A 288,358-nucleotide genomic window follows, 5' to 3' on the forward strand; every position below is an offset into this window, starting at 1 on the left:
TTTGTTCTTCCTATTTCCTCTACTTTGTTAATAGAAAATGCCTATAGATACATTTGTAATCCTTTTTGTTTTACTTTGCGTTTTTAGATTTATTTGATTTCAAACAACTTTCTAACACTATAGACTTTATCATAAACAATTAGAAAAATTAATTTATATGATTATGAAATTATTTTAGTCTCATTTAGACTCATTTATGGGAGTATAACATTAAGGTTATAATACTGGATACTCGTATAAGCAGTAGGCGCATTTCCTATGCTATGGTCATGAAAACTTATTGTCTTGTAAACATCACCTTCTATTATGTACCTACACCTTGTTATTTAGACAAAATTAACTGGTTTTAGGCTTTTATTTTAAGGTAAGGTTTGGGGCTTGTCATCATTTTATAGTTTAACTCCCCATGCTATGGAATTAACGTACATTATTACATTAGGGGGATTTTGTGGGTTCAAGTGTTGTTGTTAATTTCAAGACAAAAACAATTTTAACTATAAACAGAAGTGTCAACCTTAATCGCACTACTAATTAGAGTTAGACATATTAGGCTTACATAAATGTATCTACATTAGACTGATTCAAAATAAGTAAAATTTCTTCCATTTTAAATGCAATTAGCTTTTATGTAGCTTTTGAAGTCTTGGATCAATGTTTAGAGGTATCTCTTCGGGTTTTTATTTAGTTACCATATTTTAATCATATGGGAGCCTTTTATGTTTTGATTCTTCATTTCCTAACTTAATAGGCTGTTAAGCAAAATCATGTTGAAGACCATTTCATTAAATTGCAAGTACATACAAATATGAAATGAATTCAACATGTGGTCGAGAAAAAACTGAAGATTTTGTCATGGAACGTTTTCGCAAAAATATAATTTTACGGAACTAGTTGCAATGAAAACTCAAGTCAATAACACACGACATGTTAGGAAAAAAAAGAGTACATAGAGTCCACCTGTTAACAGTCTTTCATGCTGTCTAACGTCCAAGCTGCTTTTTAACTCAAAGTAATTTAGAGTTTAATTGGCCACACAGATTAACATTTTTGAGTAGAATCATTTTTATAAATCAAAATGGAAGCGTACCTAACCAATTCTTCATTTTCAATTTTTTTAATTCAGTTTTTTCCAAATTGTTAATTACTTTAGAATTGGGCTTAATGTGTTGAAAATAAACAGGAAATTGATAAAGAAAGACTAAAGGTTCTTACGAAATTAGCGCACCGTAATTATTTTTATTTATGTGTAGAATATACTAAACATTTTCTCAAGGCTAAGAAGGCAAATCCTTTTTTTAGAATAATTTTTTTGCCTCAAATCACTGCTAATAAACCTTTAAAATTTGTATACTGCCTGAGAAATCGTAAGACATTTAATTCTTTTCGTTATCAGTCTAATGTGTATATGCGGAAGCGGAAGTGGGCAAACATATTTGAGGAAGTTGTGATTTTTAATTGCATGTCTAACATTTTCACTTTAAACACTTTTTAAAAATAATGAATATTTTATAACGTAATACTTTGAAAATGACAATACAATTTTTACAATATTCACGGTAAATCCAATTCTGCTTAAAAAAGAAATACATCGTTTATTATCAAAAAGCAAAATCGATATTATTTATTAAGTAGTACCCGTTTCGTGATAGCTAAATCTCGCATTATTATCTTAAATATAACTAATATTATAATTTTCATTTTTAAAATATATTTTTTTTCTTTTCATTTCCTGATTTAAAAATGGATTTTCGTCAAATAGAGTTTGTCAGACATTGCTCTGAGGAAGATTAAATTTCATTAGTTTTGCAAGTTGTTCCTAAATATGAAAATGCTGAATCACGTGATTTAAATGTTTTATGGTTTAGGTGGCAGATAGAAAGCACCGTATTCGCACCAATAATAAAACTAAAAAAAGAGGCTGGGATGCGACCCACACTGATAACTTCCCATCCAGTCTGTCGATTTGTCTCGTATCAATTTTTACCAAATTTGCGTACTATTTTTTATGAAAAAACGGACTGTTGGATTTTTATATAAAAAGTACTGAATATCGAACAAATATTTTCTGTGAAAGAAAATAAGTTTGAAGCCAATATTTTTAATTTTTGAAAAGCTATTTGAGTCGAAAGTAAATTTTTACCAAGTTTTGGTATTGTTTTTTTTTTAGAGTTTTATTTTTTGTAAAAAACTGTCAATTCGATTTTTTTCAAAATTTTTCTGAATGTTGACAACAATATTTTTTTAAAGATAAAAGTAAATTAAAGGCAATATCTCAAAGTTTTTAAAAGATTTTTGAGTCGAAAATCAATTTTTACCAACTTTTATACATTTTTTTTAGGTTTTTATTTTTTGTAAAAAAACTGTCAATTCGATTTTTCTCAACATTTTTCAGAATGTTGAAAAGATAAAGATTAAAGAGAAAGATATAAGATAAAATAAGTTTGAAGCCTAAATTTCAAGTTTTTGAAAAGATATTTGAATCGATATTCAATTTTTACCAACTTTGAGTAATGTTTTTTTTTAGATTTTTATTTTTTATAAACAAAACTGTCAATTCGATTTTTCTCAAAATTTTATCGGATGTCAAAAACATTATTCTCCGTTGCACAAAATTGTTTTGGAGATGAAATCATATTTAAGTCGTAAAATTTTGAAGGTGACAAACTTTTTTTTCAGTTTTTTTGATTTATAAAAAAAAACCGTTAAATGGATTTTCTTCAAAAAAGATATTTCTTTAATATCACGTTACAATATATTATATACAATTTAATTCAAGTTTTAAGTTTGTAAGATATTTAGGGTTAACCAAAATTTTCACCTTTTTTTCAAACTGCTATGGTAAAAAAGCCACCCACGCAATTTTCTTGAGAACCCTTTCTGCATCTCTCTGCCTTATTATCTGTATAATAAAATGTATTTGAAATCGATATCACTTCTGGTTCTCGAGCTATTGTCGAAGAAAAAAAAACGTCGCGAACGTACGGAGACGTACGGAAGTAGGAACGTACGAACGTACGTACACACGCACGCACAGACATATTTCTAAAAATCTTTTATTCAAACTGTAGGGACCTTGAAACGTCGAGAAATGTCAAAATTTGCAATTTGACAAATTGGACCCATTACAATAACTTCCTATGGGAAGTTTAAAAAGTTTTTGTTTTAATTTCTTAAGGAAATTAAGGGTTTTGTTTTCATTTCGATAAATTCATCAATATCTTTAAGGAAACCCTTTGCGAATCTTAATATTCTAGAACTAGCCAGGGCAGGACATTTAATGATAAATGAATGACAGAGTATCTTTCATTTTGGTAACCGCATCTACGCTGTAAACGGCTATTTCAAGAGCCCCTACGCTTTCCTCGCTAATTCTAAGAAGGTAAGAGGCACTGTTCTTCTACTGCTCTTCTGCCTTAATGACAATACATTCATGAATTGGAACCAGTTGATTTAACATCTGAAGACCGCAGATCAGTTCCTGTTCTATTGGACCATGAGGGACAACCAAATGTGAGCTTTAGGCGGTCAAGAGTTTCAAACCCTCTCAGTCATTGCTAACCTAATTTAATGGAAAAATCGTCTGCGCATTTGATTCCCTGAGGATTTCACTAGAGTCAAATCTAGGGTAGGCGCCCTTACTTTTGACAAGGTATATGAACAAAAAAATGCTCAGAAAGCTTGCCTTTGTGCCGTTCCACACCGCTAGAAGGCTTTTGCCACAATCGATACTTATAGGTGATATCTCACAACCTAACTTAGAGTATGCGATTGCTCTGCTCTGGGAGATGACACAATACCGTTTTTTGCCCGACCGTCAAGCTTACTCTTTTTCTCTGTTACGCTTAACGGCCATTTCTTGAGTAGCCAAAAGGTTATTGTACTCGTCGATAACCTTTTGGTACTTTATTTTGTCTTCAGCGTACATCACATGAATTGTTCCGATAGCCTCATTCTAGGCAATTTTGTCAAGAATGAAGGTAATTTTTAATGTTCCCGAGCATCTCTGATATAGATGGCTCTGCTACCCGAGGTTTTGTCTTGGTTCGTCGGTTAAGGAAGCACAGGAGTACTATGGATTGAACTCGCTGTGCACCTAGAGGGTTTGGGAAGCACCACATCATCGGAAATTCTAGTGCTATGAGTACGGTCTGGCTGGAGGCAAAAGGATCATCCTCAAAGTCGACGGATGGTCCGAAGTTACTATTGTCAGTAACATCTATAGCGGAGGAAAAATAAATGAGAAAATAAGACGGACCATGACAAAGCGTTTGAATAAGTTAATTCAAATCAAATGGGGTGGAGCAAAAGTCCGTTGTGAACCAGGGCCTAGTGACTTACAACTCTCAACCATTCCTGTGTGCGAGTACTGTTGTCAGGAATGGAAGGGACCTACAATTTAAGGCCGAACCCGAACGGCTAGTTTGAGAAAGCACTTTTTCATGACAAGAGTTACTCTTGAAGGATTTTTCAATTCCTCGCAAAAGGCAGTACCCGCGAAAATAATTTTTTTTTTTTAATTAAGCTGTCACAGGCAGGGATTGAACCCAAGACCCCATGCATGACAGTCCAACGCACTTTTTTTTTTCTTAATTAATTTTTATTAGTTCATTCTTAACCCTATCTTAAAGCTAGACAAAAATTCATAAAACTAGCCTAATTATCCATAACTTACAACTAACTTAATGGTCCCATACGGACACTCTTAGTTAAACTATAACACTTAAAGCTAATGCCTTTCGGCCCTAAGATCTATTTTACTTCATTTAAATTTTATTTATTTTTGTATTTATTAGAAAATTTGAAAAAAACTAATATCAATATCCCATTTTATTTTTACTTACAAACTACTTAAAATAAGGTCCTTAAATAAAACTAACTAACTTAAACTACCTATTCTACCTATAAACTACTTAAAACTAGAACAACCACAGCAGCAAATCTAACTATCTAATATTTTAGTTTTTCATATTTTGTTGTCTTTTTTTTATTTTTTTTTTATTTAATGTTTTTCTTAATGTCTTTTTTTTTATTTTTTTTGTGTTTTTGTATTTTTTTTGTATTTATTTTTGTGCCACCATGCCTATTCTACTTAACACTAAACCCTAATACTATTAAACAAGTATGTAAGCCGGCCAAGGCTTAAAACCCCATCCCTACTACCCACTATCAAGTGCCGATTGAAGCCACCAAAACTGGTTCTCCTGCTTCACCCTATCAGTTCGGTCCCGTTCGGACACAGCCCTACTGAACCGAAGGAGCTCTGCTCTGCCTTGTGCCATGACGTCCCGATAGTACAGGAGTCGCCTACCAGTCCAACGCACTAACCATCATGCCACGGGAACTACTATACTAAGTTAATTATCGGCTGGTTTATTCCCCAGCCTTATATTCTTCTGCACGGATTATGTAAACGCTTACACCACCACTTAAAATAATTGACTCCGTATCTATGGTCAGAACGTCTTGCTGTAGGTTAAACTATTGAATAGTATAAGAAAACACTGACAGTTCATCCTGACCTTAGCTGATGCTCATCTTAACAAGTCTCAAGACAGCTTTGATGATCACTACCACCCGGCACCCACAAGAAGGGTCTTGTACGAGGGTACGAGCAAAAGCTTTATATTAAATTAATTAAGATACAAAAATCAAATTAACTTTCAGAAAACACGAAACAGTTTTTGAAAGACTGTTTTTAAACTTAATTTATAAATTTGACCATTGTTAATTTCAAAAACAAAATTAAAACCAGAAAACATCCATTGGAATGTAAAATTTGGTTACTATTATTCTATTAGCGCTTGCTAAATACTGACAAAATTATAAAATGATTTTCAATTCTTCAGGAATTCAGGCCAATCTTTTTGAATTAAATTTTTCGAAGTTTAATTTTAGCCAGTATACTTTTGACAGCAAACTTATTACTAAGGTTTTTTGTATACATAAGAACCTAATTCCTATTTTAACATGGTTTTGGTGTGATCAATCTTTTTTATCCATACCATAATGTAACAAGAACTTAATCATGTTTACCGGATTTAGGGTAATCCATCAAGTAGAACCTATTTTTTGTTTTTATTTAAACGCCTTCACGAGTAAACAGTGCTACCACCAACCGGCTTTTTTATAACCATGTTTACAATTTTAAATACGGTTATCAAAACAATCAAATTCTTTTGAACTCGAAAAACTGGTCACAAAAAACAAGTAAACAATATTAAAATTTATCTTTAATGAATTATTAAGCAGTTTATAAATAAATAATTTGTTTAAAAAGATAATGTATGTATAGTTAAATCTATGGATTTAATATGAATTGACTAAAATAGAAGTACAGTTTGAACATTTCCGATGTATTCCAAAAAAATCAATATCATCAAAATCTGTATAGATCCAACAATTAAGTTTTCCATATTATTATGCTAATTTATGTAATAAGACTTCAGACATAATGGAGTCTTTAATCTTATAAAATAAAGACAAAATGACTGATGTCATTTTTTGAATTTGCGTTTTATTTTCTTTAAAGAAACAGTTTGTAAAAGAAACTCTTTAAAATATATAAATCTTAGACATTTTATTTTAATTCATTTCGAAGAAAACGGATTTTGTTAAATTTACATAATTTTTAATTTGTTTTTTTTTTTTTGATAGCTTGAATTGAACTTTGAGTGCTTAAAGTAAGTAGGTAGACATAATAAATTATTATTTACTGTGATGTAAAGACATAACAAACAAGAATGGAAGAATCTAAGCCCATCGTTAAAAGGTACGATTTGTCAAATTGAAAATGTTGAAATTTGACATAAACTTCAAGTTTCTATAAATGCATGGTTGTTTAAAAGATGTATCTGCGTATTGTAAGTATTTATTAATTGTTCATAGCTTTATTTGTATTAATTCAATCAGATTTTAATTTTAAATGTTTTTATCAATATCAGATTGAATTAATAAAAAGAAGAAGTAAGGAATACTTACGAAACGTTGGGAAAAAGAATGGAATAATGGCAGTTTTTTGTATTCAAATTTTAAATAGACCAAACTAACAGAAATTATAGAACTTCAATAAATAATTGATCAAACACATTATATAAGCCGTCTATATTTTTGTGTGTACGTACGTTCGTATGTTCGTACTTTCGCCCTCCAAACCGCAAAAAGAGAAGGGATATTGACTTCAAATACATTTTGTTTTATACATAGATATTAAAATCAAAATGTGTGAAAAGGTTTTTACAAAAATTCAGTGTGTGGTTTTTATTACCATTTTAAGAAAAAAAAAACATTTTTACTACTGGGATGTCACCCACACTGATAACTTTCCATCCTGTCTTTCGATTTGCTGTGCTTAAAACTTTATCAATCTTAACAATATTTTGTGTAAAATAATTAATTTGAAATCAATATTTTTGTTTATTCTTCGAATATTTGAGGCGAACACAATTTCCTATCAGTTTTTTGTTGTTTTTATAGGTTTCGTGTTTTGTGATTTTAATTTTTCTAAAAAATTAACTAAAAATTAGCAACAATATTTTTAATATGATGAAATAGTTTGATTTCAAAACCTACTTTTAGTCGAAAACCAATTGTTACCAATTTTAGCAGCATTCTTGATAGTTATTATTTCTTATATAAAAGAAAAAAATTGATCGTAGAATTAAATCATTTCGACTTTCATTCAGAGAATTTCGAGAATCAAACATCAGTTTTTACAAATTTTGAGTTCTTTTTTTTTAGATTTCAATTTTTACGAAACAACTGATTGGTGGATTTTTATACAAAATTTGACTGGATATTGAAAACAAAATTGTCTATAGTATAAAATAAGTTTAAAGTTAAAATCTTTAATTTTTGGAAAGATATATTAGTCGAAAACAAATGTTTATCAAGGTTTATTAATGTTATTTTATTAAATGTTTCTATTTTTTGTAAAAAAACTGTTGTTTAATTTTTCTAAAAATGTTACCAAATGTCGAAAACGCTGTTTTTCGTTGCTTTAAACTATCTTAGAGATAAAATCATTTTTTGCTTGTAAAATATTCGAGGGGACAGTTAATTTTTGGTAATTCTTTTGTTTTATAAAAAAACGTTAATTGTTTTTTTTAAATTACATTAGTTTTGTACCACGTCACAATAATTCAAGGTGCTAATGGTTCGTGAGATATTTTTATTTTCACTGTTTATATTAATTTCTATATTAAAAAAACGGCCCGTTCAATTTGTTTACAGTCCTTTCTGCACCTTTCTGTTTCATTATCTAACTAAATTTATTTGAAGTCCATATCTCAACTGGTTCTATATAGACCTATACACACACCAATAGTAACATATCTCTAAAATCTTTAATTTAGACCCTATTAATCTTAACCATTATAATAACTACCTACGGTAAGTTTATAAAAAAACATATTCAATAGTTGTTGGAATGTGTTAAAAAAAAAATTTACGTTCAAAATAGTTTTATGCAAACGGAAAATCCAGTTTTTGCCAGTTGGTAAAATTTTAAGAAAAATCCAATTAAAAAAATTGGAAAAAATGAAATTTGACTTGAAACCTTGAAAAAAAGAACGAAGTTATTGGCGCAGCATTTTAAAATTTAGTAAAATGTTAAATCCATTTTTAGGAAATTATCAAACAAACAGAAAAATTTAAATGTTTATTAATTTTGAGCATACTGATTTTTTCAATGTGTTTCTCGGGGATCGATATTGGGTCCGTCTTTAACAACAACATTTATCTCCTGGACTTTCCTCTTTCTCGTATTCTAATGAACCTTGTTCAATACATTACGCTGATGATACTATCATATAAGCAAGTGAAAATCAATATCAATAAGTGGACTTATGTGTTTAAGAAACACCAGCGGAAAAGGAAATTATTTTGTTGCCAAAGAGAGCAAGTTCCTAGATCTCAAAATAAATAACGCAGCAATCCAACTGCGTCTAGAAACGAAGTACCTAGGAATAAACTTCCAGAATTGATTTCAATTCAATAAACATATTAGGACGGTACTAAAAAAGCATAAATAGTGTTTAATTGTTCATAGTTCATGTACAAGACACTTATTATTTCGATTTTGACATACAGTTTTTGTACTTGGTTCACCATATCACCTACGCACAGTTGCAAATGAATTGGAAGTGTTTGAACAAAAAACATTAAGATTTTGTTGTGGGTTGTTCCGAAATCGTAATAAAAATTGGTATTCAAATAACTCAATTTATGAGGCTACTCAGACTGCAACTATTACCCATGTGTTGCTAACATAAACTATGGCAAATAACCGGAAAGTTCAGAATAATTTATAATTTGTTGAATCGGTTATGTTTTTGAGCATTTAGAATTTTGTTTAAATCATACATATCTCTAATTCTAGTAACTACAATTTTTGAATTTTTATTTCTTCAAATTGTACTGTTTTCAATTTTCTCAATAAAGCTTGAACTTGAACTAAGCTAAAAATGTGGGTTAGCTAATTTGAAATATATTTTAACATAAGTCTATCTCTTAACATTTTTGCCAGTTAACACATACAAATTTTAAAAAATATCATTAGAGTTTAAGACTTTATTTTAATCAGATCTAATTAAAACTAATAGAAACTAATACAAATATATTGCAAAAGTTAAATTTTTTTTTGATCAAAAATTTAAACTAGAGTATTTAAACTTAAAAGATTGATAAATTAATCGATTAAAGAGTAATGGTAGATTAAAGGCTTCAATATTAACTGAAAGATGGGCTTTTAGTTCAGCTGCAACAAAATAGATTGATTCTTAAAGAGATTTAAATAAGTATTTCGGTAAGCGATAGCTTCAGTAACAAACCGGATAAGAACTTTCCAACCACATTCACCATTTAGAATTGAGAAAGAAAGCTTTTCCTAAAGTATAACGTCGAATTTCTTGGAGTTTTGGACATCTTGCTAGCAAGGTATAAACGTTTTCGTTTTGATTAAGGTTGCAAAGATTACAATTATGATTTATATCAACCCTATGAGGTCTGTAATTTACCTCTAGCATTTCAACTCGGATCTCAAATATTAAACTCATCTCGTTAACTATGAATTCTTTTCGAAAATAATTAGCTTCCGCCAAACAATGATTCAGTTTGCTGTATATCGTTGAACGGCGTCTAACAACCCTGAAGTGCAATCATGACCACTTTTCTCTGAAGATTATTATTACATCTCTTTAAAACTTTGACAATATATTCCGCATTTAACTTAAGGTTTTTTTAAGAAAATTGCAGGAAGATTCGATATATATTGCATAGTTAGGTGTGTGTAAAGACACCTTAAATAAACGTTTGAAGAAATATCTTTGGATAACTTCAAAGTCTGCACATACTTCGTAACCATACACTTCATTAGCATAACAGAGTGAACTTTTAATTGTTGCATCAAATACTTTGAATGTTACCATCGGTTCGATACATTTAATATTAAAAAAAAACTTGACCGAATGCAGTTAATGGCTGATTTCGCAATTGATGTTTTATCCTTTATATGAGGTCCGATGTTTAAATTTTGTGTTATTGTAAAACCTAAGTATTTAAATTTTTTAACTACTTCTATTCTTTAACCATTAAAGTTCTAAGAACGGTCATTTCTGAGATTATTATTATGAGATTTAAACCATAATCTTCGACTTTGAAGTATTTATGAAAAGATCCCAAGAGTTACATTACTGGTTAAGTTTATTAATTTGCAGTTGTAGAGTTACCGGATTACAAGGTCATCCGCATATAATAGCACCTTAATAAGCAAATCACCATAATATACAACCCCTGTCACACTGTATCCAATGTCGTTAATAAAAAGTGAGAAAAGCAAAGGACTCAAAATGCAACCTTGCGGGACACCCATTTCTGTCTTAAATTGCTGCGAATAGATTCTACCATTAGAAATTACCGCTGGCGCTGTTGTATTTGAAAAAGTTTCTCATATATTCTTAAAAATTTTGTTGATAATCCAACACCCGCTTGTTTGAAAAGTAATAGCTTTCTGTTTATAGTATCAAAGGCAGCTTTAAAATCTATAAAAAAGAGGATAGAGATTAGTTTTTTGTATCCAAAAAACGTTTAGCGACATTAGTTAGAGTAAAAATTTGATCAACTGTAGAGAGGTTAGTTCGAAACCCACCCTTAAAACAATTTATTTTGTAATTTTTTTCAACCCAAGGAACAAGTCTAAGATATATCAACTGAATAAAAAGCTTTCGTAATGAATTGCGAACAAAACCTCTGTAGTTTTCCAGGAGATAAGGATCTCTTTTTTATAGATCGCTAAAATGGATGACTCTTCGAAATTCTTTGGTATTTTTCCGTTGTTGAATACTCGGTTAAGTAAGAACAATATATGTTCTAAAAATTGTGAGTTGGCATTTTTCAAAAACTCGGCTGGGAAGCCATCTAAACATGAAGCCTAATTGTTTTTCATTTTTTCTAAAGCAAAAAGTAGTTCTGGCATTGAGAACGGAGTGTCTAGTTCTTTGATGTAAATAAAAGATTACGAAAAACATATGTAAGATTGGTTAGGATCTACTTTTGTAAGTTTTTTGAAATATGAGCCCATTATGTCGATACTGAATGGAAAAACATTCGATCTGTTTCGGTTACCTAAAATTCGTACATTCTAAAAAATACTTACTCCTAGGTCTGCGCGTCATTGCTTTGTTTAATTTCACGACCTGTCACTGTGTCATGTTCGGATGCCCTTTTTTTTAATAAAAGGAGTAAGCAAAAGGTTTAAAAATTATCAAAACGAAAAGAAGGTTTAACATTTTGGATTTACCAATAAATTGCTAAATACTCGTATATAGCAAATTGTTCACTAGTAAATTGCTAAGCCGTTAACAATAGGTTGTTTAAAATGTTGCGCCATTAATCTTAAACTTATTCCCTTTTATACAAAATATTGTTTTTATTATTTGGATAATTATATTCTTACAAAAATTAAAAACCTATTAAAACTACTTTGTTAAATGTGTCGAATATCTCGAATGAATAGATTTTCAACTTTGATTATTCATTAAATGTTTTCAAAAAAACTGAAAATAAAAATGTTGTATATTAGAAATAATCTTCATTTCAAAATAGCAGTATCGATCGCATTCTCGCCTCTTATTTTTAATAAAATCAAATAAAATTAATTATTTAATAGCGCTAAATCGCTTCTATCAAAAGTGGGTCATATTTAACGAAAAATTTAAATTTGTCATAAAAAAATATTGACAAGTCATTTAAAAGATAAAGATTTGTAGACCTATTATCCTAAAGTTAATTTAAAGCTAAAGCTAGGTTTTAAGTCAATTAAATTATATAGATTAACCTTTAACTTTATTTATAAAACAAAAAATAACCAATAACAATATATTACCAAATGAAATAAAATTCAAGTTCATCCTAATTTCTTTTCTATTTTATTGTCTTAAACCGCAAAAATTCTAAAATATTTTTTTTTTTTAACAGAACGTCACGTCCACAAAAAATTTAATGATACTCATAGTTTACAAAAGAGTTTATTCAGGGCCGTCCATGCTTTGTCACAAGATCTTGAGCTTCGAAAGGTAATAAACATATATTTAAATATAAAACTTATTATATGTTTACAATGTATGTATATCCATTTTGATAGTTTCATCCAGATGAATTTAATGGAAAACTTATTTTAACTCTTCGAACTCACAAAGATGCCATTGAATCTTTTATAAATTCAAATAAAACCCTAGAAGAATTGGAAACATTCGAAAATCCATGGAGCTTTTGGAATGCAATGTTTTACTGTGGAACAATTTATACAACAATTGGTAAGTTTATTTCTAATCAAAATATTTACTTATATTTTTAAAATTCAATTCCACATGAAAATAAATAGAAAAACAAAAATAAATATTCAAGTGTCTATTTAAAGATTTTAAAATTTATTTCTACTTGAAAAATTAGTTTTTGGTTGATATATAAAACGTTTAAAAAGATCTTTGGTGGTTAACACCCTCTCTAATTTTATTATACCTATAGGAATACTTCAAATATTATCAAAAAGATGTGCAGGAGTAGGTCTATGTTGATTTATTAGATTTAATAAATATTATTAAGTATTTGTTTCATAAATTTTGATATATTAATAGTTCATAAAAAAGTAGATGTAGTTTATCTGACATCGAACAATGAATCACATATTCCTTTAAGTTGGTTTAAAACTATTTTTATTCGTTTATGATAAATTGTAAATTTTATTTAAAGTGAAAATGTAAAAATAAATGTCTCCTACAAACGCCAGACAGTAAGCCAACAACTATTCACCTGACAAAAATCATAATTTATATATTATTGGACTAACTCGTGTGTGATATTTATTTTTATAAATATTTTTTGAGAATAAATATTTTTCTAAATCTTAGTTCGTAATTTTGGGACACCATATGTTTACCTAAATTCAAATTTCTCATTTCACACTTTTGTTATACGGTATGTAAGTTTTTAATTAATTCGAATTTGTTTACATTTAAAAATATAGGACACCCCCTGGTGCGGGCGTTACGTGTCTCAGTCGATAAAATCAGAACTATTCTTTTATCATTTTAATTCTCATATGATTTTTTTTTAGAAATTGGAAATGACGAAAAAAGTGATATTATTTTCTGGCTGTGACATCAGTTTTATGATGAGCAAGGTTTTCCTAAAAATGTTCAAAGGAATTTTTTTGAATGTTTGTAATAAAAATAAAATGTTTGTTTTGATTACATACAAAATAAACTGCTGAAGAAATATACAAATCAAATGTGCTAAAAAGTAATAAACAGCCAATTTCAAGTGCAAGAATAAAAGCGTTTTTTTCGGCAATAAATTATCTGAAATGATAAAAAGTGTTGAACATTTGTTTGTTCATATTTTAAAATAAGATAATTCAATTAAAAATATTGATTGATTTATTACTTGAGCGAAAGAAACTGGAAACATAAAAATGTAGAATGCGGTCAAAAAACTTTTCTTTAAAATTTGCGATTGTCTCGTTACTTGGGTGTCACGCAGCAGCACCACCGCACCCATCTTGTTTTAAATCAATCATCCACGTCAATACCTTTTAATACTGGCCATGAGTTAACATTCAACTCTTGACATTAAGAATTATATTCAAAAAAAGTTTGGTTTCTCGACAACCATGAAAGTAGAGAAATTGATCCACCGCAACTATTCGAAATATGCATCTTTCAAACTAAGAATGCACGACTCTATCTTTGAAATTCTCAACTCCGTTTCTATGTGGCCTAGTGGTATAATAGTCCACAAATTTGAAAATAAGCAAATCTGCACAGGAATATCATCTTCCAACCATTTTCGCAATATCCAGAGAATGCCATATCATCAAAGAAGCAGCTTCAAAAAATTCGAATCTATTATCAAAATGTCAACGGACTACGGACAAAGATCAATAAGGTCTACAAAAATATAACCATTCTACCACACGAAATAATCAATTTGACTGAAACTTGGCTAAACAATACATTCTTGGATACGGAATTCTTTGATTCGAATTATCATTCTTCCCATGGTCAAATAGGCTCTAACTTCCACCGTAAAATCATAGGCTCACGCTCATAAATCTTCCCTCGCTTTATAAACACAGAAGTACATTCAGCTTTGCTTTATTATAAAATAATCAATGAGTTAGTCATATCACCAACGATTTTGGAACAATTAAACTTTATTTATAGCCGTTCAAGTATTAGAAGACAATTTCCTTTACGTCCTATATCAAGCAGATCGAACTATGGTAAAAACAGTCCCCTCAACTAAATGATTTCAGTTAACAACATTTATTCCTTTTTCGAATATTCTATAAGCGATGATTTTAAAAGTAAAACATATAAATTAATTTTTTTCAATACTTCAGTTTAGCTTATTTTTGGCAAATTGCTTAAAGCATTGTTTTGTATTACTCTTAAGTTCTAACGTTAGTTTGTAAAATGAATTCAATAAATAAATAAATAAATAAACATAACTCTGTAACGCAACCCATTCATCATAGCAGTTGTACCAGCCTCATTTTCTATGTAGTGAGGTAAGTAAAATTCAAGACCGCACGAAATAGTGACTTGTTGAAAACACAGAGCCTTCTTAACATTCATCATTATTGGTATTTCGAGTTTCAAATGTGACAATTCTGTTTCATTTTCACCGTTGAGGATAAGTTCATAATCCTGGTGATAGCACGACATGAGTTCTTGAGTTGAATGTACTTTAGACCCTTAAGACTTAGGAATGGTTGGTAGAAATGGCAGGCAATAGCTGCGGTTTGATTCTATCAGTAAAGTTGAGAAAATGTTGCTCTTCATAGATTCAAGAGGAGTAATTACCCTTTCCGCAAGTAAACTATGGCGGGACGATCCTTGCCGGCCAACTCATCAGATCGTTCATTTCCATCAATACTACCATGAGCTGGAACCAAATAAGATTGACACGGAGGTTATGTTTAGGCTACATAGTTATTCCCGACATTGTTAGACCAGTATATAGAATATTGTGGCCGAATTGATCGCAATAAAAGCCGCCTGGCTGCAAGTGCAGATAGCCATGACCTGTCAGTAAGGATAGTGGCATCGAAGTCTTTCGTAATCATGCCATCCTCTCAATACTTTCTGGCAGAAAAGATAGCTTTAAAATATTTACTGAGGTTTAAGGCAGTAGTTGGTGTATATTGCAAAAATATTCGCTGGAATCAGTTCGTTAGTGTTAACTTGCACATAGGGTCTTGAAAACCAACAGCTTGATTCTTTAAGCTTTGCGCGCTGCACAATAATAAATATTTAATATGTAGGTCTACTGGTAGGAGGTACAGAATAACATTTAATGCATCTGTTGGGCACTATAAAAGGGCCCATGTAGTGGAGACACTAGATATTCTTTGAATCTTCCATAGTTTCTCGATATTGTATTTCTTATTAAGGCAACCAGACAATCGATCCATAAGACAAAATGGCACATACAACGGCTGTATACGTCCATAAATTGATTGAAGGCTCCACTTTTTAGAAAGAGTTTTTTCTACAGGCATAAAAGGGAATGCAGGCCTCCCTAGCTCCAGGATGACTCCTAGTTATTTCACTCTGGATGATAAAGTCAAGATTTGACCGTTCAGTCGGGGTAGATTGAAAGCAGGTATTTTAGTTTAGGTTTGTTCAATTTTGATCTGATTAAAACCTAGTCTACTGCTCATGACACAGCTGCTAACTTTCGACGGAGCCATCTTCCTGATTACGTTAATCACCGTGACGAACTTTTCCGAAACAGTGAAACCAAACCTACCGACTTCAACCCACAATTTTTAAACGTTATGAGGAATTTTTTCATAACTAAAATCAATAAGAGTGGGGAGAGAACTGCGCCTTCGGGTTTTCCTCTACTCAGATGTATGAAAGGTATTGTTTGACATAACGAAGCTTGAATCCTCCTATCACTCAGCACAGAAATTATAAATTCTTAAATAAAAACTTCTACACCGAAGTGAGCAAGTGATTCGTGAATCGTTTCAGTATGGACGTTGTTGAAAAAAACCTTCTAGGTCTTGAAAGGTCTTAAGAGTAAACTCTTTATATGAAATTGTCTTCTCAATGGTATATGCACTTCCTCACACAGCGCCGTCTAAGCGGACTTTCATCGAAAATGAACATTTTGGTTAACCCTAAATATTTCACAAACCAATGACGCTAGAGACTTGAATTAAATTGTATGTTATATATTGTAACATATTTTTGGAAAAAATCCAATTATAAATCGAAAAAAAAACTGAAAAAAAAATTGTCACCTCGAAAATTTTACGAATAAAAATGATTTCATCTCAAAAACAATTTTGTGCAACGAAAAAAAACGTTTTTAATATCTCGTCAAATTTCGAGAAAAATCAAATTGACAGTTTTTTTTATAAAAAATAAAAACCTAAAAAAAAAAAATTACTCGAAGTTGGTAAAAATTGAATATCGTATCAAATATCTCTTCAAAACTTTGAGATATTGGCTTTAAACTACTTTTATCTTTTAAAATATTAAAAAAAAAAAACAAAACTAAAACTTGGTAAAAATGACTCAAATAGCTTTTCAAAAATTTAAAATATTGCCTTCAATCTTTTTTTATTTCATTCGATGTTCAGTAGTTTTTTTTTATAAAAATCCAACAAAAACAGTTCATAAAATAAAAAATCTACAAAAAATATTACGCAAATTTGGTAAAAATTGATGTTCGGTTCTTGATATCTCTTAAATTAATTTCATTAATCCAATTTGTAAAAATTTAAGAAATGCTACTTAAATGGGTAAACATTTGTTTTTGACTAAAAATCTATTTAACAAAACTAGATTTTCAAATTGAACTATTCCTTATATGAAAATATTGTTGGGGATTTTAATTTTTTAAGAATAATTGAACTGAATTAACACAACACGAAAACGTACCAACTTTAAAACAAGACAAATCGACAGACGGGATTGGAAGTTATCAGTGTGTGTCGCATCCCAGACTCTTTGTATTATTAAATGACATTTTTAAATCAATTTTTTTTCACTTATCCTGACTCTGCATTTTGTGAAAAACTTACCTAGTTAAGCAGGTAATTTAACAAAAATATTAGTAGCACCGGAAAATTGTATTGAAAACTACAGTCTTTTCCTATATTTTCTTTTTTTTTTAAATTAAATTCCTTCACAAAACTTGGTCTATGCAAAACAATTTAATGACATTAATGTGATATTTTTTTTCTAGTAACCTTTTAAAATTATGAGTAATCCAAAAATTTATAAGCTTTGTTGTTAAATTTAGTTCAACTCCAACATATAACAATATTAAATGTCAATCTTAAATTTGACACACTTTTTAGTCTATACAAATTTTCTATTTTCCATTAAAATCTCAAAGCTTCAAAGAGCTACGCTTATACCACAATATACATATGTAATTTCATGCCAATTTACATGTACACATATTTTTGTTTGTCATATAAAATAAGAAAAATCGATTCAATAAAAATATCCAATATTATTGCCAACATTTTCACTCACAAAAATGCCAAAATCATTTACCCACCCGTCATTTGAAATGGTTTTTAATGCATTATTTTCAATGCTCCACGCCCGATGGAATATTTATTTCCCTTTGCATTTTTATTTGTTTACAAATCAATGCCAAGCCAAAACAAAGCGGCCTCTTGTCCATTTTCAAAACCGCATTAAATCTGCATATTATGTCCAATGGCGATGCATGCAACAAACCGTCTGAAACGTCATACTTTTCTGGCCAAGGGGAAAATTACGATTTTATTCGATCGATCATTGTTTTCCATCATCATCATCATCATCATAATTCGTGACGATATGGTTCCTAGTTGATTTTTAGATTGTTTTCGAAAAAGTTTATGATACTCGAAATAATGTTATAATTCGAACTGAATTGTTGATAAATTTAATCTTTCAAAAATTCAAAAACTACATATAATTCTTTCCCAAACTGAAGTGTGCTGAAATACTTTACAAATAGGAAAGTCCTAAAAATAATATACAAAGTTCTCGCATATTTTATGTACATATAAAAATAAAACAAAACAAAAATTGGTTGATTTTCGTAGTTCTATAGACAAAGTTGATTTATTTATAAAGCGACTGACAATTGGCACTTTTGGTTTTCATGTAGCAATAAACTGTGGAAGAAACTTAAAACGGACATTCCTGTGGCAGTCTTGTGTTTGATTTTTGTCTGATTGATTCATGATACTTTGACAGACTGGGTTAAGCATCATTATCGAAAATGACATGACAGACGACATCAGAGTTTGTTGGTTTTTCTTCTTTTGTGTATGATGGAAGAAAAATAATGGCTTTGAAGAAAATGTTTATATTTTAAGCGACATTTTAAATTTTCTATAAAATAAAACAAATAATTTTTAAAAGTTGAGTACAACGTGTTGAAAAAAATTGGAAACACATCTAAATAACTTAACAAGTTTATACACAACAAAAAGATTTACTTACCTTTTTATGTTTATGACATTTCTTGAGTTCATAATAAGACAATAAAACATGTAGTCCAGTAACTTTGCCATTTGAATGGAAGAAAAACCTGCGTTAAATCTGGTATTTCTAACTTTTTTGGTTACTTCTTTATTATATTCGATTAATTAATAATGCAAGTACCTGAGCGAAGAACGCAAAATGTCAAAATATCAGTAAAACGCGAAAATTTCGCTCTTTTTCGCTTATTGGTATCCTTTACCCTAAAGAAGAATTGTTTTTAATACAATCATGTTCTACTATTTTAAGTCGCATGAATTAACCACAACTTGAGCCTGAGGTTGGGTCTGCAGATGTAACGGTTTTCAAAATACAGTTGTTGAAAAATTTGTTGAAATACGGATTTTACAAAAAAACACAAATTAATATTAAAGTAACAAAATAAGACCATTTTCAAGTGAGAATATTGAGCTAAAATAAGATAAAAATGTCAATGGGTGGTCTATTCTATATCCCCCTGTTAAGTGGGCGGAGTAATTTTTCAATTCAATTCAATTCAATTCAATTTATTACTTATGTATATTTGGTTATTATAAGCATTCTGTAATGGGAGCTAGCTCTGACAAATTTGACAAGGTTTGTCCAATCTGATCCATTAAAAATTTCAATCGTTTCCTGTACTGATAGGGATGGTTTACCAAAGCATTCTCTTCTTTGCTGGTTAAAAATTGAAAACACTGATGAAATGAAAGCAATATTCTTTAGCTCTCAAGTTACATAAATTGCAAAATTGGTCAAAGTTTCCGTTGTATGGTTTTCCATTTAAATGTAGAAGTTCGCATCTTGATTTAAAAATTAGGGAAATATCTTCATAGGAGAAAGAATCTTGGAAAATCTCTGATTTCGGTTATATTTTCAAGTTTTTGAACGATTTCGAAGAACTTCGTTTTCATCTGAACAATATTATTGAGATTGATCTGCACAACTTCCCCGCAGGAAGCAGCAATGTTTTCCCATGTCCTCATCTACAGTCCTTATTCCGAATTTCGTAGGGAATCATTATCTTACATAACCGAGTTTCCCGTAGACCAAGCATTTTAATTAAATTGTTCGATAGCTTAGTAGAAAAAAAATATTAGGAATTTATTTAAATTTATTTTAGTATAGTAAAAAGTTAGAAAATATGCATTAATATATATGTATTAATATAAATGAGGAAAAGAACTTATCCCGACGCGGTATGCAGCCAAATTGAAAGAGATTACGGACAACTTGCTCTTGGCTTAAGCTAGAGGCGTTGCCATTAGTTTTGTTAAGATTTACAATATTAGTTTCGGAAATAATTGTCATAGATCTTTAACATAAATAATCAGCCTGTAATTTTAGACTTAAAGTAAAAAGCTTTGGCAGGCCTATTTCCAAATAAATGGAATAGTTTGGTGCGGTTAAGGGAATATTGAATATTTCCTTTAAGAAAATTCTTTGAAACTTTGCAATTTCTTCGTATAACAAAGCGAACATTTCACGACTGCATTGAAAATATTATATTTTATTAAAAGGTTTATGTGATCGTTCGAGAAAATCTTCTTCAAAGTAGCAATAATTAAGCTTTGTGAAGTTTTTGCTTTTTCTGCAAGGTGCTTGCTATAATCCAGGGTTGAATTTAGTAAAATCCCCAAATACTTGAGTTCTTTCGATATTTCTGAACGACTTCCGTTGAGTATCCATGTGTTCCTAACTTCTCTCTGATTGGATTGCGAAAAGACCATTACTTTCGTTTTGTCTGTGTTGATGACAACACCTCACTTTACACAATAGTCCGTAAGAAGATTACCATCATTTAAAGGGTTTCTGCTGATTCGGATGACAAAAGAAGGTGATCAGCGTAGAGTGATACATTTATTACGATACCCGCAATTCGGACACCTCCGAATTGCGTAGCTATATCATTAATAAAAAGAGCAAATAAAAGAGCTTTACTCCAATAAGTGATTTAAATGGTTTTGAATATGTTTTGCCATCCCAGACTGCAGCTTCAGTATATTTGTACAAACAACGGATTATTTGGATGAATTTTGTCGACACTCCAAGTTAAGAAGGTTTAAAAAATAAAGCATTTCGATTTACCAAATCAAATGCAGCTTTAAAATCGACAAACAATGTGTAGGTATACTTTTTTGTTTCTGGCTTGAAATGCTTTTACTATTGATGTTAAAGTAAATATGTGGTGAACCGTCGAATAGTTCTTTTTAAAGCCTGCTTGTACTCTGTAAGAATATTGTTTAGATCACCTTTCTTATGGATTGGAAAAACAATCGAATTTTTAAAAGAGGAAGGCACATCAGAATTATCAAAAATATATCAAAAAAAGGGGCTGCATTTTTAAATATTCTTAGGGTATCCCATCTTCACCTGGGGCTTTTCCGCCCTTGGTTCTTTGAAGAACGAGTTGTATTTTATTGGCTGATATAACTGCGTCCAATATATCATAACAAACTAGCGGCTGTACGTTTCAGAAAGTAGTTGTTGGGTTGTTTTGAAGATGTTTTTTGAAATAGTCAGATAGATCATCTGCAGAAACACTTAAGCCTATAGAGTTGTGTGAACCGTTAATTTATTTTGCCATTTTTCAAAACTGTTTTGTGTTTTTGAATTGAATGATGATTGATCTTGCATGGATTCAAAATTGGTTTCCTTAATGAAGCAGATTTTCTTATACTTCTCATTCGCTTGTATGTACCATTTCCGAATTTTATCACAAGAACATCTGCGGAAGGCTTTCAATAGTGCGAATGATTTTTTTCTGGCTTTAAGACATTCTGTATCAAACCATTTTTGTGCAAAAGAATTCGTAGTTTTTGGAGTGGAGTTAATTGCAGAACATTTTATGGATTCTGTTAATTGAGTTGTGAGTGCGGAAGTTGACAAATTAGTTGGAGGGGTGTGTGAAAGGTAATCATCTAAATAGTGTTGATATATTTATTAATTTGGGGGTTTCCATTTTAATAGGGGCATCGAACTAAGGGATCTCTGTGGCCAATCAATGTAAGATTTAAATTCAATTACTTATGAGTAATGGGCCATGATCAGAAAATTGTTTACTCAAAACTTCACATTTGTATATAAGAGTAATCAATCACCGATACAAAATCATTGATTTTAAAACAACGACAACATCTACAATATTGTGATATAACTTTTCTCAAAACCAAAAATCCGTTCATGTATAGGGTTTTCGAATAAGGGCGGGTAGATGGGCAAATTGTCAATAGTGGCGTTTTCTGCTTAAACCACATGTTGTCTAGGTGCATATGGTTCAATTTGTGCCATAAGGAACGGTGCTGTTAACGGTGACCGCCTCACTAACGTCGTTTTCGAAAAAGTATGCACCAAACGGTAACTTTTTAAGGATGCATTATCAACTGGTGAACCTCGAGTGAGGCATTCATCCAAAAAGGGGCTTTGTCACCAAAGTCGATTATTCGGCCAAATTTGAGATCCTCTTCCAAACGATTCGAGCCCAGTCAGCAAACAAATGGCGTTGTCTAATGTCATGAACATAGAGCACCTGGGTTAGTTTGATCTTGTACGGGTGTAGGCCCAAGTTCCTAAGCAAAATTCGCCAAGTTGAAATCTGCGAAAGGTCGAGTTCTTGTGCACGGCGAGGAATAGACTACCTCAAGTTCTGCTGTACACTTTCACGGTCCGCTGCCATGTTCTCAGCCGATCTTGAATTTTTTTAACGTACAATTTGGCCACCAAACGTTAAAGAATGGACTGTGAAGGACCACCACGTACACCGTAAAAAGGGCGCAATGCTCGCAACATTTGTTTTAACGAACACTCATTTTGATAATAACGTTTTATCATTTGAACGTGCTTTTCAATCGTGTTACTTGTCATGATGATTTGGCATAAACAACTGAATAATAAACAAAAGATTTGACAGATGTTACCAAAATAAAATGGCCGCAATGGGTTTTCAAAAAACCCAATTAAAAAACCTTTTAGAAGGTTAGGTTAATTTAAAGTGGCTGTCCGTGATGAAGTACGACACTCTTAGGCCAGTTAATAGCTCATTGTAATTCTTTTAAGCTTAGTGAAACCAGTGTGAGTCCCATACGAAACGTGAAAGACTGATTATGATAATGCGACTGAGATAGCTCAGATCGTTACAGAAGAATTCTCCTAAGTAAGTCTTACGTTTTCGAGCTAGAGCAATATGCCAGCATTAGTCAATCGTGGTAGACTGGGTTCTACCATCTCTGGCGATATCATCTGCCTTACAATTTGTTAAAATGTCGCTATGGCCCGGCGCGAACGGCACCCAGCAAAGGTGAATATTTAACTGTTGTTCCATCTCCCTTCGAGATGATCGACAATTATGGACTGTAGATAGAGTCCAGAAACCAAAATCTTCCTATGTTTTTGATCCATCTGTGTAAAAGTGTTTTGACTCGTCTTCCAGAAATGCCCTATCCTCGCAGAAAGATCTGGAAGTTATAGAAATGTGGAAGTTATTGTCGAACTACAGTTGGCATGTTGAGACATAGATAGAAGTCTTGTATAAATACATGCCCTTAAATAGATATCAATCAATCTTTCTAGGGTCTTAAGAAGGAATGAAAATTGCCTTAAGATCTTTAGGGTTAACTTGCGATATACAAAACTTTCACTTCTCTCCAGGTTGAGAGAATATGGACCAGATATAGACAGCTGTTGAAAATTTCCTCAAAGATTGGTGAAATTATGTCTGGGGTTTTCCGTAGTTTGGCTGGTGTTGTGCCATCTAGTCCTGCAGATTTAAATGGTTCGAAGTTGTTGGAAGCCCATTGAAGCTTGTCCCTTGTAATCAGACCTTGAGGATATTATGCAATGGTACTAGAACGTATTTGATTGTTACAAGTTGCGGTTAAAGAGCTACCAGGAAAGAAAGTACCCAGTAGTAAGTTCAGCAATTCTTCACTTGATATTTTCCAGGAACCATCTGCATTTTTCACACAGTTTGGTGTTGCCGGATTATGTAGTTGAAAGAATTGTTCGTAGCCTAGAGGCCTCGGAAGTTTCACCGCCAGGAAGATCGTTTAAATTTCTAAAGTGCCTTCTTATAACTTTTTAGTGAGAAGGTAGCCTTGTGCCTTTGGCTCGGTTAAAGAGTTTTCTACATTCTTTTTTTTTTTATAATTTTCAGGCACTCAACGGGGTTATTAGTACCCTTTATATGTTTATATTAAAACACAGTGTGAGCATTAGGAAAATAGGGAAGTATTTAAGAGGAGATACCGGCGCACATTAGTCTTAAAGTTTTGAATATCAAAATGGGAGGACAAAACAGAGCTGGCTAAAGCATTCTACATTCTCGATGTGCGATTTAAGAAAGAATCTCTATACTTGACAGTACGCCCCGAAATTAAGCTCAAGGCTAAACTGATGAGCATTCCTAGAAGTGCGAATATTACGGCTGAATCGTTTAAGGGGTGGAATGCAACTGGCTAACACGGCAGAACATTGTTTGTAAAAATATCGATACAAAAATGAAAGGCATGAAACATTGAGGCTGTGTTCGAGTGATGTAAATGTTTCGATTGTAGTTCTATCACCTATAAAAGCCCTTTTTTATATTCTATCCAAGAGATTTAATCTTGTTTTAGGGGTACCTGCCCAGATATGCGAATTATATTCAAGCTTTGGAAGGATGAAGGCTTTGTAAATTACAGCCAGATTAGAAGGTGTGAAACATTTCTTGCACCGTCGTCGCAGAAATCATAAGCACCTGGCAGCATTTTTGACAATATCAAATATATGACCATTCCATAAAAAGTGAAAACTGGTATGAGAAGCTGAGGATTCTGTCGTCGGCGAAACAGTTTAAAGGATTAGAAGTGGCAGACAAAAGATCATTTATGAATATAAGGAAGAGAGTCGGAAACAAAACAAAGCATTTATTTTATGCATTTCAGACTTGAAACCTTCGAATACAACTTGTATTGAATGGTTATAAAGGTAATTTCTAATCCATCGAAGAAGAGATTCATCAATACCAAAAGCACGCATTTTTGATAAGAGATAAGAGCTTGGATCCAAACTCTATCAAATGCTTTTGAAATATCAAGAACAATAATCTTACTTTTTCCAAAAGGATGTAAAGATTTGTTTCACTGTTTGGTAAGATAAACCAGAAGATCACCAGTGGACCTATTGCTACGAAAGCCATACTGTCGGCCGTTAAGACGCTTCCGTTCTTCGAGATATTTCTTGAGCTGATAATTGATCAGCGTTTCCATTACCTTGGAAAGAGGGGACGTGAGTGGTATTGGACGATTGTTAAGGGGAGAGGAGTATTCGCGTTTTTTAGGGACAGGCTGGACAAATACCGTTTTCCATCCGCTCGGAAAGATGGAAAAGTTTACGCAGTGGTTTTGCCAGCGTTGAAGAATATGTCTAGAGTTTTGATCCACATTGATATTGAATTTTATATATCTATGATTAGAAAACGAGTGTTCTTTGGATACTTTCCAGTCCAAGTGGTGATATATTTTTTTAATATCCATTTCTTGGAAAAAATACAGACAGATTTAATAAAACATTGTTACATTATTTTTGTTGTAAGTGTATAATCTTGGAAACACATAGAATAGGGACCCTGATTTTTATGTTCATTGATGGTTTGGATTAAGTATTTTTCCTACTCTCTCTAAAATAATAAAAGTTATATAGCTTTACAACAAAACATGTTTCAAAGTTTTTTAGATACTCACGTTTTAGGATATTTTTTTTAAATTCTTTTACTAATACTAGCCCTAATTTTAAAGCAAAGTACTTCTGGAATTCAAATGGAAATCTGCCAGATGACTTGAATTATGTTGTGACAGGTGGCGCAAACTTAACGCCTTTGGTTTATTTTTAATAAAGATTCCTATATTTTAATAAATATATTCGTAAGAATTTATATTCAAGGCCAATTATTATTTATTATATTCCCAATTGGACTTTTCTTTAATTTACAAAGAAAATTAATTTTTATGACAACTTAATCTCCAAAAACAATTTTTTACCAGACAATTGTTTTTCCTTTGATGATGATTATTTTTCTGTGTCAAAACACGAGTTCGCTTTTTGTTTTTCGAAATAAAAACATTCAACACAAATTTGTACGAAAATATTTTGGTTTAATATGTTTTTTCTTGACTTGACAGATATAACAACCCACGCAATTGATACTCAAATGTGGGTGGTGGTGTTGCAATTCAAAATAAATAAAAACAAATTAAAATTAAAATATTTGTGATGAAAATATAAAAAAGCATCAAGCAATTGCAAAAGTCTAGAATGTTAAAAATAAAATTTGACGGAAAATTTATAAATTAAGTGCACAAGTACTTTCGTTTAAATAAAAGTGAAAAAAGAAAATTAAAGAAGAAATAAGCATTTTTTAGTACAAAAGAATCTGAAATATTCCTATCAATAAATCAATTTTGTTGGTTGCATTTAAAAAAAATGTAAATGTATATTCACCATTTTGTGAAACTAAATTAAATTTTTGTTTATTTTTAAAACAGAATTTTCAAATTTTAATCTTCATCACACACATAATTTTAATGACGTCAATGGATTTTCGACTTCATTTCATTTAATATCGTCACTGACATTGAAAAAGTATTTCTTTTGTCGAAATAAGTAAAATAAAGAAAATATATGTAACTAGCACATAAATTCCGCGGCTGAAATATTTGAAAAGTAAGAGTTATTTTATTTTTATACTATTTTTGCCGAATGGATGATTTTACTAATTGTCTGTGATTTATGTCACAATAAATTTGGCTCCAAATATCTCAGAATGTTCGATTTTAGATGTGATAAGTTATTGGCAAGCAATTATATTATCTTGTAAGTTTTCGAAAAGGGGATTTAAGTTTAAATTTCAGCAATAGTTACGAATGAAAATTAACAGAATGGCAAATGTGCTGGCGAGCTTTAAATATATTTTTATACATAAAATTTCACGTATTTAAAATCATAAGTGAAAAAAGAAGCTGGAATGCGACCCACACTGATATAATTTCCCATCCCGCCTGTCAATTTGTCTTGCTTAAAAGTTTGTAGGTTTTCGTGTTAGGTTAAAAAAATTGTCACTTGAATTATTCTTAAAAATTTTAAAATGACCAACAAAATTTTTCATATAAATAAAAAGTTTAGTTTAAAAATCTAGTTTTGTTAAATAGATTTTCAGTCAAAAACAAATGTTTATCAATCTAAGTAGCATTTCTTAAATTTTTATAAATTGGATGAATGAAATTAATTCGAAAGATATCAAGAAACGAACATTAATTTTTATTAAATTTGTCTACTATTTTTTGTAGATCTTATTATTTAATGGAAAAAAAAACTACTCAATATCGAAAACAATATTTTCTGTGAAATAAAAAAATAGTTTGAAGACACTATTTTTAATTTTTGAAAAGCTTTTTAAGTCGAAAATTTTTAAAAAGTTTAAGCATTGTTTTTTTTTTTTAGTTTTTTATATTTAAAAAAAAAACTGTCTATTGGATTTTTCTCAAAATTTTACTGAATGTTGGAAACAATATTTTGTATAATAAAAAATAAGTTGGAAGCAATAATCTCAAATTTTTGGAAAGATACTTGAGTCGAAATTAAATTTTTACCAACTTTGAGTAGGTAATGTTTTTTTTTTATGTTTTTATTTTTTATATACAAAACCGTCAATTTGATTTTTGTCAAAATTTTACCAGATATCAAAAACATTATTTTTAATTGCACGAAATAGTTTTGGAAATGAAATCATTTTGTATTCGTATAATTTTCGAGGTTGACATTTTTTTCCGTTTTTTTTTTTTTTTAATTTATAAAAAAAACGTTAATTGGATTTTTTCCAAAAATATGTTTGTTTGGCATCAAGTTGATATAAAATTTAATTAAAGTCTCCACACTATTGGTTCGTGAAATATTCAGGGTTTACCAAAATGTTCAAAAAAATCAAATCAAATGGGGTGGCGCAACAGTCCGTTGTGAACCAGGGCCTAGTGACTTACAACTCACAACCATTCCTGTGTGCGAGTACTGTTGTCAGGAATGGAAGGGACCTACAATTTAAGGCCGAATCCGAACGGCTAGTTTTGAGAAAGCACTTTTTCATGACAAGAATTACTCTTGAAGGATTTGTCAATTCCTCGCAAGAGGCAGTACCCGCGAAATTATTATTTTTTTTTTTTTTACCAAAATGTTCACCTTTTTTTAAACTGCTATGGTAAGGAAACCACGTAATCAATTTTCTTGAGAGTCCTTTCTGCATTTTTCTGTATTATTATCTGTATAACAACATTTATTTGAAATCGATATCTTTTTTGGTTCTTGCGCTATGAATGACGAAAAAACGTCACGAAATTACGAACGGACGAACGTACGTACAAACGCAATTACAGACATCCCTCTTAAAATCAATGCTGCCAGTAAATGTTATGACTCCACCTTTACTAGAGCGAGTTAGCTATTCTATGGCACCAATTTTTTTCGCACTCGTACTGTGGCAAGAGTTCTTAAAGATCTCAACAATCATAAATCCGCTGGTCCGGATGGTATCTCCGCTATTGTTCTGAAGAGGTGTTCTTCAACGCTGGCAAAACCACTGCGTAAGCTTTTTCATCTGAGCGGATCGAAAACCGCCGACAGTATGGCTTTCGTATCTTCTGGTTTATCTTACCGAACAGTGAAACAAATCTTTACATCCTTTTGGAGAAAGTAAGATTATTGCACTTGATATTTCAAAAGCATTTGAAAGAGTTTTGCACCAAGCTCTCTAATCGAAAATGCGTGCTTTTGGAATTGATGAATCTCTTTTTCGTTGGATTAGAAATTACCTTTCTAATCGTTCAATACAAGTTGTATTGGATGGTTTCAAGTCTGAAATTCAAAAAATTAATGCTGGCGTCCCTCAGGGCTCCGTTTTGTCTCCGGCTCTCTTCCTTATATTCATAAATGATCTCCTGTCTGCAACTTCTAACGTAATACATTGTTTCGCTGACGATAGTACTGCATAGAGCTGCAACGACAAAATATGATAAGTTCATTAATTTCTGATCTTGATAGAATTGTCCAATGGGGAGTCAGAAACAGTTTAGAATTTAATGCTTCGAAAACCCAATGCCTCTTGTTTTGTATCGTTAAAGCGAGATATACCCCTTGTAATTATCCATAGATGGCACTTGCATCGAGGAGACTGAACATCTCGATATTCTCGGCATGTGTATCACCAACCACCTTTTGTGGAATGATCATATAAGCGATGTTAACAAAAAAGGCCCAAGATGTTTAGGTTGTCTAGGGCGAAGCAAGAAGTTTGTCTCCCCCTCTGATCTGGCTTTTATTTACAAGACTTATATACTCGTACGTCCAAATCTTAAGTATTACTCCCATATCTGGGCTGGTGCTCCTGCAACTTATTTAAGCCTCTTGGACAGTATTGAACGTAAGATCATTTACGTCGCTCGAACAACGTTGTAAAGTTTCCTGTCTCAGCCTCTTTTACCATTATTTTAACGTGAAATAGCCAGCTGCATTTCTCCCCTTAAACTGTTCAACCGTAATACTCGCGCTTATAGGAATGCTCATCAGTATACCCTCGAGCCCAACTTCGGTCGTACCGTCAATCGTTCTTTAGCCGTAGTACGCGAATGTGGAATTCCTTACCACACTCTGTCTTTCCCAGCCATTGCAATATTCAGGAATTCAAAACCAATGTGCACCGACACCACTTTTCAACAACTCTCTCCCTTTCCTAGTGTTCAAACTGTGTCATAATAAGGGTAGTAATATCCCCTTAAGTGTGTGCTTATTATAAAAAAAAATGTTTTATTTCGACTCTAGGGACCTTGAAACGTCGAGAAATGTCAACATTTTTAATTCGCCAAATCTAACCCATTACAATAACTTCTTATGGGCAGTTAATAATGAGTTTATAAAATTTATTTAATTCGTTGTTCTTTTTCGTTGTTCCAAGAATTAATTAATAATTCATTTGACTTTTAAGGTGCTCCAATGTGAAAATGGACCCCTCCATTAATATTAATTTTTGATGAAAATTGAGGTCATTTTGAAACGTTTCAAACACCCAACCACAAAAGATACGACATTTCTCATGCTCAACCAGCTTCCAAATCAATCTGCTGAAATAGCGGGACATTTAAAAAGAGTTCTCTTAACCCTTTATTTAAAGTCATGATTCTCGGCGATACATTAAAAAAATCATTTATTAGGAAGAACAAACTTCTAAATTTAATATTATTTGCACGATATTTAAGAAAAGGCTAACTTTTTTTAGCAGAAAGATATCTAGAATGAGTTAAAATTAATACAAAGTTTGCCAAGAAACTTAGAGATTTTGCTAAATATACTTTAGAAAACTTGAAACAGGAAAAATCGTAAAAACTTAACCTCAAAGGGTCTGTGATTTACGATCTAGAGACTTTTTTCTTACGGTAACCTTAAATTATTTTTTTTCTGATACTAGGGGCAGAAAAAAACAGTTACCACAAGAATCACTTATATTCATAAGAGGAAATAGGAAACAACAATGGTGGGCCTCAGAGCTAGACTCGTTCCGAAAGAAAATGTAGGAAACTCTAATCGATCTTTCTGGTGGCCCTTCTGTGGCTCGATAGAAAGACAGAACTTCCGAACTTATTTACGAACAATTCTTTTAACTAATCTAGCGATGTGAAGCTGTCCGAAAAATGCAAGTTATTTTCATACCCAAAGCAGGAAAATGCTCGCAAATCAATCCTAAAGATCTACGACCTATAAGTCTATCATTATAAATTCTTAAGACCTTAGAAAGATTTATTGATATCTTTTTAAGGACAGGTATTGATACAAGACTTCTGTCTATGTCTTAACATGTCTTTTACTTTTAACAACGTGAACACATCTTCAATCACATCTGCACTAACATTTTTGAACGCAGAGGATTCACTTGGGGAGTTAATTCATTTATTGCTGACTAGCAGATTAATTAACTCAAAACTGGGAAATTCTTCTGCTAGAAGATTCGTTATTGAATGGACACCGCAAGGTGGTATTCTATCTCCTCTCTTCTTTAACCTGGGGGTAAATGAAGTCTTAGCTGGTCTGGATGCGGAGGGTTTCAAGTGATGCGGATGACGTTGCGATAGCGGTCTCAGGAAAGAATCTTACCACCATAAAATAACCCCGACAAAACGCCTTAGACAAATTAATATTTTGACCTGATCGTCGTGGAAAAGTTCTATTTTAGAGAACATACATAATTCTATTTGTTGACGCTTAAAGAATCCAATTAAAGTTCTCTAATGAGGCTAAGTACCTGGGTCTTATTTAAGACAGAAAAAACTAAATAGGAAACGTAATATACAAGAAAAGTCAAAAATGCTGCAATAGCTCTACTTTCTTCCATATTTCTATACCTTTCAGATCTTTCTGGGAGGAAAGAGCATTTCTGAAAGACGAGTCAGCGGTTGGTGGAGGTGAGGTCTATGCTTTGAACGACTGAAATAAAGTCTCTTATTTTGAATCCCCAATCATTGTAGCGTGCTTATTGCGGAACTTTTGGCTATTAAGAAGTCTTGTTCTGGCTTGAAGATAACGTTATATCAATATCTGATATCCGTATTTTCCAAGATAGCCAGGCCGCTATCAATCTCTGCATTCTGTTTCTACAAACTTTATAACAATCCATAGCTGTCGATCATCTCTAATTGAGAACAGAACAGTTTAATATTCATCTTGGTGCCGGCCCTAGAGGCATTTTAGGAAATTGTAAAACAGATAAACTCACCAGAAAAATACAGTATACAATAAATTCTTTAACGTTCTAAACTATTGCTGATGCAAGACGCTACGAAGAAGGCAAACAAACATCAGGTGGTAACGAAGAACATCTGACCTATACTAGATTTTAACCGCTCAAGCTGCTTGCTATCCTAAGCCGGTCACATATAAGCTTGATAATCCGTGTCATAAACGGGCACTGTCTAATAAAAAAGCACACCACTTGGCTAGTATTCTCGAATGACTTTTGCAGAAGCTGTATGGATGAGAAAGAGGAGGAAAGAGTTCTTCAACTCGTCTGCAAATGCCCTGCTCTAGTTCAAAAACTCAAGACCAACCTATGAGAATTCTTCTATAAAATCAGAGGGAAAAATATTATGGTGACCTTAATTTCTTGTCCGGTCTTAGAATTGGATTCCATTAAACAAAATTCACACATTTGAATACTTTGTAACGGATATCACTCTGCCAAATTCCATTATTTCCGTTTCCTTTTGTAGTCCGGTTTCAAACATTACTTAATTCCACAGACACCAACCACTTTAAAAAAAGCAAAAGCTTCGAAACCATTTAAGCTTTGTCAAAAAAAAAAGTATTTAAAAATGAAAAATGAAAAGCAAATTTCATATATGACGTCAAACACACCCATTTTCATCACTGACGTGATTTTCTTTTAAAACTTTCTAATTAACTTAATTTCCACACGCTCATTCATCATCAGCTGTTTTGCCTTCGCTAACCTTCTCTCACATTATCTTCACTCTTCCGTCACCCAATTTTTCAACACAAATTTATCATCACCGCCGCTCCGAGGAAGAGATAGAAAAATTGAAAAAGTTCCCCCACAGAACGATGACAAAAACAAATCCCCAAGTAGTATATTTCAAGCGATGAAGACTCGAGCAATGGGTCAACAACAACGGTGGTTCTGCGATTTCGAAAATATTTTCTAAATTTTATTTGATTCGATTGTTTTTTTTTTTAAACTAATTTATTTCTTTTCGACTTTCAATATTTTAAGCTGATTAATTTTGTTTTTAATTTTGAAAAAGATTTTAACCTGAAAACGGTGTTAGAAGTTTGAAATTCTCTATTTTCATTTTTGAAATAAGGGAAGACCTTAAAGTTTCACTTCGGAATGCGAGCAATAAAGTGATATAATTATATTTTTATTTTAGCAGATAAATAATCGGTATTAATATTTTCGTGTTCGAGTATATCTGTGTCGTGACGCTTTGAGAGTCTTTGTACATATATACAAAATATACACGACACGTCGACAGACTTTTGAAGACATTTTGCAAAATTCTATTTTTAACTACGGCGCGGCGTGCTATTGCGAGAGAACAAAAACGTTAAAACAGGTCTAGATAGAATTTTTGTTGCTCGATTGTCTACTGAAACAACATGGAACCTGGTCAAGAGTCATCAGATTCAGCTGTTGTTCGACGTCGTCGAAGGGTAGCTAGGCCAACAAGGGAACAAACTCCAGAACCAGGGTTGGCGGCGGCGAGGCGAAATTATTCCGATGAGAGTAGCAGTAATTTCGATCAGCAGGCAGTGCAAACGGTTCGAATGCAAATTCGACCTCCTGGCACTATGTCAGCTCACGAGAGCAAGATTCTGAGAAGACGCGATAAGACTTTCGCTAGTGCAGCCGCACGAAGTCACTCCCAGCCTCGCCAGGCTGAGAGGCTATCGTCGCCGGAGGCTTTTGATCTAATCAGAACGGTAGAAAAGAGAAGCCTTTCTTCACCAAGACACAAGGAAGAATCCAGTGAAGGAGAACGGTATGCCACAAGTCCCGAAATCGTTGATAACTATCCTGGTTCACCAAGTCGTTTGCCTCCAGGACGTCAGGCCCCAAAGGAGGATGAGAATCTTAGCCGTTTAGAGCTGAATTTAAGGAGGTTTGAAGATGAACGCAGGAGATTCGAAATGGAGAAGAGAATTTTCGAGAAGGAGAAGCGTGAGCATAAAGTTCGTTACAAGCAGTATTTAGACAATGAAGAACGGAAGAGACTTATGGAAAACTATCGGAAGATGAGCGACCGAATGCACGTTCCCAATGACCCTGAAGAGCGCCGTAGAGTCGTTCAGAGTTTGAGACTCTCTCGAAATGAGGCTGCGGTTAGACAAAAGCAAGTGAGGCCATCGAGGTATGAGTCCTCGACACCAGTATCGTCATCAGAATCAGAAGCTGTACAGGCTGAAGATCATCGCAAAAACCATAGGTCACCGCCTCCGCCTTCCCAGCCTTCTCAAAAATACCGTCCCAAAGAGACCTCTCCGCCAAGTGTAACTCCCCAAGCCCCACCAGTTCCAGTCCGTCGCAGTGTAAGTCGCAATAACTCACTGTCTCCGATTCGTCCAGCACGAAGATCAAAAACTCCCGACACTAGCAATAATGCATCTCGAAAGTCTTCAATTGAAGAGCTCCCTACTGTTACTACCGTCAGCACGGATAATATCGAACGAAAGAGAAGCTTTAGAAACTCCAGCTATGAAAATGAACTTCAACAGCGAGCTCTTGAAGAAATTTATCGTAATGCAACTTCTGAAGAAACCAAAACACAAAGTCTTGGCCGCAAGAAATCATTAAGAAACTCTGAAAAGAGAAATGGTTATGTAGAAGATGATGAAGACCCCCAGACAAATGGATCACGAAAGTCTTCAATTGAACGTGAGTTAGAAAGAAAACGAAACACCATAGAAGAAAACTTGGAAAAGGCTCGAAAACTCTCTCTAGAAAAGGCTGAAGCTTTGCAACTTGCCAGAAAACGCAGCCTCGAGAAAGCTGAATCCTTACAAATTTTACGAAAACGTAGTCTTGAGGCTGCCGCTCAACCGAAAGATCAAGCTATACTTAATGAAAAGCCTGATGTAAAATTGGTTAAACAGCCCTCGCTGATTTCAAGATTCATTGCTTACATGAAACGACCAAAAACAGCGTCCACCAAAGACGAAACCCGTGCACCGGCAGAAAAACTTTTAACAAAAGTCTTCTTTCGCGAAATGTCTCGTGAGTTTCGTTTCGAATGGCTCAAACTCAAGGCCGATTATCCTCGCGAACTTGATGCAATGTGCCGCGAGCGTAACAAATGTCTGGTGAATTTTATAATTCTTGTTTTGCTGTGTGGCTTTGGAGGCTTAATGTTTCGTTACACGGAAGGATCTTTGGAAAATATCTACAAATGTGAGGTGCGAAAGGTCAAGCGGGATTTTATTGACCACTTATGGACTGTAAGTCATAATATGAGGTGAGAAAAGGATTTTAAAGTCGACCAATGATGAAGGGTGATAATTTTTTAATAATGTTTTCACAGAGAAGATGATTGGAAATCAGCCGCTCGAACGAAGTTAAGAAAATTCGAAGAGGAATTACATGCCATGCAAGAACTTGGAATTCGTCGATTTCCAGGAATGAAATCGTGGAATTTTGTCAATTGCGTCTTGTATTGCTGGACCGTGATAACGACAATAGGTATTCAAAATAATGGCTTCAGAATTTGTAAAATGTTTGTAGAAAGGAATAAGATTAAAAAAAAATTTCTAAAAATATGTATCGAATTTTTTAAAATGTATTTACTTAGTTATGGGATAGTTTCAAGACCATGGCTGATGATAAGAGCTTGACAAGAGCTTTAAGACTTTTTCTTTGTAATTTTCGTTAGTAACTAGTTTAAGAATAAACGAATAACATTTACTTAAATATTTTAACTAATTTATTGACAATTCAAAAGTAATTAAGTTAAACTTCAAATTATCTTTTCAGGTTATGGCCACATAACACCTCAAACTGTACTCGGTCGATCGTTGACAGTCATCTACGCCATCATAGGAATTCCAATGTTCCTGATATTGTTGGCAGATTTCGGTAAACTCTTTACTCGAGCAATTAAATTCGTGTGGGCCTATGTAAGGCGCATCTACTACACCGGAACGTGTCGAAAAGTTCGAAAACAACAGCAAGTCATGGACGTCATTAGCGGATTTAACACAATGTACGACTATGCTGTCCGACGACCAAGTCAATACTTTGGCAACCCCAATGACGAGGAATCAGCACACCCAGACGCTCCATCAGAGCATCCACCAATATCTAATCAACTCTACCCAAACCCCCAAACTCCAGGCTCACATGTGCCATCCCATTTGGAAACACCATCTACTCCGTATCCTGAAACCTTTGAGGTCAACGATGAATTCAATTTACCCATCTCACTGGCCAGTGTCATACTCGTCTCATACATCCTCGTGGGAGCATTTGTGTACACGATGTGGGAGGAATGGACATACTTCGAAGCTTTCTACTTCGTTTTCGTGTCCATGTCAACGATTGGATTTGGTGACTTCGTTCCGAATCATCCGATTTTCATGATGTGCAGCATTATTTACCTGATTTTCGGTCTGGCGCTAACTTCTATGTTCATCAATGTGGTGCAAATTAAATTGAGCAATACTTTTAAGGATGCAAGTGCGAAGATTGGTGCAACAATTGGTCTAACAATGGCCGAAGGAAGTGAGTCGATTGTCCCAACGCCATCGGATATAGCTTCTGTTCATATACCAAAGTTGGGAACAATTGGTGAAGCCATGAGTGAGGAGTTATCGCCGAGTGATGTTATAAACTTGCCACCGCCGACATTTGAGCCTGGTCCACCTCCACTTCTACCCAAGAAGGGAACATTAGCCCCTGAACCTGAAGAGAAGCCGCCAAAGAAGAAAAAGGGTTTCTTTAAGAAATAAAACCAGAATCCAGCCGTCATTTAAGAACATTTTACAACTAGTCAGTTTTCTTTTTAGGAATTTTTATATGCGAGTGCCTTTTTTTTAAATTTTGTGTTTACAGCTTTAAGCTTAAAGAGAAATATTTTTACAAGTTTTTAACTAATGAAAAAAAATTAAAAAGTAAATTTAAGTAAAAATAATAATTTTGAGAGTTTTAAAGACCTGAAGAAGATTAAATAATTAAGTGTTTCAAAGTTTTGAGGAAAACCTAGCGATATGTCATGGCAATCATGATACAGATGAATTAATTAATTCTTTTTATTGTGATTGCCACAGAAGATCGCTACGGTTTTGCTGAAGACATTTTAAGATAGAAATTTAGATTCAATGTCTTAAATATTTAATAAGTAAAATACGTAGGCCTTATACATTAATTTTAATTTAACAATTTTATATTAAAAACGATCATATTATTAAATTAATTGAATACATTAATAATTTATAATACGAATCTATACTTATTTTTTTAAAACTTCTGTTTCTACACAAGTGCTGGAGATTATTTTTATCAATTTTAACTGATCACATTTAGATTATTGTTTAAAATATCAAATTAAACTTAAATAACATTTCAGCTCAATATATTATAGAAACATGATTTTAATTATACAGAACTTTCGGATTAGATATCACTTTGAATCTGAACCAAGTTATTCTTTAGTTTGAAGACTTATAATAACTTTTTGATTTTTAGTAAATAAAAATGGTATTTGAGTGTTTCTTTTTTATTGTAAAAATACATTTAAATAGTTTGAACAAATTTTTATAAATTAAGTAAAAACTTGAATATTAAAACATTTCATCCATCAATTGTCAAAAATTTCAATTCAAAGAATTTCTACGACACAGGTGTCAAAAAAGCTCGTGGAAAATGGTATTCTTTTAAAAGTAAAAGTTTATAAAAATATAAAATTATGAGTTATGATTTTTAAATCAATTTTATTTAATGGAAATAAACAAAACATATTAATTTAAGAAGTAAATACATTTAAACGTTTTTTTGCCTCAGAGAGAACTTTGCTAAAAAAAAAATATTTTATGAAATAAATGTGTTATAAGACAAAATTTAAATATAATATTAAATGAAAAAAATATTTAATAAAAGTTATTCAGTGTAAGGTAAACAATTAATATTGTATTTTTTATTCAGTTTTATTTTAAGTAAAGTAGTACACAATTCCATTGCTTTGGGTTCGTAGAGGGGTGTGTTCAAAAAGATTACTTTTAGACAAGTACGGTTTCTAACAACAAAGCAACTTTATGTAAGAAAATGTTGAGATCCCCTAAAAGTTAACAAGGGAGCTAAGATCTTAGATTTAGAAAAAGTAGAGGAAGCAAGAAATTCTTCAAGAATTGAATTCGGTATAAAAACTGTAGATCCCCTCCAGCCTTGAAATTACTCGAACCTTCGTACATAAATTTCAATACATATACGAGTATAAAACTTGAACACAGGAATGGATAAGTGCTGTAAATCTCTAGGCCTTGGTTTGGTTTGGTTTTAAAAGTTTTGCATGACTGATCTATGTACGATTTTTTTGTTTCTGCAATAAGTATTTGCTTTCTTAAACTAAGCGCATATCCACAATTTGTTTGCTTAAAAACTTAAATAAATATGAAACCATTATTATGTTTATTATTTTATGTTATTAACTTCCCATAGGAAGTTATTGTAATGGATCCGATTTGTCAAATTGAAAATTTTGACATTTCTCGACGTTTCAAGGTCCCTAGAGTCGAAATAAAAGATTTTTAGAAAGATGTCTGAGCGTGCGGGTGTCTTCATCGACTTCAAAAAAATGTTGTTATACAGATAATAAGGCAGAAAGATGCAGAAAGGGCTCTCAAGAAAATTGCGTGGGTGGTTTTTATAACATAGCAGTTTGAAAAAAGGTGAACATTTTGGTTAACCCTAAATATCTTACGAACCAAAAACGCTAGAGACTTGAACTAAATTTTATATAATAAACTGTGACGTGATACCAAACAAGTTATTTTTTGGAAAAAATCCATTTAACGTTTTTTTTATAAATCAAAAAAACTGAACAAAAAAAAATTGTCACCTCCAAAATTTTACGACTGAAATATGATTTCATCTCCAAAACAATTTTGTGCAACGATGAATAATGTTTTTGACATCTGATAAAATTTTAAGAAAAACCAAATTGACAGTTTTTTTTTATAAAAAATAAAAATCCAAAAAAAACATTACTCAAAATTGGTAAAAATTGAATATCGATTCAAATATCTTTTGAAAAACTTAAATTTAGGCTTTAAACTTATTTTATCTTATAAAAAATATTGTTTTCAACATTCTGAAAAATGTCGAGAAAAATCGAAATGACAGTTTTTTTACAAAAATAAAAACCTAAACAAAAATTAATAAACGTTGGTAAAAATTGATTTTCGACTCAAATATCTTTTCAAAAATTTTATATAATAGCTTCTTATTAATTTTTTTATTGTTTTCAACACTGGGACAAATTTTAAGAAAAATCGAATTTTCAGTTTTTTTTACAAAAAATAAACCCTAAAAAAAATGTATAAAAGTTGGTAAAAATTGATTTTCGACTCAAATATCTTTTCAAAAGTTGTAGGTTTTGGCTTTAAACTAATTTTATCTTATAAGAAATATTTATTTCAACATTTAGTAAAATTTTGAAAAAAATTGAAGAAAAATCGAATTGACTGTTTTTTTTACAAAAAATAAAACCTAAAAAGAAATTAACAAAAGTTGGTAAAAATTGATTTTCGACTCAAATAGCTTTTCAAAACTTAAAAATATTTCGATATTCAGTATTTTTTATATAAAAATCCAACAATCCGTATTTTCATAAAAAAATAAAATCTACAAAAAATGGTTAAAATTGATACGAGTACCTACAAACTTTTAAGCAAGACAAATCGACAGACGGGATGGGAAGTTATCAGTGTGGGTCGCATCCCAGCCTATTTTTATATTTATGTTTTTATGTTTATTCTATTGGTGGTCTTAACAAAAAATGGAGAATTTATGTTGGGCGCGACACATGGGTCGGTCAACCCTGACAGTAGATGAAGAACCTGATAGCTAGTCAATCCCTTTCTTAATCTGCATCGTATGACTTAACATTGCTTCTTAACAACAAAAACATTGCTTCTGACTAACTGAAATCGATTGAGGCAGTTGTTGTCGTCACCTTATTAAATTACCATCACCTTTATTATTTGTTCTTATTAACTAAAATTACTTAACATATTCTTTTCTATTAAAATATACTTTGAATTAAACCTCATTATTATAAGTAATACAAATTCGCCAGTTATAATTAATTTTTTTTTGTTTAGAACCAATTCTCAGCTAAAATGATGCAATGCGTTAAGTTCCATAAAAAAGCTGTTTTAACAGTGGAAAAAAGTCGTAAAATGAGTATAATATTCCGTCGGATACCCCTTTTGCTTAAGCACCGACTCCAATCTCTTTGCCATTGATTTAAAAAGCTTTGAGGTGTATTCCGGGGATATGGTGCCCTATTCTTCCAAAAGAGCCCTTTTTAAATCTTCCTTGCACGAACTCGCATGTTTTCGAATTTCAAGCTCCAGCTTCGACCATACATTTTCGATGGCGTTTAGGTCTGGCGACTGGGCACGCAGTTCCAGATTAACCAAGTTTACAATATTCCAGACTTGTGTTTTGGTATAGTCGAAAACTGTCCTTGATGTTAAATTTTTCAACACTTTGTAACAAATATTGGTTCAAAATATCTAGATATACATATGTTTCTGTTCATATTACCTTCGATAAAAACCAGGTATCCTACGCCAGCAGAAGACATATAGCCCCACGTCATAACATGCCCTCCAACGTGTTTCACTGTCGGACACTCCTTCCATAAAAATCGGCATCCCTTAAGATCCGGCGTATTGTCTCAGTGCCGCACTTTCCATGTAAATATTTTTCTGCTTATTGGGCAAATTTTGGTGCACTTATAAAGTAGGATCATCCTTCACTTTTCTTACAGTCCATCGGCAATCATTATCCTAAAATATTTTATTTGAAGCTCCTTTCGTCTTACTGATCACTCGATTTTTACGGACATAACTTTCAATTATATGTTCCACTGTCAAAGAATTAGATTTTACCATTTCTATCTTTATGGCGTCCTATTTCGAAAACACAAATTCGAAATATTTAATTAAGCGATTGAAACACGAATTAAAAATGAGCTGCTACTTCAATTTCGTTATACAACAAAGTCAATACAGTATACATCTTACCGTTAAAACTGAGTGCATCATTTTAGCTGAGACATTGCTTCTAAACAAAATAATTATTATGACTGGTTAAGCTATTAAAAATGTATAAATTCTTCATTTTTCGTTAAAACCATCATTGGAATAAACCAAATAAATAATATAACGAATGGTTTTCTTTTCATTTTCAAGCTGTTCCCTTTTTATTTAAGTTTTTTTAGCAAAAAAATTGAGTGCATCATTTTGGCTGGGAGCCACGTATATTATCGATTGTTTTGATATCCTTTCTTTTTTGCAGGAGGCATTTTAAAATTCTTTGGAAAGTTGACCAAAGTTAAATCGAGATTCCAACAGTTCGTTGCTAATGAAGTTCACCGAGCCGACAGCATTCTTAGACAAAAGATCACTTCTAAAAATAAGGAAGAGTGTCGGAGACAAAACTGAGCCCTGGGCACATCAGTGCTTATTTTCTGGGTTTTCAGTTTTGAACGGTAAACACTTACTTAAGAAAAACATAAACTATCACAGTGCACAAAAGATTAATATACATAATAAAATCTTTATTTTTAAAACTGTATTTCAACTGGTTCTAACTTTTGGTGCTACAGTATGGTTTGACAGTGCTGAGACACAAAAAAAAGCTTTGAGTAAGCCAAAACAAATTCCTAAAATGAATGCTTAATTTGCCATAGTTACTTAATTAAGGTAGCGCTGCAGTCCGGGTGGACCTGATGGGCCTTAACCAATATGCATCTCCAGCCAGATCAGTCCCTAGCAAGCTGTCTCCAGTTTCGCACGCCAAGGAAACCACCTGCGTGCACCACCTGAGTCGTGGTCTTCCTCTCAGCGCTTTCCTCCGGGATTGGATTCGAAGACCTTCCGGGCTGGAGCGTTGATGTCCATTCACTCTACATGACCTAGCCATCTAAGCCGTTGTACTTTAATTCTGTTAACTAGGTCAGTGTCACTGTACAGCCCATATAGTTCGTCGTTATATCTTCTCCTCCATTCTCCATCGATGCATACGGGACCAAAAATCACCCGAAGAATTTTTCTCTCGGAGCATCCTAAGACGATCTCATCTTTCTTTGACAGGACTTTACTACTCAACGATTTGCAAGAGTTATTCTTCGTTTGATTTCAGCGCTGGTGTCGTTGTCTGTGTTTATAGCGGTGCCTAGGTAGACAAAGTGCTCAACTACCTCAAAGTTATAGCTGCCCATGGTAACGTTTTGTCTAAGACATTCAATGTCCTTTTTGATGACAGCATATGCTTGGTCTTGCCTTCATTGACCAATAAACCCATCTTCTTCCCTTCTGTATCAATGCTCAAAAACACTCCACTGACATCAGGCTTTGATCTTCCAATTATGTCAATATCACCAGCGTATCCGAATAATTGGATGGGACTTTGGAATATTGTGCCTTTAGTGTTGACGGTTAAGTTTTTTACAATTCTTTCCAGAACGATATTGAAGAAGTCGCATGACAGTGCATCGCCTTATCTAAAACCTTTTTTGCCATTAAAAGCATCGGTGAGATCTTTTCCGACATTGATAGAGCAGCGTGCATTCTCCATCGTCATTCGTCCATCGCCTTTCTTATGATTGGGAAAACCATGCTGAGATTCCACTCATCGGGCATGCTTCCATCCGACCATATTTTGCAGATAAATTGGTGCATGCTTCCTACCAAGTCATCGTCCGCTGCTTTGAATAGTTCAGCAGCGATGCCGTCAGCTCAAGCAGCTTTGTTTAACTTCAGTTTAGATATAGCTATCTTCACTTCGTCGAGGTTGGGTAGGCGGAATTATTGATCTGCTTAGTTTGCCATGGTTTATAAATTTTATCTTTACAAACAAAAGTTTTTGAAAAGATGTTTTTATTCAGATAATGAACTTATATATATGCACTTAAATTTTATGGACAGCAAATTTAATAGACACTGTAATAGAAGGCTAATAATAAGTAAAAGAAATGTTTATTTTGGTTATTAAATAGCCTCAAAATAATTCTCAATTAAAATTTGAATCGAAAATATTAAAACTCGTGTTTAACGGTTTATTATGGTTAAGGCAATGTGAGAGATTGTAAGGTTCTTTTTGATTGCATTCATTTTCTGTCCGGTTTTAAGTTTTAGAGTTTCTGTCAAGCCTCGTTTATTTGTATAAAAGTTGTTTTTATGAATCTGTGAACAAGTTTTTATCATTTTCTGTGAAATACACCCCACCGAACCTTTTTGGCATTGACAGTTTAAATGGTGCGTTCACAGTGAAAGTTTAAACTTCATAAATTTCCATTTGGAAATTCTTTTATAAGAATATATTATTGAATTTTTAACTTTTGTAAACAACAGAATATTGAACTTGAATTCATAATTTACACCTCTGTTAGGTATTTTCCAATTCGACAAGACTTTTTCTCATTTATTCGATTTGAATATTCTTCCTTTTTCCAACTGTCAAATTATCCTTAAAGTATGCACTGAATTTTGTGATTATTATTTTTCACCACGAAATATCCCACCACTAAAAAAGGAAACGAAATTATCTCACTCACACAATCTCAAACCCCTTATTATTCATATTCACCATAGTAAATAATATTATTTTTGCTCTGCGTCTCCTCGTAGCAAGCCAGCAAGCAAAGCAGTAGCAGCTGTCAGTTTTCAAGTCAATTGCAGTCTGTCTGTCGCCTTGAGAAGGTCGAGTCGATTGTGTCTTGTAACGGTACTACACTTACCCGCAATACTATATCGTGTACGTGTTCGATTCTTCATCATCCCTTACGTGAGCCAAAAGGAATACAAAAATATCTATCCACCCTGCCGTTGTTCCTATGCATGTTTTATATTAAAATAAGTCGTACCTTTAATGTAGAATTAGATATAGGCTACGCACCTCGTGCATAAATTTATACTACGCGTGTTTGTTGTTATTGTGGAAAGTGAGACGAGAAAGGGCACCGTCACCAACACCGCCACTGTCACCGCTACTGTTGCTGTAGCTGTGGTTTATTTTAAATTCATCGTTACCTTTTATTTTTACCGGTGAGTTACGTCTTTTTGTGGACACTTTTCAGTGTGGTTTCAGTTCGGTTTACGGGGGCCAACGGCCAAGGTGAGGTTTTTGTTTTCGATAGTGCAAACGCGGACGGTCGTTCAACGGATTGGCGGCGGCGGCGGTACGGCGCAGCGTGAATGAATGAATCACAATCATAATTATTGTTATCCTTACCCCGCAAGGTAAAAAAAGAGTGAAAAATAGTGCTCGGCGTAGCGGTCGGCTCTGCCTTGGTTTTGGTTGTTTTGTTGTGCCTGTGCCATCGTCTTTTCGTTCTTCTTATATTTATTTTCTCCCTCACGACTCGAGTCGAGACTTCTTTCACCTTTTTTCTGTTTCATTCATTTTGTTATCACGAGTTTGTGAAAAGTTTCACATTTTGATTACGAAAATAGTGTGAAGGGCAGTTTGCAAAAAAATAATAAAAAGTGCAGCAACAAACACACATTCACAATCCGCTTGGTGTATTGGTTTTGAGGAAGGGAAGAGGAAGCCGTGGGGACGGACGGCACTGAATACAACAAAAGTGGCAACAAGAAAATAATTTAAAAAAATAAACAGCAAAATGTCAGCACTCAGCAGCCGTCATCAAAAGATGGAACAACAGGTAAGATGAGAATGAGAAGATTTGTTGCGGTTGGATGGATTACTTGAACCTTCAACCTACCTATGTAAATATAGGTGCCTACCTACTTCCCGGATGCGTGCGTACCATTAAATTTAACGGCAAATGTTTTCTTTGCAATTTATTATTATTTTCTGTTTAATTTATGCATATACCTATAAGTATCCTGTATGTAGTTTATATATTGTGTTTTAAAGCCTGATAAATTGGAATTAATACCTATGTGAGAAATCGATGATTTTCTTTGATTGAAATTCGTCTATTTTCTTTTTTTAGGAAAACAAATTACATATAGGTTTGGAAGTAACCTCTACATACCTTTTATACATTCCTTAAAATAAGTATATAACGTTAAAGGATATTTTTGTAGATACAAAGATAGAAAGGCAAAGGCAAAGAATAGAAGAAAAATTCAATTTGTTTGTGTTTCGGCGATAAACGACAGCTGCTACCAGGGGCAACGTGGTTTGGTTTTTTTCGAATGGGAATGTTCAATGTGTGTTGTTAAATTTTTGTTTCTTATTCTATTTTCCTTAATCCACAAATCCACCTAAATATTCCTTGCTTTGCTAGAAAAAGGCTACTTTTAGGAGTTAACAACTCATTATTCAGATTTCGTTAATTATAAGACATATACATAGGTATGTGTTTAAATACATATAAATACAATTGTATAACTTACAAACAAGTGTTAAAAAAGTCAATAAGTTTTAAAATTTTCAAAATTTGGCATTATTTTCTGAAAGAAATATCAACTTGTACTCTTAGTACGATTAGAAAATCTTAAAATTCTCCATACGAAAACAGCGTCAGAAGCACATTTTGTTCCGAATAGTTTGACATGCATTTTTTAAACTTTTTAGAAAACAAAAATAATCTTGGTACCAAACATTTGCACCTATAAGCAAACCAAGAATATAAACGACTCTGTACTCAATAAAAGGATATGGCGCCAGTTATAGCTATCATTCGTTTTCATCATTGAAAACTAACATTGGAATTTTTTTGGCAGGTCGTTTATAGCTTTCATTACAAATGTTTGTCATTAAAACAAAAAAAATGCTCTGATTGAAAGCCACCGAAAAATGTTATCTGGCAGAAATCTGTGATTGGACTTGTGTAAAATTGGAACACAAATCAGTGGAACGATTCGTTTCACTTCTGAACATAAAATTATCAGCTGTTCAGGAAAATGAATTTCCGTTCGGAAAATAGAAAGTACATTTTTAGAAATTCGTAATAACTCTTTTTTTTTTCCTAAAAAGCTATAACTGACGCCTTAAGATTTAAAATTCACTTTTTAAATTGCCAGATTAGTTTACACACTTTCAATTGAGGTATAAACTTCCCATTGGAAATTATTGTAATACGTTCGATATGTCGAATTGAAAATTTTATTATTTCTCGACGTTTCAAGGTCCCTACAGTCAAAATAAAAGATTTTTAGAAAGACGTTTGTGCGTGAGTGTGAACGTACGTTCGTACCAAAGTATGGTCCGTTGTGATGTGACACCACATAGATCAGTTGATCAGCTTAACTCGTCATAGGAGACAAATAATGTCAGAATTTTTTTAGATCGCTGGTATCGTTAAAGTAGTAGTCTCCAAGGTGGATTCAACTTCTTTGGGCATGTGCACAGAAGATGAGAGATTGTCTCCTCCTCCTCCTCGTCAATGCAATTCCTACAAAAATCATTTAGAGGGGTTCCAAGTCGAATAGCATGCCTTCCTATTAAGCAATGCCCAGTCAGTACATATATAACGTAGGTAATGCGCAATCTACTCAGAGAGATTAATTGTTTTGAGCGCCTGGTGCTAAGATTAGGCTAAATTAGTTTTATCGCTAAACAGGTGGTGGTGTTATTCCACCTGAAGTTTGTTTACTCTATGGTATCTTGCTTTAGCATCAGTTTACATGTATAGCTAAGAGGATACCTATGCTAGCATTGTGAGCCAGCAGAGGTAAAGTTGTTCCGCTTTTTGCAAGTTCGTCAGCTTTGCAATTTCCTGGAATGTCTCTATGGCCCGGCACCCAGAAAAGGTGAATGTTGAACTGTGTAGCCATCTCCGTAAGAGATGATCGACAATTTAGGGATGTTAGTGAGTTAGTGGAGACATAAGTTGATATAACGTTTTCTCTAAGCCATGATAGGACTTCTTTTTTAGCCAGGATTATAGCTTGGAACACGCTACAATGATCGGGTAGACGAAAGGAGAGACCTAAGTTTAGTCTATCTGAGTATACGCCTCAACCATCCTCATCGTCCGTTTTTGATCCGTCTGTATAAAAATGTATAAAAGTTTCTAGAGTAATTAGTAATTCATTTATTATTAAGTTCCAGAAAAGAGGGGATAGGACACCACCTTGTGGCGTACCTCTGCTGACACCCCTTTGTGCAGAAAAAATTGCCCAGATAATCCTGCTTATCAGCATCTTATTAATCAATTCGCTGATCGACTTATCTACCTTCAGAGATGTCAATACACGTGCAATTGCAGATGTGTCGACATTGTTAAATGCACCTTCTATATCTAAGAAGGCAACTAAGGTGTACTCTTTATGATGGAGGCAATATTCGATTGTACGTACTATACTGTGTAGAGCCGTTTCAACTGATTTCCCTTTGTTATGAGCCTTTGAAAGGAGGGACTTATTAATACTTGCCCTTAAGTGGATATCGATCAAACCTTTAAAAGTTTTGAGAAAGAATGATGATAAGCTGATAGGTCTTAGGTCTTTAGGCTTAACGTGGCTGGATTTTCCAGCTTTTGGAATAAAAACGACTTTAACTTTTCTCGGGATGTATGCCAATTTAGAGCACCCCTTGAAGATGTTTTCTGGGATGGGTATTAGAAAATGCATGTTTTTTTACCATAGAAGTTTATAAAAAGGTGAAAGTTTTGGTTAACTCTAAATATCTTACGAACCAATGACGCTAGAGACTTGAATGAAATTTATTACATATTGTAACGTGGTACCAAACAAGTATATTTTTGGAAAAAAATCCAATTAACGGTTTTTTTTATAAATCAAAAAACTGAAACACAAAATTTATCGAATAAAAAATGATTTTATATCAAAAACAATTTTGTGCAACGAAAAATAACATCTTCAACATTTGGTAACATTTTGAGAAAAATTGAATCTACAGTTTTTTTTTATAAAAAATAAAGTTGTTAAAAATTTACTTTTGACTCAAATAGCTTTTCTTTAATTAAAAATATTATCTTCAAACTTTTTTTTATTGCACAGAAAATATTGTTTTAGATACTCCATTTTTTCGTACAAAAATGAAATCGACAAGAAATAGTACGCAAATTTGGTAAAAATTGATATTCGGTTCTTGATATCTCTCAAATTAAATTTATTCATCCCATTTGTCAAAATTTAAGAAATGCTTCTCAAATTGGTAAAAATTTGTTTTCGACTAAAGATCTATTTAACAAAACTAGATTTTTAAACTAAACTATTTCTTTATTTGAAAAATATTGTTGGTAATTTTAAAATTTGTAAGAATAATTCAACTGATAACTTTTTTATACCAACACGAAAACCTACAAACTTTTAAGCAAGACAGATCGAAAGACGGGATGGGAAGTTATCAGTGTGGGTCGCATCCCAGTCCCTTTTTTATAATTGATGCTGAAAATCACATCCCAGGAGGTATGGATTGCATAATTAAGGTAATGAGCCGAATAGACCTAAACCTTCAAAAACGAATTCTTAAGATAATTGTTGATAATGGTTATAGCCCAAATAAAAACCGGTAAGATCTAGCTGTTTTGAATGACTTTCCTATCACATTGCGAATCAATAATATCAAAGATCTAAACATTTTTGTATGCGACATTAGTTTGAAGGTAATTGTATCCCTGAACTTGGCAAAATTGTGCTATTACTAGTGGTCACCTTAAACAGAACAAAGTTTGTGATTATAAAAGTGTTGACAAATGGTTCGAAAGTATGCATGGCAATAGTTTACCTCTTATTAGTTGAATCTAAAAAGGAAAACGCTGACATTTTCAGACAGCTTAGGATTTCTAGATAGGTTAACCAGATTTAAAATTAGGTCATTATTTAAAGTCGAAAAATGGCACCCCAAAGGTACGGAAGTACGAACGTATGTACACGCGCACATACAGACATCTCTCTAGGAAATGTCAAAATCTAATATTCGACAAATCGCACCGATTACAATACCTTCCTAAGAATAGTTATAAATTTATGAATGACAAATCAATTCAAAAAATATCCCTGAGAATACGAAAAACAATCATTTTATGTTGTAAATCACTAATGAAGATTGTTGATTTTGCAAACAATTGTTCTTCAATCTCTTCATGATTGCTTGAAAATGGAAAGTAAATTAATCTTTAAAAGCTACAAATTGCCGGAAAAACTGTTTCAAATTACGACTCAAAAGTTGCAATTTAAAGATAACTAAGTATTAAAACTGTGACTATCATTTGCAAACTGCAGAATAACCTGTTTCAAATTACAACTCAGAAGTTGCAATTGAAAAAAAATAAGTATCAAAACATCAGTTTTCATTTGCAAACTAATGTATTTGGTAGCAGTCTAAGAAAATATGTAAGGGTTACAATTTAACACTTGTGTTTGAAGATTTAAAAAAAAACGGTTCATAATCTCAAGAAAACAATTTTAATCTACAAGCTATTGCTAAAATTTACGATAAAAACAAACATTAAATTGATACAAATTAATATCAAATTGCAATTCGCTGTTTGCAATATTTGTTTTCCCCGATCGAATTTTTGGTACTCAAATGAAGTGAAATATGATTTTTGAGTGCCAATATCTTCATTTTGCTCATTTAATGAAATTGCAAAAAAAAAGTAGCAATTTACTTATTTTAAATCCAAGGTACAAAACTGGATTAATTTTTCGTGATTTGTAGCTTATTTTTCTTGATCTGATCTAAGAATTCTTTCCGTGAAACAAATCAAAATTACATTAAAATGAATATTATGCCTTCGTAAAACAAAATATATGTTCTCAATAGCTTTAAAAACTCCATCTTTTTACTTGTTAAATTGCAAAAGATGATAGATTGAAAGATAGAACTATAAATATTTTGAACGTTATTTGATTACTTTTTTTTTACCAATTATATTTATAACTAAAACGCTTAAACGTACTCGTAAGTAAGTCAATGGAAATTCGATAGCCATTTTAAGGAATTTACTAAGCTTAAAAGATTATTTAGCTAATTTTAACCAACTTTGACATCTTTCTACCCCTTAAAGATTTGCTGAAGTTAAAATCACGGAAAGGCTAGTTTAACTTTTAGCAATTTGCTATATCCATATGGGTTCTGTCAATGTCCTAAACAAAATGTCTCATAGGAGCAGTGAATGGAATGATCAAGCACTAATTTGGGAATCCCAATTAATATACCCGTTTTATTTTGTTTGCTTTGTTTAATTTCACGAACTTTCACTCCTTAGATATGTTCGGAAGACCATTGTTTAGTAAAAATGGATTCCCTAGGAAATTGTTTAATATTTACCAAATTACAAGTTAGTAAAATGTGAAGCCCTTAACAATAGACTGTGAACCCAAATTGTTTTACCCCAAAATTGAGTGATATTTTGACAGAAGCACCTAAAACTGAATCGCTTTAAGCAAGAAGTTTTAAGAAAACAAGGCTAGTAAAAAGTCTTATGTTAAACTATGTACATGTATGTTTAACAGCATTATCAAAACTGCGTATTTAAATTGTATGTTTAAATTCAGCTTTAAATTTAGTTTACATTATAAATAGTTTAAAAAACTAACAACTGTCCAAGGACGCACATAAAATTCTAATAAATAGCTTCGATTGTTGCTGTTTATAAAAGAATGGATTCTTTACTGAAAAGTGAATAACATATCAATGGAACCTTACTCACAGAAAAACATACAGACACACAAAAAGTAAAAAAAAAAATAAAATCTAAATATCTACTGGCTTAGCAGAGCCTGGGTCACTACTTTTGACCACCTTGTATCGCCACAGAATACTATTCCATTTATTTGATATACATATATCCGGATACGGCAAAAGGATAAAATACTAGATATCTTAATCGGATGCCGATCCAATCTCAATTAATAAAATGCGGTGCTCACAATTTTAAGCACTCAACTCCCAAAAACATTTTTCATAGTTATCCTATCCCTACATACCATAAATATCTTAGGCAGTTTGAGAAATTGAGCTCAATAGTCAACCATTGCAAACAAAAGATTAAAGCGATAAATCTAAAATATTGGCGACCTATTTTCATTGTACGTATATATTTCATGATACTAGATACTGTGGGACTTCGAGTTCAACATGATGATGGAGTAGCATGATAATCACATCGCATAAATAAAAAACAATAATCAGCTTAGTCTTGTATTGGTTTAAATTCACTTTGTCAAATTTAAAATTTTCTGTGAATCATATTTTGGGATGATCTCTAGATTTTTATTTTTGAGATTAATGAAGCAGGATCCATCCTACAAAATGCTTGAAAGAAGAGATGTTTTTGCTTTGATAGCTCTCTTTCCGCCCTCCACTTATGCCATGCGCTATTATTATGTGATATAAGCAGCTTAACAGGAAATGACAAATAAAATACTTTCACTGTGAAAGGACCCTTAAACCAATGGCTGAACCGTCAATGTCAAAATATTTAGTAAAATCAACAATTGGACTTATTATTAACGTTTTTTATGAAATTCCAGAAAATTGAAAATATCGAATTGCTTCATAAAATAACTTAAAACTTTGGTTTCCATATCGTCATTGGTCCACTTTTTTGAGGTAAGTGGGCCTAATATTAAAGTCAGTGAAGGTCACTATAAAAAGAAAGTTTCACCATTATATCTTTTATAAATTTGACTAGGCAACAGACTTAGACATTATGACTTATAGAAAAGTGATTTGAAAGAACAAAACGAGGTTGCAAACGTGCCCATGCTGACTGGATAACTATTTTCACCAGAAAATGGTAAAAATTTGTATATAACGTTAGTCGTCGAAGCTTACTAATTGTGTCAAAATATTAGCTTCATTTAGATAAATGCTTTGTGAATGTAGTAGGATGTTCATTAATATAAGAAAGAATAGTTCTGACAGATTACACTGGTCGACAAAATTGCGTTTTTTTCTGTTGTACAGACAAAACGATACTATTTTAAAGCATTTTGACTCCTAAGTTCAAAACTAGCTTTTAAAAAATGCTAAAAACAACCAAAAACAAGGTTTTTGAGCTCAAGTTAAAACTCAAAATTATTTCTTAACAATAAATTATTACCCGTGTTTTGTTGTAAAAATCTATCAATAGTACAGTAGGATTTTACACGAATAACAAAAGCAATATCCGTAGTATGAATACTACCGATAGAAGTTAAAGTAGAATCTTACTACTGATGAGTTTTCGATATTTATACGAGTCTCGAATGGATCTTATGTCATTTCGTTCTAAAATATTGGTACGATTGATATTGCATTTGTATCTCGATGGCTGTTGCGAGTTAAGCTCATTTTAACTCTATACGAGTTTCAAGCTCGCTTCAACACCACATGTTAATGTAGAAGCCTACGAAAAAAACCCTTTTTTAAGTTTTTATTTTATGCCAAATTGTTTGGTAAAAACTTTGATATCGACTATCACAATTACACAGACGTATTTCCTTGATTTTGATAGTCAACTATCAAAAATCAGCGTACACGATTTCATCCCTGGTATAAATTTCTATTTCGCTATTTGTTTTTGGAATTCGTTGATAATGACTTCCAAATATAAAAAACCGGACTAATGCGGATCATTTTTTTTTGGCAATTTCTCACTGTACTACATATGAAATACAAAAAAACACGGCTATTGTATGATGTTTTTGAAAAGTACAAATCTTTCTCTTTTAGATAAAATTAAAGTATTTTAATAAGCTCTGGAGATCCTCATTGGTTATGTGTTTTTATTTGAATCTATTTGAAGTTTCGAGAAAAAACTTTTTAGTGCTGATTTCGAATCCAAACACAAATTTTAACTACTTGCTCAAGTTCTAAAAAATATCAACAGTATTTTTATATTTTTGAATATACGTATGTATTTCAAAAACTTGATATAATAGAATTGTTTAGACAATAGATTCATTACAAGAACAAAACTTACTTTCAAACCGTTTTGCCTGCTTCTATTGAGTTAAGCGGTTTTTGGTTAGATTCTTATAAAAGAGGTAAAATCTAACGACTTTCGAAGTATTTTCGAATATTATATGAAATATGTAATATAAATATTTCAACTGAATATTGAAGAAAAGGATTATAAATTTGGAAAACCATCACGGAGTTTAGTGAAAAAAAAATCTACTTCATACATACTTGTTTTTTTTATTGTTGATATGCCAAAACCTGAAGTGATACATTAGTTTTGAAGACCACCAAAACCTATTGGGAAAGTACAATTTTAATGCTAGTAAGAAGACTTTGCGACCAGTGTTATAAGTGCTCATATTTCAAATTTATTTTTAAGTGAAGAACAAAATCAACCTGAAATTAAAATAATAAAAGATACACAGTAAAAGTGGCATTTGAAAGAACTAAAAAAAGTTAAGAATCAAATAAATATTGAAATATGGCTTCGATCTACTTTGTATTGTTTTATGACATCTTCTTCCCACAGCTTCCTAACAATTGTTTTTATCTTTTTTTATAATTTTTACTGCGTGCTAATCGCTTTTATCAAATGTATAGTGAACCCCACAACTAATCGGCCACAGAAAAGAAACATTTTAAAGGTGCAATTTATCAATGTTTAATTAAATGTATAGAGGGTGTAGAAATTTACCTCTGATTTATTGAATAGAAACCCTAAAGTTTATTTTTTATTAATACAATCTTATTTAGAAATAATAAACAAAACAATCTAGACTAAAAACTAAAACAACTCTAATATTCCGCCTCCCACACATAATCGGACAATTGCTACTGATGCACTGAAGAGTGACCAGTATCAGTACTTTTTCCGTCAAATTATGATCGCCTTTAGGAAATGTTGTTGTAAACCTTAAAATGGACCCGAAAGGTAAACAGACGTCTTTTGAAATACGAAAATTGGTTATAACGCATAGTCAGGATGGAAGATCAGTTCGAGAAATAGCCAAAATTGAGCCATTCAACAGTTCAGGACATAATTTCACGTTTCAAAAATGAAGTTAGGATCCTTAATGTTAGCAGGAAAGGACAAGGGAAAAAGTTGGATATGTACGAAGAAAAGCTACTTGTTTGGCAAGTGAAGGAAAAGCCTTTCTTATCCTCGGAATCTCTTAAAGTGTTTTTGAAGGAGACCAGGAATAAGGAATTGAACAACGAAACGATCCGAAGAGTACTGCAAAATCAAGATCTGAATGGCCACGTAGCTCGAAGAAAGCCCTTTATATAAGTGAAAAAAAAAAAAATAGAAAAGAATGGCTTAGATTTGCTAGGAAACATTTACATAAGAAAACGTCATCTTGGAATAAGGTAACATTGCTGGAATTTGTATTGTCTGTGTACGAATGCACATAATAACATCATAAAATAGGTTTTTTTTTCACGGATAAAAGCAAATTTAACTTGAAAGGATTAGTTGGACGATAAACATACACGGGCAACTGTAAAACATGGCGGTGGTATGGGGATGTATGTCGAGTTCTTGTGTTGAAAACTTACACTTTGTGGAAGATAAAATGGATCAAAAGGGCTACAGCAACATTTAGTGCCAAGTGTCAGTAAGCTTGGAATAAGAGACAATTTCATCTTCTACCAGGACAACGACCCCAAGCAAACATCTTACACAGCAAGGTCGTGGTTGCGTGGTTGTATTTGGGATGCACAGGGACGTCGAGTCGCTCAAAGAATTTCCGAAATATTCAGGAGCTACAGACGGTTCTTCAAGAAGAATGGACAAAAATATCCCCTGAAGTTTTTTCAAAACTGGCATGTAAGAACATGCCTCGACGCCTTGAGGCGGTTATTATTTTATTAAATCAAAAGGAAACGCCACAAAATACTAAATGCAATGTGTCCGATTATTTGCGAGACATGAAATTATGGAGTTGATTTAGTTTTTAGTTTCCTTGTTTTGAATAATAATTTAAAATACTGTTTTTGTTTATTACCTTCCCAAAGCAAGTTATTGTAATGGGTCCAATTTTGTCAAATTAAAAATGTTGACATTACTCGACGTTTCAAGGTCAATAGAGTCGAAATAAAAGATTTTAATATAGATGTCTGTGCGTGCGTGTGTACGCATGTACGTTCGTACGTCCTTACTTCCGTATGTCTGTACGTCCGTACATTCGCAACGTTTTTTTCGTCGTCCATAGCTCAAGAACCAGAAGAGATATCGGATTCAAATAAATTTTGTTATACAGATAATAATGCAGAAAGATGCAGAAAGGGCTCTCAAGAAAATTGCGTGGATGGTTTTTTTTTGCCATAGCAGTTAAAAACAAAGGTGACAATTTTGGTTTACCCTAAATAGCTTACCAACCAAAAACGCTAAAGACTTGAATTAAATTGTGTAATTATATTGTAACGTGATACAAAACAAATATATAGAGACATTCGAGACTCGTATCGACAGAGATAAACGCACTGATGTGATTTATAAAATAAACTGCAAAGGTAAACCTGACGAAACATGTAACCTTTGCTACATCGGAACCACCAAACAATTCTTGCGCCAAAGATTGTCCAACCACAAATCTGACATCAAAAACAATAACCTGGTTAAAACCGCATTGGCGGTCCATTCAATAGACAAAGGTCATTCTCCGGATTTCGATGGTGTTAAAGTTCTTCAAACGGAAAAACATACTTCTAAGCGATATACACTCGAAACGCTCCATATCCTGAACAACAAAAACAAAATGAATCGCAAGCAAGACACACAGAGTATATCATCTGTTTCCTCATAAGAGTGTTCTCTTTGTTTTTTTGTAGTTATAGACTGAACTTCTTAATTAGAAGTGTTTTTTTACACTGTTTTATAATTTAATTGTTAAATTGTAAGTTTTTTCTTATTCTTGTTGTCCACAATATTGTACTATGTGTTTTATATTTCATGTTTAATAAAGTTCCCTTGAGGAAGGCAGCAACCCCTGCCGAAACGTCGGGAAAAGTTAATGTAACAACCTTGTTTCATTGCCACGATCAAAGTCACCTTTTGGCCGAAGGAAAACCTAATTTTTTCAAATTATTTCATTCATACAATTTGTAAAAATTTAGGAAATGCTATTAAAGTTGGTGAACATTTTTTTTCGGATAAAAATCTATTTAAGAAAACTAGATTTTCAAACTAAACTATTTCTTTATTCTTTAAATGTTTAAGTGACATTCAGTTTGTAAAAGCATTATAAAATTCTCAACAAAGATTCAATTCTATTCCAATTGGAAGAAATTATTTCTCATTAAATTTGACAGTTCATTTACATAAAAAGGCGTTTTTTTTTAATTTTGAACAGAGTTTTAACTCAAAACTTCAAAGAACAACTCAGGCTTCGACGTTGTGTTACTTTTTTCGTTCAGAGGACGGTTTACAAATACTTAGTGTGGGGTTCAAAAAACAAACGTAGTGTTTAACACGGTTGCGTTCAGTCTCGTGTTGGATATGCTATCCTGAGTAGGTGAATTTTAAGATATTTTATTAAACGATTTACATAGCTAAATTGAGATACCTGTCAAAAAATAAAAACAACTTCTGTTCACAAAAATCTGACACACATTTTAGACTTCGGGGTCCAAATTTTTAAAATGGATAATTCAAGTTTGTTTGTTGAATCAATTGTTCTGTCAAATACCCACATACACCAAAATTTCCTGAATACCGTTAGATTTATTTTTCGAAAGTCCAGCTGTTTTGGACCATAATGTTCTTTTACACTTTAAAACACTTACAAAAAGGTATCCGGCTACCCTTTATATCTGACAATGAACGCGCCCAATACAAAACTGAACATAACAACTATGCATGTGTCAAATGTGTAACTTTGAGAAAAATGTATAAACCAATGTCATAACAAATGAAGCTAACTTTTTGGGCAAAGAAGTTACAACTTTTTTATTTATAAAGAAAACTATATAATTTAAATATAAAAGACAAAGACAAGAATGATGACGATACTTTGAATTTCAAAAATTAAAGAAATCGTGACAGCTAAATGCTCACATCTATTTCAAAAAGAAAACTGAGTGTTCAGACAACGCAACGTTCAGAAAGGACTTTCTTTGGAGCGAGTTTAACATGTTTAAAAGTATCAGAGCTCAGAAGACTGAACAGAAATTGTGTTTTACTTAATTATTAAATATTAAAAAAAAGAGGCTGGGATGCGACCCACACTGATAACTGTCTGTCGATTTGTCTTGCTTAAAAGTTTGTAGGGTTGGGTTAAAAAAGTTGTTACTTAAGTTATTATTAAAAATTTTTAAATTATTGACAATATTTTTCATATGAAGAAATAGTTTAGTTTGAAAACCTAGTTTTGTTTATGTAGACATTGAAACGTCGAAAAATGTCAATATTTTCAATTTGACAAATCGCACTCATTACAATAACTTCCTGTGGAAACTAAATAAGTTCTCAAGTGCTTTTTGGAAAAATGTGAAACTTATAGAAACGTTCAAAACAAAATTATACGTCAAAAAGTGTCAGTTTTGAGAAAGCTAAGAAAAAACTCTGACATACAGTTTTGTTTTTTGGTTTCTAGGCGAAATAAATTCTTTCGCATTTCACCTTATAGAACTTATTGCCGAAGCCATAAAAAAACTAAGAATTTATTTAACATCATTCTACATCATCTTACACCTTTATTATTCACATATTCCTCCGATAGAAACCTCTTAAGGCGAAGGCAATAAATAGTGTAGACGACATAGGTATTCCCTTATAGCATTGGTTAAGGTAAGGTGAAGGCATATATCATTTGCTTATCTGCGACTTATGGCTTATAGCCCTTTTAACACATTATATCTTTTCAGCATATGTACATACATTTATAATGCAATGCCACCAGTTTTATCTTTGCAAATGAAGCTATAAAGGAAATAGAATCCTATTAACCACCTTGTGTCCTTAATTCAAGACATCAAGGCACCAAAGCACGTTCTTTTATTTGTTAAAGTGAAAATACATTTTCGTACCTTTTCTTTTTAGCCTAAATAGCTATGTACTCAACTTATCATTGCCATCAATAAAATATGTTATTCAAAAAACAAAAAAACAACAACAGACTGCCATTTAACGGCCCACAAATCATTTCGACCTCGCATAAATGTCCTCAAAAGACTCATTACAAACAATTCAGTTTTCTTAAAAAAGAAAAAAACAAAAAAATATTATTAACATTGTTTTTTTTTGTACCTTATGTCAATATTAATGTACATAAATATTTTTTGGCAAGAGCAAGTTAGTTGGGGTACATCATTCGAAACAATTTGCTTTGACCTAACGTCAATTACAAGCTTTGTTAATTTTGAGCAAGCGAGCGAGCGTACAACAATAGCGACCTAATGAAGCTTCAAAAGGTTTAATATAGGTACGGATATTATTAACCGTGTCCAAAAAATTAGAACCATTAAAAAAGTTGGTAGAAAAAAGGACAACAAACTAAATTGAGGCCATCCAACTTAACGTACGTTTTTCGTCGTCCTCGCCGTCGTTGTGGGTCGGTCGGTGGCTAGTCCTCTTCATCGTTACTTTGTTTCTGTGACTCTTGCTTACTCTTGCCGCCGTTAGATTTTCTAACAACCACGACGACGAGACGGTTCGTGGTGTTTAATGTAAAAAAGGACAGGGATTTGTCGATTAGCTCTATCAACAATTCCAGGAAGCTAGCCAAAATGCGGTGGCAAAAGCGCTAAAGCAAAACGAACAAAAAATCAATTTTAAGTTTATAATAAAAAGTCCTTTCTGTTACCAAGGAAAAATGTTGTGGAGCATATTGTGGGCTGCTTTTAGCGTTGTCACCGTCGCTCGTCGTCGTCATAACCAAAAACCTTTAAAGTGTCGTCGAGGTAACTTTTGCGAGTTGATAGTTTGGGGATTTCAACAAATAGTTTTGGGTAAATACTCAAAATAAAGAAATACATATTAACCGTGGGGAATTCTTATTCATGGTTAGTGGATGAAAAATTTGAATTTGGTGAATGAACTCTTAGCAATTACGGTCGGTGGATGGCGTAACCATCAGTGACAATGATTAGTGAACGAGCTCACTTTATTCACAACTGCATACATTAGTTGAAATGAAACACCTGGGAGTATATCCGTGGTTGCAAAGGTCGCCATGGCATTTTCCTAATATGGTTTAGGTGAAATTGGGGAAAAAATCCTGCACTCATGAAATTCGAAGAGAATGTTAACTTTTCAATGAAAATTGATACTCAAAAGAGTTCACCGAAATAGGAATTTAAATATGCAATGTGTTTTGTTTTTTTTTTTTTTTTTTATTTTGACGAAGAGAAATAGGTTGTATTTGGTTTGATGTTTGTGTGAAATTACTTACTTATGATTAAAAAACAAACAATCAATATCACACGCATGATGTGGATTTTCAAATCTATAAGTACAAAAGTATGATTTGGAAAAACATGCAATTTTACCTTATAATGAAATAAAATATTCTACCTAAAATACATAATGAAAATAAATATGTACATATGTTTGCTACTGCTTGTTGTGACTTCTGTAGTTAAATTGTTGTCACTGATTTATTTAATTTTCATGAAGGATTATATTGTTTTTGATTTTAACTTCAATTTTTGATTTATTGGAAAGTTCTTGGAAATTTTAGTTTTTTGGATTATTCGCTCCAAAGCGCACGTTCACGGTGAGATAAAAATTGTTGAGCTAACTAATGTCCCATCAAATGCAATATTTTATGATGATTTTGATAGTATTTTAAAAATTAGGGAAGTAATGGGCGTGTCTGCTCTATTGCGAAATATGGAAATATCAAGCAGGTCGAGATACTTCTTTAAAAGAGGGACGAAAAGCCCAGAAACAAGATTTAGCCTGTAAGAATTCCTTTTTCTGTAAGCCATTGCACATTGGAGGAATTTTTAAAGTATATCCTAGCCTTTTGCTCCATTAAGGGTTTGGATTACTTCTTCAGCTTCAAATTGTTTCTTCCCGAAAATGTCCCGACGAATTTCTTGGATAATTGGACAAAATCCTAAAAAGTGTCCGATATTCTCTCTCTCATGGGTGTTGCAGAGTTGGCACTCGATAGGCAGGTCTGATCTGTGAGGTATGTAGTTCAAAGAAAGTATCTCACCTTTGGCTCGTAGAATTGAAGAAATCATATCCGTTGAGTTCTTGTCGTCAAAGAAGTTTAATTCTCGAAGATTAAACTCCAACTTACTATAGAAGTCTCTATACTGCAATGCTTTGGCCTGGTTGATGAAATATTGCCGATATTTCTCATCCAATTTCGCAACAGGTGAGTAAAAAAACTTACTTTAAAACCCGTTAAACCAAATTCGATCGATTCACCCGTTAAATTTGCAAGATCGATAAAAGTTTCTACAAAATTAAGCCGATTTATGATGATAAATTTAATACTCTTTTGACCAGCCTTGATGAATCCAATCGGAGTATTTTGACAACGTAATCGAAATGAATCTTGAGCGTGTCGATTAACAACGGTGGCAAACCTGTTTCGATATGAAGCAAATAATTAGACGTTGTTGATGGGAGAGCAACGACTCGCTTTAAAAAGAAATGTACTAATTTTTCAACATCCTTAAATTCTTTGTAGCCCCACACTTGAGAAAAGTAAAGCTTAATAGATTTTGCCACAGCTTGAAATAGTTTATATTTTGCTGAGTGGTGGATGGATTTATTTGGAATGCAGTTTTTTCAGGAAACGCAGAGGCAGCCTTCGCCTCTAACTTGATATGTTTTTTCATACAAACATTACTTGTTATGGTAAAAACAAGGTTTTTACCTTCCTTAACAACTTGAACTTCCTGATCCTGGTACTTCCATTTTTCATAACTAGCGTATCTTCGGTTTCCTTTTCTGAAGATCATTATGTTAGATTTGCTAAGGTTGACTGATTTATTCCACGTATCGCAGTATTTTCCAAGTTTGACGATCATTTCTTGGAGTTGGTCTGGAGATTCCGATAAAAGTACGATATCATCAACATACAATATTTTTGAAATTATTTACTACACACTGACATACGATATTTTTGAAAACCATTTTTGCTACCCCTTTTCAGAACTACGTTTTTGTTAATTTTTGATATTTTTCAAAAATCTTGGGTATTTTATAGAAAATACCTTTAACTTATTAACCTTTTTGAAGTTTTCTGCTTCTACTACTCATTCGGCAGTAGTTAGAGAATTGCTTTAGGACTTCCGAAGACAGCAAACAACACCGTTATTTTTCAATATTTTTATAAAAAAATCATAATTTATATCTGAAAATGTTTATATAATTATGTCAAAAAAACTTTAAAACATTCTATCGAAAAGTAAAAGTAAATAGGAAGTTATTGTAAACTTTACGATTTTCCGAATTGGAAATTTGTACTTTTCTCGATGTTTCAGGGCCATAGAATCTACATATTTTTTTTAAAGAGAAATGTATGAGCGCGCGTGGGTGCGTCCATACGTTTGGGAAGCTTTTTTCCTGCTATATATCTCAAGAACCAGGGAAGATATCGACTTTCAATTAATTTTGTTAAACTGATAAGACAGAAAATTGGAGAAAGGACTCTCAAAACAAATTAAGTGGGTGGTTTTTTTACCATAGCAATTTAAAAATTTGGTTAGCTCAAAATATTTTAAGAACCATTAACGCCAGCGACTTGAATTCAACAAGTAAATTTTTGGAAAAAAATTCAATTAACCGTTTTTTTTTATAAATCAAAAAGCTTAAAAAAGTTATTGTCACCAACAAATAATGATTTTATCTTTAAAATAATTGTATGCAAATAATGTTTTTGATGTTCGACTCAAAAAGCGTTTCAAATTTTAGGATATTGGCTTTAATCTTAATTCATCTTACAAACAATAGATTATTAAAACTTGGTAAAAATTGATTTTCGACTTAAATGCTTTTTTAAAAATTAAACATATGGCTTCAATTTTTTCATATAGGAAATATTGTTTTCTATTTTTAGTAAAATTTTTATGAGAATCCAACTGTCAGTTTTTTTTTTCAAAAAAATAAAAATCTACAAAAAATACAAAAAATACAAAAAATTGATAAAAATAAATGTTCGATTCTCGATATTTTGTGAATAAATGAAGATATTGACTCCAACATTATTTAATTCTCTGCTTAATTTGTTTAAAAATATCCTATTTGTATTTTTTTATATAATATATACAAACTTTCGACAAATAGTCCTAAACATTTTTTTTCGACTTATAATCTCGTTTACAAAAATACATTTTGAAATTAAACTATTTATCATATTCAAAATATTGTTCATTTTTTTTAGAAAAATTCAACTGACAACTTCTTTCATAAAACACGAAAACCTACAAAAACACATAGAGAATTTGACTTGAAGTTATGTATCTCTTATTAAATACTGTTATGAACATTTTGTCAAAGTCTTAAGCAAGACAAATGGACAGGCCGGATGGGTAGTTGTCAGTCGCATTCCGTTCTCTTTTTTTTTCTATAGAATGCTTTCTTTAATAGAAATCCAGAAAATCGCCTAAATGAATGATAATAATTATTGTAAAAATGGGTGCATATCACGCCCCTATTATGATATATTGAAATTTTTTGATATTTTGTCTAGTTTTTATTTTAAATTTAATAGCTTTCTAATGTGTTCTGTGCAGTTACAGCTTTTGGGAACGAACGAAATGTTCTACACTTAAACAACGTTGAAAAATATTAAAAACTTATTTATAAAGTGTAAGCCAAGAAGTACTTTTTTGACAACATGCTTTATCGATAAGAACTTTGCACAAATGTCTCGTATTATTCGCTTAAAAATTCCATCTTTTTTGGCTTGATGCAGCTATCGTTAGCAGAAAATAGTGCCGCTTCGAGGGCTCAGAAATCGTGCAGGTATATAATTAGATAAGTTTTGTTAGAAAATGAAGCTGGGAACATGTTTCGGTCACCAATGAGTGTTAACCTCATTTTTTGTTACTGAAATTAAGTACATGAATTTATGCAACCTCTGGTTTATATATTTAATGGCGTGCGATGTGAATTAGCTGCCTCGGAGCGATTAAAGCACTTAAGTGATTGAAGTTCTTAAGACCAACATCATGGAAGCAATCTATGAGCAATATCCTTAAACCATTAACACGGTCTTGAAAAATTAGGTTAACTAACTATAAAAATCCATATAACGCCGATTTAATTTATACCATTTTTACAAAAAAAAACTTGTATTAAACCCACCCTTTAGAAAGTTGAATATTAAATTTAAAGCTTTTTAAAGTCCAAACTCATACCTGAATAGAGAGATTTTATTTTATATTTTCTTTCATAATTATGTTGATACCTATAGAAATAATAATTCCTCAAAAATTATAAATTTCTATAAAAATATCCTTTTTCATAATCCAATAAGAACACAAAGGCAATTTAATTTAGCTTTATTTATTTTATTTTTTGTTTAGTGTGATTTAAATCAGTTATGTACAAATATATACATATATTTATATTTTTTTGTGAAACTGTTGTAGCGTGTTTAAATTCTCATAATTATATTTAAATTTGCCTAAAGGTTACTTTATACAATTAACATTATATCTATGAACATTTTACACACATTCACATCATAACATACAAGTTCAAAATGTATCTATTATTTTTGTGTGAATACTCGTATTTCGTCTGCATAAAAAAGCAATCAAAATTAATTTTATTATTTTGGTTATCGATTTTTGTTTACAAAAAAAGCTTTGCAATTTTTTAACATTTTATCTCTATACTCAATTGAAATAGAAAAGGTTCAAGACCTTTTTGTTATTTGTATTGAATTATTTTTGTTTTTTGTTTATCTTGGCATTTTTCTACATTTTTCTGCTAAAAGATTTTTGTTCCAAGTCACATAGTACATATTAATCCTTAGAGACTATCCATCCGTCTTAATTAAAAGAAACGCCAGTAAAAAAAAATTTTAAAAAATTTGAAACTCAATAAACTTTGACTGACAGTCTTGAGAAAAATAAGTCAAATTAAATTCCTTTCATCCTCTGTGAATAATATCCTTAATGCCAAATAAAAAATGACGTTTAACTTTTTCTTATACCTCCATCGATATAGACACCTTGGCTCGTAAAAAGGAATGTGTATCCTTAAAATACACGTATCACACAAGGAACGAACGAACTCATCATAATCTTTAAAATAATACCCTTGGTAGCATCTTTCGATAAGTATTATTATTTTGCTGACAAAGAAGATAACATCAAAAGTAAAAAGAAGAACAAAATAATATTCATTAAAATTCATATTAAAAATGAAATGAAAATAAACACAAATATAACAATGAAAAAGTACCTAAATATGAGTACAAGTACAGGGTGTAGTGCGGTAGAGCTTAAATAAAAAGACTTAGGCTTAAACAAAAATCTGGTACACATGCTAAAGTAATTAAATTTAATAATTAAAAATACGAACTGGCTATTAAATTTAAATGTTTATGAAAAGAAGATTATTAAGCGAGTAAGCCTCTAGGTGGTTGAGAAAATTAACAAATATTCCTGATCCATTTTTTCCATAAACATTGCAATGGTTTTTCTTTGTAGCCAAGTTATAAAACCCCTAACACTGATATTGCCCATCTTGTTAACGATTTTAGATTTTAGATTTAGGCAAATCAGTAATGTACTTGAAGAATTGGAGTAACTTTTATTTAAAAATATCTTTCACACTCAGATTTTCTTGCATCACATATTGGAGACCCACAGGGATAAATTCTTCGGCCTCTACTTTTTCTTATTACACATTAAGAAGTATTTGCTCAGATTTCTTCGTCTCGTGCTCAGCTCTATTGACAATCCAATTGTTGTTCCCACAACTTTTAGGAAACACCACTCTAAAGTCTAAAATCAATCACCTTTTATGATTTTATTAAAATTTTCAAATTCATTGTTTATTTTCACTTCATTTTTGAGTTTTGATACAAAATTTAAAAAGCAAACAAAAAAAAACAGTCTAAAACCTCTTCTTCTTTTGTAAGACTTAAATCTTACAAAATTAGCATTCCTGCCACGAGTGCGATGCATAGCGGTGGCGGTGGCGAATGCGGCGGAGGGTTAATTTGTTGCGGTTCATTTAAGAGATCCTTTCTTGGATTTGGATGACAGGTACAGTGAATACCTTATAGCTACTTAACAGATTTACTTTTGAATATTAATTAGATTTAATGGCACAATAAAAGCATCAAGTATTTAAAAGTTCGTCTTTTGTCTGTCTTTTATACAAATTGTATCCAACGTAAGTCTAATGAAGCATAGAGGTTTATAATTAACATTTTGTTAATAAAACTAGAAAATTGGACATCAGTTAATCTGTAAGAAATTGAGTGTTTGTTTTGATGGTTTTTGGGGGATTTTCTTATATCAATTAATTTCCTTATTAAAATTAATTGTTTGAGGATACATTTTTGATGAAGGCTTTTGTTGTAGATATTTCAAATTAAATAAAGACAAATTTCAATTTATTATTTTATATTTTTCGAAGTTATTTTAAAGGTTTTCGAATAGGATTGCTCTATATGGGTAACTGTTACTTTTGCACTCAAAACTGAGACCCTTAAAGTTGGCCAGCAACGTGGTTTTGCCGTACTTTATCTGGTAGGGTCCTTGAAATGTATCAAAATAATCCGAATTTTCGTCGAAAAAACATTTTTAAGTTTGAGATAAAAACTTGCACTCTCTGTGAACAACAACTTTATTTCAAAACTGTAAAAATTCTGTAAAAAATCAAGAGATGGACCATCCCTTCATTACAACAGAGCGTATAACAGTCTTCAATGAAATAAAGGCATCTATAGCACCGGAGGAGGATCTCATACCAAATGAGTCTTATAAGTGCTGCAACTTTTTAACACATAGATAAGAACGAAGAAAATGTTCACCAAGTCTTGAGTCAGATTTCATACTAGGTAGCAGTGTTTAAAAAAGGTGACAAAAACTTGGCTGAAAACTATAGAAGAATTTCACTGCTAAATATTGTCGGCATTGTCTTTGGAAGTATCCTGTTCAAGCGACTGACGAACTGGGTTGATACAAATGAAATAATGAGTGGCAAGCAGGTTCTTGTCATGGATACTCTACAGTAGACCTAACGATCACCCTTGAACTATCATTGATATTGTTCACAAGGTACAAACTTTGATTTTATGTTTTTTATAAATCTATCTGCTAAAAAAGCTGTATATAAACTGTACAGCAAAAAGTCTGGGATGGAAGCAGTATGTCAGAAACGTTTACAATATCTAAGGGGATAAGGCATGGATATACTTTGAGTATGCCCATTGTTCTTGAAAGATATATTTTCATATTTGAATGGGTTAATTGAAATGCGTTATTTCAGAATCAAAGTACTGATGCATGCATATGACATTATCCCTTTAACGGGTAAATATGATGATCACAAAAATTAATGAAGAATACTGCAAAATGTAAAACCTGACATTAAATCGGAGTAAATCTCAAATAATGGTCTTTGGCACAGGAAAGAGACATCGTCACGGAAATTATATGTGGAGGTATGAAAAGGAAAACTTAGTTAGTGGAGAATTATAAATATCCTGACCCAAACATAACATTACCCAAACAAACAACACGAAGATTAATTTTAAAGAAAAATTTAAAAACGCGAAAACAGCTGTAACCTTAACTTGGAAAAAATTTTTGCAGAATAAAAACATAAGTTTACGAGCAAATTACCAGATCATTGAATCTACAGCCAGTTCAATTATACAATACAACTTTCAAGCCACACTTCGATTAGATCCTTAAAGTTCTTAATATGAAAATTACAATACACACTACACAGCACATAAATGTACAGAGTAGAGAACACAGCACCTTGAGCGACTAGACTATGTAAGGTGATAACAACACAAGACAGAAGATTAGAAGAGAAAGAACAACAGAGAGAAAGAACACGTGACAACAGCACGCGGTAGGTTTCGAGACGGTCCCCAAACTGTCTACTAACCACGCTAACTGATTCTTGATTTCGGTGATCAATGGGAACCGAAGCTTCATCCGTGACTAGGCCGTTGCCCATTTTTTGTGAAAACGATTGGTCTTAAACAAATTGAATCATGTTTTGAACAGTGAAAGGAGCTGGCTGAGAGAGTTGAATTTCCTCTTCTTCTAGAAACTGCAAATTATATGCAGATGGAAGCTGAACTGTATAACATCCTTAATGTTCTTAATTAAAAGAAGCGTAGTCAACCATCTATAGACATTACTACTCAAAATTGATACATGAGTCAAGCAGGAATAGCTTATTATTATGATATATGCGCCGGAGTAGACCAAATATTAACATGAATTTTTAAAAGCTGCGCTAAGTTATAGAATCCAAATTTTAAAAAAAGATATTCTATATATTTTTTTTATTTGTTTAGTACAAAAATTTCTAATATATAATTTTAAGGGAAGACGGCTTTTGCCATGTCATAAAAGATTTAGACACCTTTAAAATGTTAAAAATTTAAAGATTACTAAATTGCAATTAAATTGTTGTTTCTTAATATAAAAACGAAATCTCTCATTGAAAATTTCTATAGGTTACCATTTGACTTATTGTGAGGTTTCCAATAAAATGTTAACCATTATAGATAAACCTCTATTAAGCCACTAAAATTTTTTTACAGAAACGATTACTTTAAATTTTGTCCAATTACGAGGTTTTCAACTTATGTCATACAAAATGATTACTAAATGATTGCACCTTTGGTGTTAGCCTGAAATGTCACTCGTCTAAATACGAGTAGAGCAATAAAAAATCATGTACCGGAGACAGGTTAAAGTAGGTTCTATCCTGAAAGTGGTTAGGAGTGGTCATAAATAGGCGCAGTATTGGGACGCTTCCTAAATAACCATATCAGTCTTGAAGTATATCCGCAAAAAGAATCCCATAGGAGTCATTCTAGATTCTAAACTAATCTAAAAAAAGGCTGGGATGCGACCCACACTGATAACTTCCCATCCGATCTGTCGATTTGTCTTGCTTAAAAGTTTGTCTATATGCATCAATTTTTGACAAATTTGCGTATTGTTTTTTGTAGGTTTTATTTTATTGAATATCGAAAATAATATTTTCTGCGAAAGAAAATAAGTTTGAAGCCAATATTTTTAATTTTTGAAAAGCTATTTGAGTCGAAAGTAAATTTTTATACCAACTTTTATTATTTTTCTTGTTTAGGTTTTTATTTTTTGTAAAAAAATTGTCAATTCGATTTTTTCCAAAATTTTACCAGATGTTAAAAAACTTTTTTTTTTTGTTGCACAAAATTGTTTTGGAGAAAAACAAAACATTTTTTTATTCGTAAAATTTTCGAGTTAACAAATTTTTTTTCAGTTTTTTCGATTTATAAAAAAACGTTATTGGGATTTTTTTCCAAATAAAATACTGGTTTTGTATCACGTTACAATATATAATATAAAATTTAATTCAAGTCTCTAGCGTCATTGTTCGTGAGATATTTAGGGTTAGCCAAAATGTTCACCTTTTTTTTTAAACTGCTTATGGTTAAACTTTCTGCATCTTTCTGCATTATTATCTGTATTACAAAATTTATTTTAAGTCTATATCTCTATTGGTTCTTGAGCTATGGACAATGAAAAAAACGTCGCGAAAGTACGGACGTGCTTTAGAGAACAGCTTGCGTGGGCACCACAGGGGCCTTGCGTAATTGCCCAACGGACGCCTTAAACGTTATTTTAGATCTTCTACCAATCGACCTTTTTGTTAAATACATAGTTTCCTGCAGCGCTATTAGGCTGAATGAATCAAACAGCTGGTTGTCAAAACCTTATGGTCACAGCAACACAACGAAATTGATTCCCTCAAATATTATCTCGGTAGAGACTGACTACTGCACTCCTAATTTGAGACTTAGTAAGGGTTTTAAGGTTATTTTCCCATCGAAAGAAGATTGGGAGGATGACATCGTGTCGATAGGTTTCGACACAACCATCTTTACTGACGGCTCAAAGATGGAGTGCGGAGTTGGTTCTGAGATCTTTTCTGAGTCCCTAAATATAGCCAAATCCTGACTTTGCTAGCGTTCTTCAGGCTGAACTGCTGGCAATGTAAGATACTTAAACAAAACCCAAACCAAAACCGAAATGCGGCTATCTTTACAGACAGTCAGGCAGCTGTCAAAGTTATTAACTAGGCCATATCCTCATCTAAATTGGTCCAGCAATGTAGCGATGAGCTTGCGAGCCTAAATATTAACCTCGGTGTCACCCTGATCTGGGTTCCGGGCCATAGTGGTATCGTGGGAAATGAACGGGCTGACGAGCTAGCCAGGCAAGGATCGGCCCTTCATAGCTCACTTGCGGAAATGGTTAACATTCCTCTTGGTGCTATGAAGGGTAAAATCTTTTCTATCTACCAAACTGAATCAAACCGAACGAGGAGTAACTTACCCAACTGCATTATATCTAGGAAGATATGGCCCACCTATAATAAAAACCACAAACGATCTTCTATGCAAGCCAAGGCAATACATAGCCAGGATTGTTGTGGTTTGTACCGGACATTGGCCTATAGGAGTTCATGCAGAGAAGTTGGGTATCTCTTACAACACCTTTTGCCGTAGCTATAGTGACCAAAGAGAAAGTGAAACCATAATCCATTTCCTCTGCAAATGTCCTGCTTTGGCAAACACCAGAATGAAATGCTTTGGAAAAGCATTCTTTCACGAACTTAATGGGCTATCTGAGACAAAGATTAGAGACCTAATCTTTTTTCTCAATGCGACAAAATGGCCTTAACATAATCTCTATGAAGCTTCTCTATAAATCTATCCCTTTCAATCAAATGTCAAACGAATTTTTGGTATCAAAACGGCCGGCGCACTACAGCGCTAATTGGATCAGGCTAGGTTGCCTTGAGATCGCCATTTCTACCTACTCTACCTACGGACGTACGGAGACGGACGAACGGACCTACGAACGTACGTACACGCGCACGAACAGATATCTTTCTAAAAAAAAATTATTTCAACTCTAGGGACCTTGAAACGTATAGAAATGTCAAAATGTTCAATTTCAATAACTTCAACATGCCCTAACATGCTCTATATATGTCCAATTGGCATTGATAAAAATGAACGGGCTGATGATTTTCCTCGGTGAGGATCAGCCATGAATAGCACACTGGAAGAAAGGGTGAATATTCCTCTTGCAGCTATAAAGGGCAAAATATTATCAATTTTTCATACAGACCTCAAGTGTAATAGTCCAACCAACTGTAACATATCCACAAAGATATGGTCTACCTATAACAAAAACCGTTCTGTACCACTTTTATGAAGATCCAGGCATGCTTTATCCAAGTTCACTGCAATATGTACCGAACATTGGCCGATAAGAGAACATGCAGCAAAGCTGGGTATTGCCCACAATTCTCACAGCCGTAGCTATGGAGACCATCATGAAAGAGAAACTTCTAAGCTTCGAAATGGCATTCCCTAAAGATCTTGATGAACTTTCGGTGATAAAAGTGAAAAACCTGATTTCCTCTGATTTTTTATAACTTTTTCTGAATGTCACGAAATGGCTCTAGTATCGCAAATGTTGTCAATATAAATCCGTCATGATATTATCTTTTTATATTTTTTATTACATACATAGGTGCAACGACTTTCTGGTACCAAAACGGCGGCGCTTTCCAGTGCTAATTGAGGCGCCTAGCAAATTCTGCTTCTGACTGCCATCTCTACCTACCTACCTTCCATGCTGCTTTAATTATTATTTTAAAAATTGCTTCAAAAAGAGGCCAACAACGAATGAAACGCAATTAATTGAAAAAGTTTCAAAACTGCTTCAAACCTGCTATTGATTGCTCGCGTTCTATTGAATTCATGGTCATTGTTATGCTTATAAAATAAACAATAATTCAAAAACATTGTTTCAATTTTATGTTTCGAAAAGAAAACAACAACAATCATTTATTTTAAAATTAAACTTTTCCTAGAAAAAAAAACCTTCCTTTATTTTTTCCAAAAAAACAAAAACTCTTAGACACTATCCTCGTCTATTCTAAAACAGTATTTTTATTACATTTAGTCTGGAATAATGGATTTTATTTGTTTTGTTTTTTAAAAAAGGAAAACAAATTTCATAAACTCATAGTCATAACTTTCACATCGTTTGCCAGAAAATAAATTTAGAGCATTCAAATAGAGTTAGAGAGATTCCAGAGACAGAGGGTTAGGGAAAAAGGAAGAAAACATCAATGCTAGAGTAGATTTTATTACGACCTACATACATATATAAGTCCGACAAATGTACAGTACAAAGCATATTATTCCCTTTTTGTTGATGTAAAATTATACGTTTGAATGTTTATACAAACAGTCGTCATAAACTTTAGCATTTGAAATTTAGTGCGTCAACACTTGTTAAGTCGTTATACTCGTATTGTTAAAATTATTATTGTTGTTTTTGAAATAATAACATTTTTATTTCAAATTATCTTGTATTTAACGATTCAATATATGAAAGGATCCTTTTTGTTTTATGGTTATGTTTTATGTATTAGAAATCAGGTCTGTTTAAGTGATTGGTCTGTGTTCAAAAAAATGTTCACTTCTAAAATATACAGTTTTAACTTTAAGGTACAAAAATATTTAGTTTTTACCTTAACGTAGCTACATGTTTGTTTTGGGTTTTTGTATAACAATATTGTTGTAGCTATAGATACGTGTTTTACTTACAGAATCAGCTATATACAGTGTTGGCCAAAATATTAATACCAAGCTTACTTTTTGGTTACCAAATCTTAAGGACTTGTATAAGGCAATAAATCTAAAATTATAAATAAAGATTGGTTGACATAATCTTGAAGTACATTTTCTGCATATACTTTTATATCTTTTAACCAGAACAGTACCGCTGTACAGCCCGTACAGTTCGTCCCTGTATCTTCTCCTCCACTCTTTATCTATGCAAACGGGATCAAAAATCATTTTTCTTTCGAAGCATCCTGAAACATTCTCATCTTTCTTAAAAACGTCCAGTCCTCAGCGCTACGTATGAGAGCTGGGATGATAAGTGTCTTATAGATGGTTAATTTAGATGCTCGAGAGAGGTCTTTACCACTGAATTTCCCTCTAACTACAAACAAGCAGCTACAACTATTCCAAAGTTGTTCTTCCTTCGAATTTAGTGGCCTAGGAAGACAAAGTCCTTAACTACTACAAAGTTATAGTTGTCTATGGTGACGTTTTGTCCAAGACGTCGTTGTTCAATGTCCTTTTTTGATGACAGCGTATATTTGGTCTTGCCCTCATTGCTCAAAAACGCTTCACTGACATCACGCTTTGATCATCCAATTATGTCAATATCATCTGCGTATCCGAATAATTGGATAGACCTTTGGAAGATTGTGCCTCTATAGTGTTGAAAGTTGAGAAGTCGCATGACAGTCTTAAACCTTTTTTCATATGAACTGCATCGGTGAGATGTTTTCCGACCTTAATAGAGCAGCGTACATTTTCCATCATCATACTTCACAAACGGATAAGTTTGACAGGGGTGCCAAAACTAACCATTGCTCTGTAAAGCTTTTCCTTAAAGATGCAGTCGTACGCGGCATCAAAGTCGATAAAGAGATATTGGGTATCGATTTGAAGATCGTGAGTTTTTTCCAAGGTATGCCCTAATGTGAATATTTGGTCAATGGTAAACTTTCCCGGGTTGAAGGCACCTATGAGGTTGTTGATGAATGGTTTCAGTCGTTCACATAATACTGCAGAAAGGATCTTATATGCGATGTTTAGGAGACTGATGCCTCTGTTGGGGAAATTCAGAGAGAGAGACTATGCTGAGATTCCAATCATCAGACATTGTTTCTTCCGACCATATTTTGTAGATGAGTTGGTGCATACTCCCTATCAAGTCATGGCTTGCTGATTTAAATAATTGGGCAGCGATGCCCTCAGCTCCAGCAGCTTTGTTGGACTTCAGTTTCGATATAGCTTACTCCACTTCGTTGAGGTTGGGTAGGCGTAATGTTGTTCACATAGGTTAGGTGGTTCTATCTTCCCTACAGCGGAATTCGATTCGTAATCGCCGTAATATAATTTGGAGAAGTGGTCTTTTCATATTCTCAGCATAGACTGCCGTTTAACTACGATGTTCCCTTTTGTCTTTATGCCTTCGGTTCGTGGCTGGTACCTTTAAGAAATTTACGAACCTCTTTTCGGTCCTTTTGAGCAACGACGTTTTGTAAGCCAGTTGCTTAGCTGCGGGCGCTTGACCACATTCGTAGCCAAAGTAGAGGTCTTGTTGTGTTCGTTTTAAACCTAGTACTTCAGATGCTGCAACTCTAATGGCTGCAAGGCAATGTTGTCACTGGCTTTTAATGCTCAATTTAAGTAACACAGGGCTTCTTAAGAGGTTGTTAAAGACTGCATCGGTAGAGGAAATGGCAGTGTCTTCCGATTGTAGCCGTTAAACATCGAATCTTCTCACAAGAACACCTCCTCTGGCGAGCTAGCTCGTGCTTTTCGCAAGCATGCCAAGCTGCCGTTGCTTGGACACCCTCACCTTCCTGCTGCTAGGATCAGACTCTAGTGCCTGTAGCTAGGGGTTGTAATGGTGGTAAAGTAAGGGAAGGTGAGACACAACAGTTATGTTGTTACAATCCGTTGTCAGAGTTGGTGTCGCGCAGGCTGTATCTTCCGATTATGCCACCAAAGATGTCTCTTCTTCCTAGCTTGGGGTTAAAATCTTAAACAATTGTAATGTCATAGCCAGAGCACTGCCCATACGTCATGTCGATGAGCTCGAAGAATATTTTTAGGGTTTCTTTATCTTTCTACTCTGTTGTGGCATGCTCGAAAATGATGCTTATGCTATCAAATTTAACCTTGATGCGGATTGTTGTGATGCGCTCGCTTTTACTGTTGAAACTCAGGACATTTTTCCTGAGTCTAGTTCCAACAACAAATTCACACCCAAATAGACGCTGACTTTGTTATCGCTAGCAGTCGCCAAAGTATACATTGCAGTCTTTTAGTTTTTAGTGTTTACGTATTTACCTTTTAATAAATAACTAAAGTTTCTTTTTTATTACGTGTCAGCTTTATTTAAGTGAAAAAAGAACATTTAAATTTAAAAAGAGGAAATGTTCCTATTATTTAGACCTTAACAGTGAATATATTGAAACACCCACGATAGCTTTTGCTTTGATAATTTTTAGATTTCGATACATGTCAGGTTTTCATATTTTCATAACTCATGTCACTCACATGACTTTGAACTAGAAAAAAAGAAAACATGATACATTAGGTAAAGGTATTTCTAAAAGCTTTTAGTCTGGAAAAAGGATGTATCCATACGAGTCCGAAAATACCTTTTACTCTAAATATAGAGGATTCTTTTTTTAAAAAAACGTACAAAAGTAAAACAAATATGTTAGTTGCAATGCTTTTAAGTATAGTCCTTTGCTACTGCCATGTCACACACACTATACACATTTCATCGGAAGACCAACAGCGCACAGGTTGATTGGTTTTCGCCCTACAAACCCCGAAGTAATCTCCTCTAATCCTTTTCATTTCCTTCTCTATGTATATAAAATACTGATTGGCATTACATGGTCTTACCCTCTATCCCTATAAATGAGGTGATCCGCACACTTGTTGTGTATTTTAAAAAACAAGTCCCTTTTTAAGTAATGTAAGGTAATGGTATCCTTCTAATCATGAAATGTTCTTTTTTATTATGAATTTGAGATTAAAAAAAGGAACACACCTCCTCATCTCTAATTCTTGTGAATCTACATTCCTACCTATGTATTTGAAATTGTCAGTTCCCTGGAGCCAACAAAGTTTTTTGATGCGTGAAAATGAGCGCATGGTAAAGCAAAGGATTTTAAAAGTTAGCATTTTTGTTGCACGCTGCTGTATGCCCTTTTGTTGCTAAAAATTGACAAAAATGAACAAAATTTTGAAATGAAGATAAAACTTATATATTTGTTTAAAATCAGGAAAACGAGTATAGAAACAAAATTTCAATAAATATCTGAAATAATGAAGGCAACAGTTTTTTGTTTTGTTTTTGTATCATTTGAATAAAAATAAATTTATTCATGTCCTTTTTCTGTAAAACAACCCTTAAAATTTATAAAATAGGTTTTTTGTTTTTATCTTCTGTATAAGAATAAAAGTATTTAAGTATCTTTGTCGTCCATGTGTAGAAATATTTTAAATAAAAGAAACAACTTAGTTAAATGTACTTAAATGATATTTTACGGCTCGTTAGAGAATTTGAGAATTTGAATATATTCAAAAGCATTCTTTTGTTTGCAAAAGACAATTCTTGCAACTTTTTAATCTCTGAATTGAAATTTTAGAAAATTTAATGAAACTACATTTAATAGAATTAAATTGCCCATTGAAAAGTTATGTTTTCAAAAGTTCGTTTCAAACATAGGCATTTTGTAAAATATCTCTGTGAATTAAAGCAAAAACTTTCATGCAAGCCAACAATAATTTTTTGGTTTAATATGGATGTGACAGATACTTTAAACATTTGTACGTGGCTCTGACTAAAAATGCAACAACTTTTTGAATCTCAAAACCGAATGCAACAATTTTCCGGTACTAGACTTTTTTGTAATTGGTATTAAAATAAAATAAGAACTAAAAGAATGTCATATCATAAAAATGAGTTGAGAAATCGACTAAAAATTAATTTTGTTTTATAGACAATAACTTACTTACTTACTTAAGGTAGCGCTACAGTCCTAGCTAGATTTGTCCAGTTTCGCGCTTCAAGTTGGGTGAGGTCACCTTCGAATTGAGCGCGCCACCTGATCCGCGGTCTTCCTCTACTGCGCTGTCCTGTGGGTGTGGATTCGAAGACTTTCCGGGCCGGAGCATTGGTTTCCATGCGCTCTACGTTACCCAACCATCTTAGTCTTTGGACTTTTACCCTTCTTGCTAAGTCAACGTTGCTGTACAGCCCGTACAGCCCGTACAGCTCGTATTTCCATCTTCTCCTCCACTCTCCTGCGATGCATACGGGACCGTAGATCACACGAAGAACTCTTCTTTCGAAGTGCTTTCATCCGCTTTTGTCATAGTCCACCCTTCTGCACCGTATAGCAGGACGGGGATGATAAGGGTCTTATATAGCAACACTTTAATCCCTCGAGAGAGGACTTTACCACTCAATTGCTTTCTTAGTGCAAAGAAACAGCAGTTAGCAAGAGTTATTCTGCGTTTGAACCCGTGTTAACGTGTGAGCTCTGCACTATTCTTTAAGGACGATGTTAAAAAAATAGCATGACAGCGCATCACCTTTTTGGCATCGAAAGGTTCTGTTAAGTTGTTTCCAACCTTTATGGAGCAGCGTGAATTCTCCATCCCATCCTGTCTGCCGAATTGTCTTGTTTGAAACTTTAACAAAATATTTACAACAATATTTCGTGTTTGATAAATAATTTTAAGTCAAAACCTGTTTTTGTTCTCCTTATACTTTAGTCGAAACAATTTCTTGTCAGTTTTTTGTTGCTTTTGTTAGTTTTCTTGTTTTGTTAAAAAAAAAGTTTAGTCCAAGAGACGGAAGCAAATTTTGGGAGTGGAGTGACAACCCAAATTCACTATTATATAAAATATAATGTTGTTTTTCCGATTTTCAGTTCGAGAAGGTTGAAATATCATGAGTGATCAAACAAATCAGCAAAAATACCCTGAATACAAAGATGTGTGTCAACGATGTTTACCTTACAGCCTTCTGCTTGCCAGACACATTTTAAACTTTTGTTTAACCTAATGGACTGATAACTTTTTTCCTTAAATATAACCATAAAAATGGTATACTAAATATTAAAAAACTTCCTCTGATTCCAAAAATGCATGTTTTTCCAAGATGTTTTGGTTGCAGCATTCTGCTTGCTAAAAGAACTTTAATAGTTTCTTTGTGGTTTTGAATGATTCAATGTAATATATTCGCTATCAATGTCTGCACTTTCATTTTTGTTTAAAAAGTTTTAAATGGTTTCTGGGATTGCAATTCCGTTAAACGATTTGAGTTTAAGAATGTTATCCTTCATTGTTAGGTCACTGTAAAATAGGGAAGCCTTATGCCTGTATTAAGTACCCTATTTTTCTAAATTAGCAATTAAAAGCTTTTACTTTGCGACACTAAGCTTTTTTTTAAAGCAGCAGATACAATGTTTAAACATGTAATTTACTTAAGGCTTGAAAGAAATATTTAAAATTCTCAACTAACTTTTAATGTTTTTTTTATAATTTTTTCCAAAGTTGGTTAGTTTTTTAAAACAACTTATACCGTGCTTCATTTACTTTAGGAGCTGTTATTTCAAATAATGTCCAAACAAATTCTTGATACTTTGGTATATCATGCTTTTGGTTATACCTTATAGGAAAAAACTTAACGAGTCTTAAAATTAAATCTTTTTTTAAACTAAGACCCACTAAAAAAAACTTAAAATGCAGCTGTGATCAGTCTGAAAAAAATGTGGTTCTCGTCTCGACCTGAAAATCGAAAAAATTTCCACTTTAAAACGCCTGCCATCCGACCACCACCAAAAAAAAACTACCAAACAAATAAATTTGATATAATGTTGTATATAACATGCACACCAAGAAATTTTGGTTATCACTCTAGTCAAAAATTTGTTGCTGGCTTTAGTTCTCGTTGCCATTTGAAATTTCCTAAAAAAATAACCGAAAATTAACAACAATATTTTACATATTATGAAATAAATTGATTTCAAAATCAATTTTTGCTAACGAGATTTTAAGTCGAAAGCCGATTCTTATAAATTTTAGGAGCATTTCTTTAAAGATTTTATGCAGATTGGATTTTTCTAAAAAAAACTTAGGACAGATTGATTTTTTTTAAATCACTAAGGTATCACGAGATATCGAGGATGTAACATTAATTTTTACCAATATTGCGTACTATTTGTTGTAGATTTTAATTTTGATGAATAAACTGACTTGTTTTTTTTGGTAAAATTGTACTGAATGTCAAAAACTATATTTTCTCCAAGATTAATTAGTTTAAAGCCAAAAGTTGAAAAGATGTTCAAGTCGATAATTAATTTTTACCAAAGTTTCGTTTGTTTTTATGTGTATAGTTTTTTGTAAGAAAACTGTCCATTCGATTATTTACTAGTTTGAACTTAATTACCCTATGATTCGGGCTGTAGGGTCCAAAACAGACAGACAGAGGAATCGAGGGACCAACTTTTTTTTTTACTTATTTACCATCATAATGTCATATTTGATTAAAATGCAAAACTTGCCATATTGTTCCTATATCAGAAGTAAGGAAAGGAAAGTAATATGGGTCCGTACTACGTTTCATTTCCATTTTCGTAGAATGAGACTAATTTTAGACATCCAAGAAATAGGATATGTAGAGGTCATTATAATTGTGCTAAAGATGTAAGTTTTGTGGGCAAGTAGAAGAGGTAGGTGAATTTTAATAAAGTCAGAATGAATATTGGATTTTGATTTAAAAGAAAAGATTGTTTTTCATATTTAGTACTTATCTACCGCACTTACCGAGAATGCGTCTATACTATAGTTGTCTGCAATTCTTGAGAAAATACAACAAAATTGGGCTTGGGAAGTATAGAATTAACGATTCAAAATCCACCAATGTTCTTAGCTCCTTTGTTTAAGGACCGATTTGAATTAAACTTGTTATAAACTTGCCATAAGAAGTTATTGTAATCTGTCGGATTTTTTTGAATCCGAGAGTGTAAATTAAATAATTTTTAGAGAAATGTCTTGGCGTATTTTTCGTCGGGAGCATTTTTCGTTGCCCATATCTGTAGGACCAGTAAAGATAACGACTTCAAGTAAATTTTGTTATACAGATTATAATGCAGAAAGATCCAGAAAGGACTCTCAAACAAATTATGTGGGTGTTTTTTTTACCATAGCAATTTGAATAAAACTCAAAATTTTGGTCAGCCCAAAAATATCTCATGAAAAAATAACGCTAGTGACTCGAATTAAATTTTTAGGTTTTTTTTTAAATCTAAACCTGAACCAAAGGCAGATCCAGACTCTTAATCGGGGGTGGGGGAGGTTCACGCACTTAACATATAGATGAGTTTTTATTCAACACTAAAAAATGTTCTGTAAAGCATTCTGACAAAATTAAAATAACATAATGTGGATCTTAACCTTACATTTACACATTTCAAGGAAGTGACAACTTTAGTCATAAAATTATGTAAAGGTATGGTCAATTTTTTAAATTTAGACGACTCATTACATATGAAAGCGTTCCAAGATTCCAACAGCTTTCTAAATATGCCATATTCAAGAGCTAAAACACAATAGTTTAGAGGGTTTTTGGTGCATTTCACACAGAAATTGTTTTGAAACGTAGCTTTTTTCAAAAATAATATAAACTTTTCTTCTTTTCATTTCTAATATTGGGAAGAACGCTAAAAAATTCAAAAACCCAGAAAATGAGAGAGGATCTGATATGAAGAATTGTCTTGATTTTTTGGAGTAATTTTTTCGAATTCAATTTTCGGGAGTCTATTATTACTATCGCTATCAGTCTGTTTAGCGTAGATAATAACAAATATTTTTAACTTAAGGGAGAGTCAACAAAATTTAATAATTGTATAGAAAAATATGTTTGGTTCTTGAATTTAAGGACAAAGAAGCATTTAAGTACATAATTTCTATTTAAATTAAGTACAAATAAATTGAGGCAAACAAATAAGTTGGGAAGAACCTTTTGTGTTATGAAACTTTTAATACGTTTTTGAATTAGCCATTAGTCTAAAAAAAATGTCACTTTTGCTGTTTTTGGGACATTCATATTATTGAAATTCGTGTTTAAATCCCAGTTCAAGAGCATTCAAACCAAATTCACTTCAAAAAGTAGATTTATTTAATTTTTTAAGATCTTAAAAGTTTTTTTAATTCAATAAAAATCAATTTTGAAAGAAATAAAAAGCACGACTGGTTCGTTAGAACTTGCTAATGTCTTCCAAAAAGTCTGTTTAAAAATATTTATTATAATTGAAGATTTAAAAACGTTTCTGCAAAATGAGTTGCAGATGCCATTTTATTTCTCAAAAAAAGTATATTAACTTTTTTTTGGAAAATCAATAGAGCGGTTTTTTTTAAAATTTAAGTGACCCTTACTGAGATATCGAGTTTTGTTAACTAAAATCAATATTTTTATAAAAATAAAAAAAATAATAGTGACATTCTTAGGAAACTTTAAAATAAACGGTTTTATGAAGGGTGCTCTTCTGGATCAATACCGAAATATGTTTTTCTTACTGAAAGAAGCCAAATTAAGGAAAAAATTGAGATCTCTTATTCAAGGTTTCTTTTTAAGAACCAGAATATTTCGTCTTTTTTTTTAGAAACAAATTTTATGAAAATAATTACTAAAGTTACTAAAGTTTTTACAAATTCTTAATTGAGTGAAACAAAAATTTAAGTTGTTTTTGAAAGCAAACCACTTTTTGGAAAATGTCGTTAATTTACTAACAAATCTTTAGATGAAATATTTATTTATACAACTCACAAAACCTCCCCCCCCCCCCCCTTCCACTGGATCGTTCATATTATGTTCTTGGTCCAGTCTACTGTTAAAAATAGTACTTTTGGCAAACAAAGTTCAAAGGAGTAAAATATAAATTTTGTTTTCATATATGCAAAATAAATAATTAAACATTTAATGGGAGTCATATCTATTAACGCAATACCATAGTTTAGAATTCAAGGCAGTTCCTATGAAAATAAAAAAAAAAACTCACAGGAGGGGTCATGACCTCAACAAGGTCAGATTCCGATACGCTCCCACAAAAAATATAAATAAATTTATCTTTCTACATACTGCCAAACGGTTGACAGACCTTAACTTTAGTGCTTATCCAAATCCCGTTTTCACTTTGTCCTGAAAATGTTTGACTTTTTTTTATTTGAACAAATACGAGTATATCTCAAAAGTTTCGAAAATTAACAGAACCTAAATAGTTTTTTTTCAGAAATGTAATGAGTTTTTTAATTCCAGTAAGGTAACAAAGAACTGACTGAATCTTGGTAGGGAGGGTACGTTCATTGTGTGAAAGAACAATTGTTAAAATAATAAAACACCAAAATAAAACACCTCAAATATTCTTAAATTAGTCTTAATTTTTTTTGAAAATTTAAATATATATGTATATTTTAAGAATAGGTATGGGTACTCTGCAAGATTTAAGATATAAAAACACCTTTAAGTTATTTCGCTCATTTATAGCACCTAATTTAATTCAGTTAAGTTCCAAAGAAAAAGCCATTCATCTATCTTTTATGAGCTACCTACGGAGATAAAAATAAAAATAAGCTTTAAGGTGACTTCTTTTATTTCCACAACGTTTGACTTTTTCTTGGAGGGGGGAGAGGAGGTTGAATTAAAAGAAGGACACTTTTTGGACGTGCTTTCTTTTTTTCTTGTTGACTTTCCTTATAAAACGGAGTCGTCTTTCATGAGGAAATGACTGTTAAATAGATAAAAAGTCTCAAACCAAATAATGATGATAAAATGATTTATATTCTTATCGTGCATCATCGTAATTCGACGTCGTCGTCATGAGAAGGTGAAATGGACAAGAAATGCAAATGAAAAAAAAAAAACAATCTATTAAATTTTCATGGTCCAAGATAAAAAAGTTGCGTTTCTATAAACAAAATATCAAACGCAAATATTTACGTAGATTTTAAAGAAGAATATTAAAGTGAAATGCAAATAAGACTGATTATAAATGAAGGAAGTCACAAAAGACAACATTCTACCAAAATATATTCGCAGTACAACTCGGAACCGGCATCAGGCATCGTATTTACACGATGAGGACGAAACCCTAGTGGCGGAGTTTGGAAGCATGAATTTGTGTTTTTGCTTGGATGGAGATTGAGTGATGAAAAGAACAATCCATGTCACTCGACTAAAGATTATTTTTAATACATGAGCTCTTACCATGTTTTATCTAAATACACAAGCTTAAGAATATCTGAAGTTTTATTTTTTAATATATTTTAGTCGTATCAATACATATCTCTTTTGCGAAAACAGCGCCATTCTTATTAAGCGCATAATGACTTTACCTCAATTAATTCTCAATCTAAAGTTTTTGCGCATGTAAAGGTTTTGTTTTGAACAACCATATTTCTTTTTGAAATGCATTTTGACATTTAGCTGTCATTTATTGACATTTGTGGTTTCTTCTTTTTCATTGCAAAAGAAAGAGCTTTATTCGCCATTTAAGTTTTTTTAGATTTGCTTAAACATTTAAGTATGAGATACTCTGTCCTAGACATTTTATGTGTTCAGCATTTAACTTAAGACGCTCGGTCGTTTTTCCTGGGTCGTTAAAGACGCTCTGATCATTCGGAAACCTTCATTTGTATGAAAGAAGAAACAAAACTTGAAAAGCTCTAAGCACCGAAATAAAAAAGGAAACGATTTTGATTTTGGGATAACTAACACTGTTCTGTTTTATGAAATGGTAACTTTATTCTCTAAGACTTTCTGCCAGAGATTTGAAATTTAATTCATAGAAAAAAGTTTGGAAGAGCGAAATAACGGAAACATTTATTGTTAATTAAAAATGACAGAAGTTATTCTTGGAAGATGTTTAAATTTCCAGCCGGGAGTAGAACCCATGGAAAGTGTAAATTTCTTTGATTAGCAAAGATATTCCAAATTCATTTTATCTCGCTCCAACTCATTCCTGTTTTTATTTTTAAAACATTTGTCTGACTTTATCTTTTTGCTTTTTACCCACAAGGGAGATAAAATGATGAAACGTCAAAATGAGTTTCCTCAAAAAAATGCGAACACGCCCCTGCAGTTTTGATATAAACCAAATACGTTTATAAAACACTCCTTAATCATAGGACCTCGAGTGTACATGTTAAATGATAAGAGATGTTTTAAGGGACATACCTAAAATTCAAGGTAAAGCTTGGATTTTACTCCCATAAGGAACCCATAAGCTTAGCAAAGTTACTTTTAGATAGGCAAGGAACCTGTAGATAGATTTATACAACTTTTTATATGACACGGAGGCTGTTTATGTTTGAGGGATTTTCTTTTTTTTTTGGTTAAGGACTTTAAAGTCAAAAACTATTTTTAGTATCAAAAAAGAGATTTTTTGATGTGGCGTTTACCTAGATTGTTTTAACTTTTTTTTTCCTTTTAATAATTTGTCACCTGGTTTTGACTGTGTCCTTTACATCACCTATAACTTTGTGGTCTGGTCTGTCATACTTTTTTTTTTGTTTTTTCCCTTAAGTAAAAATATGTCATCTTTTGTAGCGCCATTAATATTCTTCAATCATGATAACAGCGTCGTCGTCGTCGTCGTCACTGTCTTCTAAGTGGTAAAGTTTAGAAGATGGACGTAAATGTGTACATAATTCAAGAGAATTTATTTCCCTTTTAATTTTTTTTTAAGTTCATTTGTAATTTATTAAAACAGTTGTTTTCTGTGTTTTGAGAGATTGACTTGAGAACAAATAATTATTTCCTTCGAGATTATTTGGATTTCTTTAAGTTTAGTTTTATGGAAAAAGGAATATTTAATTATTTATTGAAGAATACTCAGAATTTAAAAAATATGCTTAGCTTCAAAATCCGCAAAAATGTATTCAAGGCGATACATCCACAGTACAAAAGGAGATTGAATCTGACCAATGGACTGCATTGTCGATTTCTGAAACTACCTTATCATTTTTAATCTTTCTTATCGAAACTGTCAGTTTTTAAAATTCAGCGTCAAATAATAATTAAAAAAAAAAACTAAAAGATAATTGTCATTTTTACTGGGCAACAATATTTTAAATGGAATTAATTGAAAGTGTTTTAAAATACCAAGTACATATTTTTATATAAATAAAAATAGATAATATCTTTTCCTTTTTATTTATAAAAGTTTTTACAAACATGAATAATTTAACTGAGATCGACAACAACTATAATTGACTAAGCTAATAAATAGAACTACAATACCAACAATTTAAAATTCAAATTTGTAAGGCCTAAGGATATTATGTACTTGTCATCTTAATCCTTGTGCTACCAAGTTGGAGGGAAGTCCAAATAAAAGGCTGGGAGAATGTCCCACCAAATAAGACCCACTGACTGATGAAGTTTAAGGTATTTCGAGACTTAAAATTTGAGATATTAGTTCAAGTTAGTGATGAAGAATTGAAAAAGTGTTGATGAAGTTTTAGGTTTAAAATGCGATTTATCTTCCTGAAAAATGTAAGCTAGTTTAATTAGATCGATTGTTACTCTTACTTCTTTTCCATTGACTTTCAAAGTCATGGTCTTCTGACCACGAGCAAGGATTTCGAATGGTCACGTGGAAGGTGGTTATAGAGATTTACGAAAAGGTCCCGACCTGAGGAAAGCAAAACGACAGTTTTCAAATTCTTTGAAGGTTGCGAGTGCCTTGATGCTGCAATTCGTCGTAAAAGTGAAATATGCTTCCGAAGACGAGGAAGAAGATTTTTTAGATCTTCAATTGTATCATTTTATGACGATTGTGTGAGAAGTTCTCTAAGAAGACGTAGTGTTTCTACGTAAACAAGTTCTGCTGTTCTTGAATTTACATCTTCTTTAAAAACCAATATTTTAGCCAGGTTTTTAAAACTTTATATAAGATGAATTGCAATCCTGTGTCTATGGTCAATTTTTGTGGACAGCCGAAACGGGCAATCCAATTTGAAAGAAATGCCAAAGAAACAGATTCGACATTGATTGATTGGAGAGGATACACTTCAGAATATCGAAATGAATAGACTGGAGGTAGTGATCCAATGATGTCAGCATGCATCAGGGGATGTGACATGGCAAGAGCTTAGAGCGTTGGCAAGGGAAACAAGATCGGGCCTAAATAGGACAATCTTTGCGCTTTAGTGGCCAGATGAAACGATTAGCAAATATTTTTATTTTTTATTTTTTAGTTCATAGGCTTTTGAAATGAATCTTCGGTAAAAATCCAATATTTCAAGGGAACGACGAAGACCTCTAATTGTTTTTGGGTGTGGATAACCTTGGATGTCTTTGACACGTTCTCGAGGTGGTTTAATTCCATTGGTTATATATCCAAGAAATGTTTCTTTTGAAACACCAAAGACATATTTTGTTACATTGATGATTCAGAGAGTTTTTGAAAATTGTGCGTGAATATTCCATTCTTCTGCAGATTTGCAGATCGTCAAAGCAAAAGATGAGTCCGAATAAAATTTCCTTTGTTAATCTTTAAAAAGTGTTTCCAGCATTCCTTATAGTTCAAAAGTCATGTCCACATAGGGTTGCTTTTGGAGTCTTGGAAACGTCATCTGGATTTATTGAAATTTAGATTAAGATTTAGATTTATTTCCAAAATAATATTTAATTATAATGATTTATAGCGTAAAGTTAACATTGAGTATTTAGTTATATTTCGTACATTAAGTATTAACAAATTCGTTATTTAAAGGTTAACAGTATTTATTTATACATAATATACACTAATATTATAAAGAGGAAATATTTGTATTTTTGTATGAAACTATTGATCAAAGAATTAAGAGACAATTTGATTGCAGCAACTATCATTATGGCCCACGGCCGGTCAGCTCGCATAAGTTCCGCGGATCCCGATGATAAAAACTGATTTGCCCATATCTTGTAAAAGGTTACAGTTCCCTTAACAATATCCTTTGCGTTAACAATAAATAAGTCCCAGGGACAAACTTTTTCCATAGTTGGTATGGACTAAAGGAAAGATTGCTTTTCCCGCCGGCAATTGTCTGTGGCACGTTCTCGAGTAGGATCTCCTCAATTCGTTTTGTTACAAATACTACAGCCAACGTAGTGTACAGAGGGGCTTTAAGATAAGCATACAATTTTGTTTTCTAATTAAGTGATCTAGGTCGTTTTAATTAGCATGCTTATAACTTAAATATCTGTACCTATTTATGTCTACCCGTGCGAAGCCAAAACGGGCCGCTAGTGTATTATAAAAATAATTATTAAAGCTAAAGAATAGAAAATAGTGTTTGACCATGGATACCAGTGTAGAGTGCGTTTTCATTAGATACACTCGTAATTTAGATGAAAAACCGCGTCGAAGTTATTGCTGTAAGAGAGTGAGAGAACGCTACAAAAAAGTAGAGACATATTTGCATCAGATGAAGATTTTAGGATTGGGCAAGGAATATGTGAGAGTGAAAGTGAATTTATAATGAGATATGAATTTAAAATTATGGATGGAAATAATTTAAATAAAGCAAGTAAAACTATTGTTATGGTTAAGGTTTTCGTGGTATAAGAGGTCAAGCTACTACATGCATTAAGTCTTCCACATCTGATTTAGAAAAGAGCCAAATTCTATGATTTTTTAAGAACCTTTGGCATCGACCATTCCTGTTGCATACACCTGCTGGAAGTTTATTATATATAAATGGAGGTATGACAGTACAGAAGCGTCTAAGATGCTCTGATCTAGTTTATTGGATAGTCACAGTAGACGCTGATGATCTAAACGAGCGATTTATGGCATTTCTTCTTCCTGTACTGTGACCACCCCACAGATAGAACAGTTTCAATACCTTATAAACATAAAGATGACAAAGTGGTAATATATTGAGCGATTAAAACAACGAAAATGATGGTTCCCATCTAGGTTTGTAAAGCATTACTCTTATGATCTTCTTCTGTGCTGTGATTAAAGGCTGTAGATTGCTGGCACTACCCCAGCAGGAATACCATATTCTAAGCGAGAGTTAGCGAATGCATAATAAAAAGTAGGTTTGCTGGTACTATTTTTCGCAAGAGAAAGATGTTGTTCAAAACAATATATATATTTTTTTTAACCTCATGATTTTTAACTTCCAGTTCAGTTGTGATTGTAGTATTATGCCAAGGTATTTAAATTCTGTTACACATTTACAGAGGGAACAAAATACGAAAGAGCTAAGTCATCAGTAAAAGCAAACATATTTCCTTTCAAAGGCAACTGAAAAATTGAATTTATATAAATAATAAAAAGTAAAGGCCCGAGCACTGACCCTTAGGGGACTCCTTCACAAGCATTAGTTATCGAATCACTCATAGTTGTACCGATTCGCACATGCTGGGACCTGTTTTGAAGATAGGATGAGAACCAATTTAATATATCTGTAAAGTTTATTTAAAAGAAGTTTATGGTCGACTAAGTCAAATGCTTTCGCCAAATCAAGAAACAGAGCACCAGATTTATTTCATTTATCAAGTTCATTATTGATGCTTTCCAAGAGAGTCACTACTGAATTTTCGGTAGACTTACCCCTCATGAATCCCAGTTGTGAAGAGCTGAGAATTCTATATTTACCAAGAAACTTAAGCATTCTTTTAGTTATTAATTCTTCAAAAAGATCACATAGCAACAAAATTGATCTGTAGTTATTACGGTCTATTTTGTCACCTTTTTTTGTATCGGGATAATAATTGCAGTTTAATGCATTCTGGTAATACAGCACTTTCAAAGCTTAATTTGATAATATATGATAAGGGTCTTGTTATAAAACCGTGTTTTTTTTTTTGTATTACTGTGCTTCTTAAGTCATCTATTCCAAAGGAAGTTTTTCAAGTTAGCAATCACATGAGATACTTCTTTTTCGGTAACCGCACTAAACAAGAAAGAAGACAAAACTAAATCATCATTTTAATGTTCTAGACAAATATTTTCAATGTTTGAGGAAATTGGTGTATGATTTTTAGCTACATCTTTGAAAAATAGATTAAAATTATTTGCAATATCCGCAACGCTTTCTGAAACCGTATTTTCTGAAAACTCTTTGCATTTAAGTTTATTGCCGTCATTTTGTTTTCCTAAAAGATTTAATGATGTTCCATTGCTGTTAAATTTTTGATATGCCTTCAATAAGCCTATGGTTGAAAGCACTTTGCTTCCATGAACATTTTGCGTGACATCGTGAATATGACGTGCAACCATTTTTTCCCTTGCGTGCCAAATGTAATGGAAAAGACCAGGACTGTCGGAAGGTTGAATTGTTCCAGCGAGTAGCATGTCTTAAAATTCTTTCTTGGCCATCTTTAATTTTTCTTCAGATACTTACCGAGGACGAGAAGTTACTGGTGTAGGCCGATTATGATGAACAGCCTCGTGTTTCACAACTCTGGGTAAACCAGATAACATGTCACTGCTTAAGGCTGTTTTTGGCCTGGCAGGTGATTCAACTTCTCTGAAAATGTCCACTGTAAAGTTTAAAATGTTATTTTTGGAAAAAGCTGTCCTTGACGTTTTCAAGGAAGTTTCCAAAACGAAAGTCAAAGTCTACATTCTACTGTCAAATGATTTATGGTATAAAAATGTCCACCTTTGACTACTTATCTGACCCCAAAAATATTACAACGAGCTTAATAACAATCATTATTTTAATTTTACCTTCGAAAATTACTTGTCCTATTTCGATTAAATTTTATCAAACACTGTTCAGTTTGGCAGCGATAGAATCAACCAAAAATATGATTGTTTGCTGTGTAAGCGAGTTTTCAATATTTTCATCAGATAATTATTCTTTGAATACAATAACATTTTAATCAATATGATTTTTACTTAAATTCACATATTCACAATTATTTAATTATTATTATTTTTATATTTGAATAATTTTGGTTAAAAAACATTTTTGAAGGAAGATTTCTTCCAAAGTGCATTTAAAAAAACAACACACAACTTTAAATATACCTTGAAGCATTATAGTTTAATTTTAATCCACAATTTAATACCAACATAAATCAGGATACTTAAAAAAATATGAATATTATTAAGAAAAATTCCAACCGCTTTCCCACAAATTTTGTAATAAACGTATCCAAAATGGTTGCTTATACGAGTTTTGAGAATAAAATACCTACAATTTTATCCATTTCACACCTCGCGCTTACAGGAAAACTCCATTTAATTATAATCATTCTATGGTAGAGTTGGTTTATGCGCAAGTTGGTAATACCTTCCTCAGCGGCGGCAACCAACGAAACGCAACGTTCGTTGGGATTATGGAATTTCAGCATTGAAATACAATTCCAGGAGTTTTTAAAAGGAGGCGAGAAACTCAATTATTTATTCAAATACAATCAGCACTCTAGACCGTGGCGAGGATCTGTTTCATGATGAAAATGTTGATGATGTGGTGGTGGTGATGCTGGTGGATAAAAACCAAAAGCTTTCCATACTTTTCGAAGAAGCACATTGAATCTACTATACTCGTATAGTAGATGCTAAACTAATTATATTGCTTGTCTATATGGTTTTTCGGTACATAAAGTATTTGCTTTAATTCACACCTAGTTTTGGAATTAGGATCGATACCCAAAAAATTAAAGGATGAAAAGGAGAAATGTGTACAAGGTTGGGTGCTCTGGTTACCCTCTTATTGCTTGTCAACATGCAATCAACAAGGACCTTATATTGAATCCTATATAATGTGGTCTGATTCAATATTGAATTTTGGTTAAATAAATTGCTTGGGTCTTTTCGCCTTAACATAACATATATTAATGTATGTACAAGTTGGTGTACAAGGTGTCTTGAACTAAACCTTCAAAAATAATGTCGATAATAGTAAAGGGTAAATACATTTTAGCAACCATCAGAATTACGGGTCAAGTGCAAAAAAAAAAATTAACTTCCAGTCAACTTTGAGTTGTTTGCATCGTAGTTTTCCATTGGCAGAGCTGCCAAATAAGATATTGGTATTTTACCTCCAAGAACTTTACCTTGCTCATTTTGACAGCAAAATGATTGGGCCGCCATCTTGACAGAATATTGTAGGCCAGTTCTTAATCAACATCGAATAACGTTACAGTTAATTAATGATTCCTCTATGAATAGTTAGTTTAAATGCCAATGCCAAATTGCCAACTGTCACAGAGCTTTTCCCTCGTCGTTTTGACTATAAAAAGTAGCTATTAAGAGCTTTAAAAACTTCAAATGATCACTTATAAAATGTGAATTTGTTATTAGTGTTAAGTTGTTACCTTCAATTTTGACATTTGTGTTGATTTTATTCTTCTTGTTCTTTCAATTTAGACAGGGAACAGTGCATCCCTTTAAGAGTTTTCGTTCTAGAATTTGGAATTTAAAAAAAAAATATTTTTTGTTGCGAATGGAACACAGTATACTATAGATTTTTTCCGAAACTTTCTATTGGTGCCCTTATTCCAAGAATGTTACTAGCGGTAACTCAACGGGCAATTCACTGAACTTTCGCATTCGTTGTAAAATGATAAATTATGAAACTCTCTGGATGAACTTCCTTATCATTTTTAAACTTGTCTAACGACGCTGGCAGTTTCTGACAGACAGGGTCGGGCTTAGAGGCCCCAGGGCCCCCTCGTCCCAAATTATTTTCAAGTAAACCATTTTTTTCACTCGAGTTTTTCAAAAAATACAAAAACATATAAATATAAATGGGAAAAAAGAATTATCTGAAATTAAAGTAAGGGTTAATGAACGGAATCTTTCGAGCTTTTTTCGCCCAAAAATCGTTGATGAAATCTATTTCTTTTAGTAAATCGCTTTCAATGCTCAAAAGAAAGAGCTTCGCTAGACGGTTTTGTCCCATAGTGCCTATTTTTTTTAATTTTCAGTTTTGAGAATGAGCGCACTCCAGTGCAATTTGTTACCATCAAAACCGAATACATTCCCAATGCAATTTCGAGGTTTGGGAATGATTTTCGATAATTTGGAAGTAAAATAGTTCCGGCGATTGATCTGTTCCAAAGTCATTTTCCTTATTGTATGAGTCAATCAAAGACACAAATTGAACAAACTTATTACCAAGACTAGGCTCTAAATCATCCGGTTACACTTTCACCAATGCCTCTGCTGCAGAGTGCAAATTTTCAGCATCCACCTTCTCGATGTGATTCAGGAATCCATCATTCATAGGCATGAGATCTTTCAGTAAAAGAAATTGATAGCTGGTCAATCACTGGGATAAAGGCGGATACTTTGTTTTTTTCCTTGGGTGACAGATTTACGTCTTGTGCTTTCCCGTAATCGATCGGATTCAAATTCACATTTCTCGTTCTGCTGCGGGTACGTAAGTGTTCATATTCATCAGTATATGATATTTTTTGGTTGCTTCCTCGTATTTATCAAAATCATTTCGTTTGAATTTCACGATTGATTTGAATGATTCTAGTGCACGCATTGCCGATTCAAGAATCATTTTCGGGTCTTGCAACATCTTGTTTGTAGCGTTGAATCGTTCCAAGATATCGTTTCAAAATGTTGTTTCGAGACTACTTATCTTCTGTAGAAGGGGCGTTGCTTTATTCCTCACGATTTCTTTTTGCTCTTTATTGGAAGATATGCTGGTTAAAACTTCTTCGATTTCCGAATAGCCGTTGACTAAGGCTTTTGTAGGTTCAGCTCGACTAGACCAACGAGTGTCGCTGAGCTTTTTCAAGACTAAAAACTGGCCGCTTTTCTTCTCCGATAATTTCTCAATCAGAATTCGGTGCCGCTCTGTACTGGCTGTGTACGTGTACGAATTCTGCACGATATAAATGAACTGAACAGCCGATGGACAAGAGTTAACAGCTGCCTTTCCCACTAAATTTAAAGAATGACCACAACAAAGTACGAAAGCTGGTAAATGATTTTTCTCCAAAATAAGAGCCTGCATCCCCTTGTATTCATGTTTGCAGCATTGTCATATGATTTTGATATTTCACTGAATTTCAATTCATTGGAGTGAACAAATATAGATCAATAATTTTTAATTTTAATTAATATAATTAAATAATCAAGTAATTACAAAGTACTGTAGACTGTAGGTAAAGGTAAAAGACCAAACAAAACTACATATCAAAGGAAATAATTTTTACTATTTGGAATTTGAAAAAAAATTCCGAAGTCTCTATTGTGGGGGCCCCGTTTGTGGAGGCCTAGTTGCCCCTCAATCCTGAGCTGCTGACGGACAAAACATATACGGCATATAAGATGTAGTATTTTCAAGGGACTATAACTATTCCTCGCTGTCACCAATAAAGTAAATTTCAAGGAATCGAGAGTAGAAAATCCTAATAAAAGGCATCTAAAAAGTCCGACGGAAATTTGTTTGAATTTTTGTTTGTAATGTAATTCAAATTGAAATGGTAGATCTTATTGAAATTAGTTACACCTTTAAAAGTATCAAACGAGTATCAAACTTTAAATCATTTATTAACAAAATATTCGTCTTACAAATTATTATTGAAATTGTATGGAGAACGAAGGGGTTGCCAATCTACTAGTTGAACACAATGTCGGTTATGCAGGGTATGTTATCGACATTCGTTCAACTTTCTTTCGTCGGATTCGGCAATAGCAAAAGTTTGGAAATTAATTGAAACTGTCAATTTAGAACTGGTTATTTCTAGCCACAAGCCAAATTTTCATTTAAAGAACTTCAAAAGATTAATTTGACTTGTGAGGTGTTTTTCCATGACGTTATCAAATTTAGTAGTTTGTCGTTCCATCTTTTCCTCCACTCACCTTTTAAATACACGCAAACGTAGATCCCGCGAAGAACTTTTTTCTCGAAACAACCCAAAGTGCTTCTATCCGTTTTTTCTGCACCGTATAGCAAGACAGGGATGTAAGGATCGCTAGAGAGAGGTCTTAATCACAAAGTTGCTTTCTTAGACCAAAGAAACAGAGGTTATCAAGATTAGTTCGTCGTTTGATCTCAGCGCTGGTGTTGTTTTTCTGTGCTCATAACAAAGCCTAGACAAAGTCCTTAAGTACTTCAAAGTAATATCTGTCGATCGTGACGTTTTTACCGATACGTTTGTATTGGAGGTCCTTTCTTGAAAACAGCATGTACTTTGTATTGTCATTATTAACCGCTAAACCCGTTTTTCCGCCTTTGCCTAACATTACGCTGGGTTCTTCGGATTATGTTAACGTCAATAGATAGTGAAAGATAGTGCCTTTAGTTTTGACGTAGGAGCTCTGCACTATTCTTTTTAGGATGATGTTAAAGAAATCACATGATAAAGCATCCTTTTTTGACTTCAAAAGGTTCGGTTAAATTGTTTCCAACCTTTTTGAAGCAGCGCGAATTCTTCATGACGCTTTTGACTTTAATAAGAAAATAAGAACATTCAGCGTTTTTTGCAGATCGAAATGAAAAATAAATTGATTTATGTAATTTGTATAAAATAGAAAATCCCTTTAGGTTTATGTATACTGTAACACCGTTTAGTGATGAGACAAATTTAAAACCAATGCATAATTTATAAATCTCAATTAAAACATAAGGTGTCTATAATTATTGTCACTGGAAATGTCACAGGAACTACCCTAACACGGGTTCATTATAAATTCTTTAACAATTTTGTGGTACAGAACACCCTGCTTGTTTAAATTGTATGTTTTTGCGCAACATGTTGTGTTTCTGTATGTGAAGAAAGCTTAAACGTAATTACTGCGGAATATATAGACTCTGGTATCATGACCCCTCAGGGGGTGGTTAATAAAATCACGGTACCTACGTATATATCGAATGACGGTCGACAAATTCGTTCATATATATTTTAACCTTTTATACTTTTGTCTTAAAGGTTGTAGGTAGTTTTGTTTTTGTTGGATATCCTTTTTATGTTACCCTATTTAAGATTCAACGATGTTTTTGAGGATTTAAAAGGGTCTTCAGTACCTTTATTATTTGTTTAATAGAAATCACATCCCAAAACCAAAACCTTGTCTTGTTCTTAAAACATGACGAACCCACACATTTTATACCATAGGTAACATTTATTATTATGGCAACTACAACATTCTGGGGCAATATAAAATGAAATTCGTCTCAATAAAATTGTAGAAAAAATAAAGTAGCTTGGTGATGCGAGTAGGTGTAGGTTTATTGCTGCTATCCGGATTCATCCGGAGAAGAAAGAGAATAAAGAAAACAAAGTAGGTCAGAAGGTCGTAATTATTCAAGAATATAGGTACCGCAACATTCTATTCATGAGGGGTACTTTAGTATACGAAAAAAAGACTTAAAAACCACTTGTCGTGTTGGATCAATATTCACATCCATAAATTTGCAAATATTGCCATTAAATATGAGAAGTAGAAGTACATATATATACTTACAACCCCAATTCTTTTCTTTTTCTAGGATGCAAATATTCTGTGGGTAAAATTAAAAACCAAACTCAATTTTTCAATTTTGATTAACATACTTTTATTTCAACACTTGTTCATATTTATACCTCTTTGTAAATAAAAATGTAATTGATTTTTTAATTGAAAAACAAAATGCATAGCCTCAAAAAGGAAAACCAATTTAAAAACATCCAACAGATATTCTTAAAATTCAAAATACTGCTGGAGGACATTTCATGTATGGGTACAAACAAAATTGTGTTGGAGAAAAGAACAAAGTTTTTTTTATTTTTTTTTAAAGAAGGAAATAAGTGGCTGCCAATTGAAATTCTTTTTCTTTTTTAAAGATATTGTTAGGGACCACTTTAAAATAACATTAACTTTAGGTAACTTTTTTGTTTGATGAGGGTATGACAACCCATAGAGGAAAAAGACCACATTCGAGGTTGGTGACTACAACTGGTTTAAGGTTGTTGGTTAAATGAATTTTTTTGTTTGTTAAATTCCAAACCTTCATATGTCAGGTACTGTGCTTAACTTCCAGTTTACATATGAATTGTCTGGGCGCCGCCAGAGGGATATGAAAGTATCATTTAACTTAACCTTTTCCTGGGATTTAATTCGAAAATCACTTAAGATTTCTTGTTCAAAAATTGTTTTTTATTAAAATTCATTTTTAGTAGGCCTATTTTCCATATCAACTTGGATAAAGTCCCTAATCGAATTTCGAAATTATCAAAAAACTGATAATACAGAAAAATACTACGAAGCTTAATAAAACCGGGATTATTAAGTCCTTTATTTAACGCTAGTGAACTTGATAAAAAAGTCAATGACATCAACTTAGCTATGATTAGATCATCAGAAATTGAGGAAAAAGGAAACCACAATGGTGGGCCTTAAAGCTAGACTCGCTCAGAAGAAAATGTAGGACAAAACCACAAGACTAGCTTCTCACTGGGATTCTTTTAAGAATTCCAAAGAAGTTATAGGAAGGCAATAGTTAAATCTAAGCGATCTTCGTGGCAGTCCTTTTGTGGCACGATAGAAAAAACTTCCGAGAATTCCAGGAAGCGAAAAATTCTTTCACCTCATCCAGCGATTCTGAAAAAGAGGCCCTCTAAACTGCACCAACTATAGATGAATACTTAACATCGCCAACAAAACATTTTCTGCCGTAATATGTGAACGTTTAAAGCCCATCGTCAACAACCTATAAGTCCTTATCAGCGCGGGTTTAGATCAGGAAAGTCCGCAGTCTATCAAATATTCACATTACGGCAGATCCTGGAAAAAACCCAAAAACATCGACTAGACCCCACCATCTTTTCATCGATTTCAAGGCCGCGTATGGAAGCATCTACATGGACGAGCTGTATAGAGCCATGTCTAGTTTTGGCATCCCTGCCAAGCTCGTCCGTTTGTGCAGGATGCCCATGGAGAATTCACGCTGCTCTATAAAGGTTGGAAACAACTTAACAGAACCTTTCGATGTCAAAAAAGGTTTTAAACAAGGTGATGCGATGTCATGTGATTTTTTTAACATTGTGCTTGAAAGAATAGTGCAGAGCTCACACGTCAACACTAGAGGCACCATTTTTCAAAAGTCTGTTCAATTACTAGCATATGCTGACGACATTAACAGAATCGGAAGAACTCAGCGTTGTGTCGATGGGGCTTTTGTGAGTATTGATGTAGTGGCGGCAAAAATGAGAGCAACACAAAGTACATGCTGTCGTCAACAAAAGACAAATGTTACTTTGAAGTAGTTAAGGACTTTGTCTACCTTATCTTAGCAATAACCGCAGAAAACAACACCAGCGCTGAGATCAAACGAAGAATAACTCTTGCTAACCGCTGTTTCTTTGGGCTAAGAAAGCAATTGAGTAGCAAAGCCCTCTCTCGAGGGACCATAGTGTCACTATAAAAGACCCTCCTCAGAAGCATGGACTTTGACAAAAGCCGATGTAAGCACCTTGGGTCAAGAGAAACGTTCTTCGTATGATTTACGGTCCCGTATGCATAGAAGAGGAGTGGAGAAGGAGATGGAACGACGGGCTGTATGGGCTGTACAGCGATGTAGACTTAGCCAGAAGGGTAAAAGTCCAATGACTAAGATAGCATGGTCATGTTGAGCGTATCGGAGCAATGCTCCGGCCTGGAAATTCTTCGAATCCACAGCCACAGGACAGCGTAATAGGAAGACCGCGGATCAGGTGGCGCGCACAAGTGGAAAGTGACTTTACCCAACTTGTAGCGCGAAACTGGAGACATATATCAAAAGGCCAAGCTAGATATAGAAGTTTTTTGGGTGAGGCCCTAGTTCACAAAGGACTGTAAACTAAGTAAGTACATAAGTAATCTAGCGATGCAAAGCTGTCTAAAAAATGTAGTTGGGTTCTGAACAATTTCAAGTGAAGAATCGGTTAACTGACTGCTGGATATTCACATTCCTGGTAGCTCTCTAACCGCAACTTATAACAATCAAATTCATTCAAGTTCCAATGTAACATAACCACAAAATGTGACTACAAGAGACAAGCTATATTGGGCTCTCAAAAGCTTTGAAACATTTGAATCTGCAGCCTCAATTCAAAAAAGCCTCAACAATTATTGTATCAATCCTTAAGGTAAATTTTAGCAGCTGTCTATATTTGGTCCATGTTCTCTTGGCATTGAGAGATGTGAAAGTTGACTTTATATCCAAAGCAGGAAAATGCTTACAAATCGAATCTAATGATCAACGACCTATAAGTCTATCATCATTCCTTCTTAGGACCTATATACATTAGAGGGCAAGTATTGATACGAGACTACTGCCTATGTCTCAACAAGCCTACTGTAAGGCCGAATTGATGGAAACGGCGTTACACACGTTCGTTCCCACCATCAAATACTTTCTCCATCATAGAGAGGTCACTATGGCCACTTTCCTTGACTTTCGAAGATTGCCTATGCGGATGACGTTGCTCTAGCGGTTGCAGGAAAGCATGTTAATACCCTAAAAGAACTCTTAAAAAACGGCTTAGACAAAACAAATAGTTTGGGCTGATCGGTATGGACTGGGTATCAACCCACACAAAACGGATTTAGTCCTTTTTTCGAGAAAATATAAAATTCCATATGTTTACCCTCCCTATATCAAAGGTATCCAATTAAAGTTCTCACAGGCTAAGTATCAGGGTCTTTGTTTTAGAAAAAAAACTTAAATTCGAAACGACGCAAAGTTTCATCGCAGTGGATTAACAACAACATTAGCTACGCCTAAATTCTGAAGTATTTAGAATCAATTCCAAAACACACAGAACAACTGCAATTCAATAAAACATTTCAAAATTTATATACCTTCGAGATCTTTCTCTCTCATTGCGCCTTTCCAATAATTGTAGGATGTTTCAGGCGGAAATAAAGAAAACAGTATCAACATCATCATCAACATCAAATGGACCCTAAGTTCTTGAGATTATTGCTTCCATATATACTGCGCTATATAACCTACATAATTAATAGCATATTGACTACTTCCGAGTTTCCTTTAGAATGTGAGAAGGCTAAGATTATTCTCATACCCAAAAACCAAACAAGTACTGCTACAGAATTTCTGCTGATTGCCATTCTTCCGTTTCTTTCGATGGTGTTTGAAAAAATTATTCTGGGGCAAATTCAGAAATAGTTACAATCAATAATCTGTCAAGTACCTGTCAGTCTGGTTTTCGACCTAAGCGCAGCTGCTTTATAGTCCTGTAAGCTTGTTCTTTCGTATCTCAGCATGGTGGCCACATTTTTCAATGTTTTGATTGGAGTGCCTCTCTTGCTCTTTTCCCTTTACATGAATGAGTTACCACAAGTAGCTAAACATTATTTAATTCATCTTTATGCTGATGATGTGCAGCTCCTGATAAGTCGACCCTTTGGGGCTAAAATTGATGCCGTAGCTTTAATGAAGGAGGATCTGCTCCGCATTTCACAGTGGTTAAAAAAGAACGATCTCCGGTTTGACCCTGTAAAATCAACATCCCTTCCCATCTATTGCAAAAACTTTAATCTATCGGTTTTAATGGTAGTTATGATCACATATCCATTTGTTGCGGTACGGATTTCTGGTTGTAGCCTAGATAGTTTAATAATCTTTCGATCTCTGAGGTACCTGCATGAAATCATCCAAATACAACAACCTGATTATCTATACGGTAAGCTAAATTTCCCTAATTCAACCAAGTCCTTTGCTTTAATAGGAAATTGGAAAGCAGATGAACTCGACAGAAATTATAAAGTGGAACCCATTTTACCACGTTTGACTAATGTTTTGAAGAAGGCAAACATTCGGTGGAATAACATCAACCACATGTCAGGTCATAAAAAACATCTAGGCTCACTAGATATAAACCGCACAAGGTGCTTGCTAAATATAAGCATATCGTAGCTCGATAATCGGTGACATAAGCGGGCACTGTCTAATAAAAAAGCACGCTACGAGGCTTGGCATAAAATCAAAAGATTTGCAAAAGCTGTATATATAAAATAGAGGAGGAAACAGTTCTTCACTTCTTCTGTATATGCCTTGAAACAAAAGGCTTACCTAGAAGAATTCTTTTATAACGATCTAAACGATCTCAATCATATTTTATTTATTCAGTCATTCTGGTTTCAATGAGTTTGAAAGAAAGTATCAAGATTCGTGTTAGCAATTAAACTGCTTCTGTGTTGGGGACACTTTTACTTAAAATAACTTAACTTGTCAAATTCTTAAAAATTCACATTCAAACTTCTATTTTTCAAACCTTTTTCTGATTATATTTTAAATAAACAAAAAAAACTCCCTCAGTTGCAAAACTTGAGTATAATTTTGGAATTGTGCCATAATCATTAATAAAATGAAGTGAATCAAGTGAAAAGACATAAGTTTCTAGATGCAAATAGCTTTCACAAGTTCACAAATGTCAAATTAAATGCGGTTGCAGCTTTTCCTTTTTTCCTTATTTCATTTTATTTCAAGTCATTCGTATACGATTAATTCCCAAATTATTATATCGTTCAATCTGAAACTTTTATCTTCTATTCTGGCATTCTTAACGTCAACCCAAATCCTTATATATATCTCAATTTCCTCCCTCTATATATAAATATACGTACATATGTCAGCCTGAAGGTTTGTATTAACACACTTAAAATGCAGTCGGAACTATTTTATCGAAAATTCAATAAACCCCCACAGCTTGTCTGCTATCATAAAACTTATAAAGTTACATATCTCCATATAAAAAAGGATATAGAACTGAATCCTATCAAAATCTCCTCTGTCTCTCCTTTTTCATAATTCGCCTTCTAACTGTCTAACAGTGTGTATATATGTACATGTCCCGAACCCGAATCCGGACCCACTCACTCACTACCCAATCCTTTAGTCACAACTCACTTTATAATTCGACTTCCAGTCAATATTTCAAATGTTTCTTTTCACACTATGTCGTAACGCTGGCTGGCGTTGCTACTCCCACTGCTAACTCGTTCGTATCCCTCCCTCCCTGCATCTTTTCCAAATGAAATGCTATGGTAGCGGTAATTTCCTTGTGAATTTTTTGCTTCCTTCAGTGAAATTTCTAGTAATCAATTTTCTCCGGACATCCGCCATTCCATTTCCTAGTTTCGTGTTTCTTTTTTTTCCTTGTCCACATTTTCATTTTTTATTTTTGTTTTATTCTAAAGCGCATCCTTGTTGACACACCCCCCATGTAAAGGACAGCTTTTCAAATCGTCCTCGTTGCAAGGATTTCGTGTTTTTTTTTCTTAGCAGTTACTATTGGTTGAGTGGTAAAATACTAAAATTTACAACCAAAGAGGGTTCAGAATGGGAGTAAGTTCAAAGGATGTTTGCTAAGTTGTTTGTTATTTTTATGTACGGACTCGAGATACTCCAGTAATGTCCTTAATACCTCCGTATCTTTTTTTCTGCTCTCTTTCGTTCTGAAATTCCATTTCTTATTCTTCAAATGGGTCGAAAGTATTTCGTTTTCGACATGAATTAATGGGAAGTGGGTTTTAATTGCTTATTCTTTCACAAAAAAGGGATCTGCAGGAAAAGAAAACAACACAACAGAAAATTTAACTTCTTTATGAGTTAAGAAAATGAAAGAAAACGGAAAATAGAAACACTTGAAAAATAAAGGATAATGACTTAAAAGTTTAAACTTGTTGCTTAAGATTGGTTTAGTTGAAATGTAAAACAAAATTACAACAACAAAAGAAATCTCAGCAGCTGGCTTATATAGAAAAAGCTAATATAGAAAGTTTAATGGGAAATGCTTACGATGAAAGATGAAAAGAAGAACGTAGATATCTCTATGATGGATTATCTTTTGAAATTAATTTTAAGTAATTTATTTAAGCCATATCTTTCTGCAAAAAGCAACAGAAGGAGAAAAAATCCAAAGGACATTTATTAAAGTGCATTATGCTAATGAAAATCTGATGGATTAACATTGAATTATACTCGTTTAAATTATATACACTGCTACACAAGTATCGGGTGTCTTTTTGTGTTCTTATAATTTATATTATATAATTTAATGGCTTTTATTTTTTAAATATTATTTTCTTCATATGACCGTCGCCGCCGCGGCTAAGATTTATAAAGGTTGCCCATTCGATCAGTAAGTATCGAACTTAGAATGATTTGGTTAAAACAAGCCAAAAGCTTATACCATCGGCATCTAAATAGAGTCCATTCTGTATACTGTGATCTTCATTCCAAAATTTAATGAACATGTTAGTATAACTATAAAGGGAAAGATAAACCTGGATCTCAGTAATTGCTTTGCGTCAAGGCTTAAAAAAATCAGACCATCCCCTCAAGCTTTCAAGGAAATCGATAAAGTTACCAAGCGATCTATTTTTTGGAACAGGTATTTCTAAGGACATGCTTTTGTATAATGGCAAATAGCTAACAGATACTTCATCCAAATGTGGTTCATTTAAAGATTAATACTCTTCAAGTCAAGTTATTCAATTTCTTGATCATGAAGTTATATCAAAAGTTAGTTTGTCTAAAGAAACCTTCAGAACTTCGCTCAATAATTAAACATCCTCTGGGGTTGATCAAATTTTAAATTTTATTTAAAAAAATATAATGTCGTTGAAATTTAATGATTTCATTATTTTCCAGAAATTTGGAAAAAAGCTGTGAGAGAAGTTGATAACAATTCTTAAATAGCTTCTACGAAGTAACGGATACCATTTCGAAAAGCCAGTTTCGTTTTAAAAGAGGAAACTCAACAGAGCATGGCCTGCCCTTATTCCAGAATAAGGTCATTCAAAATCTAAGAAATAAGAAGTGTATTGTGAGCTTAGATGTTTAGATGCCTGAGAAAGCTTTTGATTCGTTTTGGCATCATGATCTTATTAACGAACTCATTCAATTGAACTTTCCCAATTGGTTCATTAAAATCATTTTTAATTTTGTAACGAATTTTATATATTCCTATATGATTTTTATAAGATCTGAACATGTAGATTTTTTCTCCAGTGAACTAAGATGTTACCAAGGGTCTATACTGGGACCATTGTTGTTCAACATTTTGCTGCAAGACTCGTCTTTCAGACATAATTACCGATGTACCTGGATCTTTGCATTATACTGATAAAACAATTATATTGGCAAGTGAAGCTCGTTCAATCTTAGCTCTTAACAAAGTTACGCGTTGATTTCCGCTTGTAGAAAATAATTATAAAAAATGGAAATTGAAATTAGTTCACGAAAATGCGGAAAGATTGTTTTTTTTTTTTAGAAACGCCAGTAGTAAAGGTTATTATGTATTTAGCGGTAAAAGAGAGAGCCTACGACAGCGATTTGGGTTTTGTACTTGGTTTACAATTTTGCTTTGTGTAGCAAAAGAGTTGGAGATTTTTGAAGGAAAAATATTTTGATTTTTGTGTAGAACGTTTAGAAAGCCAGATAAAAAGTTATTTACGAAGCAACTCAGGTTACACCATTAATGAAGAACCATATAGATTTGATTTCTAAAAATTGGAACGAATAAGTCTCCATGCAAATACCTAGTAAGATCCTTAACGACAGTTTACTTGATAAATATCACTATTTAATATTCCGAATGTCATGTGCCCTTTTAAGACCAGATACAAACTTTAAACCTCCGTATTACGAAAGAATTTTCCCTTCTATTATAGAGCATAATTTTGATAGTCTAAATATGGTCTACTAAAAAACAAGACTTGCTAACAAAGATGTATGGACAATACTTACCGTTAGGGTTATCCATAAATTTAAAATGTTATCTTAGGTGAAACTCTTTAGTCGTAATTTTAAGTTTTAATTTTAGTTTTAGTTTATTTAAAATTTTAGACATTAAGTCATATTTGCCATAAAAGAGCATAAAAGGTATTGTTCGCCCTGACCAAGCGATCAAACTTTTATGGCTAAAACACAAACGCATTTCGGCTTCGCCTGACGTTAGGAATTTAATGCAAGCTATTTTGATTTTATTAATTTGACAATCGTAAGGAAATAGCGTTATTTTACGTAATGGGACTCCAAACAGAAGCTCTAGTTCAAATTTGCTGAACATTTGCTTTGTCTGACAGCTCAACAGCTGTAAAAAAGTCAACAAACAAAATACCAGCCCTATTCTGCTATTCACGTGGATCGTATATTCGATTCACCCATTCGATCCCCTTTCACACTGCCTTTGCATTCTGCTATCCATCGGGTGAACTACATTATCCCAAAACCATTTTACATTCAAATAAACAGCTGTTCATGTAAAAATCTTGGGAATTTTGGATAAATTGTTTTGATTCATACAAATTAAGTTTAATCAATCCACCTAAACAGAATAATTTGTGTAATTTTTGTTTTAGCAATAAATTAGTTTTCACTTACATTTTGCTTGCAAAAATTAACAAACCAGACGTCAAATGAAAAATCAGCTGCATTTTATGCGCGGATCTGAATTCTATAGAATGAATGGTTTCACGTGAATAGAAGAAACCGCGCACTATTACCGACGACCGCTACGTTTGGAGGGATTTCAATTGGTTATTAAAGGCTGTGTTAGCTACTTCCGCGATAAATTGAATTTTTGTATTCCAAAATTCATAATTTTTTTATTTCGAGAAAAATAACAGCTGCTAATGACAGAAGTGCCATTTTAGAAACGTCATATTGGAAATATCATTCAAAGCAACCTCGAAGCAGGCCCAAAGTAATGCAAACGAAGCCGAAGCTGAATCGTGTAAATGAAATTGTTCTGAACTTATTTGTTGATGGTAAAAGGAGCTTATAAAAAGTTGTGTCAACCAATGTTGATATGAAGCTGATAATTTTTTGGAAACTAAACTAAAATCAGTCAGTAGGCTCGACAGCTCCATGAATTTCTCAGATGTCAAACTATAGACAACAACCATCGAAATTTCTTATGCAGCAACAAAAAAAACACCCTTTATATTGTAAGTGTCATTTTTCATTGCATTATTGCGAAGATAAAATCTAAAGTGCTACAATAATATCCGTAGATATCTTAAGGGAATAGAATAATTGATTGTTTTTGATAAGAATTATTTGTAGTATCATTAAGAAATGCGTGACAAATATGCGAAATTAATTAAATAAAGTATTGACAATACGTGAATATAATGTTTACCTAATTGTGATTTCATAATGTATAGATACTAGCACATAGATAAGCTCATTAAGTGACGTTAAAAAATCGTTTGCTTTTCTTGCGTTCATTATCTGCTGATGAAGGAAATTAAATGCATGTTTAAAATTAAAGTAAATTTGTTTTGTTGACATTAAAAACATTAAATATTTTCGTTTATAAACTTTTATAATTTGCTTGTTCATCAGTTAAGATGCTCATAAAGCTTTGATTTTCAATTCGGAATTTGAGAAATCAATTTAGATAGATACTTTATTTTTCATTGACAGACACCTTACGAGATACAAATACGCAGCTTCCTCACATATTTAATATTTAAGGGGGTATTCTGGTCTAGAAATTAAAAAAAATCGATTTTTTTTTTTCTTTTCATATTTTCATAGTTTAACTATTTAAGAATATGTCTACTAGAGGATTTTCCCAAATTCAAATTATTTTTGGAGAAATAAGTATTTTGCTGAGCAGCCATCCAAATCGGTTGGGCTGCAACTAATAGAACAAAAGACATAATGGGGTACTTTAAACGCGTTTTTCTCAGAACTGTCTTTTTGAATCTGATACCCACGATTTCTCAGGTTCTGCCGAACCGATTTACTTGAAATTTTAAGAAAGTCTTCTTTAGGGACTTGTCTACGTCCGGAACTACGGCCATCCCCAAATTTTTATTTTTACTATTTTTAACAAATCGAATAATGTTCAAAAAAATGGTAAATTTTTTGTATTTTTCTTTAGACAGCCGCCATTTTGTAAAAAAAAATGTTTGTAACTTTTCCGTAGTTCCAGACATTGCGACATTATTGTAGATTAATAATCTTTTTTAGTTTTTGATTTCAGATTTCTAGGAGAGTTAAAATCGTGGGTATGGTCACGCACCAAATTTTTGAGACGCACTACTCTATCAGCTGATAACTAACGGAATTTTTATTTTTTTTTTACTTTTTTATTTTTTTTTTATGCTTCTAATGTGAATAAATTATGTATAAAAAAATTGATGGTAAAATTGTAGCTTGCTTTTTTCTACAGCACTTCAAAAATTACATAAAATTCATGTCTCTAGACCAGAATACCCCCTTAAATGATAAAATATTTTGGAAGTGAAGATTACATTCCAAAGAAACTGTGTTAAAAAAACTTTCATTTAGCATTAAAAGGAAAAAAAAAATTACTTAATAATAAAAATGTAAATAATAATTTCTTTAAATGCAAGAAAAAAATAAATAATAAGTTAATAAATAAATAAACATATAAATAAATCAAAAAATAAATAATTACATGAATAAATAAACAAATAAATTAATGAACACATGCACAAATAAATACATACAGAATTAATAAATAAATAAACAAATAAATACAAAAGAAAATATAAATTAATGAACAAACAAATAAATTATAACATTGTTTATTGACTTTTTAATTTTTGTATTAATACATATGTACATGTTTTGATTCATTACATCTGAAATAAAATCTTTGATTGAGAATTTTCAATTTTGCAAAAGTTGTGATATGGTCACGGAAGGTCAATGTCTTGTGTAAATATACATCTAGAAATTTGACAGTATCATCCAAATCATAGCAGTGTCATCCGCAAACATCGCTATTTCACAGTTCTTTATTTCGAGAAAACCACCAACGTTGTAATATATAACAACGGACCTAACACCGATCCTTTTGGTACCCCGAGGTTATTTTTTTAAGCAGGAAATGAATATTATCATGTTATAGACTATCAAAAGCCTTTTCAACGTCTAAAAGCACAAGACCAGTAGACTGTATTCTACGCACTTGATGAGTGGTACTATGAGCTTGACTTAATCCAAATTGTTGTATCGGAATGACATGTGAGGTCTCAAGAAAATCCACAAGTTTTGTATTGATAAATGTTTCTTATATTTTGCTAAGGTTACTAAGTAGCGGAGGATCTTTGGATTATAAGGTGGTTTTCCTCGCTTGAACGGTATAATTTTCGTTTTTTTCCATTTGGTTGGAAAACATTGTAAGTTTAAGAAAGCGTTAATACGAGTTTTTGAGAGTGTCATTTCCTGGTGCTTTAAAGTTTTGCATATTTTGAACTTTTATAGTGTTTTTTACTTAAAGAAGAACTGAATATATTTTTATTAAATTTAGGCGAGCTATGACGAAAACGAGAACTACTTAAAAACCGCGATCTATGGATTTTGCGAATCCAATTATTATTGGAATTGAAAAAAAAGATATATTCGAATATGACCAAGCTGTCACAATCGAACAGAGACAAACAAAAAAATAAAAAGACTAGAAAATACACTGCAAGAAAAACTGCAGCACCTTTGCAGCTCACCGACTAGCTCAGCTGGGCGTGGGTTAAACAAAATAAATGGGGAACGAATAACGAATTAAATGAATGTTATCAAAATTAAAATAATATTAATCGGATTGAATTGAGTTAAATAAAAGTACAGGAGCGGACTTGAATTTAGGGTTTGCTCCAGGAAACTTTTTAAAGGGTCGTTTGCTTTGACCGGGAAGCTGAAAAAGTTTCTTCAAAATTTTAAAAGAAAGGAAATGTTTAAAATCGCTTATGGGGAGTTTGATAATTTTATTTGTTTAAACAAAAAAGGTCCTAGTAAACCTTGGCATAAGGCTTCGGATAAAAACGAAGGAATCTTTTCAAAGAAATTAAATGACAATTATACAATGGAGAGTACAATGGTAAAGAAGCAATTTTAACAGATAGGGAAAATAACAATTCAAAACCAAATGTACCGAAACCGATTGAATGGACCGCTTTTATTCGGACTTGAAAGAATGACAAGAGTTAAAAGACAGTTAAACGCACCTACCACAAATCTTGGGATTTAACGCAAGAAGACCAAACGAATTACCAATAATAACAAGAAACAGATTTCAATACAAATCTACTTAACCTGTGAGAATTTTTCCTTATCAGATCGAACCGTTCTGGTGATTTCTCCTCTGATTCTTTTTTTCTTCCTACTCCTTCCACAAACTCCACTCTTTTCTATTTTTAATTTTGTTTTCTTATAAATTCAATATCTTTTGCAACTTTTCTATTCAATCTCCTGTATTTTCCTTTTCGATATTAAAAATTTCTTTTCTTGTTTTTGCTTCTTTTAAACTTGGATACCAACCAAAAAGTGATTAATCATTCAAGCTTCTTCTTCGGCCTCTTTACGAACACGCGCATAGTCCCAAACAACCAGATTTATCGCTGAATTCAAAGTTACGGTGCCACTCCGAAGTCTAATTTAGGCGAGCCTCTCACACAGGCACACATACTTTATGGATTCGTTAAGTTGTGGAGCTTTTCCAAAACCAGGCGAATCCATAGCCGAGTTCAAAAATACAACTAACAGAAAAATCAGAAGTTGAAACGAAAATACAAAGTTGAAATAAATTGACCTGAGCATTCTCTCAGCTACTCTACTATACAAACTATCCGTGGAAGAGGTCCGAAGTAGAAAGTACCAACGTAATTACTCAAATTAATTTATAATTTATAAAATTCGTTCGACCTTATAGATTGAAGATATTATAGGGATGAACACTTAGCGCTACATTCAATTTCAGTTGTACATAATTTAAGAATTCAGTTAACAATTTATAAAGTTATAGTATAACCAAGGGCCATACTTAAACAATGTGTTGAGCTTACTGGCCAGGATTTCTCAAATGTTGGGCATATTAGCCATTTGTCCGAAAAGGTTGTTGGGATCCACGGCCTTGGTGTTCCGGAGCGCTCGCTATTTTGAAGGATTTGTCGTGCGAGTCTTCAGCTTGTCAGCTAGCTCAGCACTATCTCCAAACGGGGTATACCTAAATTTGTTATCCTCTAAGGGCTACTCTCATTACCCTCGAGGACAACGGGCTAAAAATGAAATTATAAAACATGGGTGAGGTTGGGATGGAGAGGAAGGCACACAAAGAGAGTAAACCATGGCGCAAATACATGGTCCGAAACGATTTTAAGAATCATGTAAGGAATGATTTTTTACATCTTACCATAACAGAACAATTCTCAAGATATCTTCATTTGAAACGTTTACGTTTGGTAAAGTTTGTTGAAACTATTGGTAACATTTACTGTGTTGTTTTCTGAATTCATCGTTAATTAACTGATTATTGAAATGTTGTCCAAATGAGTTTACAAAAACTTCTGCATTTTCTTCACTAGTTATGAGCAAAGAAACAATCCGTGTAAGTGAGGATACATTTGTTTTTATTTTTTTAGTACAATTGTTATTTTCTAAAATGGTTTGAATTTAGAATCAAGAGAACAAAGTTTTTCATTCAATGTTTTGTTTCTGAATTTTTAAATTTTGAAAGCTATTTGTCGTGTGTAAATGTTTATTTTATTAAAATCATGTATCTATCTATATCTTTTCCACTTTTAAATCTATTTCTCTGCCTAATTCAATTTAAAATGTATTGTGGAAGAACAGTTGTTCTTGTCGTTTTGATTTTTTGGAAACGGACTCCCAATTTAAATGAATTATAAACGTTTTTCTTGTGTGAAATTCACACTAAAAGTAATTATTTTTTTTATTAATCGTTGTGAAACTGACACTTCGATCATTAATTTTGATTGAGTGTTCAATGTAAATGCTCAATTGATATGCAAATGTCAATTAGAAAAGTAAGTTTTAAAGAGTTGACATCTAGTTTTATAAGTTAAAGCTTAACGTCCTTAAATATTTTTGTTGGGATTTTTAATAACAATTTGGTGGTGAAGAAGACTAAAAGTAAAGTTTTCAAAACCAATGATTTGGCATTTAACATCATTTTCGTGCTCGGCATTTAGTGAACAAAAATTTGATTGTGCACATTTTCTAAAACCAATGCAAATTAAAAAAATAAAGGAAGAATTGGTGGATCTCAATATTTTTCTGAAACACTTAACTCTGAAACCTCTGGGTCATAATTACCATATGTCGAAAACATATACGAAATTTGAATTATTAATAAAAAATGAACATTTTCGAACTAATAAATTATTTTATTCTGTTTTTATTTATTAACTTTCCATACTTATTGTAAAGGGTCCGATTTGTCAAATTGAAAATTTGACGACGTTTTTTCGTCGTCCATAGCTAAAGAACCAGTAGAGAAATTGACTTCAAATAAATTTAATTATACAGATAATAATGCAGAAAGGGCAGTTTGTTTTACAAAAAATTAAAAACCTAAAAAATAATTAACAAAAGTAGGTAAAAATTGATTGGTTATATTGGTTTCAAATTTATTTCATCTCACATAAAATATTGTTTTCAACATTCAGTGATTTAAAAAAAAAAAAATAACAGTCCGTTTTTTCATAAAAAAAAAATAAAATCTACAAAGAACAGTACGAACATTTGGTAAAAATGATGTTCGGTTTCCCATATCAAAGTATTGACTTTGATTTCATTCATACAATTTGTATTTGTTTATATAAGAAGTAAAAACTTTCAAGAAATGCTACTTAAATTGGTAAAAATTGGTTAACGACTAAAAAATGTCGTATGCAAAATATTGTTACTTATTGTTTTAGAATAATTCAATTGACAACTTTTTTAACAAAACACTTAAACCTACAAACCTTTTAAGTAGGACAAATCGACAGACAGGATGGGAAGTTATCAGTGTGGGTCGCATCACATCGTCTTTTTTATCTTTTTTTTCTGAGCTATTTGAAACCAAAAACTATGTTACTGAATTTGTTTAAAAGTCCTTTTATCATGTTTTGAGGTCATTGTCTGTGCAGCTAAATTTTTTGAAGTCGACATATTTGCTCATTCTTAAATATGATCGATGAAAGATAATCTCTCAATCGTATGTACACACAAAATGTCAATGTTTATTAAATAATAAAGAAGTCTGTTTAAAACTTTAAAACCCATCTCTCATTACATTATCATCAAAAAGACGTTTATTCATCATTGTCAACTTATAAATCAAGATTTAATTACTTTTTATCAAGAAATTTGTTAACTTCCCATTGGTATATCTAAGTATTTCACTTTTCTATTTAATCATTATAAACAAATCTATAGAAATTCACTTCTCTATTCTCTATTCACTTCTCTATTCATCTCACCATCTTAAATAATAACTTCCTTCAAATCATTCAACCATTTAACTGTCAAGAAACAAGATTAAAAGAAAACCCAAATTACATTCCGATTAACTTTATCGTTTTCTAAGGAAAAAGGTTCAAAGCCAAAATCGATTTGGATTTGTCCAAAAAGAACAACAAAATAAAACCAATTTTTCTCTGAATAATTCAGTAGCTGGTCTTATAGCAACTATACAGTCAAGATTGCCTTATCGAACATTATTTCTCTTTAAATAACTCTCTTTTAAGCCAAATTGCAATGGCCAGCAAAGTACAACCTCCCCAAATAATCCCGCATGGTGTAAAACCAACATTTGACCTAAATACTTTAATAGTCTCTCCAACCATCAAACACACAATTTCTTAAATAAGCAAACTTATAATTAAATTCCCATCAAAAGTCAAAGCTAAATAAACTTGAGATTGGTGGTGGCGTGGCGTGGCGATGATGAAGTGTTCGAATTGTTTTTCAGGACAGGATCCTATTAGCACTTTCGAAAGAACGAGAATTGCCACACTTATGCACTTAGAATCTTAAATTTCAATACTTTATGCCAATTCATGCCCCAACGACGACGACGACGCATCATCAAAGTCATCTGAATATGTTCTCGTTTAGAATGTATTCACTTTACCTAGTTACTCAAAAAGTCATAGTCACTTTAGTCATGGTAGAGAAATTTAAATTAACTTAAAGTTAGTTTGACTTTTCCTTGAAAATATCAAATAACTTTGTCGATGAAGTTTGATCAACACTTTTGTGCTACATGAGATTTACTTTTTGTTGTTCGTACATATCTAAAGGACATGTGAGAAACAAGGGTTTCAGCTACATTCTCATCTTCATCATTCCATAATAAGACTGAAATCAATCGATTTTATTGAACTACATATACCTTCATTGTGATGAAGCAAACAAAGTGCAATGTTTACTTCTCACTCGTCCATAATAAAGTTAGGATAGAAGTTAGTGATGTCAGAGGCAGATATTTGGAAAAATAAGTTTGAAATATTTCGGAAGTATGCCTATTTCCTTAAAGATGAATACTTTAAAGGAGAAAAGAAGGGTTTTGTCATATTTCTTCTTTAAATATCATAAAATAGACTTACCCCACCTACAGTCCAATCCTCAGCCTGTTTTCAGAAGTTAAACTTAACTCAGACTTCCAGTTTTAAAGTCAATAAACCTAATCACTCTTCATAAATTATACAAAGCAAAATCATTCCACAAAAATTGACTGAGATACTATGTATTGAATATTTTTAGCTGAGACGTTTTATTTTTTTAAACCTTTTTTCAAAAACTCATAACGAACTCTATCACGCTTTCTTGTCAAATTCTCAAATCTTCTTATAGACAATCTTTTTAACTCTATAGAAAAGCCCTTCCATTTCATTAATTTCTGACCTGCTTTGTATATAAAAACCCAAAGCCTTTTATTTTCAGGTCATTGTACTAAGTTATCATTATCTTGACATAATAAAAGTCAATCCCCCTAGAGACACAGGATATTCATTCAACTTGTAGCGTATAGCCAAAACCAAAAAAAAGAAAAAGAAAAGAAGACAAAACTTTTCAAAATGTTCACATTGTTGGTCGTGAAATTTCCGTCGCATAGCCAAATTGTATCTACTTATCTATCCGCAGTAGGGAAGCAATAAAATGAAGTCTATAGGTTTATAGTTTAGCGGGATTTTGTATGGAATGTTAAATATTTAAAGTTTTGTTTTTATCACTAAAAGTCTGAAAGTGCGGACATTGTTAAGAGCATAAGAGATTCAAAGGGATCCTAGATAAAGTTTGTTTTTGTTTATTTTAAGGGTTTAAGTTCGTAATGGTCGCTTTCACTATTTCAACACTTAGAAAAAGGTGTCAATATTTTAACACGTACAAAATTTTAGTAAATGTATGAATTTATCGATTCCAAAAAAATGGATTGTTCGACTACAAAACCAAAACAGATAGATTGACTTTCGTTCTAATTGAAAGCTACAAACTTTTGAAAAAATATAGAAATTCTTATATCAAAAATTTATCTGAATTTGATAAAAATGATCAACATTTTTGTTTTATGTTTTAAGTTTTTGGAAGCAGAATATTTTCCTTCAATTGGAATGAGAACTTTTATCCCGAATAGGGTTAAGAGCATCCAACCTAGGGAAAATGCATGGTTTGACGCTAGCTGTAAAGAAGCTATTAGGGCCAAAGAAGTAAAACTCCGTTTTACTGATGACAGCCGGAAAATGTTCAAACAAGCTGGGAAGGCCTGCAACGGCCATAATCGACGGACCAAATTTATACATGACCAACAATTACGTCAAAAATTACTACAATGTCCCAAAGGCAGTCAAAATTTTTAGTGATTTGTAAAAAACATGAGGAATTCTTCCCCATTCTCAGTTCCACCGCTCGTTGTTAATGACACTCCTTTCGTTAGCTCTTAAGAGAAAGCTTATCTATTTTCAAGGTAGTTCGCCGCCAATTCTACGCTGCCACTGAGTGTTATGACTCCGCCAGTACTTAAGCGAGTTTCTGTTCAAGCCGTTCGGATTCGGCTTAAAATTGTAGGTCCTCTCCATCCCTGACAACAGTACTCGCACACAGGAATTGTAACTGTGTCAAGAGTTCTTAAAGCTCTCAACATTCATAAATCCACTGGTCCGGATGGTACCCCTGCTATTGTTCTGAAGAGATTTTCTTAAACGCTGGCAAAACCACTGCGTAAGCTTTTTCATCTGTCCTACTTCTCAGGTCTCGTTCCAAAATATATGGAAAACTGAATTTGTCCAGCCCATCCCCAAAAACAGCGAATCTTTTTCACCCTCTAATTACCGACCGATTGCACTTACGTCCTTTCTTTTCAAGGCCATGGAAACGCTGATTAATTATCAGCTCAAGAAATATCTTAAAGATCGAAAGCTTCTTATTGACCGTCAGTACGGCTTTGGGAACAATAGGTCCACTATTCATCTCATGGTTCATCTCACCGAACAGTGGAGCGAATCTTAACATCGCTTTGGAGAAAGTAAGATTATTCCACTTGATATTTCAAAAGCATTTAATAGGGTTTGGCATCAGGCTCTCTTATCGTTCTTTCTGATTTAATGAATCCCTGCTTCATTATATTAGTAATTACCTTTCGGATCGTTCAATACAAGAAGTATTGGATGGGTTCAACTTTGAAAAAAATGCTGGCGTGCCCCAGGGCTCTGTTCTACCTCTAACACTCTTTCTTATATGGTAAGCTCATTAAATTCCGACCAAAACAGCATTATACAATAGTGAATACAAAAATTAAATATCTCGATATTTTTGGTATGAGTGTCACCAACCACCTCTTGTGGAACGATCACTTACGCTATGTCGCCAAAAATTCCGCAAGGTGTTTGTGTTTCCTTAAGCCTCTTGCTCCTGCAACTTACTTAAGCCTCTTGAATCATTAGTTCATTTACTTCGCTTGAACATCGTCGTAAGGTTTCTTGTATGACATTTTTTTAGCCAGCTGCATTCCTCCCCTTAAACAATTTAACCGTAATACTGGGGCATTTAGGAATGCTCATCAGTATACCTTCGAGTCCAACTTTAGCCGTACTGTCCAACACAGAGATTCGTTCTTTAGCCTTACTACGCAAATGTGGAATGCCTTGCCACACTCTGTTTTTCCAAATCATTGCAATATTCAGAAATTCAAAAGTTTATAATAATGTTGCCAAAGAAATCCACTTCTTAATCTCCTGCTCTTGCTGCTCCTTATTATCAATCGGTAAAGTAAAAAGGTTATGAATAGCTCTTTGGTAAGTTTCTGCTTCCGTTTTAACATGCGTTACCCGCACTAATCCATTAGTTCCCTTGACGACTTCGATTGCACGTCCATTTCATTGGGTGGCTGCTGTGAGTCGTTTAAAAAAACCACTGTACCAGGTTCTTATTTTTGGGATTGCGCTTACCATTTTAACTTCTGTTGCAGAAAATGTGGTATTCGTTTGACAATTTTTGCCAGAAATATTGAAGAAATTTGTCTAATATTGATATTTTGGAAACTAAAAAATTAAAAGTTAAAAAATTACCTGGAGTTAATGTCTTCAGGGTTCGGTTTTCAATTCGATTCGATTTGATTTTTTTAAAAGTCTCTTTTCTGGAAAATATCAACCCTACATTTTTAAAAATGATTTTGCCTATTTTGATGTCATACATTACATATGCATATAATACTGTTTTGATGTCTGGAGTTTTTCCAGGTCTTTGCAAGACAGCAAAATTCATATCGCTTCCAAAAAATGCTAAAGGAACTCAATATAGACCTATCTCAATTCTACCCTATTTGTCTAAAGCCTTTGGGAGAATTTGGAGATACAAATCAACGCTTATCTTACATCAGACTTTTTTTCCTCACTTGAAAACAATCTGACTTCGGGAAAAGGCACAGCTGTACAAGAGCATCCCTTACGTGACCCAAGAAATAAAACAAGAACTGGATTAGGACAATGTAACTATCTTAGTTTTGTTTGATTTTTCTAAGGCTTGTGACAAAGTCGAACATGTCATTCTATGTAAGAAACTAATGCAGCAATTTAATTTTCCTGCAAGTTCCGCTAAGCTTGTATATTCTTATTTCACTAAAAGAAAACCAATCGTTTAAATTGGTGACTCTACTATTGGGTATCTATGCCAATGAACTTCCAATGTTAATTGCAAACTGTTCTGTCTTCGACTTTACTTAAGTTGTCATAAGTCTAAAATCGTTGAGCATGGAACCTCTAACATCTATGAAGACCTTGGCAAAATTTCAAAGTAGGCTTGCTTAATTGGTCTTTTCTTTAACCCTAAAAATCAAAATGCGTCGTGATTTCTTAAAATATTCTTGATCTCTCTTACTTTTCCACGATTTTGTTAAGTAATGCTTTCTTTAAATATCTAGAAACTGCTTAAAATCTCGGGCGTTAACTTTAACCGTTCTCTAACATGGGAAAACCATATAAATATAATTACAAGCGAAGTTTACGACGCCCTACGTATTTAATAGATAACCAAGTATTTTACACGAGTAAACTCACGCATGTTACTTGTCAAGACTTTTTGACACTAATCTTAATATTGCAATTGTAGTTATGATAGTAAAGGTAAACTTAATGTTGCTTTTACAAATATTGATCGCTATGTTTTTGGCTTAAGAAGATATGACACTGTATCCAATCCTGCCACCCTTCTACTAGATATTTCCTTTGATAATATCCTTAAACTTCGAAGTTTGTTGATTTCCCTGCGTCTAGAAGATTGATTCATCCTCGCTATACATGTTTAAAATCCAAACGTAAATTTTGTATGAACTCAATCCGACTGTGGAACTTTCTGCCAATAAATAAAATAAAATGTAAATCAACAAGTGAGCTACGTGCGTCAGTCATGTATCCTATTAATTAGTCTGTTAACATTTTTGAGACATATATTCGTATCCTATTTAATCTACATGCAATTTTTCAAAAATAACACCCATTTTTTAAACAAGCAATACTTTTTATTTAAAAATTATGTCAATTCAAACGAAAAAACCATTTATCAAAACGAATCACCTTCTCCAGTAAAAAACAAGTAATTTTTCAAGCCTAAAATTTACCTGAAAAATTAACCTACATATAAATTATTTGAAAACCAAAGAACTTCTAAGGACACACTAAACCGATACCAACCTATTTTTTGAGCTTTCCTGTTCACTGTGCATAACGAAATCATTCAGAAAATGAAAAGAAATAAATATACTTTCTTCTTTGGCAGTTATTGAAACAAATCCACACTTCAAATACAAATGAGATGTGTACGCGCGCCGCGTATATTTAAAAGAAAACATGTTTCGAAACGCTGTTTACCAAGCTATTCATTCTTCAAAATCATGACGCCGCCGTTAAATAATTCTACGGCGACACGGTAAAGGCAGAAGCACAAGAACCCTCCTCCTGATATTCCCTTTGTGAAAAATATGAATCATAAAAATATTCATCATTCATCCAAAAGAAACACGAATACGTTGAGCTCTGTTTTGTAGGTCTATTGTGGAGGGATACTTGAATTTTCTACATGAAAATGAGTTTGAAAATGTTTTTGTTCGTCTTATTGAAATAGAGACACATCTGCAAAAATGTACCAACTTAAAAAAGAAACAAGAAACTTTAGCTGTTACCTAAAACCTTTAAGAATTTGTAAACAGAACAAAAACAATTTGGTTGATTGAATATGTGGAACGAACCTAACCGGAAATAGACACATTGTTTTTATAGTCGCATGATAATAACAATAATAAAAATGTCACGGTGGTGATATACTTATCTTACACTGATTCTTGTAAAACTTATAACTTGTATCAATTGATGTCTGTTGAAAGTATCAATCTACTCCTTCAACTAAAAAATAACAATAAACCCTTTTCACATAAAAGTAAGAAAGTTGATGTGTCACTTTTTTAAGGTAATCTCTTTTATACACTGAAAGAAAAACAATCTTCAAACAAATTTGACTAGAACAACGGTAATTTTTTGGATTGAAATAAAAAGTTCACAAGTAAAACGCCATTTTTATTCAAACAGTGCTCATAACAAGTTGAAACGTTTTTGCATAAGCTTTCGCATATTGCAACCATTTATGTTATGGTTTCAAGTTGGCAGGGCTGGAATTTGACACCTGTCATTTTGAGTGTTGAATGTTTTTTCCTTACAAAGATTATTCAACCAACGAAAAACACGATATTAAAACTTAATCCTTAAATAGTGACGGTCGTCATAATTAATAGACTTTGTCAGCAATTTGTAAAATGGTAAACAAAACTTTTGTTTCATAAATAACCAATATCACTCAAGTTATAGATACTCTCCGAAATGGTAGTCAGTTCACGTTTTTCTTCCCTCAACATCCACAAAAGAACTTGGAGTTCTCCAGATCAATCTTCCACCAACCAAAGTTACCCTATTGTGATCGACCCTAGACACGCTTCCAGCATCATGGATATCCGAACAGGCAGGCAAATGCAGCCAAATAGCAGACACGCAAAGTGGCGCTGCATGGAAGGACAAGAGCTGCTGACAAGCTCTATGAGCAGAAGAGTAGAAAGGAGCACCGACTGCTTAGAAGGACCAAAAGAGCGCATGAGAAGCTTTTAGTCGAAGATGTTGAAAGGTTCAAAATCAGGAATGAAGTTCGAAAGAGGAAAAATCATAGTGGAACTGCAGTCAAAGCTGAGAATATGGAGGGACCACTCCTGTAGACTGTATAACGGCGACGACGAACCAAATCCCGTTTCAGACAGTATGATCCATTCAATATAGACAACGAAAGCCAACAATCCTGTGTTTCCGACTTGGACGAAGTATGTCTAGGCTGAAGTCTAACAAATCCGCTGAAGCAGATGGTGTGAAATCCGAGCTCTTTAAAGCAGCTGCAGATAACTTGGTTAAGAGCATGGACCAACTTATCTATAAAATATGGTCGGGAAAATGCGTGACCGATAAATAGAATCTTAGAATTTTTTGCCCGATATTGAAAAAAACGAGAACCTCTAAACTGCACCAACTATAGAGGAATCAGTCTTCTTAACATCGCCTATAAAACCTTCTCTGCCGTAAAATGAACGTCTTAAGTCCATGCCCAACAATCAGATGGGTCCTTATTATTGTGTTTTTAAACTAAGAAGCCCACCGTCGATCAAATATTCACATTACGGCAGATCACCAGAAAACCTAAGAACATCGAACTAACACCCACAATCTCTTCATCGATTTCAAGGCCGCATATGCCACCATCTACAGCGAGGACTGTATACAGCCATACCTAGTTTTGGCATCCAAGCCAAACTCGTCCGTTTGTGCAGGATGACCATGTAGAATTCCAGCTGCTCCATAGGCTCGTTTTACACCACACAGTTTTGAACGTACGTTAAAACACGCCACTACGCTTATCGCGCCGTCCCGCTGCATTGCACGGCATTTTGCCGTGACCATATAATAAGAAAGCGTATATGCACTTCTTCGCGCCTCTAAAAAAATGTATCCGTACGGTCGAAACCGTGTAGTGTGAAACGAGCTATAAAGGTTGAAAACCAGGTGATGTGCTGTCATGCGATTTCCTAAACATCGTCCTTAAAAGAATAGTGGAGAGCTCACACCTTAACACTAGAGGCACAATATTTCAAAAGTTGTGACATTAAAAAATCGGAAGAATTCAGCGTGATGTCAATAGGGCTTTGGTGAGTATTGAGTCATAGGTGGCAAACATTTATTTAGCGGTTAATGAGGACAAACCAAACTACATCTCGGTCAAAACCTCACGATCGACAGATGTAACTTTAAAGTAGTTAAAGACTTTGTCATGATGTTCCGTCATGACCGCAGAGAGTAACACTAGCGCTTGGATCATCTCTTGAGGGGCCAAAGTGTCTCTATATAAGGCGGTTATCATTCCCGTCATGTTATACGGTGCAGAAACGGATGAAATCACCTTGGGTCGATTCGAAAGAAAAGTACTTCGTATGATCTAAGGCCCTAAATTCAAAAAATGAATAACCCTGTTAATGTTTCGATGTATCTTAAATGATGTTTGGAAGGTAAATTTTCGTTTAAATCCTTTAAAAGAAATGTGTGCACGTTCTAACTTTTACATTTTTTGTATTTTGTATTTGAAACCAACCCAAAAACAAAACACCAAAAGAAAATAAATAAATAATATTATTGTGACAAATATGGAAACACAAAATGGCTTTATTTTAAAATATTCGCAAAAATATTCTTCCTAAAGAACGGTGTACAGCTTTCTTTTTTTTTGTATCGTATGTAGGTTAGTTAAGTTAAAGCGTTGGTATAGGAAACGAATTCGTGCTAACGCAGCAGCTACAAAACTTTTTCTTTTGGGTGATAAATTATCTGCAAAGTATTTTGTGGTATAAGTTCACAATATTTCATCGTAAATTTTCTTGTTTTTTTTTTTTTTTTTAATTTTCAAAACCATGTGTTGATATAAATTTTGGAAAAGCTTTGTAGGTCCTATGGGAAAAATCTATACCAACTCCAAAAAAAATAAAAGAAAAACCTCCATTTGCATAACACATTCAGAGAGTCCTGAATCCTTCATCGGATTCACTAAAAACAAGAATGTTTGGATGTTTTTTATTTTTGACACAGGCACCACATTCTCCCACCAAAAAATAACACAAAGTGTAAAGCGATACACATCAGCAAATACAGCACTGGCCAAAATAATGGGAACACTTCTCACTTTTGAGTTTAATTGTTTTCTCTGTTTCACTTGAGTAGAGCTATGAATCGAAATAATAGTAATAATTGGAGACAAATCTCAGAAAATTATTGATTTCAAAATGATGGTCTAATTTTTGATGTCATAGAAATGAAAAAAAGAATAAGAAACAAAATGGTACCTGAAATGACTTTTTTGCAAAAAGATTTCGGATGCAACTCAGCTTTAAAACGATTCCTCGTTTCTTTCAGGAGATTAACCTTGACGCACATTTTTAGAAAGAAGGTGACGCGTGTATTCAATTCAAAGTGGGCCTGAATCTGATTGAAAATAATTCGATTGAAAGGGAGTAAGTGTTTTCATACAACCAATCTTTTCCAATTGTTACTGAAATATGTACGCCACTTCGGAGAAAAATGTTCGTACTATTTAGCTCAATGACCAGTAGTTTGACTCTTGACTCGTTTCTTACCTCTGATCGTGATACGTACACTATTAGTGTTCTTGCTATACAGCCAATCCTACTGCTAATGATAAATTAGCTTGCTGAAAATTATAAAAGGTTGGACCTAGTGCACTATAATGGTGAAAGAGGAGAGTTGGTGAAAGAATAAATAAATATCTAGAACTTGAGCATGAAAAAACATCTCACTAACAAACTTGGTAAGCCGAAAACAGCTATAAACGTAACATGGAAACAATGTTATAATAATAAGAAAATTACGTACACCAGTAAATTCAGGGTCTTCGAAGCTATATCGAAATCAGTTATGACTTATGGTTTATGCAGCGCAAGCTTGGGGAGGTCGGAAATATGAGCAAATGGAAAAACTGCTCATATTTTACATAAAACGGATTTTTCACCTTCCTTCGAGTACGCCAAACTACATGATCATGCTGGTAAAGGATTTATCGCCTTTATTTATAAATACTCTCAAGCTGCAGGCCGATTACATCCTCAAAGTTCTAGATATGCCAAGTTATCGTCTCCCAAAGAAAGTAGTTCTTCAAACAATTCAATTCCGAAGTGGATGGTTTAAAGACTGTATAGAACTTGCCGAGCAGGTGGATGTTGACCTAAACTATAGTGACCTTGTCTTTTGGAAGCCAACTTTATATCGCCTAATAGCTCGTTTGGATGAAGCCTCAAGAGCCCAATACACGGAGCAAGCCAAATGCTCACTGCACCGCATGATTTACAGTAGACTAGACTACGAACTCCGGAAAAGGAACTATTTCCACGATAAATATACCATCAACCGAATTTCGTGCATGTTCCGGCAAAGAGGAGAACTCCTTAATTTGAACTACATTCCTCACCGTGAGGACTTACCGATTTTATGTAACCTTTGCAAGTTGAAGAAGCGCGAGGATGTTTTTCATTTTGTTGGACGATGTTCGATAATTAGAAAAATAAGAAGACTTTTTCTAGACAGTGACTTCCTTACAAATACTGATATCACAAGTCTTCTACAGGAAATGGATGTCACAAAGTTATATGCATATTGCAAAACAACACTTAAAAATAGAAATCAAATTTTAAATGAAGCGTTTTAATCTAAAACTACATTTCCTTTTTTAATTTAAATGAAGCTATACTTTTAGTTGTCAATCAGGCAGACGGCAATGCAATGCATCATATTGCTTCAAAATCTAATCTAATCTTATCTAAAGCCAATTCTACTGAGAAAAGCTGGAAAAAGTTCAAGCAAAGTTCCTTTTTCTCGGTTCTTACGCCAGTTGTCAATAAAACTTAATTTATTAGCTCTTTAAAGAAAGCTAATCTCTTTGCTAGGCAGCCGCGCAAATTCACCGCTGCCTGTAAGTTGTGACTATTATGACTCTGCCTGTACTTGAGCAAGTTAGTGATTCTATGGGACCAATCTTTTTTTGCACTCGTACTGTGGCAAAAATACTTAAAGAGATCTTAGCACTATTTAAGCTTATTTATCGGTCTTAATCCTCAGGTCTCGTTTCGACTGGATGGAAAACAGCATTTGTCAAACGTATCTAAAAAAAGGCGAATCTTCCTCATTCTCTAATTACCGACCGATTGAACGTACATCCCTTCTTTCCAAGGTCATGAAAATGCTGATTAATTATCAGCTTAAGAAATATCTCTAAGATCAAAAGCTTCTTAATGACTGTCAGTACGGCTTTCAGAACAATAGGTCCACTGGTAATCTCATGATTTATATCACCAAACAATGGAGCAAATCTTTACATCGTTTTGGAGAAAGTAAGATTATTGCACTTGATATTTCGAACATTTGATATGGTTTGGCATCAGGCTCTCTTATCGAAAACGCGTGCTTTCGGTTTTCATCAATCCCTCCTTCATTAGATTAGTAATTACCTTTCGGATCGTCCAATACAAGTAGTATTGGATGGGTTAAAGTCTGAAAAATACAAAATGAATGCAGGTGTGCCCCAGGGCTCTGTTTTATCTCCAACACTCTTTCTCATTTTTATTAATGATCTCCTGTCTGCAACATCTAATCCAACACATTTTTTGGCTGACGATAGTACTTTTAGCTTCTCATATTCGTTTGCAGACTTACGTCCCTCTTCTTCGGATGTGGATTTGTAGCTACAAAATATGGTAAGGTCATAAAATTTCGACCTAAATATCATTGTGCAATGGTGATTAAAAACCGCGTGTGATATAATACTTCCAAAACCCAATGCAGACTTGTATCGATCGTTAAAGTGGTATAATACCACCTTGTCATTATCCATAGAAGGCACTTGCATTAACGAGACTTAACTGAACATCTCGATATTCTCAGTATGTGTAAAACCAACCACGTCTGTGGAGCGATAAGAAACGCGATTTCACCAAAATTACCGCGAGAAGTTTGGATTTCTTAAGGCGATACAAAAAATGTCCCCTTACTGACCTGGCTGCTATCTACAAGACTTATATACGTCCAAACCTTGAGTATAACTCCCATCTCTATGCTGTTGCTCCTGCAGCTTTTTTAAGCCTCCTGGGCCGTATCCAACGTAGAGCATTTAAACTGATTGGTGTTAATATCATCGTTATTTCTTTTTTGCCGCTTGAACTTCGTCTCACCGTTTTTACGGTTATTTTAATAGTTAATGTTCTAGAGAAATAGCCAGCTTCTAGGATTGTTCAATTTCGGTTGAACTGTCAAGTACAGAGATTAGTTCCTTAGTCGTACTTCGTGAATGCCATTGCAGTATTCAGAAATTCAAAACTAATGCCCACTGACGCCTCCTTTAAAACCGTCTATCTTTTTCATAGTGTTTAAACTGTGTCTCTGCATAATAAGGGTAGTAATATACCCTTAAGTGTGCGCTTGCTATAAAAAATATTTTTAAATGAACATCAAAAATAATGTATCAACAAATTACAATAATTAACATTTTTTTTTCTATATGTATTGTTTTTTTAAAGTCTAAATCAAGTGTTCCTACTTTGTTGGGCATAGCTGTATGTACACTTACATTCAGATGGGTATTTATTTTATGGTTTACCACATAAACAAAAACCAACTTCGTAGCCTTAGGAAAAGTTTACCGTTATACCGACAGAGAGACAGACTCACAAACAAAAATAAAAGTAACGTAGTTAGTAGTTCTTTTTTTTTAGTATTTATTTACAGAAGTTAGTCGATTAAAGTCACATAGATTGTAAATTCAGATTAAATATGTACATCCATATGTATGTATGTATGTAGGTTTTAAAAAACTTTTTCAATTGGATTAATAGCAAAAAGTCACGACAGAAATACCAAACAAAAAATAAATGTCCTTTTTTGTTCCTATTTATTTTTCGTCTTCTGCTGTTCAATATATGTTTCAACAAAAAGAACTATTAAAAAAATGATTTAGTTAAGTTTAGTAGAATTTGACGATGTCTCTGTTTCTGTAAGACGTTTTTTTTTATAACAATTTATATTTAATTAAAAAAAGAAAGTTGAAAAAGTTTTTCTTTTATGACATTTTTTTTTGGAAAAAAGTCAAAATAAATTAGTTTTTGTTTTTAAGTTGAGACAAATTTTTGTCTAAATTTTCAATAATTTATTTCAATTTAATTTAATTTAATCGTTTCGTTTATTTCTTTCAGGTAATGTCATGGAAACATTTTTGATATTGAGTGAGTATACTTAAAATGTACCTCCAAAAGTTACATAAAATGAAAAAAACACACATTTACTATCTTTCTCCGGTTTCGCTGCCATTGTATCTTTTTATAGTTCATCCAGTCAAAAAATAAAATACATGAAAATAAAATTTACCAACATTGTTTCGGAAAACAAGGAGGAATTTTTGGTGGATCAACTTCTCTCGTTGATGTGACTTTATTGTGACTTTTGAAATAACAAATACATAAAATATAAAATTTCATTACTTGTCTGTCTGTCTCACAAGAGGAATGAAAATATAATACAAAATAAATTTATTTGTTCACTGTGGCGTATGAGTAATATAAAACAAATAACTTAGTATAGGGTGATTGTAAAGTTTTATGTAAAAATCTTTAAATTTCAGTCTAAAACTACTAACTTTGTAGAATGTGTGTCCTTAACGCTTTGGGCTCTTGAAAAATGAATAACGAAATAGGCGTTATCTCAGCTGATTTCAGCAAGGTCTTTGATAAAATATCTTATATAAACTTATATTGTTAAGCTATCTTTTCTTGTGTTCTAATCCTGTTCTGTTTAAATGGTCTCCTATCATTTTCTTGCTTTTGTTTGCGAGATGTATGATTCTTAAATTATATAACGATATCTCGATAGTTTCCAAGTGTTGTGTAAAAAGATATAAATATTAACAATTGTCAGGCAATTATTTTTCAAGAAAATATGTCACAATATCAGATTCCAGGTAGATTGCATATAGTTGTTGATTGTAGCGTCTCTGGAATCGTTCTTCCTCACATAAGGGGCCTAAAATTCTCCCAAAGACCTTCCTCTCGAAAGTTTCTAAGAGGTCGAAGTGCCTTTTACTGAGCATCCAGGTCTCGGATCCATATGTGAGTACTGGCAAAACCATTGTCTTGAGCAGCAGCAGCTTAGAAGTTTTTCTAAGGTTTCTGGATTTAAAAAGATTTAAAGGATTGCACTGCTTCAAATTCATGCTCCGCTACCTTGATTGTTTACTCTAATTGGTTTTCTCAGTCGTCTCTGCCCTGTACTTTGTTTTTCCTTCATTAACTTGCAGATTTTGTGCCGCCTGTTTGAACTGTATGAGGAATCATTTGCAGCTGGTTCGTATCTGGTTAGATTTGGAGACTGTGGTCCTTCTGTTGACGTGCCAGAGTTACGGATTTTTTTCTCCAAAGCTAGGTTGAAGTTGATTGGTCTGGAGAGTAATCCGGCTATTCTAACTTTTATTGTTGTATAATTTATGGTCAACCTACATAGTCGTCCCAATTTGTATTGTACAGTTCTCCCTGACTATGTTATTGGAGGCGGCCTTAAAGTCTACAAACAGATGGTAAGTTCGAATATAATATTCTAGACATTTTTCCATCGCCTGAGGGTAAAAAGCTTATGAGTTATTGATTTGCTAATATTGCCTGATGATAGTTCTAGCGTGTAGTACTATCCAAACTTGAAAGATAAAGAAGAGTATCTTATAGGCGCTACTCAACAACTGTAGAGGTATCAAAATAGTTGATGCATGTTGTGACATCTTCTTCCTGGTGTACGGGACATATAATACCTTTTCGACAGTTTTCTGGAATTTCTCTCTTTTTCCCCATACGTGCACTGTTAATTGATGAACTGCTAGATGTAAAGCTGGCCCGCCATGTTGGAACAGCTGGGCTGATATGCCATCAGCTGCCGGAGCTTTGTTTTGTTTGTGGTAGCAGCATATGTGCTTCTTCTTGAAGTGGTTAAGCCTTTGCTTCTTCAGTTAACTGACCGTTTAGCAAATTATTAAAGTACACTTCCCATCGATCTAGTGTGACTGCAGGATCGGTAATCAGATTTTCCTCTCCGGCCCTTGCACTATGCTCAGATATAGGCATCCTTAATTGTGGTCCCCTTATTAAGGATGTGCATTACATATTTCAAAATTCACCCTTCAAAATCTCATCTTTCAGCCATATCAAAACTGGATGGAGATATCTGACATCTTGATTATGTATCGCCTTTTTTTCTTTTACTTTAACAAAACCCATCGCAATTTAAGAATTACTCATCTCTTTTTTTTGTATCACCCACAGTACCTCTTATGGCTCAAATAAACCTATTAGTGAAATGTTACGGAATGTTAACGAAACAATAGCAATTTTGCAAGAAGAGTTTCCTGATCGTATTTTTTGAAGAGAACATTAAAATTGTACACAGAAATTTTGTAATTTAACACCTTTAAAATTGTTTCTTAACGGCCGCGTGAAACATAAGATCTATGGTTAACTTTCACAGTTGCCTCAAGGCTTTAAAATGGAATCTGTAAAGTTATCTAGGACATTCAGCCGAAAATGCGCAAATTAGTCATTGTAAATTTAACGAAATTATAAAGATATGATATCTTTTTCCATTGTTTTAATCAAGAACATTAACTTTAACAACAATCTTGATTTGTATCCAGTTAGTACAACTATCTCATCTATCTATTATCAGAATGGGAGAGGCCTCCTAACCAAAACTTCTCGCGTTTAGCTTAGCTCTCAAGATCTCCTTTATAACACCTTTGTTCTGATTGTGTCTTTTGTGCAGATAGTAGAATTAATGATCTCACTCCGAATGGACGTGGTGTTCTTTTCGCTGTGCCAAAGTCGTCTTAATGCATCTCTTATCGAAATATCTTATTCACCAATAGATCTTCTTTTAACGATGAAAATGCTCGGTGACTTTAATCTAACAGATTTGAAATCTCCTCTATTCCATCTTCTGTAAAAGAAATAATCTGTACAGATAGATTACTCGAATTTGGCTTGTTCCAAATTAGTGGCATTCAAGTTGGGTAAGTAATAAATAAGGTGGCGCAATAGTCCGTAGAGAACCAGGGCCTAGTGACTTACAACTCTCAACCATTCCTTTGTGTGAGTAATTGCAGGTATGGAGTTCGGTAAACAACTTGAAAACTATCATCTTCTTTCCGTCTTTGCTCAATATCATTCTTAGTAATCTTTCTTCTCCTTTTTGGATGATAATACTTTTATTATTGAGTCTGGAAACATTTCCACCTACAATATGCGTAAAGCCTAAGTACGCTAGAAATTCCCGGTATTGTTCTTTAAAAATGCTCGAATGTACTTTGTGAATTCTTACTAAACTTTCAACTTAAACTTTTGCAAGCCGTGTTTTCCTCTGTTTAAAAAAAATCCTTTGTATTCCTCATGTTCAAAAAGGGTTGTATATTGTGGATATTTCTAATAACCGCTCGATTGCTAAAATTTCTGCACTACCCAAGCTCTTTAAAAGTGTCGTTTTATACTCTTTTTTCTTACATTTTAAGCCTATGTTTTTCCTTTTCAATACGGCTTCTTTAAAGACAGGTGCACTACGATTTATCAAACCAAATCTGTCTTCAAAATACTTCTTGCTCTAGAAAAAAAAGTCTCGAAGTTGATGTCATAACCATTGGCTTTAGTAAAGCCTTTGACAAGATCAGGCACCAAATTATCAATTTAAACTAGAAGCTCTTCGATTTCCCACGTTTTTTAATGAGTAGACATATAGAGTTGTTTTTAGAAACGCGGTGCTTGATCAAATCTTCGTATTATCAGGGGTACCTCAGGGTAGCCATCTCAGCCCAATACTATTAATACTTGTTATCAATGACGTAAGTAGCATCATTTTAATTTCTATTATTTCCATCTATGCTTTCGACATCAAAATTATTGATCTCTTCTTCCGAACACTATGACCAATCTATAACCTACTCCCGTAAACGTTTACCTTTATTTCCTTGAACCTATCATTTCTGTAATGTTAATGTCTCTTTTGTATGCTCTATTACTGATATTGGATTAATAGGCGATAAAGAGCTAAATTGTCGATCTCACAAAGACCATATAATTGCAAAAGCATATTCTTCTCTTGCAAAAGCATATTCTTCTCTTGGCCTTATCAAACGTTGGTCTAAGGAATTTTATCGATCCATAAAAAAGTGCAACGAAGCTTTCTTTGTTTTGCGTTGCGTAATTGATTCGGTCTGATCCCTTAATCCTATCCCCTTATGAAGACTGATAACAACTGTTTAGCCTGCAAATGCTTTCCCAACTCGTCATATCGCCGATGTAGTATTCGTCCACCAACTTATCATCATAGCCTCTTCTGATTTAATAGAATTTATAAATATACGATCCGTTCCCTTTTAAAACCTTTACATTCACGCACCGACTTTAGACAGATCGATCAAATCTCCAAAAATGCGAAATTCAAACTTCCCATTATTCACGGTCATTTCACGACGAAATGACCAAATACAAAAAATATTTTGATAGCAAAACGTCTTTTAACAACTTTTGACAGCTGCTCAAATATACCAGTTTTTAAAACTTTACTTGCTAACTGCGCTGCCTGCATTTAAACAAAACTCGTATAAGCAGTTCTCAAAATAAATTTTAAGAGCGTTTTGAAATGCTTCTCTCAAGAACCATAAAAGCCTTTGATTCAATGATAAAGGCTTTTGCATAAAATCATATTTTAAAATGAAGTATTCATATTCTCTCATAAAAGTTTTTACCAGCTCTATAATTAATTAAGTTTTGCCTAAGTTAATTTTAGCCTCATAATAAGATTTTTATAAAAGCTCTTGAGAAATACTTAAACTCATTAAAACTTTTCACTATCATAACTGGGAAGTACCTGCGAATGGGTATAATACAAAATTTTCTATCAAAAACTAAAAGGTTATGAAGAGAGCATTGAAATATATTGTGTGTTCTAATTTGACTCCATAAAATAACTAAAACATGACACGTTCCTTAATTCTGCCATTCAAAGCAACAAGCACGAACTTTTGCAAAAACATCTTTCTGTCAGATCTCTGCTGCGATGGAATAAAACTTTATGATGATTGTTGTATTTCTAGTGAGGTTTTTCCTCCCTCCGCTGCCGCCCTGCCGTTTCAATAAAATGCATTTTTCTATGTCGCTGTCTAACTTTTATCAGTTGGGGGAACTTTTCCTTTTATTTTTATATAAATTCCACATATGTCTCCATTAAAATGTGGAAATGTGGGAATGTGTCAACCATAACCATATTATGTGTGACCTTGATGAAACTGTGGTACACATCTGAAATGAGGATGCATGAATATTATTATGAAAAGGACTCTTCTGCATAATAAAACACTAAAAGCCACAAAAAATATTTTCTTATTCCCTGACTTTGAGGGATGTTTTCTCTTTCGCTTTTTCCAAGAAAACAGAAGTAAAAGCATCAACCAAATTATTCATGGATGAAATAATGTCAAAAAGTCCGCTATTTCCAGTGAAAACTGGGCACATAGAAAAAGGGAGTGAAAAAATAAGCTCATTTTCTTTCTTGCCCAAAAGAAAACATTGAACTCCTGTTTTTTTGTTTTTCTTAGTTCTCTTTTCTCAAATTAAGTTCGTCCCATCAACCTTATCACGGTGACTAATGAAAGCAAAATATTCACTTCAGTGAGAAGTGAAAGGAACCTCTTATTCGCACTCTTTACATAGAAGAACTTGTACAGCGAAATGAAGTCCCACGACTTGGGAATTCTATTAAAGGTACTTTGTAATCCTGTAAAGTTGCTAGGCTACAAGAGGTCAACACTTTACACAGGATTCTGGCGGGAATTCAAACATGAATCATTTCCAGATTTGGGTTCCTTGGGAGTCCTTGACTCCGGACTTAGTTTTAGGAGAATTCTGTGTAAATAATTGATTCTATCCATGTTTTATATTAGATAAGTATTCTTTGTTCTTTGTTTCTAAGAAAATTAAAGTAAAGGGAAGGGTATCTAATTACCTGAGTACCTAATTGATTTGGAGGTTTATACCTTACATACCTCTACAAATAGGTAAATGGAGTCGTTCCGTAAATTTATAGAAAGAAATTACATGAATGTTTTTTGTTGTTTTTGAAAATGGTGAAGAAGATGTAAATTAATCACCCGAAAACTTTTCAGCAAAATATATATAAAAGTTAATTAATGAAAAACTTTTGAATAGGCATTCAAATTTCGCAAAGTTACCAATATCCAACTTTGTTGAAAGAATTTCTACGAAAAACCAAATAGTGCTTAGAGGAAAACCTAGAGAATATTTTGAGAATTTTACGGTTTTAAAGAGGGAAACCTTAAACCTAGAAAATGCTAAACAATCCTCACAATCGCAGTAATAAAGAAAATAAATTTCACGAAAACGAAACTGTATTCAATACCACGGCTGAATGAATTGGAATTAGAAAACAAAAGGAAATTTTAAGGTAAATAGGAGAATTTTCATTTGAAAGGCGAAGGAGAAAATTCAAGGAAAAACACAGTTTGTTGACGCTGCTGATGGCTGCTTTGTTTTTGGCCGCGCTGGGCCGAGGCCATATACTTATTTGCTTAAATTTAAGAAGAATTCTCATTCTTTAAATTTACTTTTACTTGAATTAATAATTACAAAATCAATTGGAAATAATACCTTAAAAGAAACCATCATATCGCATGAATGCTGATGAAGTCAGTTCTTCCTCCGATTGTTCTCTGGTTAACTTTTTGTTTTTGAGGAAATTCTTAAAATCAATTCGTATATAATTAGCTTAATCGGTTTTAAATGATACGCCATTAGTCATTGATTTTGACATCCCACTTGATTGCTCCAATTCAAATCGCAGATGTTTTAGGAGAACGAGGGGTTAAGGTTAGTGGGAAAGCCTTAAACGTTTCATGGTAATTTTGGTATTTGCGTCATATTGATTAGGAAATAAAAAACTCAAGCTTTTTTCAAAAACTCATTTTTTCATTTCAGTAATTGAATTGATGTGAGAAAATACATTTTTCTTATGTCAAAGAAGAAGCGTTTACTGAAGTTATTTGAAGAATGTTTATGTTTCAAAGAATGTTTGTTCAATGAAAGGACTTGGAGTCCCCGGAAAACTAATTATTCTTGAGTAAGTATTAATTTATTTTATTTTTCAACATGCCACCAGTAAGGCAAATCGATGGAAACGGTGTTAAACATCTTAGTACGCACCATTGAATACTCCATCCATCATAGAGAGTATACTATGATTGCTTTCCTTGATATTGAAGGTGCTTTTAACAATGTGGACACATCTGCCCTAATGTCTCTGAGCGTGGAGGGTTCGCTTGGGAAGTTAATTAATTTAATGCTGACTAGCAGAATAATTAACTCAAAACTGGGTAATTCTTTTGCTAGAAGATTCGTTAGCAGACGGACGCTGGAAGGTGGTGTTATATCCCTTCTTCTTTGGAACATGGTGGTAAATTAAATTCAGCTGGTTTGGATTGCCTATGCGGACGACATTGCTCTAGCGGTTTCGAGAAGTATCTTATCATCCAAAAACCAAACACCTTAGACAAACTAATACTTTGGGCTGATCAGAGTGAACTGAGTGTCAACCCACACAAAACCAATGGTTAAACACATCGCTAGTCAGACCGATTTTAATGAACGGTGCGGCTGTATGGTGGATTGCTAAAGAAAAAAGCTACAAACCGCGACAAACTATGTATAAGCGGATCGTTTTGCACGACCCCATCTGCGGAACTGGATACCTTACTCTGCCTTACACTTTTTGATATGCTTATCAAACAAATAGCTGCAAGTTCGGCCACTCCGTAATTCTTAAGTATTTAGAATCAATCTCCAATTGCAATTCGACAGAAACTTTCCAGAATTCTATACCTGCCAGATCTTTCTGGGAGGATAAGGCATTCCTGAAAGACGAGTTAATCCATTTTTACACGAATGGACCAAAAACAAATGAAGGGGTAAGTGGAGTTGTGTCATTTGAACGACTCAAGCGAGTTCCAGGTGAAACTTTTGGCGATTAAAGAAGTCTTGTTCTGGCTTCAAGAAAACGTGATATCAACTTCTGATATCTGTATTTTGTCAGATCGTTATCAGTTCTATGAGCTCTGCCTCTACAAACTCTGTAACAGTACATAACAGTTTAATATAGCACATTGAGACATTACAGGAAATTTTAAGAGAATTGAAATCGCCAGAAATGGTAAAATGCAACCCATTTTACCGCGTAGACTATTGCTTACGCAAGGAGCTAGAAAGAAGGCAAACATCAGTCGGAATAACATAACCACGTTTCAGGTAAAAAAAAACATCTGGCCGACACTAGAATTAAAAAGCTGAAGGTGCTTGCTATCTTTGAGCAGATCGCATATAAGCTCGACAATCGATGTCAGAATCTGTTTAGATGAGGAAGAGAAGAAAAGAGTTCTTCACCTCCTAAAAACATGCCCTGCTCTAGCTCAAGCTCAAAAATGCAATACCTAGGAGGCATACAAATTATATAAATCTCATAAAAATAATTCTGTACTTCGCACTTAACTTTCTAAATCTTCAACGAGAATTCGATATTCTCAATAAATTCTCATATCGAAATTACATTCTTTCTATTGAATGTGACCTTAAATTAAATGCCAATCGTTTTTGGAATTTAATAAGCTCAAGGCGTAAATCGAGCGGATTACCTAGTATGAGGTATCAAAATACAATTTGTAATTTATTCGCTGATTATTTTCAATCGGTTTACTCTTTAGATACTCCTCCTATCCAGAAACTACTTTATATGAGTAGATTGGTCAATATTGGTTCTTAAGATTTTAGTCCTTTTAAAGTAGAAGAGGTTTTATCTAAATTGGATGCTAATAAAAGTGAATGGCCTGATGGGATTTCTGCTATTTTGTTGAAAAAATGTATTATCGCAAAAGCTCAAACCACATTCGTGAATTTTTAATCTTTCAATAGCCAAAGGGCAATTCTTAGATTGCTGGAAGGTTTCATTCTCATCGCCAATTTTTAAATTGGGCTCGAAATTTCTTGTATTCCTAAAGTATTTGAAAAGTGTGTTTGCAACAATTTAACTGTGTTATTTCAGAAAAATATTTCGGTTGCTCAACATGGGTTTTAGCAGGGAAATCAACCGCAACAAATTAAGCATTAATAAGCAATAACATTATTACAAGTATGGAAAAAGGGCTGCAAGCAGATGTTATTTTTACAGATTTTGGCAAGGCATTTGACAGAGTTAACCATCAAATCTTAATAAACAAACTAACTTCTCTTGGTATTCTCTCTTCCTTACTAAAGTGGCTTGAATCATATTTAGCTGGTAGAATTCAAATAGTAAAAGTTGATAGCTCGCTAACGAAATATATCTCGGTATCATCTGGTGTTCCACAAGGAAGCCATTTGGGTCCATTACTATTCTTGTTCTTTGTAAATGATATACCTTACATTTTTCATAATTCAAACTGCCTTCTTTTCGCGGATGATCTCAAACTTTACCGTGTGATTTCTTGTCAAAGCGACTTTGTTCTTCTTTTGGAAGATCTGTTAAGGTTCAATAATTGGTGCAAGCTAAATCACCTACTGTTAAATGATTCTAAATGTCAAGTCTTGTCGTGTACTGAAATTCTAATCCCATTGTGTTAGAGCGTGTAACAAGAAAGAAGAATCTAGGAGTAATCTTCGATACAAAAATTTCCTTCTTACCGCACTATGATTATATCATAAACAGAGCAAATCAAATGCTTGGTTTCTTAAAAAGAAAGAAGAATTCTCATATTCATATACCTTAAAATCTCTGTACAATTCATTGGTAAGGTCAGTTCTTAAGTACTGTATCATTGTTTGGAACCCTTATTACAATAATTCAATAGACAGAATTGAAAAAGTTCAGAAACATTTCACAAGGTATGCATTTTACAAGCTTAACTGGAAGATTGTTAGGCCTTCTTATTTTACTCGATGTTTATTATTTGGTATGCAATCTTTTTATGATCATTTTTCAGTAATGTTAATAAGAGACATCGAAACATTTCATATCAATTGTTCTCCTCTACGAAGACTAGTTAATTATGTACAATGTACATGCACATTCTAGAACCACACGTTACCAGTTTTATTTTTATGAGCAGTTTCAAAGCACAAATAATGGAAGGAATGAACCCATTACGCATTGCACAAGAGAAGTGAATTCAATTTGAAATAGGATTGATTTTAATCTTGATGTTTCGAGAGAATCATTTAAAAAATATGTTTTAAATAATATTTAACGTGTAACCTCCTAATAAGTTTTAAGACTTAATGTTTTTTTTAACATTAAGTTATATTTATATCATATTTTGAATTAGTATCTAGTCTATAAGTCTACTCTTGTAATGAAATAAAAACTAAAACTAAAACTGAACTAAACAATGGGAAATTAAACTGGCCAAAGTGTGTTCACTTTACCCTAACCTAACATTGGATTAGAAACAAAAATTACTTGATATAAACGACCATCAGTTCCACGTTGTTTCTTGTAAATTTAAATTTTCAGAAACAAAAAGTCAACAAGTTGCTTAAGTCCAAAAAAATGAATTAACAAAATTTTCTCAATTCAAAGAATTACAACAAAGCTGAACTTTGACGAAGAGCATAATATAAACATACTCATAAATTTCCCTAAAATATATCATTATTGTTATTCGTGATTTAAACAATTTAAGTAGGTTAAAGTTTAATATTTATGACACAGAGCTTATTTAAAAGTCTATCAAGAGTAGTTTACACAAATGTCAATGAGCATTATCCAAAACAAAGGAAATTCGACGTACACAGAAAAAGTCTTTACAGACCCAGTTTAACACCTAATTAAAGAACGAATGAGCGCTCTACAGACGTTGATAACATATTATTTTTTAGAAATGAAGGGGTAAGTGGAGTTGTGTCATTTGAACGACTCAAGCGAGTTCCAGGTGAAACTTTTGGCGATTAAAGAAGTCTTGTTCTGGCTTCAAGAAAACGTGATATCAACTTCTGATATCTGTATTTTGTCAGATCGTTATCAGTTCTATGAGCTCTGCCTCTACAAACTCTGTAACAGTACATAACAGTTTAATATAGCACATTGAGACATTACAGGAAATTTTAAGAGAATTGAAATCGCCAGAAATGGTAAAATGCAACCCATTTTACCGCGTAGACTATTGCTTACGCAAGGAGCTAGAAAGAAGGCAAACATCAGTCGGAATAACATAACCACGTTTCAGGTAAAAAAAAACATCTGGCCGACACTAGAATTAAAAAGCTGAAGGTGCTTGCTATCTTTGAGCAGATCGCATATAAGCTCGACAATCGATGTCAGAATCTGTTTAGATGAGGAAGAGAAGAAAAGAGTTCTTCACCTCCTAAAAACATGCCCTGCTCTAGCTCAAGCTCAAAAATGCAATACCTAGGAGGCATACAAATTATATAAATCTCATAAAAATAATTCTGTACTTCGCACTTAACTTTCTAAATCTTCAACGAGAATTCGATATTCTCAATAAATTCTCATATCGAAATTACATTCTTTCTATTGAATGTGACCTTAAATTAAATGCCAATCGTTTTTGGAATTTAATAAGCTCAAGGCGTAAATCGAGCGGATTACCTAGTATGAGGTATCAAAATACAATTTGTAATTTATTCGCTGATTATTTTCAATCGGTTTACTCTTTAGATACTCCTCCTATCCAGAAACTACTTTATATGAGTAGATTGGTCAATATTGGTTCTTAAGATTTTAGTCCTTTTAAAGTAGAAGAGGTTTTATCTAAATTGGATGCTAATAAAAGTGAATGGCCTGATGGGATTTCTGCTATTTTGTTGAAAAAATGTATTATCGCAAAAGCTCAAACCACATTCGTGAATTTTTAATCTTTCAATAGCCAAAGGGCAATTCTTAGATTGCTGGAAGGTTTCATTCTCATCGCCAATTTTTAAATTGGGCTCGAAATTTCTTGTATTCCTAAAGTATTTGAAAAGTGTGTTTGCAACAATTTAACTGTGTTATTTCAGAAAAATATTTCGGTTGCTCAACATGGGTTTTAGCAGGGAAATCAACCGCAACAAATTAAGCATTAATAAGCAATAACATTATTACAAGTATGGAAAAAGGGCTGCAAGCAGATGTTATTTTTACAGATTTTGGCAAGGCATTTGACAGAGTTAACCATCAAATCTTAATAAACAAACTAACTTCTCTTGGTATTCTCTCTTCCTTACTAAAGTGGCTTGAATCATATTTAGCTGGTAGAATTCAAATAGTAAAAGTTGATAGCTCGCTAACGAAATATATCTCGGTATCATCTGGTGTTCCACAAGGAAGCCATTTGGGTCCATTACTATTCTTGTTCTTTGTAAATGATATACCTTACATTTTTCATAATTCAAACTGCCTTCTTTTCGCGGATGATCTCAAACTTTACCGTGTGATTTCTTGTCAAAGCGACTTTGTTCTTCTTTTGGAAGATCTGTTAAGGTTCAATAATTGGTGCAAGCTAAATCACCTACTGTTAAATGATTCTAAATGTCAAGTCTTGTCGTGTACTGAAATTCTAATCCCATTGTGTTAGAGCGTGTAACAAGAAAGAAGAATCTAGGAGTAATCTTCGATACAAAAATTTCCTTCTTACCGCACTATGATTATATCATAAACAGAGCAAATCAAATGCTTGGTTTCTTAAAAAGAAAGAAGAATTCTCATATTCATATACCTTAAAATCTCTGTACAATTCATTGGTAAGGTCAGTTCTTAAGTACTGTATCATTGTTTGGAACCCTTATTACAATAATTCAATAGACAGAATTGAAAAAGTTCAGAAACATTTCACAAGGTATGCATTTTACAAGCTTAACTGGAAGATTGTTAGGCCTTCTTATTTTACTCGATGTTTATTATTTGGTATGCAATCTTTTTATGATCATTTTTCAGTAATGTTAATAAGAGACATCGAAACATTTCATATCAATTGTTCTCCTCTACGAAGACTATTTAATTATGTACAATGTACATGCACATTCTAGAACCACACGTTACCAGTTTTATTTTTATGAGCAGTTTCAAAGCACAAATAATGGAAGGAATGAACCCATTACGCATTGCACAAGAGAAGTGAATTCAATTTGAAATAGGATTGATTTTAATCTTGATGTTTCGAGAGAATCATTTAAAAAATATGTTTTAAATAATATTTAACGTGTAACCTCCTAATAAGTTTTAAGACTTAATGTTTTTTTTAACATTAAGTTATATTTATATCATATTTTGAATTAGTATCTAGTCTATAAGTCTACTCTTGTAATGAAATAAAAACTAAAACTAAAACTGAACTAAACAATGGGAAATTAAACTGGCCAAAGTGTGTTCACTTTACCCTAACCTAACATTGGATTAGAAACAAAAATTACTTGATATAAACGACCATCAGTTCCACGTTGTTTCTTGTAAATTTAAATTTTCAGAAACAAAAAGTCAACAAGTTGCTTAAGTCCAAAAAAATGAATTAACAAAATTTTCTCAATTCAAAGAATTACAACAAAGCTGAACTTTGACGAAGAGCATAATATAAACATACTCATAAATTTCCCTAAAATATATCATTATTGTTATTCGTGATTTAAACAATTTAAGTAGGTTAAAGTTTAATATTTATGACACAGAGCTTATTTAAAAGTCTATCAAGAGTAGTTTACACAAATGTCAATGAGCATTATCCAAAACAAAGGAAATTCGACGTACACAGAAAAAGTCTTTACAGACCCAGTTTAACACCTAATTAAAGAACGAATGAGCGCTCTACAGACGTTGATAACATATTATTTTTTAGAATACTCGACAATTGTTGGCAGAAATCAAGTAACAGCTATTAGAACACATTAAATAATGAATATACACACATACATAGCTTAGGATAGTGTTTCAAAGTAGTTTAAAATTGTGTGCGAACATTTATTTTAAAACCTCGTCTAAAATGTTGCTAAAATTTCCTTGACAAATTGAGTAAAAATGAGTGACTCTATTCCATTCATATTGTTAAACCAAATGTCACTTTAATTTCAGAAGTATCAACGAAATGTCCTTTCCATTAAATTTATAACTTTTACAAGTATTTCTTGAATAAAACTAAACAGAACGACTCATAAAAGAAACGGACATGAGCTTTATGCAGTAGTTGACGTTAGAAAATACAATTTTGTGACTGCATTTGGCCACTGACAACCCAAAGAAGTCACTTTTATAAGTGACAATAAAAACTATATAAGTCTCTTTCTTTTGTCCACAATTTTATCATATATATGGATGGAAGGACTGTAGGAACTTTTATATTGCTTACGTGCTTCAATACAACTTATGGCACACAAAAGGATCAAGCATCGACTTTATTTTCGAATTATCCAGAAATATTTGCTTATTTCTTTTTTTTTTGATAGATAGGAACGAAAATACGTGACTCAACTAGATCAAATCTATATGGACACGAACTTTAATGGCTATTGCACAATTATACACTTTTTGGCTTAAAGGCATCCACAAACTCGCCTCGTTGGTCGTGGTCGTTGGTCCTATCGTAATTCGTTTTGACATTTGCTGCTCCTGGTGCTTCTGGGTGCTCCTAGTGCTGTTGCTGCTGGTGTTGGTGTTCTTGTAATACAGTATCTATATATGTATGTATAAATACATTTGTATATATTTTGATCATTTTAAAAGCTGATGGCTGTTCGGATAATGGATTTGCCCACCAACCGTCCACATAAATTCGGTCCATTGTTCTATGTTATTTTCACTTTGACGACAATTTAATGCGAAATATGTTCAAAATCATTCGAGCGTTTTTTGAGTATATATTTTTTCGTTTTTTTTTTTTGAGAAATGACAAGGATTATTCGATTTATGTATTTGGACATTAAGCGTTTTATTTTATTCACGTTACAGTGGATATATTTATGTGTAGCTATAAGCCTGATGCTGATGTATGTAGGTCAATATTGTTTCATTTCGGATTGAGTCGACATTAATGGTGGTATGTTTTTTTTAATCTTGTTACTGATTAATGTTCAGTTCATATCAAGTTTTATGTTGAGCTGAAATTCGTGAGTATCAAGGGCGGATGCAGACTTTTAATAGGGGGAGGGGGAGTAGCATACACCTCAACTGAAGATGTGTTTTTGAAAACCGCTTATAAATGTTCTTTAACGTTCTGAAAAGAAGGTTGAACAAAATGTAAATAACATGGTGTGTATTTTAACCAAAATTCAATTTCGTCCTTATTGGCACTTATAAATATACAAACGCTACAGAAATATAGAGGCAAAAACCAAAAAAATGAGAAAGTTTGTCAGAAAAGTGTGATCTTTTTTCGTAGGAAAATAAAACAGATTCTGCTATGAAGAATTGTATGGTTTTATTTTTGACGTACTATTTCAGACTCATTTTTCGGTACACTAATCAGGGCGTTATCAGTCTGCTTATGATCGTAGATTGGAGCTGGTTCTAGAAAGCAAATTCTATAAAATGTCTGTTTGAGTGTAACTTTTAAAAATATTTTGATCTTAAGGGAGTCAATACAATTAAAAATGAAATATTTTACTGTTAACAGTCGAATTGTTTTTTCCTGAACACCGTTTATTTTAATAAATATGTATGATTTAAAATCATGAAAATGAATATAAAAATAAACCAGCATAGGTATTAAAATGTTAACAGTCAAATATTTCATCTTCAACAGTCCGATAGCAAGGGAAAAAATATGCGTCAAGACAAGGTATAATGCTCATCTTCTGATGAGCCCAACCATTACATCGGGACGAAACGCATATATGAACACTTATGCTGGTTTATTATTGTTTTCATTTTCATGATTTTAAATCATATTTATAGAAATAAAATTGATTGTTTATTGAATTTAGGGAAATAGGTACATAATTATTCGAACATTAATTAAATTAAAATTAAGGTAACATATAAGTTGGGAAGAGACTTTAGAGTGGCAGTCACAAATTATACGTTGCAGAATCTCTTTACACTTCAGCTCTCAAGAGATTTAAAGCTTTTATTCTTAAAATTTATATATTTATTTAAAGGGAACTTAATATTAAATTGGCGATCTCTTATTCAAGGTTTCTTATTAAGAACCTGAATATTTGATCTTTGTCGCATACAAATATGTTATGAAAATAATTTAAAGCAAAACTAAAGTTTTTCTTAATTCTTAATTGTTTAAAAACAAAGATTTTAATTGTTTTTGACAGCAAACCGCTTTTTGGTGAATATCCTTAAATAAGTAACAAATCTTTAGATGATGCATCTGAATTGTATAATCTTTATTGCCCATATGGCACCCCCCTTGATCCGCCATTGGTGAGAACATCTATAATGTGAAAGGACGAAAGTATCAGTTTTGAATCATAAATAAATATAACTCATGTTCCATGATACGTCAAAATGTATCAATAATAGAATAATAGAAATGAAAAAAATATGAATATTTGTGTAGTTATAGTGGATTATGAATTTTCCTATAGAAAGATTGCCTTGAAAAGGATTTAAATCTATTTTCTATAATATTAATAAACTTCAAATGTTTAAATACCTGACATTTTTAGCAAACATCACCTTTTTGTTATTAACTGAAACGTTTTCAATTAAGCTTTTAATTGCAAAGTTATATGATATCTTTTGTTAACGTATATAAAATTTAACTTTGGTGATAAATTAAAATCAAAAAAGTTTTATTTTATCTTATGGTGCGAAATTATCGACAGAAATGACGCCTTTGCCAAAAATTGCCCTTATTGTATTTTATAGTTATGGCTTGTAAAATATCTTGAAGATGCAGTCATTTTATTTCGCCATTTTCTGAACTAATCAATTTTCAAAAATATTACATTTCATTTTTTGTTCAAGTTCAAGCTCAATTAATCTTATAAAATGCAATTATATTTAATCAAAGCGGGTTGGAAACTTGTAGACTGTAAGGACTCAAAGTCATTCTGGTACAATTCACGGATGTTTGGAGGTTGCAGCAAGTCATCGTCTTTAAGTATTAGTGTTGACGACCTTGCCACATGCTTTAAAGGCTTACTACTGCCAGATCCTGAAAACAATTCCTTGAGTTTTGCAAAATGTTTCAATCGATAAACTAGACTCTCCTTTTACCATGGTTGAGATGTTGGCTTCTCTAAGCAGAATGAAAAATAACAAAGCAGCGAGTTTGGAATTCTATAAGAATTCAACTCCTGAATTTTCAGAGCGTGTGTTGGGGTTATAAAACAAAATGTTTACAGAAGAGAAATTACCGAGCTACTTTCGTTTGGTTACAATATTTCCTATATTTAAAAAGGGTAATCCAAGTTCACCAGAAAATTATAGAGGCATTTTCGTTCTGAGCTCATTAAGAAAACTGTTTGCACAAATGTTGTACGTTAGGCTTGTGAATTGGATTGAAAGAATTAAATTGATAAGTCGATATCAGGCTGGTTTCCGGGCTGGCCTTTCAGCGATTGATCAAATTTTATCGACAAAAAGAAGCCTCTATACACTTTTTTGTCGACTTTAAAGCTGCTATTGATACCATTAACAGAAGATCACTTTTATATAAGCTAGCAGTAATTGGTCTTTTAACCAAATTTATTTGGATTTATAAACAACTTTTATTACACACGTCTGCAGTAGTTTGTAATGGCATATCTATATAAAAATCCTTTAAAACCGAAACAGGAGTTCCACAAGGTTGTATAGTGAGTTCGCTGATGGTCGCTCTTTTTATCAATGATATTGAAAATAAATTACCCAGAGGCGTCAACTATGGCGATTTATCTTTGAAGATTTGGCTGGTGGTGTTGTCTGATAACCCAGTGACATTGCAGCTTCAGATAAATAAACTTAAACAATATTGCGAATCCTCGGATCTCAAAATCAACATTTCTTAATCTAAAATTATAATTTCTAAACCTCGAAGCCGTTCAGATAATAATGTATGAAATTGGACATTAGATGGTACCACTATTGAAGTTGTCAGCGAGTATAAATATCTTGGTTATACTATCACTCGTAATTTGAACATCAAAAAACATATTAAAGAGAAACTTTAATGCTTTAATACTTAATGCTTTAAGTATAACTTAAAAACTAATTTAAATTTAAACTTATAATTATATGAGGTGGTGGGTCAAAATTAGTTTCTTAAAATAAAATAAATAAGGAATCGAATTGATCGGGAAGAGGTTTGTTAAGGCCATATGAGGTCTGGTACATTGGTAAATAGTAGAAACGAGGGTTTTTCAGGCTGCGGGTGTTAGTGTTAAAATGAGTCGAATTATAAAGAGAGGAGCAGTCAACAGAACCAGAGCAAAGCCGACGTATGAACAGGATGTTAGTAATTCAAACAATTTTCAAGCTAAGAAGTAATCCCTTTCAAGAAAAGAGGTCAGCGTCAGTGGAGACCATCAGGCCTATTCTGCTATTCATCGAGGGGAATTTTGCTTGAATTTTCACTAATCAATATTTTGATATGCATTGGATGTGAATATGTATATGTTGGTAAAGTCGGAAATACTGCGCGGTATTCTTCTATTCTCGGGAATTCATTCGACAAAATTCAGATCCTCATATGAAATGCAGTAGATTTTTCATTTGAAGTCTGGTTTGTTAACTGTGGCAAGCAAAATGTAAGTAAAAACTAACTTATTGCAAAACTTAGAATATTAGTTTTATAAATAAAAGATTATTAACATTTGTAGGGGAAGAACGACACTTTCTAACATTTTCTCGAAGATCTCTGTTTGAGGATTCTCGTATTCATCTGCCTACAATTAGAATAAAAAGTCCGATACTGTCCATTTCCAAAAACTACACAAATTAAACAAATAATTCTTTTTAGGTGGATTGATTAAACTTAACAATTCATCGAACATTCTCAAGATTTTCACATGAATAGCTGTTTACGTGAATGCCAAATTGGTTTGGTTTAATGTAGTTTACCCGATGGATAGCAGAATGTAAAGGCAGTGTGAAATGGAATCAATTGGGTGAATCAAATATACGATAAACGTGAATAGCAGAATAGGGTTGCATATCAACTTCATCTTTTCTAATGCTCTAAGAGTGAACGAAACGAACTGTACACGGTTTATTGTATTAGATCTATTTTTTAAGAAGACGTGCTGGGGTGGTTAAAGATCTGCAACGGGAGCTGAGGAATTCATATATAATGCTATCAAGAATGGTTGGGATATGAGAAAGTTTAGCAATTGCTTTACAGTTTATCACAAGTTTAAACAAAGTTTTATATTGTACTTTTAAATTTTTAAAACATAAAAACGATTATATTTTTTTGAAAGAAAAAGAAAACAACCAAATTACACTAAAAATGTTATGTGTTAAGATTCTTATACATTATATCTCGCTTGCAGTTAAAATGCGCTATTACATCTTTATCATGGATCTCATTCCCTCCAAGGACGGATAGTCGGCAGATCCTCACAATGGTATATGAAGTTAAATCCTATAATAGTTAGCCTCCCAATTTGAAAACCGCAAATATTATCTTTTGATTGACATCGATCTTGAAATAAATTACTTCAAAAAGATTTTGTTCAAAAATGGTATATGTGGCTCTATGTACTGAAGAAGTTGCTTGTGCGATATATTTGCCATTAACACTTTTCATCCGTTTTAGCAATAAGATTATACAGGGAATCTATGACTTCCTTTCCATTGTAGACTTAAACGTTATGAACAAAATCCATTCCACAGTAATCTGCTAATTCTTTCAACTATTTTGCTATTGTAGAAAACGCTTTGTTTCTAACGCAATCTGCTAGATCCGTTTTGAAACACCATTGCCTTCGATTTATTTCAATTGACCGCTAAATTCAACAACTTGTAGTATATTTCGAGACGATTGAGCATTAGTTAGAGCGTTTCTGGAGAGTAAGCAAAACGAACAACATCGTGTGCGAAAAGAAGGGCTTTAATTGAAACTGCAGAAAACTATATTCCTCCCGATAAATTATCAATGAGATGATTAATAATCAAAGAAAACAAATGATGACCTAAGGGGCATCCCTGTTTTACACCCATTGTTGTTTCAAACCAGTCAGATGTTTTATCACCAGTTCCACAATGTCGCTTTATTCCCATCATACAAGTTTTCTACAACGCTTCCATACTCTTTTGGAAATTCTTTGCTGTAGAGCTTGTAAAATAAAGCTTTTCTATCGATTGTATCGAATACAGTCGTAAAATCGACAAAACGGACATAAAGTTTCTTTTTCTGCTCCAAAAAGAGTGCCCGCAATACCTTCTTGTCAAAATGAATATATTGTCGCTTGTAGAGTCGCTTTTAGTATTTTGTTTTAATTCTTCCAAACCTTGCCTTCCCAGCATGGCTTTGTATCGGGCAGGTCGACAACTAGTTATCTTTCTGTTTTCATAAACTACATTCTCAATGAAATTGAGGCAGGGTATCAGGTTAACTCTATCTATACTGACTTTGCAAAGGCCTTTGATAGAGTCAGTCACAGCCACACTATTCTACTGAACAAACTATCAAGAATTGGTTTTCATCGAATTTAATTTGTTTCCATTAGTAATGTTCTCTCTACTCCTGTAGATGTGCCATCTGGAGTCCCTCAAGGTAGTCACCTGGGACCCTTACTTTTTTCTTATTTTTACTAATGACGTGCCAGATATTTTTCACAATTCTTTTAGACTTTTATTTGCTGACGATCTTAAGTTTTATAGATGCGTAAAACACACTTATTTTTGCCTCCGCTTTCAAGATAACCTTAACATGCTATAATTGAATGGTGCAAGAAAAATCAATTATCTTTAAACATTTCAAAATGTCAATGTTTTTCAATCTATCGTTCTTATTATCCTTCTTTCTTCGAATATATAACTCGCAGTAGTGTTCTTGAAGGAGTCAATGAAGAGAAAGATCTTTGTGTTGTTTTTGACCTCAAACTCACTTTTTATCAAAAATATTGAATATTTTGCTGCCAAAGCTAACTCCATGCTTTGTTTTATCAAAAGTAATTCATCATACTTTTCAGACCCTTATACTATTAAAAGTCTTTTTTGTGCATACGTTAGATCTATTTTAGAATATTGTTGTGTGGTTTAAAACCCATACTAAAGAATTCATTCATTAAGAATTGAAAGAGTCCAAAATGAATTTCACCAGGTTTGTTGTATGGAAACTAGGATGGAATATTGAAATTCCTTCATATTCTACGAGATGCAAGTATATCGGTTTAGAGTCACTTGAAAATCGACGTAAACTCGTCTCTGTTTTATTTATTCGTGATATTCTGTTGATTATATCAACTATACCTTCTATCTCTAATTAAGTTAAATATACCTTCTCGTTAACTTAGAGATTATGTTGTAAATTACCATAGGGTTAAGTAAGCAGTTAATGAACCTATAACTCGCTGTGAAAAATCATAAACTTAGCGAAAGAAATTTCCTAGCAACACTCAAAGATTAAAAATCCGCTGATTACTCTAAGCCACTTAATAACAAAAACATTCTTCTCACGAATACTGTCTCTCTTCTCATGTAAAAACATTTTCGAAACAAAGAGTTTGCCTTTTTCTGATTAAAAACCCGCATATAGAAATACTTGAAAAAATTCCCTATAGAACCTGGTCACTTAAATGCTAAAGCTATCCTTAACCTAAAACTACTTTTCCTTGTTATCTGGATCAGGACATAATTTATATAGATTCCATCTTAATCTTGTTATGTTCATTGACCCGTTTGAATATTAATTTCCAGTATATATACGTATATTTTCGGATTCAAATAACTTCCTTCCTTCTTCTATAAATACTTCTCATAAAAGAAAGTAGTAAAATCAAGATTTCAATTTCAGGATTATTTAATTTTGAACCGAAAATCTCAAGCCTGCATATATAAACAAATATTTTATAAATCTCTGATGTAATCTCTTTTCAAATTTATACTCAAAAGTCCTCAACAATTTCTCAGGAGCCAAAAAACACAAACATCTTATTTTGATCCCATAACCGCATATAAACACATCTCAATCACTTAGAAACCAACACCCTCTCCCCTCTTCTAAAAAGAAATAACAAAATAACATTATTGTCATGACTCAAAAGCCAATAGAGAAAAGGTTTACAATAGCCATAGTCAAGGCAATCTCATTACCCAAACAATGCAATACCCCACAAAACAACCCCATAAACAACCTTTACACTATATATTCATCCTTCTATACCTTAAACTTAAGCTCTTTTGTATATTGTATAGTCAAGCCACTTTACTGAGACGGACAAGAAAAGAAAATGTTATAACCTCAATCACCTGAATCCCAAAATAATGTGTACGAGTAGTGTACACAAGACGTAAACCCTTTTGAAAAAGGAAATTCTTTGATACAATCCATCTGGAAAATGAATAAACCTTGATCTTTTAAGTCTTGAGTCCATTTGAAGAGTGAGAGAGTTAGAAATCGAGTATCGTTATTGTAGGTACATCGTAAATGAGTACAAATCGAAATATACCTAAACATACTTAGAATAAGTCCCATAACAATAAATTGTCTGTTCAGAACATAGAGTATTCCAAAGTTATACACAGGTCCTCCTACATCATAACATAAAAGCTTGCATATGATGATGAATGGTCAAGCCAAGGACATTTCTGATTCCCTAACTTCGTTACACATGTTTGTACCTATATTCAAGTAGATTATTGTTGCCATATGTCGTGTGTTGTCCTGCGATGTTCATTGCCCCCCAGAGCCAGAGAAGGTGTGGGTGGTGGAATAGAAGGAGGTGGTGACCATTATAAGCTTTATGATGGTTGATGGTCGATGGAGTCTCTCTCCCGATTAAATGGTTGCCAGCGCATATTGTTTTATTCATAAACACATAAAAATCAATACAAGTTGACGTAAATATGTTAAAGCAAAATAAACCATTTATGCCTCTTACTCCGTTGCGACCTGATGGGAGGACCACCACGACGAGTACCATGAGAACCACGACAACTATACGACGACGCCAAAGGCCGGCCATTCATTAATTTAATCAGAACCAAAAAGAGAACATGTGGACTGGACATGCCACATGGCACATGGAGTCCCCTATTCATACGTTCGTTGGTTTGTCAATAGAAAGAAAGAGGAAACTCTTATCGTGTTCCATTGTGTGTACATGTTGGAAAAATTTCCTCCATTCTAAGAAATGTTCAAAAGCAGAAGGTATAGTGCTTCCCTTGAACGATAAGCGAGTGAAGGGTAAAAATACCCTTCTTATTACTACGTAGCGTAGGAATATTATAGGCATATCAAGAGGATCCCCACCTCGACTCATAGTTTTGAGTAAGGTAGCAACGGCAACGAAAGGGATAGAAAAAAAGCTTGATAAAAATAAAAACGAGTCCTATACGATTATATGTCTAGGTACATATGAACGACACATAAATAATAATCAAGGACCGACCTATTTGTTTACTTAACTTGAACTTTTTTTCCGCCTGCCTGTTCGTCAGCGTCATATGACAGTCAAGAACATGAACAAGAAACGCCACCCAAACCAACCCTATCCAACTCAAAATCAACCTCAACGACAACGACGACGACGAAGAACGTTGCCATATACACCTCCTTCCTCAGCTGTTAATTATGAAAGAGGACTAAGGACTTGAGCGCGCTTTTTCAAAGCAGAAGAGGTTTTTATATGGTGTATGGTTGTAATAATAATAATTGTGTTGTTAGTTACCAACCGCTCACTAACATGTGACGCCATTGCCTGAGCACTCGTTTACAATTAAAGCTTTGTTGTAGCAGTAACAGCTAAGCTTTACCAAGTGCATAGAAAGAACTATGTTGTTTTCATTGTTAAAGTTGAAGAAGGGCATAAAAGTGTTCCCACTTTTTTATTTTTTTCAAAAATAGTTCGGATGCTTTTCTAACTCAAAAACGATAGGTTGGTCGTCAAATTATTTTATGTTTTGGAAGATACAACATATAAATGTTTGTAGCAGCTTTTAGTTCTGAATATCATAAAAATATAAAAGCTGATGTGATATCATGACTTAGACGATATATAGGACAAGATAACAATTTACACAACACCTCTGCACTATTCTTTTAAGGACGATGTAAAAGAAATCGCATGACGGCGCATCACCTTGTCTAAAACCTTTTTTGACATCGAAAGATGGTAAAATTGCTTCCAACCTTTATGGGGCAGCTCAATGGAGTTCTGGAAAGCAATTAGGATTGTGAAAAAGCAAAAACAGATAAAGCACCACGAGAAGATAGAAAACTATATGAATATTTTAAAAATATTACACCAGATTTCTTAGGGCTTTTAACTTTGGAGTGCAACACAATTTTCGACACCGCATGACGTCTCCGAGGGTTTTCGAAAGGCAATAATTTTTCGCTACATAAAAAAGGCAATTTTGAAGATCCATCAAATTATAGAGGCAACTCATTTTTAAATACAGCAGTAAAGATCCTTGCCTCGGTATTATATAATAGACTCAACGAGTGGCTCCAAGCTGACTTTAGGAAAAACTACTCGACAGTTGACGAAATTGTTTCATTAATAAATATTGCTGATATTTATAAAAGTAAACGAAACAAGCTTTACGTTTTTTTTTGTGGACTTTCGAGCAACCTTCGATTCAATTCTTTGAGAAGCATTTTTTACAAGATTTATAAATATGGAATCTCAACTAAACTTTCTGATGGAAATTCTCTTTTAGATGAGTATGGTACGTCAATGGGCGTTAAGCAAGGATGCGTTTTAAGTACTCTTCTCTTTATCTTATGCATAAATGATATAACTAATTCGGTGAAGGGTGGAAAAGAATATTCCAGGACTGATGTTCGCGGACGAAATTGCTGAAACTATAGAGTGGATGCAGCTAATAATATAAATGGGCTTCAACTTTACTGCAAAACATGGAATCGAGAAGTAAATCTTTCTAAGTCAAAAATGATGATATTCAGAAACGGTGGTGGCAGATATTCCAGGAGGGAGAAGTGCATGTTTGAAGAGGAACCGATAGAAATAGTAAATTAATGCAAGTATCTGGGAGTTTTGATTGCATCTAACTTGAACATAGAAAAACATCTACAATCTAAATTATCGTATGCAAAGCGTGCTATGTGTTTTGTTGAGAAGTTGCATTCTAAGAAATAGCGTTTCGTACATAGCTAAACACAAAGTATTTCGAGCTACTGCAACTGTTTTACGGAGCGCAAGTATGGGGGTATCAATCGTTTGAAGCTGTGGAAAAGTTCCTCCGGTTTTTTATTAAAAAGTAGCTTCAAGTTTCCAAGTACGATGCCCAACTATATGTTACATCTTGAAACAGCAATAGGATCCCTCTTTTAAGATACACTTAAATTACATTTTAACTACGTGTCAAGAGTTTTGGAGATGGGCGACAAAAGAATTCCGAGAAAAGTACTCACACAAGCTTTCAACTCTGAAGTTTCGTGTGTTGAAGAGTGGAAGAAACTGGCAATCGAATGCTCAACTACTTTTTCAATATCAGCACACGAAAGTATCGAGGTGCATAAGTTGAATTTTGAGGACTTGCTGAAAAAAAGTCGTTGTGCGATAAGTGTATGAGTGGAGCTGAAGCATCTATCTATCACAACACCTACTTCTTGGCCAAATACAGCTTGTTATTTAAAGTAAGAGGTGAACTCATCAATTTGAACTACATTCCTCACCGTCCAGAATTGCCAATATTGTGGGATTTATGCAATTCACAAAGAATGCGAAGATGTATTTCATTTTCTGGTCCAATACTCAAGGAGTTCCGAAAGCGCTACTTTGGGATAGATATACTCTGTTTAGAAGAAACTATCACCATCTTGAATGGAGAACTAGGTTGGGACCTTCTGTATGAATACTCATTAAACAGTCTTCGCTATAGAACTAGAATAGATGAGAAAAATTTGTAAGGTTTTAAAGTTTGAAAATTATAAAGTTTATTTTATTAAATTGTATCTAATAAGCTTTTTTCGTATATAAAAATTTAAAAAAAATTCAAAACGCGACATGGTCCTGTACCGATCGTCCGTTTTTTCCGAATTCCAAGCATAGCTTGCAGATAATTTTGTGCATGCTATTCTATAATCAAATTATCTCCAGCTGATCTGTTCCAACGGCTTTTTTAGACTTCAGAATGGATCATGCTGCCTGTCAGTGAAATTGGGGTCGTCGTTGCCGTCTGCAGAAGCGGTTCTTATCCTCAGCATTGACTGCTTTTCACTATGATGTTTCCACTTTCGGCTTTGCAGCCTTCGGTTAGAGGTTTAAGTACTTGTGAATTTCGTTTTACCTGCTCAAAAAACTTTCGAACTTCATTCCTGATATTGAACCTCTCAACATCTTCGACCGCACACTTATCATTCTCTCTCTTTTTCCTTTTTAGAAGACGGTATTCCTCTTCTGCACATAGAGCTTGTGAGCAGCTCTAGTCCTTCTATGTAGCACAGCTTTGTGTTTCTTGTTGGTGGCTGCTTGAAACCCATCACGTCAGAGGTGGCTGCTCTGATTGCATCTTTGCAATTTTACAATGGGTTCTCGATGCATTGTATTTGTGGCAGAGAACTTCGAAGTAGGTTAGGAAATCGCTCAGGACAATTTTAATATCAAAGCTAGGACGCTGATTATATGATTTGTTCAAGAGCTCGAATAAAATATCCTTGGTGTTGTCATTCTTATCTTCTTAGGGGCATGTGAGCATGTAAGGCTAATTTTACGGAGTTTAGCCTTATCCTGGATCCAATGACAAAGCCGGTACCAAAAAGGTGTTATTGGTTTCTCAGTAGCAGTCACAATAGTAACTATCGCAGTTTTTCATCATCTTTTAACCCGACCCATCACATCACATTTCCTGGATGGCGGTCATATCTGCTTTATAGCAGTCTATAGAGCCTCCCCTAATTCTTTGGCTATTAAGGGATGTGGCATATCCGAACTTTGTGTCCTTAAATCGTTTGCTTGTTGTTGCTTCACAACTGGTTTTTCCTAACGTGGTCGGGTCATTAAGTCACCCTGACGCACGACCTTCAACCTGAAGCACTAGAACCTTGATTTAACTCCAAGGGCAACAGCTGGAATAAAAGCTATTTACAGGCCTGGGCTCCGAGTATGTCGTAACAACTGTATAAGGGGTTCACTAAGAAGTTCAACATAACTGGAACGTAGACGCCACCGTTGATGCCATGTTACGAATTCCTTCCTGTCCAGTCTGAATGGAAGGAGAGGAGTCTAAATATGGAAACACCTCTTTCCCTCTTTCGTTTGCTGCCCCCTACAACTTTCCACTGGGGTTGGAACACAATATCCAGTTGAGGTACTAGGCACCCAAAATTCACCACGGGGAGGTGAGAGTTTGAGTTGATAGACAGAGTGGTTTTGATAAAATCTGTAAACGCTTGAGTTCTCTTGAATGCACATGACTAACATTTGAACTCTAGACGTATTAAAAAGCAGTTTTTCATGGGTTCTAATTTCAAAAGGCTTAATTCAAGCTTAACGAATGAAGTGAACAAATATGAGTGTTTCCAAATTTCGTCCATGGGAACATTTGGAGAAACATTTTATTTAAAATAGCCACCCTTTTAAAACTATGACTGTCTTAAATTTAAATGTGTCGGATGTTTCTTAGAGGCATAGAACAGAACTATTTGGGTAATGAAACACCAAAACATTCAATAGAATGGCCGATCTTTTATCATCAATAATGCGTCGAAAGCAGATTTCAGCTTAAGTGTTTCCACTGAAAAATAGTATCGATTTAAAATGTAGTTTTATTTCTTTTTACCAATTTAATATTTTTTTGTTTGTCAAAGAAATGTTAAGACTTTTAAGTGGGTTCAAGTATCTGGTTCCATTTCTAATTGATTATCAGCCCATTTACCGAATAGAAGGTGATTTGCCAAAAACATTTCATTAGTAAGACATCTAGTTATAAAGTAATCCTTTGAGTTCTAAACCTCTGAAACAAAATACGCTATAGAATAAAGAATACATTTTTTTAACGGATATGTCACAAAATACCCCCACAGTCATTAGCATATCCAATATTTTAATACCTTAAAAAGTACCTTAAAGTAGAAAAATAAAGTGGCACCCCTGTTAGTAGGCAGCTAAACTATTCTCTGTACAAATACTTAACACTACAAGTCCTTGAAATGGTTTTGATTTTTTTCTTCTCTCTATTGACTTTGTACCTGAATGTTCTAAGTTTTATCAATAATTTTGTTATAGAATTTTTTTTTTTAAACTTATTTCTATTTCACCATCCATCCATAAATGGTTCATTGAATAATCGTTTCACTGAATTATGAAGTTGAAGTTTTTTTTTGTATTTTATTTCAAATCAAGTCACGAGATATGTCTGCATTGTGTGGCCTTGATACACAATCGTTTTCGTTGCTAAGTTTAAATTTTCAAGAACTTTCTGTCTTTCTCTCATTTAAAATATAGAAACTTTTTTTGGTTGAAGGAAAAAATCAGAACGAAATTAAATTCTGATAGTCTGAAAGACGACTTTAAGGGTTTTAAGTTTCATCAATTTACCCACCATTTAACAAAAATAACTGCATCGCAACTTCATGGCAAGAAAAAATAATTTAATTTCTTTTTGTTTTTACAACTGTGCGGATGTTTGCGAATGTTTTTTGATCCTTTAGTCTGGTGTTTTGGCTTTTAAAAGGAGTTCATATTTCAGAAAAGTTGAGTGATGATGATACGGGTTTTGGTTAAATCCTCTTCTCGTTATATCATTATGATGGTTGCTACGAGTGATACAACATAAGGATGAAACGATGTAACGTCATCAGTTGTCAGTCTGTCATTATATGAATGGGTTTTTGATGTTGAAACCTCAACTTTACAAAATGATGTCTTTTCATAGAACGTTGAACATCGCTGTCATGGTTTTCCAAAAGGTATAAATTAATTTCATAATATGTTTTGACTCCTTTTAATTATAATCGTAAATGGTATATGCATATAAGTTACAGAGCAGTTAGTTATTACGTTTCGAACCTTATAGAACTATAATCTTTTATATAAGGTTTTCCAATAAGAGTTTACATTTTGATTTTCTAAGAACTATTGATTTTCAAAAGTAATGAATGGAGGCTTATTTTATTGTAGAGATATGGGCTAGATTGCCTTCGCGGCCATCGTTCCTGAAGTTTTGTATGACCAATTCCCACATTTCCAAACGTATGTCCTCTATAACTTGTTAAGTATTTTTATAGATCTTATCTTTTACGACTAAGATCAAATCACAAGAACTCAGTGATCAATTGTGATTCCCTATTCAAAAAACCACATGGTCACACAAACGATTGTCAAGTTTTGTTAACTGAGGTAATATTTTCGAAGTCTTAATTCTACGTTGTTAGGGATGTCCGAACAATCAAAGGAAGTTTGAAATTTAAAAACAGGTCTACATTCCATGTGAGGACGTGAAACATGAAGGGAGGTCTTGAACTATCAAGAAAAATGTAATTATTACAAAGGAGGTCTGGTGAAATAAAAGCGATTTCTTGAAATATCAAGACAGGCCTAGCGAACAGTGGAGCAAACATTTACATCGTTTTGGAGAAAGTAAGATTATTTCTTTCATGGAATAAGTAATAAATATCATTTCGGATCGTAAGTAAAAGTAAAATTGGATGGGTTCAAGTGTGAAACCAAAAAATAAATGCTGGTGTACCTCAGGGTTCTGTTATATCTCCTTCTCGGAATGTGTGTAACGATCGCCCATGCGATGTCGCCAAAAATGCCGCAAGATTTTTCAGTTTTCTAATGCTCTTCTGATCTGGCTTTTATTTACAAGCCTTATATACGTCCAAACCTTGAGTTTAACTTCCATCTCTAGGCTGGTGCTCCTGCAACTAACCTTGGCCTCGTGGACAACATTGAACGAAGAGCATTTAAATTGATTGGAAATAATACCATAATTGGATCATTTACGCGTCGCTGAAACATCGTCGTAAAGTTTCTTGCCTCACCCTTTTTGTATGTTATTTTAATGTTTTATGCTCTAGAGAAATAGCCAGTTGCGTTCCTCCCCTTAAGAATTTCAACAATATTCGAACTTCCAGAAATGATATTCAGTAGACCCTCGAGCTCAACTTTTGTCGGACTGTCAAGTATAGAGATTCGTTCTTAAGCCGTACTACGCGAATGTGGAATTCCTTACCACACTCTGTTTTTCCCAGCCATTGCAATATTCAGTAATTCAAAACCATTGTACACCGACACCTCCTTTCAAACCCTCTCTCCCTTTCCTTATGCTCATACTGTGTCTCTGTATAATAAGGATAATAATATCCCCTTCAGTGTGTGCTTATTATAAAAAAATTAAGTTTTGAAATGTCAAAAGAGGTCTGTATATTCTAAAGAAGGTCTTGAAGCATTAAGGCGAAATTCAAAGGGATGCCTTAAAATATCAAGACGGCTCTTGAAACTCCAAGGAAGGTTTTGAAATATTAATGGACGTTTTGCAATTCCGAGAAAGGTCTGGAAATAACAAGACGGATTTTGAAATATAGTGGGAGATTTTGAAATATCAAGGGATTTTTAAAAATGTCAAGGTGAGTCTTGAAATAACATCAGAGGTCTTTAAATTCAAAGGGAGGTCTAAAAATAATAAGGGAGGTATTCTTAAATCAAGAAAGGTCCTTAATATCAAAGGAGATATGGATATTTCAAGGCTTTGATTTTGTCATTAAAATCAGGATTATGTTGACGGTCTTTTTTTTAATTCTTCAATTTCATTGTGGTTTTTAGTAATAATATCGTTTTCATATGTCAAATGTCAAGAAATGACAGCTTTAAAAGTGACATCTGCCCAAATAGTGGACTTATCAGAATGAAACGTTTTAATTGTTTGATTGAAAAATTGTTTCTTTTTTGAATTTGATAAAATTGATTCAAAAGTCGGCTTAATATAAATGATAATAAGTATTATTCATCAATCTTTACAAAATATTCTAAAATTATGTAAATCATATTCTAGAAAAAAGAAAGAAAGAGAACAATATATGAAAATGACAACAACACCTGCTAGCTATGTATATTTAATTTAAAATGAAAATTGAAAACGTGCTTTGAACCTTCTTGCCTAACCCTCTTTATTACTCAAAGAAAATATATCCTGACTTCTTAACATATTCAATAGAAAAATCAAGAAAGTGCCCAAGAACACACACAGAAGGAGAATAAATAATAAAGAAATCTTTGGATGTCACACCTATAAATTATTTATTAAACTTAGACTTCATATCTGTCATATCTTAAGGTTTTTATGTCATTTTTTTTTCTTTATATATATATTTTATTATGAACATCTCAACCATCCGCATCGTATCAACAACATGATAACACAATTAACCAAACCATCTGGTACTGAATAAAGTATTTATTTTATTTATACAATATTTTTTTGAATAACAAACAAAAAAATAAATCAAAAAGTCCCACAAAACACATCAGGAGCCAGCTCACCACACAAAATATAAAAAAGAACCCAAACAGGATATCATCTTGCCTTTTCACGGATAAGGTTCTTGAGGGCTTTTGATACATCCAGCAATTCATGGAAACAGAAAAGTTAATGGAGGACACATTTTGTCGGCATACAGCTTCGGCCAAAATAATAGAAACAAATCTGAATTTTATTTATGTTAACAAATTTAATAATTATATAATTGGTTTTAATGATAAATATTTTCTTGACTCCTAACTTTTGAAAATTAATATTGATTCTAAAAATGTCTAAACTTCAAGACACTATACATTTCCGCGAAAAATGTTAATTCATTTTATTTGTTGATAGTTTATTTCATTTGACATTTTTATGTCGTTGAAAAATACTTATTTAAATTGAACCAAATTATGTAGTTCTATATTTCATAGAACAGGGTACTGATAGTTTTCTTGTGGCGTTGAGAACAAAGTTTCGGTGATAATTTTCCAAGATGCTAATGCCTAGTTTAGTCTTGAGATTCAGGTCGAGTTATTAAGAATACCACTCAAAAACATGGGTTATTATTCTTTTAAATGAGAAATCGATCTCAACGACTTCTTCAGAAACTTTAATAGGTCACTATGCTTCCTCAATAGTGGCGTAGATTCCAGCTTAGTTATAATTAAAAAGCTAATTGTGGAATGAGATGTTTTATTAAATTCATTCAAATGCCTCGGGTTCTTACGGGGGCAATGATTCGAGTTGAGTTGGCTGTTGTCCAATTTTCAATGACTCTTCCGCATAGATCTGGCTGAATTTGAGCGATGGCCTGTGTTATGTTTACCTTAAGGGCACCGGTCGATTGTGCTTTATTTACAAAGACCTCCGACATATTATTCAATTTTGCTTGTTAACACAGCCATAAATCCAAAAATAAATGCGCCTCGTCACTAAAGTTCATTTTTCGTCCAAAACTGGGGTCCTCTTCCAAATGATTCAAAGCGAACAAACGGAGTTGTCTATGGTCATGAGCTTGTAGCTCCTGGGTCAGTTGAATCTTGTATGGGTGCAAGCCTCAAAATTCCCCAAGTTGAAGTCTGCGAAAGGCCGAGTTCTTTTGCATGGCAAGGAATAGACTATCTCGGGTGCTGTTGTACACTTTCACGGACCGTGGCAATGTTCTCGGCCGATCTTAAATTTCTTTAACGTACGTGCGCTGACTGTTACCAAACAGGTCGTCTCAAATTTGGCAACGAACGTTAAAGCGTAATGAGCGCAACGTTTGCTTCAACGAACACTCATTTTGATAATAAGGTTTTATCATTTGAACGTGCTGTTCAATCGTGAAACTTTGCCATGATGATTTGGCATGAACGACTGAATAATAAACAAAAGATTTGACAGATGTCACCAACACAAAGTGGCTGAAGCGGGGTGCCAAAATCTTCCCGTGCCAATTGAAAAACCCTTTGAAGGAACTCAATAATATCGGCATAAGATTTTCTTATTAAAAAAGTTCTTTGCTTTTTCTCTGAAACTTATTTCAAACGGATTCCTCCTAAATACCTTAGATTTTTTGTGTTTCTTTCGGTCCTCTTTCGCCGTCTTACTTATGGATATGTCTATATTATGTATTTCTTAAATAACTTTAAGAAGTTAATCGTGTGGCATATTTAAAGAAAACCAAAGACATAAATCCGAAATTAATCCTAGATTAAAAATCCTACAATAAATTTAATTTTTTTTTAAACCCCAAAAATCCTATTGTCGACGATTTTTCTGCATGTGTCCCAATTATTTTGGCCATTGCTGTACTATGCACGTATAAGTCGATGCCAAAGAGAGAGGTTTTCGATGGAATGGAAATGACAATAAAAGATACAAAATCCTTATGAAGGAGGTTTGATAGTGCGGTTGATAGGGTGTATTATGAACTCTTACCTCATTGTCCTTCTCGAATTGGGACAATTTTATTTGTTGAGAAATCTCCAATTTATATTGACCTTCATTACCATACATTTTTGGTAAGAGTTAATTTACAGCTCCTTGAGTTTTACTGTGAAATATGTACGCATAAAATTTTGTGTTAATTTCTATGGTTATCTTCTCATCAGGTTATAGGGTTATGGGCTTTGTCTTGTTTAGGGTGCGGTTGAGCTTGATATAATAAATGGAAGTTAGTTAAGGATTAAATGACCTTAGGGTAGTTTTTCTATTTTATTTTTAATAAACTTTTTGAACTTTGGAGAACCTATTTTGTCATATGAATTGTATAGTTTCTCAATCAGTCGTTGTTGGCGTTTCATGTATATAAAATTATAATTTATCTCAAAAAATTGGTATGCAGATACCTACAGCGTGTTGTAAATATATAATATAAAATTAAGAGGAACAAGACTACAATGCTAGCTAATAAGCTCAAAGGGAATATAAGCTGAGTTGTGCAGATTTAACGACGGTATTGTTAAACAGCGTAAATTTTCCGGTGTTTGACATGAATGGGAAACTTTTTGTAATTGACAGTAGACGAACAGCTGCGAAGATGGATGAAATACTACTCCTGGAACTTTATACAATGGCACTTGGGATTAACGAATGAAGAACATGTTCAATTCAGTCATAGAGGGTATCGACAATAAAGATTAAGGGAGTTTCTTTAAAGGTGGATATTTCGAAAGTATAATAACTTGAGAATATGTTTACTTTGAAATGTTTAGGCGAAATTTCCCAATACTGTAACTTCTCTAACCCATAGGTCCGTGGTGGAGTAGGAATCTCTTAGAACAGCTTAATAGCCCATTGTGAAACCACATAAATCTTTCTTCTTAGCTTAATGAGTCCCTTACAAAACGTGAAAAACTGATTAGGTTAATATGATTTGGATTAGTTAGATTGCTAAAAAAGAATTCTCCTAGGTAGTTCTTGCGTTTTTGAGCTGGAGCAGGTTATATACAGAGGAGTTGAAGAACTGTTTCTTCCTCTTTCTCATCCATACAGCTTCTGCAAAAGTAATTTGAGAGTACGCCTAGCTGCGTGGCGTGCTTTTCTGCTAGGCAGTCCACGCTTATGACATAAATTATCGGGCTTATGCGATCTGCTTAGAGATAGCAAGCACCTTGAACGCTTTAAATTAAGTGGTTGCCATATGTTTTTCGTGACCTAACACGTGGTGATGTCCTGATGTTTGCCTTCTTCATACCGTTTTGCAATAGCAATAGTTTACATGTAGCGATTTTTATGCCAGCATTTGCCGTGGTAGAATGGGTTGTACTTTACCATTTCTGACGAGTCCATCTGCCCTTCAATTTCCTAAAATGTCTTTATGGGCCGGCACCCAGCAAAGTTGAATATTAAACTGTTGTGTCATTTCCATTAGAGATAATTGACATTATTTACTGTTATAGAGTTTGAAGAGACAGAGTCCAGAGATTTGAAGCGACCTGACTACCTGAGAAAATACAGGTATCTAAAAAAAAGTGGATTGACTCTTCTTCCAGTAATGATCTATCCTACCAGAAAGATCTCGAAGGTATAGAAATCTAGAAGTTTTTGTCGAATTTCAGTTGATTCTATTCTATAATTCTAAATACTTAATCATTACGGAGGGGCTAATGTTGTTGTTCTCTCTTGGATGTGCGAAACAGAAGAGGCCCCGAACAATTTAGGGACCAGCTGTCACACGAAATGAGAACAATCAGCAGCACAGTACATGACGACATCGAACACCATTGGAATGCTGTGAAAAATGTTTTCATTTCAGGTGCTGACAGAATAGTCGGTCGGAAAAAAGAAAGCAACAACACTTGTCTTTTAGAGGAATCTTAGCCTGGAGTCCTCGTATTGCATGAAAAAAGAGAGAGGTTCACCGCAGTGTGTTCCGCGAGAAGCGTAACTACATCAACGCATTGGCTTAAGAAGCAGCAAGAACAGCTCAAACCGAGTGTTTGCAAACAACGTGCAGCCGATACCTTCTGAAGCGGTTGAAGAAAATAATCCCCGAGTCCACACCCCACCACAAAGTAAAGATGAGATCGTTGGACTTGATGGAATTCCCGCAGAGATATACAAGCAACGGCAATGACATCAAGCGAACTTCTTCATCCGCTCATACAAGAAGCCTGGACCACCGAAAGCTTCCCCAATGAGTGGAAGAAAGGAATTATAGTCAAGTTCATAAAAAAGGAGGTCGTACTAAGTGCGAAAACTGGAGAGGAATTTGCGTTCTACCAGCAGCCGTTGCCAAAATAGTAGCAAAAGTTATACTGGAATGCATCAGAGAACACCTTGAGGACACATTTGATGCCGAACAAGCCGGATTCGGCGCTGGATCCTCCTGTATTGATCATATAGCACCCTGCGGATCATTATTGAACAGTGCGTTGAATATCGATCACCACTACACCTGCTGTTCATCGACTTCGAGAAGGCCTTTGATAGCGTTAACAGGGAGTATATCTGGTTCTGCAAGGCTGTCAGATGATTTTGAAATCCAAAGCGGAGTCAGACAGAGCTGTGTCTGTCGCCAATATTGTTTTTGTCGGTCATAAGCGATGTCAGGTAGCGGAGGGATCCAATGGACTTTGACATCCTATTTAAAGCACATGGATTACGCGGACGATGTTTGTTTAGCAAAGTCATCTGCAATTATTCTGAAACCCTCTGCATCCACACCAGTTTAAATTTTATTTACCAAAATGGTTCCAGGAGATAAAGGATAGAAGACCAAATTGCCTTGCTAATGAATCATCTAGCAGAAGTTGCAGAGTCTTGAGTCAATTATTCTGCTGCTCAGTTTTAAATGAAATAACTCCCCAGATAACTCTTGCAGATGTGTCCATGTTGCTAAAAGTACCTTTGATGTCGGGGAAAGCAGTCATAGTAAATTCTCTGCGATGGAGGGAGTATTTGATGGTGCGTACTAATACCAATCAATGGACTTCAATCAATCTTTTTAAGGTCTAATAAGAAGGAATGATGATAGACTTATAGGTCGTAGATCTTTAGGGTTGACCGGCGTGCATTTTCGTAATTTGAGTATGAAAACAACTTTCACTTATCTCCATGTCAAGGGAATTAGGACGAGATATAGACAACCGTTAAAAATTGTCTCAAGGTTTGGTAAAATTATATCTCAGGCTTTTTGTAGTTCAACTGGTTTAATATCATCAGGTCCTGCAGATTTAAATGGTTCGAAGCTGTTGACAGCCCATTGTAGCTTGCCCTTTCGAAGATTTTGAAAAGGTTGATTGAATTTACCGTACGGTAAAACACGATATATGCAGTAAGTAAGTGCAAGTAATCGTATCTTGAAGTTGCTGATCAAACTCTGCCGCACGAATCGTATGAAGTGAAAACATACATTTCGTCACGTACGTTGCGCCGTCCGGCTGCCGTATACTGAAGTAGCAGTAGCCGGTTACTATACGGCGCGGCGCTGGCATTTTGCCTTGGCCGTATAATATGAAAGCGTATATGCTCTTCTTCGCGCCTGTAAAAAATGTCGCCCTACGGTTTTTTGCCGCACAAGCAAAACCAACACAAAAATATCCGTTGGCTAAATAAAGTTCATGTTATTGATCTGGATGATTAAAAAGCAAGTTATCTCCTTCTTGAAAAACTTGGACACAGCGGAAGCAACAAAGCACTTGGAGTTCATAACAAAGGTCGCAATGTCTTTTCTAAAAGATGTTCTGAAATATTTAAATGAGCTTTACATCTAGTTACAAGCAAATGGGAAATTAATATGTGATTTAATACAGAACGTGTCCGCTTTTCGCGCTAAGAAAGAATTTATTCATTTCGCAACAATTCCTGAATACAAAAAGAAGATCTCTGGTTCCTGATTATAGGATTTACGCGAATCGTTTTGCAAGCGGGTTTGCGAGTTGAAATCCGACGGCTTTATGTGTTGGCGGATTCACAGGCGAAAGAGTTTTCATTATTATCCACTGTTTATTTTCGTGGATTCTTTCTTGATTGTAATTACATAAAAATGTGAGTTAGCATTATTTTTATTTTTCTTATAACTTATCCACAATGCACAAGAAAATATTGAATATTGAATAAATCACCGCAAATTTCACAAATTTGTGGAAAGCTGTCAAACCAAAAGTGTCAAATCACTGGAATATATGAAGGAAAATTCTAACCAAAACTGTCGAATTACCGGACTATTGGAAGAACTATTTTCGATTCGCCGCGAATTCGTTAATGAGGAAATACGACGCGAGTCGAATTAGAAAGGTCGAATTGAAAGCGATCCACCGCGAATCTCATAATAAGGCCATTGAAGAAGAAGACATCGCAGTGTTTTCAAACTTTCTATCCGATCTTAAGATTCCTAAATTTTGCAGAGATTTGGACGCTATCTCAACTCCTTCAATTGCTAATAAAGTCACTACAGTAGCAGATTGGTCTAAAGTGGCTGCGAATTAGAATTAATTGACCTTCATATGATGATGATATTTCCTTGCAATTGTTTAAAATTGCAACCACTGAAGAATTTTGGGGAAAGCATGTTCCAGAAAAATATAAAAATTGCAAAAAACTAGCTATCAACTTAGCTACTATGTTTGGCTCTACGCATGTATATATATATATATATATATATATATATGCGAATCGTCTTTCTCAAAAATGAATTTTTTAAGAACAAATATGGTTCGAGATTATCGGACGCCCACCCCCACGTGAACAAAACCATAAAAAACTGGCTCAAGACCATCGTTGTAAATGTTCTAATTATTTAAACTAATATGACCGTGACTTAAATGAAGCAAAATAAAAACTTCAAAACTTATTTAAGTTTTTTTTTTTTTGAAACTACTTGCCGATCCCTGCATTAGAGATTTGAAAATTATGTCAGAATATATTCTGTTTGACTGTTTGGTCTTAACCCTAAGGTTTCATGTTATTTTTCCATTCCAACTTTTCTGCTTTATTTTGCAAAAAAAAACTGTTTTCATTTATTTATACCTGAAACAAATGTATTTTGTGATTTAAATTTTTCCGTTTTGCGTAACTAGGGTATAATTTATATGCAAGTGTTATATTTTATTATCCTTCCCTCCTAAGTCTGTAATGCTATTATTTTTCAACCAAATTTAATCTATCTTAATGTCTTATACTTAATTCTAAACCGCCGTTTATATTATCTTTAAGCTGAAATTAATTTAATAATCAACTCAGTCGTGAATATTATTTGTTAATATTCTAACCCTAGCCAAATAAATTATTCTTTGAGAGATATCCCTTCATAAATGTTTACTTTATGCACAAGTTTAATCCCTAAAATATTCCTCCTAAATACTCTCAAATATTATATTCTTTATCACATTACTGGAAGAAAAGTCTATATATTCTCTTCCGTTTTCCTTCCTTAATCACAGATTAAAGTTAACGTATATTCTGGGGAATCCAATTTATCTGCAGTGAAATGATCCAATATAAATATACCAAATACAATATATCATAACCCCTTTAATCCACTAAACAGAATCCTTTTAAGTTAAAACTTCCATAAAACAAGGAATACACAATTTTTGTATATACCTTAATAGATACGACATTTTAAAAAATACTCTTAATTTAAAATTCATTCAAAACTTTTTTTTTATTTTTTTTTGATATTCAAAGAAGGCGCGCAATGGTACGCCTGTTGATTTTTATATCTCCAATATAAGGTTTTTCTTTTTGAATTTTTTCGAATTTAAATTTAAGTTCATTTTTGTGAAGTTTTGTGTTCTTATTTTGCCTTTTGTGAATAATAAAAATTCTAATGAAATAAAAGTTTCTTCTCACCCAAAACATTCCCATATTTGCCAATAATGTGCAAAATCGAAAAAAAAGAGGAAGTCCTCTTAAAAAGTTGTGTCACAACTTTTCAATTGAACCTCTACAATCCCTATTTGATCCCCACAATAAGGCCGATATAGCAAAAGAGAAATACTCCGATGAAATAAACGGGGTGACAAAATTTGTTGTTTGGTGCTTTTTCCATTGTGAATGGATCCAATGGTATTTCATTTCATTTCATTTTGAATTTTCCCTTGTGCATGCTTTGAGATAAGCTATTGTGTGTTGAGTGGGTGTGTTCTATGTGGTATTAGAAACCCTACATACTGCCTACTTAGAATTCCTATACTCTAAAGGCAAGTATTCTACACTCATGAAATAATTGAAGTTACTTAAGATTATAGGTCTTATTATTTCAGTAAGTACCATGATGACTTTCTAAAAAATTAAAATTTAAGAAAAAAAGTGATGAAAGTTAGAACAAAAACCTAGTTGTTTGCGGTTTCAATGAACTCTGTACGACAATAATTTAAGATGATAGAGGAAAGTATGAAAGCTCTAGCTTATTCCTAGAAATAACAACACGATTTGATTAATTTGGGTTTAGCACTAAACGATAATTGTCGTTTACTTCAAGGCCTTTATTCAAACTAACTGCAGTATGTTAGATAAGTCCCAATAAAGGTTTTTCAATTGCATAAAATTGATGTAAAAAGATTAAAAATAGCAGGCGGCCAAGAATAGATCCCTGTGGTACTCCACTACTATTTTATTAACATTCAGAAAAAGCTTTATTGAGTTCGAGATCTTGTAGTTTATTAGTTTGACCGCACTAGAAAAAAGCCCAAACGCGCTAAAAGTGTTATGTACTGAAGATCGTGGCCTTTCGACTACCCTCTGTGACACTTATTAACGCTGAAACACAACTATTTTTTCCTACGGAAGCCGGACTGCTTTGGAAGTTAATAAATGTTCATGGTTAAGAAATCTTAGTAGAATAGAATACAAATTACTTTGTTTATATATAAAATTTAGTCATACAATAAATGATTACAAGTCTTTTAAGACCTAGTTTTAAAAGCGTGCGTCGCTCGGTCAGATTGACAGAATATGAATTCTGATAGCGAAAACAAACAAAAAAATAATATATAAAGTGAAATTAAATGGATTAATAAAATTAAATTACTGTAAAATAATTTTAAACTAGTAAGAATTCTAGAGGTATTTGTAAAGTTTATACCAGCCTTTTGCTCCATTAAGGATTTGGAAATGTCTCCACGAATTTCTTGGACAATTGGACAAAATCCTTAAAAGTGTCCGATATTCTCTCTCTCATGGGTGTTTCTGAGTTGGAACTCGATAGGCAGGTCTGGTCTGTGAGGTATGTAGTTCAGAGAAAGTATCTCACCTCTGGCTAGTAGAATTGAAGAAATCATAGTCGTTAAGTTCTTGTCGTCGAAGTAGTTTGATTCTCCAAGATTAAATTCCAAATTACCATAGAAGTCTCTATACTACGATTTTTTGGCCTGGTTGATGAAATTTTGCCAATATTTCTCATCCAATTTAGCAACAAAGGAGTAAAGACTTCCTATAAAACCCGTTAGATTATCCAAATCAAATTCGATCGATTCACTAAATCCATCGATCAGCAAGATCGATACAAGCTTGTACAAAATTAGACCGATTTTTAATGATAAATTTGAATGCTCTATTGACCAGCCTTGATCAAACCAATCGGGGAGTATTATGATAAAGAAATCGAAATAAAACTTGAGCCTGTCGATGAACAATGGTGGCAAACCTGTTTCGATATGAAGCAAATAATTAGGTGTTGTTGATGGAAGAGCAAAGTCTCGCTTCAAAAAGAAACGTAATAATTTTTCCACATCCTCATATTCTTTGTAGCCCCACACTTGCGAGAAGTAAAGCATAAAAGATTTTGCCACAGCTTGAAACAGTTTATATTTTGCTGAATAGTGGATGGATTTATTTACAATTCAGTTTTTCCAGGAAATGAAGAGGGCAGCCTTCGCCTCCTGAAGTTTTAACTTAATATGTTTTTTCATAAAAAGGTTGCTTGTTATGGTCACACCAAGGTATTTAACTTCCTTAACAACTTGAACTTTCTGATCCTGGTACTTCCATTTTTCATAACTAGCTTATCTTCCGTGTCCTTTTCTGAAAATCATTATATTAGATTTGCTAAGGTTGACTGATAAATTCCATGTATCGCAGTATTTTCAAAGGAGTTGGCCTGGGGATTCCGATAAAAGTACGATATCATCAGCATACAATAAAGCCGAAACATTTTCTCCTGCAAAGTACACCCCTTTTCCCGTGTGCTCCACTATATTCTCAATAAATAGTGAATAATAGAGTACTCAACGCATATCCTTGTTTTACTCCCATTGAAGATCTGAAATCTTCGGAAACGGCTATTGAATCTTTAGCATAAAGAACTATTAAAATAATGATAATTTTGAAAGATATACCGATATTCAAAGTTTTGCCTTTCCATCAATGCTGTCAAATGCTGCTTTAAAATCAATAAAAAAAGGCATAAAACTAGGAGGAATGACTCCAAACTCAAAGATTTCATTATAACAGGAAAGAAATTGGGCTATTAAATAGCAGGAAGCATACATACAAAATTCAACTGGAAATTGGTATGTTCAAGCTGCCTTGGAAGGAAGCTTAGCCCCACTTACTATTTTCATCCTTTTCCTAAATTCAGCAGACGATCTTGCCATTGACAGTGACCACGCTTGTATAGCCTTGTTTGACTCTACGTACCATAGTTTAAATTTCTTATTATTAGATGAGTGAAACAAGGTTAGGAACGACACGATAGATTTCGAGCATCAAACCAGATTTGCTTGTTTTTTCGAGTTTTAAGAAGGTTAGATTGATGTGGATATGCTCTCTTTATAACAGCTAGTAATTCTTCCATAGATGGACTTGGAGATACTTTCTTCAGCAAATATAGTTCCCTATTCAAGCATTGCTGGTAACTCTGCAAAAAACGAGATCTAAGTATTTGAGCTTGGATGATTGTTTTCAAAAACATTTGCGGGAAAAGGTAAGATACATAGATATCAGCCCAAGATCATCACACCAGGAGGACTTTTCCACTGGTATAATTGGTATAAGTTCTTAATATTCAATTCTTCAATCTGATTATTCTGGGACTTAAAGATGCCAGTTTGCTTAAGTATCTTCCAAATGTGTTGGGTCCTTTGGCAATTATTAAACGACGTATCCTTAAGACCGTTTTGTTTCGAAATGAACAGTATTGGTGATAAAAAATTTTAACATAAAGGAGTATGCATATCGAAAAGTCTTAACACATTGCTGTTGAGATATTCAAACTTGTTGGCCAAATGAAGATTGCTAAAGAATAAGATCCCAATTTAATTTAAGAACATCACTAAACAGTAAAGGGTAGTTTATGTTTTTGAAATCCCGGTATTCGAAGTGTCAATATCTACTTGAAAGTCGAAGGTTAGGAAAAAAAGCTCAGATAACGCTGGAACAGAAAATTGATCATAAAGTAATACTTTGCTCTGTTCACTGAGTAATGAGCTAAATAGTTCAACAAATGTATTTTCGCCCAGCAGGTTTTTTTTCGTCCCCATTTTTCAATACTATAGAAAAATAACATACATCTCATAATTTTAAACTAAGTTGCACTCAATTCTACACTGTAAAGTTTTTTTTACAAAAATTGCCATACCCCCACCTTTTCATTGTTCCCTATCTGATCGAAAGATTTTATACCCGGTAACCATATTTCGGATACACGTATAACGTCAGCTTTTAATTTTTAACAATATAATTTTAGATAGCAAGCTTTTACTTGAAAACCAATTCTTTGTCTACTCAATACATTTATCAGATTATGAATATTGGTATCCATTAGGTTCAGATGGGTCATTCTTCTTATGTTTTACATGGATTAGTCCCCTAGAAGAATACTAATTTAAAAATAATTGTATAAATTTCAAATAACATCGTATTTAATTCATAGATAAGAAACGTTACAGAATCTTAAAAATAAAATATAGAATAACTTTGGAAGTTAAGATAAGAAGCTTTATAGAAGATAATCACTGGTTAGCAGCTTAATAGAGTTTAAGAATTTAATTACAGAATGATTTCTGTAAATAGTTCAGTTAAAACACAGTTCGGATAATTTCCAAAAAATTGTATTTACATTCTGTTTGTTTCAAACAAAGACATATAGCTTTTAAGAAGCTGTAAAAACAAGTATACAATTTCTTCTAAGAAGCAAATTCAAATATAATATATGCAAAGGAATGCTAAAGACGGCCGATCGAATTAATTTGGAAATGTGCATCTAAACCACAGATGGGAAACTTTTTGGAAGCTAATTGATGAAACATTAAGCCACGCCAGTCATGATATTTTCTATGAACGATTCCTTTAGGTACAGCTGTTTATTTTCAATAGCTTCACGCCTTTATCTTGAATGCCTAGAAACGATTGGCAAAGTGTCAAACTGCGAACAGAAGATGTATGCTTAAATTATTAAAAAGGAAATTATTGGTATCGGTTCAATTTTTCGAATTAAAAATTTAACATTCCTCGAAGTTTTAAGGTCCCTGGAATCTAATTAAAAGATTTTTAGAGAGATGTCTGTGTGTGCTTGTATAACGTATGGACCTACAAACGAAGGTAAACACGCCCATACAGAAATCTCTCTAAAAATCTGTTAATTAGACTCCAGGGACCTAAGAACTTCGAGAAATGTTAAAATTTTTAATTCGACAAATTGGAACGAAAAAAAAAAAATTACCTTTTTAGGTTTTTTCATCGCCCGTAAAAGTATCGACGTCCAATACATTTTTTATTGAAAGTAAAAACACCAAACTAAAAATGGCATCTGGTTAAGTTTTGAGGAAAATCGAATTGACTATTGTTTGAAAAAAAAAACCTGAAAAAAAAAACATAACTAAAACTTGGTAAAAATTGATTTTCTACTCAAATATTTTTTAAAAATGACTAACATTGGCTTCAAAGTGATTTCATCTCACAGATAATATTCCTACCTTCAGTAAAGTTTGTAGTGAATTCCAACAAATTCATGTTCGATTCTCGATATGTCCTGAATAATTGAAGGTATTGACTTAAAAATACTCTGCATCCCAGCCTATTTTTTAAAGGTTGTTAAGAGTATTTTTTTATTGTAAAATGTGTAAAATATAAATACAAAATAATTTCAGAATTAAAAAACACAATTGAAAAGTTTTATAGACGTATAAAATACTTAAAAAGACTTATAGGAATCTTTATAGAAGCTAATAAAGTGCTAATTCAAACCATTGCTGGGAAGCATGATCAAAGTTTTAAAACTAAAACAGAATATCTTCTCAACTACTGAAAAATCTTAAAACATAAAACATGTAATTATGTTGAATCCAATACCAATATTCCAGTCCATAGAATGCAGCTCTTTATGTACAAGTAAGTTTCTTATCAAAAAAATATTGATCTCTAGGAACTTAAAGTTTGAATACTTCACATTCGAGCTTAAGTCCCTTCAGGATGTTTTACAAATAAAGACAAATACAAACAATCTATACTCTAAATGGTGTCACGTTCGCCCGCCGGAAGTATAGAAAAAAAAATAAAGGTTTACTTTGAGATAGATGCTATTTCAGTAATTTCAACTACTGATGTTAATACTACATTTGTTTGTATCATGTACACCTACTACATGATGTAAAGTTTTTGTAGAACTTTTTCGTCATAGGAAAACAGAAACAAAGTATTAAACTAGAAGTAAAAGAGCTGAGTTAATTGTATTTTACTTGATTGTTTTTATTTAAGTTTCTTTTTATGTTTTAGTTGTTTTAGTTAAAATCCTTTTTTACGACATTCCTTCGAACAAAAAAAAAAAGAAACTGGGTTAATTAAGCTCCATTAGTTCAGTAGATCTTAAGTTGGACACAGATAAAGTTTTGTTTCCTTTTTTACGTTTTTAAAAAACTTATTTTTAATACAACAGAATTTACTTACTTGCATCTTATAAACCCCACACAATTCGTAAATATAAAAGAGGGGTTATAGCTGGTTTTGAATATTTTCCAAGTCATAAGTTTCTTAATTTATTACATTAAATTTCAAACTCCAACAGGGATATACCTAAAGCTTTACCCATCTATATTTTACATTATTAAGAACGTGCTAATGGAGTTTAAGGGGGTATATAAATTTGAATATGCACAAGACATTCTAATGAAATTAGTAGTCGTATACAAAATACTTACTTTCAAAACGTCAAGAGAACAAAAACGTGTTGTTTAGTTATAAAGATGAGTTTTGTTTTGAACATTAAATTTAATAAGAACACTGAGTGAAAGTCAGTTTCAGTTACACAAAATTATATAATTTATATGACTTAAAAAGTTTTTGGGCTTATGAGTTTGGAGTTCAAAAAGTAGTTACCCACAAACTTCCTCATTTCTACAAATGATCTTTTGTCTGCAACTTCTAATCCAATTAATTGTTAAGCTTACAATATTACACTTAGATTTTCAGATGTGGAGCTTCGAGGACAAAATATGATGAATCATTAAATTCTGACCCAAAAAAGAACTGTACAATGGCGCATAAGATATCACGTTGAATTTAAAGAGGCCCATAGAAATCACACTTGTGTGCACACTGGTGCACTGACACCCAGTTAGGCAGTCCTCCACACACGCCACACGAAATCGTACACGCATTAGTTATAAAAGAGATCTCAAAGAGGAAAGATCAGAATGAGTGACGTTGAAGCTTCAAGCTTTCATTGAAATAACCTGCGACGCACCGCACTCAACAAGTATTCAGAACTATACACATCACACAAAATCGGTCCTCCAGCCCACACACATCACACATGTCTGCACTCTGACACAAGTGTGGTGTCTATGGGCCGCTTAATGCTTTGAAATCACAATACTGGCTTTAATCATTAAAGCGCATTCTCTTGTTCTTGTGTTCTTGTTTGAAACACTTAAGTAAAGATGGCAGTCAAACACACGTAAGGTAAGATGGCAGTCATAATCAGCCCTTGTTGTCGCCTCAACAACTTACCACTTAAGATGTTAAACATGATTGGTGACATTGGCTTATTTACGTCACCCTTTTTCTACCGTCACTTTAACTTTGCTCTAGTGCAACAGCCAGTTGGTACCTCTCACTAAACAGTCCAACCATTTCTCTTCAAGGAACTCCTGTCAATTTTCTATTAAGCCCGACTTCGGGCGTTCTATGAAGAATAGAGATTCGTTCTTTTGTTGTGTAATGTCTTACCGAAATCTTTCTTCTCCCGTCATTGCAATTTCAAAGAATTATAAAAAGAAAATCCCAGTAAACTTCTCATCCTTCCTTTAAAATTCAATAAATTCGTAGAAACAATAAATTCTTTTCCAAATTATTTCGATTTTCTTATTTATTATTCAAACATAAACATCAACACTTAAAAATAAACCTATACAATATCGACAAACATAATCCTATATACTAATAGCCTCAGTGGCATTTCTATATGAACACTGTTTCTTAAAGAATTCCGGCAAATCTTCCTCTTGACCGAAAACATTTGCCTTTCCCTCAGGTACCCATAGATCAATTCGATCATAAACCACACCAGTTGGTCCCAAACTCTTGAAATAATCCACCATCTCCGTACTGCTACTGTCATCGCCCCAAATGAAAACTTTCAGATCCAAATCGGTTGCCAATTTCACTAGGCTGCCATCTTTGACGAAATTCGAAGAATGTGGAACAACTCCAAACAATCCCATTGCCTTGGCATTGTTGATGGTTTGTTTTAGGTTATCCGAACGTGGGTCAACGTAGGCGTTCGTCGTACTTGGTCCCAAGAACATCACTGGGTACATATTTTGTTTGAAGTGCAACAGGGTGCACACATCGGCATCGAAGCTGGTGAAGAAACTTAAACGACCACAACCCTTGCGCAGCATCACATCGAGAATTCGATCAACGTAGAGATTCTTGTCAATGGTTTGAATGCTTTCGTATTTCCCACTCGAACGGAGCTGCGGCCATTTTATTTCGATATCGAATCCAATCGTAGGATCGATTTTGGTGAGAAAATCTTCGAAAAGCGGAAACAAACGGTAATCCTCTCGAGGCTCGAGGTTGTGAGCGGGATATTCGATTATCTTCGAATCGATTACCTGATAGGTCTTGAGTGCTTTAAGTTGCTCGTAAGTTAGATCCTTTATCAGCACCTGAGTCAGGTCGTCCTTACTCGTTGGCGTCTTGGCATTCATGCAGACATACACAAAGAAGTCGTGATAGATGATGGGAAGAAGATCACTGGTTAGCTGGACGTCAAATTCGACAATATCAGCACCCTGAAGACCTGCTTCCTTCATAGCAGCTACAGTGTTTTCTGTGATTGGAGCCGCTTCTGCGGCAAGTTTAAGACTCTTTCCCAACCCTCGATGACCTGCATCCAGTGCTGTCCAATTTTTTCGCCAGTAGTGTGCAAATGTCGTCTTAAAATTCACCTCATTCGTAGACAGGGGCTTAATCAATAAATAACCAATCTTGATGGTCCCTATCGAACTTAGCCAATTAGCAGACATAAGGACCAGCTCAGTGCTGCCATCGGTACCGTCGATTGCCTCCGGATACAAATACTGATAACCGAGAGTGTGGATCATTTCGGGCTTCCTTTCATCTTGCACATACAGAGTGAACTTGTAGGCAACATTCTTCAAATCATTGGTTGTAATGTGGAAAATCAAGATATCATCGATCTCAAAGGGAACACCATATTCCGGTTGATCACGAATTTTGCTGTTTCCATATTGCATACGAACGAATTCGATATTTGCCCTTCCCGAGGCCACAATGGGCGTGAGAAGCTTTTCCTTTGCACTCCAATCGTAATCCACAGGGGTTACCTTCACGAAAATTCTTCGATCCACATTCAAACCGTTTAGCTGGATGGGATTCCGAAAGAGTTTGAACTGCAAAATGTGCCCACTGTTCAGCCAGCCTCGGTTGACTTCCCGACGCTCGTCGACAAAACCAAATCGGTCTGAGGTTACGATGTTGTCAGCTCCCAACTTCAGAGCCCGGCCATTCAAATGTGTTTCCCATTTACGAATCTGCACTCCGCCAATCGAATCCACCACTCCTATGAAATACCGATAGTTCACAGTCGAATTCGCCGGAAACCGAATACTGCCCGACCATCTCGTTGCTAAGTCTGTCCTATTCAGAATGAGAGCTTTACCGGGTGCCCACGTGCCAAGGAAGTCCGCATCACCAGTTATACCAATTTTCTCGTTCGGCTTCAGAGGCTGATCAAGCTCTACGCTGAAATTCCACTGCAATTTCGGAACTGGCCGCCATCCAGGAATTCGATTGTACATCTTCGAATAATCCGAATCCGAACGGAATCCTTTCGAACTTGCCACCATAGCTGCCACAATGACAACAACAAGAACCGTATTTGTTGCCATTTTGAGACTTCTGAAGGTTTTAAAATACTGTGTTGAGTGAATAAATAGTTTGGAACTTTTATACGTTTTGTTTATTTTATTCTAAGGTACTCTCTTATCGTTTTTTGATTAAATTTCAAATCGAATCAGTTACCGTTGGACATATTGTTTGCTTGAGCTTTTGTTTATTTAAGACTTTTGACAAGACTTTATTGCTATTGTACTATAGAAAGTATAAATAGGTATACCCTGAAGGCTATAAATCACTGGTCTATGCGCACATATACTTTTTGTTTATAAAAAATTAAGATTTATGTTTATTTGTATTCACACAAAAACTCTTTTGATACCTTTTTGTAATAATTGATTGCCATTTTTATATTTATTTGTTTGCTATTTTTCTATTTCGATAACAAGTGATCCAAATCGAGAACACCGTGAAATATACAGTCCGGTGTTAAAAAACAAAACAAAACAAATTAAATAAATAAAAATATGGTCTCGAGATTATGCTCAGCTCACCGTGACAGACGATCGCGAAATGCCTTCTTTGATAAGCGTTCTCGAGCTATTATGATGCTAGCGCAAAAAACATTACAAAAATAAAAAGAATTGGAAACAAAATAGATTCCGCTCTGAGGGGGGATGTTTAAGTACAAAGTAGAGCTTTCTGGTCATTGTCGTTTTGTTGCTATTATAATTCAAGCGCCGCACATTGGGACAGGCGATCACTTTGAGCTGGAAAAAATCTTGCACGACTGATTTTTAATCAACTTTTTTTTAAATAAGTTCAATACAAACAATTAAAAATATTGATTTTGTTTTTATTTCGAAAACAACCGTTTTCAAGGTTAGAAAATTGAACGTATCTCATACTGTAATAGCTTCTTTGTAATTGTCTCTATGAACACTGTTTGTCAAAATATTCCGGCAAGTCCTGCTCCTCAGCGAATACACTCCTCTTTTCCTTACGTATTAACTTATCGATTCTATCGTAAATCACTCCAGTCGCTCCCAAACTCTTGAAATAGTCTACCCTTTCCGTACTATTACTATCATCACCCCAAATGAATGTCTTCAAACCCAAGTCAGTTGCCAAATCCAATCGACTACCGTCGGTGAGGAAATTCGACGTGTGTGGAACAATTCCAAGCATTCCCATGGCTTGAGCATTATTGATGGTTTCTTCGAGATTATCCGAACGTGGATCTTCATAGAATTTAGGCTTAGCCGGTCCCAAAAACATCACTGGATACATGTTCTGTTTAAATTGCAGCAATGTGCAAATATCAGCATCGAGGCTTGAGAAGAAACTTAAGCGACCGCAACCTTGATGTAACATCACGTCTAGAATTCGATCAACGTATAGATTTTTGTCTATAGTTTGGGTGCTTTCCATTTCGCCGCTATAAAGCATTTGTGGCCATTTTATTTCGATATCGAAAGAAATGTCATGATCTACTTCTGTTAAAAATTGTTCGAAAAGTGGGAACAATCGGTAATCTTTTCGGGACTCCATGTTGTGTGAGCGATATTCGATGATCTTCGAACCGACCACCTGATAAGTGACGAGGTTTTTAAGTTCCTCGTATGTTAGATCTTTGATTAGCAACTCTTTGAGGTCAGCTTTGCTTTTCGGTTTCTGTCCAGTTTTGGAAACCAAAATAACATAATCATGGTAGATAATTGGAATGAGATCTTTTGTCAGTTGGACATCAAATTCGACCATGTCAGCATTTTCGATAACAGATTGCTTCATGGATTCAACTGTATTCTCTATAACTGGTGCTGCATTTTCGATAAGTTCAAGACTATTTCCAAGTCCACGATGACCTGCGTCCAGCGCGGTCCATTCGTCTCGCCAATAATGAGCAAATGTTGTTCTCAAATTAACTTTGTTTGAAGATATGGGTTTTACTAACAAATAGCCAACTTTGATTAACCCAACAGAACTTATTTCATCCTTTGACATTAGATCCAGTTCAGTGCTACCTTCTGATCCATCAATAGTCTCAGGATAGAGGTATTGATAACCGACAATCTGCATTATTTCAGGGTCTCTGTCGTCTTGCTCGTACAGGGTGAATTTGTAGGCAACATTCTTCAGATCATTGGTTGTAATGTGGAACAACACAATATCATCTCTATCATAGGGAACGCCTCTCTTGGGTTGATCACGAATTTTACTGTTTCCATACTCCATACGAATGTATTCGACATTTGCCCTGCTTGAGATTTGAATAGGTTCAAGAAGTTTCTTCTCATCGCTCCAGTCGTAGTTCACAGGGGTTACTTTGACGTAAATTCTACTACTCTCATCAAAGTTTTCCAGCGTAATAGGATTTCGGAAGAGTTTGAACTGCAAAATGTACCCATTGTTCAGCCAGCCCCGACTGACTTCTTTTCGATCTTTGATAACACCAAATCTATCCGTGGTTCCGGCGGCGTTCTTCGCTCCCAAATTCAAAGTCCTACCATCCACATTAGTTTCCCAGTCACGAATCTGTACATCTCCCATCGAATCCACTACTCCAATAAAGTATCGATAGTTTATTACAGAATTAGCTGGAAATTTAGCACATCCCGACCACTTATTCGAATTCGAATCAGTCTTGCTTAGCGCGAGAGCTCCATTCGGGGACCATGCCCCCAGGGACTCAGCATCGCCCGATATATAAACTCCTTCATTTGGCTCCAAATGCTGATCATCCACAACCACGTTGAAATTCCACAGCGATTTCGGATTTGGCCGCCAACGGGAATTTTGATTGTTCGAATAGTCAGATTCGGATGGGAATCCATTCGAACTTACAAACAGAACTGTCACAGCGAAAATAAAAAGAATACCGTTTGTTGTCATATTCGCGAGTGTTATGAATTTGTCAAAATTTGTAACTTTTATACTAAAATAGTTATTTGTTTTAGTATTATAATAAACTTATGTTCTCCTTAATTTCTTCTTATCTCGTTTTTTTAATAAATTTCGAAATTAGAATTTGAAACACATGTTGTTTGCGTTTGGTATATTTGCACAGATTTTTGATGAGACTTAATTTATTACTAGATGTGTGTTATACATATAGGAAAAACCTTAATGTTATTTATGTCACTAAGAAAGAACTTATACCGGAGCTTCACCATCCGCACCTTGAACGTAGAATCTTATAGTTTGCCCTTTATTTACGTTTATTCTTAGAGATAACTAGACTGCTTCGGGATCATTTTATTCTTTGTTAAATATATACATCATTTAAAAAAAAAAAAAAACGATCATAAAATCGCAATTAAACTGCTTTCGTGAGTTCAAGACATTAAAAGCGATATAATGGATGCTTTGAGCATGCGATTTGCAAGCTAAGGTAATGAAAAGTTGGATAACTTTTTGATACGTTTAGTTACATTTTTCTATCAGAGTACACATGCTTTTGAATGTGTCATATTCATATTCGAAGTCCGAATCTGGATTTTCTAACATTGTTTACCAATATCTGATAATTCAGTACCTACTGACGCAGTGACATCTTTTATCAGAGAGCTAATATCTGACACATTGAATTTTGACAATCTATGTTATAAATAAGTTAAGATTTGTGTTATTTGGCTTACTGCTACTGTCAAGGTTCTGTATTGTCAAATATGACGTTTAAATCAACAATCGAATAACATTTGGATTCAGTGCAGAGCAGTGATGGATAATTTTTGACACTTACTATTTTTAACATTGACAACCTGTGTGATATTATATTTTAGATTGGAGAATTTGGCTTAATGTAAATTCAAATTTGAAGTCAAAGCCAATTTATATTTAAGAGCTAAAGAAATTGGTTTAGCGTCAATTTAAAGGTGTCAATTTTGACGTTTAAAATATGAATTATAATTTGGCTTACTGTAGTACCCGTGGCATGATGGTTAGTGCGTTGGACTGTCGTGCCAGAGATCTTGGGTTCGATCCCTGCCTATGCCATCTAAAGTCTTTTCACGGGTACTGCCTCTTGCGAGGAATTGACAAATTCTCCGAGAGTAACTCTTGTCATGAAAAAGTGCTTTCTCAAATTAGCCGTTCGGAATCGGCATATAAACTGTAGGTCCCCTCCATTCCTGACAACATTACTCGCACACAGGAATGGTTGAGAGTTGTAAGTCACTAGGCCCTGGTTCTTCATGGACTGTTGCGCCACCCAATTTATTTATTTATTTTATTTTTACTGTCGTGCCTGTGTTTTGTCAAAGTTGACGTTTAAATCAAAAATCGAATAACATTTGGATTCAGTGCATAAACATGACATTTATTTTGTGAGCTTCGCATTATTTTAGCACTGATGCATAGTTTGTGACACTTACAATATGGTACTAACTGTGTGATATATTTAAGAGTTAGAGAATTTGGCTTAGCGTCAAGTCGATTTTGACGTTTGATATCAAAATTACTAAAAATGACAGATCAAATTATTTTGTTTAGTTGTCAGCTTGGTATTAGTTCTGACATATAATGTCAATTCTCCAAAAAGATATTCTGTCGTTTGCAATCAAAAACGTCAGTTATTTCTTGGCTAATTGGTTTCTTATTAAATGTCACACTTGTCTACTGTAGTTTGCCACCATACGCTTCTGGCTGCCGCCAATGATGACCTATCTTTGTGTATCAGTCTTGCACTTCTCTATAAAAGTTTATATAGGTAGGTATGGTGTATATTCAAATACAATTGCTTTGGGAAATTAAATAATCAAAAGTACAATAATAACAAGAGGAGAGTATAGTCGTGAGCTTGGTGAGCTTATTTGTGGATTGTTTTTGATTAAAATATTTGTTTGTATATTTTATTTTTTGATCCGCATAATTTCTGTCTATCAGCGATTATTCGATTAAATGTGTGTCTTAATTTTTTTTGGTAGAAAATGGGTATGATATATCTACAACATGCGTTTAGTGAACTATGGCCTTGAAAACGATCTGCACGTGATCGGTAATTAAATAAATATGGAAATGATAGTTTTGAGCTTGCGCATATTTTATAAGTAGATATGTTGGCATCGGACTTTTATTGTAATTTTTCGAGGGAGGATTTGTGTACGAGTTATATGATTGAACTTTTTTCCGGAAGTTGGCGCAGATAACGGTGGGTAGTGCGTTGCACATTTTTGATGAGTTTGTTTATTTGATGTGATCTTGATTTATTTATATAAATTGAACTTCATTTGATTTTTGTTGCGACTTAAAAGCTATTTTTATTAGAATGATTTCTAAATATAGAATTTATTAAAGTGATTAGAATCAATAAAATAACATCCGATGGAACGATGATGGACGTCAGTTGTGTTTTTCGAAGTAGGTAATTTTTGTTATGTAGGATTTCGAACTTTAACATCCCTTACATAGAACAAGGAAGTCTTAGTAGTTACATTCTGAAAGACGTCATTAGCTGTTATTGTTTTGAAATAAGTTTGGAAGTTATTTGTGTTTTTATTTTTCAAAGAGTTATTTGGAAGATGAAGGCATAAAACTAAGTATCAAAATTTAGTTAAGAGCAACTTGTGGCTTGTTTTGCGATAAGTCATTAATGCTAAGGAAACAAGAGACGTTTCATACCGACGCGACGTTGGAAACAAATTGGTTGCCCAGAAATGCTTCGGAAATTCAAAACATCTCGGAACCTTGTAACTAAATTAAAAAAACAGCTTAATACAATTTTTATAACAACAGGTTTAACTCAAATCGTTCCTCCAAGTATTTTTGGAAAGAAGTCAAAAGTATTGGTTTAAGACGAGATTCTTCTATTTCCGACAATGACAACATTGATTTAAAGGAGTTGAATAGAAAGTTCTCTACTCCCCAAACCCAATTCCTAACTGGGCAATCGGTGTTTCGGAAAACTATAGAGTCGATAGTTTTTCTGTTTGTTCAGTAGATGAATATAAAGTAGGTAAAGCAATATTTTCTATTAAATCCAAATCGACTGGACTTTACAACATACACCCAGACTTTTTAAAAATCCTTCTTCCTTTCATACTTCCTCACATAACCCACATTTTCAACACCATCATACACCATCTACCCCACCTCCTGGAAAAAATCTAAAGTTTTACCCATCAATAAACTAGGAAAGAAAATGGAATATAGACTAATAGCTATCCTTCCTTAATGCTTTTGAAAAATTATATTGAAGATACACGTCTTCTTAACCCTCTCCAATCGGGATTTAGATTTGGATACAGCTCCTTCTCAGCCCTTTTAAAAGTTTCTGAAGATATAAGACAAGATTTAGGCTATAATTATACAACTGTGATAACCCTACTTGACTTTTTCAAAGCATTTGATTGCGTTAACTCTAGCCTTCTCTGTGATAAACTGACGACTTATTTCAATTTTTCTGACACAACTAAAAACTTATTTATTCGTACTTAAATAAAAGCATGCAAGCCGTATCGTGTAACGGTAAAATGTCTTCGTTTCTTCCTGTCAACAAGGATCTATCCTTGGTCCCTTACTGTTCTCTATGTTTATTAATGAACTTGTACTTAATCCAAAAAAAAACAAAAGCTATTCCAATATGTAAAAATAAACCCCACCTTGAAATTTGTCCACCCCTTTACTTAAACACCTGCCAAATCGAATAAGTCACAAATGCAAAAAAAAACCTAGGTATAACTTTCAACAGTTGGATAACGTGGGACACCCATATCAATACTGTTATCTCCAAAATGTATGCTTCACTCCGAGGACTATCTATTACTAGATCAATTCTGCCTACTCAAGGTAAATTAAAGCTGGTTAAATCTCTTATCATACCAATAGTAACGTATGGGTGTGAGATATTTGCAGATCCTGACTCCAACTCACTTCGTAAGCTAAAGTTAGCATTCAATGCCATTGCTCGGTTTGTTTTCAACCTCCGAAGATATGATCACGTTTCGTCTCAGGCTCGTCAAATTTTAAATTGCAATATGGAAGCTTTTTTTTAAATTTTTAAATATGGGTGTTGTTTGCTTCTCTTCAAACTAATTTTTAACAAGACTGCAAATTATTTGTTTAATAAGCTTTATTTTTGCTCTTCAAATCGTTTTACCTTGATGCGCTCCCGCAGGTTAACCTGTTTGACATCACGGAGGCAATTTTTCGTTTATGCTGTCAGCCTGTGGAATAATCTTCCCAGTCACATGAGGTCTGGAATCGAACATAGAAGGTTTCATCAACTTTGTTTTGAGTATTTCTTAAATTTGAACTGAGGTAACTTTTTGTAATTAGGTAATTTTTTCGTAATTATTGTAATTAATTCTTCTTACGACTTTAATTTTGTTTTTAATTGATTGTTATTTAATAAGTTATTAAAAGTTTGCTACAATTGTTTTAAACATAATGTTTGCATACTTGCATTATTCTTAATAAATATTGTACTATAACCTGTACTATTAATGAGTCAATCTTGATGTACAGCTGTTTTTTTAATCAATAAATATCAAATAACAAATGTTTAAAATAAAGCTTTTGTTGTTTTCTATAAAGTAAATTTTTTTTATTTACAAGCATCACCAAACTAAATACTTTATTCCACCTATGTAGGTACATTAGATCTCCAATAATTGTCTGACTCACCGAAGTTTTGGACACAGAACGGTTTCTTCAGCTATTTTTATGATTTCCAAATATTTACTTTATTGTTCTTAAATTTAAAATTTCACTCATAACTGCGATAGCGTATGACTTATGGTGATCTAATTAATTTCTAATCTAAATATCATCAATGTAAAAATATCTTAGAAAAACACAATTTTGCAAATTTTGTATAGTATTTTGTCAACAAAATAAACAAGACATTTATGTTTGTTTTAATAATATAAAAATGTGTTTCAGCAAATAGACAAACAAATAGAAATTAAACTATAAAAAGAAATGTAGATAAGGTGTGTTTGATTAAAGAAGGTATCCGTCTGAATAATTATGTGGTATGTCAGGCGCGTTTGGCAATATATGTCAAGTAGACTAACATAATAAAGTTGAAACGGAAAAAGTGTAAGTTTAAGGCTGTCACAAAGTTTAAAACTTAAATTTTAGTAAATTTAATTTACATATTTAGTGTTCGTTCAGGTTTTATTTTAGTTTGTATACACTCGAGCAGCCTGACACTTCCAATTTTGACAACTTGTGACTTATTGATTTTTCCATTTGTAAATTGAGATTTTCTTTACAAATTGATTTTTTTTCATGGCGCATGGAACACAATTAGAGTTCTTTTGTATACATTGTTTCAGTGCAACTTCGTGTACGTGTTGACGAGTGCGTTATAGCTGTTAAATTCTCAGCTTAACATAAAAAAAATTTATTAGTATTGATTCAGAATCTGGTTCAGATCTAAGGATTTTATAAATCAATTTGTGTTTGACAGATCTGGATCAAGAATGAAATGATATTTTTTTAAATTTAGCTTAATGTCAAATTCTGACAACTTTGACGTTCATAACTAAAAGTCAGTGGTTCCAACCAATACATACATATTTTACTTGCTAATTTTACACCATTAACAAATATTTTGAGACTTAAATATACATCATTAAGTTTAAAAAACTCAAATTTACGGATCAATAGATCATCACAATTCCTCAAAATTTAAAACACCTACAAAGAAATAGAAAAGTCAACAATTTTTTTTACAAAATGTTAAAACTATTTTTATTTGAAAATATTGAATGAATAAAGGAGACAAAAATAAAAACATTTTGAACCTATTTTCCCAAGACATGGATCGTCGTTCGTGATAAGAGCATGTACTTGAAACCAAAACGGAGCACTTTCTTTTAAATTTAGTCGTTCTATCTTTTTTTATTACTATTCTCCATAAAATATTCTACAACAAACAGATCAAGGTTAAGTAACAGTTATACGAGGGAGTCATTGACCGCGTTTTTTCACCTGTCATTACTTTTGCTTAATTTGTATACAAAATATAATTAATGAGGGTGGCGTGATGGTTAGTTGCTTAGAACTGTCAAAGCAGACAACTATGAAAATCTACAACTTTCATTGATGAAAATGTCGAAACGTTAATACAAAGATGACTTGTGAAAGGTAGACACGAGATCAGTTTCTCACTTCAATAAGTTTATAAATGGTCAAATGAAGACCATAAATTAATTTTGAAAAACATATTTGAAAACCAAATCCGGTGTTGACTGCTCAAACTATCAGCAAGTTTAATAAAGATTTTCATCTCTTAATAAATTCCTATATGTATATCTAGAATATATTGAGAAAATGGAAGATAGACTGATTACGGATCCCAAACGGTTCCTTATGCACCTCCCTTACACGAATTGAAGTAAGTGATGATATTTTTGACAGAAAAATAATACTTAAAGATGATTTCTCTCTTAGTCCGAATGGTTTGCCTACAATATTATTTTTAAAAAATTGTGCTACCTCCATATGTAAACCTCTTTCAGTACTCTTTCGCCTTTTCATTCCTCAAGTTATCTTTCCAATGTTTCGGAGAAACTCCTTTATTTTTCCTCTTCATAAAAAAAGAGCAAAAACTTATGTTATGATTTAAAGGCCTATAGCCAAGCTTCCTTTAATTCCCAAGCTTTTCTAAAGCCTGGTCTACGACTCTCTCTATTGTTATTGTAGACCTATTTTTTTTTCATAACAACTTAAAAGACAGATTCACTGAAACCAATCTTACTGAATTTGTTTACAAAATTCTAAATGAATTAGAAAAAGGGAATCAAGTGGACGTTATCACTACAGACTAAAGTGTTTATTATATATATATTATGTACAACCAAAAGAGAACACGGAGTCGAATAGTTTTTAGGTCTTTAATGGTTCGCTTCTTCTTATAGACTCCTTAATCTAATACATCATTCTTATATCTACTTAAAACTATGATAGTATACCTACTGTTGACATATATATATTTATATTAAATACATACGCAACACTCCCTTCACCTAAGATATAAAGTCAAATTACATTAATTTTTTTTTTTATTTTTCATTTACTTTTTTTCTTTTTTTTTTTGTATTAACTACAAAAGATTAACTGACATAAATTTTATATTGAATGTCATAAGTTTGTTTTAAGTTTAATTCATTTATAATTCATTTCATCAAATAAAACATATCTTACAAAGATAATTAATAATACATGATATTCTATAAGAATTCAATACAATAATTTGAGTAAATTCTTTACAAATTATATTACATATATATTTTCAAAACAATTTAAGCGGATTCTTTACAAATTATTCAGTATATTTTCCAAAATTATATTTCTTTTTATACCAATTATCTTGATATCTTAATGGTGGTTTTGAAACTCTTCTAGACTTTTCTCTTTGAGGTAGAATAGGAATAAACTCATCGCCTGAATTACTACTATCTCTTTTCCGTTTCCTCCCTTCCAGCAAGTCTTCGCTTTCAGGGGGTTCAATTTGTTCTGTTTTTATAATTTCATTTTCGTCATTTAATTTTTTTGTAGTATCAAAATGTACAACTTTGCTAACACGTTTTCTTAATTGTTGACCGTGAACCTTACGAAAACCATAGTTATCGATTTTTACAATATAAACCGATTTTGAAATTTGTTTGTGAATTGTACCCGATTTCCATCTAACCGTGTTATTATTTGTTACTCGATACCAAACCCAATCATTTTTTTTAAATAAAACATCTGTTTTTGAAGGAATTGTTACTCCTTCATTGATGGTCTTAGTAATATTTTTCTTTGGAGCTATATCAAGTGATTTGCTTTGCGAATTCTTTAGAAAGTCTAATTTTGTTCTTGGAACAAAGTTAAAAACTTTTAAAGATGGCGTTAAATTATCACAAGTTGTTGGTGAATTCCTATAACGAAACAAAAAATTATCCAACAAAGTTTGGATAGGCCAAGAATTTGTTTTTGAATCCAATAAATACTTTTTTAACGATGTTTTAACAGTCTGAACAGCACGTTCAGCGCTGCCATTGGATTCAGGATGATATGGTGGTGTCTTTGTCAATCTAATATCGTTTGCTAAACAAAATTCTAAAACTTCTTTTGACCCGAAAGGTGGTCCGTTGTCAGAAACAATTTCTTTTGGAAGCCCAAAAGTGGAAAAACAACGTCTGAATGCAGATATAACATCAGAAGCATTCGTCCTGGTCATTAAAATGACCTCCATCCATTTTGAAAATGTATCAAACATAATAAAAAATGTTTTTCTTTGAAAATAAAAGAAATCTATGTGCAACCTTTCAAATGGGAACGAGGTTTGTGGCCAACTAGAAAGACCAATTGGACCACTTTTCTTTTCTAGCTGCTGACAAACCAAACAACTTCGTACAAGACTTTCAATGTCTCGGTCTATGTTCAACCACCATACACTTCCTCTCGCTATACTTTTCATTCTCACTATACCGATGTGTCCTTCATGTAAACAAGTAAGTATTTTTTCTTTAAAACAACCAGGAACTACTATCCTACTACCCATCAATAAACATCCATCAGAATAACATAGTGAAACTCTTTTATTATAAAATTTTTGAAAAATGTTATCATTGAAAGAACTTGGCCAACCTTCTTTAATATATTCAATAATTTTGGATAAATATTTGTCTTTTAACGTTTCTCGAGCAACATCTTCTCTTTTAATGGGAAGTTCTCCCGCGATGTTGAAGAAATTAATAAGATTACTGGAAATGTTTGTTTGCTCTTGTAATGGCAGCCTTGAAAGAGCATCGGCATTACCCATTTTTGAACCTTTCCTGTATGATATTTTATAATCATATTGCGATAGGGTCAACGCCCAGCGTTGCAACCTTGCTGCTGTAATCGCATTAGTACTTTTAGTACCGAAAATGACCTCAAGAGGCTTATGGTCACTAAAAATTTTAAATTGCCTTCCGTACAAATATTTATGGAAGCGTTTAACTGCAAATATAACCGCCAGAGCTTCTCGCTCAATTTGCGCGTATCCTTTCTCAGCCTTCGTAAGCGAGCTAGATATAAACATAATCGGACGCTCTTCACCGTCATCTTCAATATGGAACAAAACTGCCCCAACTCCATACGAACTCGCATCACAAACTAAACCTAATTCCTTATCCGGATTGTAATGCGTGAGTAAACTACTTCCTAGAAGCCACTGTTTACTTTCTTGAAAAGTTTTTTCACATTTATCGTCCCATTCAAAACTTGTTTCCTTTCTCAGGAGATTATAAAGGGGTGACAAACGCGCAGATAAATTTGGAATAAACTTATTATAGAAATTTAAGAGACCGATGTAAGCCCTTAGAGACGTTAAGTCTTTAGGCGCAGGTGCATTTAAAATAGCATCCATCTTTTCCTGCTTTGGACTTATACCTTGAGAATTTATTTTGTGACCAAGATACTCCACCGACGACTGAAAAAACTTGCATTTTTCAAGTTTAACCTTCACATTATAGGTCTGGAATCTCTCTAAAACCATGAAAAGTTTCGCTCTACAATTTTCTTTACTATTCCCACCTATAATAATGTCATCAATGTAACATTTCACGTTCTTCAAACCGTGGAGTATGCTATCTGCTGTAGCTTGAAAAGTGGCTGGTGCTGATTTGACACCATAAGGTAATCGCGTGTAACGAAGAAGTCCCCTATCTGTAATAACCGTCATAAATTTTTGTGAATTCTTAGACAAAGCTAATTGTTGGAAAGCACCTGCTAAATCCAAAATGCAAAAACATTCACAATCATAAAAACTTGACAGAATTTCATCCATTCTTGGGAATGAATAATGATCTGTTTTGACATATTTATTGACTGTTGCTTTACAGTCAATACAGATCCTTATCGATCCATCTTTTTTTTCAACCGGGACAATTGGGGAAGCCCATTCACTGAACTTCACCGGGACTAAAATCTTTTTTTCAATGAGTCTATCTAATTCGCTGTTTACCTTATCACGAAGTCCATAAGGGACAGTATAAGCCTTATGAAAGATTGGAGTTGCTTTCTCCTCAACGATAATCTCTGCCACGTGATTCTTTATAACTGAATCGAAATTATTATCGAAAACAGTTGGAAACTGTTCAATCAGCTCATTTTCAACACTAGTCATGCAAACACTCTTTAAACTAAAATAATCTCTCCAGTTAGAAAAAATTACATTTAACCAGTTTCTGCCACACAACGGAACAAATTCAGTTTTTGATCGAATAACAAATAAATCAAGATAATATTCACTATTACCATATAAAACGCATGCATTAAAAAATCCTAAAACAGAAACTGATTCACCTGTTACCACATTTAGATTCTTCGAAAATGATTTAAGTTCAGTAGAATTTTTAAAATATTTATTAAAAGTAAAATGAGAGATAATAGAAAAGCATGCACCTGAGTCTATCTCCATGTCTACAATGAGTCCATTTATTTTAAGTTTTATCAACAAAGAATCGCTTATATGTTTTCCGTTATTAAAATGTACATTACCTAATGTAAGATGAGACAGATTATCACTAATACTATTGCTAATATCTACATTATTTAAATTGTTATTTCTCTTAAATGTTGAACTTTTCCCTCTCTTATTTTTAGAATCTCTTTCATCGCAATAACTAGCATAGTGGCCCCATTTCTGGCACCTGTAACACTGGATGTCTTTAAACCTCGTGGCTTGCTTGCTTTTGTTTCTATAACTGGATCTATTTCTCGAATTTCTATTTCGACTAACTGATCTTCCTCGCCTGTTTCCATTGTAATCTGACCGCTCCGTTATTTTCCCAACCAAATTATCTTTGGCTGTACCACCAACACCGCTGCCCCCACCATTATTTGTCCCCTGTATGGCCTTAACCTCTTTCGACGTTCGCTCCATTGTCAATGCAGTCTCACATACTTCTGAGAATGACTTTTCCATAGGCAAATTCAAAAGACTACGCTGAATAACCTCGTCTTTTTGCGACCAAATAAATTTGTCACAAAGTGCTTGGTCCAGATATTGACCAAAATCACAACTTTCTGCCAAAATTTTAAGTTCCACCATAAAGTCACTCAACGATTCATCATTTCTTAAAGATCGAGACATAAACTTGTGTCTCTCTGCTCGTATATTTCTTTTTGGGTTAAAATACGTGATTAAAGTTTTTGTAAGGGTTTCAAAGGTATATTCTTTGACCAATTTAGGGGCAATCAATGACTTTAATATTTTATAAAGGTCACCACCCGCGAAACTTATGAAAAGGGACACTTTTTTATTTGAATCCTCGATATTATTTAAAATAAAAAGGTGTTCTAGGCGTTCAATATATTGCTCAAAATCATCTTCAAGCAAAAAAGGCTCTATATGGCCAATAAAAGATGTTTGGGCACTGTTCCCCGTCACTTGATCTGCTTTTTTATCAGCTGCACTAGTCATTATTATTATTTCTTTTTTTTTTTTTTTTTTAAGTTTTACAGTTTAAGGGGAATTTAATTAAAAAAAGTTCACGAGAATTTAAATTTTTAAACTTTTTTCTCAAATTTGTTTTTTTTTTTTTTTGATTTTTTTTCCTCGTCGCCAGTAAAGTGTTTATTATATATATATTATGTACAACCAAAAGAGAACACGGAGTCGAATAGTTTTTAGGTCTTTAATGGTTCGCTTCTTCTTATAGACTCCTTAATCTAATACATCATTCTTATATCTACTTAAAACTATGATAGTATACCTACTGTTGACATATATATATTTATATTAAATACATACGCAACACAGACTTAAGTTAAGCCTGATAGAATCAGTCACCAAACTTTTATAAATCTAAAACTTAAAGCCCTTGATTTTCCACCCTTTCTTATTTCATGGCTCAGATCGTACCTTGAAAACCGCCGATAAAGAGTTATTTTCAGTTTCCCAATCTCCGATCCTATTTATTTTAACTCAGGAGTCCCGCTAGGGATCCATCTTGGTCCTTTATTATTTGTCTTAACTATCAACGACGCTATAATTATCATTGATAATTCAACAGTCTCTGTTCACGCTGATGACGTAAAAAAAAAACAATTCTGTCTTACTCCAAAATGATCTTTACTCTTTTCAGACTCGCTGTGACAAAAATTTATAGGAACTTTATGTTGTGAAATGCCAATTCATAAAATTCACCCGAACTTATAGTCTGCACGATGTTATCATTTATTCTGTCTGGTCTCTTCCCTACCTAGGAGTTATATGCGACACGCAGCTTACATTTTCAGCCCATTTTTATTATATTATTAACAAGGCCAACTCATTGGTTTCATAAACGTTAGTCTAAACAATTCTCGAACCCCTATTGCAGTAGATCCCCATACACTACTCAAGTATGGTCTTCCCAATCATAACTCTCACTCTTAGAAGATTGAATCTGTAAAAATCTGTGAAAATCTATTCTTTCCAACTTATGAAGATCGTTTAAAAGTTATTAATCTGTAAACCCTCTAAAAAAGACGCTAAGTCGCTGATATTCTCTTTCAACTCCAGCTTAAAGCAGGTACCATGGACTCACCATTTCTTCTAGAAAAGATTCCAAGGAACGTCAGACAGCCCCTTTTATATTGGTCTCCTCATCAGTTATCACCATACAAATTATGGGCTTTTTTGAAACTATTACAAGAATGCTGCGCTTAGCTAACAACGTGCATACTTCCTTTGACTTCCATATTATGAGTCATACCTTCAAAAGACACAATCTCTACAACTCGTTTTAAGGTAAGTAATTTTGTTCTTAAAAAATAATTCGTGGGCCTTTATGCCCAGGCCTAAGTGTTAAAACGAAACTAAAAAACTTTAAGTCTAGCTTTAAGCCCTTTTTTGTTAGGAGCTTGCATTATGCGTAAAAAAAAAAATATATAAACAAATATTAAAAATGTTTTGGGCAAATTGAATTTTGCTAGCGAAAACTATCAAATTTTATTTCATAACCTTATTTAAACATCAGTCACTTTTAAAATTAGGCTTGTTCAGTAATATGAGACTTTTCTTTTATCTCAAAAAAGACTGTGGCAGTGTTTGAAAATATTTCACCGCGTCTTGTAACGGATGAAAACGATTTTTAGGTTAAAGTAAGAAAGCAGTTCAGAAAAGTGTTTTAATTCCATGAATTTAATCAAACGTTTTATAAAGGCCTACATTAAATCGTTATAGCCTTTAGAAATGGAAAAAATCTAAAAGTGTTAAATATTATAATCTCTGTAGCCAATTGTTGATATTGCTTCGAGAAATAATAAAAGCATTGTTCTTTTTATACAGATGTTTATTTGGCAAATGTGAAAAATGACAGCTTCAAAATTGAGTGTGATTTAAAATTCAAAATGGCAACTAGTTATCGTTGGCTGCGTTCAATCGCGTGTGGATAGGGATTTTGTTGAACGAGTTGGATAGCTGTATTGAGATAGCTGTCAAAAAAATAAAAACAACAGACAAATATTTAAGCGTCATAGTCCAAATTGTTGTAAGATAAAATATTTAATAGATAATTCACCTAATTCAAATTGACCCTTGTTCTTCAAACACTTTTGCAATTTCTTGAAAAATTGTTCTTCACCGGGTTTTTGGGTCTCGGAGCTGGTCCTTTCTCTTTCTGTTCTCCTCCAAGAAGAATAGAATGGATTTATGTTCCCAACCTTAAAGAAAGGGAAAAGAGCGGTTCTTCTTTGGGATTTTGAATCATCTGAAAGAATAACTTATACCTTTCCTTTCAGCGTCATTATTTGCTTTTAGTTCCACTAGCTGCCCGCCTCTGTTTGCTTCTTTACATACAAACAAAAAAGTTATGGAACAGGATGAGATTCTTCAACTTCTGGACAACTGGACACTTCACTGGAGGTAAGACTTAGCAAATTGGTCATCTGCAAAACGAGAAGAAAATAAGTCAATTTTCAAGTTTAAAAAAATTCCTTCTCAAATTCGGAGGCAAATAGCTTCTTCATCGTCTATTAAGTACAGAACAACATCAAATAAAACTTCAACGAACATTTTGTATCTTTTTGTTTACCAACAAATACAAAAAGCTGAAATCAATTTTCAAGTTTCTTGAAGTTCAACCATATGTTAAATCAGCTGTCCTGTCAGATACCTACATACCCCAAAAATTCTTGAATACCTTTGGATTCAGTTTTTGACATCTCAGCTGTTTTTGACCAGCTGTTATTTTACACGTAAAACAAAAAGGTATCCGGATATTCTATCTGATTGAACGCAGCCATTCATGAAGTTTACGTTATCAGTGTTGTCAAGAGAAATCGCTTGCAATTTTAAATGTTCAAGATTAAACTCAACATTGAAAATGAATCTGAATTCGACACACTTAAAGTAAGGGCTTCATAAACCCAAACATTTCAAAGAAAATCGAAATATTTTGTTTCAATAAAATCCCATTCCGAAATCACTTTTAATGTAGTTTTAAAAGAAAAACTAAACTTTTGTCGACACGTGTTTATCCCTTACTGAAAAAGAATAGCTATAGAAAATCTTTCTTTTTTGGCCCCAGGTAAAGTATAGTCGTAAGTTTAAGCATAAAGTTTCTTACCCAAGAAACTTTCCCACAAAAATTCACTTAAATCCATCTACGTAACGTACCTAAATGTCTTTACGTAAGCGTTTAAGTATCTCGTTTTTCTTCCCTTACCACATCAAAGGAACCATACCGGCGGCGAATTGGTACCGTGCTGGGTTTCATTTAAGTTCTTCTCTGGAACGTCATCACTCTGCTCGGTTCGTTGATGATTATGATTTCTTTGAAACGATGATCCGTTCAGGTTAAATAAATGTTTTGTAATCCATATCCATCACACATCATGTCACCCGTGTGCGGAAGCTAAATTATTTACGACTGTAAATCAAGTCAATTTGATTTTACTGATTGCTGCTTTTCCTCTTTATATGTTGACATACTAAAGCTATGTATAGGATAGGCATTGGAATTGGCCGGCCGGTCAGCCATCCAGTCATCCAGCCATCTAGCCATCCAGTCAGCCAAAGCCCAGTCACCCAGTAACCCAGCGCCAGCGGGTGGTTTGTTGACTTCGGATGTTCTACAAAAAACAATACGAGTACCATGAGGTAGTAATGTGTTTATAGAAACCCACCCAGCTTTTCCATGGTCAAGGTTGATTTTGTATTTTTGTTGTGTCTTCTTTAGCTATGGCGGGTCTGCGGGTATAGATAGATATACGCATCCATGTTTGGATTTCAAATTCCAAAAACACTAAATGAATGCCAAGCTCATTAAAAATACATGAGCTTATAGCTAAACATTGCAAAAGAGAGGTCACTTATAAACAAAGTACTTATCCCGTACAAGCTATAACTAAGTGACTCTACAATATTGCTTCCAATTCGAAATTCCTATTTGATTTTATTTTATTTTTATATTGAATTGAATTGCATTGCATTTTATGTAACATGTAATTATATTATTGGTTTCACTAAAAACGATGCTGAATATTGGATTTGGATGGGTCTTGAAAAGAGGGTGAAATCGAGAGAGCTCTGGAGCTCTCTGGATATACATAAAGCTTTAGAAATGCGATTTAATCGGATTACAAGTCAGTTTGTTCACATGGATGAATGCCAATTACTCGGGTCATTGGTTTTGTGGATTTTCATGTACATTTTCGAGTATGTAACTACATATTATAAGAGTTTATATAAATGATTAATGCTCCATTTGGAAATAATGTATAATTAAGTACCTGTTGAGAAAATACCTACATAAGCATTAAACATACTCATTTTGCACAGGTCATTAATATGATTTGGAGAAATTAACTGTAATTTAGCGTGAGGTATTTTTGTTTTTTTTTTTATTAAATCTTGTTTTGTATAGAATAAGCTTCATCAGATAGAATTATGTACATGTATGTAGTTTTATATCATCAACAAAATAAAAGCAGATAAAAATAGCAACTCAGTTTTGAATAAAGAAAACAGGTATCAAGGTAGAACCTTGTGGAACTCTTGTTTTTAATGTCAAACGCTATTGGGGCTAGTTTGTTTACAGTGAGATAAGTTTTTAACACAACTTTTAGTAGTCCTAGTTCAATGGCTACATTCAACCCATTGTTATACCAAATCAACCTTGAGGCTTTCTTCTAAGCTCAATGAAACCAGTTTGAGTCCTTAACGAAACGTGAAAGACCGATGATGTTGATGTTATTGAAATCGTTTGGATTGTTATAGGAGAATTCTAATAAGTTAGTCTTGCATTTTTGAGCTAGAGCAGAGCACGTACAGAGGAGGTAATGAATTGTCTCCTCCTCTTCTTCATCCATACAGCTTCTACAAAAGTCATCTGAGAATACACCTTGCCTAGTTCCATTAGACAGTGCTCGGTTATGACGCCAATTATTGAGTTTATATGCGATCTGCTTTGAGGTAGCAAGCACATTAAGCGTTAAATGTGTAGGCCAGATGTTTTTCGTGTTCTGACATGTGGTGATGTTATTTCAGCTTATGTTTGCCTTCTTCATAGTGTCTTGCATTAGCAATAGTTCACGTGTAGCGATTGGTATGCCAGAATTAGCCAAGGTAAAATGGGTTGCACTGTACCATTTCTGCTGAGCTCATCTGAATAATAATTTCCTGGAATTTCTCTATGGCTCGGCACCGAACAAAGGTAAATATTTAACTAGTGTGCCATCTCCATTAAAGATTACCGACAGTTATAGACTGTAATAGAGTTTGTAGAGACAGAGTCTAGAAATTTCTTACTTTTCTTTACTTTTTTGCAAGACAAGAGGGCTACAGTAGCTTTTTAACTCATGTTTTTGCATTACTTTTCCAATTTAGTTTTTTTTATCTGAAATAAGACATTTAGCCTCGTCTGACAACTATAATTGAATACTTTTAATATTGACTCACCCAGTTGTTGTTGTTGTTGTTGTTGTTGTTGTTGACACCCAGTCCACACTGATCAGCCCAAAGCAAAAGTTTGTCTAAGGCATTTTGTAAGAATTCTTTTAGGGTGTTAAATTATTTCATAAGACCACTATACGTTGCTATATGCAATCACTCTGAAACCCTCCTCATTCAGATCAGTAAGGATTTCATTTACCACCAGGTTCCAGAGGAGAGGGGATAGAACACCACCTTGCGTCTCTCTACTAACGAATCTTCTAGCAGAGGAGGTGTCCATAGCTAGCCAGGATTAAATGAATTAGCTCCCCAAGCGAACTCTACGTTCAAAGATGGTAGTGCAGATTTGATTGCAGATGTTTCCAAGTTGTTAAAAACAACTTCGATGTCAAATAAAGCAACCATAGTAAACTCTCTATGATGGAGAGGGTATTCGATGGTGTGATGGTGTAACACCGAGCTGTTTCCACCGATTTGCCTTTACAGAAGATATGTTTAGACATAGTCTTTTATAAATTCTTGCCATTGAATGGATATCAATCAATCTCTCTAAAGTCTTAAAAAGGAATGATGATAGACTTATACGAAGATCTTAAGGGTTAGCTTGGGAGCATTTTCCTGCTCTGAGTATGAAAACAACTATCACTTCCCTTAATGCCCAGATAATATTTACAAGATGTAGACAGTCGTTAAAAATTGTCTCAAGGATTGGTACAATTATGTCTGAGTCTTTTTGTAATTCAACTGGTATTATGCCATCTGGTCCCGCAGATTTAAATTGTTCGAAGCTGTTTAGACTCCTTGTAGCTTGTCCCTTGTGATCACATCTTGTGGATATGTTACATTATGTTACATTCGCTAAAGAAAAGTTGAGCCAAATTCCTACATACATTTTAAAATGTCGCAAAATTTTGAAAACATTTCATCATTCTTGTACAAAACCGACCTACCTATAGGTAAGCCACTGCTGTCACATTTATAATTAAAGCCCTAAAAAAAAAAAATTTAACCAACTTTATATTCCAATACTGTTTCCTTCGTGTACACAATTGTAAAAAGTAACCTTGGCCTCAATCAAGTGTCATGCAGTGTGTAGTTAGTAATTGAGCATAATCCGTAGACAAAATAATTGTATGTCGTCCTGATTTTGTAAACGACCGACACAGCAACCATATGTCTGTATGCATTTTGTATCCAATAAACTATGAAAACGAAAACAAATTAATTGCTGTGATTGAAAGTTGGAATATCTCTTTTAATGAATTTAAATCAATATACACAAGCTTTAAGTTAAATTATGTTTCAACTTGTGTGTACACTTGTTCTTGAATAAATGAGCATCTACTAAATAAAGGATGAATTCATCAGGATTAAGGAATATTTTTTGTGGGAAAATATTTTTCATCTCAACTCGATTAAATTAATTCAAAAAATAAAAGTCAGAAACACAAGCTTTCGGAACGGATAAAGTTGCTTGTTTGCTCATTACTTATGTTTAATTAAAATAGCAATAAGACAATATTTGTATATATTTATTTTTTAAAGTAGGTTCTTTACGTCCTTTCGAGATGTTCGTGCAATTTTTGATTCTATATTTTTATAAAATGATAATGTTTCGCATACAAAGTATTAATGATTTACAGTAAAACTTCAATAAGTCGAACTCTCAAAATGAAAGAAAAAAGTTATAGAAACTTCGATTTAAAGAAATGGGACAAAGGTTAGTAAATTCCTGATTTTTCAGCTTACAAAAAATGAACAAAACTAGGAACTTTTGCGCATTAAAACTAGTAACCCGTTCAAACCGAAGTTCAAATGAAAAACATACAAGCTCTTAATCTAGATAGCCATACCTCTTCTTCAAACAAAACTACAGAAATTAATCACAGGGGGTTTCCCAAATAAGAGCAAAGAATTTAGAATGTATCTACTGAACAAACGTCGAAAACAATTATAGTAGACTTAGTAAATTTCGAAAAAGAGGTTAAATAAAATGGGTTTACCCTTATAGGAGAAAAAGTTCGAGTTAAAGAGCCTATTTGGCATCAAACAGAATCTAAAAAAAATCGATTTATAGAGAATTTCGACTTACAGAAGTTGGAATTATGGAGGACAAATTCATGAAAATATGGTTGAAAAATCAAAGTTCTCAACAATATTTTGAGTTATAGAAAAATTCGACTTAAGGAAGTTCGAGTCATGGAAGTTCGACTGTATAAGCGTTTCAAATTGTTGCAATTATTTGAAGGACCAGGAAGGACCTCAACCAACATTTGTTTCCAGCCATCTCGGTTACCAAGCTAACTGTCTCCAGTTTCGCACCCAAATTTGGTTGAGGTTCTCTCCCACCCGCATACGCCACCTGAGTCTCGGTCTTCCTCTACTGTTCCATCGCTCTTGATTGGATTTGAAGATCTTTCGGGCTGGAGCGTTGATGTCCATCGAAGCCATCTAATTCGTTAATCTTTAATTCTTTGAACCTTGTCAATACCGCTGTACAGCCCGTGCAGTTCGTCGATGTACTTGTCTTCTCCTCAACACTCCATCAATGCAGACGGCACCAAAAATCAACCGAAGAATTTTTCACTCGAAGCACCCTAAGACGCTTTATCTTCCTTTGACAGGGCCCAACCCTCAGCGCCATAAATAAGAGCTAAGATGATGAGAGTCTTATAGATAGTGACTTTAGATGCTCGAGAAACGACTTTAATACTCAATTGCTTTTCTAAGGCCAAAGAGTTATTCTTGGTTTGATTTCAGCGCTGCTGGTTTCGTTGTATGAATTTGGAGCGGTGCCTAGGTAGACAAAGTCTTTAACTACCTCAAAGTTATAGCTGTCAATGGTGACGTTATGTCCAAAACGTCATCGTTGTTTAATGTCAACCTATTTTCGCTTCCATCACGCTCTGATCTAACACCTATGTCAATATTATCGGCGTATCCGAGTTATTGGATGGGTATTTGGAAGATTGTGCCTCTAGTGTTGACGGTTGAGTTTAACATAATTCTTTCCAGAACGATATTGAAGAAGTCGCATGACAGTGCAATGCATCGCCTTGTCTAAAACCTTTTTTGACATTAAATGTATCCTTGATGCAGCGTGCATTCTCAATCGCCATTATGCACAAACAGATAAGTTTGACGGGGATGCCAAAACTAGACTTTGCTCTGTAAACTACTTCCCTGTAGATGCTGTCATACGCGGCTTTTAGTTTCTAGGTTGTTTTCAAGATCTCCAGTAATGTGAATATTTGGTCAATGGTGGACTTTCCTAGTCTGAAGCCACGCTCGTAAAGACACCTATTGGGCAAACTATGCTGAAATTCCATTCATCGTACATGGTTTTTCCGACAATATTTTTAAGATGAGTTGGTTCATATTCAGTACTAAGTCAAGGCTGCTGCTGCTAACTCGGCAGCGATGCCGTCAGCTCCAGCAGCTTTGTTGGACTTCAGTTTCGATTTAGCTATCTCATCGGGTAGGTGGAATTGTTGTTCTGCGTCGCTTAAGTTGAGAGGTTCTATCTCCCTTACAGCGGAGTTCGATTCGTCATCGCCATTATATAATTTGTTGAAGTGTTTCCACATTTCAGCATATACTAAGGTTGTACTACGATGTACTTCTGATTGTCTCGAATCGAATCTTCTCACAGTACTTTCTTGTTTTGGATTAGATCGGGATATCCTTGGCTACAACAAGGTAGTGTCCCCAGTCAATGTTAGCCCCTCAGAATGTTCGGACATCCCAGCTACCAGAACTTCTCGCCCCGCAGCGAAATCGATCTGCCTGAATCTGTTATCGTAGGTGGTGTCGTGCTGGCTGTATCTCCCGATTGTTCCACCAAAGATGTCTTCTTCCTAGCTTGGCGTTAGAATCTCCTAAGAAAATTGTAATGGCATAGCAAAGGCATTTCCATATGTCTTGTCCAAGAGCTCGAAAAATATATCTTTGGTGTCGCCATATTTCTTTTATGTTGGGGCATGTGCCCATATGAGGCTTATGTTGGCAAGTTTAGTAGTGATGTGGATTATTGTGATGTGGATTATGGTGATGTGCTCGCGCTTTGTGGATCCAAACAGTCACTGTCTATGTTCTCGATAGCAATCGCTGAAGTATACATCGACGATTGTTTGCCCAGTCCATCCCATCGAAATTCTTAGATGGGGGTGATATGCCTTGTGGCAGTTTGGAGCTTGCACTAACTATTCGTCTGCACGTGTCTAATTAAGGGACCAAACATTCTACGTGCAGATCCGAAGTTTGTTGTCCTTTTTCGTTTTCTTGTTTCGTCATCAGTAAATCCGTAAATATCGGAGGCTTGTTGGTGCTTCCCAACTAGGATATTTTTACGTTGTCAGGAAGTCACTCCCACGACACAACTCCCAACGTGGAGGGCCAGATCCTTAGTACGACTCCGAGAACGGGAAGACGGATAAACCGCTCCTTACAGGCCTGGCCTCCGAATATGTAGTAGAATCCCTATAAGGTGTTTCCTTAGTAGTTCAATCTAACTGGAACTGTAGACGCCACCGTTGATTCCATTTTGGGAATTCCTCCGCTGCCGTCTGAAAAAGGAGAGGTGCCTTAGTGGAAACACCTCTCCCCCCTCTCTCTCGTTTGCTGCCCCCAACAACTTTCCACTGGGGTTAGAACCCAATCTCCAGTTGAGGTACTAGGAACCCGATGTTCACCGCGGGGAGGTGAGAGTAATAGATTATAAACAGAGGTGGGTTTTGAAAATACACGTGTTGCAGCTTATGTCCTTTAGAATGAACATGTCTGCACATTTGAGCATCAAAAATAATCTACAGGATCATTAATGTTTCTGTTTCGAAAGTAAAGCTAAATATATCATACACAGGAGAACATTTTTAATGAAAATTTTATTCCAATACCAAGTTTGTATATTACGTTTTACGATATTTTATGTGAAGACCAATATTTCGATAGCTCGGTCATAATTTTAGTTCTTAATGTGTCTACAGTTCAGGGATTTTTGCGTCAACGGTCAATGTCTGCGAACGCCGACCACCACGCTGGAAAATCGATAATTTCTAATCATCAGCAACTATTGAACTCGCTGAAGCATTACTTTTGATTGAGTGTGCATTACGATGATCCACAGGCCTTACGACATCAGTAGCCTCATCAAATTTATTTACACTTTTACCCGGTTTTGATTGTCGCTTTCATTTTGAATCACCACAATGAAGCATAAGTTTTGCTTATTTTAACGTGTTGTTCGATTATAAATGGCCAACACTTAATTATCATTATGACAACTGAGTTTGAAATTGAGGCTTATTTCTCGCACCTTTTTTGTGTGTAAACAAGAAGAATTGTCGTCTTTCCGCGAAATATGTATTATGTAAGTTAATAAAGCCCAAACTATGTTTAAGCTCACAACTATAACTTTCTAAAGGAAATAACAAATTTTTTTAACGTGAAACAGGCAACAAATTAATTATCATTTAATTGATTACGCTCATCATTATTTTAGTAAGGCTATAAATAAATATAATTTCTCGGTTCTAGGCCGATTACAATCCTCACCTAATTAATACGCAATCAACTTCTCCTCGTTCATTGCGTAATTGTTTGATTTGGGTTGTTACTTAGGTAGAAATAACCAACAAAAATCAATCTTCTCCGAATTCGCAAAACTGGAAGGAGCATCATCAAACGTTTCATGCTAATTCATACAAGCTGAAGATGTGTGTATAAATTATCCTCAATTGTCTTTAGTCTTGGAATAAAAATTCATTCAATTCACACACAGCTTAAAGGTTAAAAAATGGTATTTATCGTTTGCCATTGATATAAATATGTAAGAAGCCTCTTTAACAGTTGCTGAAAGACATGCAATTAAAATGAAATAAACACATTAATTTATTTTTGACATTTCGTCCGTGTTATGCATAATAATAGTTTCTAATAGTTAATCAACTCGAGTGTTCCATTGGTGTTTTCAGAGCTTCCAAGAGAAAGCATGTTATAAATACAAAATAGGTACATATCAATCAAGAAGATTTAATAGGTTTTTAGTGTGTTTGCACCAACATTTCAACCATTCCATTTCCATTTATCAAAGAAACCTCAAAACACAATCCATGCACTACAATCTTAAACCTTGTTTTTGTAGGTTAGGAACTATATGTACCTCTATAAGGATTTAAGAAAGAAATCAAAATAAACAGAAAAACATTTCTCTATTGTTTTATCACCTTTTTGTATAGAGACTAGGCACTATAACGTGCCACAGCTCATAAACTAGCTGACGCTCTACTGCGTTGCTGTGCAAATTCATTTATTTATTATTGTTTCCCATCATCATCATCATCATCGTCATGCAAAGTGGTTGGTTATCCTTCAAGTTGTTGACAAAGCAAAAACAATCCTTGACACAGTTTTGGAGCATTTGTATGATGATTCCTTTTTCTTTTTTTCGATATCTGATGAAATAAAATTAATCCTCAAGATTCATAGTCAAAGACAGGTAATTTGTCTAACCTTTAACTTTAACAGGTCTTACTTCTGTCCTTTAACAGGACCTTTTCTAATCAACAACTTTTTCTACCAATCTCGTTATGAGTCACTTTAACTACAATTAAAATTCCTTGTCTGAGTTTTATCATAGATAGTCAAAGGTGAGACTGACTGCAAATCGAACTTTGACCCTAACTCATTCACATTCCACCCTCTGGTGATGGTGTAGTTTAGGCTTCAAGTGTTAAACAAAAAAAGAAATAATTACGAAAACAAATTTATCAATCAATTTTAATGAAATTCTTTCTTCTTCACATCAAAAACACAGAGACAACTGATGGAAGCATTAATCCGACAGAAACGTGCCTCTCCTGGCATGGTACAAGCTAGTGATTTGCAAATAATGCGCCCCATGTCCGGAATGAGGAACAGCAATAGCCGAGAAATGCATGCCTACGATGGACCAATGCAATTCATGAGTTCACCACAGAATCCCGATCAAATATTGACAGCAAATTCGAATTCGATGCGAACAAATTCATCGTCCAATCGCCATGAAGGTACGTAGACATTCATTCACACAAATTATGCACAGTCATATACGAGTGTAGTGCCATCTATATATTGTGGTTTTTTTTTTGTTGCAGACCTAATAGAGGAAATCTCGTCACACGAAATAGAGGACGAGGAAAGTAGCCCGATTGATGCAATCACAGTTTCCAAATCCAACATTGACACCTCGGATGACTATGTAAATCGAAATGTTGCCGGTGCGGCTCCCATCACGCCATCTACTGGCGGTGATGGTGGCAAGGGTGCCCAAAATATATCCAATGAGCCTGAAGGTGATGTTGTGGGACAGATTGATCATTTTGTCATGCAACCAGCGCCACAGGGTGTTCTATTTAAATGTCGCATAACGAGGGATCGCAAAGGCATGGACAGAGGTCTATTTCCAATTTATTATCTTCATTTGGAGAGAGACTATGGCAAGAAGATATTTTTACTTGGAGGTGAGTTGAACGGAATTAGATTTGTTGTTGTTTTAAATAATAGATGTTTTTTGAAATATTTTTAGGGCGTAAACGGAAAAAGAGTAAAACATCAAATTATATTATAAGTTGTGATCCGACAGATCTATCAAGACAAGCTGATGGCTTTTGCGGGAAACTACGTTCAAATGTATTTGGAACTTCTTTTTCGGTATTTGATAGAGGCAACAAAGATGACCCAGAGAGCCCAAGACTAGATTTAGCAGCCATAATCTATGTGAGTATAAAGTTGTTTTATTCATGTTTTTCACAGTCTCCAAAGACAAATTATTGACGAACTCGAACTGATACTTTGAAAAGGAATTTGTCATGACAAGAATTATTCTTAGAAGATATGTCAATTCCTCGCAAGAGCCAGTACCCGTAAAAACAAAACTTTTGTTGGCAAAAGCAGGGATTGAACCCAAGACGTCTCTCATGACAGGTCCCATTCGAACACAGTACTTCTGACCCGAAGGATCTCTGTTCCGCCTTTTGTTGGCAAAAGCAGGGATTGAACCCAAGACGTCTCTCATGACAGGTCCCATTCGAACACAGTACTTCTGACCCGAAGGATCTCTGTTCCGCCTTGTGCAATGACGTGCCGATTGTAAAGAAGTCGCCTATCCACTATTCACGGTTCTGTGTCCGACGTGGTAGATTAGAGTAACTGCCAATCTTTCCTGTATTAGACCGCGTCTATCTAAAAAAGGAGTGTACTTCCAAAGTACTTATCGTTCGGGTAGAACGCCCCGAAAATTAAATGGTTGGTTGAAGATATAGCTCTTGCAATGTAACCTCTAACAAGTTTTATCACAAAATTGTCAACTCTGTTGATTTGAGCCGCTTTGTATAGGATCTTTTTGGAATAGTAATTAACGAAAGAAGATTCGGCTATTTGATGTAAGCCAGTCAGTACAGCGTCGTAAATACTGACGCTCGAACACCCGAAACTTCTTCATCTGGCAAGGGGCAACGTTGAACTACTCAGGACAACCATACACTATAATCGGCCGTATGAGGGCCATGTTGCAAATTATCTTCACTCTGGGGTCAAGCCGACTACTGTAAGACTACTTAGAGCAGCATTATATGTCTGTCGAAATATAAATACTGATCTACCCAGATACCGAGGTACTCCACACACTTTTGCTTGTTAACCGTTGTCCGTGAAGATCAACGATGACCACCTTGTGTCAATTCTTGCACGTACCTACCCCTCATGGTCCTAGCCATCGAAATCCGAAACAGAATTGTTTCCGACTTCTGGACATTTATTTCAGTTTCCAGTCGTCGCAATATGGATGAATCTTGTAGAAATCACGCTGCAAGAGAATTTTAATAACCTCATATCAGCATATCATAAAGTATATACAACAATGGTTTGCTTATGCTTAGCCTGCTCCGTTTTAGATAAAGGCCTTCTAACCATATGGTGTCAAAAGCCAAAACAGCACCTGTGCATTGTATTTTTTATTTATTCCATTGCATATCGGAAACAAGTTTAGACGCAGCATGAATTGTGTCATGACCCGCCTTTAACAGCGAACTCTTTATCCGGAATTATTTTTTTGCTCGCAGCCCACTTATATAGAGCCCTATTGATGATCTTCTCGAAAACTTTACTGATACTTAAAAGAAGACTTAACGACCGAAGATTTCACTGGTTGGAGTTGTCCTTCCCTTTTTTCGGGAGTGGATAAACCATATCGGTCTTCCAATTCACTGATTAATATGCATTATTCAGTGCATTATTGAGGAGTGTGGTATAAATGTCAACTGCCTCCGTTGGATATACCATTGACACCTGCTGCATTTTTGTGTGCATTATAAAGTTGAAAATGAGCTGGAGCTCAAATTTCATTATTAACAAGGGACCCTGTCCCGTTTTCTCGGTGATTATGGCAATTTGCCAAGGAATCATCATTGGACCATTGCGTCATTTAATTTCGATGGTAAAAGTGATGAAGCAAGCTGCAAGGCACTGTTTTCCAGATCGTTGTTGTTGTGAATGCTAACATTCACCATGTGCACTTGCTGAAAAGAATCTTCTTTGGAGTTCAGACGCGGAAAGTCATTATCATTATTTTTCCACAAAATCTTGGTTTTCAGAAACATATTCTGGTCTTTGGAATTAACTGGCCGAATCCTATGGTCACAGTTCTTGTTAATTTATAACCTGTATTCATCCTTAATCAATAGATTGATAATTTTTATAGACGACTTCAGTGTCCTAATCTCCAAGTCGTGCTGGTCTGTTGTCTTACGCACTAACCGCCACGGGTGCTTATAATAATAAAATTATAATACTATGCAAATGTTTCCTAATAAAAGTCTTAATTTTAAATAGACCGCGAATTGAACAGCTGTCGGTCAAAATCTGTAATATTTCGACAATTAAGAATAACACTGTTACTAAAAATGTAACGATGCATGCTTCAAAATCTCAATTTGGCAACAAATCTTTTCTGAAAGTGTTATATTCAGAAAAATTGATCACAATTATTGTGATTTGACAGTTTCAGACTTTTTTTCTTTGAAGTCACATGAAATATAAGCTCTACGCCAATACTTCACAATTGATTCAAGACCTTAAAAAACCTAATTAAGTTGTTAAGTTAGTGACGACAGACAAAATTTAAAGTTGACACTTTTGATCTCTTTTGGGAATTGAAAGCAATTGCGGAACTCAAATCTTGCTAATGCTTATCAGTCACAAATTCGTAAAAGCAAATTATTCAAGATCATCATTTTATGTAGCTTTAACAACTATTTATACAAATCTTCCGTCATTGATGAACAAATTGTCTTTGTTGTCAAATAAGTTTATAACATGTTTGTTTATTTGACCTTAAAACCCTTTTATGTTATTTTATTTGGTATTTTTAGATTCGGTTAAGAAAATAGCTCTACTGACTGTTCTAAGTTCTATAATTTATTATTAATCACAATGTTTTTTTTTGTTTATAATAATCATAATGTCAAGTGTTTATTATTATTAATAGTTGATAACATCAATTTTATCTGTACTGTTTGATGTTTATATGAGACTTTTATAAACACTTTTTACATCTCGAGACTTTTGCTTATCTCTTGAGAACTGCTGATTGTTTATTTCTTTTGTTTTCTTTTAATAGAAACTTAAATAGGTATTTGCTTAAGAGGTTTGCTATCAAGTGATTGATAAAGAAAATCGTCAATTTTAAATCTTAAAATTTGATTTAAGATCGTCATGTTGTGCAAAAAATATCATTGTTTGTTGATTTTGCAAAATTAGTGGAATATATTTAACCTTAATATAAGAATACGAAATAGATTTAAATAAAAATAGTTTAAATTATAGTTTCGATGTCAAATAATATAACACGTGATGATAATCGCTTATCGCAATTAAATACTTTCGAAGAAGGCATGTTCTCCGGATCCAAAGTCCAGAATATGCCTTTTTGTTGATATTTTAATAAATTTATGCATTCCTATTTCACGTGTTAATCATATTTATGAACATGATGATGGTTTATTGTTATAAACATTATCATCGGTAGACTCTACTATCACAATCACTTTCATAGAGTCACATGTATGTAGTTTAGTTTTGATTCAATAAAAAGTGATATTTATTTAATAAATAATTTAAACAAATAGATGCCATGTTAATCTTTGAAAAACAAAAATTAACTAGACTTCCGTAATTATATTCATTTAATGGCTGATAAACTGACCTGATTTAAAGTGTTACCACACGTTTTTAACCTAACTTAAGAAAATTAACAAACTGTCACTTTGAAATTTTTGGAAAGTGTGGAAGCTGATGTGTTCGTTGTTGGAATTTTTGTTTTAGAACAGAAAAATTATAATCTTAAATTACTGGCGGCACAAAAATATAAACTTTAAATCCATAAGTAAATTAATTAAAAGATAGTTTTGCTTGTTTTTATTGATTTTAACGTCATACTTAAGGTTTTCGTGTAACCTCTTAAGAAACTCGATAATGTTTTAGTTAATAAACTGTACAATTTTGTATGGAAATAAGTTCACGAACGTTATAAAAAGTTTCTATTTATTTTTCAATATAGACGCCTTTTAACTCCTGCACTTAACCCAATGATAATTCAATTTTATCAACTCGTCTACAAAACTTATTTTCTCAAAGTCTGCAAAGTATGCCTTCGTGGCGGCTATGGCCTCCTCATTCAACGGAAATTTAAAAAAAAATCGCACGGTTCAAATCTAGAGAATACGGTAAATGGGTCAGCAGTTCGAAACCCAATTCAACAAATTTGGCCGTGGCGAGGGCGGAGCTTTGAGCCGGTGCATTGTCATGGTAAAGAACCACTTTTTTCTTTGTCAAATGTGGCTGCCTTTTCTGCAATTCGGCTTCGAATCGGGCCAATAATTCTGCATAAAATAGTCCTGTTACTGTTTTCCAGTTATCCGATGTAGACTACACCTTAAATTAATAAATAAATAAATTAGGTGGCGCAACAGTCCGCAGAGAATCTGGGCCTAGTGACTTACAACTATCAACCATTCCTCTGTGCAAGTAATGTTGTCAGGGATAGAGGGGACCTACAGTTTATATGCCGCATCCGAACGTCTAATTTGAGAAAGCACTTTTTCATGACAAGAATTACTCTTGGAGAATTTGTCAATTCCTCCGAAGAGGCAGTACCCGTAACTAAAATTTTTGGTTGGCACAGGCAGGGTTCGAATCCAAGACTTCTCGCATGACAGTCCAACCCACTAACCATCATGACACGGGTACCACACCCGGCACCCATACTCGTACCCAAAATTCCATGTAGGATATAATCCACGCGTTCTCTTGAGATGCTTACTGTCTAAGCAATTTTCGGGGCATCTGGAAATGGCTTATCAAAGAACGTTGTGCGACCACGCTGAAACTCGTTGTACCAATTTTTTGACGTTCGCTATCGATTGAGATGAGTTTCGTGTTTTAAAAACAAGAATTGAATCACCGATTGATATTGTTCTTTTTCCATTTTACTAAAATTTGCGGTCACGTCCGTTTCTACGCCGACCGTTTCTAAAACTACTAACCCGATTCGGCTAAAATTTTGACAGTACGATAGTAAGTTTCTCTTACGATAGTAGTGGTGCCCTCAAGCGGATCGGACTACTGTCATGTATCAAATCAAAGAGAGAAAAAGTTCTCTGAACGTGTTCTGAAACTAAAGTTTAGTTTATAACAAAAATTATACCACCTACATTTACGCTACTGTAAGTACCGATTACCACCGTAAGCTTGAGTCTATTATATTTCTGCCTTAAGACGCCGGATTTTGCGTTTCGGGAGAGATTTTATTTTATTATTTCTGACATTTCAAATAAAGAGGTACTTTTCAAAAGTCTTAGGTTTCTTTGAAAAATGGTGTTGTTAAAGCGTTTTCAAATGCACCGGTTTTAATAAAATAAAATTAGTATATGTTTTATTAGTTATCGAGTTTCGAATAGACTGGAAAATTCTATAGTATTTAGAAAATTGCAAATTATAAAAATGATTAGCTTACAGCGTTTGAAAAACTATATAAAATGTTGCGGCATAAGTTTGTATCGTTGTGAGGAGCTTGTAAGCTTTTCAGGGATTATCAAGTTCAAATATGGCATTTTTGTTATTAACCAAACTACAAAAAATTCCAAAAAAATCAATACTCCAAGAGTATTTATGTATCTCTTGTCATTCTCCTTATAATCCTTTTGGAACTAGAGTGAAACTTACATTTTTTTCATTTTTGCCATGCTTCCAAAAAGAATGCGGGAATTGGTCATAGTTTTAAGTGACTGTGCCTTAATTCTTTTGCTCAGTTTTAATTTTGTTGATTTAGTTTTATTAAAGTTTAGGGATGCCCTTTATTACTCTTAAACACTTCTCAATGTTAAGGCCCTTTAGGTTCAAGAACCTATGTATACATATTAAAATGGAGCTCCTTCAGAACTTATGGACTTTAATCTATAAATTCGTATAGCAACAAGCTTACAATTTTAATTATTCATTTTAAGTGAGATTGATTAATAATAATTCTTTTGGTTTTTCTTAAATCTCAATGAATGGGGCCAGCGGAGTAGGTTTTGGGCGATAAGTTATGATAAGGATTTTATATAGTTTAGTTTATGTTTTTCAAGGGGCGCGGCACATGATAATCAAGTGTGATCAGTTGAGTTGTTATCGTGTGTCAATATAGTTTATTTTTAATCTCAGGTTGTAAGAAATCAGCGGCCCTTCTAAAGATATGATTTTATAGTATCATCCATTTAGTATGTTACTTAATGTTGAGTGTATTTTGAAAAACTAGATTCGGAAATTTAAGTAGAACAAAAATTATCTCTAGATATATACCCTTCCTGCATATATTTTCGTTATATATATAAATAACGTGTCACGATGTTTGTCCGCGATGGAGTCTAAAACTACTTAACCGATTTTGATCAAATTTATACACCGTGTGCAATTTGATCCAACTTTGAAGATAGGATAGCTTACATCTCAATTTATGATCGCAATATTATTTTATTGCAATTGTCTTTTATTTGACAGTCACAATTATCTGTGATTCAAACGATTCTAACAGATGGCAACATCTGTTGACTGGATTACATAATTATTCAATAGATGGCGCTATGCCAAACTTCCAAACGTTTCATGCCAGCTAGTAAATATATGAATAAAATGTTTGTTTTTCTCTTTTAGGACACTAACATATTAGGTTTCAAAGGTCCTCGTAATATGACTGTGCTCCTCCCTGGAATGACAGAAGAGGATTTACGTGTCAAAATTAGTTCGACTGATCCCCGTCAACAAGGCTTATTAGATAGTTGGAAATCAAAGGTAAATTAATATACTAGATTCTTAACGAATATAAGTTTCATTAAATTTTCTTCTCTAGAACATGGACAACATAGTCGAACTGCATAATAAAACACCCGTCTGGAATGACGAAACTCAATCCTATGTGCTGAATTTTCATGGTCGTGTTACTCAAGCATCGGTCAAAAATTTTCAACTTGTACACGACTCTGATCCTGATTATATAGTTATGCAATTTGGACGAACTTCAGAGGATGTATTCACAATGGACTATCGATATCCCTTATGTGCATTGCAAGCCTTTGCAATTGCTCTAAGTAGTTTTGATGGGAAAATTGCTTGTGAATAAGGAAAACTTAATCATCGTCTGATGATTTTCTACATATTTTCTTTTTATATGTAATTCAGCTAGAAAATTGAAAATCAAAAAATAATAATTATGAATATAAATAATAAAAAAATATTTTATATCAATTGAATAAAATATTCAAATTAATAATTTGTAATTTGCATAAATGATCAAAATTTTGTATTTTTGTCTGAGAAAATAAAAATTATATAAATGTATATTTAATGTTAGTTAATGCTAAATAATAAATTATAATACTATTTTGAGAACAAGAAAAAATAACAAAGTAAATGGATGCCTTAATTTAAAAAATAAATGGGTTTATTAAAAAAAAAAGAAAAATTAACCTAGTATATTAAGTCACTATTGCAAAACCACACAAAATTTATTTAAATTTTATTTTAGACTTAAGAATATTGTAAATATTAACCAGTTTCTTTTTATTTTATTTTAATTGTATATTAATATTATTTTTCTAGTCATTTTTAAATAAATATTTTGTTTTATAGAATAAGTTACTTCTTAGACATTGCTATGATCGATGCCGTGAAAAAACGTTCAATCTTGTTTCTTATTTGGCTACATTACTATTTTTGTTTACAAAATTTTAGAATGTTTTCAGTATTTAAAATTCCTTTCTTAAAATAAATTTAATACAACATATATTTTATTTAATATCATCTTGGTAGTGAAGTTATCATACTAAAAATCATACATATTTAGTTCAACTTTAAAATGGTCGTCAGATGCTGGTTTTTAAAATAGTAAATTTTGTATTCTAAACCTTAATCAGGTTGTATATTACTTATTTAAATTGTTGAGCTGTAATTTTCGAGTAAAAATTTTTCGTAAAATCAAAAAAACTGCCTAAGAAAACACCTTTCTCAAATATTTAATTTATTAATAAATCTAAAAAAATAAAATTATTCACGGCATCGCTAATTACTCCGCTTAATTTATCACGTGTTTAATATTAATTTGTAATACATTTTTATTTATTGTAAAAACAAAGTTCGCTTATTACTTTGTATGTAATTATTATTTATTAAAACATTTTGTACAATTACATTCTTAAAAATTCATCGAAAGGTATTCTTATACACGCACAAATGTTTGTTTATATTTATTTTATAAATTTAAGAAAAAATCATTGCTCAAACTTTGTTTATATTCTATAATTTATGTCACGTGTGATTTTCACTTTTTTGTACTTAAATACTTTCAATCTAATATAAGTTTAATATTAATTTATGAAATTGATTTTCATAAAAAAACAACAACAAACAAATTAAAAAAAAGAAAACAATGTTTTTTTTTTCTAATTTAAGAAAGAAATTAAAAAAATCATGTATTTGCAAAATGCTCAAACATTTTTATTTACTTAAAATGTATTTAAAAAAATCGAATGAAAACTCATTATACATTTTACACAATATTTTGGTTATTATAATAGGGTAAATTTACCTTTGTATTACAATAAAAAACAAATCAAAATTCATCGTGAATATTAAAGTGGTAAAAATTAAATTTAATGGCTTTATTTCTTTTAGTTGATTTGGCTGCATTTACATAATATTTATGTAAGTTATAAAAGGAATATTAAAATAGAATTATTTTGAAATATAATAATAATGATTTATTGGCATCGGTAAGTTTTGAAAAAAAGTAAATACATTCACTCCGCTTTTACTTCACGCTGTCTGTGTTCTGTCGAATTAGCCAGTTGCATTCCACGCCTTAAAATATTCAGCCGTAGTACTCGCACTTCTAGGAATTGACTGATGAGCAATCAGTTTACTCTTAAGCTCAATTTCGGGCGCATTGTCAAGTGTAGAGATTCTTTCTTAAATCGCACATCGAGAATGTGGAATAGGTTAGGTTAGGTTAGGTTGAGGGGCTGACAGTTGATGTCTTTACCGTCACACTAAGATAATACAGAACCACCTTTCTTTCTATTCTTTGTTTGTTAAAACAGGGCCAGATCTTTCTTGTAGTGCCGCATGTGTCAAGAAGGTTCCACCTTTCATCGGCCTTGATAGTTAATTATTTTGCCTGGTATATCGTTGTGGCCTGGGACCCAGCAGAGTCTAATGTGGTGCTGTGCGCCAAAAACCTTAAGCTCTTCGCTGCAGCATGAAACAAGCTTTGATTTTACCTCAGTTGCAGTAATCGCTTTTATTGCCGCTTGGATATCAATGTAAAAGGTGATATCAGTTCGTGGTATCGCCATCATTTATACCTTTTAAGCAGCTGTTGTCACTGCCAGGACCTCCGCTTGGAAGACGCTACTGTAGTTTGGAAGCCTAAGCGAGGCGGTTAACTTGAGAGATTCAGAATAGAAGCCTGTCCCTACACTAGTGTTCATTTTAGAGCCATCTGTACAAATAGCTATTAACGACTCACTGGAGTATGGTATATTATCTATCCATTGCGCTCTGCTTGGGATAGCAGCCTGGAATGGTTTATGAAAATCAAGTTCGGGTATTTTATAGTCTGTTGTAGTACTATGACCCATAACTTTATGAAGGATCTGGGCATGTCCCATAGAACTGTTTATCCAGACTTTACTTTGACTAAGTCTCAGGGCACTTTTGTCCGCAAATAATTGAACAAAGAGGTCTAGGGGAATTAGATTGAGTATAACTTCCAGTCCCGCAGTTGGAGTGGATCTCATTGCTCCCGTAATGCCAGTGTACGCAAGTCTTCCACCATACCAAATTATCATAGATTAGTATTTGTCTAATTATTGCCGAATACATCCATCTGATAATTTTATGGTTTGGTCCCCCAGGTTTTCCCGAAAATTCTATTGCTGATGTAAAATGCAATCGATGCCTTTTTGAGTGTATCTTTGGTGTTCAGGTCCCAGTTTAATTTTTTATCTAAGATCACACCGAGATACTTTGAGTGATCAGAGATTTTAAGAGGGCAGCATTCAATTGAAGGTATTTTAAAATCAGGTATTTTTTAGTAAATAGCACTAGTTCTGTTTTAGCTGGATTGACTGTCAGCCCACAGTTCCGTATTCGGTTTGTTCACTGATAGTGGGTAGGAACTTGCCAGTCGCTAGTCATGCAAGATCATCAGCGTAGGCTATTATCCTTCTGCACTTGATTTCAATTTCGAGAGTATGCCGTTCATGACAAGAACCCAAAGTAGGGGTGAGGGAACTCCACCCCGAGGGGTGCCCCTGGATGTAGTTACTTTCACCCTTTCTTCCGCTAGCTCAGAGTTAATGTGTCTCTTTCTGAGCATACACATTATCCACTGTGTTATTGCCTTCTCGACTTTGTGGTCGTCCAAGGCTTGCTTCACTGTTTCGTTCTTCACCTTATTGAAGGCTCCCTCAATATCCAAGAACATTGCAAGGGTGTATTCCTTGCCATTCAGTGATTTTTCTATGAAGCTGACAACACTGCAATTCTGTTTCAACGCTTTTTCCTTTAATGTAGGCATGTTAAAATTCCGGTTTCAGGATGCTTCGGAACAAACGATATTAGACTAATGGGTCTATAGTCTGTGGCCTCCGTATGGCTAGGTTTACCAGCCTTAGGGATGAAAAATACTTTTACCTCACGCCACAATAAGGGAACATACCTCTGGAATGCTCTGGCCACCTCTGTTTTTCCCTCCCATTTTTATGTTCAGAACTTTCAGACCAATGTGACCTAAACCGACGTGCAGCAGCTGATAAAATTGGCCAAAATCATGTTGGCTTTTATTCTTACTTAAAAAATAAAGATTCGTATAGATAAAACATAAAGAAAGTAAAAAAGTACATAAACAGCAGCTTGAACTCTGTGACAAAAATAAAACAAAAAATTGGCTGAAACGCAAGTTACTCAAGGGTTTTAAGAGTTATTAAAATTCGAGCCTTATTAAACTTAAGACAAAACCGCTACTTGACGAACAAGGAAAGATATAAAAGACATTTTCAAAACTCAAATAATCTGGAAAAGGATAAATATCACGTGGTTTTATAAGACGATACAAATTTTTAATTTCGGTGGCTTTGATGGGTCCACCTTTTGTTTTGACGATTTGAGAAAATAACAAGTTTTTAAAAGCTTCATCACAACTGTCAAGAAGGTATTGCTATGTTAAAAGCTGTCAGTTATTGTGAAACACTTAAGTTTGAGATCGTTACATTAAAAATTACTGCAGCTGGGTATAAGTTGATCTTTTTTTCTAAATGGTCTAAAATTTTGGACCAATAAACTTGCATAAACGTGCATAATAGAAGCTTGGACAAAGTAGCCAAATTTGCACTTCCTTTAATAACTGTCGTACTCATCTGGGGCCCTACTATGTAACTCGATTCTACTTTTGATTCTATTCGAAACTCATTTCCGATTCTACTTTCAAATCGTACTACGTATAAAAGTAGAGTCGGATGCCGGTTATACCAACTTGGTTTAAAAAAATGTTCTACTTTCAAACGAGTATCGAGTTGTTTGACATCTAATTATTGGACAAGAGTAATTATTACAAAAATGGACACCGTTGGAATTTGGTTTGGTACGAGCAAATTAAACGCAGAAGAATAAGAGATAATTCCAAAATAATGGAGTGGGGTGGTGTATGGAACTCATATTCGACATTCTACTGACACTTTGACAAAAAATAACTTCGCTCGCAAACACATTTGATGTAGAGTGATCATTTTTGATTTTGCCTTATTTTGAATTCTACTTTCGAGTTACGTAGTTCAATGTTTATTCGAAAGTTCATAAGAATATAGGTTGCACTACTAGAACTATTCGATTCACGTTGGTTCGAAAATAGTCAAACAGATACATAGTACCTACCAATTTTTCGAATTGGAGCGATTTCATTGTAGAATCGAATTCCATAGAAGGGCCCCTGGTTTAAACATTAGAAAATATACTTGGGTATGGTTAATACCAGTTAATGATGGTGGTCATCAGCTTATAGACAAACAATTCTAAATATCTGCAAATTAGTTAGCGTTTAGCGTTATATAGATAGTTGAACTTTATAACGTAACTAATTTACGAAATGATTAAAAGTATAGGTGGGAGTACCAACTACAAACCTTAACAGTTGAACAAAATATTCAATTGTTCATAGTACAAAGATTTGCATTTGGCGAAAGCAAAACTAGTGGTTGATTTCGAATAATTCTTTTCTTAACATCTTAAGTTAGTAGTTAGCACCAACAGATAGAACAATACCCATCAATATTTGGAAAACATTTAAAAAGTGTTTTCAAAAATTCCTGTGCGTATTCAGTTGAAGCGTTGCATATGAACAAAAGGAGGTAGATACATATGCCAATGAGATACAAGTTTGAAAAAAAGCTCACAACTTGATGAAAAGCTTTATAAGAATGTATGGACTTTCTCCACGTTTTTTCGTGATTTCAATTTTTTTTTTAAATTTGATTCAAAAGTCAGAACAAAACTTAAGCGACGAAATCCCTTTAGAAGTCTAGTTGTTCCATTTTGAAGGAACTCCATATAATCCTACTGTTTATGATTTTAAATTTTAATTTGAAAACCATTCAGCAACATGCATACATATGTATGTATGTACATAAACGCTGAATGTTAAACGTAATGCATAATCTTGGGCGCACACACTTCTTTCGTGAATCTATTTCATAGTCTACTTTTTGGCACTATCTATGCATTCAAATTTAATGTTTACTTTTACGTTCAATTATCACCTAAACAAAATTAGTAATAGACATTTTCATAAGCCTTAGGGTTTAATGAGAACATTCTCCTTTTTTTAAGAGACATAGAACTTGCGATACATATAAGTAGATGTCATAGGAATGATGTGTGTTTTACTATTTTTCAATTTTATTTGGCAGAAAAAAAAGACATACCTAATTATGCACATCAAAATATCATTTTCAAATTATTTTCAGAGATAATACCTATTTATGACTTATTATGTACGTACTAACAAACTGTATCATTTTCGGTGTAAGCCTTATTCTAAGGAAAATACTTTAGACTCCATTTATACATTTAAAAATATCACCAAGGTGAAACCGTTGATGGTTTTATATGATTATTTGATATAATTTTTGAACTGTTGCCGACTCATACATTTTCTTGAAAATAACCCCAAAGAGGGAAATCCAACGGTTATAAATGACATGATTGTGGCGTCCAATTGACATCGCCACCACGTGAGATAAGAAGACCATGACGACGCGACGTCTTCCCTTCGAATGGGTATTTTATTTAAATAACTCTTCTAAGTAGGTTAAACATTTTATGGACAAGAAACTTTTGCTAATTTTTTGAATGTTATTTTTTTTCTTTTCGTTTTTCAAACTATTAAATTGTTTAAAAATTAACAGTTCGTGAAAATAAATAAAGAAAAGAAGCTGGGATGCGACCCACACTGATAACTTCCCATCCCGTCTGTCGATTTGTCTTGCTTAAAAGTTTGTCTATATGTATTTTTACCAAATTTGCGCCCTATTTTTTGTAGATTTTATTTTTTATGAAAAAAACGGACTGTTGGATTTTTATATTAAAATTACTGAATATTGAAAACAATATTTTCTCTAAAATAAAATAAGTTTGAAGCCAATATTTTTAATTTTTGAAAAGCTATTTGAGCCGAAAGTAAATTTTTACCAAGTTTTAGTATGTACTGTTTTTTTTTAGAGTTTTATTTTTTGTAAAAAAACTGTCAATTCGAATTTCTTAAAAATTTTACAAAATATTGAAAACAATATTTCTTATAAGACAAAATTAGTTTGAAGCCAATATTTTAAATCTTTTAAAGAGATATTTGAGTCGAAAATCAATTTTTACCAACTTTTATACATTTTTTTCAGGTTTTTATTTTTTGTAAAAAAACTGTCAATTCGATTTTTCTCAAAATTTGTCCTAATGTTGAAAACAATATTTCTTATAAGAAAAAATTAGTTAGAACCTATTATATCAAAGTTTTTAAAAGATATTTAAGTCGAAAATCATTTTTTACGAACTTTTGTGAATTTTTTTTCGGTTTTTAATTTTTTGTACAAAAACTGTCAAATCGATTTTTTTCAAACTTTAACTGAATGTTGACAACAAGATTTTTTGAAAGATAAAAGTAAATTAAAGCCAATATCTCAAAGTTTTGAAAAGATATTTGAGTCGAAAATTAATTTTTACCAACTTTTATACATTTTTTTCTTAGGTTTTTATTTTTTGTAAAAAGAACTGTCAATTAGATTTTTCTCAAAATTTTATCAGATGTCAAAAACATTATTCTTCGTTGCACAAAATTGTTTTAGAGATGAAATCATATTTCAGTCGTAAAAATTTGGAGGTGACAAATTTTTTTTTTCAGTTTTATTGATTTATAAAAAAAACCGTTATATTGATTTTTTCAAAAAATATACCTGTTTGGTATCACGTTACAATATATTATATTAAATTTAATTCAAGTCTCTAGCGTTTTTGGTTCGTAAGATATTTCGGGTTAACCAAAATTTTCACCTTCTTTTCAAACTGCTATGGTAAAAAAAATACCCACGCAATTTTCTTGAGAGCCCTTTCTGCATCTTTCTGCCTTATTATCTGTATAACAAAATTTATTTGAAGTCGATATCTCTTCTGGTTCTTGAGCTATGGACGACGAAAAAAACGTCGCGAACGTACGGACGTACAAACGTACGTACACACGCACGCACAGACATCTTTCTAAAAATCTTTTATTTCGACTATAGGGACCTTGAAACAAATCGGACCCATTACAATTACTTCCTATGGGAAGTTAAAAATACGCTTAAATGGACCTATTATTTGGAATTCCCGTCTTCCATCCACTGCTCTTATTAGAATAATTGTATCGTTTGACATTTTGCTCCATTATTTTCATTTTAATTAATTTCAAAAACAAATATATTATTCGATAAGTTGCATGTGAAATCAATTTTATATTTTAAAAAGAACTTTGATCTACCTTTCGCAGGGCTTAACTTTTATTTTTTTTTTAATAAAAAGAAACCAATCGTCAACGATTATCGAATCGAAATTAATAATGGCCTATTAAGTTAAGTTCTCCTGTGTCACTGACCAATAAGGGTGCGTTTCCAACACCGAAATAAATATGTATATTTAGAAGTGATAAGTAGTATGTTGATAATTTCAAAATTTGTTTTAGTTATTTCAAATTAATTTATTGTAGTAATAACTCATACATCCTAATATGATATCAAAATAGGTACCAACTTTTTTTAAGTGTAAGCACTTCACTTAAAACAATTGAAATAGGGTGCTTTCTGATTTTTGTCAAAAAACAAATTTAACCTGAAACTGTTAAGGACCAAAACCAACGGAGAGTATTAGGGGCTGACCAAAGTTATCATTGCTTTTCCTTATTGAAACCAGTCGTTTGATTTTTTATTCATAGGTATAGTCATCATTGAAAATGTTTGGCATTGAAAAAAAATACCTGGCATTTCTGATAGAAATCAGTCAGTAAAACCGTGCTAAATTGACACAAATCAGTTTCACGATTAATTTTACTTTTGAACATTAAAAGATCAGCTGTTCAGTAAAATGAATTTGCACCCGGGACAGTTAGTTCAATACACTGACCATAAACCACTTACTTTAAACTTTCAACAAAAACCTGAGAGCCCATTATTGTGTACTTGTATTTAATTAAACAGATTAGGTAGTTTATACAATATAATTGATTTAATATAATATATTTAGGTTTTAAGTTACAATTAATACAATTCAGATTATTAAGTAGTAAGTTGTAAGAAAGGTTAAGCGCGAAAGAATGCCAAAACGTGCACACCTAGTGTATTTAAATGACAGAAGAAAATCCACAGTCATTTCTGTTGTGATTGTTGGTAGCAATGTTAATCAACGATTACAGGGTGAGTATGCAACACCCTCGTCAACTTAATCATTTAAAATACATCGGACAGTTTACAAATAGCATTCGAATAAATGGTGAGGACAACGTCGTGGTTGATGCTCTCTCCAGAGTAAACGCAATTTGCTTACCGTATTTTCAACTGACTACAATGGCAACGATTTTGTAGATCAACAGCAAGCCGACTCCGGACCTGAAGAAAGATTGCCGCAAATGGTCTTAGAAACAAAGTGCCCCTTTGCCAAATCTTGGTGTAGTTAGACCATTGCCATATTCAAGTTTATACTCTAACGCAATCACATGTATTCACCGGTTTACAAGATGGCCATGAAGTTTTTTTTTTTCTTTCTGATATCACTGCTAAAGGAATTGCGATAGATTTTCTTTTCCGATAGAGCTCCAGATTTGTAATCCCATAAAGAAAACGTAAATGACCAAGGAAGGCAATTTGAATCTTTTCTTTTTAATTAGCTTTCAAAACTTCTGGGTATCAAGAGACACCGTTCATCGCCTTATCATCCCCATGCATATTAAATGATGTCGCGAAATCGCTTAAAAATGTTCTTTAATGCTCTGCAAAGGAGACTGATAAAATTTAAATAATATAATGTGTACCTTTAATTAACTTTAACACATTTCAAGAGTTTAGGTGATATCTTCAGTTAATTAAATAATTAATTTATTGGATTCGTTTTACAAACCAACGATTGAACTTAAGATTAATACTACATTTATTCTTTAAGCAATTTGCAAACAAAAAAAAAGCTAAATCGAAGTATTGAAAAAAATTACTTTTAGTGTTTTACTTTTAAAATCATCGCTTTCGGAATATACCAAAAAGTAATACTTGTTGTAAACTGAAATCAGTTGGTTGAGGGGTCTGTTTTAACCATAGTTCGATCTCTTGAAGGATGTAAAGGAACTTGTCTTTTAATACTTGAACAGCTATAAAAAAAAGTTTAATTGTTCCAAAATTGATTTTGATATGCCTGACCTATTGATTAAGTTTATATTAAAGCGCAGCTGAATGTTCCCTCCTATTGGACCATGGGAAGAAACGGAGGCAGAAGCGCATGAATCTTCCTTGTAATTCTTCTATTCTGTTTATATAGACTAAATAAAAGGGAGCCCATATTATGTAGCCATATTCCAATATTGGTCTTACAAATAAAATATATAAAGAAGTTTAAAAATATAAGGGTCGCGAAAAACCGTTTTATAAATCTGAGTATCTTATTTGCTTTTTTAATAATATAGTCATAATGATTTGTAAAAGTTAATTTTGAGTCAAGAATAATACCTAGGTCAGAGAAAGTAGAGAGTTTATTCAAATAAGAAGAGTCTAATTGATAGTTGAAAGTCAAAACATTTTGTTTGTGTCTAAAACACATTGATTTACATTTGCCTATGTTCAGTAAAGCTAATTTATAAAACACCATTCGCGAAAACTATTGAGATCATCTTGTAGGAGTCAAGTCAAGTGAGTCAATACGTTTGAAAGTTTCAAGGTAAGTCGTTAACGTACAAAATAAACAGTAAAGGTCCTAAGTGGTTACCTTGTGGTACGCCGGAGTTGGTATAAATATATGATTACGGCTCATTTCTAAAAACTACGCTGTATGATCTATAATATAAGTACGATGAAACCCAACTAACAAATTTATCGTTAAAGCCTTGGGATTTAAGTTTGGAATGTTTTATGGCATAATTTATCAAAGGCCTTACTGAAGACACAGTCAACTTGTTTCCGTTTTTTTCAAACGAAACTAAATAAAAAGAACTGAAATGAAAGAGGTTAGTACCTGTTGACTTATTTTGAATAAAACCATGTTGACTGTCACAAATTATAGACTTACAGTTAAACGATATGACTTTACTTAGGGATGATGGACAGTTTTGCAATGGGACGATAATTTTTTTATTTCAGTTATTAGATTATTTTGAAATCCTAATGTAAAACAAGATATGGTCTAAGTATTTAATTTGGACGACACCCTACACATGAAACTATTCCAAGATTCCAAACCACCCTTAAATACTTAGTAGTACAAATTTTCAAAAGACAAAATCAATTCCACAAAGCTCTGCACTTTTTGAATTAAAATAACTTACGTTTGTCTAATTGTCTTTATTCTTAGCAGTCTTAACCACATTAATGTCAATACTCACTGTAAAATACATTTATTTGGTTACTTTATACCTACCCTATCTTTCCCTTATAAATCAAAAACTTTACCTTTATTCCCATGATCACCTTTAAAAGATCCTCACGAATTTTGAAGCATAAACAAAGAACGATCAATCCATCTCTTTAAAATCATTCACATAGTCCATTCTTTAGTAGACATATGCTGCATAAATATTTCATCTTAAGTTGATTAGCAGCATTATTTTATTCTCTTTAAAATACTTAAGAGAAGATCTTGAATATCATGGAATCAGAACTGTTCTAGCTTACCACTTTAGCTTGTCAGTTAAAAAACATTTCATTTCCATTAAATTCGCAAATCATCACATCAAAAAACACTGAAATTCTTATTGCAATTCAAAGTACTCCAATAATGAAATCAAAACGACCAACGACGCGACGAGACTACGACAAACGATACTTTTTATACAGATAGTATAAATATCTGGAGAATATCCCATGATAAAGCAGTTTATGTCTTGAATTCGTTTCGGAAAGTCTGATGGTGAAACGAGCTCGTGTGTTGATCAATCTAAAAACCCCTTTAGTTCAGTGCGAAGTCGACTTAGTTCGTAATATACAAATAGTTACTCGTTGACAGCAGCCGGTGGCGGCAGTGTATCTATCAAATAAATGTGTGATTTTGATTACATTTAGTTTGGATTTTTGTGAACTATCAGAACCCCTAAAAGTTCCTTTTTATTTTTGTTTTAATTGATAAGAAAAGAATAATATTGTTCAATGTGTGATATGCTCCATTCAGTATAAATATTTAGTATAGTAATAAAGATCGCTCAGTATTTTAGCAAATCTCAGCAAACAAAAGTTGATTGCTGGTTAAATTTCATAATATCTCAAGTACCTACTAAAAGTTAAGATTAATAAAAGGTACATTGATACCATAAATTTGAAGTTCTAAATTTATATCCAACTCAACAATCAACCCAACATGACGAAAAACAGGTAAGTGACCCAAGTTCAGTTTAAAATTTAAAATTAATTTCCTTTTCGTTTTGGATTTTTGTTTGTTTGTTATAAACTTGAACACCTGATAAGATCAATATAAGGTATTGAAGCTTCATACCGAATTTCCGACTGACCCACAGCCCACAATTGGGTTAGCGAAATTTGTTTTGTTTTTTGTTTGTATGGCTTTGATTTTTGGCAGTGATTTCGTCACTTCAAGGAATTTGCTAAAATTGGTTTTCGGTAATAAAAACGTGTACCTATCCGTACTTGTAAAACTTTTGCAAAAGTAAACATCAGACACATTACACGACCGACTCACGATATCAAGCCACTTTCAATGTTTTGCTTATTGTTTAGTAAAATTTTGTTATCATGTCTGTAAATAGGGTTGCCAAAAGGAGCTACTCTACGACTTTTTACAGTTACAATTTGTTTGACATAACGTTAGTTAAGTTTATTTCACTAAACAATTAGTTATTTATAACACTCTTTAGAATGAATTGCAAAATTCAAATGAAACTTAACAATATTGTTGATGAATTTTTCAAGTTCTCTTACATCTTAAGCACCTTTAAAAAAGGTCTTTAAGTAACAAGTTTTATTTTTGGTTTAAAAAGTATTGAGTTTTTATAATTTTGTATTTACATAAATCTGGGTGGCAATCGGGCTGATAATGATTTAAGTTTGATAAATAATTAAGGGAAGAGTGTAGATAGTAAATTTATTGCGCTTTATTACCGAATAAAATTGTTTCCTTTTTATCTGTGTTTATTTTTTTTTGCCATTAGATAAATACAAAAATAAAACAAAAATTAATTCTGATTCTGATTCCATTTAAGTTTCATATTCACAGCTATGGCCAAAATAATAGTGACAAAAGTTAATTTGTTTTACTTCGTTGGCCAACAACGTTAATGGTAAATATTTGGTTAATGTTTTCTTAAACTTGTGATTATAGTTGTATTGGTTGTCTAGATTTTTGAATTCATTTGCTGCAGGCTTCGTATATGTCTTGACAAAGAATAAACAACTCTTGATTTATGGGGGCCATCTACCTTCGCGTTTTAAAAAAATCGATTTGTTTGCATCTTTCTAATTTAGACATAACTAAAAACATGCTCTGAGAAAGATTTGATCGAAAGCATGCTGGTTTTCGAGATATATCGAACTTCAAAGACGAGCCAACCTACCTATTTACATTGTAACATTTATCTTTAAACGTTTTCCCAAAAGTAGCGTTTTTCAAAACTGTTGACACGCTTTTGACGAAACTATAGAAGGTATCATAAATCTCTAATGCGTTACTTATTCACCAAACATGTTTTTTTTTTAAGTCGCTGCTGTTTGGTGAAATTTTCAAATATTCAAAAAAGCTGGTCCAGAACTTATCAACGTTCTAAAAATAAAGAACACATTTTATTAAAAAAAAATTACCCTTTTTTGTTTTTCATTAAAGTTCAAGAATTGACAAAACAAACAAAAATTTGTTTAAATATCATGTGTAGTGTTTTCGACGAATGATGTCAATTAATTATTATATTAAATTATTATACTTAGTATTAAGTTGAAAATCCTTATTTTTCATAGAACCAACTAGGTACTGACAATTTTCTGAATGATTTAAGCACCACATTTCAGAGACAATTATTCAAATATTCGTTTTGTTTCAAAGCTTAGATACAAACATACATTTTTTTATTTACTGCTCTACTGAAACCCTTATCTATGGGGCATGTCTTTCAAAGCCATTTGTCTTGGACATCTTTTGTTTTAGTTTTTTTTATTTGTATAACATTAAAAAGCAAACTCACAGATCTTCGATGTACACTCACGGTACTCTTTTAAAAAACACACTCACGGGAAGAATTTTTAAAGGTCTTAAAAGCTCCATTGATGGTTTTACAAACGTTACGTTCATCTGATTTTTGAATAACGGTGAGTTGTTGTAGTTTATTGACATATGCACCACCCTAAAAGGGTATTAAATATTGCATCTGGGATTGAAAAATACCAAAATAAACCATCTTCAACAAATTTAAAGAGCTATGCTTTTTCAGGTGGTAGAAACAACGGGTGGATGAAAGAAGATAGTTTTTTAAAATTGCAATGCGTTTACCCTAGTTAAGGTTTTGATCAATCTAGATGCCGAGATACTTAAAGTCTGCAACTTTTTCAATTTCAAAACAGCTACCACTGCATTGAACATTGGGATTGAATGATTGAGTATGGTGACCATTACATTCACCATAAAGTAACTTATGGAAAACGATTGGTATGTCCGGAGAGATACTACCTCTTAGGTTAACTTTGTTTTGCTGCTAACAATTAACTCATGTTTAGTAAACCAAATCTTAGCAAGTGAACATCATAGTTAATATCTTAAATAAGATTCAAAGGACTATTGCTGCAGTATGCATTTCCAAGGAAGTAAAAAAGGGAATTAATACAAATCAAAAATAAAATTGGGCCCAGGACGGATCCCTGTGGGACTCCCAGAAGACTAATTTAGAGGAACTTCTGCTGCACCCAACTTTAACATTGTGTGATCTAATTTTTAGATAAGGCTCCAGCCATTTCCATATGAATCCACGAAAAAAAAAAAAAAACAATTTTATACAGTTTATCCAAGATTTTGTTATGGTTCACCATGTCAAAGGCTTTCGTTATGTCTACGAAAAATCCAGCACACTTTTTCTTAGCATCTAAACCTTCTTGTAAAATGCAGCAAAATTATAGAAGAGCCTCCTCAGTAGAAAGCGCAGCTCTGAATCCAAATTGGAAAGGACTCAAAAAGTTTATTTTATTAAGGTAAGACAGTATTCTTGTTTTAATTACCATCTCAAACAATTTCGATATTGAAGACATGAAAATAAAATTTGTTTTGTGCTGCTTTAAACTTTGTTGCTTAAAGTACCACTTTTAACTAAAGAATGGACCATGAACATAATATCTAGGGGAGGTCGTATGAGTATAAAGCTTATACAGTTAAGTTGTATGAGTAAAGATTTCATCTAAGGAATTGGTAGTAGTTTAAAAATATTCAACAAAAAGCGGTTTGCTGTCAAAAACTACTAAAATATTTGTTGAAGGCTTTAAATAATTGTAATAAGATCTTTGTTGCGTTGCGAGAAAGAGCAAATATTCAAACCTTGAATAAGAGATCGCCAATTTGATATCAAGTTACTTTTCAATTCCTGAAACTCGTCATCAATTCCAACTTCCAAAGTTTTCACAGTTTATTTATTTTTGTCAAAATTCATTTCATTCAAACACTTTTAAGAAGTTAAAAAATTAAAAAAATCTACTTTTTCAAGTGAAGCCTTGGATGCTCTAGAACTGAGATTCAAGAATATAAATACCCCAAAACCGCAAAAGTGACACTATTGTTAGTGTAATGGCTAATTAAAAAGTTTCATATTCATTATTTATAAAGGTTTGAATCTTTCGAGATCTGAAGTGAAATTGCACAAACGTACAATTTGTGAGTGTCACACTAAAGTTTCTTCTCAACTTCTTTTTTTGGCTTTTTTTGTTTTTATTTACTTTTTAGAAAAATTGTGTATTCAAATACACCTATTTTCTTATATTCAAAAACCAAACATTTTTCTCTCTAAAATTTTTAAGTTTGTCTTGACTCCTTTAAGATCAAAATATTTTCAAAAGGTTCACGCAAAACAGTAGTTTTTTAAAATTTGTCTCCTAGCATCAGCTCCAAACTACAAATAAGTAGATTTATAACGGTATTAATAATAAACTCCAGAAAATTGGGTCCGAAAAAAATACTTAAAAAAAAACAAAAAATTCTTCATACCAGATTCTGTTTTATTTTCCTACGAAAAAAGATAACATTTTTCTGCAAATTTTCTCATTTTCAGGGATTTTTCATTCACATTTCCGTATCGTTCTTCGCATCTATAGTAATACTAACAAGAACAAAATATATTATTTTTAGAGAAAAGCTACGTTTCAACACAATTTTTAACATTTCTGCATAAAATGCACCAAAAAAAACCTCTAAACTGTTGTATTTAACTCTTAAATATTGCATATCTAGGAAACAGATGGAATCTCGGAATGCTTTCACATGTAGGGAGTTGTTCAAATTAAATGGTAAGAACATTATATTGCTGGTCAACAATTTTTTTAAATAATCTAATAATTAAAGTTGTCACTTTAGCCCTCTAAATATGTAAATGTAAGGTAAAGGTACCCATTATGTTATTTAAATTTTGCCAGCCTAGTTTAGAGAACATTAAAGAACATTTAAAGAAATAAGGTTTTCAAAAACTCGTATATATATTAAGTGTGTGATAACCTACACTCCCCCCCCCCTGATTAAAAGTCTCGATCTACCGTTGTTGACTTATGGATATATCTAAAATGAATTGAAGATGTTTCACAGCTGCACCAAAAACAATTTTGCACAGTTTAGGAATACTCAAGACATAATTTCGAAATTCCAGTATAAAAACTCTATAAAAAAGTGTTCCTCTTTTTGTCCAATTGAGTTCCAAATCTCTATAAACTTCTTGCGGTCATCTGTGTACTAATAAATTCTAAAGTAAAAAGTTTAACAATATATTAACCGCAAAATTTTCATATGATGCATTTGGTTAACTTAAATAAAAGAAAAATGTACTCAAAATTAAGAAATGCTTCAATTATTCTGGCCATAGCTGTACATAAAAGTTTGCATGTGGGTATTTTAACAGTTATTACTGGTTCTAAATTTGTTGCTGGCTACTTAAAGCAATTTGTTAAGAAGATTACACAAAACATCTATAAGCACTTAAAGTAACTACCTATTGATTTTTTTCTACTATACTTAGGTACTTTGACTTCAAAGCACTGATAGCCAAGTTAAATATTTAAATACTGAAATACCTAAGTAAAGTCATGGATAACTAGTTTTTTGCTACAGTAAAATAAATGGCGAAAAACAACTTTGTTTTCTCTTATGGTTTAACAGAGTTGAAACATCTACCAGCTGTTACTTATTTACAATGAAAAAAATAAAAGTTTCAATTAAAATGCGAAGAAGCCACGTGAGTTTATTGATATTTCAATGACAAGAGAAATAAGGAACAAAATATTCAAAATAATTTTTTACATTTTATACAAATTTTTGTGCATCTTTTGGGCCAAAAACAATAATGCCCATACATGTATTGATGGGAATATAAAATAGAGGCCATGTTAGATGTAGGCGTTAGGCTTGTTTAAGAAAACACCACCAACATACTTTAACTTTGCACATTATAATTATTACTCTCAAACTCGTTCTGCAACTGCGATCTCAATCTCAATATTGATAGTTTTATACACAGGGCGAATTTGAAAAAATCACTTTAAAGAGACCAAGCGAAAAAATGGAAACAAAATTAAATTTAAAAAGTGACCTGTTAAAGATCAAATTAAAAGAGAATTGTTACTTTTTTAAGAGAAAATAAAATTTTAAGAGTAAACATTATATTTTTGTATTCATTCAAAAAGATAGAAAAGATATGTATGCAATACCTTGCAGACATTTATGATGAAGCTAAAAATATTTAAGCGAATATAGAAATAAATCTTGGTGTTTGTTTTAAGTTCTAGGTTTGTTGTTTTATACTATTGGGATTAATAAAAATTATTTCCAATTCTATAGCTTTACAATGCTTGAAAAATTAAATTGGCTTATAAGGTCTAACGAATTTTTCTTTATTTGCGTTTAATAATTAAATAAACCATAATTACATACTATATTTACTGGTTATACAAATTATTTTTAAATCTTAAAAAAGATACTGACAAACAAATTATTTCGAATTTTCGAGACAAATACGCCCAAAAAACTACATCAATACTCTTGAAATTGTTGATTAACACACACACACTTTTTTTCCTATATTTTAAAGAATTTATACCAAAATTTTAAAAGCAGAATTGTTGAATACAAAAAAGTTTGTCTTAAAAATACCTATGTACATATTGAATAGTAAGAAATTTGAAAAAAAAATATTTGTATATTAAATTATGATATTAGTTTGGTATCCTACACATAGTCCAAAAAGTCTCCCTTCAGCAGAGATAGAAACAAGAATTTTGAAAATCAGAATTAAAATTTTCTAAATTTGGTAAAAAGGTGAAGGTGGAAACTAAATTTGTTTCAATGTTACCACTTTGGTTTTTACATTTATTCCTAGGTCTTTTTTTTCAAAAAAAAACACAAAATTTAGGCTGCTTTACGAAGACTACTTGGACTAAGTGTATGTATTAAAAAATGCAAAATACCATGTTTCTCAAGTGTAATATATTCAAAAATGTTGTCAATATTTTTTAATTTATCTTAAAAGTCTGGTACAGAAGTAATTCTTAATAATACTTAACAAATATTTGCTATGTCAAACAGGGGTTCCTCAAGGCTGTGTTTTAAGTCCTTTGTTATTTCCTTATTTATTAATGATGATCAAAATCCCATTTCAGGTGGTATTATGATAGGTTATGTTGATATAAAGGTTCATCTTTATGTTTCACTCTCCAGCTTCAAAGCAATAAGTAACAAAACTACTGTGATAGTTCGGATCTCAAAATAAATAGGTCGAAGTCTAAAATGTTGGTTTTCAATCATGCGACAGATCTATGGTCGCAACTGAACTCTTGGACAAGATAGAATCGGAGTTGTGGATGAATTTAAATACCTTGGTTATACACTTGCATGTAACTTAAATGTTCATGCAAATGCTAAAGAAAAAACGAAAGTTGTAAAATACGCCTTCAACAGCATGTGGTCTTATTTTTTTAGTTAAAACTTTTTTTGCATTTAGAAGAACTACAGAAAGACAATTGTTCAAAATAACATTTAAAGTACCTGAGAAGTGAGAACACCCCCAATTACGTGGTTGGTACTGAGTCTAGCTTACGTTATATTTTTCTAAAAAACTTTAAGGCAAATGCGTATTATATCAAAGTAATAAGCCGGGCATAAACCTTAAAAAATAATTTTGAAAACAAGTTTTGATAATGGTTCCGATCACAGTGCGAACCGAAAATATCGAAGAATTAAAAATGTCTTTATACGACTGCGTGTCTCGCATAAAAAAAGGCGTTATATCAAAATTGTATGGAATCATCAAGGAGTGTTAATCGACAATAAGGTCTTAAACTAGGTGAAAACAATTATTTTAGAAATAAATTTTCAGTTTTAGAAATGAGATTGATTTTTAAAGTCAGAACTAAAATACTAGAATTGAATTATAGACCGTATAGATCATTACAACTTTGACCAAAATGAAAACATCATACACTTTCTAGCTTTGTGTCCAGTCTTACAAGAACCCCGAATTCTCTATTTTTACGTAAATTTGTCTTTCTTTAATAGAAAGCATTATTATTTTGAATGATCATCGTTATAGAATACGTTTCTAAGTCACAACTCCTTTTGCACATTACAAAAAAACTCAACATATCTTATTACTTACTTTCTCATTGCATTTTATTATAAATTGTATTTTTATAACGGCATAAGGCATATTGCCATGTTTGGTAGTATTTCTTAAAATATGAATTGTGAAATACGAATTGAAAAATTAAGAAAGAATTGAATTGAATTAAAATGGAATATTTGCTATTAAATGATTAATGTTAAAATCTTTTTGGGTTCACTTTCAAAGTATTTAGAACCCTCAATTAGTTGTGTATAAAATGGTAAAAGAGAACTTGCAAAGTTTACCTACTTAATTTTATCCAATAACCATTTAATATAAAATATATGCTTTTATTGTATGAATGTTAAAATAAATTTGGTATCAAACCGTAGTTGATTTCTAACTTTAAAATTTTTTAAATCTCACTACATTTCACGGTATTTAAATGATAAGAAATGTAAGAAAAGTGAGTGGCTATAACGCCTCCTGAGTATACAATTATAGTTCCTAGATTTGTATTGTTGTGTACATACATACATATATCTGCTTTTAACCCATTAAATTTTATTATTTAACAGTACCTTGAAGTGGAAGTGGTGGGTATCTCGCCTCCTAAATCGATTACAGCAATTTTTTCGCCTTATTGCAATTATTACTGCAGAACTTCCAAAGACAAGTTTCCAAGATTTACGTGTATGTATGTTTCTGCATTACTTCATCAACGATTCATAAAACAACAGTAGATGAGTGTAGTATAGACATTAAAATGCGTAAAAGTTAGAAAGGGAAATAATTTTCTTTCCCTATAATCATGGGTTCTCATCACGTAAAGCTGTCGGTATCGTCACCAATACCATTGCTTCACGTAAGGATGAAAAACAAGGCAAGAGTACGATAACTCAGGCGACAAGCTATTATAACGGATTTTTTAAGAACAGTTAAAAACAAAAAAATTTACTATGGGAAGGGGGTATACCTCCCCTGGTTAAGGCGGGAGATGCAATTTAAAAAAATATTATTTTAAATTGAAAACAAAAATTAAAAAATAACTGTAATACTTACCATTATTTTACATTTTTTTAACTCTAGAACCCTAACCATAATTAGAGTGGATATTTCCTACCCTGGGTGCCACGGCACCCTGTTTTTTTAAATGTATTCAGTTTTAATAAGAGCAATAAATTCCAAAATAAAAACATTATTAGATAATCTTAAAGTTTTGAAAAATTACACTTTATACCATTGTATAGCACTTAGTTTAAAATATTACCAATATTTTTTAATTAATTATTTCCATTTAACGTACATATTTTTTTAAAATGCTGGTACTGCCAAAACGGGGGGAGAAAAATGCTTGTTTTTAACTGTTCTATAAAAATCCGTCCATTAAACTTTATCGCCTGAGTTATCGTACTCTCCCCAAAAACAACTATCGTCAAAACGATATGGTGTCGACGCTTGAGCTATTGCTTCAAGTAAATAAAATACGTATCATGTTTAGATATCACCTAAACAATACCGATTCAGCTATCGGTCTTGTTACTTAAGCTGTTTTATTTTTCAAAACAAAAATTAGTTCTAAAGTTTTCTCCACGCTGTTAGTCCTCTTTGGAAGTCCGTTAGATTTTAGTTCCGCAGCTAAATCTGCTCAAGTTTTGCATGGATCATGCTTCCTTTGTGAACTTTATGTAGTTTAAATACAACCAAAATCTGGAGTTGTGATGGTGTCTGAACTAAAGTATTTTTTGTTAAAAATATTTTATATTTTTCTAACATTTTCGACTGAACCAAAGAACGAGCAGTAACAAAAACACAATTTTTAATAAAACAAGTGTCAGAAATAAAAATACACATCATAGTACAGTACAATGTGAGGTCTGTTTTCTGACAAATATTCACATATTCCTACCAAAGCTCAATAAAAAACAAAACAATTTCATCAAACTCGATGAAAATTATAATTTGTGAAAGAGGTTCGTTTATTCAGCGTTTGTCAATATAATTCAGCAAGAACGATCGACAATACAAAAGCAGTAGTGCTACGTGAAGCAAACTTCTGACAGTATCGTTTTCGGCTACGCTTAGACTATTGTCGTCAGAACAGGTACGTAATGATAGCCCTGGTTTTTCAGGATGTGTGATCTACGTGTGATCTATTACATCTCATTCTATACCAAAAATGACATATTATAAGATAAGGGTAAATTTACACTTTTCTACACTTTAAATTTGTTTTATAATAAATTAAATCAAAATGAACATTTTATCATTATTTTTGTTTAGGGTTTTTAGTTATCACTTATTTATTAGTTGTTAACTTATTTTTTTAGAAAGTCATTTTGCACATCTAGAAACAAAACTCAATTTATTTGAAAGCCATATCTCTAACCGTTTTTGAGATATGATCTACGAAAGAAGATATCCCGTACTTACTCACGCAAAAAATAACATCCGTACACATAATGTTTTAGACAAAAAGAAAGCCTTTCAATAATATAAAATAATTTCCAATAAAAAATTTGATTAAATTATTAAAATTCCCAACCAGAAATATCGCGAATTAATTTACAAAACAGTTTTAAAATTTGTGAGCCGGTTTTAAAGAGCGACTCATCTTTGAATTGTTTGATTTGTTTTTTAACCAATTAATTGGTCCAAATAATTTCCAGTTACACAAATGAAAATAGCGTTTTCTAAATTTTGAAATGGCATCTTCCTGTCAACAAAAACCTAAAACAATAATTATGATATTTTGTTTCTTTTAAGAACATCAACTTAGGGTGTAGTTGAACCATATTCTAATTATTTTTAATTTGATAGACTAAAAAATATAAATAAACGAGCTCTTATCGTTGTCGGATGTTTTGAGTTTGAGTCATAAGCTCATGTTTTTTTGTTTTTCATTTTTATTAATTTAATTAATATGTAACCAGGGAGGGGTTTGCTAGAAAAGAATTGTACAAACTATTGAACAATTTTCTCAAAAATCCAGTTGAAGAATCTTTTATTTAGTAATTTTGTACAGAATTCAATTTAGTTTTCTTTTTTGTTATTTGTGATATTTTCAATTTAATAATATTCACGTGTTTTATTTGTGTTTTGACTGCTTTTTGTCTTTGTCTTTATTTTGTTCTGAATTTATAATTACATAAGTTTAGCTGTGGAATACATTTTGATTGCTCATCGCGTGTTTATTAAGTATGAAATATGCATTATCACTTTCAGACACTTATTAATATTTCACTTGCTTTATTAAACACCATATATGAATATTGTATTATGAATTTTTTTCAATTAAGTATATTTTGTCCATTTTTTTTTAGTAATTGGTGTTTCATTTAAAAAATATTTCTTAGAAATTTTTATATTTTGTAATATAATTAAGACAGGTTTTGTAAAAAGTTTATCAAAATAAAACCGTTCATAATGAGAGATGAAAATTAATAACTCTGATAATTTGTGTTCTAGTTTTTGAAATTAAAAACAAACGTCAACACAAATTACAATTCATATGACTTGAAAGTTTTATTAGCTTTGTATGACCTTGATCAGATCTCTTATCTACACAAAAAGCAACAAATTTAAAGGCATTAGCGACCCTAATAAGAAAATATAAATGTAGATACTCATCTCACGATGACGTTTTAATAAAGCTGTAATTAAGCTTGTTCATGTCAATAATGCTATTAAATTGGGATTGAAATTAAATAACTGTTACTAAGAGTGTTTTAAAAACTCGCTGAAAAAATCCATTTCACAGGTGACAAGTTATTTGGAAAATTCCTTCTCTTATAATAAATGACGTATAATAAGCATTTTTTTTAAAAGCTTTCTGAATTTGAGCAATTTGCTTTCACGAATTGACATTTGTAATTTTTGAACACAAATGTATTTATTGATTTTATTTATTTCAATAATCAAATAAGTTTTTTTATAAATAAATCAAATAATAAACTAATTATTGATTAAAAAATGTAACTTCTTTGCAAGGATCAACCAACTTTCATCATTCCAATTGCTTTCAGATTAGTTTTATTTTTACTATTTACTATTTTTTTCACTTCTACCTTCTGCACTTAAGGGACTATTTGTACTGTCTATACACTTTTTTTAAAACATAATAGTTCAATTTAAATTTGTTAATTTCCCTCATTTTTTTCTGACCATTCAATCAATCAAAATTCATTATTTGGAAAATTTTGAATTTATAAAATTAATACCTAACTCAATAGTGGATCCGAGGGGGCGGGGGTTCGTAAGGGTCATGACTATGGACATGGGACATTATTTTTTCAATTTTCGTAGAAATTCCATTGAATTCTTTTGTATGTATAAAAATAAAATTTTTTATTTTACTGCTTAAAACTTTGTCGCTAAAAGTATTACTTTTAACTGAAGACTGGACCAAAACCATAATATGAATCGGAAATGTAGCCCTACTCCAATCGCGTAGCACAAATTCATCTACTATTGACCAATGGTCGATCCAGGGGGGTCATATGAGACTTGATTAAAGATTTGTTACTAATTTAACTATATACATGAAAAGCGGTTTGATGTTAAAAACAACAACAAATTGTGAGTGCCGCACTAAAGTTTCTTCTAAATTTATGTGTTTACCTTTTTTTTAATTTTTGTTGACTCCTTTAAGATCAAAATATTTTCATGCAAAAAATTCATTTTTTAGAATATCCGTTTTTTGTTTGGCATTCCATAAATAGTATAGTAAAAAATTCTCAAAAAAACGCATCGGCAGTAGCCAGATTTTTGTATTTAAAAATTGGTACAACTGAAAGAAGATCTTTTAGAATAATAATAAAAAAACACACAATTAGAAGAAAACTTTGCGAAAATCAAAAGTTAGAATTAACTTTTCAAAAAAAATACCTAAAACTAATAAAATGAACAATTTTCAAGAAAGAAATGGTAAGAAAACATCTGGAAATTAAGGTTTTCTTAAAAAAACTTCATTTAACAATTGCTTCAATTAGGGGGCTTGTTCGTAGACTACTACATTAACATGTGATGTTGAAGAGAGCTTGAAGCTCGCCTCAATTCTTAATATACCATAATAGAATTAAAAAAACTTGATTTGATTCGATTCCCGTCAGGGGTCGGAGTCTAGTCAAAATTTGAAAAACTTATGTGTAAGAGTTGTTTTACAGATATTGCATTATGGTCTGTTTATTTGCATTTTTGTGTGCACAAAATATAGTTTTGTTTTATCAAATAAAAAAAGTCAAACTATCTCCCTTGCACTTTATAAGAAACATCGAAACACCATTTGCATTTTAGAAAGTGCTGTCAAACTTAATCATTTTTAAATCTTTTTGTGCGGTAGAAACACCAAATAGATTTATTTAATCTAAACTGAGATAAACCTTTGGTGGAAACATAACAAGACTTAATTATCTTTTTTAGTGTTTTCTCTTGCAAAATAAGCCCAGTAACAGATAGATTTTTTCTCCCAATAGAAAACACATAATTCCAAATGCACAAAATACTCAACGAACACAGCCATCGAGATACTAAATATTAATTGTACCAACATTTGAGAACGAAATCACATAAGATCACATTCGAGACTCTTATAAATGTCAAAAACCCACCCGAAATAAGATTCTACCATTGAATAATATCAAATTTGTAATTATTCAATGATTCTACTTTAGCTTTTATTCATACTGCGGATATTGTTTTTGTTATTCGTGTAAAATCTTACTTTACTTTTGATAGATTTTCCAACAAAAGACGGGTGTGTCTTCTTGCATCAGTTCCATTCTACAATTAAGCAGACTGATAACGATTAGTAATAGAATCCCGAAAACTGAGTTCAAAGAAATACGTCAAACAAAAGATAGAAGATTCTTAATATCATAATCTGTTTTATTTTCCTACAAAAAAAAAACACATTTTCTAGGCAAACTCATTTTCTGGATTTTGCATCTATATTTTTGTATCGTTCTTCGCACCTATAGAATTGCCAACAAGAACAGAATAAATTATATTTGAAAAAAAGCTATATGCAAGGTTTAAAACAACTTCTAACATTTCTGCGCAAAATGCACGAAAATCCATCTAAACTATTGTAATTTGGGTCTTAAATGTGGCGGATTTCAAAAACTGTTGAAACCTTGGAATGGTTTCATATTTAGCAGGGGGAATGCAGGTAGGAGTTTTGGGGTCCGAAATATCAGAATTGTTCAAAAGAAAAAAAAAATAGAAATTGTACAAAATTAATTTCCAACTCAAATTCTCAAACGAAAATTTTTAATAAATTTGCTACGGTGATAGAAATTGTGCTCAAAACGATTTAACGGCCGTTTATGACACATCTAAATATCAAAACACCCAAAAATTGTTCCTTTAAATTAAAAATAAATCTTTTAACTCAACTTTCTTTACTTCTTGAATCGTGACACAAGAATATTTTAAAACAAAAACAGCAACCCTGCTTGCCTTTGTCGCATTTTTTTCCCTATTTTTTAAGGACAAGGATCAAACTAATAACGTAATTTACGTGATGTCTCCTAAATTCAATATTTTTAAACATTTGAATGCGTTTCTGCATTTAAATATACCTTAATGTAAGAAACAAAACAATATGGGGCATGTTCATATTCAGATTTTAAACCCGAGTCTATTTGAACTGGAGTCTAAATTCAACATATGGGTTAAACACAGCTGCTATTCATAAAGAATTTGCCAGTTCTGTTTAGTTAGAAACAGGTTTAAGGCATATTCTACTACAATTTTGAAAAATTTTCACTTAAACCTTTACAAAATGGATTTTAGAGGGTAACAAAATTAATTGCGTTAGCCGGAGAGCCAACATCTATGAAACCCTTTAAACTATTTTGTTAGCTGTAAGTTAAGCAATTTTATGAAGTCGGGCTGTTGGTTAAATGACTTAGAAGCACGCAGATATTAGCAAACATTTCATTGAATTTCTATTTATTAAATTTAGAAGATCAATCATAAACTTAACAATTTTTTTTTCTCGAATCGATACCTTTCATAAAAATCGTCATCTATGTATTTCAAAGGTCTCCAATCGGATTAAGTAGAGCTTTCATTTTTTATTAGTTGGTATTATTCCAACACCAAGCAAATATTCAAGTCAAACTATTGATATACGCAAAAGTCTTTTGACATTTTAATATTTGATATTAAATTTTCAAATAAAATGACTCTTAACTTAATTTACTCAGTTTGTTTATTTTTGACGTTTAATAGATTTTGAATCAACTTAAACATAGCTTTCGACGTGTTTATTTTTGACTTCAGATTATCGTTTTAAAATGGGGAATATTCATAGATGTTTGCTTAACTCTTGCTAAATTGTTATTAATCAATGCCAGAGTTTAGGCTATTCATAAATAAATTTAAACCTAAGTTTAGGGCTTTATCTGTGTTTTAACTATAAACATAACAATTGATGTGTTTAAGTTGTTATTATCACAGCAAATGTCTTATTTGATTTTTGTTTATCAAATAAAAATGTCGATTGATACCGCAATTGAAGAAAATATGGATTTCTTAAAGGAGTTTAAGTTATTTGGTGTACTGCAAAAGAAAAAGAAAACACGATTCAATTCATTTGAATTAAGCAATAAGAATTTTTATTAATGATATCGTTTAAATAAAGAAACAGTAACATTTTGTTAATATTATTATTGTATTATACATGTAGGGTTTTGTCTAGGGATAATTTTCGGAACTTAAGTAAATAGGCGACACCAAAGTTACTTTTTGTTTAAAGTTTATTGATAAGTATTGAGTTTATAATTATAATTAAAATAAATGGAAATGATGCGTAACGCCCGGCCAGCTAAACTCTCTGCACACAAGGACAACGTATGACTGAATAACTATTCAATCTGGGTATGGAAAATAAATGAAAGGGGACTCTCGTTCTCTTTTTTTATGTCAGTCCGTTTGTTAAGTGGTCGGTTCTGTCTTGTTCGGCTGTTGGAGTAGGGTGATGTGTCGAGGTTTGGCCAATCCCACATACATTCAATTTGAGGAATAACAGCACAAAACAACGAGTTTAAAAATATAACAGTATTTTTTTTGCTTTGACCTGCCATTTGCAGTATAATTGTAGTAGAATACAACCTTTAACTGGCGTTTTGCTAAACACATCAGAAAAATTGACTATGAATAAGAGCTGTGTTTATTTAATTAATTTATAGATCAAGAAATCGCGACTTTAGTAATTCTCTATGAATACACTCTAATGGCTTTACATTGTCTATTAATAACATAAACTGAAGTTTAATTTAGCAAAGACCATATCAGAACTTATCAAGGAACTATGAATATGACCCTATGACTTCGGTCAAAGGATCGGAACGCATCCAAAATCATTACTTCTATTATTTTCATGGTGAGTTTAAGAAAAACGTGTTTGACAAAGATATATAGTGAGTCGTCCAAATTAACATGTTGCTGGACAACAGTATTCTAAAATAATCTTATAATTAAGTTCATCACTTAAGCTCTTGAAATATATGAATGCTAGGTTAAGATACAAATTATGTAATTTATACTTCGTCAGCCTCCTTACTGTTCAGTAAGATTAAAGAACATTTTTAAACGGTGCTCAAAAACTCATCTTTGCGTTTAGTGTGTACCGCTCCCCCACCCCCCTGTTTAAAATCTTGATCCGCCCTTGGCCTTACTTGTTTTTTTAAGTGTTCCCCATTACAAATCATTAAGTTTCTCTAAATACATCCATTCGAGTCAATTACGACCTTCCATTAGTATTAAAAGATGTTAAGTATTATAGCGTCGAGTAGAATTTCTAAACAATGTATTCTCTTCATTTTAAATTATGCTTTTCAACTGTGAAATAGTTTTTTCTTTGGGTTAAGATTTTAATGACTTAACTAAACACAAAAATGTCGAAAATTGTTAAATCCTTTCGACTATTTTTTCTTTTCATTCAATTCTGCTGGAATTGATACACATAACATCGGATTTTTGAGCCTTACGCATATGCTTTGTAATGGCAGTTACATACATACATACAGTGGTGGACAAGAATTTAGCACACTTGTTAAAGAAATTAAAAACCATTTAATTTTCCATTTGTTTTCTTATTATGAAATTAGTTTTATTTTATGTACATTACATATACATAGCACTTTATGTTTTCATAGTACTTCATCAAATATGTTTACCATCTGTAAGAAGAAAAAAGTATGGAAAGTAGAAACATCAATTTTTCGCCTGGACATGAATTTAGCACTTTCAACAGTTTCTTGATAAAATTTTACTTATCGTTATCAATTCTAAGTTTTTCTTAGTATATGGTAGGTAACCTTTTATTTTGCAGTACAGAAGCAATTCTTCTTGGCAAACTTTCAACCAAAGCCTCACATCGTGACTTTGGAATTGCATACCAAGTATTTTGAATCTCCTGCCACAATTGTGTTAAATTCAACATCATTCCAGAAATTCTCGATCGGGTTAAGATCGGGTGATTGTGCTGGCCACTTCAAAACGTCAATTTTATTCACCTCTAAGGCACACTTCTGCGTCTTCTGCGTTGGATATCATATGATCCAACAGAATATCTCTGTACACGTTATGGTCCTTTTTGGTGTCAATTTTTACGATGGGGCCAACCCCGCCGGCCGTGCCATGAAAAAGCAGCCCAGACCATAACGTTGCCACCACCGTCTTTCACCGTCTTAATGATGTATCTTGGATCATATTCCCTGTTTTTTGGACGCCAAACATATTTTTTCCCATCCGATCCAAACCGGCAGAAATTGGATTCATCGCTCCAGAATACGTTTTCCCAAAAACTAATTGGTTTGTCTAGGTGAGCTTTGGCAAACTGTTCGTTGAAAGTTCGCTTCTAATTTCACTGGAGGTCTTAAACGGATCCTTGGTCGATAAACTATAAATAATCCCATCTTCATTTGTCTTTGTCTTTCTGGCTCGGGGGTTTTGTTTAACGTTTTCAATCACTCCAAACTTTTTGAAATGAGGAAAGGCATTATTAATCAGCTTCCTGGAGCATTCTAACAACTTAGAAATGTGTGTTACCGTCCCGACCTTTTTACTCCATTTTCAAAATCAGACTTCTTTTTTCCTTTGAGCACCATTTTAATTTTGCCATGACTAATTCATTTTCTTTTTTTATTTTTCTTTATAATATAGTCATAGTAACAACATAAAAATGAACCGTTACTTGCAAGTAATAAAGAATTGAAAGTACAAAAATTCGTGTCCACCACTGTACATATGCATGAACAGCAAAAAATTGTGAAATGAATATCAAATTTTTGTAATTCAATATCAGTATCAAAATTCACTTTAAGTGTTTAAAGATAAATATCCAAAAACAACTTAATTTTTTTATTAAATATTATAGGGCCGACGAGGAGCATGACAAATTCGTTGCTAATAAAAATCTACAATATGTGATTGTACCTGCTTCGGAAAAAGCACTTCTACCGTCGTCAAACAGAGAATCTCATACAAAAATTACAAATGCAACAGACATACCCCACCAAAAAACATCAAGTAAACGAGGAATATTTCATCAGGTGAGTTTATTAGACTGATTTATTTTTGTTTTTATTGATACAATAAAAATGACACATATTATGTTCATTTGGTCACTCTTGCAACAGGCACACTTAAATCGAGGAGATAATATAATTTACCCTACCTGAATGAATCTTCTCAGGTCAATCTCAAAGAGCACTCTTTTTATCGTTCAATGTCTTCGACGTCAAATAAAGTTAACATTTATTTGCACAACACAATAAAATCATATATATTTCTTTATTTGTTAACGGGGATGAGATATAAACGGTGATTTTTTAAGAGCTTGAGAACTTAAAAAAAAAAAAAAAAACGCATACAATTTGCAAAATCTCATCGATTCTTTATTTGAAACGTTAGATTGGTCCATGACATTTACTTTTTGAAGATAATTTCATTTAAATGTTGACCGCGGCTGCGTCTTAGGTGGTCCATTCGGAAAGTCCAATTTTGGGTAACTTTTTCGAGCATTTCGGCCGGAATAGCCCGAATTTCTTCGGAAATGTTGTCTTCCAAAGCTGGAATAGTTGCTGGCTTATTTGTGTAGACTTTAGACTTGACGTAGCCCCACAAAAAATAGTCTAAAGGCGGCAAATCGCATGATCTTGGTGTCCAACTTACCGGTCCATTCCTTGAGATGAATTGTTCTCCGAAGTTTTCCCTCAAAATGGCCATAGAATCGCGAGCTGTGTGGCATGTAGCGCCATCTTGTTGAAACCACATGTCAACCAAGTTCAGTTCTTCCATTTTTGGCAACAAAAAGTTTGTCGCCATTCACCGTAACGTTGCGTCCAACAGCATCTTTGAAAAAATACGGTCCAATGATTCCACCAGCGTACAAACCGCACCAATCAGTGCATTTTTCGGGATGCATGGGCAGTTCTTGAACGGCTTCTGGTTGCTCTTCACTCCAAATGCGGCAATTTTGCTTATTTACGTAGCCATTCAACCAGAAATGAGCCTCATCGCTGAACAAAATTTGTCGATAAAAAGCGGATTTTCTGCCAACTTTTCTAGGGCTCATTCACTGAAAATTCGACGTTGTGGCAGATCGTTCGGCTTCAGTTCTTGCACGAGCTGTATTTTATACGGTTTTACACCAAGATCTTTGCGTAAAATCTTCCATGTGGTCGAATAACACAAACCCAATTGCTGCGAACGGCGACAAATCGACATTTCACGGTCTTCAGCAACACTCTGAGAAACAGACGCAATATTCTCTTCTATACGCACTGTACGCATTGGACGTAAAGCGCGAAACACATTTCGAACCGAACACTGATTTTGGTAATAAAATTCAATGATTTGCAAGCGTTGCTCGTTAGTAAGTCTATTCATGATGAAATGTCAAAGCATACTGAGCATCTTTCTCTTTGACACCATGTCTGAAATCCCGCGTGATATGCCAAATACTAATGCATGAAAATCCTAACCTCAAAAAAATCACCCTTTATAAAAATTAATAAAAATTAACAAAAATAAAAAAAACTTCCCATACCGGGAATCGAACCCGGGCCTTCTGGGTGAAAGCCAGATATCCTAGCCACTAGACCATATGGGATATAACAATTGGGTGTCATAATACAAAAATAACCTCTTAGTTCTTACAACAAACTATTTTGACATACCGTAAATACAATCTACGAAAATTACACAAAATGTTCTTAAAACACAAAGTAATTAACATTTATGAATAATTATTGAAATATAACAACTGAATAGTCTATAGCGTAATGATTTGAGCACTTTCTCTGTTTGCATTGTTTTGTTTAGCGCTGGTTTCATAAGGGAACAAAGGATAACTGTGGCGTATACTTACTTTTTCAAGTTTTCTGAGGGCTCATGCGTTTTTCGGAATTTCTATACTTTTTATTAATAAATATCACTGACTATTATTCTCAATCATAATGATCAATGTGACGATCGGTTAAAATAGACTGATTGCAAACTTCGAGTCCGGCTTTAAGAAATGTGTCGAAGTTTTGAGTAGCAGAAAATCATGAATAATTTTGAAATATCTTAATAATTAAAATTCGAAAACGAAGTACTAAAAAGTTTTTCCCGGCCATAATCTTTTGGGAAATAATGTTCTAGGTCTAGGGGAACATTTAAAAAGAAGAAAAGAAACCGTTTTTAAAAATTCTAAGCCGACCTAAAGCACTAATGAAGAAAAAGAGAAATAAGCTCTCATGACTAAAAATAGCATCCAAACACATGATTAATTATAATTTGTTATAAAATTGTCCTGCACTGACCCCAATATTTTACTTTAAGGTGATTTTAGCTTACCACAAATTGACTGGATTCCATTTGAAGATGAATCCTGTCCTTAAGCCTCTCTCTCTTCTTCACTTGCAGATTGCAATGTACCAATTTCATTTTCGATGTCATTTTGTCTGATAATTCAGGGTCTATTATTTCAGCTTTATCTTCTTCTTCAACTTCATTTTCAACGTCATTAGTTCTCTTTCTCTTTATTAACTTCCCATAGATAGTTACTGTAATCGATCCGAATTGTCGAATTGAAAATTTTGACATTTCTCGACATTTCAAGGTCCCTAGAGAGATGTCTGTGCGTGAGCTCAAGAACCAGTAAAAATATCGACTTCAAATAAATTTTGTTATGCAGATAATAATGCAGTTAGATGCAATGCTTCCAATTATAAATTAAGTAGAAGACGTTAAATATAAACATAGCATTTACCTCAATTAATTAATATTAATAAGTACCTACTAAGGCAAAATATAATAATCAGCTAATTATATTATACAAGTTGTGATACAAGGTGATAAAAAGAAATGAGTTTTTTTTTAATTAATTTACTATAGATAATAAGGTTTCAATTTGTACGTGATCGTAACTAAACAGCCATTACCTTACACTTTGTAGGAAAATGGACAAAACTCTAAGAGTTCTTATTGAGAAAGTCATTAAAAACTGAAGGTGCTATTATTGTGAAGAATCTGCGAAAGTAAATTTTATTATAAGAGATACTAAATTCATATAATTCACTCTGAAATTCTATCGAGGATTATTTCTTTTTGATAGATACTCACTTCTAATAAAAAAAAAAAACACCCTCAAGACTTTGAAATAGTATAGACGTCTTAAAGGAAGAACTTTTAACTCCTGAAATAAATTTAAACTATTATGAAAGCGATTTTTTTAACAAATAATAATTTTATTTTTATAAGACCCTCCCCAACAAGTTACTCCATACTGAATTTTAGAGTGAACAATGCCAAAGTAGATCATAACAAGTATTTTTCTCGAGCAGTATAAACCAAGTGTATAAAACTGTCTAAAACTGTTCGGACCAATTAATTTTGCTATCAAGTATGACACCAAGGTATTTAAAGGTATTCACAAATTCTACCTGAAAGCAATGAGTTGAACAGGGCTCCCTAGAGACAAAACACTGAATTTAAATTTTTGGCAATCTGAGGAATGATAAAATATATCGGAATCAACTAAGTTAGAAGATCCTGACAGACTAAAGTACGTCAGTCTGACAATCTGGGGTGTTCGGAAATACGAAATTGTTGAAAATTTGGAAGCAGGGCTTTCGACACTCTTTGTATGAACATTGAAGCTGAACGTAAACTATTTTGATACAGGTGATTAGGTAGGTAGAAATGGCGATCTCAAGGCAACCTAGCCTAAGATCCAATTAGAGCTGTAGTGCGCCGTTTTGATACCAAAAACTCGTTTGACCTTTGATTGAAAGGGATAGATTGATAGAGAAGCTTCATAGCGATTATGTTAGAGCCATTTTGTCGCATTGAGAAAAAAGATTAGGTCTCTAATCTTTGTCTCAGATAGCTCATCGAGTTCTTGAAAGAATTCTTTTCCAAAGCATTTCATTCTGGTGTTTGCCAAAACAGGACATTTGCAGAGGAAATGGATTATCGTTGCACTTTCTCTTTGGTCATTACAACTACGGCAAAAGGTGATGTAATAGATACCCACCTTCTCTGCATGAACTCCTATAGGCCAATGTCCGGTACAAACCTCAACAATCCTGGCTATGTCTTGCCTTGGCCTGCATAGAAGATCGTTTGTACGGGTTTTGTTATAGGTGGGCCGTATCCTCCTAGATATAATGCAGTTGGGTAAATTGCTCCACCTTCGGGTTGATTCAGTTTGGTAGATAGAAAAGATTTTACCCTTCATAGCACCAAGAGGAATGTTAACCATTTGCCCAAGTGAGCTATGAAGGATTTGGCTACATTTAGGGAATCAGAAAAGATCCCAGAACCAACTTCGCACTCCATCTTTGAGCCGTCAGTAAAGATGGTTGTGACGAAACCTATCGACACGATGTCATCCTGCCAATCTTCTCTCGATGGGAAAATAACCTAAAAACCCTTACTAAGGTTCAAAGTAGGAGTGCAGTAGTCAGTGTCTACCGAGATAATATCTGAGGGAATCAATTTGGTAGTGTTGCTATGACCATAATGTTTTGACAACCAGCTATTTGATTCCTTCAGCCTAATAGCGCTGCAGGAAACTATGTATTTAATAAAAAGGTCGATTGGTAGAAGATAAAAAATAACGTTTAAGGCGTCTGTTGGGCAAGTACTCATGGCCCCTGTGGTGCCGACGCAAGCTGTTCTCTGAACCTTCTTTAGCTTATTAATATTATAAGCTTTGCTAAGAACCATATGTTAAGAATGGCAGTACTACGGCTGTGTATGTCTATAAAATCAATCAATCAAAAATGATTTTATGATACAGGTGATTAATATGGACCGAAACCGATTAAGAAGTGTCATTCGTCGAAAAACTGGATTCTACAAGGGTTGGATTGATCTTGCTGCAAATTGTGGTATTATTCTAGAACTGATAGAATGTACTGGTCTCCAGATGAAATAAGCACTGTACGAGGTTATACAATCGATCGATGAAAATGAAAGAAAAACATTCATAGAAAAGGCGAGAACATCTACGGAAAGGGACATTTATTCGAAACTTAACTATATTTTTTGTATTTTTGTGTCTACTAAAAATCATGTTTTTCTTTGTATTTTGTAAATAAATTTAAAGTTATCAAATTTTGTTTCGACTAAACTAAAAGCCACAACTACTCTCCTTTTTATTGTTTGTTTGAATTAAAAGTAAATTTTGCTACAAGTCAATAAGTAACAATTACTTGAAAAAACTAAAAATTCTATGATTTTAAATTGAATATAAAATTAAATAACATTGTCACTCGGGCAGACGACATTTGTGTCATGCCCTATTATTTATTCATTTAACCAAAAAATGTATGTAACAAGAAACTTAAAATTATTGAATAAAAATATCTATCTATGTATATCTCTATCTATCTATCTATCTATCTATCTATCTATCTATCTATCTATCTATCTAAAGTACGTTAGTTTTGTTTTAGTTTATTTTTAGTTATTTGTAATGCTTAATACCATTTTTATTAACTGCAAACCAGCGTCTAAAGGTATCCAAGTCTAAGTTAATGTCAAAAAGAGAACTGCAATTATATAAAAAGGCTTTTTCATCAGCAAATTCTGTAATTTTGCCTTTGAAATTCTCATTGGAAATAGAATTAATAAAAATCAGAAAAAGCAAGGGACATAAAACCGAACCTTGGGGAACACCAATACTAATTTCACACAAACTTCTTAAGCTACCATTTATTTTCACTAATTGCTTTCTATTGGATTAATAAGAATCTAGCCAATCAAAAATATTTCCACACATTTCTGCATATTTTAATTATCTCAAGCATATTTAAAAAAAAAAATAGGTAAACATTTTCTCACGAACCAATAATGCTGGAGACTTGAATTAAATTTTATATTACATATTGTAACGTGATACCAAACAAATAGGTTTTTGGTAAAAATCCGATTAACGTTTTTGTTTTTATAAATCAAAAAACCTAAAATAATATATTTTTCACCTCGAAAATTTTATGAACAAAAATGATGTTATCTCCAAAACGATTTTGTGCAACGGTAAATAGCTTTTTTAACATCTCTTAAAATTTTGAATCGAATTGTCAATTTTTCATAAAAAATAAAAACCTAAAAAAACATTAACGTTGGTAAAAATTGATTTTTGACTTAAATATCTTTTAAAAATTTCGAGATATTATTGGAATTAAAAGTAGGTAAAAATTGGTTTTCGACTTGAATATATATTCTAAACTTTGATATATTGGCCTTAAACTAATTTTATCTTTTAATAAATATTGAATTGTTCGAATTTACTTACGAACAATTAAAAACCTAAACAAAAATTTATAAAAATTGATTTTCGATTCAAATATCTTTTCAAAAATAAAAAAATATTAGCTCAATACTTATTTTATCTCAAAGAAAACATTGTTTTTGACCATTAGTAAATCATTGTATAAAAATCTAACAGTCCGTTTTTTCATAAAAAAATAAAATCTATAAAAAATAGTACGCAAATTTGTTAAAAATTGATGTTTGGTTTTCGACATCTCGTGAACAATAGAAGATTTTGACTTTAAGTTAATCTCATTTATCCAATTTGTATTTGTTCATTATAAGAACTCCAATTTTTCAAGAAATGCTTCTAAAATTGGTAAAAATTGCTTTTTGACTAAAAATCTCGTTAAAAAAATTTCGAAATCAAACTATTTCATTATAAGCAAAATATTGTTGGTAATTTTTAATTTTTAAGAATAATTCAATTTTTTCAAGTCACAAAAAACATCTGGCCAACACTGGATTTAAAACGTTCAAGGAGCTTGCTCACTCTAAGCAGATCGCATATAAGCTCGATAATAGGTGTCATAACCGGACACTGTCTAATAGGAAAGCACGCCACGGGACTAGGCGTATTCTCAAATGACTTTTGCAGAAGCTGTATGGACGAGGAAGAAACAGTTTTTCATCTTCTTTGCACATGCCCTGCTCTAGCTCGAAAACGCATATCATATCGGTATAATCAGCCTCTCACGTTTCGTAAGGGACTCAAGCTGGTTCCATTGAGCTTAGGAGGAAGCCTCAAGATTCATGTGATATCACAATGGGCCATTAAACTGGCCTAAGTGTGTCCGTTTCCATCTTGGACAGCCACTATAACCTAACCTAACCTAATAGTAATTCAAGTGACAACTTTTTTAACAAAACACAAAAACCTAAAAACTTTTAAGCAAGACAAATGGACGGGGACATTTCGAATTGTTATACATAAATATTAATTTTGTCTGCAATTGCTTTTGGTGAGCTGGACAGTTAATGATGAAGTACAATATCTTGCGCTTTGATCTTCCTAATTTGGAATCAACTTGTATAAGTCAACTTGCGAAAAGGTCTGATGTTATTCAAGATCTATGATTTTCTACATAATCCACCGGCAAAGTTTTAATTTAATTGAAACAACGATGATTTTTCCTATAATCAGAAGCTTTCTGATCCAGTCAGTCGGATCCCTCAAAACAACTCACCAATTCTTTTGCTGAACTTATCTGTAAAACATTTTTTAACCAAAGCGTATGAGGGAAAACATTTGAAAAAAATCCGTTTCATCGATATTAGTTATGTTTGAATCCTCTGACCACCTCTGACATTTATTTTTTTTATTGTTCGGCTTTTGTCATATAAACTGAAGCGCTTCCACCAGATTTTAAAAAAATGTTTGCAAAAGAAAAACATTCGACTGACTTACTTACTTACTTAAGGTAACGCTACAGTACTATGTGCACTAGGGCATCACCCAACAAACTTCTCCATCTATCTCGGTCCCTAGTGAGATGTTTCCAGGGGCCCTACTCTGTAATGTGTTTCGAAAACGAATATTTTGTACTCTCTATTTCTAATGCGGATAAGAAATCTAGTACTTACGGAATGAAAAATTCTGAGGTAACGAATTGCGATTCGAAGGTCGTTTTTAAAGGACACGAAAAAAAAATTGTGTTAAGTTGTGTGAGAAAGATTAAATATAAGTAAGGATATAATAATTTTATTCGAAAATTAAGCAAATAAATTCCATTACAGGAAATCATCAGCGAAAAATGTGCATACCAAACAAAAGCTTTTGAAATTATGGTGGGATTCGTATAACTTGAAGGAAAAAAGCAAAGCAGTGAAGTGTAAAAAAAGTCATTACGATAATTCTCAATGACTGAATTTTAATTTTTTCCACGTCTTCTTTGTGATTTGATTTGAATTTTTTTTTGTATTTTTGCTTTGACGAAGAAATACTTCGAGACTCGGCAAATCTATTCGATAAATCGAAAAATTACTAGATAATTGTTTTATTCGATTCGAACATTTCACAGAGTACGAATTCATAAAGGAATCGAATATCAGTTTCGAATGGGATTGGCTTTCGAAACGCATTACAGAGTGGGGCCCCAGTTTTGAGCACCAAGTTGGGAGATGTCACTTTCAACATGTGCTGCCAACTGATTGGCGGTCTTCTTCTACTGCGCTCTCCTATGGGAGTAGATTCGAAGACTTTCCGGGCCGGAGCATTGGTTTTAATGCGCTCTACGTGACACAGTCATCTTAGTCGTTGGACTTTTACCCTTCTGTCTAAGACTACGTCGCTGTACAGCCTGTACCGTAAATCACGCGAAGAACTTTTCTTTCGAATCGATCCCAGGTCGTGTCAAAGTCCATGCTTCTTCACTATATAGCAGGACGGGGATGATGAGGGTCTTATATAGCGACACTTTGGTACTTCGAGAGAGGGTTTTGCTACTCAATTGCTTTCTTAGCCCAAAGAAAAAATTGAGGGAAATCATAAAATAAGGTCAAAAAGTTCGAGTTAGAAGATATTTCGACTTATATGGAGTTAGTCTCAGAGAGTGGGGTTTGTATCTCAGAAGGTATTTCTTAGAGTTGTTGATAAAGCTCACTTATCAAAAATTTCAGCATTTGGTAACGATTAATCTCTTCTTCGTTAAGTTGATAAAACTTTACAATAAAGTCTTTTTATTCAATTGAGAAATACACGTTTCAACTATTATTTAAAACTAACAAAAATTATATCAAAATAGGTCTGCATTTCAATTTAGTAATGATCAAAAAACATGTGCTCTCATCTTCAAGATTTCTTTACAATACATGACTTGGTTACTTTATATTCTGATACGGTTACAAATTTGTCACAGATCAATAACAAACATAATATATGTAAATATATTTATGAAACTGGACTCCATCTCATTTCAATTTCAAGTAAAGTACTAAGTATGTCGCCAAACTCAACCCTAAACACAAATTGATTGACCTCAATTGTTTTAATAGAATGGAAGAAGTGTAAAAGTGATTGTTTTGAGCGTTGCACGTCTTGCCTTTACGTCTCGTCTTTTAGACCACACACGTCTCATATTGAATTTGTATGTACATAAATATCTACGCAAGTCGCATCAAGCTTAAATTGTTTTTTATTGTTTTGAGTTAAAAACAATAAAAACACCATCATCCCGCATTCGAAAATAGAAATATTTACCGGCTATTTACGTAGATAGGTTATAATAATTGAATAATAATAAAAAAACAAAAGTTATTAAAATTGAAATCAGTGTTTTTTTAAATTTTTTTATAATTTTCAGATCATTGCAGCATGTGCTGTGCTCTTATTATCAGCAGCATGTGGTATGCCAATTGGTTACTCGGCAGTTCTTTTACCACAATTGTACAATTCAACAACAACAACAATACCAATCGATGTGGCCAAGGGATCATGGATTGGTAAATAAATTAATTAAAAACTAATGATATTAATAATAAACTTTTCTTTTTATAGCAAGTGTACATAGTTTAGCAACACCAGTTGGTGCACTAATGTCTGGAAGTTGTGCTGATATGTTTGGAAGGCGAAAAACACTCTTGTATTCTGTCATACCAATTATAAGTGGTTGGTGTTTGATTGCAATGTCAAACTCGTATTATATGATTTTAATTGGAAGATTTATAACAGGATCTGCAGTTGGAGTCCTTGGCGCTCCTGCTCAGGTAGGAAATGATCCTATATATTATAAAATATCAATTATTTACTTATCTTAATTCTTTGGAAATAGTAATTTAGAAAGTACAAAAGTAGTTTTTTTTTAAAAATTCATTCAATTATTTTGTGTTTATTGATTGAGTTTAATTTGATCAGTTAGAAGCTTATCTGACAAGTAGATGATTATATTTTTAAGTAGTTTTATGTGGTCCCATTAAGATCAATTTGCTGATTGTGTTTATTTCATGATATTTTATATCTGATTCTAATTTTTATTAAATTTCACAAGAAATTACTTATTTTTTTAAAAACAAATATTTATGCATAATGTGCTTCCCGTTTTAGTTACATTTTGACAATCTTCTTTTCGTTAAAAGATAAAACCCTTGAATTATTATGATTAGTGTCTAAAATCAAGCGAGGGGGACGGGGGCAGCACACATTTAACATAGAGAAAAATTTTTGAAAAGCCCTTAAAAATGTTCTTTAATGTTCTGTAAAGGAGGCTGACAAAATTGAAATAACATAATGTGTTCCTTTACCTTACATTTGCATTTCTCAAGGGTTTAAGTGACAACTTACAGTGTTGGAAAAAATAATAGAAACAACATATTTTAACTGTTATTCTAACGCAAGGATCCATTTATTTTTGTAAGCAAATGTTTTATATTCGATACTAAACAACATTTGTAAAAGTCATCTATAATTTTAATAAACATGGATCTTGCATAACGTTATACTCCCTTTGAACGGAAAGTGATGACAAGCTGGAAAACTATGATAGAAATTGCAAAAACATTAAACTGTTCGAATAAAAAAGTATTTTAAAACTTTACAATTCAAGACTAAAGCCTACTACGCTGCTGATGCGAAACGAAATTTTTCGGTGGTCTCCAAGTGTAGAGCGAAATTAAAACGAAAACCACAACGGAAAAATATTTGTGTAGAGTTCTGTCAGCTGTGGAAAACAAAAAACAAAAACACCGAAAGTCACGAGTAAACAATTTTCAATTTTGATTTGTAAACAATTTTTTCCAATAAATAAATTAAACGTCAAAATTTCGCAAGCAATTAATATACCGGGCAATTAAATTGAGAACGAAAAGAGTGGAGAATTGTACTAAAAAATCTAGTACAGCTATCCACTAAAATGACACATTTCGTTGTTCAGCAGCGTACTGAAAAACGAAAAGCACAGCGAAATTTTTCGTTTATGATTTCGTCATGTCATTTTTGTATGGGAAATTTCGTTTCGCATCAGCAGCGTACTAGGCTTAAAGAAGAAACAATATTAAGAAAAAGGTAAAATTCTTCGCGTTTTGATACACTATTGGTAAGAATATGTAAGAAGAAACCATTTCTTTCTTTAAGAGAACTCAAAAATGAATTGAACGGATCAGTGACAGCTAGAACAATAAGAAACCAACTTATAGAAGAAAGTCCTCCTGGTAGAAGTCCACGAAAGTCCTCTTAGTAGAAGTCCACGAAAAGTGGCATTTTTTAACCAAGCGAAACACTATACAAAGACTTTGAAAACAAACACTTACACAATTCACGGATGATGGAAAAATGTATGTGAGAATCCTAAAAGACGAGAAGCTTAACAAATACACAAAGGATAAAGTGAAATATGTTGGTGGGAATATAATGATTTGAGGGTACGTTTCAGCATCTGGTGTAGATCAATACTTTGGATCAAAGATAAGATTATGACCCTCACAATCCCTCGGCCTTAACCCAATTGAACGCTTATAGGGCATCCTAAAGCAAAAGATCGGAGATTGTTGTTAAACCAAAAAGAAAGACGAGTTCTGGTCGAAAATTCAAAGGGAATGGTACGCCATCCTGTAGAGACATGGTGTTGAATTGGTGAATTTGATTGGGCGAACAGTGGAGGTAGTTATTAATATTAAGAGTGCCACTGTAAAATACTCACAGAATTTGAAATACTTTTACCGCTAAGTTACTTTCTCGCTACGAAAAGAGTACCATTCTAAATTTGGTTTCTATTATTTTTTTCCAGGAGAAAGCATAATAATAATCGCAAGTCTATTTGTTATCATTATTTCCCAATATTATATTTTAAAAAATGGTTGTATTTAAGCAATAAAAGGGATGGAGATACTTATTTGGAGTTTTGCTAACTTAGGAGCTCAAAAAGAGCACTAAATTCCCTCATCATTAGCTTGACTTCAAGTTGGGAACACCACAAGTTTGAGGGGCAAGGGGTTTTTGAACCAATTCGGGATTAAAGCACTAAAGAGCCCTAAAACACCCCATCATTAGAATTTCGAAATTCGATTGTGGTGTGTCCAGGTTTACCGACCTTTAAAAATCTATCTGGGGAGTTTTTATTTTCATACTCTCTACAAATACATTTTTATGTTAGAAGAGAATGAACACGAAGCTTGTTTCTATTATTTTTTCCAACATTGTAAGTTATTAGATCATTTTGGAACACTAATGTAAAGCAAGATATGGTCTAACTATTCAATTAAGACGACACCACACATATGAAAGTATTCCAAGACTCCAACAGAATTCCAAACATGCCATATTAAAGAGAGTTTTTGGTGCATTTCACGCAGAAATGTTAGAAATTGTGTTGGAAAGTAGATTTTTCCAAAAAAAAATGATATATTCTATACTTCAGAAAATGAGGAAGTTTCCTTAATTTCATTTTGAAAAATTGTCTTTCTTTTTAGGTGTTTTTTATACTGACACAATTCCCAGATTTCTATTATTTCTATAATCTTCATTTTGCTAACTTGTAGATTGGAGTTGAACCTTTTGGAATTAAAAATCAACAAAAATTAAAAATTGTAGGGAGAATAATGTTTGGTTCTTGAATTTAAGGAAATAGACATTAGTTTTGAGGTTACCCATGGGAGAGTAATGAACTTAAACAAACCATTTTGTACTATTAATAAAGTTAAAGAGACGTTTTGTGTCAATCGTTGCCAGTTTACTGGTGTTATCGAAGAAGGGATTATCGAGAAAGTTATTCCTTCTAATGGAGAGTGCTGGACAAGTACATATGTACATAGAATGTGTTGGACCGCTTCCTCTTCCTCCTCGTCCATGCCGCTTCTACAGAAGTCATTTGTGTAGACCCCTAGCCTCAGAGCATGTCTTCCTATGAGGCAGTGTCCCGTTATTACTTCAATTGTAGAGCTTATACTTTGTCTGCTCAGTGATATCAAGCTTTTTGACCGTTTTAGGTCAATACTTGGCCATATTTGCTTGGTTGCTAGGCAGGTGGTACTTTGTGACCATCTAGCATTTGTTGTTTCTAGAGCATATCGCTTGAGAAGATATTTGCATGTAGCAAGTGGTGTTCCCATGTTATGTTTTTGTCTAACATAAGGCAGAAGTGTTCCGTTTTTGGCGAGCTCATCGGCTTTGCAATTTCCCGGAATGTCTCTGTGGCCTGGCACCCAAATGAGGTGAATGTTAAACTGTTCCGTCATCTCATTCAGAGATGATCGACAATCGTGGACTGTTTGAGAGTTTGTGGAGACAGACGCGAGAGATTTAAGAGCGGCTTGGCTGTCTGAGAAGATTCGTATATCCTTACAAGATATAACGTTTTCTTTGAGCCAGGATAGGATAGTGCTTCTTTAATCGCCATTACTTCTGCCTGGAATACACTACATTGATTGGGAAGTCTATAAGATAGACTGAGATTCAGTTGTTCTGAAAAGATACCACTTCCAACTCCGTGATCGGTCTTTGAACCGTCAGTATAGAAGTGTACCGCATCGTCTTCCAGGGGTCCCTCTTCTTCCCAGGAGGATCTTGAAGGGATGGACACATGGAATCTTTAACCAAATACCATTTTTAGGGTGGTATAGTCTAAGCGATCTGGGATAGATCTGAAATAGTCTACAATAGTAGTATATCCAGTATTGTTACTGGTCCATTGAGAGGTGGCTCAAAGCCTTACACATGAGTTGGCAGCCACCTTTTTAGAGAAGATGTGAAGTGGTGTTAGGTTTAAAAGCACTTCCAAGTGCTGCGGTTGGTGTTGAGCGAAGTGCTCCTGTGATGCACATACGAGTACCTGCTGACCGCTGGACTTTGATGAGCTTATTTAGATTTACCATCTTGTCCAGTGCAGTCCACCATACGATGGCTCAATAAATGAGTATCGGCCTGATTACCGAAGTGTATAGCCAGTGGGTTATTTTTGGGGAGAAGCCCCATTTTGATCCTATGGCCTTCTTACAAGTAAAAAGCGCTACAGTAGCCTTTTTGACTCTTTCATCAATATTTGCCTTCCAATTTAGTTTTTTGTCTAAAATGAGGCCCAAATGTTTAGCTTGATCGGAAAAGCTTAATGGTATTCCTCTAATTTTGGGTGGGCTAATCTGAGGAATTTTATATCTTCTCGAAAAGAGTATTAATTATGTTTTGTGTTTGTTGACGTCCAATCCACATTGCTTAGCCGATTTAATGAGCCTGTTTAGGGCATTTTGTAGGAGTTCCGAGAGAACTTCGGGGTGCTTCCCAGATACGGATATCGCAACGTCGTCAGCATAGGCAATCACCTTAAAACCCTCTGCTTCCAATGCTGTAAGTAAAACTAAAATGTAAATAGTTACGGCATTCGTTATAATACGTTTGTATGTGATTCATCATATAATCCCATCTCACAATTCAAACATACGTACAAAAAAAGTACAGCTCAGGTTTTTTCATACTACTATCCAAAAAAAAAGCTAGTACAAAATAAATTACTAAGAATACAATGGGGATCTCATCTATAATAACGCTAAACTTATCCACTTTCACTTATTATTATCAGAAAATTAATAATGTCCACCTTATTTTAATATGTGTACATTTTTTAATTATGAATGGCAATTTCAAGGTAATTCACTGTTCAATCAATGGGCGCATTCAGACAACAGAAGAGAATTCATTTTTGCATTTAATTGCCCTTTTGAACGTTAATTTTGACCAAGGCAATTAGTTAATTTGTCATAAACTTCAAACTCGAAATTTTACTTCACTAACCTCTACCTTGTCTAGAAATCACTACTCAGGCAAGCTAAAATTCCCTTTCGATTTGTAAGTTGTATTTTAAAGAAATATTACATACTTATTCCTTTACCAATTTGACAAGAAACCCTTTAACATAAAACATCAGATAGAATTTTACAGACAATAAATAAATCACGCAGGTAATAAAGTTCAGCTTTCAGTTGAATGAAGAATTGTGATTAGCTGTTATTTTGACATAAGTGGAATTGACTTGATAGTTAGGGAGATTTTTTGTTGACTTAATTTGAAGGCAATTTTTTGGCAGCTGGCCAGTCAGATACCAAGAACTTGCTTTACTTTCAAGTACCTTCAGTCACCGAGACATGTCTAATGTCTTTGATACTCTGTTAAAAATCAGTAAAAATTTTCTATGTCGCGCAATCGATGTTTTTTGTGACTTTTTCAAAATGAAGTGTGAGCGTGTGATCAGAGTCCGTTCGCGCTAAAAATACTATTTTTCGATAAAGCGCTCAACATTTTGACAATAGTTGTTTGTATCATGTGTATAGAGAAAGATAGAGAGAGATCAATAGTCAAAACGACTATCAACAAATGGACAATCAACTATCATCTTAGACTATTCCACACCAACAGGGCTCGAATCGCAATCGAGAAAAACAAATATACTTACGTCACCCGTCAATCATGTAAACATACATAATATGTACCTACATATGTACTTAAGATGTAGATTGTGACCTAGCTAATGGAACTTAAAAAATTAGAGTAATTGATCAAAGTTTAAAAACGTTTGCAAAACGAGTTCTAAATCGACTTATATATTATGTCATTCTTGATTGTTTTGGTTTAAGGGGCAAGTTATAAGTAATAAGTATCATTGGCGTTAATAGTTGAAAACACTCACTGGATTTTTTTGACAGGTCGGTTAAAGCGTTCATTAAAAAATGTGTATCATCTTTTTTGTAATCTTTGAGTTTATATACTGCCAACCACTATGATGAGGAGGGTGACCAATTTTGGAATCGATTTTTGCTTTTTATAGTTGATGGAAGATTGGTACCCGGAAACGTTTACAACCTGTGAATACATGCATATTCCACCATTAGACATTTAAATAAAAGGATAAGTTAGAAACAAGCGGCATTGGTCGCATTCACAAAGCTAGTGGCTAAGAAGTCAAGGGATTATGATTGGCTTAATCTAACTACAAAAGTATTTGAAATTTCCCCTTCGACGTATTGTAAAAATGTTGGCTACAAAGTTAGTGGAGAATGATTTTGACGTTTTACAATCAGCTGCTCCGTTCAGTATTTAAATACTAATATAAATCATTAAAAATGTGTCTTAAATTTGATTTTATTGAATTTAATAACACCAAAGATAATTTAAAGTTAACAAATCAAAAATGTTTCTTATTTTATATATTTGCAGTTGTCAATAATAAATGACAGTTCCAGATTGACTAGCGTTGTAGTGTTGTTTTGCATTCACAAAGCTAGTTGAGTTATGACAACGTAGCCACTAGCTTTGTGAATGCGACCATTGTCTTTTTGGAAAATCCGAGGCAGAGGTCCAAAATAGCTTTCAATTTTTGTAAATGACCGTTCTATCAAACATTTCTAGTTGTTCCTTCTCTTTGTGCACAAAAACTAAAAGTCGACTGTGCTATAAATAGGTTATAGCTCCCCACACGTTGTAAAGATGATGCACGGCTATGATGTCTTTGCAAAATAAGCTCATTCTTTCTCAAGGTTAATTTGTTTTTCACAAAGGCAACGCGTTTGCATTCAATGTAACATGCTCTCATTGCAAAAGTCATCCGATGCTCCTTGTGCACTTGCCTCAAAAAAGGTTTATTTTATAGTTTCCTTATCTGGATAATATTTCTTTCTTATTTTACCCTTTAACTGTTGTCATTCTGGCTGATACTCAGCTGAATGACCTCATTGAAGCAGTCTGTAGAGTAAAATTCTCAAGATGTTCCTGTTTTTTCCTTGTATTTTTGTTTGTTTTTTCCATATTTTGTGTGGTATCATTACTTACAACCTTCTTACTCCTGTCAAGTCTCCTTGCTAATTTACGCTCTAAGAGTTTCCAGTCTTTGAAAGCATCTACCGTTGAAATAGACCGCCGTTAGTGAAACGATATTGTTCCGAATGAAAAATGGTCCGTTTCAAAATGTTTTAATTTCCATCATTAACAAAAAATAAAAATAAATTGAAAGAAAAACTTCGTTTTGGTATCACCAAACACTTAATATTATAAAATATAACTTGTTTAATAATAAACACTAATTATAGCAAAAACTTAGCCCTAAATTATAATGCAACCAAAAATAGGAAAACAAACATTTGATTGAATATAGAATTATTAGATTTTAAAATTCAAATGAATAAATATCAATTTATGGAACAAAGATTTACCCTTCCATTTATTTGGAAAATATAAATTTTGGACTTTTCGTCAAGACATATTCTATAAAAAATATTCAAGACAAATTATAACTAATAAAAATGTATTATTCAAATTCTTAATATTAACCAAATTAATTAAAATTAAACAACATTCCGTTTAATTGGAAATTGGACTATTTTAATACGAACTATTGGGCAGATTCAGACGATATAAGTGACTTGGAAGTAAGTAAAGTTTCTAGTAAATAACCTTCAAATTAAGGCAATTTGATTGGAAAGTTGACCGTAAGCCAAGAAAAATGGGCAGGTTCAGCTAACATGAGGGACTTAAATGTTGACCAAGCAACAAGTTAGTTTTTCAAGCGTCATGAATTTCAAATTCAGAACTTTACTTCGCATATCTACTACAATAAGTTCATAGTACTAAAAGTAGCAACAATATTACTGCATTAAAAACACTCTTCAGGCAAGCTACAAGTCCACCACGATTTGTATTTTGTATTGTAAAGCAATATTGGCTATTTCTTTTCCAAATTGAAAAGGAACCCTTTTATAAAAAGCATCAAATAAAGTTGTGCAGAAAATAAATAAATCATAAAGTAATAAAGTTCAGCTTTCAGTTGAATGAAAAACATTATCAACTGTCATTTTGATAGAAGTGACTTGACTTGATAGTTAGGGAGATTTTTCTTGACTAACTTTCTAGTCAGCTTTTCATTAAAGTTGTCTTATTTGGAAGCTAATTTTTTGGCAGCTCGCCAATTAGATACTAGAAACTTGCCTAACTTTCAAGTCTTTTATGTCGTCTGAACCTGCCCAATGTCCCTTACTATCAAGGCAAGTCTATTTATGTCAAAATGATAGATGCAAAATGTACGTTCGAATAATACAGTTGACTACAAATGAAGTCCATTATGTTGTCTAAATCTGCCCATTTTGACGTGACATATTTGTTTTAAGTAAAAAAAAGAACCTAGTGGAAGGGAAATGTAGTTAGGGTTGTGATCATGACTGTTTAGATATTTTCATTGATAACCTCTATAAACCAAACAAATCTCAAATTGTTGCAGAAAAAAAAGTTATATGTATCGAAGATTAAAATTTGTTTAATGATCTGAGATTGGCTTATAGTTTTAAAAACAAAATGTCTGTGCTTTTTTAAAACAATATTTTTTTTAAATAACCTTCAAAACTAACTGTTAACGATTTGAATTGAATACAAAAATGAAGACTTAGCGATCTTATATTAAATTGTTTAAGGAAAATGAAGGTATTTAAGTTTATTTATGGCACAAAACCGATACAAAATTCTTATACTTTATCCCAAACTGAATAAGCCAGCTTTGCTAATTTATTTTTAAAAAAGGCCTTACTTAATATCTCAAAGCCCAAATCCACTAATTCAATTTTCTTCAAATATGTTCATTTTATAAGGGATGAACAAATATCATTAATTTATTATCACCTTGATATTTTTCTTTCAACTTTATTCTGCTGTGGCGCGCGCGGTCAACAAACGTCCTCCAAGTGAAGTGAGTAATAATTTCTGAATACATTTCAAACCTATGGTCGGTCTTTACTATGTATAATACGTGACGTTCTAGAAAATTATCCCCCGAATAAAATGTTCTCACAATTCAAGTTAATTGGAGTAAAGGCCACCGTTTCACTGATCACTGACCTATGGTGTTCTGAAATCTTCTATTTTTTCGTTTGCAAAATAAACTCAATCTAAAGCGAGAGAGAGTTAATTGAATCAAAGGCCAATGTTACACTGACCCATGTTCCAAAATTTACTTTTTTAACCCCCCTCTCTGGGATTTATAATTCTGTCCAAACCAAAACTCATTCTCAAGCCTGTATACGGTCCACGACCATGACGACGTGTGTCACGTAAAAATAAAAACAGACAAAAAACATCGAAGACGTAATAATTTGCCGCCGTACCGTTGCTCGTAGTCGTTGACGGAGAGTGAAACTGTGTCACGGTCAATTCGCTCGTAAATTATCTTCCGGCAGATTAAATTGGCGGTAAACCGTTTATTTACGCTCAAGATACATATAACGCGCGCGCCTCTAATAAAAACAAACGCTTCATGATAAACCGGCATTAGACTACATCAGTCACAACAAGTTGATAAAACCACCCCCGACATCCCTTGACGATATACATAAGTCGGCGCAAAAATAACACGTCGACGTGTCGTATATCGTCACATAACTACATACATACATACTTCGATCGCACAAATTGCCGAGTTCAAGATGTAGGGGCAAGGTCGAAATTTATGTTTTGTGCATACCCAAGCACGACGGCCTTGACAGAGATGATGAACGCGGACACATCCACCAGTTAAACGATTTGTAACGTTTTTGACACAAAGTCATGGATAATCGTGTTTATAATTTGATTATAAGGCGGGTGTGATCTTTATTATTCGAGAGTTCCTGCAGTGATGCACGGCACCAGCGAGACAGCCAGGCGAGTATTGTATGGCGCACCGTTTGAAGCTAAATCAATTAAGGTATTTCCAAACAAACAGCCTTGAACTAGTCAAAGATGATTCTCTACAGTTCAAGGCACCTTGAGACTTTTATTTAGAAACCGAACTGACTAAAAACTCGTTCATTTAATTGAATCCAGGAACCGCATACGATTGTAGTACGTGCGATTGTTATTTTCAATTGAGCAGCTAGTAAGTAAGTTAGTTTGGTGAGGGTGCACGGGGATTTAATGCGTTCACTTAAACGTTACGGATAGATAGATAGATCACGGTCAATGGCGTTGTAATTCAAAGTTGACCAAGAAAGTGATTTAATCCGTAAGATTTACAACGTTTCTTTTTCTTTTTTGTCTGCGTATTAAGAAATACATTTTACGTGCCTATTTTGTAAAGACGTCAACTATCCAGCTCTATGCGGTAGTAAGGCGTGTGTCGTAGGTGCTGTGTGTTGTGTTTATGTGACAAAATTAAACATTCAGACGGAAACGGATCTTAGTTGGACTTGAACTTGAAGAAAATAGGATAGGATTGATGGCTTTTTAAGAGGCTTTTATTAAACTTTTATCATATTCAATTTACTATCTGGCATAGGAGCGGAAAAGTTGGAATTTTGAGAAATTAATTTCCATTGTATTCGATATATTTACAGTAGGCATTATGGGCCAGCTTTATATATTTTTTAAAAAGAGGTTTCATTTTGAAAAACCCGCTATTCGCACAGCTATCATTTTTGATGTAGTCATATTTTGACATTTTTCAACTATGCCAAAACCAAAAAGCGTTGGGCAGGCTTAAGCTTAGGCTTAAGTATATTTATTTGCAGTCAACTCTTTTTTTTATCGTACATACATATATGTGCATATTTTGAATCGGGCAACTTTTTAGTTTTTCAAGTGTCAACCATATCTTTCTCGAAACTTAACTACACAAATCTCTACCTTCAGTTCGGTGGGCCTGCTTCGATGTTGCTTTTAATGACTTTCTATTATTATTTTATTCTTCCAAGGAGCAAATATTTTGTCTGTTGACATTATTTTACAGCTGTTGAGCTGTCAGACAAAGCAAATGTTCAGATAATTGATTTCTGAAACACAAACACGATACAGCTTCGGCTTCGCCTGACTTTTACTAGTTCAGCCATAGGAATTCAATGCATGCTATCACAATGAAGCTTCGACCTAACGTTTCATTTGACAATCGTAAGGAAAGAACGTAATGTGACTCCAAACAAAACCTCTAGTTCATATTTGTTGAACATTTGCTTTGTCTGACAGCTCCACATGTGTAAAAAAGTCAACAAACAAAATACATCTGTTTTGGAGGAATTCTCATTGGTTATTATAGGCTGTGTAAGCTACTTCCGCGATAAATTTAATTTTTTCATATTTTTTTTTATTTTGAGAAAAAATAACAGCTGCTAATGACAGAAGTGCCATTTTAGAGATGTCATTTTGCAGTTGTTATTCAAAGCAACCTCGAAGCAGGCCCAACGTAACGCAGATGAAGTCGAATCTTCTCTGGTACTCATGTGAATAGTGCTTAACAAAGTAATTGGCTGCGTTCAATCTCGTGTTGGATAGCTGTCAAAAAATAAAAACAACTTTCACCTGTTCACAAAAAGCAGAGAAACATTTAATCTTCGAAGTCAAAATTGTTGTAAGATAAAACATTTAATAGATAATTCAACTGATTCGTCGGAAGATGATGAATTGATTGATTGATTCCAAATTAGCCATTTACAAAACGAGAACAAAATAAGTCAATTTTGAATTTAAAAAAAGTAGATGATAATTACCTTCTTAAATTCGGAGGAAAATAGCTTCTTCATTGTCTATTATGTACACAACATCCTCAAATACAAACAGCTGAAATCAATTTTCAAGTTTAGTGAAATTCAACGATGTGTTGAATCAGCTGTTCTGTCAGATACCTACATACCCCAGAAATTCTTGGATACCTGTGGATTCCTTTTTTGACATCTCAGCTGTTTTTGATCAGCTATTATTTTACACGTAAAACACTAAAGAAAATAATGTATCCGGATACCCTATCTGTATGAGATTGAACGCAGCCATTAAGTTAAGCTTTTAGTTTATTCGACAGCTGTCATTTTGACATACATAAGTGGATTTGACTTGATATTTAGAGAGATTTTTCTTGACTATACTTCCTGTCAACTTTCCGATAAAGTTGCTTTAATTGGGAGTACATTTTTGATAGCTGGTGAATCAAATTGGGCAGGTTCGGACAACATAAGGGGCTTCATTTGCAGTCAACTTCATTCTTTGAACGAAAATATTGACCAAGGCAACTAGTTAGTTCTTTAAGTGTCATAAATTTTAAATTCAAAACTTTACTTCACAAATCTCTACTTCAAGATTATAGTACAAAAACTACCAAAAATATTATTGCCCACAGAACACTCCTCAGACAAACTACGAGACCACAACAATTTGTATTTTGTAGTGTAAAGAAATATTACTTATTTCTTTTCCAAATTTACAAGGAAGTTTTTTAGAGAAAGCATTAAATGAAGGTGTGCAGAAAATAAATAAACCATACAGAAATAAAGTTCAGCTTTCGGTTGAATGAAAAACATGATCAATTGTCATTTTGACATATGTAAGTTGATTTGACTTGATAGTTAGGGAGAATTTTCTTGACTTGCTTTCCAGTCAACTTTCCATTAAAGTTACCTTAATTGGAAGGTAATTTTTTGGCAGCTGGCCAATCAGGTGATAGAAACGTCTGAATCTGCCCATTCTATAGACTTTCCTTACTTTCAAGTCCTTTATGTCGTCTGAAGCTGTCTACATATATTTTTTAAGCTCATAGCAAGTCGAGTCCGCTTTGATTAGAGTTTGATAAGAGCTCTCAGATTTAACCTCTGATCAAGATAAGAAAACTTAGAATTTGAAGGAAAATACATGTTTCAACAACTTATTGAAAATGTAAAAATGTATTACCAAAGATCTTTTAGATATACTCGTACCTTAAATAGACACTATTTGTCTTTAAAGTTTATTAATAAACATATCTTAAACAATGCAAGTCTAATTTAAATCTTCTTTTGTTTTCTCTTTCAGATTTACATTGCTGAAACAGCTGAACCCAACCTCAGATCTCTTCTAATTGGAGCACCAGCATTTTCCTACACCAACGGAATTCTACTCGTCTATATTCTTGGTTCAAGTCTTGAATGGCGTTTAGTAGCGTGGTTGTCGATTGTTCTGCCAGTTCTAGCTGCAGTAGCGCTTTTTCTTATCCCCGAAACACCATCATGGTTGGTGCGCAACAATCGTTCGGAGAAAGCCTTCAAAGCTTTGAAATTCCTACGACACAACGAATCTACTGCTCAATCAGAATTAACTACAATCCACGAACGTCTGGATCAGGAGAAAGTCACAACCAAGACGAATGAGAACATTTTCCGTCTCTGTTGTCAACGTGCTGCCTACAAGCCTCTATTCATTGTCATAGTATTTTCGATTCTTCAAATGTTTTCCGGGACTTTTTTGGTTGTTTTCTATGCCATCGATATCATTTCGGAGTTCGGGAACAGTATTGAACCCAAGTCAGCAGCTATTCTCACCAGTATTGTACGTTGCCTATGCACGCTGATGATATGCTTCATTTTATTGGTTGTGCGCCGAAGACTTATTACCATCATCTCAGCATTGGGATCAGGTTTGAGTTGCTTGGGCCTCAGCTTATTTATGTACTACCGTCAAGGCCAACCAAACTCTCAACTTGACGTCTATGTTGCTATTACCTGTTTGACGTGTTACATTGCATTCAATACTCCGTTGATGGTCATGCCCGGAATCATGGTTGGAGAATTGTTTCCTGCCAAAATTCGAGGTCGTACAGCTGGTACAATGTTTGCGTGCTGTAATGTAGCACTGTTTTGTTTGGCCAAAGCGTTCCCAGTCATAAAAGAAGCAGTGAAGACACGTGGAGTGTTTCTAATGTTTGCTATTGCTAGTTTCTTGGCAGCAATTTTCACATTCCTTCTGCAACCAGAAACCAAAGGAAGGACTTTGGACGAAATCGAAGATTATTTCAATGAGAAAAATTGGTTTTGGGTAAATCGAAGTGATCGATTCAGGAGTAATAAAAAGCTCACAGTCAAAGCATAGGAGAGATTGAGTATTGAAGTTTGCTTGTTCATTAGAGTAGAACTCGATGTGTGATAATTTTTGTTTTTAATATTAAATAGAACTATTAATAGGTATCAAATAAATCTGTATGTATGTACAGTATAAATTTACTATTATTTTAGGTTTATTTCAGTTAAGTAATAGGCATAACAATTATTGTATATTTTATAGAATTTAAAATTTGTTGTATGTTTAAGTAATTGTAAATAATTGAAGAATGAAAATGAAATTAAAAGAAAAACTATCTTAAAATGTATTGTTTTCATTTTGAAGTGAAAAATGTATTTTCTTTAATTAAATGGCAAGTGCACAGTCGCAGATATAGTACGAGATGTGCTGAATTGAAGGAAAGAACAAGGAAAGGCTAACCATTTCAATATCAGTCCTATTTTTTGATTCGATTGGAATGAATATTTCGCAGAAATTTTATTTTGAGTTTCAAATTTAAAAATTGTTCAAAGTTCGTCAGGGTTATGCCATAAAAAAATGTTTTAACTTTTGAAATACATTTTTAGGTTAAAGGGATTTTTGAACCAAACCAGGATAAGAGCACTTCACTAGCATAAAAAGAGCCCTTAATTACCCCATCATTAGATTTTTAAAATATTGTTTGGTTTAGAAAGTTTCTAGCTTGACGTCAAGCTGGGAACACAAGTTTGAGGGCAAGGATTTTTTAACCAAGTTGGGTTTATATTAGCATAAAAAGAGCTTTAAATCCCCATACTTAGAATTTCGAAATTCGATTGTGTGTTTCCAACTTTACGGACCTGAATGTTTCAATAAATTTGCCTTGGTTATTTGCTTAACTTTCTTGAAATGCCAATTCTTATCAATGTTTTAAATTCTAAACGGATTTCATTTCCTAGATTAACTTTACGGACGGAGTTTTTACTAATATTCCATCAATCTTCCAGTTGAACACCTAACAGGTATGGTCAAAATAATAAAAACCACTCGTTTATTGGGAGTCAAAAAAAACTTGTACAATAAAAAAAATGTTAGCCAGCTTTGGCGGTCATATGGCAGAAATCAGTATTGAATTATAATGCCAGAAGATTAATTTACTACTTCTTAAGGACCTAGAAGGTTTTTGAAAGATAGAGTTAATGAATTTAAAAATTTTTTTAGAGTTATCTAGATATTTGAGAAGAGTGCTTAATCTACTTATCATCATACCAACCAACCAAATTGGAGTAGTCTTAATAATGAATACCATGGGAGTGCCTTTCTTTAATTTTGTTTTAAGTTTACCGCATAAGTAGATATCTCATTAAAAAACTTAAGATATGTTAAAAAACGGACCCAAATCAGAGTGCTTCCGCCAGTATCCTTAACTTCTGTCATTGCAATTATTCAATGCTTCTGTGCATATTTATTATCAAATCCAGACTTCGTTAGTTTTCAGAAATAACATTCGAGGTTTCAAATATTTTTTTTCCAATATTATACTTACTTCGTCTTACTTTTAAACTTAAAGTTGCTAGCGTTAAAGGCTCCTAAAATATTTCTAGTCAACCAAAATGTCCTTAAAAAAACACCCACTCAATTTTCTAGAAGTCCTTTCTACATCTTTCGATGTTTTTATCTGTAAAAGAAAATTTTTCCCAAGCCGATATCTCTTATCGTTCTTGAGAAATGGTCGCCTAAAAATGGTATCACGAACGTACGGACGTACGCGGACGAGCACACACATCTCTCTAAAAAATCCTTGATTTAGATTCTAGGACCCTTGAAACGTCAACAAATCGGACCGATTACAAAAACATCCTATGGGAAGTAAAAAAAGGAGTTTTCAAAAATTTTAAATTGCTCTACTATATTGCTCAAGATGTTTTTAAAATAGCATCAAAATACCGTGAGGGACAATAAGATTAAAAAATTCTGGCAAAGTTGATTTTTGTAAAGCGTATTATTTAAGTATCTCTTTAACACTCCCTTAAAGCTCATCGCATTTTGAACAGGAGCAGAACATTTTGGAGGGATGAGAGGGGATCTTTTTGAAAATGGCTTAAAAGCTATACATTTTTTTTTTAAAGTGTACATGCATTTAGGTTCTACATTTCATTTTTCCTCGAAATGAAATTGAAATCTATACAAAATAAAAATTGGAGTTCTGAAATTAACTTTTAGCAAACATTGATATCATTTCGTTCGAACTTAAAACGAAGTGAATTTACGTGTTCTACATTTTGATTTTTGCAATTTTCAAGTGATTTGATTTGGACCATATTCAGTTGGTGTGATTTGAAATCGAAATGAGGAAATTGTTTAAAAACAGTTGTAGATTCACTAAAAGTAAATAAAACTTTACTCTTTTTTATATAATACATTTTATTCGTGAGAAGTTGTAGATTCTGCTTATAAGGGAAGGGACAAATGCATTTAAATTTTTTTAACACACAAAATGTCTTTTTTATTAAACCGTTTCGAATAAAAAAACGTTCTTCCAAAAACTTTCAAGACAAAACCGCAAATCTGCATCTGGAAATTTCACTTAAAGTGTTTTCGAAAAGTATTTGAAGTATGAAATCGATCGAATTACAGAAACAATTTTACTCGATTTTCAATTTAGATTTCGATTTAATTTCACTTCATTTTGAGTTACAATTTTAACTTATTTCGATAAGGGGTTATTTTTATACTTACTCTTATAACAAGTTTGAAAAAATAGTGTATTTATTTTTAAAATCAAGATGAAAATTACTTTTTTCTTTGTACCTTGGAATGAAATGATGTGGAGAAATTCTTTTTAGAGACATGTCCTATTTTTCCATTATTTAATATTTATTTTTGTTTTTTGTTAAATGTAACTTAATCTACATTTCATTTGTTGTCAATACTAATTTTCTTACTTCTACTCTTTGTCTTCTAAAAAGACAAACAAAAACGGATTATTTTATATGAAACGAAACGAATTTTTCGTCAGAATTACGAGTAAAACCCCCATATAATCAAGAAAAAAAGCATTTAACTTAAAAAATGTCTAACAATAGGATCTAACTATAACTTTGACTTTACAAAAATGTAAGATGTAAATTTATACTTTTTGTGATCCAATTTTTCGTTGAAGACTACAACTACTAGTTCTTATTTCACAAACTTGCAGTTAAATCGGGAAAATTTCAAAAAAAAAAAAAAAATTTAAGTTTTCGAACTTACCGTTGCACCGGGGTTAAGATTAATTTGTGATGTACAAACATTTTTGGCAATATTTTTGAACTTTATGCTCAAATAAGCGAGATAAACCATTAAAAACTTAATATTTGCTGCGTCTTAGATAAGAGATAAAAAACACATTTGATGACAAAGAAAGGGAATGAAGAAACGATCTATATCTAAATTCTTTACAGTTTCGAGGGCTTTTCATCAATAAAAACCAAGTCTGACACAAAATTTTCGAACAATAAATCAACTATCGTGGTAGAAGGTTAGGTAAAAGTGGCTGTCCAAGATGGAAATGGACACACTTAGGCCAGTTTAATGGCCTATTGTGATACCACATGAAGCTTGAGGCTTCCTCCTAAGCTTAATGGAACCAGTGAGAGGCTGATTATACCGATATGATTTAGATCGTTAAAGAAGAATTCTCCTAGATAATTCTTGCGTTTTCGAGCTAGAGCAGGGCATGTACAGAGAAGATGTAGAACTGTTTCCTCCTCTTCCTCGTCCATACAGCTTCTGCAAGTCATTTGAGAATACGCCTAGTCGTGTGGCGTGCTTTCCTATTATACAGTTACCGGTTATAACACCCCTTATATGTGATCTTCTTAGTATAGATAGCAAGCACCTTGAACGTTTTAAATCCAGTGTTGGCCAGATGTTTTCTGTGCCCTCACAGAATGAGAGACTTAATTTCAGTTGGTCAGAGTACACACCTCCACCAACCCCTTCTTTTGTTTTGGAACCATCTGTATAAAAATGAATCGATCCATCTTCCAGGAATATAAATCTGATAAATTTCTGTCAAATTGCAGTTAGGGGATGGTGTAGTCTGTGTGCTTTGGAATTGATTCTAAATACCTAAGAATTACGGAGTGGCCAATGTTGTTGTTAGTCCACTGCGACGAAGCTTTGAGGCGAATAGCAGAACTTGCAGCTATTTGTTTGCTAAATATGTCAAGAGGTGTTAGGTAGAGTAAGGTGTCCAGTGCCTCAGATGGGGTCGTGCGAAGCGATCCGCTTATACATAGGCTGGCTGAACGTTGGACTTTATTTAATTTATCCCGGTTCATTCCTTTTTTGTGGCACAAATTTTCTGCAAAATTTTAACATGTATGTTTCATGTTTGTTGGCAATTAAATAGAATTGTCCTTCAACCCCCAGCCAACACTAAGCTATTATAAATTGCTGAGTTTTAATTTAAGCACAGTACTTTTGTCTTAAGTTTGTTAAGTTTTATGATATCGGGTCCCTTCTGCCATTTTATTGTAAGCTACAATTTCAATATAAAAGAAAACCTAACTATTCAAATTTGCTAGTAACGTACGAAGCCTTGAAGGCTATAATTTCCAATACTGACAAAGGATATGAGGTTTCAAGGACCAGCAGTAAGCTTTTGATTTTTATTTTTCGAACAAAATTTGTTTGGCGCTTTTTGACCTTGCCTTCTTCATAGGAAATTTGTATAAGATTTGAAGAAGAACCAAACTTGTAAGAGAAATTACAAATCACAAATTATGTTGAAAAACGCGTAATTTGTAAGAATTGTAAATAGTCCGCTGTCTTCGAACCACATAAAACTAAACCGATCGCTACTTTTCTCTAAGTGGAGAGCAGAACTATACAAGTTTATAATAATCAAGCACCATCTTAGCAGTTGCCTTAAATATATCCCATTGCTATCCATTAAATTATTTATTTAAATTACTAAAGTTCAATTGATTCTGTCCACGAGCAAAAATTATTTTGGCATAGTCAAGAAAATTGAATTGAATGTAATGAATATTGTCCAATATTTGATTAGTGATAATAAATAAATCTCATAAAATGAACATAGATACTTACGCATATACAAACAACATTAATAAAAAATCGAGTTGTTTCCAGTTTCAAAAATTACAATTTTTACGAAATCAACTAAAAAAATGTTTCCAAAGCATTTCCAAATAAAACAAAATCATATTTTGTTGTTCTTGTTAAAATAAAAAAGTATTTATTTAATATTATGAAATTAAATAGAAATTACAAAATCTAACTTTTTTTTTTTTTTGTAAATAAACTAAAACCTATTTTCAATATATTGGAAAGATAAAATTTTATATATGCATATATATATGTGGAAATATATATTTAATGTATAATATTTTTAATTGTTTAAATGGACAAACACATTTATTTATATTTATCAAAAATATAAAAGAAAATTTACCTGAGTCTGGATTTTTGCACAATTACTTTTTTTTCTATTTATTTAAACTTTGAACAGTGTTGTGTGTGTTCTTTAATTTTTAACTAACTCTGGAAGAGGAGGGCTTTTAAATGCGTTTCTGGAAAACGTAAAATCTATTTTTAGAAATTTCTTTATAAAAAAATTAATTATGTTTTTTTTTATTTTTTTGAAAAAAATCATGGTTATCAATATAATTTTAAAAGTTTTAGTTAATATTTTGTTGAGAAAAAAATAATAATATTTAGAATACTCGTAAACATATTTTGATGTAAGTAATTTGCATAAATGTATTGATATATCAAAATCCAATGTTTTGGATTTTTATTAAATTGGAAGACAGTTTTAAAAAGTTAATATATTTTGTTATCCAAACATTGAACATAATTAAACAGGTTTGGTATATAATTTGTTTATTGTAAGAAGGTTGTAATTATATAAAAGTATACCATATGTTATGAAATATTATCATTAAATTTAGGAATATTTTGGGCACATTTCAATAAGAAAATAATTATGTTGGTATTTTTCTTTCCAAATAGATTGCTATGTCTGTCCATATATATATAGTAAAGTATAATTTTAATTTTATCTTTTAATTGTAAAAACCATTATATTGAAATTTGTATTTTGAATGTTTGCTTACCATGGTCGCAATAAAATACGATACGACATACATCACATTATGTATTTCCACCAATTTTTCGTGCATCCTCGAAACGGACTGTATGTTATTGTTGTTCTTTATTCTTACTTACTTTTGTATACAAGCCGTGGTAAACTGAAACTTTTTAAAACATAATTCAAGATTGATTTGAAAGTTCAAAATTCAAGATAGTTTTGAACTCGATTAGAAATATTAAAGAAACCTGCTATTAAAGATTTATTATCTTTATCTTTAACCCATGATTATTCCAGCTGGTCTATCTTCAAATAAGCTTATAAGCCAACATTTTTATAAAATAAAAACATTGTGAGAGACTTTAATAATTCTGGATTAAGATTATTTAACGATTCTGATTGATTAGAGGATTGCACCAGAACCTCAGAAAAATGTTTGCACATTGCAATATTTTATGGCTCTAATTTAATGATAGCATTCATTGAATTCACTTTAAAACCGGTACCTTCAGCAATCACCAATCAAAAAAATATTACAAACATTCACTAAATCAATTGATTTCAATCATTTGAGACTTAACGCACTCACTTGCATTTGCTTTAAGTCTGAATTCATTTGAAATCTCCACAATCATTATAATAAAAGTGAATGGCAATGATTTTAAAGGCTTAAATTGAATGCAGACCTGAAGCAAATGCAAACGAATGCATTAAATCTCAAATGTTACCAATTGATTCAGTGAAGTGTTTGGGGAAATAATTGTTGAATAGAATTCAAAATTATTACATCCTTTTAAAAATCAAACGATTATTGATTATACATGTTTTTAATTAATGTGTTTTTGTAGTTAATTATAAAAATTCTCAAATCTTTTAGGAACCATACACCAATTTTTCGGAGCTAAGGGAAAACAATTTACAGGTTGATTTTGAACGCCATTTAATTATAGCGTCATTTCCATAAAAAAAAATAATACTCTTGGGTCCCTTAAAGCTATTCTATAGGTTTCCATCATTGAAAGGTTTATCATTGGGTTCAGACAACATAAGGGACTTCATATTCAGTCGTCAACTTCATTTTTTGAATTAAATTTTGACTAAGGCAACTAGTTAGTTTTTCAAGTGTCATGAATTTCAACTTCAGAACTTTACTCTACAAGCCCCTAATTTAAGTTCATATTACAAAAACAACCATACAAATTGTTATCTACAAAACACTCCTCAAGCAAGCTACAAGTCTATCACGATTTATATTTTGTACTCTAAAGAAATATTACTTATTTCTTTTCCAAATTGATAATGGACCCTTTTACAGAAAACATTGAATGAAGCTGGGCAGAAAATGACTTAATCATAAAAAAATAATGTTCAGCTTTCAATTGAATGAAAAGACACGATTAACTGTCATTTTCTTGGCTAACTTAGTCAACTTTCCAATACATTTGTCTTAATTGAGTTGATCAGATACTAGGAACTTGCCTTACTTTCAAGTCCCTTATGTCGTCTGAACCTACCTATTGACAAAAACAATCTTATAAAAAGATAAATTGACAGGCTCTCCCCCAGTGGAAACTTTTTTGAAAGTTGTCAGTTACAAATTAGGGTACAAATTAGAGTAAAACAACCTATTCCAAATTTCTTCACTAAGACCAAATATCCAAAACATAAAAACCATTGCCCCAAAGAATTTTTCAGATATTCATGCTAATATTACTTTTGATGAAAAGAAAACTATTTTTAATTGTATATCGATTCACTGCTAGCCTAGTTTTGCAAGCTCCTAATGATTTGCTTTTGCTTGTCGTCAAAACAATTGAAATAATTTGTAAATTTTTTTTTTAATATGTACATTGGGTCCCAAGACTAATCGGACACATGAAAAATAAGTTTTCGCAACCCATTTTCTTCAAGAAATGAGTGATGAGTGTAAAACTTTTTAACCATTAAATGTGACATTTAAACACGTTATTATTTTAAATAGGTCAAATTTACAATTTAAGCCATTTAACAGAAAAAAGGTATTGAGGTGTTGAAGAAACAAGTTTTCAACACACTCCAGGGGCCCTACTATGTAATGCGTTTCGAAAGCCACTCCGATTCGAATCTGATATTCGATTCGTTTTTGAATTCGTAATCTCTAAAATGTTCGAATCGAATAAAACAATCAATCTAGTACTTTTTCTATTTATTGAACAGATTTGCCGAGTCTCGAAGTATTTCGTATTTCCCAAAGAAGACGAGGAAAAAATTAAAATTCAGTCATTATTATCACTTGAGAATTATCGTAACGATTTTTTACACTTTACTGCTTTGCTATTGCCACATCTCTTTTTAATTTAAGCTTAGAAAGTTTAAGCTGATTTTTGTCATAGTCATTTCGTTTTTTGTGTTGATATTTGTCTTTTGTCAAGGTATACTTTTTTTCCTTCAAGTCATACGAATTCCACCATAATTTTGTTTGGTATGCATATTTTTCGCTGATGATTCCTTGTAATAGAATTTATTTGTTTAAATTTTGAATAAAAATTATTATTTCCTTACTTATATTTTATCTATTTCACAAAACTTAACACAATTTTCCTTTTGTGTCCTTTAAAAACGACCTTCGAATTTCAATTCTTTACCTCTCTTGGTGTAGAAATAAAAAATTCATTTTCGTACGCTAATGACATTCGGAAACGCATTGCAAGGTACGAAAAATCCGAATGCTAGATCAATCCGTAAGTACTAGATTTTTTATCCGCATTAAAAATTGAGAGTCAAAATATTCGTTTTCGAAAATATTTGCTTTCGAAACGCATTACGGAGTAGGGATCCAGGACTTTTTTTTCCTTGAAGAACCATCTTGAGTTCCTCAATGTTTTTAAAGTTCTTTTGAGCAACTCGACATCCCATACACATATGCTCGATGACATTTAGGTCGGTGTTTTAAGAACCTTAGATATATTATAGGAACCATAAACTTGTTGTGGTGTGCTTTAAGGAGTTGTCTTGGCAGGTGGTGGTGCCTTCAAAAAAATCTTTAAAGATTGTGAAGATAAGAAGTTATTTTAGTTGATTAGCTTAAAAAGAAGCCTCTTGTCGTACGTCTGCAGCTTCTTCCCTTTCATTTTACTGCTCATATTTATTTGAAATTATATTGATAATTATAAAATGGAATGTGGAAGCGTTCAGTTCCACAATTTGTTCCATTTCTCGTACTGATTGATCATCCTGACTATGCAACAGAACCAATTTTCGAATTGCCTAAGACATTCGTTTTGTTTTTGACGGCGAGCAGGAAACTACTTTCAACGTAAGGTAAGGTTATTAATAACATTGTCATTTGACGGGCAAAGTACCGTTTTAGAGATAGTACAGTGCAAAAACAATTAGGGTAAAATTATGTGTGAGAGTTTAAATTAAGAGCTGTTTTTGTTTTAACGTAATTTTCTATTTAAACTTAATTTAAGCTTAAATATGTTATTTAGTTCAACTACTTCTATGAATTTCTTAAAGAAATTGCATTGCGAAAATTTACAATCTTTCTGTCTGAATAGATTTGGGAGTCACTGTATCAGGGTTGCTGCGGATGTACAAATTTTGACATGCGGATTTTTTGAAACTCACATCAGCGGATGCGTATGCGGATGCGGATTTTAGAATTTAAGTCCGTAAATAAAGGAAAATTGTATTAATTATCTTTGCGTTTAATAATTAAATTTAAAAATGGTTGAGTTATATTTAATAAAAAGCAAAATTGCAGCCTTCTCAGACTGTTATCTGTTTCTTAGTGGATCGTATATTAATCCAGCTCCGCTAAATAGTTGTTCGCTGGGAATACTGGCTTTTGGAAGTGAAAGATACTTCAGTGTAACTTTGGAGAGCCTTTTAAATTCTGCTAGATGGACTTTTCACCAATCAAGTGGATTATTATCCAACTCTAGTCTTTTTTTGTTTCGGCAACATGCTAACTTCCTTCGGGGAAGTGCTTCGTGGCTAGCGTTATCAGATTCTCCTTCACCTTCGTCTTCAGTTGATAAATCTAGCCTCATTTCCATATCGCTTCTGAAGCAAGCCTTTGTTTTAAGTTTATAAAAAATATCATACCTGCTTCTTCTTTCATTTTTTTTAAAAAAGATTTTCATTGTTGGCGCTCTAAAATAAAACGAACTCTTCTGGGTGCTTTAACTTCAAGTATCGTGAGTATGTTTTACGACATATTTTGGATTCAGACTTGTCAGGATCATTTTTATTTAAATTAAAATAGATCCAGATGCTGCTTTTTGTTGGTGGCGGCATTTATGTTCTGTATTTGTATCAATTTTTCACTTAATATATACGAATAAACTGTGTCCTCTGGCCACTTAGCAAGAGCTTTTATATTCTCCAATCCGTGACCATTGCATATGACTTGTTGTTGCTTTTGTCGTCGCCTACTTAGGACCGAGATTTTTTAATTTAAAATTTTTACTAAGGGTGAAAGGGTCGTTTTTATTGATCATGATATAATATACCGTGCTGTTGCTATTTTTGAATTTGAAAAGAAAGCGTTAAGAAACATCCGCATCCGCAACAACCTCCGCATCAGTTAATTCGGATGCTAATGTTGGAATTATTGCGAATAATCCGCAATTGCGGATGCGGATGCGAATATTCGCAACATCCCTACACTGTATATAGTATTTTTTTGATATGAAACAAATTTTGCAAACGAAAACATTAACTTGACACAAGTACCAACTTTTTTCACAATTGTTGATGGGAATTAAATTGTGGTTTTATTTACTACAATTATAAACAAAACGTCAAGACAATCAAAATAAAGGAACAATATTTCCTAGAAGGTTCTACTCAAAAATACGGGTATTGTAATATTAGAGAATTTTTCAATAAAATAAAAATATTTACACCTACAAAATCAAAAACTGCATTATTTAAAAATTGCACAGTTTACATAACTTATGTACTCTAAAACTCAGTTATATACAAAACAATAAAAGTTTTATATTTGAAAGGAAATGTATAAAATATTAATGAATAAATATAATTGGATATTAAAAAAATGTCAAAATAAAATAAACATACATAATTCCCCTCTTGGCGAAAACGTTTTTTTGTTAAAAATTTAAAATTTGTATTCGTCGTTTTATTAAAAAAATATTTATAAAAAACACAAATATTTATGCATACACAATAAAATGAAAAATAAAAAATATATTTTACTATATACTTCGACATTGCAATCATTTGGAAGAAATAAACCCCATCTTTAAAATTATTTCAATACAATCCAAATATTATGGTTCTTATTAATTTAAATATATTATACACGATAAATAAATATTATGTATATTTAAAAAAATAAATCAAAATCAAAACCAATGTACGAAAAAAAATAAAAACAAATGATTTTTATGTGTTTTATGAAATGAAATAATATAGTAAAATAAATATGTATGAAAAAATAAATAAAAATATATATATATTTATTATATTGTGTTATTTATAATTGGTTTATATAAGTATTTAATAAACAAAAACAAAAAAGGGAATATCATTTGGTATTATTATTTTTTTTTTAAAGAAAAATATAAAAATTACTTTTCGTTTGTTTACGTTTACGTTTTCGTTTTCGTCCAGAGGCGCATCAATACTATTTGAACACACACTCTTCAGAAATTATGTATACTCAAGGAGCATCAAATCGCCCAGGGCTAGAGATAATAATATATGAAGAAACATATAATGAACTTTGAAAATGTGGCATGGTTTTTAGACATATATTAAAATTATGTAATATATTAAGGCAAAATATAATATTTTGTAAAATATAATTTGTTTTTATATCATTTGACAAGAGTTTCAGTACCAACAAAATTGCAATATAGTTCATCAATTATTATGGAGAATAACAACAAAATGAAAAACAGCCAATATACTTTTAAATAAAATACATACCCAGCAGATAAAATCTCTAATCAAACTTTATTCCCTCATCCTCATTTAAACACACTCATCTCTCTGCTCATATTCATTATTCTTTCTGGAAAATATTGTTAAATATTCTTTGATGTCATAGCAAAGCAATATAATATTTTATATTTTGAAAATATATTTTATATATATATATATATGTAAATATAATACGAAAAAAATGTATGTTCACAGACACACTACTCGAAGATTATCGAATGAGGTTGTGTAAAATTTTGTATGAGTGCAATGAGGTTTGTTTTATATTATTATTATAACAAAAGTCAACAAATATTTTTAAAATTTATGTTAATAAAAATATATTGTAATTTTTTGAACGAACCTTACCAAACCATCTAGACTTTCAAATTCATATCGATACAACAAATATAATATAAATAACTGAATAAAAGAGCTGGTATTTTGAAATTTGAACTAAGAGGGGTGTTCAATATATTCTCGGTATCGCGATCGGGGTGAAGCTGTGGTTATATATGCATATATATATAAATTAACTTATTTATGTAGTATTACTGTTAATCTATTTTCTAATTGATGTAAAATTTCAATTAAATGTGATTATTTATTCGCGTGAACACAATCAAAATGGCAAGTGACGATGTTGATGAAAACTGAGAATCTCACTAAGCAAAGAAAAAGTCAAAAAACCAGTCATGAAGAGATTGGTTCTGCACCTTCATTATAAACTGTGTTAAAGTGATGAAGTGAATTGAAGAGAGGCAGAGAGAGCATTGAAAACGAATCCTACTCCGGCGCCGCCCGGTTACTGCTTTAAGGGGAGACACTATTGTCCTTGAATATTACCGAGTAAAGGTGAAAATGATGGCAGAGATCATCAAGCTTTCAACTGGTGCCATACACACTACACACACTTCATGTCCAACTTTACCTTTTAAAGGTTAATGCAAGTTGGGTCCCACGAATGCTCACAGCGTAAGAATCACATGCTGTAAAGAGCTATTTTTGAGATATGTAGTGAGAACGCGTTAATGGGGACGAAACATGGGCTCACCACTATGACACTTAAAGCAAAAAAGAGTCCATGCACGTCATAAAATAGGAACAGACCACCCGAAGAAGTTCAAAGTCACTCCGCCACAGTTGTTTGGGTATCAAAGGCAATATTGATGATTGAGTACAAAAACAAAAGGCAACAACTTCAACCCTACATCCTAGGCTTCCAATTTGCGGGAGGAAGTGAAGAAGACGGGATAAGCTCGCAATGGGTGTGTTGCTTCTTCACGACAACGCTCCTATTCATACGGCACGAATGTTCAGGGCTGCTATACACCTAACCTGATGGTGTAGCACTTAAGTCGTTAATAAATGGGTGGAGAAAGAGGAATCTTATTCGTTTGACCCTATCTCAAGATGTAACAAATGCATTAATGTTAAATTATATTGAAAAATAAAAATAATTTAAATTAAATTAGAAATTTCCCTTCATATGGATACCGAGAATATATTGAACGTCCTTCCTAGAACTTTGTTAACGCAGAACTAAAAATTCTTACCCTCTCTCTTACCTTACAAAAATGTTATGGATAATTGTGCATTTAATAAAAATAACCGAGCACGCCTTAACTCATAAAATCAATGTTTCGGAAAAAAATGGTCATAATTTAACATAGCAACAATTTTTTAAAGATAAAGAAAACTTAAAAATCCCAACATTTCTCCCATAAATTTAATTGATGTATATTATGTATGTTCTACATACATACATATATTGATATAGGAACTAGTTGAAAATACAATTTTAACTCCGATACGATGCGTTCTAAAATAGTTAGGATCTTGTTAACTTAACAAATTAAACCGGAAAAATTGTTATTAGAAATAGCAAATGCTTCTAATTGTCTCCTAGATCGTCATTTATGTTTTCTAAAAGTTTGTTCGTGCTTAACGGTATATTTAGGTTTCAATTTTTTCTTCTTAAGACGTCTAACATAAACTTTACCATCTGACCCGAATACGTTACATTTGGATTCATCACTCTAAAGTATGTTTTTCCAGAATCCCATGTGTGAAGCTTAGCAAACGTCAAACGTCTCTTCAAATTCTTTTTGAAAATATGTTTTTTTCCCTGGCAATGCATTCATGTAGACGTGTCCTAGAAGACGACTCCTTATGATTCTAGCTAATTACTCTTGACCCAATTGGGGTGGAACAACCACTTTTATTGTTGCTGAAGGATCGGCATTGCTAATTGGACATTTTTTAGCTTTCAAAGCTGCTAATCTATTTATAGACTTGAACTGCATCAAATACCATGTTTCGAGCAAATAAATCTTTTAGCTCACATTGATAATAATTCTTTTCTTTGTTTGTTTAAATTCACAATTCTGTTGGTGTTCCCAATTTTGTGTCCATTCTAATTATATGACTACCGCTGTAACTTACATAAAAACAAAAGGACTTCCTATCTAAATAATGTTGCACATGCGGTGAGGAGATGCCAGTGATTTGGATCTGGAATAGATTCCACATCAATGATTTGGAATGACCTGCATTAATATTTTGTTAATAAATATTGAATAAATATGAAGTTCAAAAACCGTGACACATATTTGTGTTTTCTTTTGCAGTTTTGGAGTGCGTACCAGTTATTGTTTTAATTTGAGGCTCGCGATAAAAAATATTGATTGCTAAATTATTGCAGAAAGCAAATTCAGCGAGAATTGTTTTATTTTATTTTGGTTTAAAAAAAAATTAGAGAAATAAAAATTATGAAAGTTAAGTCAAGGAAAGTGTAAACATAAACGGATATAATTATAGTAATAAGTTATAAACATAAATTTTGCATCAAGAGAATAACGGTATTAGTTCTTCAAATGTTTCAAAATCAAAAATTACAATTTTCAGAGACGGGATCGATTAAGTTTAAGATATTAGGCCCTACAGAGTTATCCGTTGGGAGGGCGGATAATTTTCCGATTGTGAGGATTTCTAAAAAATTTATTTAACTGCGTTTATTTTTGTGCTTATTCTAGACTTCGCAATCGCAAATACAAAAAAACTACCACGCATTGTGTACGAATGATTACAATAAATATAAAATTGCTCAAAACATCACTATAAGGACTTCGAAAGCCCACGCATTTGTGAAAGTATTATTTATTGATAACATGAACTTCCTACGAAATATGTGCTGTCGATAATCTTTCGCTCTTTCCAAAAGATATCTGACTAGAACTACTGGATGAACATTATTGTTTTTTTCTTTCTAAACTTTCGCTTCTTATGATTTCACATGTTGGTGTCAAAATAAACTATTTTCCAATATTAATGTTTTGTAAACAATCTTTAAGTTAAATTTAAAGAAAAAAGTTCCTCTTTTTAATCAAATATGTACTATGTTTTAAGGATCTTAGTATCATGTACTCAAATTTATACAAAATTTTAAAGGGGTTTTTAAAAATGCATTTAACTTATAATCTAAGTAAATAATATAGCTGCAAGTAGATTTAAATTGGAAGTTAGAATTTCTTTTGGTTGAAAAAGCATTAAAAAGGTTAAAATAAACTTTTAATAAGAACAGGTAAGATTTATTTAATTATAATATTCTACCAAAATTAAAACATTTGAAAAAACAGCCCGAAAGGTTTTACTTATATATTTGCGTCAGTTAAGTGCAATTTAAAGATACAGTGCTGGACGGTTGGACTTCGTTTTGGTAAAAAATCATTTTACCAATTGACAAATAGTTTCTTGAAAACTGTTCACACTATCAAAAACTATGCTGTATTACTCTGTGAACTTTGGAAATGTTTTTACACACGATTATATATTATTTCAGTAGATAAGATCACCATTAATTAAGCTTAAGTGGCCAAAGAATTACAAAAAAATTGTTAAAATTGTGTGTACAAATTGTAAAATATCAGTAATATTGTTCTGATTTTAATAAAAATAAAAAAAAACTAGGGGGACGGTAAAAAAAATTAGGCTACCCATCACATAAAAAGACAAGTTCTGCTTATGATCAGATAATCGCTGCTTATTCAAAAAACCCTTTATCTCTTTCAGGTCTGGTGGTTAGTTTACAAAAGACCTATTCGCGGGTATTTAAAATATATTTAAACCTCACCTAACGATAAAATTCTAATTTATATGTGTACTTTGGTATGTTTTCGTTGTACGTTGCGGAATTTCTGCCAATGAAACGCAGCAGATGAGCATAGGATTTTTTACAAAACACGTTCAGTGTCATTTTTGTCAATGTTAAGTTTTGAAAATCTTTAAAAAGGTAAGAGTGCTTCTGATGTTATGATTTTAGTGTTTTCTAACTTAATGTTTATTTGATTGATTCATAATAACACTAAATTTTAAATTATTCGTTTTTTATAAAAAAAAAAAACAAGAGTAATATGGTGGTTAGTTAACTGACCACTGTGGCTTAGTACATTTCATTTCAATAATGTCTTCAACAGAATTGAATGTTAAATTTGCAGAATGTTCTGCACGTGTTCTGAATGAAGATGATATGGCTGACTTCGTTCTAGAAGATATTCCATCAGATGATGAAAGTGTTTGTAGTTTAGACCTCTAGCTATGATGGTGCTTAGCGAGAATTTGCCTAATAGAACCAATGCTAGTTTTCGCAAACTCGAAAACGAAATTTTGATCAAAACTTTAACTCCTCAAAAAACATTGGGCGCATTCACAAAGCTAGTGACTACGTAGTCAAAATTCAACTAGCTTTGTGAATGCAAAACCACACTACAAAGCTAGTCAATCCGGAATTGTCATGTTAATGACAAATACAAATATATAAAATAAGGAACATAAGGTGTTTTCAGAACTTTAGATAGTTTTTTTTTTCTTTTTAAATTCAATAAAACCAAATAGAATATATAATTTAATTGATTTTTATTTGTATTTAAATACCGAACGATTCATTTCATTTTGAATTCTTGTCACCTTACCGAGCTGCTGATTGTGAAACGTCAAAATCAGTGTGCACTAACTTTGTAGCCAAAATGTTTACACTAAGTCGGAGGAGAAATTTCAACTACTTTTGTAGTTAGATTTAGCCAATCAGAATCCCTTGACTACGTAGCCACTAGCTTTGTGAATGCGACCATTGCTATCGTAAGTATGATCAAATTCAAAAGGGGAACTTTCTAAAGCAGTTTTGATGAAGTGTGCGGATTTTGGATATTGTTTAGATTTTGAAATATACACTGGAAAAATAGGAAACAAAGTTCAGACTGATCTCGGCGGCAAGGTGGTTCGAAAATTGGCGAAAATTTAGAATCGAGGAATAATAGAGTATTCATTGATAATTATTTTAAAAGCTACGCCTTACAGGTAGACTTCTGAAAGACAATATATTAGCATGTGAAACTGTGCATTCGAATCGTAAATATCTGCCGAAACTGAAAGAAGACAAAAATTTGACACGAGACCAGTTCAATTATAGGGTAAGCGATACGAATGTCGCAGCTATAAAATGGGAAGATAAAAGATCGATTTTAGTTCTAACCAACAATTTAGACTCTACAAAAACAGGTGTTGTATGTCGTAGAGAACGGTGTCATGTCCTGACGCCGTGATGCAATATAATAATTGCATAAACTATGTGGATAAATTTGACCAACTAAAAAGTACATATGCCATGGACAAAAAGTCCCACAAATGGTGGCATCGAAATTTTCCCATTTTTTGGACAGGCAATGGGTCTTCCTGCCCAGTGCCTGTCTCCATAAAGCGCCACAAGCTATAAATTCCGAACGAATTACGGACGGAAAGCAATTTGCACCAACCACAACGGTCTACTTCACGAAGATGTGCGAAATGCAGCAACAAATCCTTTAAGTACCATTTGGAAGTGCAACACTTGTAAAGTCCCGCTTTGTGTATTCAAAAGAAAAAAAAATGTTTTTTTGGATACAAAATATGTAGTCCTTTTATTTTTCATGTAATGAAATTACCTTTTAAATTCTTATTTATGTTTATTTATGCACAAAAAATATTACTTTAATAAGTAGCCACGGATTAACCGATTAACGTAACCAACTCATCTGCAAAATATGGTCGGAAGAAAGCATGCCCGATGAGTGGAATCTCAGCATAGTGTGCCCGATACATAAGAAAGGAGACCCTCTAAACTGCGCCAACTACAGAGGCATCAGTCTCCTTAACATTGCGTATAAGATCCTCTCTGCCGTATTATGTGAACGTCTGAAGCCATTCGTCAACAACCTGATTTGTCCTTATCAGTGTGGCTTTAGACCAGGAAAGTCCACTATCGACCAAATATTCACACTACGGCAGATCTTGGAAAAAACCCAGGAGCTTCAAATCAATACCCACCATCTCTTTATCGATTTTAAAGCCGCATATGACAGCATCTTTAGGGAAGAGCTCTACCGAGCAATGTCTAGTTTTGGAATCCCTGTCAAACTTATCCGTTTGTGCAGAATGACGATGGAGAATGCACGCTGCTCTATCAAGGTCGGAAAAGATCTTACCGATTCATTTGATGTCAAAAAAGGTTTTAGACAAGGCGATGCACTGTCATGCGACTTCTTCAACATCGTTCTGGAAAGAATTGTGCAAAACTCAACCGTCAACAGTAGAGGCACAATCTTGCAAAGGTCCATCCAATTACTCGGATACGCAGATGATATTGACATAATTGGAAGATCAAAGCGTGATGTCAGTGGAGCGTTTTTCAGCATTGCGACGGAAGCGAAGAAGATGGGTTTAGTAGTCAATGAGGGCAAGACCAAGTATATGCTGTCATAAAAAAAGGACACTGAGCGACGACGTCTTGGACAAAACGTCACCATGGACAGCTATAACTTTGAGGTAGTTAAGGACTTTGTCTACCTAGGCACCGCTATTACACAGACAACGACACCAGCGCTGAAATCAAACGAAGAATAATTCTTGTAAATCGCCGCTTCTTTGGACTTATAAGCAATTGAAAAGTAAAGTCCTCTCTCGAGCATCTAAAATCAATATCTATAAGACACTCATCATCCCGGTTCTCATTAATGGCGCGAGGCCTGGACCCTGTCAAAGAAAGATAAGAACGTCTTAGGATGCTTCGAGAGAAAAATTCTTCGGTTGATTTTTGGTCCCGTACGCACAGATGGAGAATGGAGGAGAAGATATAACGACGAACTGTACGGGCTGTACAGCGACATTAACCTAGTTAGTAGAATTAAAGTCCAACGGCTTAGATGGCTAGGTCATGTAGAGCGGATGGACATCAACGCTCCAGCCCGGAAGGTCTTCGAATCCAATCCCGAGGGACGGCGCAGTAGAGGAAGACCGCGACTCAGGTAGCGCACCCAGGTGGGAGAGGACCTCAACCAACTTGGCGTGCGAAACTGGAGACAGCTAGCTAGGGACCGAGCTGGCTGGAGACGCTTGTTGGTTGAGGCCCAGGTCCGCCCCGGACTGTAACGCTACCTTAAGTAAGTAAGTAAGTAAGGATTAACCGTAACTGAAAGAGTTAAGGAGCAGAAGCTAAATCCATGCAACACATTAAGAACTGTAAAGCACGGTGTGTGGGCTGAGTTTTCATGAATCGGTGAAGGACCAATAGTTAAAATAGAGCAGCGAATGTGCATTGTTTGTTACTATTTGCTTGAATTGTTATATTTCTTTTATTAATATTGTTCATAATTAAATAAAACATTTTTCAATAAATTATGTTTCAAAAACAATTAAATATAATAATGTGGATTGTTGCCTGTGCCACCTTAATTTAAAAAAATTAATTTTCGCGGGTACTGCCTCTTGCGAGGAATTGACAAATCCTTCAAGAGTAATTCTTGTCATGAAAAAGTGTTTTCTCAAAAACTAGCCGTTCGGATTCGGCATAAAATTGTAGGTCAATTCCATTCCTGACAACAGTACTCGAACACAGGAATGGTTGAGAGTTGTAAGTCACTAGGCCCTGGTTCACAACGGACTGTTGCGCCACCCCATTTGATTTTTTTGAATTAGGCTAAGTATATTTTATTAAAATCGAATATAGAACTTGTTCTTGTTTTGGATATGAAAATTAATCTTAGATACAAAAACAAAATAAAATCAAAACCAAAATAATCACGTTTGTTTATAAATGTACTCATTGTATAATTTAAACCGTTTTCGTTGCGAGCACGATAGTCGATAGTTGTTTGGATATGCCCTTATGAGCAATGTTTTCCAAATTATAATAACTCAATGTTTTCGAAAAACATTTTTGACAAATAAATTGTTTGCAATATATTTCAGCACTACATTTATTATATGCAATACCAAGCATACTGTATGTGTGCAAAATAAATAAATCAGACTGTTAATGAAAACGATTCCCCCTGTCGGCCCACATATTTTATACAATTTTTTGTTTAATCAAAGACCCCAAGCATAAATTAATTTCTTCCCATAATTTCACACAAATTCATCCCATAATTAAATATGGGTGTGTTGTTTAAGATACTTTATTATTTTAAGGAAACAAAATTTATTTTTGAAATTGGTATTCATTTTATAAGAATTATTATTATTGTTTAACAATTTAAATTATATTATTTTATGTTATATAGAAAATGCATTATTTTAATGTAAAATCAAAACATTTTTCTTTCAATTCACATCACTTACATATCATTTTCGAGTTCAGTTCTGTTCTGTATCTGGTCTGGTAGTAAATTGCAGTGCTGAATTTTATTGATGTCTTCCTTCTTTCTTATTGGTGGCAATTTAGAAGTATGTGGTGTGCAGTTTGTTGTTGTTGTTGTTGTAGTTGTTGAGAAAGAGAAGAGAGAGAGAGCGAGCGAGCAATCGATCGAGAGCAAGAGAGAGTATGGATCAAGCACGGCTGTAGCATGGCTGTGTCTCTTTAATATGACAGTGACAGTTATATAATATTAATTTTATTATAAAATTGAATTTTTAATAAAAACCAACGACTACATAATCATGTTAAATATTTATTATAATTTTTTTATAGTTTATGTTTTTTTTGAAAGTTGTTGTATGCTCTATATTATTAATAATAATAATTTCAATATAATTTCTATTTTATTTGATTTATATTTTGTTGCATATTTCTTTGAAACAAATAATTGCAGTTGCACTTTTTTTTTTACTTTTTTAATGTTTTTTGTTTTTTCTTTTGTTTGTTGTTTGTTCAAAGATGGAAATACTTAAAATTAAATTAAATGATTTATATAAGCATAATATTAGTATTTTATTTTGTTGTTGTTTGTTTTATATGAATAAAGGATTGTTGTTTATTTTTTAAGTCTCCTTATATAACTACATTATACTTAGACCAATTGTTGTATTGTTTTTGTTTTGTTTTGCTTTTTGAATTAATTTCTCTAGAACAATGCGTCGAACGAAGGAAGGAAGCTAAGTAAACAATTTTTGTTTGTTTACTTAATTTATTTATCATTATCATTATTATTATTACTATATAAGTATATCTCTTTCTCTCCGTACACATAAAATCATCAAACGTGACACCTCTGTAAGAAATTATTGCATATTGTGGTTGTTGGAAAATTCAAGTAAAATTATTAACTTAAAACTAACGTGAGAGTGAATTGTGATTTATTATAATTTATCGAGATTAGGGGAAGGATAGTAATTCAAAGGTAAAAATGTAAAAATGAACGGTTGAGGTATGTTTATATATATTTTTAGGTTTTGTACAAAGAAAATAGGAAACAAAAATCAAAAGAAATACAAACACAAATCAATAAGAGAAAAAGTAGAATCGAGCTTTGATTGGATTTATATTGAAACTTACCGGCAGCGGCGGGCGAGGTTGGTGTTTTTATTTCTTATCGTTTGGCTTGCTGCTGGGCTTATGCTGTTGCGGCTGCTGTTGTTGTTGCTGCTGGGGGTTGGGGGGACCGCCTGCGCCAGCAGCTTGGGGACCACCAGGCATACCCGGTTGTGGCCCAGCGGGATAACCATAACCTGGATATGCTTGCTGGGGGTAACCGCCTGGTTGACCGGCTGCAGCAGCTGCAGCATAATATTGAGAATACTGTGCATATTGGCTAGGAGTCATACCTTGTGGGTAGCCTCCAGCCGCAGGTTGCTGTGGTGCTGCAGCCGCTGCAGCAGGTTGTGTGGGAGCGCTTACACTTGCACTGGCAGTGGCTTGTCCATTTGATGCGCCACTCTAAATAATTTAATTTAATTTTTTAATAAATGTATTTTTGTTTGCTTTGTTTTTTTAATTTACCTTCATCTGTTTTTCAATGGCTTCGGCTTCTTCCATTTTTCCTATACTTCGGTAATACTCAGCCCACTGAGCGCTGTAGTCGGGCGCCTGTGCTTGGCCAGCTTGCTGTTGTTGTTGCTGCTGTTGCTGTGCATGCTGTTGTTGCTGTTGCTGCTGCACTTGCTGTTGTTGCTGGGGCTGGACTTGAGGTTGAGGAGTCATTTGAGGCGTCGCTGCAGGCATTGCGGGGTTGGCGGCTCCTGCCATGACTTGTTTCGCCTTCAATTGTTGTTCAATCATTTCCGCTTCTCTGTGCATTCCCATTGACCTTAAAGACAAACATTATTCTGTCCTTAGTAACTTCCAAGGGAGCAAAAATTCTTCTACTGCCAACTTACTTATAATACTCGATCCATTGCGATGAATAATCAGCCTGTCCTGCCGCACTAGCTTGTGGCATAGCTCCCATTTGTTGCTGCTGTTGTTGTTGCGATTGATCCCAGCCACCTTGTTGGGCATAGCCCGCCCATTGTTGCTGGTAGGCAGCTGCATTTGGATCGCTCTGCATGCCACCGTTGTTGTTGTAATTGTTTTGATGATTGGGCGCGTTGCCAATGGGCTTGCGGGACAGGACAACCAAATCAATGTTTATTTTCTCGGAAATCATTTGTCGGGCGTGTTCAATCTGTTCGGGTGTACCCTTTGCCTTGAACATTTTCTCTGAGGGTGGATTCACGGCACTGCGATCCATTTCACAGTAGGCGCCAGTCTGTTGGTTAATCAACTTGATTGTTTCACCTCCACGACCAATTACAATCTAAAATATTAAAGAAATAGAACGTCTTAAGCAAGGATTCTCTGATATTGAGAATTTCAAAAAAACATACACCACATTTGGAAGCAGGAACAGAGAATGTAACTTCTTCTCGGGCAGCTTGTTGTGTGTGATTCACACCATAGCCGTATCCATAGTTGGAGTTTGTGTTATCGGCTTGCTGTCCGCCGCCGCCTCCCCCTCCGCCGGCATTATTGTTACGGTTATTGTTCTGTTGACTTCTCTGCTTTAGAAAAATGCAAAATTGGAAGAAGAAAAAGGAGACAAACGAAATCCCCCCAAAAACGAGAGTTAACAAAATAAAACTCCTCAAATTCTTGAACATAACAATTTCAAAATAAGCGTTTTTTCATTACCATCACACTTTCTATCAGTCCTTCGATCATGCGCTTAGCATCTTCGACTTGTTGACGACTTCCTTGAATTATACAACGACGATCGCCAGGTTCATCATTCTTGCCCTGAATGAATTGCAGCTTGCATCCTGTTTCGCCTTGGATTTTCTTGATCATATCTCCACCCTTGCCAATAACAACACCTACAGCTACTTTTGGTACAAAGACTTCCGCTGATTCACCTCCAGAGCCATTCGAGTTATTAAATCCACCTCCACCTGGTCGAACACTGTCTTTGTCTTGGATTAGTTCGAAAACTAACATTTTTGCATGCTCAATCTTTTGAAAATCACCAGAGATCCGTAGGGGTTTCTAAAGTTAACCAAGGAGCAAAGCAATTCTTAGTACAAGTCGAGTTTAGAAAACAAAAAAAAACCTTAAGACTTACAATAACTTCTTGATTAGGACCATCTTGTATGATGACCATTTTTGCTCCTGTTTTTTCTTGCAACATTTTAATGGTCTCACCTCCTTTTCCGATGACCAAACCAACCTTTGCTCCTGGTACCATAATTTCTTGGTATGGAGGATAGCCGGTTGGGCCGGGTGGTGGCATTGTAATAGAAAGAACAATTTCTACTGTGCCAGCACCATGCTGTGTGGCCATTTGCTGAATCATTTCACGCCCCTTGGTAACGGTTTCACGACTTCCACGCACTGTCACGGTACGTTCTGAAAACAAATTAAGAATTGTAGCAAAAAACTTGAAAATCTTACTATATTTTTCTTTAGAATAGAAGCACTTTTATCGAAACCTGTAGGGAGCAACAATAAAAAAAAAACCTTTTCACTATTTGCGAGCAACTTATAAGTGTTACAAAGCTAATTTTGTGTTATTTTTACTACTGGTAAATTTTAGTAAACACTCGAGCATCTTCGGGGTTAAAAACTTCTTTTTTGTTTAAATTTTACTTCACTTTCTTCGAATTTGATAATACTGGTAGAGAAAAAGATTGTTTTTTATGAAATTCGAGCGGTGTATCTATAGTTAAGCTAGGAAAACGAAATTGGTCTTCTTTAAAAGGTGAAAAAGCTTGAGTGGTCGGTTCAAGAAAGTGCGTATACCGTTGAGCAGTATATCTTCCTAAAGTTCATACATTTCTGATGCGATCGACTTCGTAAAACCTTTATGTAATCGAAAACTATGAAACCTTGATAAAACACTTCTGGCTTAGTGTTTAAAAAAATTCCTGCCGAAGAGCGTACAAACCCTGTCGACGATGGAATGTATGCGAGCCATTATTATTGCCATTGTGAACCTTTTGTTGCTCAATCTGGTGTCCCCCAGTTAAGCCACCTTGGCCCTTTTCTGTTCATCCTGTCTATTAACGACGTATCTTCATGTCTACGCTCAAATGAAGTTCTCGTTTTTGCTGAAGACATGAACATTTTTAAGATAATAAAGTCCACCCATGATCGTATCCTTTTACAACCCGAAAGTGATAGTTTCACATCTTGGTGTGGCAAAAATATCCTTGCCGTTAACCGTTTAAAATGCCAGACGATAACTTTTACCAAAAAAACGAATCGGAAGTGTATTTGATTATTGTATGGCACAGCAACAACTCAGTCGCGTCTCCATATTTTAAGATTTAGGCACAAATTTAAAGCACAAATTACATTTAAGAAGGAAGAAGAGAGTAAAATACAGCAGAAATGTTTTGTGTGTCTTGTTTTCGGTTCATGTTGTTTTTGTTATTGAGAATATGGAATGTTTCTGTTGTAGAACTTCCACGCCCTCAATGTTTGCAGAATGACCGCTTGCAATGTTGTGACTGTCCAGGGCTGTCTCCTCAGAATTGTTTAGTTTTTTTGTCCGACTTATGATTCAGGATGCGTTGTCTAAGAAGTACCACAGGTTAGACGGTTCATTTGATTTACCATTGCAGTTAATTTTGTAGATCACATGTGTTTGTTTGTCCTTATCAGGTTTTGTCTTGAGTTTAGTAAAACATTGGTCAAGTGTTTTATTTGATTTGAAAGCAAGGCGAGCCTCTGTCAATTTTTTGGAAATTAATTTTTTGAAGTTGTCGGATAAAGTTTGGACGTAAACCATGGTTTTGTGGTGCTTCTACCGGGTTCATCAATATTTCCTCGTGGAATTTGCATTTTGTGTTTTAAAAGGAGACTTCGAACTATGGTGGAAGGACAACAATTATCACATAAGATTTTGATGACTTTTTTCTCGCTGGTGACGTGGAATCGTACATCACTTAATTTGAAAATGTACACATATTTTGCTATGAACGCAGGTTTTTCTTCAATCTTATTTAAACATTTATCTAAAGCATAGTCCAAAACCAGATCTGCAACAGTCGGAGATAGTGGGTTGCCCAATGGCATCCAAAAATTTGTTTGTAGATAGTTTTCTTTAGAGCCTACGCAGCTGAAGTGAAGCGAATTTTTTCGGCGATCTCCAAGTGCAGAGCAAAATGAAAACAAAAACCACAGCGGAAAAATATTTGTCGAGAGTTCTATCAACTGTCAAAAACATTTGACAAGTTCTGACAGTCAGCTCCTGGTAAACAAAAGTGAAACAGAATTCTATTTATCAACATTTTGTTGAGCAGTTAGTGCATATTATTTTCATTTCTGCAGCTATATTGCTCTAGAGGCTAGCAACGGCTAAATTATTTTTGTGAAGCCTATGCTCCAACTTCCAAATAGCTTGACTGGCTTCGACCAACGAAGCCAGTTTCTTTTTTTCCTCCAAAGAGAAATCGAGTTTTTTTCTTGGGTTAATTTTTGTAGGTTGAAGTTCACTGCTCGTCTTTATCACTTCTTGCATATCACCAATAACATCTTCAACATCCTGAGTTTACGATTCAGAAATGTATTGCTGGAACACATTTTAAATCAAATATAAATCAAAGTCAAAACACCGAAAGTCACGACTAAAATTTTTTTAATACAAAAATTGAAAGTCAAAATTTCGCAAGCAATCAATATGCCGGGAAATTAAATTGAGAACGAAAAGATTGGAGAATTGTACTAAGAAATCTAGTACAGCTATCCACTAAAATGACACATTTCGTCGTTCAGCAGGGTACTGAAAAACACAGCGAAATTTTCGTTTATGATTTCGTCGTGTCATTTTTGTATGGGAATTTTCGTCTCGCATCAGCAGCATACTAGGCTTAAGATAAAAGTCTAGAATCTTAATAAATTTGTTTTGTGCGATCTTTTATTTTTTCTTGGCAATAGTGCTAGCCAGTTGAAAGGGGATGTTAGTGAACAATGAAACTGCATCAAACGAGATTTAAACATCATTTTGACTTAGTTTTACATTTTTTGCTTTTTCAACAAATTCAAACGAATTTTTTATAGAGTAGCTTGAATTTGTTTGCAATTGCAAGAGTACTGAGAGACCTTGACATACACAAATTCCGCTGGCCTGGATAGTATTCCCCCTATTGTTCTGAAGAGGTGTTCTTCATCGCTGGCAAAACCACTGCGTAAGCTTTTCCATCTATCCTATTCTACAGATCTCTTTCTGAGTGGATGGAAAACTGCCTGTCCCTAAAAAAGGCGAATCATCCTCCCCCTCTACCTATCGTCCAATAGCACTCACGTCCCTTCTTTCCAAGGTCATGGAAACGCTGATTAATTATCAGCTTAAGAAATATCATGAAGAACGGAAGTTTCTTAATGACCGGCAGTATGGCTTTCGTAGCACTGGTGATCTCATGGTTTATCTCACCGAACAGTGGAACAAATCTTTACATCGTGTTGGAGAAAATAAGATTATTGCCCTTGATATTTCAAAACATTTGATAGAGTTTGGCACCAAGGTCTCTTATCGAAAATGCGTACTCTTGGTATAGAAGAATCATTTCTTCGTTGGGTTAAAAATTACCTTTCGAACTGTTCAATTCAAGTAGTGTTGGACGGGTTCAAATCTGATAATTACAAAATAAACGCTGGTGTGCCCCAGGGCTCCGTTTTGTCTCCGACACTCTTTTTTATTTTTATAAATGATCTTTTGTCTGAAACTTCTAACCCACTAAATTGTTTCGCTGATGACAGTACCCTCAGCTTTTCATATTCGTTTTTAGATTCTCATCCTTGTCCTTCGTATATGGAACTTCAACGGCAGCGTTAAGCTCATTAAATTCTGATCTCGACAACATTGTACAATGGGGAATCAAAAACCGTGTAGAATTTAATGCTTCGAAAACTCAATGCTGTCTCCTGTCGTTAAAGTGTAACCCACCCCCCATGCTACTATTCATGAGCGGCACTTGCATCCAGGAAACTAATCAACTTTCAGTACTCGGTATGAATATCACAGATCACCTCTTATGGAAGGATCACATATTCTATATTGCAAAAAATGCTGCTAGGTGCTTAGGATTTCTCCGACCGACGGTGCAAGAAATTGTTTACCTCTTCTGATCTGGCTGTAATTTATAAAGCCTTCATTCGTCCAAAACTTGAATGTAACTCGCATATTTGGGCAGGTGCCCCTAAAACAAGTTTAAGTATCTTGGACAAGATCCAAAAAAGAGCTTTGAAAATGATAGGCGATAAAACTATAACCGAAACAATTACGTCAATTGAACACCGCCGGAATGTTTCATTCCTATCGTTGTTCTACCGATATTTTCATAAACAGTGTTCTATCGAATTAGCCAGTTGCATCCCCCCTAAAACAATTCAGCCGTAATACTCGTATTTCTAGGAATGCACATCAGTTTAACATTGAGCTCAATTTCGGACGTACTGTCAAAGTATAGATTCT

At 33.0% G+C, this 288,358-nt stretch overlaps 6 protein-coding genes and 1 non-coding gene across 9 annotated transcripts in view; 3 read left to right on the forward strand and 4 right to left on the reverse strand.

The window, feature by feature from the left end:
* The first annotated feature begins 32,689 nt into the window (after positions 1 to 32,689).
* LOC129939355 (trichohyalin) lies at positions 32,690 to 37,739 on the forward strand. The gene is made up of 3 exons (XM_056047336.1): positions 32,690 to 35,077; positions 35,144 to 35,301; positions 35,593 to 37,739. The coding sequence occupies exons 1-3, from the start codon at positions 33,225 to 33,227 to the stop codon at positions 36,564 to 36,566; spliced, it is 2,985 nt and encodes a 994-aa protein (XP_055903311.1). The 5' UTR covers positions 32,690 to 33,224; the 3' UTR covers positions 36,567 to 37,739.
* Positions 37,740 to 43,514: 5,775 nt separating this feature from the next.
* On the forward strand, positions 43,515 to 207,717 carry LOC129953630 (protein king tubby). The gene is made up of 6 exons (XM_056066869.1): positions 43,515 to 44,509; positions 198,313 to 198,544; positions 198,632 to 198,997; positions 199,063 to 199,253; positions 205,725 to 205,862; positions 205,921 to 207,717. Exons 1-6 carry the CDS (start codon positions 44,468 to 44,470, stop codon positions 206,188 to 206,190), a joined length of 1,239 nt encoding a protein of 412 aa, XP_055922844.1. The 5' UTR covers positions 43,515 to 44,467; the 3' UTR covers positions 206,191 to 207,717.
* Positions 169,611 to 172,187, reverse strand: LOC129953628 (glycerophosphocholine phosphodiesterase GPCPD1-like). Its single transcript, XM_056066867.1, has one exon. It carries the CDS (start codon positions 171,688 to 171,690, stop codon positions 169,705 to 169,707), a length of 1,986 nt encoding a protein of 661 aa, XP_055922842.1. The 5' UTR covers positions 171,691 to 172,187; the 3' UTR covers positions 169,611 to 169,704.
* Positions 171,969 to 174,699, reverse strand: LOC129953629 (glycerophosphocholine phosphodiesterase GPCPD1-like). Its single transcript, XM_056066868.1, has one exon. It carries the CDS (start codon positions 174,527 to 174,529, stop codon positions 172,571 to 172,573), a length of 1,959 nt encoding a protein of 652 aa, XP_055922843.1. The 5' UTR covers positions 174,530 to 174,699; the 3' UTR covers positions 171,969 to 172,570.
* A 9,989-nt stretch (positions 207,718 to 217,706) lies between the features above and the next one.
* On the forward strand, positions 217,707 to 260,462 carry LOC129940650 (facilitated trehalose transporter Tret1-2 homolog). Its single transcript, XM_056049040.1, has 5 exons — positions 217,707 to 218,206; positions 236,006 to 236,180; positions 245,739 to 245,877; positions 245,933 to 246,141; positions 259,145 to 260,462. Exons 1-5 carry the CDS (start codon positions 218,193 to 218,195, stop codon positions 260,195 to 260,197), a joined length of 1,590 nt encoding a protein of 529 aa, XP_055905015.1. The 5' UTR covers positions 217,707 to 218,192; the 3' UTR covers positions 260,198 to 260,462.
* Trnae-uuc (transfer RNA glutamic acid (anticodon UUC)) lies at positions 237,671 to 237,742 on the reverse strand. Its single transcript has one exon. It is a non-coding gene; the product is annotated as a tRNA-Glu (tRNA).
* Positions 260,463 to 280,634: 20,172 nt separating the features above from the next.
* Positions 280,635 to 288,358, reverse strand: part of LOC129953790 (far upstream element-binding protein 1) — a 21,314-nt gene continuing 13,590 nt past the window's right edge. The window contains exons 3-9 of one of the 3 annotated variants that reach the window (XM_056067250.1): positions 284,006 to 284,289; positions 283,579 to 283,929; positions 283,275 to 283,448; positions 282,786 to 283,204; positions 282,409 to 282,715; positions 281,965 to 282,345; positions 280,635 to 281,047 (exon numbers count right to left, since the gene is read on the reverse strand). In XM_056067250.1, coding sequence (XP_055923225.1) covers positions 281,992 to 282,345; positions 282,409 to 282,715; positions 282,786 to 283,204; positions 283,275 to 283,448; positions 283,579 to 283,929; positions 284,006 to 284,289 — 1,889 coding nt within the window. In that variant the 3' untranslated portion in view covers positions 280,635 to 281,047; positions 281,965 to 281,991. Of the gene's footprint in view, positions 281,048 to 281,381; positions 281,681 to 281,964; positions 282,346 to 282,408; positions 282,716 to 282,785; positions 283,205 to 283,274; positions 283,449 to 283,578; positions 283,930 to 284,005; positions 284,290 to 288,358 lie in introns of those variants that run through there. The other 2 variants (XM_056067249.1, XM_056067251.1) reach the window with 2 other exon arrangements.

Source organism: Eupeodes corollae, chromosome 1, assembly GCF_945859685.1.
Source record: "Eupeodes corollae chromosome 1, idEupCoro1.1, whole genome shotgun sequence".
NCBI lineage: Eukaryota > Metazoa > Arthropoda > Insecta > Diptera > Syrphidae > Eupeodes > Eupeodes corollae.

What these genes read in the sequence shown, in the direction of transcription:
- LOC129939355 (XM_056047336.1), top strand. Translation starts at nt 33,225, where the DNA reads ATGGAACCTGGTCAAGAGTCATCAGATTCAGCTGTTGTTCGACGTCGT. An exon ending in ACTGTAAGTCATAATATGAG is followed by an intron (nt 35,078 to 35,143) that starts GTGAGAAAAGGA and finishes ATGTTTTCACAG; the next exon opens with AGAAGATGATTGGAAATCAG. An exon ending in GACCGTGATAACGACAATAG is followed by an intron (nt 35,302 to 35,592) that starts GTATTCAAAATA and finishes TTATCTTTTCAG; the next exon opens with GTTATGGCCACATAACACCT.
- LOC129953630 (XM_056066869.1), top strand. Translation starts at nt 44,468, where the DNA reads ATGTCAGCACTCAGCAGCCGTCATCAAAAGATGGAACAACAG. An exon ending in ATCGTCCAATCGCCATGAAG is followed by an intron (nt 198,545 to 198,631) that starts GTACGTAGACAT and finishes TTTTTGTTGCAG; the next exon opens with ACCTAATAGAGGAAATCTCG. An exon ending in GAAGATATTTTTACTTGGAG is followed by an intron (nt 198,998 to 199,062) that starts GTGAGTTGAACG and finishes AAATATTTTTAG; the next exon opens with GGCGTAAACGGAAAAAGAGT.
- LOC129953628 (XM_056066867.1), bottom strand. Translation starts at nt 171,690, where the DNA reads ATGGCAACAAATACGGTTCTTGTTGTTGTCATTGTGGCAGCTATGGTG.
- LOC129953629 (XM_056066868.1), bottom strand. Translation starts at nt 174,529, where the DNA reads ATGACAACAAACGGTATTCTTTTTATTTTCGCTGTGACAGTTCTGTTT.
- LOC129940650 (XM_056049040.1), top strand. An exon ending in GGCCAAGGGATCATGGATTG is followed by an intron (nt 245,878 to 245,932) that starts GTAAATAAATTA and finishes TTCTTTTTATAG; the next exon opens with CAAGTGTACATAGTTTAGCA. An exon ending in TCCTTGGCGCTCCTGCTCAG is followed by an intron (nt 246,142 to 259,144) that starts GTAGGAAATGAT and finishes TTTCTCTTTCAG; the next exon opens with ATTTACATTGCTGAAACAGC.